Source organism: Poecilia reticulata, chromosome 21 (genome assembly GCF_904066995.2).
Source record: "Poecilia reticulata chromosome 21, P_reticulata-male-v2, whole genome shotgun sequence".
Taxonomy (NCBI): Eukaryota; Metazoa; Chordata; class Actinopteri; order Cyprinodontiformes; family Poeciliidae; genus Poecilia; species Poecilia reticulata.
The window spans coordinates 21,549,186-21,836,025 of record NC_088850.1 but is presented as its reverse complement, the minus strand read 5'-3'; the positions used below and the strand labels follow the sequence as shown (position 1 = coordinate 21,836,025).

General features: G+C 38.1%; 25 protein-coding genes, 4 long non-coding RNA genes, 1 other non-coding gene and 1 pseudogene across 42 annotated transcripts; 12 read left to right on the top strand and 19 right to left on the bottom strand.

Moving 5' to 3' along the window:
• Nucleotides 1-3,816: 3,816 nt before the first annotated feature.
• Nucleotides 3,817-14,905, top strand: LOC103457746 (adhesion G protein-coupled receptor F4-like). Its single transcript, XM_081602446.1, has 13 exons — nt 3,817-3,867; nt 3,956-4,014; nt 4,105-4,244; nt 6,056-6,265; nt 6,905-7,114; nt 7,207-7,341; nt 7,419-7,597; nt 11,090-11,254; nt 11,344-12,738; nt 12,816-12,857; nt 13,140-13,199; nt 13,364-13,424; nt 13,501-14,905. Exons 3-13 carry the CDS (start codon nt 4,160-4,162, stop codon nt 13,572-13,574), a joined length of 2,616 nt encoding a protein of 871 aa, XP_081458572.1. The 5' UTR covers nt 3,817-3,867; nt 3,956-4,014; nt 4,105-4,159; the 3' UTR covers nt 13,575-14,905.
• Nucleotides 14,906-20,629: 5,724 nt separating this feature from the next.
• LOC145549736 (trace amine-associated receptor 1-like) lies at nt 20,630-21,574 on the bottom strand. The gene has a single exon (XM_081602451.1). The coding sequence runs from the start codon at nt 21,572-21,574 to the stop codon at nt 20,630-20,632; it is 945 nt and encodes a 314-aa protein (XP_081458577.1).
• Nucleotides 21,575-24,498: 2,924 nt separating this feature from the next.
• LOC145549776 (trace amine-associated receptor 1-like) lies at nt 24,499-25,989 on the bottom strand. Its single transcript, XM_081602583.1, has one exon. It carries the CDS (start codon nt 25,985-25,987, stop codon nt 24,965-24,967), a length of 1,023 nt encoding a protein of 340 aa, XP_081458709.1. The 5' UTR covers nt 25,988-25,989; the 3' UTR covers nt 24,499-24,964.
• A 7,396-nt stretch (nt 25,990-33,385) lies between these two features.
• On the bottom strand, nt 33,386-34,449 carry LOC108165757 (trace amine-associated receptor 1-like). The gene has a single exon (XM_017302131.2). It carries the CDS (start codon nt 34,432-34,434, stop codon nt 33,490-33,492), a length of 945 nt encoding a protein of 314 aa, XP_017157620.2. The 5' UTR covers nt 34,435-34,449; the 3' UTR covers nt 33,386-33,489.
• Nucleotides 34,450-37,437: 2,988 nt separating this feature from the next.
• Nucleotides 37,438-38,496, bottom strand: LOC103457955 (trace amine-associated receptor 2-like). The gene has a single exon (XM_017302043.2). The coding sequence runs from the start codon at nt 38,468-38,470 to the stop codon at nt 37,529-37,531; it is 942 nt and encodes a 313-aa protein (XP_017157532.2). The 5' UTR covers nt 38,471-38,496; the 3' UTR covers nt 37,438-37,528.
• Nucleotides 38,497-47,760: 9,264 nt separating this feature from the next.
• LOC103457747 (trace amine-associated receptor 1-like) lies at nt 47,761-50,271 on the bottom strand. The gene has a single exon (XM_008398121.3). The coding sequence runs from the start codon at nt 48,964-48,966 to the stop codon at nt 47,968-47,970; it is 999 nt and encodes a 332-aa protein (XP_008396343.1). The 5' UTR covers nt 48,967-50,271; the 3' UTR covers nt 47,761-47,967.
• A 463-nt stretch (nt 50,272-50,734) lies between these two features.
• LOC103457957 (trace amine-associated receptor 1-like) lies at nt 50,735-52,854 on the bottom strand. The gene has a single exon (XM_017302041.2). The coding sequence runs from the start codon at nt 51,722-51,724 to the stop codon at nt 50,735-50,737; it is 990 nt and encodes a 329-aa protein (XP_017157530.1). The 5' UTR covers nt 51,725-52,854.
• Nucleotides 52,855-55,075: 2,221 nt separating this feature from the next.
• Nucleotides 55,076-56,258, bottom strand: LOC103457958 (trace amine-associated receptor 1-like). The gene has a single exon (XM_017302042.2). The coding sequence runs from the start codon at nt 56,108-56,110 to the stop codon at nt 55,127-55,129; it is 984 nt and encodes a 327-aa protein (XP_017157531.1). The 5' UTR covers nt 56,111-56,258; the 3' UTR covers nt 55,076-55,126.
• Nucleotides 56,259-58,654: 2,396 nt separating this feature from the next.
• Nucleotides 58,655-59,629, bottom strand: LOC103457959 (trace amine-associated receptor 1-like). Its single transcript, XM_017302130.1, has one exon. The coding sequence runs from the start codon at nt 59,627-59,629 to the stop codon at nt 58,655-58,657; it is 975 nt and encodes a 324-aa protein (XP_017157619.1).
• Nucleotides 59,630-63,146: 3,517 nt separating this feature from the next.
• On the bottom strand, nt 63,147-64,422 carry LOC103457960 (trace amine-associated receptor 1-like). The gene has a single exon (XM_008398459.2). It carries the CDS (start codon nt 64,297-64,299, stop codon nt 63,328-63,330), a length of 972 nt encoding a protein of 323 aa, XP_008396681.1. The 5' UTR covers nt 64,300-64,422; the 3' UTR covers nt 63,147-63,327.
• A 2,581-nt stretch (nt 64,423-67,003) lies between these two features.
• LOC103457961 (trace amine-associated receptor 1-like) lies at nt 67,004-68,769 on the bottom strand. Its single transcript, XM_008398460.3, has one exon. It carries the CDS (start codon nt 68,471-68,473, stop codon nt 67,487-67,489), a length of 987 nt encoding a protein of 328 aa, XP_008396682.3. The 5' UTR covers nt 68,474-68,769; the 3' UTR covers nt 67,004-67,486.
• A 5,967-nt stretch (nt 68,770-74,736) lies between these two features.
• On the top strand, nt 74,737-105,114 carry LOC103457748 (uncharacterized). Of its 10 annotated transcripts, XM_081602419.1 has the most exons (45): nt 74,755-74,822; nt 81,239-81,345; nt 81,482-81,533; nt 81,607-81,771; nt 81,897-82,070; nt 83,469-83,507; nt 84,319-84,474; nt 84,566-84,727; nt 84,888-84,926; nt 85,269-85,424; nt 85,519-85,686; nt 85,868-85,897; nt 87,712-87,744; nt 87,925-88,071; nt 88,195-88,353; nt 88,479-88,514; nt 89,150-89,302; nt 89,400-89,567; nt 89,663-89,692; nt 90,555-90,701; nt 90,788-90,946; nt 91,072-91,107; nt 92,221-92,376; nt 92,484-92,645; nt 92,771-92,806; nt 93,924-94,079; nt 94,203-94,364; nt 94,537-94,572; nt 94,931-94,978; nt 95,814-95,957; nt 96,039-96,203; nt 96,310-96,327; nt 96,430-96,605; nt 96,715-96,776; nt 97,709-97,839; nt 97,939-98,136; nt 99,317-99,505; nt 99,605-99,733; nt 99,842-100,023; nt 100,247-100,423; nt 101,257-102,636; nt 102,761-102,802; nt 102,901-102,951; nt 103,050-103,116; nt 103,532-105,114. In XM_081602419.1, coding segments are annotated over exons 1-45 (6,252 nt in total). In that variant the 5' UTR covers nt 74,755-74,821; the 3' UTR covers nt 103,600-105,114. The 10 variants fall into 10 exon arrangements, with proteins under 10 accessions (XP_081458541.1, XP_081458548.1, XP_081458550.1 ...); XM_081602415.1 differs by having other exon boundaries at nt 74,737-74,826; nt 96,310-96,605; XM_081602416.1 differs by having other exon boundaries at nt 81,619-81,771; nt 96,310-96,605.
• Nucleotides 105,115-106,521: 1,407 nt separating this feature from the next.
• On the bottom strand, nt 106,522-107,529 carry LOC103457962 (trace amine-associated receptor 1-like). The gene has a single exon (XM_081602425.1). It carries the CDS (start codon nt 107,446-107,448, stop codon nt 106,522-106,524), a length of 927 nt encoding a protein of 308 aa, XP_081458551.1. The 5' UTR covers nt 107,449-107,529.
• A 9,311-nt stretch (nt 107,530-116,840) lies between these two features.
• Nucleotides 116,841-119,200, top strand: LOC145549809 (uncharacterized). The gene is made up of 3 exons (XR_014085663.1): nt 116,841-116,956; nt 117,476-119,034; nt 119,138-119,200. It is a non-coding gene; the product is annotated as an uncharacterized LOC145549809 (long non-coding RNA).
• Nucleotides 119,201-120,564: 1,364 nt separating this feature from the next.
• LOC145549808 (uncharacterized) lies at nt 120,565-122,177 on the top strand. The gene is made up of 3 exons (XR_014085662.1): nt 120,565-121,342; nt 121,736-121,870; nt 121,979-122,177. It is a non-coding gene; the product is annotated as an uncharacterized LOC145549808 (long non-coding RNA).
• A 185-nt stretch (nt 122,178-122,362) lies between these two features.
• Nucleotides 122,363-124,556, top strand: LOC103457963 (adhesion G-protein coupled receptor F1-like). Its single transcript, XM_081602814.1, has 4 exons — nt 122,363-122,608; nt 122,684-124,045; nt 124,311-124,347; nt 124,450-124,556. The coding sequence occupies exons 1-4, from the start codon at nt 122,423-122,425 to the stop codon at nt 124,554-124,556; spliced, it is 1,692 nt and encodes a 563-aa protein (XP_081458940.1). The 5' UTR covers nt 122,363-122,422.
• A 3,282-nt stretch (nt 124,557-127,838) lies between these two features.
• Nucleotides 127,839-139,142, top strand: LOC145549755 (adhesion G protein-coupled receptor F5-like). Of its 2 annotated transcripts, XM_081602509.1 has the most exons (16): nt 127,839-128,064; nt 129,352-129,458; nt 129,603-129,654; nt 129,764-129,907; nt 130,018-130,191; nt 131,714-131,749; nt 132,801-132,956; nt 134,363-134,707; nt 135,042-135,104; nt 136,311-136,358; nt 136,609-137,178; nt 137,264-137,431; nt 137,548-137,577; nt 138,182-138,361; nt 138,739-138,888; nt 138,976-139,142. In XM_081602509.1, exons 2-8 carry the CDS (start codon nt 129,357-129,359, stop codon nt 134,536-134,538), a joined length of 840 nt encoding a protein of 279 aa, XP_081458635.1. In that variant the 5' UTR covers nt 127,839-128,064; nt 129,352-129,356; the 3' UTR covers nt 134,539-134,707; nt 135,042-135,104; nt 136,311-136,358; nt 136,609-137,178; nt 137,264-137,431; nt 137,548-137,577; nt 138,182-138,361; nt 138,739-138,888; nt 138,976-139,142. The 2 variants fall into 2 exon arrangements, with proteins under 2 accessions (XP_081458635.1, XP_081458634.1); XM_081602508.1 differs by lacking the exon at nt 127,839-128,064 and having other exon boundaries at nt 129,197-129,458.
• A 2,844-nt stretch (nt 139,143-141,986) lies between these two features.
• LOC103457749 (adhesion G-protein coupled receptor F1-like) lies at nt 141,987-149,436 on the top strand. Its single transcript, XM_017302128.2, has 12 exons — nt 141,987-142,118; nt 142,694-142,815; nt 142,931-143,137; nt 143,242-143,433; nt 143,561-143,692; nt 144,239-144,417; nt 144,891-145,067; nt 145,236-146,588; nt 146,684-146,725; nt 146,901-146,954; nt 147,031-147,097; nt 148,687-149,436. The coding sequence occupies exons 2-12, from the start codon at nt 142,773-142,775 to the stop codon at nt 148,731-148,733; spliced, it is 2,493 nt and encodes an 830-aa protein (XP_017157617.1). The 5' UTR covers nt 141,987-142,118; nt 142,694-142,772; the 3' UTR covers nt 148,734-149,436.
• A 2,734-nt stretch (nt 149,437-152,170) lies between these two features.
• LOC145549754 (trace amine-associated receptor 1-like) lies at nt 152,171-153,124 on the bottom strand. The gene has a single exon (XM_081602504.1). It carries the CDS (start codon nt 153,122-153,124, stop codon nt 152,171-152,173), a length of 954 nt encoding a protein of 317 aa, XP_081458630.1.
• A 2,368-nt stretch (nt 153,125-155,492) lies between these two features.
• On the bottom strand, nt 155,493-156,789 carry LOC145549765 (trace amine-associated receptor 1-like). The gene has a single exon (XM_081602528.1). It carries the CDS (start codon nt 156,444-156,446, stop codon nt 155,493-155,495), a length of 954 nt encoding a protein of 317 aa, XP_081458654.1. The 5' UTR covers nt 156,447-156,789.
• A 2,603-nt stretch (nt 156,790-159,392) lies between these two features.
• Nucleotides 159,393-161,187, bottom strand: LOC103457964 (trace amine-associated receptor 1-like; annotated as a pseudogene).
• A 2,313-nt stretch (nt 161,188-163,500) lies between these two features.
• LOC103457750 (adhesion G protein-coupled receptor F5-like) lies at nt 163,501-173,871 on the top strand. The gene is made up of 7 exons (XM_081602658.1): nt 163,501-164,331; nt 169,188-169,591; nt 170,584-170,762; nt 171,456-171,632; nt 171,717-173,087; nt 173,179-173,220; nt 173,376-173,871. Exons 2-7 carry the CDS (start codon nt 169,537-169,539, stop codon nt 173,430-173,432), a joined length of 1,881 nt encoding a protein of 626 aa, XP_081458784.1. The 5' UTR covers nt 163,501-164,331; nt 169,188-169,536; the 3' UTR covers nt 173,433-173,871.
• Nucleotides 173,872-176,288: 2,417 nt separating this feature from the next.
• LOC108165761 (adhesion G protein-coupled receptor F5-like) lies at nt 176,289-189,700 on the top strand. Of its 2 annotated transcripts, XM_081602544.1 has the most exons (17): nt 176,289-176,544; nt 180,751-180,808; nt 180,948-181,258; nt 181,380-181,475; nt 181,904-181,990; nt 182,062-182,148; nt 182,220-182,288; nt 182,472-182,570; nt 182,691-182,786; nt 183,214-183,300; nt 183,369-183,455; nt 183,527-183,595; nt 183,912-184,021; nt 184,961-185,137; nt 185,215-186,597; nt 186,719-186,760; nt 186,924-189,700. In XM_081602544.1, the coding sequence occupies exons 4-17, from the start codon at nt 181,391-181,393 to the stop codon at nt 186,978-186,980; spliced, it is 2,535 nt and encodes an 844-aa protein (XP_081458670.1). In that variant the 5' UTR covers nt 176,289-176,544; nt 180,751-180,808; nt 180,948-181,258; nt 181,380-181,390; the 3' UTR covers nt 186,981-189,700. The 2 variants fall into 2 exon arrangements, with proteins under 2 accessions (XP_081458670.1, XP_081458671.1); XM_081602545.1 differs by lacking the exons at nt 182,220-182,288; nt 182,472-182,570; nt 182,691-182,786; nt 183,214-183,300 and having other exon boundaries at nt 176,290-176,544.
• An 8,185-nt stretch (nt 189,701-197,885) lies between these two features.
• adgrf3b (adhesion G protein-coupled receptor F3b) lies at nt 197,886-212,974 on the top strand. Of its 2 annotated transcripts, none has more exons than XM_081602407.1 (18): nt 197,886-198,352; nt 200,420-200,477; nt 200,644-200,656; nt 200,735-200,872; nt 202,035-202,187; nt 202,352-202,413; nt 202,496-202,554; nt 203,301-203,431; nt 204,370-204,603; nt 205,171-205,395; nt 205,473-205,607; nt 205,696-205,898; nt 206,152-206,340; nt 206,718-208,028; nt 209,841-209,882; nt 210,036-210,065; nt 210,156-210,238; nt 212,380-212,974. In XM_081602407.1, the coding sequence occupies exons 2-17, from the start codon at nt 200,427-200,429 to the stop codon at nt 210,231-210,233; spliced, it is 3,054 nt and encodes a 1,017-aa protein (XP_081458533.1). In that variant the 5' UTR covers nt 197,886-198,352; nt 200,420-200,426; the 3' UTR covers nt 210,234-210,238; nt 212,380-212,974. The 2 variants fall into 2 exon arrangements, with proteins under 2 accessions (XP_081458533.1, XP_008396348.2); XM_008398126.3 differs by having other exon boundaries at nt 205,470-205,607.
• A 1-nt stretch (nt 212,975) lies between these two features.
• mep1a.2 (meprin A, alpha (PABA peptide hydrolase), tandem duplicate 2) lies at nt 212,976-220,493 on the bottom strand. Its single transcript, XM_008398128.3, has 14 exons — nt 219,996-220,493; nt 219,873-219,897; nt 219,738-219,791; nt 219,609-219,646; nt 219,455-219,530; nt 219,260-219,377; nt 218,926-219,101; nt 216,888-217,109; nt 216,524-216,670; nt 216,196-216,411; nt 215,630-216,076; nt 215,197-215,370; nt 214,910-215,114; nt 212,976-213,452 (listed from the first exon to the last, which is right to left on the bottom strand). Exons 1-14 carry the CDS (start codon nt 220,188-220,190, stop codon nt 213,290-213,292), a joined length of 2,256 nt encoding a protein of 751 aa, XP_008396350.3. The 5' UTR covers nt 220,191-220,493; the 3' UTR covers nt 212,976-213,289.
• A 4,210-nt stretch (nt 220,494-224,703) lies between these two features.
• Nucleotides 224,704-236,645, bottom strand: mep1a.1 (meprin A, alpha (PABA peptide hydrolase), tandem duplicate 1). Its single transcript, XM_008398129.3, has 15 exons — nt 235,619-236,645; nt 230,768-235,115; nt 230,660-230,684; nt 230,520-230,564; nt 230,402-230,442; nt 230,163-230,238; nt 228,942-229,059; nt 228,052-228,227; nt 227,750-227,971; nt 227,504-227,650; nt 227,202-227,417; nt 225,723-226,184; nt 225,053-225,229; nt 224,895-224,967; nt 224,704-224,822 (listed from the first exon to the last, which is right to left on the bottom strand). Exons 2-14 carry the CDS (start codon nt 230,819-230,821, stop codon nt 224,918-224,920), a joined length of 1,809 nt encoding a protein of 602 aa, XP_008396351.2. The 5' UTR covers nt 230,822-235,115; nt 235,619-236,645; the 3' UTR covers nt 224,704-224,822; nt 224,895-224,917.
• On the top strand, nt 232,176-232,257 carry trnas-gcu (transfer RNA serine (anticodon GCU)). The gene has a single exon. It is a non-coding gene; the product is annotated as a tRNA-Ser (tRNA).
• Nucleotides 235,886-237,856, top strand: LOC145549676 (uncharacterized). Its single transcript, XR_014085523.1, has 3 exons — nt 235,886-235,973; nt 236,625-236,787; nt 237,773-237,856. It is a non-coding gene; the product is annotated as an uncharacterized LOC145549676 (long non-coding RNA).
• A 1,027-nt stretch (nt 237,857-238,883) lies between these two features.
• On the bottom strand, nt 238,884-250,807 carry brox (BRO1 domain and CAAX motif containing). Its single transcript, XM_008398131.3, has 13 exons — nt 250,668-250,807; nt 250,067-250,200; nt 247,001-247,107; nt 246,653-246,749; nt 246,416-246,511; nt 245,599-245,671; nt 245,335-245,440; nt 244,865-244,954; nt 244,241-244,326; nt 244,066-244,147; nt 242,780-242,930; nt 242,055-242,214; nt 238,884-241,185 (listed from the first exon to the last, which is right to left on the bottom strand). The coding sequence occupies exons 2-13, from the start codon at nt 250,165-250,167 to the stop codon at nt 241,102-241,104; spliced, it is 1,233 nt and encodes a 410-aa protein (XP_008396353.1). The 5' UTR covers nt 250,168-250,200; nt 250,668-250,807; the 3' UTR covers nt 238,884-241,101.
• Nucleotides 250,808-251,841: 1,034 nt separating this feature from the next.
• On the bottom strand, nt 251,842-255,086 carry LOC103457757 (alpha-1,6-mannosyl-glycoprotein 2-beta-N-acetylglucosaminyltransferase). The gene is made up of 2 exons (XM_008398132.3): nt 254,926-255,086; nt 251,842-254,823 (listed from the first exon to the last, which is right to left on the bottom strand). The coding sequence occupies exon 2, from the start codon at nt 254,568-254,570 to the stop codon at nt 253,323-253,325; it is 1,248 nt and encodes a 415-aa protein (XP_008396354.1). The 5' UTR covers nt 254,571-254,823; nt 254,926-255,086; the 3' UTR covers nt 251,842-253,322.
• A 7,570-nt stretch (nt 255,087-262,656) lies between these two features.
• Nucleotides 262,657-272,478, bottom strand: LOC145549675 (uncharacterized). Its single transcript, XR_014085522.1, has 4 exons — nt 272,371-272,478; nt 272,148-272,244; nt 271,970-272,022; nt 262,657-263,418 (listed from the first exon to the last, which is right to left on the bottom strand). It is a non-coding gene; the product is annotated as an uncharacterized LOC145549675 (long non-coding RNA).
• Between the last annotated feature and the right edge of the window lie 14,362 nt (nt 272,479-286,840).

The following is a 286,840-nucleotide window of genomic DNA, read 5'->3' as shown; positions in this document are numbered from 1 at the left end:
CAACAGCTGCAACAACGTTGCCGAACACGACAACAGCTGGAACAACGTTGCCGAACACGACAACAGCTGGAACAACGTTGCCAAAAACGACAACATCTGGAACAACGTTGCCCAATACAACAACATCTGGAACAACGTTGCCCAATACAACAACAGCTGGAACAACCTTGCCGAACACGACAACAGCTGGAACAACGTTGCCGAACACGACAACAACTGGAACAACGTTGCCGAACACGACAACAGCTTTAACAACGTTGCCGAACACGACAACAGCTGGAACAACGTTGCCGAACACGACAACAGCTGGAACAACGTTGCCGAATACGACAACATCTGGAACAACGTTGCCAAATACGACAACAGCTGTATTAGGTAAGGGATTTTTATTAACCAATAGATAAGTTTCCTTAAAATGTATTAGCAGCAATATCTTAAAGATTTTAAAAATTATTTTTCATTTTATATACATGAATATGCCAGAATACTACTCTGCTTAAAATGGCTTCATGACATTGTGTCAAGAGGTGGTTTGTTTTAATGCTCACTGACACAAAAGACTTGTTTAAAGATATTTAAAATCTTATTTACAACATTGTTTGGGTTAGTTTTTACACCTATGAGAAAATAATGTGTAACTTTTTTACTCCACCAGTTAACACCTTTATCTCAGAGTTTGAAGACCTCAATCAAATCTCAGCTGAACTTTCTGTGTTGAAAATACACAACAGGTGTATTTTCCACCTTTTGTTGGGAATTAAAATTGTGGAGACCAAAAATATTGTACCAAAAATGTTGATTGGTCTGATGCCACAACAAGATTGCATCAATCAATCAATCAATCAATCAATCAATCAATCAATCAATCAATCAATCAATCAATCAATCAATCAATCAATCAATCAATCAATCAATCAATCAATCAATCCCATCTGTAATAATTGAAGCTGTTCATTCCTTTTTCGGTCCAACTTCAGTTTTGTTTCTGTTCAGCTTGATGATGTCAATTTTGTAAAATGACAAATACCTTTAAGCAAGAAAACATGTTTACACATACGTAACTCTTTGGTGCAAAAAAAACTGATCGATTACTGCATGTAATCGCAAACAAACATTCATGTTTGTTTTTTTGTTTTAGATGGGACTTAGGCCTGTCATGATAAGAAATTTTGCTGAACAATAAACTGTTGCACAACTTATTGCAATAAAAATAATGTTTTGAGACCATTTTTAAGTAATGTAGCAGTAATGGCAAATTATACCATGCCATACCAACTTTATTTATTAAGCACTTTAAAACAACCATAGCTGATGCAAAATGCTGTGCATTAAAACACAACATAATATAATATATATATATATATATATATATATATATATATATATATATATATATATATATATATATATATATATATATATATATATATATATATATATAAAATGCAAGAGCATGTTCTAAAAGGTCTGTAAATTATAAATTCTAATTAACATTTAATGCTGGAACTGGAAGACATTTTAAATATTCAAAATAAACAAAACAACAAATAAAATTAATTTTTAAGTTTTTGTAAACAAAATTGGCCTTCAAAGTAAGGGCTAGTTGAGACCAAACCACCAAACTGAAGACTTATCCAGTTTTTGGAAGAAAGACATAAAAAAAGAGAAGCAATAAATCATACCAATGGAAATTATTGAGCTTGTTTTAATTTATCATGCAATTGATTTATTGATAATTGTGCAAGAAAACTGAACTTTATTAACTAAACTACCACCACAAAAAAGACGCAATCAAAACTGTCAGATGACTCTTACCCCATAAAAATAACTCAAAATAACTTAAATAGTTTGAATATATTTTTCTTCCTTTTCTTCTTGAGTTTAGTTCAATCATTTATTTACTGTGTTTTACAAAAACCAACACAGAAACACTGATAACTTTTATTCTAGCACCTGTCAGATGTCACCCAGACCCCACCTACCAGAAGACATGGGCTCTGGGCACAGAGGTGGGGTTATAACCAGATCACCACTTAAACAATTTAAAGCAGGCCACCCACGTGCTGTTAAAAAAAATCATAGCATAAACTTACATAAATGATTTATAAGTATGTCTATATTATTATATCCTCCTGACTACCAGTAGTTCATTTTTGTCCTCTGTACAGGACATTTCTAAACTTGAATATCTCCCACCCCCTGCATTCCACTGAATTAATTCCTTTTGGTATCTGGAGAGGACATTTAGGGCTTTTCAATGATACCACATGTGAAGGGGTGGGACTTTTGTACATACCTTTTTCTAATTTGTACAAATGGCATTTATCAGTAATAACACATTTTATGGGATTAGACAAAGTGCATAAAACCTTTTATTACCTTACAAAGTCTGTGGGATTTAAAAAAAATGGTGATTGGACAATATTTTTTTCCTGTTAGTCAGGAGGATATGAGTTCATTATGAGTTTAGCCCTGATAGGAGTCTGAACGCATGACAATGAATAGACAGATTAATGTTTTATTAGAAAATGGTCTTGGTCCCTCACTGTTTAATTGTATAATAACACACCTGTTATAAGTTACATTTTTAGCTATATATCAAGATACATAAATATGTGTGTATATATTCCATCTTAGATCCAGTGCATGCTAGTTTCTTTACTGCTTTTACTACCATTATGCTACAGTTTAAGAATGACTGAGTTAAGAGACTAATATTTTCATTTCAGGTTGTACATATTAATATGTTGGGTTATTCGAGTTAGGTGGTCTATAACTGTTTGTTAAATGGATTTTTAGGCCTGAAAAGTTTGAGAAACGCTGCTACATATTTATGTCTCAACTGTCTCTTTTTCAGGTACAAGTGTGACGACACAAAACACAACGATTCCAACTACCGCAGTCCCGTCAACTGTTCTCCCGACACCAACCAGTACTACAATTACTACCATCCCCACTACTACTATCCTTATTACAAATCATACCACCACTGTTCCCACCACACACCAGACAACAACTACCCCATTTCTCCCTACGAGTGCAACAAACATGACTACTACCATCACAAAAACACAAAGTACTTCTTCTCAGCCCAGTACAACTGCTATATTCAATACAAATACTACCATGAACTTGACCAATATTATTACTACCACGGCACCCACACCTGCTACCAATGTCACTGTTACCACAGTTGCTTCATCTACTGTCTCGACCACCACTGTCACCTTACCTCCTTCACCCACACCAACAGGTAACATTGCTGTGACAAATTCTGCTTATTCTTTGATTATTTACCCGAGGAATTTCCTGGGATTGCATTTTTTATAGTCATGGAGAGCTGACTTGCTAATGCTTTAAAATAACTGAATAAATAATTATAAATGATTCTTTATAAGTGACGATACATTTATAAATAATTAAACATTTTGTCCCCAGAAATACAAAAAGATAAATTATTTCAGTGTAAAGTATTCTCTGTGAACTATTTATCTTTAAACAGAATGATATTGACTTGTTCTACTGTTTTTATATTTTTATCCATGAAGTGTTGTTTTTTTACTAAATTGCATTCAGCTAGAAACCAAATAATAGGGTTAATAGTTGTTAATGCAAACTATCAAAGTTGACAGTTTGTCTTCCTAGACCTGAGACTTCTTGATGCCTTTCTAGTAAATACTCTTTACCATGTGTGTGTTTTGTATGGATGCTCATGTTTCTATGATGCCCAAAAAAGTAACTTTCCATTTTTCACGAACAGCAACTGATATTAAAAGGTCACTCAAATTAAATAAGGATTTTATACCGGACTATAATAATAAGAGCAGTTCTAAATACAAAGAACTTGAAGGACAATTTAATGGACTAGTAAGTACATTCTTTGCTCAATATGATTTCAGATTTTCAGCTGTTTGTGTTTTGATGCATATAATTTCACCCACATCTATTTCCACAGCTTTCACAACAGTATAACATCAAAAATGGAGTCATTGCTGCTTTTGTGACTAACATCAGGTAATTAGCTTTAACAGTTGTCTAAAGTAAAATGTGTTAGTCTGAACGTGCTTCTGATCATAGTTTTTTTGGGTTTCATTTGTTTTACAGACAAGGAAGTGTTATTGTGGACTTTACTATCAGGACATTTGAATATAACACTCAGATGGCTGAGGCAAATAATAATCTCATTACCGCCATCGAAAGGGAAATTGCTCCTGTTCTGGATGGAAAAGTTCCAGAAGTCCAAAGTGAGTGCCCAGTGCTTTCTTGATTCTGTATTTAACAGGGAACCCCAAAAGGTTTGACTCAAGTCATGCAGTTTAGAAAATACACTGTTCAAAAAAATAAAGGGAACACTCAAATAACACACCCTAGATCTGAATGCATGAAATATTCTCATTGAATACTTTGTTCTGTACAAAGTTGAATGTGCTGACAACAAAATCACACAAAAATTATCAATGGAAATCAAATTTATTAACCAATGGAGGCCGGATTTGGAGCCACACACAAAATTAAAGTGAAAAAACCCACTACAGGCTGATCCAACTTTAATGTAATGTCCTTAAAACAAGTCAAAATGAGGCTCAGTATTGTGTGTGGCCTCCACGTGCCTGTATGACCTCCCTACAACGCCTGGGCATGCTCCTGATGAGGTGGCGGATGGTCTCCTGAGGGATCTCCTCCCAGACCTGGACTAAAGCATCCACCAACTCCTGGACAGTCTGTGGTGTAACGTGACATTGGTGGATGGAGCGAGACATGATGTCCCAGATGTGCTCAATCGGATTCAGGTCTGGGGAACGGGCGGGCCAGTCCATATCTTCAATGCCTTCATCTTGCAGGAACTGCTGACACACTCCAGCCACATGAGGTCTAGCATTGTCCTGCATTAGGAGGAACCCAGGGCCAACCGCACCAGCATATGGTCTCACAAGGGGTCGGAGGATCTCATCTCGGTACCTAATGGCAGTTAGGCTACCTCTGGTGAGCACATAGAGGGCTGTGCGGCCCTCCAAAGAAATGCCACCCCACACCATTACTGACCCACTGCCAAACCGGTCATGCTGAAGGATGTTGCAGGCAGCAGACCACTCTCCACGGCGTCTCCAGACGTTGTCACGTCTGTCACATGTGCTCAGTGTGAACCTGCTTACATCTGTGAAGAGCACAAGGCGCCAGTGGCGAATTTGCCAATCCTGGTGTTCTCTGGCAAATGCCAAGTGTCCTGCACAGTGTTGGGCTGTGAGCACAACCCCCATCTGTGGACGTCGGGCCCTCATACCATCCTCATGGAGTCGGTTTCTAGCCGTTTGTGCAGACACATGCACATTTGTGGCCTGCTGGAGGTCATTTTGCAGGGCTCTGGCAGTGCTCCTCATGTTCCGTCTTGCACAAAGGCGGAGGTAGCGGTCCTGCTGCTGGGTTGTTGCCCTCCTACGGCCTCCTTCACGTCTCCTGGTGTACTGGCCTGTCTCCTGGTAGCGCCTCCAGCCTATGGACACTACGCTGACAGACACAGCAAACCTTCTTGCCACAGCTCGCATTGATGTGCCATCCTGGATGAGCTGCACTACCTGAGCCACTTGTGTGGGTTGTAGAGTCCGTCTCATGCTACCACGAGTGTGAAAGCACCACCAACATTTAAAACTGACCAAAACATCAGCCAGACAGCATAGGTACTGAGAAGTGGTCTGTGGTCCCCACCTGCAGAACCACTCCTTTATTGAGTGTGTCTTGCTAATTGCCAATAATTTCCCCTGCTGTTGTCTATTCCATTTGCACAACAGCAGGGGAAATTGATTGTCAATCAGTGTTGCTTCCTAAGTGGACAGTTTGATTTCACAGAAGTTTGATTTACTTGGAGTTATATTGTGTTGTTTAAGTGTTCCCTTTATTTTTTTGAGCAGTGTAGTTATCCCAGATATTGAACAAATGTATGTGAACTTTGAATTCAAGGAAAGTTACAAAAATGTTCTCACTAGGTTTTCTGGCATGAGAAAACAGAAATGATTTTATTTAAGTACCTGGTTTTATGTGTATTTGACTCTCTCTGTAGGTGACACACCATTGACCTTAAACTCTGAGGTCATCTATACTGATGAAACCATGACACTGACATGTGCCCCCCCTGGTTTTAATTTGGAAGACGGGTTTAGTGTTACATGGAAATTTAAAGGGTTGGAACTTTCACCATCACGAAGACATACGATTTCTTCTGTATATCCATTCACACTGGTTATTGCCCAAGTGATTCCTTCTGATGCAGGTAAGTTAAAGCCAACTTTATTTTAAAAAGCAATAAGTGAAAAGTTCATGTGGTTCTTTATTTCTTCACAAATATTGTAATTCATTCAATAGATTAAAAATACTTGATCACATTTTCTCATTTCCAACATGTGTAGGTTTGTAGGTGTGTAGAACAAATTCATCTGAATTTGAGAACTGAAAAAACATTTAAACAAAGTGATGCATCACCTACAACTGTGCAAAAATAGAAATATTTGCCATATTTATCTATGAGACAGGAACAGTATCACACTGCAACATGGCTGTATTAAATTAGTTATTTTAAAGTGTTTTAACTTGTCTGACTTATGACCTCATGAAGACACAGGAAGAGCAACACTGCAGAATTAATTGTTAGTAAATTAAGGAATTTCAGGCATACCACAACATTCTTGTAAAAATTCATAATCAGTGATATTATCCTGCAAGAATAGTCAGTTATTCGTTGTTGTTAGGGTGCAATTTACAGTTATAATCAAAACTGAGTTCAATAAGACACCAAAATGTGTCTCCTTTTATGACTGTAATAAATCTGACTTTTACTGACAACAAACTTTCAGTTTATATAAGACTTTTGGTTCATTCATGTAATTACTAATAATGATTTCCTTCATTTTAGGAACTTTTGAATGCACATCAACACGAAAAGATATTATTGTCCATCAGAAAAGGGATGTGTTGCCAAGTAACATCAAATCTGCTCCCGTTATCAGTGTCAGTCATACAGTTCTTGCTAAATGTGACCAAGGGAAGAGTGTACCACTTCAGTGCTGTGTCCAGTCCTTTTTCACACTCAAGTGGTATTCAGGAAATACACCATTACAATCAGGTATGCAGTAAATGATGAAATACACAAATTTCAAATACTCAGAAGCTTCGGACTGTCTTAATAATGTTTATCATAATTCAAAACGTTTGCAGATTCAACCCTGAACTGCATCACTTATCAATATCCAATGCAAAGCTGCACTCAAGAACAGAAAGCAACATTCACCTGCCAAGTTGACATTCCGCCGGGTTATGAAGAAAAAACAGTGCTGACTGTTTTTCTCAATCGTAAGAGCAAAGAGTGAAATGCTGTTAAATTCCTGCTGTTATATTAACATTTTGACCTGCATGTTTGTTTTTTTTAGCTATTATCTGTAAAGATGACAAGTATGGAGAAGGAAGAGAAAATGACATAAAGGAAGGAAACTGTGAAGAAGGACAAACGGGAACCAAGACTGCCGTTTGTTTGGCTTCAAGAACCTGGAAACTTGTGAAAGACACCTGCATTATAACCATAATCAAAGATTTGCTAACTGAGTCATTGGTAGGTAGTTTCAATTTTACAAATATTGTGGATCTGAGAATCTAGTAATGCCTTAGAATCATGTCTAAGTTTCATTTACATTTACAGTATGTGGAGACCTCATATATTCATGCATATTGACCAAGATGCTTTCCAGAGTAAAAACAAATACAGAACACAATGAAACAGAAACAAAAACTGATCAGAGAATGGCTTGCAACTCATAGGGAAGACTATGCTAGGCTGTTGGGCCAGCAACTGAAAAGGACTAATGGCCTCCACCTATGGAGGCCCCTCCAGCAGATATTTACTGGCTGACCATAACGTTCTGCTGGGCTGAAGGGTTTTCTAAAGTGGTGTGAGAACATTCAGTGCTTTAAAAACAAGTTCCAACAATTTAAGTTGTATCCTGAGCTGAACTGGTGGATAGGAGTTATATATGTTTGTTTACACAAGTTAGTCAACAAGCTAACAGCAGAGGTTTGGACAAGCAGATGGAAAACTGCTTGATACAGACATATAAAATATTACAATAATCAAACCTCGAGCTAACAAAGGTGTGGAGGACCTTCTGCAGGTCACTGTAGCTAAAGAATGTCTTTACTTCTAAAAAAAATTTAAAAAGATTATTTTCCCAACAGAATCAACCTCTTTGTCAATTTTGAAGCTACGGTCGAGTTTCACTGCTAGATTTTTTTTACCACTCTGTTGAAGTGGAGGGTGAAAGATCCAGACTGAGTGGAATGTCTGTGTGTGTGTGTGTGTATGCGTGTGTGCGTGTGCGTGCGTGTGTGTGTGCGTGTGCGTGGGCTTGTGCGCGTGTGTGTGCATGTACCAGATTTTTATATCCTTTTGAGAACCTATTTCTGTCTACAATGTGGGGTTATGAGGACCATTGCTCCTTGTGGGGACATTTTCACAATCAGTAACTAAAGAACAACCAGTAGAGCAAGGTACCAGATTTTCCAGACCAACCAGTGGAGTTAGAAGATCCATGGTGGCACCCAGTAACTGAGTGTTCCCAACTGGTACACAGTCTTGAAAAAGGTACCTACCCACATACCAACTTTTCTCAGAACTGCTTGTGGTTTCTGGTTCTCCTGCTGTTCTGTTTCACCCAGCCTTTCTCTTAGCTGAGCCTTTTCACTCATCAAATCCATGTTCTCCCTCTCCAGGTTCTCAATTTCTTGGCGAGATCTCTCACATTGGCGATGCATATAGTCAATTTTATTGCAAAGGTCGTCCTTCTCTCCAGATGGCCCATCAATGCTTTCTTCAAATCTATCAGAAGCTCCTGGAGTTCTCTTCTGAGCGATTGTTGGACGACTTTAAAAAAATGCAGTGAATCTCTCGTTTCCATGTATCTGCGCTCTGTCTCATGAAGCGCTGCATGAACCGACCCGAGCTGCGTACAGAGTGCGTTGTTTCGACTAGCCAGTATTTCACACTGTGCTTGCAGGTCCGGTAGCCTGCAAGCATTTCCAGAAATTGTTGCACGCTCAATCTTACAACTGAGACTTTCAGCAATCTGTTTCAGTTGTTGATTTTCCTTCTTCAGTCTCCTGCGTGTCCCGTGATCAAAAGTTACTTCATTTAAAATGTTGGCAAGCTCGCCAGGCACAGGTGTGTAACTCCTATCTTCAGACATTTTTTGTACCCTTGTTGAAAAGTCAAGATTATTGGTCTGTAAAATCCAGTATTGTTCTTCTGAGATGTAGAGCAATCGGACATGTAGCACAAATGAGTTAGGATTAAAGGGAGATGGATCAAAGTCATCAGTGATGTCATAGAGCATGAGTGACATCACTGGTTCATTAAAGGCACTAGAAGCCTGTTGTGCGTGGGTGTGTGTTCTGTGTTTGATGCATTGTGGGAACCATTTTCCTGGCACATATTACATTGTGGGGACTCACTGCTCCCAAACAAGAAATGCTGTTTTTGGGTTAGGGCAGTTGTTCCCAAACTTTTTGTCCTGTGCCCCCCCCCCCCACCGTGGTTTCTAAATATTTTCTAGGCCCCCCTATGGATTACAAATGGCAGTCTGGTTGAACGACATGTGGGAGGGGGTGTGAGGGGGGAGAGAGGATTCTTAGATACTCCTTGTCCCTGCCCGTAGAGGGGGGGTGGGGAGGGACAACTTTTTTGGGGGAAAAATTAATGTACGTAGCTGAACATAGACAACAACATCAGTAGCCTACATGCTACTTGTTAAGCTTAAGATGGTGCTGTATTGATATTAGCCAGTCATCTTTTAGCTAACATTACCTGAATCCAGCAACTTCACTCAACTCAGTCGGTTAGTTTGGGGGAAAAAACTGTAAAAAATTCTTTGCGTTTTGCTGGTTTGTTGCCATGATTCTAACACACCTGCGTAGCTCTGCGCAGCAGCAACAGGTCTCCTTCTGCTGCTGAAGGAGACCTACTGCGCGAGTGGTTTACACCCAGCGCGAGTGTCGTAGCGTTCATGTTCCATTTAAAGGCGGCTCGGACAAACAGGTTACCACATGTTAACAACGGATTAAACAGTTTCAACTAATGATGAAAGTGACAGAGAACACAGATATGGGAAGTGGGGAGGCCCCTACTGTATCAAATTGACAGAGGAATAACAGAGTTTCCATTCTAAGGTAAAAATCCAGTGCATACAGCGTTGATGGGTTTTTTTTCATTCAGACAGCTTCCCGCGCCCCCGCCCCACAGTTTGGGAATCTCTGGGTTAGGGGTAAAGTTTATGTCTAAGGTGTGAATTGAGTTGTGGTTGGGGTTCGGCTGTAGGAATGAATGGAAGTCAATGGAAAGTCTCTGCAAAGACAGGAGACAAACGTGTGTGTGTGTGTGTGGGCGTATGTGTGTTGTATGTGCGTGTGTGTGCGTGGGTGGGCGCATGTGTGCACGTGTGTGTGTATACAAAACATGAAATTAGACTATAATACTTCATATGACGATACCTGTGTGTTGAAGTATCGTCATAGAATGATACCTATGAAGCATTACTTCAGGGATAATGCTTGTCCCATTTTTGCAATATGTATTTCAGATGATTCCATCTTTGCTCACATGGGCTGTGGCACTTGAGTACAGACAACAGTGAAAATATTTCTTTTTGCAACTCAAAGCCTCAAAAATGTGGCTTTTTGACTTTCTAGGATAGAACCAAGGTTCTCAGCTGGTGGTTTATAAATATCCCAGCATTCACATGGTACCTCTTTGCCTTTTAAAATCTGAAGTGGGAGAAAGTCAAGCCTCTTTTCCCCATCCTTGTCAGCTTGGTCAGATGGACCTAACAGTGACCTCTCTTCCAGGCACTGAACAGTTAATTTTCCCCCCTTGTGACTGGCTCAATTATCCATTTGGTTAACATTTAAAGGCTTAAGATAATAACTTATCTTACTTTAGGTGACTGGTCAGTTACTACAAATCTGGTTTGCTCCTGCTGAAAAGGAGCTCGTCTGATTCTAAATATTTTTACATATTTATGCAGTTTTTGTTTATATTGTCTTCGCATTTACTCAGGATCTGAAAAATGAAGAAGTTCCAGAATTTACAGGGAATTTAACTAAAGCTGTCAACGAGAAACAACAACAAGTCACTCAATCACCTGCAACAATCTCTGCCATTGTCAATATATTAACTACCATTGCACAAGTTTCAAAGAACGTAGAAGAAGGCGTCATGCAGGTACAGTGAACATGTTACATTCTATATAAACTTTGTAGCCAAGGTTTGAGAATGTTGTGGATTTTTATAACATATTTCTTCATCTACAGGATGTATTGAAAACTGTTGATGTCCTCATTAGTGACAATGCAAAGGAATCTTGGAGCTTTCTGAATACAGGTGAAACCCAAAATTCCAGCTCACTATTGCTGTTTTCAATGGAGACAATTTCAGAAAGACTGAATGGTTCATTTACAATAACTACTCAACGGATTCAGCTCAAGAGAACCAAATTTACAGACCCGATCAATGATGTACTGAACTCCACAGTTACTATAGAAATTCCAGAAACAGGTTTCGACAATACATTTATCACCACCATTCTTTTCTCCTCCTTGGAAAACGTTATGCCACCACGGACATCTGCATTTAACTTCAGCCTTTTTAATGAAACCAGCAATGAAACTTACCCCGAGAATGTCATCAATGCTGCTGTTCTGCTTGTCAAAATAAATGAAGCAGTTCACAATGTCAGCTTAAGCTACAACAAGCTCAATACCACCCTGGAACTGAATCCTCAGTGCGTCTTCTGGAATTTTACTCTCTTAGATAATCTTGGTGCCTGGGATGACCAGGGCTGTGAGTTTGTTTCTGATATAAACGATACTGTGACCTGCACCTGCAACCATCTCACATCGTTCTCAATTCTGATGTCAACTGGCATCCCTGAAAAACTAAGAATATTACTGGATATAATGACATATATCGGAGTTGGAATATCAATGGTCAGCTTAGTTATTTGTCTCATCATTGAAGGAATTGTATGGCGACCCCTTACCAAAAACAGCACTGCCTTTATGCGCCATGTTGCCATTGTTAACACAGCCCTGTCCTTGCTGATTGCTGACATCTGTTTCATCATTGGGGCCGCTATTTCAAAGAACCCCAAAGAAAACCCAGGCGAGGACTACAAAGTTCCAATTGGACCATGCAGTGCAGCAACCTTCTTCATGCACTTTTTCTATCTCGCCATGTTCTTTTGGATGCTCGACTCAAGCTTGCTGCTGTTGTACCGGTCAGTCATGGTCTTCTCCCAAATGTCCAAATGGACCATGTTCGCCATTGGCTTGACTGTGGGATATGTTTGCCCTCTGATCATTGCTGTTACTACAGTAGCTGCCACTGCACCTGGGGGTGGATATGTAAGGGAAGATCAAGCTTGTTGGCTAAACTGGACAAAGTCCAAGGCCCTCCTGGCCTTAGTGATCCCTGCTTTGGTCATAGTTGTGTTCAATATTTTGGTCATTCTGGTGGTTTTGTACAAGATGCTTAGAAGACGAAGCACAAACCAGGCAGATGAGAAACACGCCTTGGTAGTCATTCTAAGATGTGTGGCTATACTGTCTCCGTTATTCGGACTGACCTGGTGTTTGGGAATTGGAACCATGGTGGACCCAACAAATGGAGGGATCCATATTGCCTTTGCTTTCTTCAACTCATTGCAGGTACTTGCATTTGTGTTTGAGTTGGATACACATTTAGAATTTGCATTTTAATTTAACAAATGTTTCACTCTCTACAGGGTTTCTTTATTTTGGTGTTTGGGACTTTGTTTGATTCCAAGGTATGTTTTCTTTAAAAGACTAGCTAATACAAAATTATAATAGTTATAATAATAATAATAATAATAATTGTTCTTTTGTTTTACGTTAGTCTATCAAAATATGCCTTAACCTTTTGGATAGCTTGCCAAGAATCTGACAGTAGTCTGTATAATAGTTAGCTATTTTAAAAAGGCAGTAAACAAATACTACACAATTACAATTTTTGATTTAAGTGTTAAAAATGCATATTTTATAAAACTGTTTGTACTGGATTTATCACTAACATGTTTGTCTGCCTGTAGATCCGATCCCTGATTTTAAGAAAAATACCAGCTCTAAGCACGACGTCCAATCGAACAAGAGTAAGTTGTAATTTGCCAAAGCACTGCAAAAATGTTGCAATCAACTTGATCTGGCATTAAATCAACAGATAATGTGTTTTACTGAAGTGTTGCATCATCAAATTAAATTCAAATATTAACTTTTTTCTGTAATTGCTTTTTTTTTGACACGTTTGTTATTTTAGAGCACCAGTGGTGGAACTTCAGCTCTGAGTAGCGTTTTTGGTCGACGTCGCAGAGGAAGGAGTAAGTCATTTCACTTTCTCTATCTTTTTTGCTACTTTAAAACCACTTTCCTTACAATTTATTGTTTATGTTCCAGATGGTTACAACGTTTCACGGGTTGGAAACTCAAACACCAGCAGTAGTGGATTGGATTCATTTGCCAACACCTGATTCTGTACAAATAATCTGTTCACTTGTAAAGCTGAAGTGTATTTTATCTTTCAGTTATTTTTATTCAGTCACATATACATGTATGATATCTTGAACGTAAGGTTCAGTGGCAATAATTTGTGAAGGAAACTGTGCAGTAGCATTTTAATTAACTTGTATGTCTTTAAATGCATAATGTTGCTGTTAATTTTAATTATGAGTGTAAAATCACAGTGTAATGGTTTGTATGTGCAATTCAAAGGGCATTCTAAGGGAAAACAACATTAAAAAAAAGATGATTATAAAAGAGTTCATTGGGAAACATATTTACTATTCTGTGACATCACGGGAATATCAGTACTTTAAAATATTTCTGTGCAGAGATGAATAGAGTCTTGTAAGCAACGATATCTACAAATATTCTATCAGGAGTAATGGGCCAAAGTTCTAGCAAACTCTTACCAGAAGATTGAGGAAGGAAACCCAAAACACTTGACTCAAATCTTAGGAGTTAAAAGAAAAGCTGCCTAATGCTATGGAAATACACTTAACAAAAGTATAAACACCCTATGTCGAATACAAGAGTTTTATGAATATTTGGGTTATGTAATATATAGAGAAATTCAAAGTATATTTTCATTAATTATCAATCTTCATATTGACATTAATAACATCATGGTCTGACCATTTGTAGTGGATTGACAGTCCTTTGAACATGATAGGGGACAGGTTGAGGAATTTGATTTTGACCCAGTTGGCTTCTCTTAGGTGGTTATGGACAGTCTGAGGTGTGATGTGTCTGTTGTGCTGACCAATAGTCTCATCGGCTGTGTGTGTCGCTGGTCTTAGCCGATTCTGCAGATGTGGCGATCTTGTGTTGGAGTGGTCACACATGGCCGACGAGGATGAGGTCGAGTAGTGCCAGTCTGTTGGAAACAAACTCTTAAAGGCCAATGGGAATTGACCTTTAAGAGTTTGAGCCGTGCTGCTACTGCTCTACTGGACATCCCTGCATCCAACATGCTGATGGCACACTCCTACATAACTAGTGACATTGAGGCAAACGACTTGTGACCAAATTTGACATTTTGGGGCCTTTTATTGTCCCCAGTTCAAGGATTGTCCAGTTGTTGTTAATTTTGTCTGAAGTTGGATTAAAAATTATTCACAAATCAAGAGAAATATTACTTTTGTGTAATAAAATGTTAGCAAATGCTCATTTACAGTTCTTAACTCCACATGGCAACAATATTGGACATGGGGTGTTCACTGTATATATCACTGTATATTTTTGTTCAGTATATATGTGAGGTTGTGACTTTGAAGAAAGTAATAAAAAAATTCAAAAAATGTCCCTTCTCTCTTTTATGTCTTCTATTTATGTAGCAATAGAAATTATTGTAGTAATTCTGACATGAACAGAAAAGATTAGTCATATCTTTCATGTCATATCAAACACAGTGGTGGGAAGTAACGAAGTACAAGTACTTCGTTACTGTACTTAAGTACAGTTTTCGTGTATCTGTACTTTACTTAAGTAGATTTAATAATGGATACTTTCTACTTTTACTCCACTACATTTTACAGTAAGTATCTGTACTTTCTACTTCACTACATTTCTACAAAACTGTCGCGTTACTCGTTACATCCAAGTCTCGTTGCTCTTTTTTCCGTTAAAATGTGAAGTTCAGGGATTTAAGGTGGCGCCGTAAAATCCAAGTGACTTAGTGTCTGTTGTCACCCATCGGCTCCACCTTTACTCGCACGCGGAGCTCCAAGACATGCGCAGTGGTTTCCTCTGAGCGTCAGTAATATAATAGCTGCATAAATCATAAGATATGGCGACATGTAAAATCAGCAGCGCTTCGCTTTCACAAACGGTGGGGACTTCGTCCAACTTTTAACGTCACTTGGAAGGGAAGCTTAAAGAAAGGTAAGCGCTGTGGACGTGATGCTAGCAAAGCTAGCTGTATTTACTGAAACACATCATCGATGAAAAAAAGTTGTCACTCATGCGCTGAATTACTGTGTGGAGGTGTTGACTGAGGTGTTGCATATATGGGACAACGCTGTGACCAAAGTGCAATATAGTAATATGACATTCATGGACGATCCGATTCTTCTGGACGGATCTTGACCAAGTCCTATAGTACTGAAGCCTCACTGAGAGCCGTTCTTTGTTCTTGTAATTCTCTGCATACACTGCAGTAGCTATTTTATTTCATTAAAATATCTTTATATTTAATTGGCGAATAAATAAAACAAGAACGTAAGAACACAGAGCATGCTCATTGCTCTTTGTTTTCATCACCTGTCATGGTGAAAGACGTTGCAGCAGGAGGGAGGATGAGAACAGTCACGGTGCTCCTCCTGCTTGGTTACTTCTTGCTTATTGGGCCTTGGACAGTGTTCATAGTTGAGCGTTGTTAATTGCTATGTTTAATGGTGCAGACAATTATTATTTCTGACATTGGCAATATGGGCAACTGCACAGGGCGTTATTTTTTTAGGGGTGGCAGGAGACCTCTGTGTATTGTGGCACAGAGATGAAAGCAAAACAGAATGAAGAAGAGTTTGAATTGATACTGGTTAAATTTATTTCAGCTCTAAGTGTTTAATATCTAGGTGTTTTTATGGGAAAGTGAATCTTTCAGATCAATTTGAGAAGCAGTTTTGATAGGTGCACTTAATTTTATTGTCATGTAGCACGGGGTGCTGGTTTTGATTTGGTCTTGGGTTCAGTGGTCTAGACTACAACTCTGCTACGTGGCTCCTTGGTTCCATGTCCTCCTCTGCCAGTTGGATTTCTTTCAAAATAAATGTGTGGCAAAAAAAGTGAAGTTCATGTTATGTTAGGACAGGAGACGAGATGTTTCCATCCCTGAAATTATGATGCATAGAATCACATATCTAAGTCTAAACTATGTTACAGAATAAACTCAATAAAAACATGCTTTATCTGTGGCATTGTTCATTAAAATGGCACATTACTGATGTATTAAAATTAAATACGATTGGTACACTTAATGATATTAGTGATTAGGCAATGCATTCAGCAAGTACTTTTACTTTTAATACTTAAGTATTTTTAAAAGCCAGTACTTTTTTACTTTTACTTAAGTAAAATGTTAATGTGGTACTTTGACTTTTACTTAAGTACATTTTTGTCTGTGTATTTGTACTTTTACTTAAGTAAATTTTTTGAGTACTTTCTCCACCACTGATCAAACATCACGATGACATGAAAAATAGTCTTTTCATACAGTGCATTTAAAAATGTTCTTTTAGTTGTATATATTGTAAAAGAAAGGAATATCTTACTATTAAAACTAAGAAAATAGTTTAACTTAAAAAATGCCTTGCAAATTTAAAATGTTTAGATAATTTCAGAATTGTCATAGATGTAGCTCAGCAAAGTCCAGATGACTGTATGCTCTAAAGATTTCTATACAAATTAAACATGCTGAAAGCCTTTCCTTTCTTGTTTTTGTGGAACAAATTGTTTTAGTAATTCTGCAAGATATATTTTACTTGTAGAACTACTTTTGCCAGCCTGTTTTTTTTCCACTTTGTTCTGCCTCCAATCCCGCTGGATTTGTGTTAACTTACTCACTGAGTAGGTTACACTCAGAATTATGGTAGTGGGCCATATTAATCGTTATGTACCGAAAATTAAGGATGGATTCAAGACCAGGCCTTCCAAGACCAAAGCTGAATGTTTAGAAAAAGCTAACTCTTCCTATAAACATATATCCTGGACATATCGATAAATTAGGCATCTTAATAATAGTATTATTATTAATCACATTACCTCACAGGGGGAATTCCCAAAACCATCAGAGTCAATAGAATCTGTGGGATTTAGGACACAGGGAGAACAGATTACAGGAGACAAGGGGGAACATTTTGACACAAAATGCTGCGATTGCTGACCAGTATGAAATGCTTCCTCCCATCACAAGACTCCACTTTGTTTGGGATATATAAAAAAATTTAATAAAACTAATTTTCTCCCAGGAAATTGTGTATTTTCAGGTAATTTCCTGACCTACATGCATACTCATAAGCAGGACACAGCAAGAAAAGGAGTTTGTTTATAACAGTAAAATAATATGCACAATGGAGGCTTGGGTTTCTGAGGTCATGGGCTTTGCTTTTGATTCTTAGCCACCTATCTTCAAGTGAGGGTAGATTATCTCACTGCTCTGAAATCCTCATCAGGCAATCAGATGATTGTAGGCAGGTGTGTAGGCTACTGCAGAATAGCCACACCCTCCATCGAAGATCCTTTGTTCAAGGAACGATCTCACACACGCATGCGCACACCTGGATCCTAACAGGGAAATTGTGCTGGACTACAGTGGACAACTTAGTAAAAGAATCTGACATTAAACTTATGGAAAAATTCACCACACCTTAAATGTAAACTGTAAATCTTCTAAGAAAAATATAGATGGCTACTGTATGCACTATCATTGCTGTCTTGCACAGAACACTGAGCATAGAGAAAGGTACACACTAACTCAGGTATGTCTACATTTTCTAGTTTATTTTATGGCTGGGTTATGTAGGCACCAATGTCTTATTGAGGTGCTCCAATTATTATTATTATTTTTAAAGATTATAAATATTTGGGTTCATAAAATAAAGATTCATTTTAAGCATAAAGATTTCAAAACATTTCATGCAGTGAACTTAAAATGCAATGTAAGCGTTACAGGTAGTAATATTTCACAGACGGAGCGCCGCTTCTGCTCCACCTGGTAATGACTCTCACACCGAACCTCTGTTTAAAGCTGCAGCATCTAACTTAAAAAAATAAAAAATTACATATGTATTAAAACTTTCGCTGTCCTAATATGAGACAGATAATCTCCTCCCTGTTCTGCATAATTACTCCGCTCAGTCAGAAACAGCCAATCAGAACTAGCAGTAATCAGCTAGCCGCCATGCTATCAGGAAGTTTTCATTCAGTAACTCAGGATTGTTTATTGTAATGGAACCTGTATTTGCCTTTGAATGTTAAGTTTTATACTTGAATCTTTTGGCAATGTTGAGAGGTTTTATTTTGGCTCTTTGCATTATTTAGCCTCTTCAGAGCCTTCATATGTTATCAGTCTGTTAAAGATAGTATTACTGATAGCAGTACAATTTGCACAATGCCTGTTTTGTTTTGTTTTTTTTCTTGGAAAAAGCTATTTAAAAGCTTTTATCTAAATTAAGGTGAATTCATGGTTCCTTTTTCCACATAATGTAACCATAGTGCTTATGATTAAAAAAATAAAAATTATGTGATCGGTATCGGTGATCGGTATCGGTGATCGGCCCTCATGGATAATCGGTATCGGCAGGAAAAAACCTGATCGGCAAATCTCTACTTTGCACCTACTCTGCAGTAATAGGCTGCAGATGGAGAGCTCTGGCTGTAATTGCAGGAATGATGGAGTTTTCATGTTTAGTGTCACAGTGTGACTGACTGGTTTGTTTGGAGCTGCGCCGACTTTTAGCACCTTCACAGATGGCTGGTCAGGAGATCTCTGAGGGCCAACAGGCCTTCAGGTCAGCTTTACTCAGTCATCTGTGATGACGGCAGAAGCTCAAAAAATTTGCATATTTCATCCGAATAATAAAAGAAAAGTGTTTTAATACCAAAAAAGTCAGCCTTCAAATAATTATGTTCAGTTATGCACTCAATACTTGGTCAGGAATCCTTTTGCAGCCTTCAATGCAGCGTGGCATGGAGGCAATCAGCCTGTGGCACTGCTGAGGTGTTATGGAGGCCCAGGATGCTTCGATAGCCTTAAGCTCATCCAGAGTGTTGGGTCTGGCGTCTCTCAACTTTCTCTTCACAATATCCCACAGATTCTCTATGGGGTTCAGGTCAGGAGAGTTGGCAGGCCAATTGAGCACAGTAATACCATGGTCAGTAAACCATTTACCAATGGTTTTGGAACTGTGAGCAGGTGGCAGCTTGTGCTGAAAAATGAAATCTTCATCTCCATAAAGCTTTTCAGCAGATGGAAGCATGAGGTGCTCCAAAACCTCCTGATAGCTGCTGCATTGACCCTGGCCTTGATAAAACACAGTGGACCAACACCAGCAGCTGACATGGCTCCCCAGACCATCACTGACTGTGGGGTACTTGACACTGGACTTCTGGCATTTTGGCATTTCCTTCTCTCCAGTCTTCCTCCAGACTCTGGCAACTTGATTTCAGAATAACATGCAAAATTTGCTTGCATCTGAAAAAAGTACTTTGGACCACTGAGCAACAGTCCAGTGCTGCTTCTCTGTAGCCCAGGTCAGGCGCTTCTGCCGCCGTTTCTGGTTCAAAAGTGGCTTGACCTTTGACCTGGGGAATGCAGCACCTGTAGCCCATTTCCTGCACACGCGTATGCACAGTGGCTCTGGATGTTTCTACTCCAGACTCAGTCCACTGCTTCCACAGGCCCCCCAAGGTCTGGAATCGATCCTTCTTCACAATCTTCCTCAGGGTCCGGTCACCTCTTCTAGTTGTGCAGCGTTTTCTGCCACACTTTTTCCTTCCAACAGACTTCCCTTGATACAGCACTCTGGGAACAGCCTATTCGTTCAGAAATTTCTTTCTGCCTCACCCTCTTGCTTGAGGGCGTCAATGATGGCCTTCTGGACAGCAGTCAGGTCAGCAGTCTTACCCATGATTGCGGTTTTGAGTAATGAACCAGGCTGGGAGTTTTTAAAAGCCTCAGGAATCTTTTGTAGGTGTTTAGAGTTACTTTGTTGATTCAGATGATGAGGTTAACTGCTCGTTCAGAGAACCTTTTCATGATATGCTAATTTTTTGAGACAGGGATTTTGGGTTTTCATGAGCTGTATGCCAAAATCATCAGTATTAAAACAATAAAAGACCAGAAATATTTCAGTTGCTGTGCAATGAATCTAAAATATGTGACAGTTTAATTTTTATCATTACATTATGGAAAATAATGAACTTTATCACAATATGCTAATTTTTTGAGAAGGACCTGTACATGCGGTGTGACTTAAATGTTTAGACATAAATAATAGAAACAAAATATTACATAATTATGCATATATCACAACAATTTTGCATTGGAAAAATCTCCTTGAAATATTTGACCAGAAATGATCATAGTAAAAGCTCGTCTGAACCACCTGTAGAAAAAAGCATAAACCAGAGGATTTAACAAAGAATTGGACCATCCTAACCACTTAAATCCTTCAATGGCTGCAACTGGTATTGTGACTATTCCCATACTGTATAAACCTATGGATAAAAAGAAAGGAGTCCAACACATGAGGAAGACTCCCAGCACTATAGCCAGAGTTATGTTGGCCTTATTCTCCATCTTACTGAGAGCTGCTTCAGATGTCAGAGTGTTCTGGATTCGTCTCGCCTGCTTCTTTGCCACCATGAAAATCTTAAGATAGATTGATAAAATTATAATAGCTGGAATGTAAAATTCAAAAATGGTTTCTGGACTGAATTGTTTTGTAGCTGTAAATAAATTACATCTCTTGCTGAGATTTTCTTGATTTATCCCACGTGCTATGATGCTTATAGCAAGTAGAGCTGAGAGAGTCCAGCTCATCAGGATCATAGTCAGAGTAACACGAACATTCATTTTACTTGAATATGTTAGAGGATGACACACTGCATAATATCTGTCAATGGATATACAGCACAAGTTTAAAATAGATGATACGCACAGTAATATATCAAACAGGCCTCGCATTTTACAGAGTAAATAACTTGAATTCCAGCATGAACTCAGAGACAATATTGTGCTGAAAGGTAAAACTAAAGCCCCAACCAGCAGGTCAGTCACAGCCAGAGAGAGGATCAGGTAGTTTGTTGGAGTGTGGAGCTGCTTGAAGTAAATGACAGAGATGATTACAAGAAGATTTCCACATATTATCAGAAGTGACAAAGAAACGACAAAAACATTAAATGCATGAGAGGTCACAGTCTGTCCATCCAGCTCTGCTGATTCATTACAGACACGCTGATCTTCAACCATGATTTCAGTTCTGTTAAAAAACAAATATATAGTAAACAGTGATCAACAAAAACAAATTCACTTGCTTTCATAGATTTGTAGAGATAACAGACAATTCAGTGCTCTCTGTGATTCAGTGTAAGTCAGAGTGGAGAGTTGTGTCCTTGGTGTCTTCATGACTGAAGTGCATCCATGTGTTAGATTTATTGTTTCATATTCATGTGTTCATTGGGTTAATATTGTGGGTGTTGCCAGAAGCTCTTTTGTATCCAAGGTGACATGTTCCCTGGTGTCACAATGAGGAACAATTCACATATTAATGCTAATGCTGTTCTGAAAGGCCTTGTATCTTAACTACACTTATATGCATAATCTGTTACCATAAAGCAAAGATAAGCAAGTTGTCGAACTGAATTTCTATTGTATACATTTTAAATGATGTGACACACAATAAATCAGATGTATTATTTCTTTATTTCTGGATTTGAAAGCATTTGCTACTTTGGAGGAAAGAGTAAGTTTCACTGAAAAGTGTTTAAAAATACTGCAGGGAAAGACAGAGGTGGCATTTACTGACACGGTTCTACAGTCAAAGACTGGAGTCATTTTTTTCATTTAACGGTGAGGAAATGACTGTCAGTCATTAACGATGAATAATAAATGTTAATTATTTTTATTAAGAAAAACATGAATTTGCAATATATTTCGTTTATATATATATATATATATATATATATATATATATATATATATATATATATAGTTTTAATGGGGATCATCAGCCCTTTGCACCCACATATTTTCTATCAGACTGAGGTCTGGACTTTGACTGGGCCATTACAGAGCATCTACCATGTTATCTTCAAACCATTTCTGTGTAGATTTGCTGTATGCATTTAGGTTTCAGGATGCTGCCACCTGGGCCTGTTGCAATAAACAATAAATCAATTAATCACATGATAAATTAAAACAAGCTCAATAATTTTTATTTGCATGATTTATTGTTTTTTCTTTTCTCTCTCTATACTGGATGACAAAAGTCTTCAGTCTGGTTCTTTGGTCTCAACTAGACCGTTTTTGTGAAGGACAGCTTTTCATTTATTTTTTTAACAGAGACTCCATAATTAACTGTATTTATTTTGTTTTGTTAATTTATGTTGGATATTTAAAATGTCTTCCAGTTCCAGTGTTAAATGTTCATTATAATTTCAAGTTAATTGAATGCATTCTAATGCATTCTTGCATTATAATGTCATCAACATTATGTTACTAGAAATTGGTCTCAAAACAACATTATCGTTTATCACAATAACTTCTGGGCCAATTTATCGTCCCACAGTTTATCGTGACAAGCCGACTGCCACCACCAGGCTTCACATTGGAGACCATGTGTTTGTAGTAATGTGGACTGTTTGGTGTCCGCCAAACATGGTGTTTTGTCTGATAGTCCCCCATATCTTGTCATAATGTCATAATTTTTGAGCCCTAGGGTTTCTGTTATGATCATATCGTTATTTTATTTCAGGGTTCTTTGTATAGTTTCCCCTTACCTCAGCTTTGTTTTATTGTCTCTGTCATGGACTGTCGGTCAGCGCTTGTGTGAGTTATTGCTTTTTGGGGGAGGACTGCTCTGCTTCTACTCTTTGTGATGCACCTGTAGCTCCTCCATGAGGGCAACAGGTCAAACAGATTAGTTCTTGATTAGGTTTATTGCTCTACTGAGACGTGGGGTGGTGTAAATGTCCATCAGTGACGAGAGAAACCAGCTAATGATCTTCTGTGCTGCCTTTACTGCTATCTGAAACTTTTCCCTGGCTGACATTGTGCCGTTACCGTACCTCGCTGTGACGCAGTATGCTAGCATCACGCTCTAGATGAATGACTGGTAAGACAATAGAAAGTTGGAGTCCAGGTTGTACTTCCTGAGGAGCCTTAGGAAGTGTAGTTTGGTGTTGCTATGATATTGTATGTTCAGGGGATGTCAGCGGACATAAGGATGGTGAGAAAATGGAATGTACCGCGCTCTCCACTCATTGGTCATTGAAGCAAAGGTTGCCGTGGTTAAGTTGGTACTGTGCATCCTGCCTGTGATTTCTTGGTTTTCTTGGTGTTCAGACCCACATTGTTCTTTAAAAACCAGGCTACCAGCTTCAGGACCTTCTTTGTGGATGCTGCCTTCTCTCTTTGGGATGGGTTACACTACTGAGATGACATCAGCATATTTGTAGGTGAGGTGGCCGTTGTGGGACAGACTGTCATCAAAGGTGTAGACACAGTACACAATGAGGCTCAGCACACAGCTCAATGGAGAACTGATGCTTTGTGTCCAAATGAAGGACAGCTGTGGTCAGGTCTCACAGACTGGTTGCCTTTCGGTCGCCGAGGATCCACAAATTGCGAGTCTCCCTCAACTCTGCAACTTGCTCTGGACTCTGAGCCAGATATTATTTGGTGACTCGTATGCAGCTCCAGAGGTGTTGTTTTACTAACTTTGAGCTAAAATTAACCTCTAAAAACTAACTATAATTTTATGAACCATATAACAGAAGAATTTTACCACCACTGTAGAACTTATGATTAAAGAAGACTCAAATAGTCTAATGTTTGCAGTTTCGCTAAAACTTTACTTTCTTCTTTAATTAACAATGTTTTGCAAAAACCAGTAATGACTTTAATTTAGCAGCTGAGAACATTCGAATAATAACACATATTATCAATTTAATCTAACCTTTATTTCCTGAATCCTGAAACAGAAGGTGGAGGCTTTGGGGATGAGGTAGCTTTCAGATCCCAGTCTGATCAGATCTTCTTGAAAATGACTGAGTGGGAGGCAGGCTGCAGTCAGCAACTCACTTTATTGGTTATCTGCTTGGGTATCTTTGTCTGTGAAGTCATTTCTAATGAGTATTTAAGTATAGATCATAATCTTACTGTTGTTTTAAACAGAAACATAGTTTGATGAAAAGAGTGAGACACCTAAACTGACAGTAAATGCCTCCATATTGCAAATTCCTAAGCGAGAGAATGAACAAATGTGGGAAGTTGAGGATTGTGGGGAGGCGGTGGAAATTTACTCCATTTCATATTTCAGTGAACTTTACACAAAATTAACTCTCTACAATATCTGGCCATCCAGGAAAACGGCCCAGTTCAAGTCATTTTTTTAACTTCTAATGTCCTTCTAACAAGAAGAGTCACATTTATATATATAAAAGATGTGAAAGCAACGACGACATTAGTACTCTAAAGGTCTGACGTAGTAAATTGAAACTTGAATAACACAAAATAAAATAATTTGCATGTGCACATTGCCATTGGTTTTACTTCATAGGCTTGTCATGCATGGTACACTAAATATTGAGACAGAAAAACCAGAAACAAACTAATAACCATAACACAATTATTTATATATCACAACAATTTTGTATTGGAAAAATCTCCTTTAAATATTTGACCAGAAATGATCATAGTAAAAGCTCGTCTGAACCACCTGTAGAAAAAAGCATAAACCAGAGGATTTAACATAGAATTGGACCATCCTAACCACTTAAATCCTTCAATGGCTGCAACTGGTATTGTGAACTTTCCCATACTGTATAAACCTATGGATAAAAAGTATGGAGTCCAACACATGAGGAAGACTCCCAGCACTATAGCCAGAGTTATGTTGGCTTTATTCTCCATCTTACTGAGAGCTGCTTCAGACTTCATAGTGTCCTGGATTCGTCTTGCCTGCTTCTTTGCCACCACCAGAATTCTTAGATAGATTGTGAAAATTATAATAGCTGGAATGTAAAATGCAAAAACAGATCCAGTTGTGGATTCCTTTGTAGCTAGAAATATCATGCATCTCCCGTTAGGACTCTCTTTTCTTATCTCACGAACTGTGATGATAATAGAAAGTGGAGCTGAGAGAGTCCAACTTACCAAAATCATGGTGAGAAAAACACGGACATTCATTTTACTTCTATACGTCAGTGGATGACACACTGCAAGATATCTGTCAATCGATATACAAGATAAGTTTAAAATAGACGATGCACACAGTAATATATCAAACAGGCCTCGCATTTTACAGAGTAAATAACTTGAATTCCAGCATGAACTCAGAGACAATATTGTGCTGAAAGGTAAAACTAAAGCCCCAACCAGCAGGTCAGTCACAGCCAGAGAGAGGATCAGGTAGTTTGTTGGAGTGTGGAGCTGCTTGAAGTAAATGACAGAGATGATTACAAGAAGATTTCCACATATTATCAGAATTGACAAAGAAACAGCAACAACATTTAAAGCATGAGAGGTCACAGTCTGTCCATTACAGAGATTCTGGTCTTCTACCATATAATTACTCCTGTTAACATATAAGTTATTGGCCAACATCTTTGTAATTCTCTCTCTAGCCTTAGCAGTAAATGTGTGAGGTAGAGCGTCTGTCATGACTGAGCAACATATTTGTGTTAGATTGTTGTTTCACCATCATGTGTTCATTGGCTGAACTGGTTTGTGTCGTTCGTATCCACAGTGAGATGGTCCCTGGTGTCCTGTAAGGCTCCTGTTCTGCATTTCAGTGTGAATGCTGCTGGGCTTTGAGTTTTACCTGTTTATGTTTTTGGAAGAAGAAAAAAAAAAGAGACCACTTGATTAAATGTGTTAGAAAATATAACTAAACAAATGCCACGTTAAGTGTTGAAGCTCTCTGATATTGAGCTCACTGATTTTATAAAAATATTGAACTTAAGACAGAATTGATTAAGGCTTTAAAGAGATACTTACTTATGTGTGTCATTAAAGAGAGCGCTACCATCCTGCTAATGTTAGAACATCACTGCTTCAACACAAGTAAAGCAAACAGCTGATATTGGATGGGCAGTCAGACGCTTATGAAGATGCTTGGTAAATGTATTTATTTGACTTGGGTTTATTGGAAAAGAGATAAATCTCAAAGTTGTGGGATGATTGCTCTTGAATACTGAACTCTAGCTCCTCTCCTTTACACACAAGAACAACCAAAACTAAAGTTGCAAGCCTTGTGTAACGGCCCTCACATTCTCCGCCTTAAGTAGGATGTGAGGACCAAAAGTCAATAGCTATAAAACCCTAGGAGGAGGTGGACCTGTGTCAAAAGTCAAACTGGCCAAAAATGACTCTTTGACCCAGAATGGGAGATTTTGTCCTGCGTTCCAATACATGGTTAACTTAGTATAACAAAGTTGTTGCATTATTTGAACAACATGTCACCTAAAATATGCTTTCAGTTATCTTTTCTTTCTAAATTCCGACCTGACTGAGAACTGATGGTTTCAAAATGTCAGTAAATGTTAGGGATGGTGAGTTTGGCTCTTCTGGCTCACAAACGACTCTTAATTTGTTGTCATCTGTAGCAGGGCCAGCCCAAGCCTCCATGGGACCCTAAGTGAAATTTGGTTTTGGGGCCCTCTAGTTCTGCTAATATTGTAGCCTGGCTGCAATCAACAGTGAAATTATTTGATGATTCACACATCTGCTAAACATATTGCATCCCTCACAGTGATGTTTGCATTATATCCTGTGTGGACGTACAACATAGGATAATTTGTTTGACATTTATTGGCCGATTTATCTGCGCCAATTTCCTTAACTTTGGGGGATCGGTGATCAGCCAATATTTAAATGTGAAGCCAATCTTATCCACTGATTTTATCTGCCTCTGTCCTCTTCTGCTCTACAGTGAGAGGTTTGACTGACAGACCGGCCCCCCAGGTCAGGTCTGCACATTTGCATTTAACAATAGTTGACCCACTTTAACCAACTAAGCGACTTTCTTTAGCGACATTTCAAACAAACAAAAAAAAACTGGAATCAGAAAAAATCAAAATCGGCAGGTCAGACTTTTTAAAGATCCACAATCGGCCAGAAAACTGCAATCGATGCAGCCTTAGCCTTACTTAAGATGGAATACATCCACACATATTCATGACATTCTTTGATTAAATGAATGTCTCTTAGGCAAAATTCCAATAGTTTTAAATGTAATTTATACCAGGAGTCTTTCTGACCTGAGAATGTGGACCAGTACTGGGTTTAGTCTGAGCCTTCAGACAATTTTAATTAGAAAAGTTTCACATAACTTATAAGTTAATGTAAAAATACTGTTTGTTCTAGATGCATAAATGATCATGCTCAGCAGCAAACAACCTATCACCAACTAGAGCTTAGAATAGCTCGTTGATTTATTAATGCAGCAACCATGTAGCCTGATGGAAAAACACTTTGCTAGACAATGTCAAACATTGAGAAGTTTTCATTATTGTTATCAAGTCTTACCAAACACGTTGTTTAGAACCCAAAGAAACCTCAGAAATATACAGAACCAACCACGAGAATCAACTCATTGAAAGTTAAAACTCAGTTTCACACAAACACAAAGACGCTAGCATAAATGTTTGTCTGTTGAACTGGACCGGTCAAGGTCACTATGAAGCTAATTTTCTATTAGCAGCTTCACAAATCTTTTTGATAAACACTGCATTACCAAGACGCATTAAAACAAACCTTTATGTTGGCTTTATCTATTCTTCAATTCATATTTTTTTTTCATTTAGTGTTTTTCTGAGAAGCACTATATTTTCTTAATTATATGTATTTGTTCTTTTACGGAAGCAAAACTTTTTTTTTTTTTTTTACTTTTGTGCAATATTTTAATATTACCGTGAATTTTACTCTGGATATTCCTAAGTTTTCCAGTTGTGTAACTATAAGGATTTTGTAGGCAACAACATAACAGTGGCAATTCTAACATACTAAAGATGAGGACTATAAAAATTGGTGGTAATAAATAAATGAATAAAACTTAAGATAAGATTGAAATTTATTTGAATATATATATATATATATATATATATATATATATATATATATATATATATATATATATATATATATACAGGGGTGAAAGTAGTTTTAAATTCTTGGGGGTACTATGACAAAAAAAATATATATAGTAAAGTTTGGAGTTTAGAGTTTCTGTGCTGATAATTTTTTTTTCTTTTGGGGGGGGGAGTGATAAAAGCTGGGTAGCTCTAGAATTGCTACAAAATAAAGCTGTATTTCCTTCAGCCCACTAACTGCAATGTTGACACCTTGAGATGCCATGAGACCTAAATTCTGAACATCATGGCATGGAGTGATCCTAGTTTTCCATGTCTGGCATGTAACCATTCATTTTATCTCCTGTGTCCAGACAGAGGGATAATCAGTAGCCCAGCATCATGACCTGTTTGTTCTGAAGATCCTGCAGCTTCCACTTCTCTTCCTAACAAGGCGCCTCCTCACCCTGAATCTCATACTGATAGGAGGAACCACAGAGCTCTGTTAGGTTAAAGCTAATCTTCTGAAATTGGGATATTTTTCCTCCAACAGGTTCCAGAGGAATCACCTCAAACCAGATGTTGGACTGGATTTTATTTCAATGTCATTTGTGAAAGTTAGAGTCTCATTTTCAACAGTGGAGCTATAAAGGTTGAAAAAGATTGTTATTTTGGAGAAAATCTCATCAACATCAATGTTTACACTAAATAAGAGCCCCCCAAAAAATGGTTTGATAAATGAAAAGCCTCTCAGACTCTGAGCCCGACAGCACCAAACTATTTTTTTATATTAGACAATTAATTTAATTTCACATAAGTATCGCGGTAGAAGCCATTTGTTTGATACTTAATAAAAAATATTTACCGTGTTTGATGTTTGTTGTGATGTATTCTCACAAAGAACGAGATAATTAGTCCAAGTTTGTCCTTTATTGAAAGTTCAGAAACTACAGTGGCTGTGATGAGCCACAGCAAAGTTGAAACAACCTGAACAGGTGATAAACTCAAAACCACTCTCTCCGTCTCTCTCTGTCATTTAAGCACAGCGGTTGCCATGGCAACCTCGTGTACTCCACAAGCCGACCAGAGATTACGTTAAAAACATAACATTCAGTCCGTTACGATATTAGGTTTGCAGGCTTGATATTTATTTTGCATCATTAATAAGCCTCTCATGAACACAGAGGTGGTTCATTAGTTCATTTTAATCTCCTGCTCTGCTCTTATTTTGGTAATGGAACCGAAATGCACAGAATTGCACAACACCTTGTTGAAACAATAATTACTGAGATTATTATTGTTGTTGGGTCATTAATTTGAACATGTTTTGTTGATTTTTGTTGTTGTTGTTCTTTCATAAAGTTATTAACGTTTTAAGCCAGCCAGAGGAGGACGTGCTGCTCTCAGCCTCCTGGCTGCGTTCAGTTTGTCACCTAAAGCCGAGATCGACTCAAAACCTTCTGCGATCGTCGTGTTGCACCGCTGCTCTAGCAAAGCACGAACAGTTCAGAAAAAAATATGAAATGAGAAAAAAAGGTATTCATTAACCGATTAAGTCGTGTTTTATTTAGATTGTTCTTGAAAAACTAATCAGTCACGGCTGATTAGTGGGTGAACTCACAGCTGCACAGTGAACCCATTGATTTTTCACTGCAGCCGCTCCCCTCTCTTGCAGGTACTGTGTACCCCCACTAAATCTTTTAGGGGTACGCAGTACCCTGCCGTACCTCCTTACTTTCACCCCTGTATATATATATATATATATATATATATATATATATATATATATAAAAAAGCTCGTGTCCTCTACCAGAGGCCTGGGAGCTTGAGGGTTCTTCGCAGTATCTTGGCTGTGCCTAGAACTGCACATTTCTGGACTGAGATGTCTGATGTTGTTCCTGGGAACACTGCTCCAGTTTGGGGGTGACTACCCCGAGGGCCCCGATGACCACAGGCACCACTGTGGTCTTCACCTTCCAGGTCTTTTCCAGTTCCTCCCTGAGGCCCTGGTACTTCTCCAATTTCTCATGCTCCTTTTTCCTGATGTTGTAATCACTTGGTATTGCTACATCCACCACAACGGCTTTCCTCTGTTCTTTATCCACCACCACAATGTCCGGTTGGTTCGCCATTACCATCTTGTCTGTCTGGATCTGGAAGTCCCACAGGATCTTAGCTCGGTCATTCTCCACCACTTTTGGGGGTGTTCCCCACTTTGATCTCGGGGCTTCCAGTCCATATTCTGCACAGATGTTCCTGTACACTATGCCCGCCACTTGGTTATGTCGTTCCATGTACGCTTTCCCTGCCAGCATCTTGCACCCTGCTATTATGTGCTGGACTGTCTCAGGGGCCTCCTTGCACAACCTACACCTTGGGTCTTTTCTGGTGTGGTAGATCTGAGCCTCTATTGCTCTGGTGTTTAGGGCCTGTTCCTGGGTGGCCAGGATGAGTGCCTCTGTGCTGTCCTTGAGTCCAGCTTTTTCCAGCCATTGGTAGGTTTTCCTGACATCAGCCACTTCAGTTATTTGTCGGTAGTACATCCCATGTAGGGGCTTGTCCTCCCATGATGGTACTTCCAGGACCTTGTCTTCTGTTCCCCATTGCCTGAGACATTCGCTGAGCACATCGTCCGTTGAGGCTTTGTCCTTGATGTATTTATGGATCTTGGATGTTTCATCCTGGACAGTGGCTCTCACACTCACTAGTCCTCTGCCTCCTTTCTTACGGCTTGTGTACAGTCTCAGGGTACTGGATTTGGGGTGGAACCCTCCATGCATGGTTAGTAGCTTCCTAGTCTTAACATCCGTGGCCTTCATCTCTTCCATTGGCCAGCTAATTATTCCGGCAGGGTATCTGATTACTGGTAAGGCATAGCTGTTTATTGCACGGATCTTGTTCTTGCCATTGAGCTGGCTTCTCAGGACTTGCCTTATTCGTTGGAGGTATTTGGCTGTGGCTCCTTTCCTTGTGACCTCATCGAGGTTGCCATTTGCTTGTGGTATTCCCAAGTACTTGTAGCTGTGCTCTATGTCTGCTATTGTTCTTTCTGGGAGTGAGACCCCTTCTGTGTGGGCGACCTTCCCTCTCTTTGTAACCATCTGACCACACTTCTCTAGTCCGAATGACATCCCAATGTCAGTGCTGTAGATCCTGGTGGTGTGGATCAGTGAGTCGATGTCTCGCTCGCTCTTGGCGTACAGCTTGATGTCATCCATGTAGAGGAGGTGACTGATCGTGGCCCCATTCTTGAGTCGGTATCCATAGCCAGTCTTGTTGATGATTTGGCTGAGAGGGTTCAGGCCTATGCAGAACAGCAGTGGGGACAGAGCATCTCCTTGGTATATGCCACATTTGATGGACACTTGTGCAAGTGGTTTGCAGTTGGCTTCAAGGGTAGTTTTCCACAGCCCCATCGAGTTTGCAATGAAGGCTCTTAGAGTCCTATTGATGTTGTACATCTCTAAGCATTCAATGATCCAAGTGTGTGGCATTGAGTCATAGGCTTTCTTGTAATCAATCCAAGCGGTACACAGGTTGGTGTGTCGGGTTTTGCAGTCTCGGGCGACTGTGTGGTCTACAAGGAGTTGGTGTTTGGCTCCTCTGCTATTTATGCCTATGCCCTTCTGTGCCTTGCTCATGTATGTTTCCATGTGCCCGCTTATCTTAGCCGCTATGATGCCTGACATGGATCTTCCATGTTGTAGAGAGACAGGTTATTGGCCGATAGTTGGATGGGACTGAACCCTTCGAGGGTTCCTTCTGTATCAGGATTGTGCGCCCTTCAGTTAACCATTCAGGGTGAGTCCCATTTTGTAGCAGCTGGTTCAGTTGAGCTGCCAGTCGCTCATGGAGGGCAGTGAGTTTCTTAAGCCAGTAGTCATGGATCATGTCAGGTCCTGGTGCTGTCCAGTTTTTCATACCCGAGACTCTGTCTTGGACATCTGCCACAGTGATGGTTACCGGGGCTTGTTCAGGGAGGTTGCTGTGGTCCTCTCGTAGAGAAGTTAGCCACTGTGCATTGCTGTTGTGGGACGCCTCCCTTTCCCATATGCTTTTCCAGTATTGTTCAGTCTCCAGCCTGGGTGGGTCTGCTCTGTTGTTATTACCCTGCCATTGAGTGTACACTTTAGCTGGTTGGGTGGAGAAGAGCCGGTTAATCCTCCTGGCTTCATTCCCTCTCGTGTATCTCTTTAGGCGGCTGGCCAAGGCTTGGAGCCATTGTTTGGCAGTTTCGAGTGCTTCAGGTATGGGCATCTGGCTGTACTTCTTGGGTACTGATCTTTTCATTGCACCCCTTTGGAGCTCTGACAGTTGGCTCACTTCCCTCCTTGTTATCTTGATCTTAGCCTCTAACCGAGTTTATATATATATATATATATATATATATATATATATATATATATATATACAGTATATACACAGGGGTAACCCACATCTGCATCCGAAGCAACTGAGTCAGTGAAGTACCTACATATGCTTGTGAGACCTGAAGATATTGGACTATTTCTTCAAGTTTTCATCCCTCCCCACAATAGCTGTAGGTTGCGGTAAAACAATATTGTCACATTTAAGCTTTGATAGCTGGTGTTCCGACATATTTATAGCCTCAAAGCTCTGACGAAAGCTGGTTAGCATTAGGATAACATGTAAACAAATGGCAGTTCCGGCTTGCGGCGGAAGTTGCGCCCATATTTCACTCAAAGCATTATGGGGAGTAGGAATAAGGTGGATAACGAATACAATAAAAGGCCATTGTTTATTTTTATAGTACTGATAAATTAAATTAGTCATGGCTAACAACGGTTATATATATATATATATATATATATATATATATATATATATATATATATATATATATTTTTTTTTTTTTTTTAAAAGAAAGTGGAACAACAAAAACAAGAACAGACATATAAACAACAAAAATAGTTAGACCTTTACAATTTTGATGCTGAAATTAAAAAATATTGCATATAAATAATTTCTGTTTAATGTCATTTTTACTATAATAACATGTTGTCCAAAAAATATGGACAGAGAAAAACAATATATTGACATAGATCGGATCATATCAACATAGTTATTCATTTATCATAACAATTTTGCATTGGAAAAATCTCCTTTAAATATTTGACCAGAAATGATCATAGTAAAAGCTCGTCTGAACCACCTGTAGAAAAAAGCATAAACCAGAGGATTTAACATAGAATTGGACCATCCTAACCACTTAAATCCTTCAATGGCTGCAACTGGTATTGTGAACTTTCTCAAACTGTAAAAACCTATTGATAAAAAGTATGGAGTCCAACACATGAGGAAGACTCCCAGCACTATAGCCAGAGTTATGTTGGCCTTATTCTCCATCTTACTGAGAGCTGCTTCAGACTTTATAGTGTCCTGGATTCGTCTTGCCTGCTTCTTTGCCACCAGCAAAATTTTAAAATAGATTGTTAAAATTATAACAGTTGGAATGTAAAATGTAAAAATTGGTCCAGGACTTGATTCCTTTGTAGCTATAAATATCTTGCACCTCCAGGTGGGACCCACTTTACCTGTCCCACGGACTGTGATGCTTACAGCAAGCAGAGCCGACAGAGTCCAGCTCATCAGGATCATAGTCACAGTAATGCAAGCATTCATTTTACTCCTATATGTTAGAGGATGACACACTGCATAATATCTGTCAATGGATATACAGCACAAGTTTAAAATAGACGATGTACATAGTAATATATCAAACATATCTCTTATTTTACACAGTAAATAACTTGAATTCCAACATGAACTCAGAGACAATATTGTGCTGAAAGGTAAAACTAAACTGCCAAGAAGCAGGTCAGTCACAGCCAGAGAGAGGATCAGGTAGTTTGTTGGAGTGTGGAGCTGCTTGAAGTAAATGACAGAAATGATTACAAGAAGATTTCCACATATTATCAGAAGTGACAAAGAAACAGCAACAGCATTTAAAGCATGAGAGGTCACAGTCTGTCCATACAGCTCTGCTGACTCATTACAGAAAGGCTGATCTTCAATCATATCATCAAACCTGTTCAAATATAATCAATGATGAAAATACAAATGCAGTTTTTTTCAGATTTTAGTCCTGTACGTGTTTCAATGTAAGCTTAGCAGTATGTGTGGAGAGCAGTGTTTTTACTCTGGTCTTGATCAAGCAGCATTTATTGTTTCATCTCCATGTGTTCATTGGCTCAACTGGTTTGTGTCTTTGGTATCCATGGTGATATGTTCCCTGGTGTCACTGACAGGACTAATTCACATTTTAGTGCTAATAGAGTTGTGTGTTTACTTTGGATCTACTTTGCCCTTTAGATCTCCAGACAAAGAAATATGTAACCTTGATTCAATAATATTTCTATTATTTAGAGTAGATAAAGGGGTAAACAGCAAAATAACAGGGTGTTTCTAAAAAATAATTGTTATTGTAGCAAAATAATGCTTTCTAAGAATAATTTTTGTGTTTTCTTATTATTATACTTGTATGTAATATTTCTTTGTGTGACTTTTGTATCAGTTTGGTAGATCTTTAAATGTTCATGTATAGAATATATTATAGCGGTGCCACAAGCAAGCGTACACTCCGGATTTGATGGCCGTACTCCTTTCTGGTCGAAAAGGTTTGAGTTTTGGGCCTCAAAAAACTTGAGACACGTGGAACACCGTGAACTTTAGTGAGCCTGTGCAAGTATCCTAAAGCTAATCTCTGAACAGTCTGGATTTCTGCTTCTGAGCTAGTCGTTAATTATTTTAAATAATTAAGGCTAATTTTTATTTGCTAACTGTTGTTAGCCAAGACTAATTTAATTTCTCAGTACTATAAAAATAAACAATGGCCTTTTATTGAATTCGTTATCCACCTTATTCCTACTCCCCATGATGCTTTGCGTGAATTATGGGCGCAACTTCCGCCGCAAGCCGGAACTGCTATTTGTTTACATGTTATCCTAATGCTAACCGGCTTTCGTCAGAGCTTTGAGGCTATAAATATGTCGGAACACCAGCTATCAAAGCTTAAATGTGACAATATTGTTTTACCGCAACCTACAGCTATTGTGGGGAGGGATGAAAACTTCAAGAAAAAGTCTAATATCTTCAGGTCTCACAAGCATATGTAGCTACTTCACTGACTCAGTTGCTTCGGATGCAGATGTGGGTTATCTTCCGTTGGCTTTTTGTCCACATGATGAAATGAGCACACATAAAGCATTTTGGGTTCTCTCTTCCAGTTTAGAATTGTTATCCAAATTCTTTTTGTTTGCTTATCAGCCAGAAGGCAATGAAAACTACCGCTTTTGTTTTGGGAGCACGTTCAAAGCAAACTTGCTGCAGCCACAAATTAAACGTGATCTGATAATTAGAGTACAGCCACAAACAGTTGCCCGAACTCCACAAGGGCATCTTACGACACTTTCCAGTGGAAGGTTGCTTTCCACCAAATCACACATTAATACAGGTTAATGTGTGATTTGGTTCAGTTCTAGTCCAGTGGGGAGATTCTCCGTATTACGGTCTGGAGCGCAGCAGCTGAGGTTAAATCTCCTCTGATTTTCAGCAACACGCAGCCAACGGAGAACCTCGAGATTCTGGTTCTGATGGATTAAATAAACCCAGATATTTTGTCCTATAAATAAAATTTCCTGGATCAATAATAATGATAAATACTCAGATCATGAACTTTATTATTTTTTAAATTCAAACAAAAAATAAAAATGTACATCACACCAAGCTAATAATGTGTAGTTCTGGTGTTTTACTCTGTCTCTGCTTTTCTCTTTATTACTGTCGGTTCTTTGGAGAAACGAGCTGCTAGCAGCATTGCTAATTCACTGTCATTAGCAATGACAAAACGTAACAATCGTGTTCCTGTCGCTCCCCGTGATTAAACTCACAAATCTGTACTGAGCAGCTCTCTGATAGCAGACGGTGTCTGTAAACATGTTTTATTAAATATTGTATTATAACTGAAAAGAGAGATGTAACTTCTATCATGAATATAGATTAGCAAACAACCCTGCAAATTACAATGAAATAATGCCAGCCGTGTTACTAGCCGCACTGCTGGAAGTAACACCTATAATCGCTTCCCCAGTAACCCCCCCAGGGATAAGGTCAATAGATGTGCCTCCTGGTCAGCTAGCGGTGTTCTGTTACGATGCTGCAAAATGCTATGCATTGATGTGGGGAGAAAAAATGACCGTTATTTAAAAAGTGACCAAAAATCGATTTATGAATGAAGTTTAAGGGTCATTTATTGTCTTACCAATGTCAAATGTTATGTTCGGCAAATTTAAAGACAATAACGGCAAGTAGTTTGACGAATGACAATGGGATACATATGTAACAAAGTAGAAACAGAAACATCCTTTATGGACCAATTTATCTCAATATCTTGATAAATTAATGCACGTTTTAATGGAATTATGACATAATCTTTCAGCCTTTGTAAAAGCAGCTACAGTGTAAGTAATTTCCCTCTCTTTTACTATTTATTTTAGGTGGGTTCATTAGCCCAATTCACAAGGTGAACCAGTATGCAGATCAATAAAACAGAAGGATGTTTTCAAGGCAGCTCTATTTCTGTAAATTATGATGAATTTCTGCTTAAAGCTAACAAATTTTTTTTTTTGTTAAATTAGCAAAATACAGTTTAAAAATTTAATATAGAAATTTTAGCCCAATTAAGTGTTGAAAAACCTGCCTAAACGTTTTTATTGTCAAAAGCAACTTTTAATCTAACAATCATTGTAATGCACATTTCAATTTAATAATAATTCAGTGATGAGGCATTAAGTGCCAAGCGTATTTGAAACTATGCAGGTATTGTAGGTTTTAATGAACTACACCGTTTCCAAAAGAAAGAAAAAGGAAGGTTTCAATTGGGACTAAAATGGGCTATCAAAATATATGATAAATGACAGTTTCATTATGTTGCAGATCAAAATTAAAAACATAATCACTTCTAATTTTTCGAATGTGTAATATTTCAAGTAATGAAAGTCAGTAAGATGTGTCTTGTAACATTACAAAATTCTACCATATTAAACTAAAATATTGTGACCAATAAAAAGATAACATGTTAAATTGGACCTCAGCACATACAACCAAAATAATGTCACAAAGTTGCATTGGAAAAATCTCCTTGAAATATTTGACCAAAAATGATCATTTTAAAGGCTCGTCTGAACCACCTGTAGAAGAAAGCATAAACTAATGGATTCAACATGGAATTGGACCATCCTAACCATTTAAATGCTTCAATAACTACAACAGGTATTGTGAGTTTTCCCATACTGTATAAACCTATAGATAAAAAGAAAGGAGTCCAACATATGAAGAAGACTCCCAGTACTATAGTCATTGTTATGTTGGCCTTTCTATCCATCTTACTGAGAGCTGCTTCAGACGTCATAGTGTTCTGGATTCGCCTCGCCTGTTTCTTTGCCACCACCAGAATCTTAAGATAGATTGTTAAAATGATAATTGCTGGAATGTAGAATTCAATAAATGGTCCAGGACTGGTTTCCTTTGTAGCTATAAATATATCACACCTTCGGTTGAGATTTCCTTGAATTAAACCGCGTCCAGTGATGCTTATAGCAAGCAGAGCTGAGAGAGTCCAGCTCACCAGAATCATGGCCAGAGTAACGCGAACATTCATTTTACTTCTATATGTTAGAGGATGACACACTGCATAATATCTGTCAATGGATATACAGCACAAGTTTAAAATAGACGATGCACACAGTAATATATCAAACAGGCCTCGCATTTTACAGAGTAAATAACTTGAATTCCAGCATGAACTCAGAGACAATATTGTGCTGAAAGGTAAAACTAAAGCCCCAACCAGCAGGTCAGTCACAGCCAGAGAGAGGATCAGGTAGTTTGTTGGAGTGTGGAGCTGCTTGAAGTAAATGACAGAGATGATTACAAGAAGATTTCCACATATTATCAGAATTGACCAAATGACTACAAAAGCATTTAATACATAGGAGGTCACAGTCTGTCCATCCAGCTCTGCTGATTCATTACAGACACGCTGATCTTCAACCATGTTTTCAGTCCTGTTGGGAAACAAAATCAAAATCTTGCTTGCTTTTATAGAGTTGTAGAGATGGCAGATATTCAAGTGCTCTGTGCTTCACCGTAAGTTTAACACACAGCTGCAAGTTGTGTTCTCCTTGACTGAAAAGCACATTTATATTAGATTTATTATTATTCATGTGTTCATTGGCTTAACAGGTTTATGGGTGTAGCCAAGGGGCTACACCTTGGATACCAACCTTACCTTTGGTATCCAAGGTAAAGTTCTCCTTGGTGTCACATTAAGTATCAATTGACATGCTAATGGTATTTTACTTGTGCATTATTATTTTTACTTTTTATTGGATAATGTAAAAATACATGTGCACAAAGCAACAATGTGCAAGCCATTTATGGTAAAACCGATTATTGCTGAAAGCACTGTCTGCTAGCTTGACTTTGATAACCTTTACATGTCATGTTTGTTCAACTGACTCAGGGACAAATTTGCAGTTAAAACTAAGTATATGTATATATACGGCTCACTGCATCAGTTCAGATTTTTTGAGAGGTTGAATGTGACCTCACCGTACGTATCTGGTCACATTTGAAAAGATCAGACTGGATTTAGGACCACGTATCCAAGTGACCTGGTCCGCCTTTGTGAAAATCTGATTTGTGTTGTACTGTCATAAAAAAAAGAAAATACATGTCGCATAACATAAAAAATATGATTTGGCTTACTTCAGACTGCAGTGTCTGAAGGCACATATAAAATATAAACCTAATTCTTACATTTTAATTAGACTTGAGAGGTTAAAGTGCTGCAAAGGCCTATTATAATTACAGAATTTCTTATCCTGTTTTGCATGAAAATAGAAACTTGGAGGCCAAGCTTTATATAACCATTTATATAGCTTGACCATTTCGTCAAGCTTTTCCCAAAATTGTCCCCTGCCTGAAATAACATTTTAATGGAATCAAAAGGGAGAGTGGAAAAACCACTCTACAACGCTCCCTACTCTGAAACAGGCCATGCCTTCCACTGTAGACATGTGAAATTTGGTACATACGTAGATTCCCCATATGGGGGAATTTTTCTGCCATATTTCGAGAGAACACATTTTGAGTCAGAAAGCAGGATTTTATGTCTTTCTTCTTAAAACTTGTAATGCTTGTACTCAAGCAATAGTTTTTTTTCTCTTTTATTTGTTTCTTTGTTTGTTCACCCATGTCACCAGACTGGCTCCGCAAGAAAACAAAGGCAAAGAAACTAATGACATAGTGGCTAACTTAACTATGCCTTTTGAGTGTTTTCCCAAGATGATTATTCTGAAAACAGATCTGAACCTGCTGTAAAAGAAACGGTTAACAAATAGATTAATCATTGAATTTTACATTCAGGCCAAACAAGAGTTTCAGTCACAGGTGATTAAATTGGTGTTTTTTTTGGTGACACGTTTAAAAAGAGTGTACGTTTGACTTCGTCTAATTCCTTCTGTAGCATGTTCTTCTCTACGTGGAGGAATTTGGCTCTTCTCAGTCTTTATCTCAACCTCAGCATGACAATATTTCTCATCCCTGTGCTCCTGCTCACCGTTTCTATTTCTTCCCTAAGGCTTAGAATATCTGGTTGGTACTAACTGACCATCTGCAGACTTGCATCTTTGACCTGGTCTGATTCTTTCATCTCCATCTCATCAGATGTCTTTTTCAGCAGTGCCATTGTTTTCTTCAGTTCTGTACATTTTTTATTAGACTTGCATTCTTGCAGCTTGAGTTTTGTGTCAAGCAATTCTTTTTCCAGGTAATTTGCTCTTTGATTTTCTTCATTGAATCTGACTCTTCCTGCATCCAAAAAAGTTTTGATCTGTTGATCTTCTCCTCAAAATAATTACCACGTTGGGTATTTTTGCCTTGAATTCGGCCATCTTGATTTTGCTTGTTCTTCCAAATCATTCTTCTGGAAATGAGCGTCCTTCTCCAAATTCTTTTGTCTGACTTTCCATTTTTGTCAAATGCCATTTAGAAAATATGTTGGTCTGCAAATGATCCAACCCTTTCTTTTTTCTTTTGCAAAAGCAATCTCCACACAAAGAGACAGGTGTGCAGTGGAACCAATTTAGAGGATTCCTTTTTGAAATGTTGTCAGACTTGGAACACAACCAAAAAATCTTTATGGAAAAACTACATTTATGCCATTTGTAACTATGTTGCCTATTAATGGATAGTTTTCATAAACTATTAACATGTCCTCATAAGACAACTTTTTTCTCCTTACTTACCAAAGTACGCCTCCCTTTGCTCACTGGCAAAGCAGAAGTTGCAGAGAACTGAGGTCCAGGCTATCGGTCATCTTTTTGTGGATATGTAGGAAGAGGTGGTGATTAAGGCGCTGCTCCGACAACAGAGCCTGGAGAAACTTTGCTCAGCCGTTGTATTTGACACGAGCACCATCAAATACAGCTGAAGAAGTCTCTCAACTTCACTAGGGTTTGGGTGCCTTGTCCCTGGGCTGCCAGCATGTCCACAGATATCTTTGTGGCCCAACTAATGGGCCTATCAGCGGAGCTGTTGTTCGTCTGCAGCACTACTGGAAACAATCAATCGGTGTTCGAACATCTGAATGACGTATTTTGGATCAAAATGGCGCACCTTGCCAACATATTCCCGCTTTACAACGACAAAAATAAGCGGATGCAACGTTGGCACTATTCACAACGTCTTTACACATGGTGTTTATCCAGCACATGAGGCTGCTCTGCCATGAGATGAAAAGCTGCTTTGCTGACATGGATGAGCATCTGTCAGGAGAAACATGGTTGATGGTCCCTGACATTCCCACTGTCAAAGACGTGGAATACCTCATCTACAAAGATGAGCTTTGTGACCACCAAGGTGATTCTGTATCCAAGAAACTATTCCCAAGGAAATGGACACAAAACGTTTTGTGTCTAGTGCGTTTTAGGCTAGACTGGCCTAACATGCACTGATGGAAGGTCTTCTTCCATCCACCCATCTGAGAAGCTTGTGTCAATAAAAACACAGGTTCTCTAGATTTTAACTGGCCCAGAAAATGGCATTGGATAAGTAAAGTAATTTGAGTAGAAAATGATTCATTTATTTTCATTCCGTAGGAAAATAAAGGGACATAATTATTATTATTATTTTTTTACTATATCTGTTGAGACAGAGCATCATTTGAACATTTCAAATTAACGTTTTTGGTTTATATTAAAAATATGTTTTTATGATGAAGTAAAGTTGCTTCAACTCAGTATGGCAAACTTAACAGTTTGTCTTCTGAAGCAAAGACATAATGCAACCTAACACCTTTTGTCATTAGAGGTGTAAATGACCGCTGAGTCTTCAGTCCCTGCGCTGATGCTGCACAGGGTTTTTCTTCTCCCAAAGGTCTGCATTAGGTGAGCAAGCCAAGCAAACTGCCTCAATGCAATTATGTCCTGTTTACAAAGTTTCCAATAAAGTTAGAACATAAACAAGGAATACTTGGGTAAGGTAATCTTTTATGTGATTACCTCAGCCACAATGCTTTGGTTTCCCCCAGAAAACCTGCTAAGCCCGGTGGTCAGGGCACCGAGGTGGGCAACTGGCGGTCCACCGTGTTTTTGTATTAAAAGATGTTAAGTAGACAATAAAAGTAAAAATATCACTGGGTAATTATATGTTATGGGAAAACATCGTCAGTGAACTGCTATATAAACCCACAACTAGCCTGAAAAACAACTAATCAAAAAATACAATTAAAATGAATATCAATTATATCCACTTCTGTTAAATCCAAATTAAGTCAGCGGCTCCATCAGGCCCCCCAGAGCTTCAGGGGCCCCATAAATGCTAATATTTTAACATAGACCACAGATATATAAATGTAGCATTTGTTTATTGAGATTATCATTGCTGCTAAATTTGACATAATGGTTTCAGCATATATAAATTAAAACACTTTAAATTATTTGACATTTATATGTAAGATTTTAAGAAGCTGGCAAGTTTATTTTGTAGAAGTTCAAAGAACAATATTCATAGTCAGATTGGTTTGTTACCACAGCTACAATCTGATGCTGTTATTTTAATCTTTGAGTTTCAGCTCCGTTTGTTCACAAATACAAATTAGTAAACTGCAATTATAATTTATTGCTTTTTAGGTTTGCCAGTTAAACTACTCCCCCTGTCCTAGATTTCACTAAATCCAACACAGAAGCTGTTAGAGGTGCTGATGTTTTTAGCAACAAAAGGGGCCCCTAAGTCATATTCTGCTCCAGGCCTCATACACCCTTGGACCGGCCCTGCATGATGAAGTAATCTGCTGCACTGTTCAGAGATGCGCAACAAATGGGAGATTTAATTCAATGCTGCTAATGTGGCTTTAGTAGCTCTTTCATTTCATGTCTGTTGAGTTTGTAACAAGGGGACACAGAAACTATTTTGGTTGGTCGAGTTTCTGGACGAGTTTCTCAGATGTCCAGTGGCCGCGCACATTAACTCTGTCTGACTAAGTGGACAAAACATTTGACATGGTTGATCTAACCCTCCACCTACCCTAACCTTGGACTCTTTGGTTGTGTCTCTGACACATAAGCCCCCACGCCATGTCAAGAAAGAGTCCATGTGTTTTTTTTTTGTTGTTTTTGTATTTTTTGATTCTTTTTGTTTTGTTTATTTATTTTTGTTTATTTTTTTTTATTTTATACTTTCTTCTTTTGAAAAACATTCTACATAAAGCAAAACACTACTTGAAAACTACAACAGCTTGTCGTGTAACACGTCCAACAAGCAACAAACCCTAATCCTATGGTGTAACAACCACATAAACACTACAACCCTAACCCTCCATGTTAATCTGCCGCAATCTTTTCATTTTAAGCGCATGGCGCGTTCTGACAGGAATGTCCTGTTCATGACACTTTTTCAAATATATGCCATATGCTGCCTTCGTTGTAACACTGCGGTCAAGGTTGATGTTTTCCGCTTCTGCAGAAGACCATAGTATCTGAGATTTGGCAGGAAACGTGTGAGGTTTTGACCTGACCATTGGTTGGACACCATCCTGTCCTCGACCTCCTGCACGTCCTCAAATGGCTGTTCCTCCACAACCACATCAGGTGCTTTGACAACAGTCTTCACTTTCACAGGCACTTGCACTCTGTATGGAATGTCTTCCTTCAACTTCCACACAAGAAAGTTGAACACTTTTGGCAAGTTGAATTGTGACAGTATCTGCCACTTCTGCAGAAGCGCCTGGCTGACACAAGGACTGAGTTCCTCCAGCAGGGTGCGCAGCTGCTTATAGTTGACATAATCACCATTCATAATCAACACAGCTGACGATGGTGAGTACATTTAGATGCAGTGTGCCTTTTACTTTCTCAGGAATCCTCTGAAGTACCTTGTCCATCCACAGCATACCGTGGTCTCTGTACTTTTCGAGGTTCCTTGAGAAGCTCAAGGAACGCCGCTCCACCTCTGTGCACGCTTTAAGGGTGGCTGTTGCCACCTTTGAAAGTTGCACATTGTGGCCATCAGACTCCAACACAACATAGTCTCAACAATCCGAAAAGAGTTTGTGGGAGCCACACAAATCCCAAAACTTGATGTGGGGGAAGAAGCACAAGTTCTCAGACAAGAAGCCCTCCAACAGGTGCTTCTTTACATCCCTTCCGGCTTGAACCATCATCTCCCGGCCTCTCCCAAATGTAAGAGGTTCAGGAAAGCTATTCCTTGTGCTTAAGTCCTCACAGAATACGTCCAGGTTGATGCTCCCACATAGCTGCCCAGGTGGTCGTTCTGCTTTGAGAACCGCATAGGGAATGTCCACATTTCTCCTGAAGATATTGCAGAGGAAGAGGTGCACAACCCTAACACCAAGAACAACTGGCGCAGCATCTAGTGCCTGGCACACCGGGAACATGTGCTCCAAATGCTTGGTTTGGAGCTCATTCCGTGTCCAGTGATACAGGGAGGGCGGGACCTCGCCAGCACTTGCAGCTGAGTGAGGGGCCAACCCGATAAAGCCCCTGGTGTGAGTTAGACTCTTCGGCTTGACACTGTTGGTCCCAAGGCTGACGCTAAGCTGGAAGTCTGAGACGGAGAGAGATCGCCCATAAAAAAGCTCCTCTAACGCCAGCTCTATTTGAAATGCTGTCCAGCATGCATCGTACCTCGCAACTCCCTCATTTTTCTCAAAGAGCAGGGCTTAGAGAGCTCCGGCCGGGGGTCGGATTTCCGGCTTTTGACCAAACGGTCCGCCTCAACCAAACTGTAGTCTCCGGGCTTAAAGAGCTCCGTCTACAAAGATGTCTGCCAATCAGAATTCTAGCTCCCGTGTTCTTGACCAATGACTGTAAAACGGTTTGTAGAAAAGAAGAGCGTGCGTTCGGTTCGGCGGTTAAATCAAATGCGATATGAAAGAAGATGGAATTTGTCTCACCCGGTAAAGAAACACGTTTACTTGAGAAAGGAATTAAAAACAAGTGGCGCTGGGCATGGCTAGAGGTAAGAGGACAAGATGGGAAGTTGGCAGAAATTTTTACTAAAGGGGGGCGCTGGGATTCCTTTGGGGGTCGTTTGGTCGAAGGTAAACTTTACACCTTAAATGCATAACAATACCAGTTTAGAATTTGAGCAACTTGCTAAAACTGTATTTTGTAGCGTTCATTTTATAGCGTTAACACCGGAGCTGTAAGTGGTCCGGTATGAAACGGGGGTGATAGAACAACGATACCGCAGCCCTTTTAAATTTCAACAATCAGAATGCAGAAATTGTTTCCGTTGTTTTAAAAGGTTTATGTCAGTCTGCCTTTTCCTCATCAATACTGTTCCCGACCATCCTGCACCATACGGGGTAAAAAAAAAAAAAAACCCGAGGTGCACATCGCGCAAAACTCTGAAACAAGAGAAGCGGGACATAAAACGGAGCAATGAACTAGATGTGAATTATGGCATTAAAACAGAATCCAACGTTAAACAGTGAAAAATCAACAAATGATGTGAAACACATGATGATTAGGCGGCGCAGCAAGTGACAATATTACTGGTGGTCAATAAACAATCAAATAAATTTAGCAAAAGGAAAGAAACTAAAGTGGACATAGCAATAAACCAAGAGAGGATAAAACTAATCAAAGGAAACTAAATAGAAATGAATGAAGATCAAGAATAAATAAGAATAAACTAAGAAACTAAAGTAAATACAGAGGAATAAACTTGTATGGCAAGACCTTTCGAGCAATAATTCATACAGAGGACTCTATGGCAAGAATAAACAAACACTATTTCTAGATAAAAGGTAAAATAATATTGTTGAAATGTGATGGGTTTATTGAGACCACATCTAGTACTGAGAATAAATATATCTTACAGACCATAACAGTAAATAACTGATCACTTATTTATGTTTTTAATTAGATTTTATATATTTATTTCTTCAATATTATTTTTCATGTCAGTGTTAATGTCATGAGGCTGATGACTCCATGACACTTTCAATTTGACTCATTAGGATTTGATTAAGAACCAGATTTGTTCTTTGTAATTTCTGTCCAGTAAAACTATTAATCTATAAATCAATAGACAGGTCTATATAAAGATATAATCCATGTTTCTGTCTCATATTTCTATGGCATAAAAAGGACCTGAAACTTTAGTTTTTCCACTGAAAGCTCTGGTTTGCACAATAAATGCCATGTGGGGGAAGTTTTATGGATGATACTCTGATGTCCCATTCTCCTGAAGGCAGCACAGAGCTGCACCACCAGAAACCGACAGAAACACTGAAGAGAAGAAGAGTTATGATTAATGTAGTTACAGTTCTATCCATGTTTTAATGTTGCAGAGCTCAGTCGTTGTACTCTGGGAAATTATTTTTGATAATAAATACAGAAATAAGCATAAAAATCAAAACATCTACAATAGTGATAATAATATTAGTGATAAAATAATAGTCAGTGTAAAGTAGCCTACAAATTCTTTGGTGGGGGGCGGTGAGGGACCTGGATAAAGGCTGGGGGAGGGGGGCGCTGGCCCGAAAAAGGTTGAGGAACACTGACTTAGACCAAAAATGAATGGGAATCTATGGCAGCTATAGGAAGGGGAGGGACTAGGGATAAGTTTTTTCCAATGAATGGGATTCAATGGCAGCTATGCCAAGGGAATGAGTCACACCCACCAAACTTGGTGGACATGTGGGGCCCCTCCCACAGACTCTCTGGACCATTTTTGGTTCCCGTAACCCTTATAGTTTTTTTTAGCTATTTTGAGTGATCCAACTCATTTTCTGGTTTTCATCCTACATCCCCTAACCCTACCCTACCCACTAGATGGGTGGCCATTAATAGTATTATCAATACACATCAAATATGTTGGTCAGTGTTCCAATTATTATGGTTCAAGATCAACTATATTAATGATGCCTTTAAATTAATCGATTTGATCCTTGTTTTAAAGGCCTGCAGTGTTTCAGCTGTTTTTAGTTTTCTGAAAGTTTGTTCCAGATTTGTGGTGCATAGAAGCTGAATGCTGTCCTCATGTTCTCCAACAACATGTCTATAATGCATATTGGTGCCAAGTCATTCAGTGATTTATAAACTAACAGTATTTTAAAGTCTATTCTTCTAGCTACAGGGAGCCAGTGTAGGGACTTTAGAACCGGGGCGATGTGCTCTTATCTCCCTGATTTTAGACTCAAGTCTTTGGGTTCATCAGAGATGGAAAAGACCCTGATGAACCCTGGTGGAGCTTTGCATCATGATGTAGGACCATATAATGTGAACAGAACAAAGAAGACGACTGTCGAGTTTGGAAGAAACAATTTGGTCAAACACTAGTCCCATCACGGGAGACAAAGCATTGGTGGTTGGGGAATATAAATACCTCAGTGTTCATCTAGATTTGATGGCGCAAAAATAAATTCTTGATAAAATCAGAAAATGTATAAACAACCCTGAGCATCGTCTTCATCAGTATTATCAGACAGAGGCTTCTTCTGATTTGCTGTTGTACAGACTGCTACAGGAATTCCTTCCTGCTCACAGTCATCTGTAACTCTTTGAAGAGTTATTGCAGATACAGATGATATGAACTGCAACATTAATTTTTCTCTGTGTTCCTTACAGTGTCTTTGATTTTGGGTTTTAGCATTTGTCCAAATGATAAAACAATCAGGTTGAATCAGACCATTTAATGTATGTGAATTTGACCGGATATATACCAAACTTGTGTTTGAAAAATGTATGAGACCTAAAAAAAGGACTAAGTAAAATTAATTAGTGGAGATGCGCAAAAAAAATATTGGACAGCAAATGAAAGAAGTGCTTTATTGACGTAATGTGATTAAAGAGCTTTGCACTGATAATTGAGAAGGTACAAATAGTTCTTGACAGGCTGCTTCTTTATGCAAATAAAAACAGATTAAGTACTTTTTTCAAAACTTTACCCCTGTTACATGGTTTTATCATTAATCATTATTTAGAAAAATCCCAATATGTAAACTGCAACAATATATAAATATCAAAATAATCTGGAGTTGGCTGAATCGCTGTGGAATATCTTTCCTGAGACGACCGTCCTGACAGCTGATCGGAACCAGCTGTAAAAGAAGGCATAAATCAAAGGATTCAGCATTGAATTTGACAGCGTAAGCCAGTTCAGTGTTTCTATCACAGGAAGTGGTGGCGGTTCGTAGTATAATGGCTGGAAGACGACACAGATAAAGTAGGGAGTGAGACATAAAAGAAACACTCCCATCACAGTTGCTAGGGTTTTGGTGGCCTTCCTCTCCATCCTGCTGGCTGTTGCTCCAGACTTCATGCTCTGGCCGTTTGTGCTCTGGATGCTGTTCAGTTGTCTCTGAGCAACCAGGAAAATCTTAAAGTAAATGCATAGCATTAGGACTGCTGGAAGGTAAAAGGAGAAAACAGGTCCCATAGTGTTGGCCACTATAATGTCAACAGAGCATGTGTCCTCACATGCGCCTTGGCTGAATCCCGCAACAATGATGCCAATTCCTATTAGGACAGAAACACCCCAGCTGAACAGGATCATCATCCCGGTTACCCGAGCGTTTATTTTCGTCCTGTATGTCAGTGGCTCGCACACCGCATGGTATCTGTCTATGGAGATGCAGCACAGGTTGAGAATAGAGGACGTGCACATTGTGACGTCAAAGCTGTCGCGTATTTTGCAGAACAAACTCTCATAGTGCATGCATGTAGTGACGGTGAAAGCCATGCTGAAGGGGAACACCAAGACCCCGACAAGCAGGTCAGCGACAGCTAGAGAGAGAATGAGGTAGTTGGTAGGAGTGTGGAGCTGTCTGAAATAAATGATGGAAAATATTACAAGAAAGTTTCCACAGACAGTGATTACAGACAGTAATCCAAGGAAAATGTACAAAGATACACATATAACAGAGGGGTTATGTGCAAACATGTAAGTGTCATTGTCTGAGATGTAGCAGGGATGTATGGGGTCAACACTGCTGCTGTTGACCACAAGATCTACATCCATGCTAAGAGTTTACTGGCATCAACCTATGATGATGAGAAAAGCAGACAGGATTCAGTTTAGTATGCTGCAGGTTTGCTGTAGGGCCTGTTTTCACACACCCTTACCTTGTGATGTGTCCAGAGCTCAGCTGTGTGCACCTGGATTATAGGATCCACTTTTCATTACCATATTCACCACATGGTTTGATTAGCCAATTAGATGTAAGCTCCTTTATCATGTTTGCATAATCTATGTATATTAGTGTGGGAACAGGTACCCTTACTGGGAAATAATCCAAATATGAGCAAAAAAATCTTCCAAAAACAGTTATATCGACATACAACCAGCTAGATTTATGAATACCATTTCGAGAAATATATTTACGCTTTAGTGAACACTCCTCACAGCAACACTATTCCTGACTGGCATTTCAGAACTCCAATGATTTTTGATATTGAAACACCAACGGCGTGTTTGAACGTTGCACAATGGTGTTTGTAGATTTTACTGAAATTCTGATGATGATCACAGTTATTCCGTTCGTAATCCAACTTTTAAAATTAACTTTAAAGCATCAAGTTGTTTTTGTTTTTGCCTCAATTGTGCAGATTAAAAGTGAAACTAAGTCACACCATTTTAATTGCATGCGTCCGCCTTAGGTTGCTGTTGAATCAAAACTAAGATAAAACTGGTTTGCCCGGACCGTAGTCGGTACATTTCTGGTGTAAACAGGAAGAATAGTTTATAGCACCAGGTTAGTGATGGGACTGGTTAGAAAGGAAACATAGAGTAAAAAATAAAAACAAACTCAAGTATTTGTTTCTTATTACATTAAATACCAGAGTTTAATCATTCCTGTGTTTAGTTTCAAAGTTGAGGTCATTTTAACACATAATGTGGTAAAGATCTGTCCTGAAACATTTATGCTGATTCTATTAAACTGTGGAGACCGATTTGAATGCCGTGCAATTACAGGTAAGCAAAACAATAAAAACAAAAAAGCGTCATATCTAATTGTCCTATAGAAGGCTACATTTCCTCTGTGGGAGTTGCCACAACAAACAGCATTCCTTGAACATTTATAGAAACGCAAACGTTCTTCATCTCATACTATCACCTTCATCTCATACTATCACATTCAGTTGACTACATCACTGACAAGCCTTTTTTCAAACTATGCACAGATATCAGAAACAGCTGAAGCTGAAAGGTCAGATGATAAACATCAGACATCAGTCAAAGTTGAAGTCTAATCTCAAAGGGTCAGATGTTAAAGCCAAGACAGACTGAGGTTCAATTCAATGGTTATAGAGCAGGACTGGCAAACCTGCGAGAAAGAGAAGAACTATGCTCAGTGACCATGAGTGGAAATCAGATTTGGGGTTTCTTGTTTCTTGTTGAATCATCTGAACAAGCTTAACTTAGATCTTCAAGGAAACCTTAAAATACTACCTGACCTGGTGTAAGGTGTGTTCACATTTTTCTGGGTTGACAATTGGAAGTAGATCAACAGAACTGATTCATACAATGACTTACTGGAGTGTGTGAATAATTTAAAACCCATTTGGACATTTATTGTGAGCTAAGGCAGACAGAAAACAGTTAAGATGAGCTTTATATTTTTCTCTTTACTAGTTTTTGAAAGAGGCCTAATTCTAAATATGATTCATACACGTTGGTCTCTTTTGTGTAAATGTGCTGTAAATAAACAATCTTTATAGAAACAATGTTTATTGATTTTATAAACATCAATTCCTAATGAAAGTTACATGCGCATTAAAACACAAGGTTAGAAGAGCTTTGTGTTTGCAAAGTCTCCTTGAAAAATCTTTCCAGAAATCATCATTCTGACAGCTGATCGAAACCATCTGTAAAAGAAAGCATAGATGAAAGGATTCAACATAGAATTTGACAAAGTTAGCCAGTTTAGAGTTTCAATAACAGAAATTGGTGTCACATTATATGTTAAAGGCTGAAAGATGATGCACAGAAAGTAGGGAGTCCAGCACAAGATAAAAACCCCCATCACAACAGCAAGGGTTTTTGTTGCTTTTCTTTCCGTCTTGCTAACAGCGGCAGTAGACTTTTTGCTTCGACAGCCAATGCTGTGGATGCTGTTTAACTGACTCTGTGCAACAAGGAAAATCTTTAGATAAATACCAAGCATTAGAATGACTGGGATATAGAAAGAAAATATACATGCCAAACTGGTCGATATCAAAGCATCAATTACACAGTCCCCTTCACATTTTCCCTGATTGAATCCTGCAATGATGATGCCAATTCCAATTAAGGCTGCCGTACCCCAGCATCCCAGAATCATCATTGCAATGATACGATCAGTCATTGTACTTTTGTAAGTCAGCGGCTTACACACAGCGTAATACCTGTCGATAGAAATGCAACATAGGTTCAAAATCGAAGCTGTGCTCAGTGTCACATCAAAGCTGCCTCGCACTTTGCAAAACAAATCTTCGTCATACCAGCATGAAGTGACAGTGAACGCCATGCTGAAGGGGAAAACTAAAACGCCGACAAGCAGGTCGGCCACAGCGAGGGAGAGGACGAGGTAGTTGTTGGGAGTGTGGAGCTGTTTGAAGTAAATGATTGACGTTATCACAAGGAGATTTCCACACACTGTTATGAGAGACAGAGAGCCAAGGAAAACGTATAATGCCACACAAATAAAAGAAGGGCTGCTTGTGAATTTGTAAGACGAGTCGTATGATTCATAACAGGGATGTGTGGCAGCTCTGCTGGCATTCACCTCTGGTTCCATAGTGGACGATATCTGAAATATCACAATCAATACCAATATACTTTACTGCTAAAAACCACAACATCAACACTAGTATGGATCATACACATCACAGTCAAAAGATCAGAATAAAGTTTACCAAGCATGTCAGAATGCACTCACACAGGCGTCTTCCCTCTCTGTGCATAACCTGACAGATAAATAGGGGAGTCCATCTAATTATCATAATGAATGCAAACATTCAGTCACCAAGTCAGATGGGACACACTACAATTTGTGCACGGTGTTGTGAATATATTAGTGTATGGTGTGTCTGTATATGTGATAGAGAGACAGACAGAATTGGTTTAGGCTTAATAACCACTGAAGCAAATACAACAGAGCATCTCAATGGGCTACATAGCTGTCAGCTAAGAACAGCAAACTGAGGCCTTGTCCACACGTAACCATGTCTTTTTAAATTGATGTAGTATAGATATTCGTTTTTATAAAATAATCTTGTCCTCACCTGATCGGTTAAAGAAAAATGTTTATCCCCACAAACCTGATGAATTATACAACTGAATGTTGTCTTAAACATGCCAAACCCATAGAACAGGGGTGGGCAACTCCAGGCCATGAGGGCTGGTGTTCTGCAACTTTTAGATGCACCTCTACTTCAATACACCTGAGTCAAATAATACTTGACTGTACTTAGGAGAGGATTCGGCTATTTGATTGAAGTGCGTTGGACCAGGGAGACGTCTAAGAGTTGCAGGACACTGGTCCTCAAGGACCAGGATTGCCCACCCCTGCCATAAGGTGCAGTGTAGGGCAAAGCTTAAACCTATATAAGCCAATCACAATCCTTCAAAACAACGACAACTTCCTGTTATAAGTTAAGCATGGTGCCAGAAGATGTGTGGACAGACGGGTTGAACCACTTTTAAGTACCGGATTAGAATCTAAGCCAGGGAAAGGTGCTGCAAAGATGTTTCGAGCTGCATGAGGAAATGTCTGTTCATGGAAAGCAAGGGCAAAGACAAAACAGAGCTCCGAGATGAAACATTCCTGTGTGAAATGCCGTTTCTCTGCAACATCATGAGCCATCTAAATGTGATGAATCTGCAGCTGTAGGGACGGGGACGTGTCATCTCTGATGTGTACAGTACAGTAAAACCAAGCTGAGTTTGTGGTAGACGCAGATGTAGAAAGAAAACTTGAGCCACTTTTCCAGCTGCCATACCATGAAAGAGAAGCTCACTATCGCTGAGTTCCCGAGTGCACAGTTTGCTAATAAACTCAACATACCTGCCACCAACTTCCGACGGCGATTTGCTGACTTTGAAGCGCCAAAAATAGCAGGTTTGGACTGCTCAGCAATCCTTTTGAAGTTGATGTAGAAAGCGCACCACCAAACCTACCAATGGAGTTGATTGAGCTATAGAGCAATGACACACTGAAGGAAAAATATGAGAGGGTGGGTGCTGCTGAGTTTGCACATTTTATCCCCGACACAACGCCCCAGCTGTCCATCCAAGCTGCTTGGACGCTCTCTGTTTGGCAGAACATCTTTTCTCTTTAATGAAGCTAAACAAAACCTCACACAGTCTTACTGATAATCACCTTCACCCAATCCTCAGGATTTCCTCAGCTCAGAGCCGAACCCCAAACATTGATGAACTTTTACAAAAGATTATAAACCACCAAGTATCAAGCTGAGCCTCAGACAAGTGACCATCACAGAGCAGTGATGCATTTTCAGCTTTTAATTCAGTTCAATTTTTACATTTGTACAAGACATGATTTTTGTACAAATAAAAATCATGTTGTTTTTTTGTGATTTTTTTTCAATACTTGATGGAAGTATTGTTTTGTCTGTGTGCCATAGATTTATGTGTTTTATTTTACTTTATTGATTATAAATACTTTATTGTATTTTATGTATTTATATATTTTTTTCAGTTGAATGGACTCAGGAAAATTGCAGATAAGAGCCAAGAATACAACTACTTAGATTTTTTTTTCTTATTTTACTATTTGAAAGCAGTGATCGGTAGGATCATAGTGCAGCACAATAATTCATTTTTTGTTTATAATGTATGCACTTTTATTTATCTATTTATCTCGATATTAAGAAACATATTTTGTTTTTAAAACCAATTAAATTTTTTGCTGTTTGCCTGTTGAAAATGTTTTCCCTTGAGGTAACTGACAGAGCCATAACAAAATGTTGCTTTATTCTGTTAGTGTACAGGACATGCGATTTATCTTTGAAGGAAGTTGGTTTTTGTCTGTTTGCTTGTTGAAAAATGGTTTCACTTGAAATTACTGGCAGATCCATAAGAAAATATTGCTTTATTCATTTAATTATTATATAATATACACTGTGTTAGGTCTTGGTTCAATAGGCTACGTGCAATCATTTCAATATGTTTTAATAAACATTGAACCAGTCCGGCCCTCGGCTTGTAGCAAATTTAGGTTTTTGGCCCTCTGTGTGTTTGACTTTGACATTCCTGATGTAATGCATCTGACATTGCCTTGTTGCTGAAATGTGCTATACAAATAAACTTGCCTTGCTTTACATCAGTTCTTCAGAAAGTCTGTCATCATTGCACCCATGCTTTGTATTACACTGATAAGGCTTACAATCAGCTTCGTGGACATGGATGTCCATCTTTATGCTTGTTCTCAAGCTAATCTGAAGGCCACATCCTATTTGGAAACCTGTAGCTGCTGATTTAGTAGACTATTGATGGCTGGTGCACTGTGTTTACCTCAGGATCTGCCGTCTCTGTTCTGGGATTTTACTTGATCTAATATTTCACAGTGGAGGTGATAACATTCACTTTATAATTACACCAATATCAGTAGCTAGGAAATTTAGCATCAACAAAACTTCTGCAACTATGCTTACTGCACAGATTATATTATATCATGAAAATATGCTGGAGAGCTTACACATTCTGTTTGTTTCATAAACATTTCCAGGAGTATTCTGAATAATTAGACATTAGACAATGTGCAAAAAGAACATGAGTAATAAAATGCTTTGCACCAGATTTAGTATAAGCTAGTTTATATCTGTGGACACTAAGAGAAAATAGAATATTTTATAAAACATATTGGACATATTAGACTGAAAGTTTCCGTATACCCCATATATAATCATTTAATTTATGTGTGTAAATAAGACATGACTGAAATATGGTGGAAGTCTACAAAAAAACAACACATGAATATAAAGGAGTTTAATTTAGTTTTACATTAATAAATTATTTTTCCATTTTTACTGATAAAGATTTTGCTTTTACAAATGAAAATCTGGCTTTGTTTGCAGTTAGCATTCTTAAGCACATACAAGCACTCATAAAGCTACATGTACTATCAGCATAATTTCAATTAGACATTATGGATTTACTCTAAGAATAACATCAAACATCAAAAAAGTTTGAAGTTAGTGAAATCTCCCAAAATAAATTTTCCTGAAATAATCATCCTGAACGCTGACCTGAACCACCTATAAAACAAAGCATAAATAAATGGGTTGAACGTTGAATTGGACAGCGCAAGCCAGTTGAGTATTTCTACCAGAGGGCCGGGCTGGGAAGCGTTGCTGAAAGTAAGAACGGTTGTACATAAAAAGGACGGCAGCCAACAGAGCAGAAAAACTCCCATCACAATAGCTAAGGTTTTAGTGGCCTTCCTCTCCATCTTACTGACAGATGGCCCAGAGTTTTTCATGCTCTGGATGCTGTGTGCTTGCTTCTGTGCCACAAAAAAAATCTTTAGGTAGATGCATATCATTACCAGCAGTGGGAAGTAAAACGTAATCAGAACAATCAGAATTTTTCCCAGCACAACGGTAAAAAAACAGTTTTGTCCACATTTTGCTCTGTTAAACCCCACTAGACTGACCGCAACCACACCTGGAACGCCCCAGCTCACCAAGATCATCACCACAATAACATGGCTGCTGATTTTAGTTCTGTATGCCAGAGGTTGACACACTGCATAATATCTGTCAACAGAAATGCAACAGAGGTTCAGAATGGAGCACGTGCTGAGTGTTATGTCGAAGCTGCTTCTCACTTTGCAAAATATCTCCTCTTGATACAAGCATGAGGTTATAGAGAACTCCACTGTGAGAGGGAAGACCAGGGCGCCCACAAGCAGGTCAGCCACAGCCAAAGAGAGGATGAGAGCATTGGTTGGAGTGTGAAGCTGTCTGAAGTAAACGATGGAGATTATTACCAGGAGGTTTCCACAAACAGTTATTACAGATATGGAACCAAGAAAAACATTCAAAAATACACACGCAATAGTGGGTGTTTCTGTCGGTAGATAAGAAGCAATTTTAAAGCAAGGATTTACATTAGACACATCAGTATTGTTAACAGCAAAACTACCAAAATCAAGTTCCATTTTTAGTCACAATACACAGTAATTTGCACAGATATAAATTTAAAAAATAAAGATCTGATCAGTCATTTAAACCAAAGTCACCAAGTCAGCAATCACTTCTCTCTACAACTCATTCCCTGTACATGACAAACTATCAGCATGACCTCAGTACTTGCTCTGTTCACTATGATTATGCATTCTGAACTCTCTATTTTCTACCTATGTCTTCATGAATCAGAAACTCCCTACATAGGTCCAATGAGGTATCATGCACCCAAGAGATCCCCTAGCAACAACCACGAGCAACAACTTACCATTCGCCATGTAAACTAAGATAAGGTCATTTATTAGTCTCCCATAGGAAATATTTGTCTAGGAAGTAGGGGCAAGGCTGTAGTACAACAATAAACAATACTTCAAAAAAGACAATAACCACAGGAACATAAAAATAACATCATTGCAAAAAGTAAAAAATACATAAAAACACAAATGGAGCTTTAGCGGAAGTTCAGGCTGGAAGACTCCACCCCCTTCGTTCGCCCATCGACGTCATGCTCATCTCTGACCTCAGCGCTGGACCTCACCCGGCGCATTCAATCAGCAATCAGGCTCTGCGTAAAGGGATCCACACCCAAGCCGTCAGCTGCTTCCCAGCTGCGTTCAACCCACCACCTCCCCTTCTCCACCCACATCCTTCAGCTCTAGTATAGCACCCTTTCCCGATCACCACCACCAGTGTCGGGCCCCGGGGGAGAGCATCCCTAATCAGTTATCGGGATGTTCATCGAGTTCACATCAAATCTCAGCTCAAATTAGCTGCTGGGGTCCGAGCGCCAAAGAACTGCTATTCATTCCTGTCATTAAATCTTTTCATTCTTCCCTTTTGTCCATCTGAGTCTCTGCAGATTGAAATGTCAGATTGGCAGTATATCCCCATAGCCATCTCATTTACATTCACATACAATACATTCCCTTCATGCTATTCTTGATCACTATCTGGGCCTCCTATTGGTCTGTACAGGCCCTGCTAGACGGCCATCATTTATCAGGCTGATGGAGAGTGGTGCAAACGAATATTTAAGATGGTTATATTTACACATAGGAACCCGAACCTTCTCTCTGAACTATGTGAACTTATGTTTATTTCATCCAGTAGACTAACTCTAGAGGAGTATTTCTCAATTTCAGTTCTCAGGGACCACTGCCCTGCATATTTTAGATGTTTTTGCTCCTCCAGAACACCTGATTCAAATGACTGTATGATCACCTCGTTCTGAAATTTGAAAATATGACGAGGTTATTGGAAGCAACTATTAACCCTCCCACGATCTAAGCATGACACTCAGGAGGAGCACGGCAAATGTCACGGTCAGACGCCGAGGAAATGGGGGGGTCAGTGGACTGTCCCATCAGACTGTCAGCTTCCAAAACCCCACAAAAATAAATAAACCTTTTAAAAGAGCACGCAGGATCAGGGTAAGAGCAGAAAACTATTGGAATACCTAACTAGAAACACTAAGAAGTTTTTTTTAAGTAAACATAAAAATAAATAGAATAAAAATATCCTTTTCTTTGCACTTAAGTTGTTTCATCCTAATTAATGTGCCCAAATTTTTTGTCACTTAATTTGCTTCAATTGTTAGCATGTAGAACAGTAAAGACAGGCATTGGTTTCAGAGTTCAAGTGAATAAAAATAACACCTCAGTTTCCCTATGAGTTTACATTCTGACCAGTGTGCTTCCGACAATTTCACCAAAGAGACTCTGTAACCTGTCTACACCAGTCATAGCAGCTATATATAATACAGAAACAAACAATGCCCAGCCTAGTGGGGGCGCAAGTAAAGCCTGGTGACTAACCAGGCCTGGTTAGTCACCAGGCTTTACTTGGGGAAACTCTGTGCAAGTACGCTGATCCCTGTGTTTCAGGATTACTCAAGGTGATGAGTAAAGGCGATTGTATACAATTCTCACTGGACTTGAGCGCTTACTTAGCCCATGTCTCTTCACTTATATTACTTGTGGATATTTTGCTAGTTTTATCACTAAATCTTTCCAAAAATGTGTGCAGGACACCTTTATGGAATATCTGACATCAGACAATATTTTTAAGAATATATTCTAATCTTTCATTCTGTTTTTCAAGATCATAACCCCATCTGAATACATCACTTTTATTGAAGTCAATTGTACTTTATAGCAGTTGAACAATTAAAATTGTAAAATTAATTCTGTCTATGTATTTCTCTTTAAAGCTTAAGGCACATTGTTATTTTTTTCAGCTGGAAGATTTTTGTGAGCTTTGTAAATTATAATGTAAATGTGAACATCTTAATGTATACAACGCAGTGAGAAAACTGACCCAGTGTACAAGAGAAACTGAGATAAAGTGTCATTCTCAGCATGGCACGTTATTCTTAACTACATCAAAACAAAAACTGCAGTATGTTTTTTAATAATTTTTTTTTACATTTTTCTAAAGTCTAACAGCTTAGGCCATATTAAGTATAGCTTTGCAGACATTTCAGTACTAAGATGAATTTCTCTTCTCAGACTCCAAACGTGTCAAAGGAGCTTGGTGTTTGTTAAATCCCCCTGAAATATTTTTCCTGACATTATGATTCTGAACGCTGACCTGAACCAGCTGTAGAAGAAAGCATAGATGAATGGATTGAGCATCGAGTTGGACAGCGTGAGCCAGTTAAGGGTTTCATACATCATCACAGATACACCACCTAATAACTGGAGGGAAAAACAAAGAAAGAAAGGCAGCCAGCACATCAGAAAAACTCCTAGAACAATAGCCAGAGTTTTGGTTGCCTTTCTTTCCATGTTGCTCACAGTTGCACCAGGCTTTACTGCATTCTCGATGCTGCGAGCCTGTCTTTGTGCAACAAGAAATATCCTCAGGTATATATACAACATTACGATCACTGGGAGATAGAACGAGAAAACTGGGGCTAAAACCTTTTCAAGCACAACATCAGAAAAGCAATTTTCCTGACATTTTTCCTGATTTACCTCGGCAACAATAAAACCGACAGCAACAAGTACGGAAACGCCCCAGCTCATGAGGATCATAACCAGAACAACACCAGTGTTTATCTTAGATCTGTATGTTAGAGGCTGACACACTGCATAGTATCGGTCCACAGAAATACAGCACAAATTAAAAATAGAGGTTGTGCTCAGTATGACATCGAAGCTGTCTCGTATTTTGCAGAATAAGTCTCTGTAATACAGACAGTAGCTGAGAGAGAAAGACATGCTCAGAGGAAAGACTACGATCCCAACAAGTAGATCAGCCACAGCCAGAGAGACGATCAGGTAGTTAGACGGGGTGTGGAGCTGCTTAAAGTAAATGATGGAGATTATTACAAGAAGATTTCCACACACTGTAATAACAGACAGTAAGCCCAGGAAAATGTAGAGCAAAGTACATATTGTAGAAGAAGTCCTTCTCATTATCTTAGAGATGTTGTTAATTTCATAACATGGGTGGAAGTCATAACCAATATAGAAACCAGTTTCTTCTTCCATTTCTCTTTGTAATTACTATAAATATCAGTAATATTTGTATACCTAACAGATTACAAAGCCACCTTATTTTAGAAAGTAACACCTTAGTTTAATTTCTTAAATCAGTTAGTTAGCGCATCTAAGTCACCTAAACAACGTCAAGTCTTGCTGTCAGGTCATTGTGCTGCTGAATCACCTTGTCTTGATACTTCTGCTCAAACATTACAATCCAAAACTCATCCAATAGGAAGGGAGGAACCTGCTGACCAATGAGAATTTTTTATTGACCTTTTGTTGTTTTCTCAGGGTAACTATTTACTTAACTATTTACAATTTTTTGTGACAAATCCTTCATTCACATATCATTTGGTATTTACAACTGAAAGCATGTTAATAGTGTTTATGCTCTCAAGCACATTGTTTAAGAGCACAAGTAGAGGTTCCTTGTGTGGATGTCACCCATGCAACAAATATAGATTTAGGTTTGATGCAAATCATTGACACAAGGCATAATTTGAAATAGTAGTAATTAAATGTATGCTAAATGTTTTCATATTAATAAAAGAGCTAAAGTGCTAAATAAAAAATTAGCCCTGCTATATTACATGGGTCGCACACTCTACCTCTGCACTGCTGATTCTGGATCCAATTATTTTCAAGAAGGACAGTTTTAAAATAATTTGTGTAGAAAAATAACAAATGACACTAGCATGAAATCCATGCAAACGGCTACGATCAGGGAACCATGTAATAAACAAAGTAACATTCACTGTTCTTTTTAAAACATACAGCTACTAATATAACTTTCTAATATGAAAGGTTTTGCACTAATTTAAAGAATATTAAATTCCTTCTTAGTATGACACTTTGCTAGCTTCTTCTCAATTAGCTGGTTTGCTCGGTCCTGCACCCCGCGCGCCCCTTTTCCTCTCCCCTCCCAGTGCACGTCTCGTCTCGTGCGCGTCCCGTCTCGTGCACGTCTCGTCTCGTGCGCGTTTCGTGCGCGTCTCGTGCACGTCTCGTTCATGCTGGGGAAGGTTTTTCACTTGGTCCCTGCAGGACCTGCCCACAATAATGATTATAGAATTATTCAAACGACTTCAACAGTTCCAACTTCCAAAAAGGACAAGGGATTTAAGTTGTATGTGTCCAGTTTTATAAAGGACTTTGAAGGTAAGTGAATGTTTTAAGTTCTCCAAAATGTCTTGTATGTGTTTAACACAGATAACATAGAGCGGAGTGCTTCAGGTCCATGAGGAAGAGCCAAGAGCCTCATTTGTTGGGCGTAAGGTAAAGCAACCCAACATGTTCATTTCTCAGTTCACGGTGTGTTTTAATAACCAACCAGTACTGTCAAGAAGTATAATATCTCCTCGTCAACTCCATAATGACAGGCCATAGGCAGTATCCATTTTTTGTCAAGGAATGATGGGTGTTTGGGGCTTAGCGTTGGCAAACCTTTCAGTACTTCATTGGTTTCTGAAGAAAAACGCTGCTTGAGTTCCATTAGCATCCTGTTTATAACAGAATAGAATGACTTTGTTTTTAGATCTTCAATGCTGTCTGCACATTTTGTTTCAATTGTGGTGTTCACAATAAAATGCTCTAGATGTTTAGCTGTCTGGGTCTGCCTTTCCTGCCTTTGTACAGACTCTGCTGTTATTCCTGTGTTGCAGCAAAGATCTTCTGCTTCTTTTCTGAATGTCTCCCATTTTTCTTCTTTGCCTTTTTCTGTTATAGCAGTGATTACAGCATGAGTCAAGTCATTTGCTGCAGTTAGATCTAACTTAGGAGACTGTAGCTGTTCAGACATAAATTTTGTTCTGAAAATATCCTCAAAAATTACAGGATGCAGAACAAACTCTTCGAGAAGTTTGTTCAGGTCCATGTAATTTGCACTCATTGCACTGAGAGCTATAGCCTCTGTCCTGCGTTTAGCACTTTTTTGGTGAACAACATCATGCAGTGTAGCTAGAACACCTGGGAGAGTTTTTTTTTTTTTTGGCAGCGCGAACGGACTAATACTTATACACCCAGCACCCAGCGGGTGTCACTGAATCTCTTAAATTCTAGGCCAGGGGTGGGCAACTCTAGGCCTCGACGGCTGGACTCCTGCAACTTTTAGATGTATCTCTACTTCAACGCACCTGAGTCAAATAATGAGGTCATTAGCAGGACTTTGGAGAACTTGACTGCACTTAGGAGGTGATTCAGCTGTTGGATTCAAGTGTGTTGGACCAGGGAGACGTCTAAGAGTTGCAGGACACTGGCCCTCCAGGACCAGGATTGCCCACCCCTGTTCTAGGCTCTGTAACGTCATCAACACAAGTTTCTCCTGCTTCTTCAGAAAAAGATCATGAACAACTAATGTTGTAAAGCATTTGCAATAACTCAAAAAAATTGGCTCCAGCATCAACATTATGCACACTGTCTACTAACACAAGATTCAGCCTGTGAGCATGGCAGTGAATGTACACAGCTTGTGGCACCTCTTTTTTCAACTCTTCTTGAATGCCGTTGTTGCATCCGGACATAGCAGCAGCACCGTCATAACACTGTCCCACGCAGCAATTTATATCAATATTGCAATGACTGAGTGTCATTTTGATGCTCACAAAAAGCGAAACTGCATCTAATCCTTCTGCTGTGGTAAAATGCAGAAATTATTCCGCCACTTTCTCTCAGTGTGGCTGCAAACAACGGATGTTCGCTTAAGTCTGTTCATGTTTGCTGATGTCTTTACTTTCATCCACTAAAATAGCAAAGTGTTCAGCTTTCTTCACTTTGTTACTCATTTGTTTCCGTATCATTTCAGCCATTACATTAAATACTTCGTTCTGTATGTCGTGGTGAACGTACTTGACATTGGATGGGTTAGATGTTAAAAGCGATCCATATTGGCATTATGTATGGGTTCCTCTCAATTGCTTCATGGAAGTGATAATATGCATTGCAAAGGTAAAATCCTGTTGCATGATTTTTTGTTTTAATTTAAACAATTTAGAATAATTATTTATTGAAAATTAAAAGTTTTTTGAGGGAAATACCACAACTGCACATTCAAGAAGTTAAATTAGATTTTAAAAAAAAACAAAAAACAAAACAAAAAAAAACTTAAATCCACTGCCATTGTGCTAACCTAGTCTTGTGTTTGGCTACACGGCTAAAGTGGTGGAATAATAAGGCCAGTTACTACTAGACCGTACTGTTGCCGGCCAGTTGCTTTGCCCAGCTCACAACAACTGAAGTGCCAATTCAGGCAGCAGCTTTCATGAACGTTTTACATCACGGTGGAGAAATCGTGGCCGACTCCTGCATGGTAATGAGCATCACAAAGCTTAATCAGATTTAAATGGGGAGTCGTTTATTTGGAGAAAGACAAATTGTGGTAAAATAGTTTAAATATGTTTATTGTTTAAATTAACAGATGTCACATAAGTTTTCATGATGGAAATATTTTCCTTCACAACAATAATAATAAAAGAACAAACTCTTACCGTACATTCAGGACTTTAATGAATTACAATATAAATGTATTGATTTTGCAGTTCATAAAGCATCGCAAAATCCTGATCAAATTATATCAGCATGTCATAAACGAAGTCAATAAGAGTCATCTAGAAAAAAGGCTCCATTAAACTTTTTAAATCCAATATGACACATTTTTCACAAGTATGTTCCGGACTGGAGGGTTATCTGCTTCTTTGATTTAAAATGTATCAAAGTAGCTTAGTGTTTGTATTTCCTTGAAAGATTTTTCCAGAAATGATCATTTTGAATGCCGACCTGAACCAGCTGTAAAAGAAAGCATAGATGAATGGATTGAGCATTGAGTTTGACAGTGCAAGCCAGTTAAGGGTTTCATACACCTTCACAGATACACCACCCAACAACTGGAAGGAAAAACAGAGGAAGAAAGGCAGCCAGCACATCAGAAAAACTCCTAGAACAATGGCCAGAGTTTTGGTTGCCTTTCTTTCCATGTTGCTCACAGTTGCACCAGACTCTGCTGCAATCTGGATGCTGCGAGCCTGTCTTTGTGCAACAAGAAATATCCTCAGGTATATATACAACATTATGGTCACTGGGAGATAGAACGAGATCATGGGTGCAAAAACCTTTTCAAGCACAGCATCAGAAAAGCAATTTTCTTGACATTTTTCCTGATTTATCTCTACAATAATAAAACCGACAGCAACAAGTACGGAAACGCCCCAGCTCATGAGGATCATAACCAGAACAACACCAGTGTTTATCTTAGATCTGTATGTTAGAGGCTGACACACTGCATAGTATCGGTCCACAGAAATACAGCACAAATTTGAAATGGAGGTTGAGCTCAGTATGACATCGAAGCTGTCTCGTATTTTGCAGAATAAGTCTCTGTAATACAGACAGTAGCTGAGAGAGAAAGACATGCTCAGAGGAAAGACTACGATCCCAACAAGTAGATCAGCCACAGCCAGAGAGACGATCAGGTAGTTAGACGGGGTGTGGAGCTGCTTAAAGTAAATGATGGAGATTATTACAAGAAGATTTCCACACACTGTAATAACAGACAGTAAGCCCAGGAAAATGTAGAGCAAAGTACATATTGTAGAAGAAGTCCTTCTCATTATCTTAGAGATGTTGTTAATTTCATAACATGGGTGGAAGTCATAACCAACGTAGAAACCAGTTTCTTCTTCCATTTCTCTTTGTAATTACTATAAATATCAGTAACATTTGTATATTCAATGGACTGAAAAATGTTTTTTTTGAAGTAATGCAAGGTAAATTTGTGAATTACAAAAATAGCAGCTTCTGTTCAAGCAGCTTCTTTCCACATTAGATTACCTACACCTGTCCTGCCCCCATGTAGTCCAATGACCCTTCCCTTTAAACGCATGCCTTCTCATTACGTAATCAAAGCATGTCCAATGAAAAGGGACGAAACTGAAGACCAATGAGCAGTATTTTGTTTTTTATTTGCAACACGTGACATTAGGAAACAGCATGCTTCTTTTTGTCACAGTGTTTCTTATATTGTTTCCATAAGCTGGAAATTAAAGTAAAACAGGCTTTAATTAAGCATGGCTAGAAGCAAGCATTAAATATGCTATAGCAGTGTTACATTCATCATCTGAAATCATGAAAAGACTGTCACATGTTTAAACCTATCAAGACATCAACATCCACCTAAACTGAACGGCTGTACAAAGACCTATTAGAAGAAGCCAATGGTAAATTGTGGAGTCACTGCAGAGATTGACAGCTCAGGTGAAAGACTCTCGTATGGGATAACTATTAGTCATCCCTTTAAAAATCTGACGTTTTAGTTGCATACAATGAAAACGTTATTAAAGGTTGTATTTGCATACGGTTAAAAATACTTGTTGGGTTATGTTCCTTCAGCCCTTTTGGAGCTGAAGGAATGTTTTTTTAGGCTTTTAGCATCATATGGAGGACTCAGGTATCGGTTGGGCCCACAGCGGTCTGCTGGATCTGTAAGCACACATTCAGTTGTGTCTCCAAGTGGTAGAATATTCTTTTGTCTTAGTTGTTGGACAAGTTCAAGCATTAATTTATGATGTTGAATTCATGTTATGTTCCTTGGTGTGATTCTGACTTGATTGATTTTAAATTACTCATATAATATATTATTGGCATTATGACATTCGTGTTTGTGTACACTGTGGTTTTGATGGGTGAAAATCAAGGATTTTCCTGTAATCACAGGTGGAAAATGTGTCTCCTGTCTCATAACAGCAGGTGATTATCATTTCGCCAAAGTGCACCATAGAGCGCCACAGAAAGTCATTTCTGCCTGTTGCCATCAGGCTCTACAATGCCCAAGTCTGTGCTAATTGATTACATTTTTTTCTGCACTCATTTATAGGTTATTTATTGATTAATATATTGCATGTGATTGCTTGTTATTTATTTATTTGTTTATATCTATTCATTTTGAACTCATCGCTCTTAGGTATATATATATTTTACAAATTTTGTATTTATTACCTCAGATGGATTAGCTTTCAACAAATAAGCAATTTCCCTTTGGGGATCAATAAAGTATTTTCTATTCTATTCTATTCTATTCTATTCTATTCTATTCTATTCTATTCTATTCTATTCTATGTACACCCCAACCCTTGCTTAAGATACATATCTCATATTAACTAATGGATTTGTTGTCCCTCACATCTTATGGACGTCTAGAGGAAAGAGTATTTTAATGGCTGACAATAGCCCAGCTCAACATTTTTGCAAGAGGGAAGGAGAGAAGAACTGTCTTTGCTTTGCATTTGATACTAAGATGGAACGGCCTTTCTGTAGTACTGACCTCAACACCCTTGATATAGATCAGTTTGGGCTGTGCTGTTAATACCAGAGTGACCAACACAACCATAATGACTGACTGTATAGGAGTTTGTTACCCAGCTGGTCATCTACCTGAGGAGGAGGTGCCTAGCTGTGTTGGTTGTGTATAGCTCTCCCATACACTACTGAGACCCCACTTTCTTAAATTAATCAATTGTTAAATTATAAATAAGTCTTGTTTTTCTAATTATCCAATCCCAAAAACTGTACCAAAGCAGAGCAGAATAATGTGTCTGGCATTTCAGAGGGGATTTTAAATTGTTTTCTCAGGCACAACTCACAAATGCATTCTGTCTTCAAATGTGACACATTTAAAGGGGAGTAGAGGGCTTATGTGAATGAAGCATTGTTATCTCACACAGTCTGCCCACCCCAGAGAAAAACTGGGTTACAAATTGACAAGCTTGTCTTTTTCTCTCTCTTATCTCTAAATTTGTTTTGAAAACCCAATTTTCACATTTTTTTTAGTAGCAAAATAACTGCCACAGTCGTTCTTGTCTTCTACTGACTGCTGCTGAAAACGTCACCGTCAAGCGCGCCAAGCAGGAGCAAACCATTTCATGCAGATCCAGGGGAGTTTAGTGGGAATATGGATGTGTGCTTTTTGGTCTGGGAGTGGTAACATTTAATTTTTACTGATAAAAACAATTTTAGAAAAACAATATAATTAATTTGTAATTGACAGGGCCACATTTTATTTAATTTCCGTGTATTTCCCCTCTATAAGGCGCCACTGATTGTTATAATAAAGAAAGTGTATTATTTACCAAATTTCTACCTTCCTTGAAGAACTTTCCCTTAACCTGATCTCCATGGAATTCAAATGAAGTCCTCTGGTCTAGTCTATGGGATGAAACTAAACAAGGTATTTCTAATGCTATTAATGCAAATTTTAAATGAGTGACTTGGTAACATCTCAACTTAGAATAACTGAATTTATATTACAACTGTATTTACTGCATCTACAAGGATTCAATAAACAGACCCAGAAATCATGTAATTTTATTATGTTTTGTGGATAACACAGCATCATTGTCAAAATTGTATTGCTGTTTCAATATTGCAATAAATCCATCTACTTTTTTGCTTGAAATGTATTCCTTTTATCAGGGTTAACCATTAAAACAACATTTCTCAAACAAATGCTGGAAAGAGACACACCATCTTGAGAGACTACAGTCCTCTATGCAGTTGTCCTCAGGTCTTGTTCTGGTCATGGACAATTTTCTGCATGGTTTCCTCTTCTCTCTCTGTCCACCTACTGATGAAGAAAGGCCACTAATGTCACAAAAAATTTAACCCTCACATCCCCCAAAAACTGGAAATATTTCTTCCATTGCTAGGTTGAGCCTTACCTGTATTTTTTACTACAGGTTATAATCACAGTTTAACTGTTCACTGTTTAAGAATGTGTCAACAAACACAACAAATCTGTGCTTTGGTTCATCTAACAAGATTTTTAAATTGGAATGAGTTCACGTTCACTTAAACAAACTACTGCTTGCATATTGATATTCAATGCAGTCTCAAGTTAGTAAAATTGCCTCGTAATATTTTCCCAGAAGCAATAATTTTAATAGCTGACCTGAACCAGGTGTAAAAAAAACCGTAGATAAATGGATTAAGCATTGAATTGAATAATGTTAACCAGTTAAGTGTTTCAATCACTGGAATTGGTACTGGATTACTGGTAAAAGGCAGAAAAGTGATGCAAAGGAAGAAAGGAGACCAGCAAAACAGAAAAACTCCCAGAACAATAGCCAGAGTTTTGGTGGCTTTTCTCTCCATCTTACTGGCAGTTGCTCCAGACTTTATGCTCTGGATGCTTCGTGCCTGTTTCTGTGCAACAAGGAAAATCTTCAGGTAGATGCAAAGCATTATGACCACTGGGAAGTAAAATGACAATATAGGTCCAATAGTGTTTGCCATCAGAACATCAATAAAACAGTTTTCCAAACATTGTTCATTTTTTAATCTAGGAATTATCACTCCGATGCCAATGAGAGCAGAAACAGTCCAGCTCACTGCGATCATGATGGCAACAACATGACGGCTGATTTTAGATCTATATGTGAGAGGCTGACACACAGCATAGTACCTGTCAACTGAAATACAACACAGGTGCATAATAGAGCATGTACTAAACAATATGTCAAAGCTGTCACGGACCTTACAAAATATACTCTCATTATAGGTACATGAACTGAGAGAGAAGGCCATGCTGAGAGGAAACACTAAAATCCCAACCAGCAGGTCGGCCACAGCCAGAGACAGAATGAGAGTGTTGGTGGGTGTGTGAAGCTGTTTGAAATACATTATTGATATTACCACAAGGAGGTTTCCACATACAGTTACAGTAGATAATAGCATAAGAAATCCATATAACATTACACACATAACAGAAGGAGTCATGGTTAGTTTGTAACTGAAGTCAATAATTTCATAGCATGGGTGTAAGTCAGTCATAATAACTGTCCTGTTCACAGTCGCATCTGGGTCCATGAGCTAAAAATTGAAAAAAAATAAAAAAAATAAAACATATCTGAAACATAAACATAACACAAAATACATCTGATAGCACATCAGAAACACATCAAGTACTTACTTACTTGAAACTTTCAGTTACAGGCAGTCAGTTCACTAGCAGTATTTGCTTTGTGCCAGGAGTCTTCATGCAAAATCTTTTATAGGAACTCCTTGCCAACCTCATTTACACCATCATAATTACTGTCCAATGAGATTTTTGTAACTTTCTTCCATTAGACAGGAGTTATGACCAGTGAGCCTAAGAGTATGTATGTCTGTACATCCCACCTGTTGAATAATATTGCTGGTAAGGTGCACCGATTGCAGTTTTTTAGCCGATTGCCAATTAACGATCTTTTAAAATGCTTAACCTGCCGATTCCAATTTTTCTTGTCTGAAATGTTGCTCAGCATAGCAAGAAAGTTGTAGAGTCTGGTCTGTCAGTCAAACGTTTCTCACTAGAGAGTGGTTGATTCTTAGACCTTAGATAAGATTGGTGGACAAGCTCAGTTTCCACTTTAAAAAAATCGGCCGATCACCGATCTTCCAAAATGAAGGAAATTGGCACCGGTAAATCAGCTGGCCGATAAATCGGTGCATCCCTTATTGCTAGTCCTCCTGGCGCTCACTTTTAGTGTGGGTGTGCCTGTACGGTTACTATCGATTGTGTTGTTGTTTTCATCTGTAGTAATTGGGTCAAATGTTGGACCCATCTTGTGACGTGATGAGGGTAAGTCAAAACATAAACAACTAAGGCTGGGTACACAGAAGTGGAGGAAGTTGTGAGTGATTTCAGCAAAGAATTTAGCAATTGGAGAAAAAAGCTAGATTTATGAAGACTGAAGAACTACAACGCTATTTTTTAACCATATAGATCAACAATGATGCCTTCAACAATGTTGGACCCTTCCTTCTGGGGAGGAAGGGTTTGACAATGAAGCTGTTGGAGCTGGACATCTGTTGCCTCCAAACCACTTGATGGGTATTTTTCTCGTACCTTCATTAAAAGAACCACAGAAACGTATATGAATTTTATGACCAAGCTTTTGCAAAAGGAGAAGACTCAGCAAGCTGCTCCTCCAAGCCGTTCACTGAGCGTTCTAAAGACCTTTGGTTACAGCTTGCCTTTTATTGTCAAGCAAAAACAGGGAGGATAGGTAAGAGACAATTTATTACTGCACACAGGCAGTTTCTAAGATAGGGAGTATTCCGGTTGATAAGAAGGCACCTGTGGAAACGTAATTTAAGGTCTGGGAAACACAGTTAACTGTTTCACATGAAGACAGGTCAGTTTATACACACAGAAGGAAGGGAACACTTTAAATTGAACATTAGACTGAATATGAACTAAAGTAATAACAAAATGATAATACCAAAAAATCTCTAACACCACCCAATGGTAATAAATAGATCTACATATATAATTCTGGTTGAATTCAAAGAATTTAGTTACATTAAAGTCAAAAATTTAGTTTAACACTTGTGACCTTCCTCACCATGTATACATTTTTAGAGGTACTCGACGCAAAAACAGTAAGACATTGGCGGTTCAATTGTGTTTTCATTATTATGGCTAATCTCGTTTTTAAAAATATTCTGAACACTTCTCTGTGCAAATCCTTCTAAAAATAAGACGGTAACACTTTATTTGACAGGTTGTGAATAAGACTGCCATGACATTGTCATAAATATAATACCTGTCATAAACATGAATAAGTCTTCATGAATATTTATGACAGTTGTCATAAAGCGTCATTCGGTAAATCATGACACTTTTAATACAAAGTTGACATTATTGAAAATGTCTGTTATGACAACTTGACATTAACTAAGAAATCATGATCTGACATAAATTTGTTACAAAAGTATTCCTGATTAAACTTTTAAAATTATGTAGCTTTATGTTATTAAAGCTAAAGTTTAATCAGTAATTCTTTTATACTGATTATATATATATATATATATATATATATATATATATATATATATATATATATATATATATATATATATGCTTTCTTTCTGCAGGCTTTAGTACACTCGGTCCTGATGCTGCGCTGTGTAGACTGACAATCCTTTTATATTGTACTAGATTACAACATAGAAATACTATATAGTTATCAGAAGTACAAAAATCTAAATCAAGAAATTGGAGGAATGGGAAGGCTGGTTAATGAACTCCATCCTCAGGAAGTTCTGATGTTGGAACACACACAGAACTTTAAAGTTACTCGATTGTTTGAATTTAATCAGGATGAAAACTGAGTAATTATTACATACTCCAACCTTTATCAGATGTGTATATTTGGGTTAAACTAGTTGAATACAGAAGTTGCTGTTGCTTTGGAGTTATCCAACATCTGCTGACTGAAAAAGGAATGTAAAAATTCTAGAGAGTTTCTTAGTAGAAATGTGAACAGACTGAACAAAGGGAGTGGATTCAGTAAATTCCAAGAATTTTCTGAATCTTTACTGAGATCTCCAATCAGTGGAGTGTTGTGGGAAACGTGGTAACTTTGTCACTTCCATACATCTGGCTTTCAGGAAAAAAAATAGACTTTTCTGATTAATTGGTGAAAAAATGGAGCTGGAAAAAATTCAGGCCTCTTGACACAGCATGGTTCAATCAGGTGCATTAATTCAACCTTATATGGGATCCAGGCAGAACATTGCATCTAAAAGCAAAGGCAAGACAAACTACTGTTAAAATGAACAGAACAACTGTATTACGGTTCCATCAATATCAAAAGGTGAAAAGTTGTCATTTAGTTTGCACTTTTTAATATGATTTTTAAAATGAAGGTAACATCATATTTGCAAAAATTATATCATGTTACACTTTTGAAAACAAACACAAACTAAAAACAATGCATGGTTTGGATAATGTCTCTGGATAGATAGTCTTCAATTAGAGGTGTGAAAGTGTGTGGTCTGTTGACAGTCCCTTAGCTACCGTTGCCTCAGAATACTCATGCACACTATCAACTAATCTTTTCCACAGGGGTTTTTAAAGCACACAAGATGTAAAGGAAAACAAAGTTACGGCCACTGAAGGATAAAAGTGGTGAAAGTGGACCCACAGAGTTTAGGGTGATAATGAACCAGAAATGACACCAACCAACAAGGGACTTGTGTGATGAAAGAACTGCATCCTGTTTATTTTCAAAGTAGTGAAGTTGGTGGTGACTAATGACTAATTTGTCAGTGTAGATTTTTATCAAACCATGAAGTAATATAACAAAAACAGACAATTCTTTTTTGATGACTTTTTGGTAGTATCTACAACAAACCTGCTAATGAATGTTATTCAATCTTGTTTACAATGCTCTAACCAGACTAAACTTTAACAATTCAATCAGATAGTATGGCAAGCTTTTACAAAGGGTGAAGCACAACCCCAGCTGCCTTCCAGTAACAGTGAAAGAACCGTATGTGGGCTACTGGATGAACAGCATGCCTTAAATTCAAAATAGGACCAAGACTGTGTGGGTTCAGTTTCACTGTCAAACTCAATCTTATTCATTCACAACCATTGGTTTTCATCAAGCCACTATATATGAATATTGCAAAATGAAATTACCTTTCACATAAAGCTATGAATTCTCATGGGAACTCATGAACAATTTTTCCATTCTCTCAGGGTACTCCCTACATCCTGATATTTAAAAACACGCATTTCAGCTCTTGGCAGATTGGCAGAATCTTCACTGTCAATCGTCATGAGCTTGTGCATTGCTAAATATCTCATAAGAAGAAGCTAATTTTAAAGTAGAATACTTTGAATATTACTCGGATTTAGATTTGGCCTATTTTAATTATTTTTCTAAAAAACCTGTTAAACAGATTGATTGTATAGTCTTGCAAGAAGATGACAATCTGTTGCGTGAAGTGCACAGACCTTTACCATAAGTTTGAGCAAAGACTGCATATTTTTCTGTCTGCCAGATGAGGGCAGCTGACCTGCTTATTTGGATGTTTAAAATGAATTAAAAAGCCTCACTTTCCTTCAGGTAAAAACATGTGGCTTTTCAACACAGTATTTTTAAGCAATGTAATGTACTTTATTTTCTGAGAAATAAAAAAGTGTTACACACCAGAGCCTATTGTAGTCCTGAAGCAACTCATCTGAAATTTTAATAACATGTCAACCGTTAAGTCTTTTAGAGCTCTTAGTCCTTACTTCCATTGGACTGTCTCCTGGAGACCATTGGACTGTCTCCTGGAGACCATTGGACTGTCTCCTGGAGACCATTGGACTGTCTCCTGGAGACCATTGGACTGTCTCCTGGAGACCATTGGACTGTCTACTGGAGACCATTGGACTGTCTCCTGGAGACCATTGGACTGTCTCCTGGAGACCATTGGACTGTCTACTGGAGACAGTTCAATGGATAAGACTTATCATAGACTTATCATAGTTAGCTTGTGACATCCTGGCGTGGTGCTGTGTGGCCGTGATGTGTTTTCCGTGGTCTTGCTCCTCGTGTGGCCTCTCTCTGTCAGTCTCATGTCGATGGCCTTGATGTCCTGGATCATTTCCAACACCCGTGCCTGGTTAATGTTTCTTTGCTCCAGCTCAGGCTTCTTTGATTGTTGAGCCTTCTCATCTGTTTAACTATTACGCACTCAGTTGTCAAATTCACACACCCACTCAAAAAGCCCTTCCAATTGTTCTGTGGTTCAATCCCCTCCTTTGCCTCCACACCCCAACTATTTTAGAGTCTATTTTCCCTGCATGACTACTTTAATCCAGACTTTCTAGGGAATTCTTTTAAAAAATTGATGTGACAACCTTCTAGTATTGTCATTACCCTCTGCTGGATGGGTTGTGTCTGTTTCCTGTTATTCCTTTCCAGTTCTCTGGTGTTTACCTGGTTGTGTGACTTTTCTCCTACCATACCTGCATGCCATTATCTTATATTATTAATTATTTAACTGTCTAAGATAAACTAATAACCCTGTGATGTGTTAGGAGGTTAAAATTAGGGGTCAGATTCGTGGTTGAACGGTCTTTTGTCATTGAGGCCTGAGCAGCTTAAAAGGCACTTGTACTAATCGTGTCTGCAGCTCATCAAAGAGCTAAGTTTTTATGCTATTTTAATTTTGAATGTGTTTCATAGCTTAAGTCTCTCTGTGTTCCAGACACACCAACCAGACGTTTGCCTCTATTTGATAGCACCTGCAATGCTCTTCTAAATCACCAATGAACTATGAACATGTCCTCAACGAGCCACTACCTCTGATGCCATAATTATTCTCACCTGCCGATCAACAGACACCTTTGCTTGAAAAAACCATTTACTTCAGCTCAAAACTTAACCTCTCTCCAGTAAATCCTGATAAGATCCTTAGAGAAAAAACATTTTTAAAAATTCTCAAGTAACAGCTTTTAATGCTTATTCTCCTGTTCTCAAAAGTTCTTTGGTTGAAACTCTTGAGCTTATAACTAGCTCTAGCTATACAACGTGCTAACTACCTTGCAGGTAAAAGGCTACATTTCATAATTTAACTATATGTCTTTCATCCTGTGGAAGAAGTTTTGTTGCCTGATCTGATCATTGAATTGACCAAATCATCTGCCACATTCAGCAGCATTTTTCTGTGCATAATGAACAAATGTAACTTTTATGTGACACATGAATTTACATGGCTTCATAGAGTCAATAGTTGAATCTATTAAATGGCCAGCAGCCATCATGGAAACATTTGCTGACATAAAATCAATCTGGTCATCAGAATTAACTGGCTGCTGTCTAAATGGTTTCCCTCTTCAGCTGAACAAAGGATCAAAACCGAAACAAACTTAGCAATGTGTGAAAATATGACCTCTTGTCAATTGTAACCCAGGAATTGCTGCCATCTGAAATCAGATACTTTATGTCAGGTCAGAGATCAGATTGTACTTTACACAAGTCATAGATGCACTATAGGATTTATGAAAGTTTGAATGTTTCTGAAAGATTTATGAAATCTGTGAGTCTGCTTTGTGTGTGTTGATAAAAAGACAAAGATGATGAGCGTAGCATGAACACAGAAGCAGACCTAAAGGAAATAGGCATGTCCTCCAGCGACGTAGTGGTACTCTGAAAAGACATGACGCAGACATTTGTTTTGACAGGACAATCCCCATAGTCAAAGTGAATAGACAGTCGCCTGAGTATTTGTTAAAAACCTATCTTGCTCAACAAGCCTGACGAGTTTGTTTTGAGGAAGTTGAATCAAAGACTTACTTGACTGGCAGCATAAATCAGTGCGTCTGAAACGAAGAGCAGTAAGATGAAAGTACCGTTTTGACAAGAGCCTTTTAGGAAGCCTCAGGACAAGAGTAGGTGAGTTAATAAGGTGTTTTTACATCTTCGCGCCTGATATTAATGACTGATCCAAGAGATACTAAACTTTGTATCCAGCTAAACTTTGTAATTAATACATTTATGTATAACCATTCACATGATTTCATGACACCACTTGTGTTTAGTTGGTGTAAGGTATTTGATCAGTTACTTTTTTCAAAGTAAAAAGGTTACGTCCTGTCCTTCAAATATTTTACTAAGAGACAACTCTCACTCATGCCTTCTTCTGAGTTTTAAGTAAACAAAGTATTTCATGTAGTTGGGTGAGAAAGCAAGGAGTAAAACTTTTCAAAAAATTTCCTCCAGCTCAAATCAAAACATCTTCAACCTTCACAGGAGCTACAAAAAATAAAGTGGAACCACTGTTTTAGCTTGTAGTTTTTAAAAAATGACATTAATGTACAGCTGTCTGGCACCTTAAATACATCTTTAGTGTTGTGAGTTATTAAAATTCAAAGTGAATTTTTGCTGCACTGTTGCTTTGACCAAATCTTTTTAGCTGAGTTTGTAAGTCACTGTTGGGCTCCAGAGTGGCGCACACAGTTTTGAGAAACATGTCTTGAATGGTGTTACATTTTACAAGATGAACTCAGTGCATCCTAGTGACATTTAATGCTATGTTGGGGGAGAACAGGGGTTTACATTGTTTTTAGGGACAAGTTCGAAATATTTTATACAGAATGAGCTGAACAACATTGTTGTAGGGTGATAGAGGTGTTTAGAAGACTAATGGAAACCTTTGTGTGTCAAAGATGATTTGACACACAAATCATCTTTGTAATTTCCAGTTTGGAAATTACATCAATTTTTATAAATTCTCTTTTCCATCATACCATACAGGCTTTCTGTGAGTTTTAAATGAAAATCAATTCAGTTTATTTATATAGCACCAGTTCACAACAAATCAGACATGCATTAAGATTGATCCTAATTATCAAACAGTACAGCAAGCACAGTTTAATATTGAAAGTAGTGTGATTGTTTCTAAGGAAACCCAGCAGATTGCATCGAGTCATTGACTTGGAGCATTCACTCCTCCTGGACGAGCTTTTTGTAACAACAGAAAGAGCAGATAAACAAAAAGAAACATATGAACGGATGCAAGATTATTTTCAATGTTCATGAAAGTAAAAAGTTAACAGCATGTTACCATGGGCAATATTTTAAAAAAATTCAAATGACTGGGTTACTGTGTCCAGACTTTGTGGTTTGTAATTCTACTGCATTTCAATTATCCTGACATGGTCAAATGCAAAAAGCATCATTGCCTTTCCCATCAGGAGGATGATGCTATGTGAATTCCTGGATCCCATGACAAAGGGACTCACATGCAGATTTTGACTTTTTAGAACTATGGTCTTAATCTTGATCAGTTTTTGTGCAGTCTGATTGAGTGCATGTTTGTGTGTTTTATTGTGTGTTTTATTCTCCATTTTTCCTCTTGCGTTTTGAAGCTTGCAAAGTTGAATTGTAATGCAGAAAATGTGAATATTTTTAATTTCGTAAGATTTAGTTGGAGTTCAAGAGTTTTCATTCCATCACTGAATAGTGAGAGTGGTTTTGAACATGAGTAGTAGCAAAATCTGTCACTTTTATTAGTGCAAGGTTTGGCATTCACAGCAGTTAGTAGCAAAGTGCATAGCAGCTGGTGTGAGAGTCATCTCCTCTAAGTCTGAAGTTCTTAAGAGAAAAAACATCCTTGAGTGGAGAAGTTTAAATATTTTTTGTGTCTTGTTCACAACTAATTATAAGGTGAAGTAGGAAATGGACTGAAGAGATTTAATTCTTGTCTGCAGCAATGCGGGTGCAGCTGGAGTACATCATGAAGTCGAAACTAAAACAAAAAGCCTCTGGATTTACCTGTTTACCTGAGGCCAAACCCACATCTGTGAGGTCATGAGATATGGATCATGACTGTAAGATGAGGGTCAAAATTTGAGCAGCTGAAGCAAGGTTCCATAGAAAGACTACAAGTTCAAGAAACACTGACATCCTCCATTTTCTGCCAAAGGTTAATTTGATGTGGAAGAGCAGAATGAACTGGAGCGAGTTACACCTGAAAGAATAATGGGTGGATAATGTATCGCACTAACAAAAAGCTAAAAAGCTACAGGAAATGAACTTTGATGGTAGACACACTACAGAGAGTTTTGCCTGATTTTACCCCTGATTTTGTCAGGAAAGTCTTGAGTCAGTCTGCACTAGTTGTGGCCCTTTTGGGAGGGAGATCTGGCAAAAAAATTTTTAGCTCAAGATGAGGCAAAAACTGCAGTCAGAAAGCGCTTCAGGGGTACAGACTGGACCTCAGTCGCATTCAAACAAACACCTTATTTTTAGTAAAACCTGAACAAAGTCAGGTAGATTAAGTTTACTGTCATTTGCAACTGCATGTTGTCAACAGCCAATGAAAAAGAGAGACTGGGACACAACAAATGCTCTGAGCATTTATTCCCTTTTTTCTTTCTAAGTTTATTTGTAATTATACAACATTGCATCCAACAAACACAAAACAGCAGCCTGCATAAAACAAACATACTCTTACTAATAAACAAAATAAAATTCAATTCAGTCTTGGTTTATTTATGTAGTGCCACAACCCTTCTCACCTCTCAAAGCACTTTATATCAAGCCAATTCAGTCCAATCATAGAGGCAGATTCCAAGTCAATTACATATATACAATAATGTAATAAGAATCTGAAATACAGACAGACATTTTGATATCAAGGACTGTAAATAAAGAAGGACCTTATTGGTATTTAATTAATTCATATGTTGAATTTAATTAAATACCAACAGAATATATTTATTTACAACAAAGTCTTCATGTCGATTTGTCCGAGAGTCCTAGATTCTACAAAATTAAATTGTTTTGTCAGATAGTAATATAAATATTTATATGAACATTTACAGTCATTCCAACATCAACAAACATATTAACAACCTCAAATGAATGTTAAAGACACTTTACACGAATACAGAATACACTGTCCATATCTTATTTACTTAGGACTTAGACTTGACATCTCAATCAATATGTGGGGAAGAAAAAGTAAAAACTTCTGAGAACAATTTCTGCTACTGCCACCTACTGGTGTGCATGGTACTTCAAACTAGAATTCTATGAAGTTATATTTTTATTGATAATTTAGATATACCAGTACATTAATGTTTTTCAATCAGGTGTCGAAGAGTACCAGTATTTCAGAATGACATTACCAATTACAGCAGAACCCAGAAACCATTTACTTTACTTACTTGAGATGTTAAGAACTTGGAGAACCGGAGAACGTTTTGCAAAGTCTAGAATTGTGTCACTTTGTTTTTATTTGCAACAAAAAAAAAAAAAGTGGGAGACCTTAATGGATGACAATTAACATGTAAGTTATTGTCATTTCAAACATTTCAAAAATATAAAATGGAAATAAATTGTGTTTTCTGCCATAAGAATATCAGTGAAGTATTATAAGTATTATCTTTATATGTGTGAAATGAAAAGAGGAAGATGAGCAGCTGGGCCGTTAGAAATCTGTTCACTATTGTTTGTATCGTTTGTTCACTTGTAACCAAACCTTTTTAAATAGTAGATTAATTGTAGTAGTCTCCTTTAAAACCAAAGTAAAATGCAACTTGTAGTTCTTACTTGTTTACATAGAAGATATCATTAGCTCTGGACCAAAGCTAGCCACTACACAACATGAAAATCAGCCGTTTAAGTCTCCCATATCTCAGTGTTTTAAAATAAGGCAAACATGTTTTATTCTTCATATTTCATTGTTTGCTTTGTTTTTTCGGCTAAGTGGAAATTGTTGAAAAGACAATTGACACAGATATTTTTGTGTGTTGTTAAGGATGTTTATGTTGTTATGCGGCCATAAAAAGTCACCAAGAAAATACGTCCTGTGTCACTTTCTGCTTGTTTATGAACCAAACAAGTCTGAGAAGGTCTGTTTCTCAGACCTTCTTAGGTCTGAGAAACAGACCTGAGATACTGAAATATGATGTTAATTTTTTAACTCAATAAATTAATGATTAAGCTTGTGCACAGCCTCACCCATATGAATAATTGCCTAGAGACAATGGAACTCATACATACAGCTGTATTTTCTTTAGTGTATTTATAGAGAAGCCAGTATTACAACTTGTCAAGAGTTACGTAAGTAGTAGGTTTGTTTCACTTTAGAAACGCATCATTTATGTGTTGGTCAATAACATAAAATGGGACAATTTTAATGGATAAAATCAATGTGGTTAATAACAATGACTCTATTAAGATTGAAGGTCTGAAACGGAGCATTTTTATGTGTCCGAGGAGTATGCAGATAAAACAGTGTAGCTACACCCTGGACAAGTGTCAGTGTACTACAGTGTGATATTGCAGTAACTAGTTGTCCTACTTAGTCTGTCCTCAATAGGCTGTAGTTTCACTAACTAAGCAGGAAGCACCATAATTGGTGGATTCCACATCAGAAATTTTCATACACCTGAATTTTTTTAATAAGTAAATAATGGAATATATATCTACATAAAACTGTTGTGCAACTATATTAGAGAGTACAGTTGAGACTCAAAACTGGGTGTAGCTACTTAAACTACATTCTGGAATTCTTTGGGGCCTGTTTGTTCCAGAACTAGACAAAGCAAGCATGAACATTCTGGAACAGAGCCATACTTTCTGTATCATCATAAAGAGTTAGGCGGTTAAACTGCATTAGTTGTCAGGAATTTAAGTATGTGCTGGTTACGCACTAGGTTATATACAGAACAGTCTATTGGAGTGAAACATTTGTATCTGTGGTTTTCTTTACTAACATGGGCAAACATCAAAACAGTTAAGACTTTGTTAGTTTTGTTCACATACATTATCCTATGGTTGACTTACATTCACTCATCTAACAGGTGTGTTTCTGGGATTGGGCAGATAAGAAAACTTGAAAAACTAAAGCAAAAATGCTGACAGTTGCACCTTCCTGAGGAGGTCAACTATGCTCATGTGCAATAAGCAGTTCTTACATAACTTGAACACACTGGCTTCTATTACAAACTCCAAAGCACTTTGTGTCCTAATGTCATTTATAAATCTGTGACTGGTCCTCTCTTGTCTTCAATTCTGCATTAGGTGGGAGGGTTGTTAAAACTTTTTATTTCCTGCTAAGATTTTAGTACTTTTATCAGATCATGGCCTCCATAACAGTTTTGGAAAAACTTGTAATCATTCTGCATCTATAGTTGGAATTAACTTCAAAGGCATTTAGTACTTTATTTGCTTGTTTTAGTTTAATTATAACTAATTAAAATATTTCTTGATATGTAAACATCTGCGTTTATTTAATCTAAACTGACAACAATTGCGATTATTGCTGTCATTACGCATTAATGCCTTTGTATTTTTCTTATATTAGCTTAATTGGCTTTGCAAACACTTTTGCAAAGGCGTTGTAAAGTTTTCCTTACACATATTTGAAGACAAATAGATGTTTATGCTCAAACATTTGGCCAAGTTAGCACATGGTTTACTTACCTGGTCAATTTAAAAGACATGGCATTGGTTTTGTATTAATCCTTGCATTTTGAAATCATGCTTGAAATTATGCATTGCATAATCTTGTTCTTTTTGAATTTTATAAAGTGCAAAATGTTAAATATTTTGCAACTTTTTAACAGAGGATCTTTTGTACAGAGGATCTTTGGTACGTAGGATCTTTGGTACAGAGGATCTTTGCATCAAATGAAAAGCAACGTGGATGTAGTGTTATGGTGTTAACTGTAGGGATTTTGTCTTCCTTCACCTGAAGAAATCTGTGAAGCTAATGTTTATCATGTTGATTGTGAGCAGCCATCACTGGGTGACAGTGATAAGTCTCAGGGCCATGTTTCCCGTTTAAGATAATATCTGCTGACGCCAGAGAATTTAGTTGACCACAATCTAACCTTCCCTTCAAACAATGAATGAGGAAGGCAGTAAAAATTCTGGGGGGGGGAGGGGTGAAGTTTGTAGTACAGTTTTGCTTTAGTCAAACAAAGGCATAAACAAAGCAAAACAATGACACATTTTTCTTTTGTTTGCTTAAGTTTGATATTTTAACAAACTGGAAATATAAACCATCACCATTCCTAAATTATTCTGTCAACCCTTTTTAAGTAAACACTGATGGTTGAACCCAAATAGGTATGACTGGTCTCTTCTGACATGGATGTAGCATTTATGTGTATTTCTGGGCAGGGAACATTTAAAAGCTTAGCTTACATGATGGAATGGCATCTTACAGGTTCAACACTACAAGTCTTTACACCATTAGACCAGTAAGATTGTATATATGTAATTGCTGGTTTTCTAGATGTTTTTAGGAACACTTAAGCTTGGAGGGCATTTACCTTTATTCTCTCTTTAGTGAGGATGGCTTTACCAAAGGCCCTGCGGTTCGGTGTTTTGCTGTTGGTAATATGCTTCACTCTTGACCAACCAGGATTCAGACAGTCTGTGTCCGTCTTCTTTCAGGTGAGCCTGGCATGTTACCAACCTTATTGTAGTGTCACATTATGTGAGATTGTCCTTTCACAGAGTAAAAAAACAGAAATAGTTACTTTCATTGGTCAAAATTGCAAAGATAAGCAGATGTGCTGATGCTTTACAGGATCTGAGGGATGCCACATCATCCATCCTTCATACCAGAGAGAAAAGAGAAGGTGAGTCACTGTAGAAATAAAATGGCTCCTTTCTGGATACAGTAAAATCTCATTAATGTCTTTGTTGGGACAGTTTTTCTTACAGCCTCTTCTGCTCTCTCAAATTTCACTGAACACGACCTCCAACTTGTCATAACCTTCTCTGACCTCGAGAGTCTCCAAAGGATTCTCAGCAACATCAGCTTCCCCGTTGTGATCAACAACACTGTGGAAATCAACAGCATTGAGACCACAACAGGTATAACTCGACTTAGTGTTGTTTTCATCTTTTGACAAACATTAATGCTGTACCATATCCTCCTGTTCTGGGAACAAAATGAATCCTTTGTATTGCGTTGATGTGTTTTTTTTTTCTTCCCACAGTGTGTTCACCAAACATAACTGGGTACCAGTGTGTTTGTGAGGAGAACTTTGCCTGGTCTTACAACAACTGCATTAGGTACGGGGTCTGTGACGCCATCATTGGTGGCACATGTGGCTGCATCAATGACCTGCCAGCTGATGATCAGTTCTGCCAGTCAAACAGCAGCCAAACAGGTAGGCCTGAAAAACCAGCATTCATCAGTCAGTAGAGCAAAAGTTCTATTCAAGCTCTACATATATTGAACTAAAAAACTATAACAATTTAAAATAAATGCCACTAACATGAAGTGACAAGTTAGTGGCATGTTTTTGCCTCTAACATGCTACTTATTATTTTTGCTGTAACATATTACTGCAAAAATAATATGAATTAATGCAGTTGTGAATGGTATTATAAACACTGACCGAGCACAGGCTGTATGGAGAGAGACTTTAAATGTATTTTTGGTTAAAATAGTGTGGATATATTTACTCCCTTATCCACTCAAGTCTAAGATATGAGGTGAAGAGAGAACACGTATTCATGAATGTTGCAGGCAGATGCAAGATAGAAACCACCATACTGATATACTGACAACACAGTAAATACTGATAGGCTCAGTATTTACTTTAAATCTGTACGGGAGGGATGGGAGGTTATAAGAAGATGTGAGAAACAGATGCTGAAAAGGGAACAAAGAACAGAGGTGCCTGAGGACATCTAGTGGCTATGAAAGTACAAGAACAGCACGGGTCAAATCCATGAATGAATTTCAGAAATGCATAGGCTATTTTCATAAATTATATATATCTGAACAAATACTGCATTGTTATATCTAAGGTGATAATCTAATTTTGCAAAACCATTGATAAAGGAATTGATTTTTCTCTTCTAATGCCAATTTTTCCTCTATTTGTCCTGATTCTATATAATTTGTTGTTATATGTCATCTTTTTTTGGTTTATTTATTTTTTCCTTTTTTCTTGAAAATATTACGTCTTCTCTGTTTTGTGGACTCACGATTTTACTTACTTGTGGAGGGCATTTTGTCAAAGGTGAAGGTTATTTGAAGGTGTGAACCACAACCGACAACAGAACGTTTTTTACTTTTTTTGTTTTTTGCATATTTTTAATTTAACCCTCATAGGTTAGCTTTTCCATTTTCCAAAATGTTGACAATGTTATGTCAATTTCCAAAATGTTAAAACACTGTCAACTTTTTGAAAATTTATAAAGATGCAGTTACTACAAGTAGTAGGTATAAAACTAACCTTGGTGTTTTATTTGTGATTAGTATGCATTTGGAGATAATCGTCCTTTTCTTTTGTTTAAACAAGAACCCAGACGTGCTTAACTTACCACTGACAAAAAAATTGAAACAAGGAAGTGCATTCTGCTATGCCTGCAAGAACAAAGAAGGTGCTCCGACCAGTTTTCTCAGAACCCTCATAGCTGTTTGGAAGAGTTCCCATTTCTGCTATTTTAAGAAAACATCATGCATCTGCTGCATCAGGGAAATTTGCTTGGTATGCTATGACAGCGTTGAGCTGATAGACTCCCACCTAAACTCATTTTGTGTTTCATCTCCACAGTGACAACGACTGCAACACCATCTTCTACACAAGCAAATGGTATGACACAATTTAGTGTTGTGTGCATGGGGCAAAATTAGTTTGGCAGAGAAAATAATAAATAAAATCTTAGTATTGTTTCTAAATGTTACAGAACCTCTTAAAGCTGAAGTATGCAACTTTTATAAGAATGTTTTGTTTTTTTTTACATTTAAAAAAATGTGTCACTTTGACCTGACAGTATAATAAGAGACAGATGGTGTGTGAAATAATCAAGCTCCTCCCAGTGGTTCTACTGCCATCTGAAGAAAACACCACTTGGTCAGAAACAGCCAGTCAGAGTCAGGAGGAAGGTTGTAGCATTTCCAGTCATCCTCGTTACGCACTGCTTACATCCTCCCTCTTACTATTTGCTAATTACCACAACAGAGCCTGCCATGAATGCTAAGGCTAGTTAGCATGACCACTGATGACGGCAGATAAACAGTTTTTCTGTAATGTTAGGTTGTTCTCCACAATTAGCACAGCTGCTCCAAACCAGAAATCTTAGCAGTCTTATGAGCGCTGTGTGTAACAGGCAAAGTTTGATTGACAATTCTAAGCCTTTCCTGCTGGCTCTCATTGGTTGTTTCTGCAAGTAGCACTAGAACAACAAGAAGATCTAGTTTTTTTATTTTTTCCATATGACAGTTTTAACAAATATGTAAAAAAAATAAAAATAAAAAATACCTAATGCAGCTTCAAAGTACATGCAGTTTGACTTAACTCAAGTGATTTTGTCCATTTGAAAGCAGTTTTTAATCATCATAAAAACCACAGTATCATCTTAATGCAATGAACTCTTCTCTTACCCTCCACCTAACCCCCTCAGATCTAGTGGACATCGATGTGGTCATCGTCGTGTTCATCCCAACCTCTAGTATTTCATCATATATCTTTAGCTACGTCAGATATACTCTGCAAAGTCTTACCTTCCCAATAGCCATCTCTCAGTCTCTGGGGGTGAAAGAGATCTACTTCACTACAGGTAAGAGAGTCTGCAGGTTGAGTGGTTTACCTCCTGAGTCAGATTTGATGTGGATGAGAATTAAAAAACCGTCTGTCTTTTTTTGAAACAGCCTGTGATCCAAACTCTGCTAATGGGCTCCAGTGTCGGTGTGAGAGCGGCTTTGCTTGGCCATGTGATACGTGTAACAACAACACCAACTCATGCAACAATCAGACCTGTACATGTTTATATGGACTTCCTCCCAATGACGAGTTCTGTCAGCCTGTCTCAAGTAAGAATATTGTTCTCTTACTTTTTAAATTAATATTCTTAGTAGTATTCAATTAGACGTCTGCACAGGATCAGGGAACTTGTTTGTTTAGCTGCAAATATGTGCCGGGATGCAACATTGGTTGCTTTTATTTAGCCTTATTTCTTTTCTTCGTCTCCAGATGCCACTATATGCGAGCCAACTCCTCCACCTCCCACAGGTATGTGAAAACATGAAGAACTGAGTTGGAGCTCAACGGTTGAACTTGGCTTAGAGTTTGCTTCAGCAGAATCTGCACAGTTTCACTCAGATCTTAAGTAAAATCACGCCATGAAAAGATGGATGTTTCCAATCATAATCAGATGTTGAAACTACTATAATATGTCATAAAAATGTGTTTTACAAACCAACTTTTGTGTAATTTTTTGGAATTCTATGTGATAGACCAACACAGAGTATTATGATAATGTAAAGTGAAAATATACATGGTTATTTACAGGTGGAAAGTTTTTGTCCTCATGAAAATTGTTAACCACCACAAATCTGGTCTTTATGTCAACAGAATGGCTGGGCATTGAAGTAGTCCTTGACCTGCAGATCCCATTGGCCACTGCGCCATCAAACTTACTTGATTTACTCAGGGCGGCTCTGAGAAATGAAACCTTTCCCATTGAGCTCTCACAGACCGTAGATGTTTTAGATGTAGAGTTAACCACAGGTAAGAGCTTTGGCTTAACTGCCGATTAATCCGTCTCATCAGGATTGAGGCTTTTAAAATGTTTACTTTCTATCTTTTAAAAAACCTTTGCCAGCTTGCTCTCCAAACTCCACCAATGAACTGCTCTGTCAATGTGAAGAAGGTTTTGCTTGGCCATGTGGCATGTGCAACAGCAGCAACTCATGCAATGACCCCAGCAATCCGTTCTGTACGTGTTTAAATGGACTTCCTTCCAACAACGACTTCTGCCAGCCAATCACAAGTAAGGAAACTTATTTTTTTTATGTATATTTTTGTATTTATCAAATAGGGGTCTGTACAGTGTCAGAAATAAAAATCATATTTTATACTGGCATCTTTAAGAACTTGCAAGTTCTCCCTGAATGCTCAGTTCCGGCTTTCTTGACTGAAAAATAAAAACGGTTTTCTTCGTTGCTCCACAGATTCATCTGTGTGCCCAACTCCTACTCCAGGTATGTAAAACGTTTCAACTGTAAATTAACACATTTGTGATCAGCCTGGTTCCTTCTCCAGGAACCAGGTTGAACTAAAAAGAAAGAAAGAAAAATCTACCTGATTTATATTTCGACAAACCCAGGAGAAAACAGGGGGGCTTTGATTCAAACATGCTGCTTTGTTGCATATAATGCAACATCAGCAGGTTCATTACATCATTGACCTCAAACCTAGTGAGTAAATTGTTTCTGCTCTGCCATCATGTTGGCAAGATGAGAATGCAATTTATTTCCATTTACCAACAAATCTGTTGTACATGGATAAGGTGGATAAAGTAAGTAGTTTATTTACCTTAATAAAAATAAATTACCGTCTGAACATGAAAGTTCAACACTCTACAGTCTTTTAGTGCCCTGTTGCAGCAAAATAGTTGTTAGGTGAAATAATAGGTTGACTTGTAGTCGGTTGCAGCCTCTCTGGGTACTGGTTGCACAGTGGTGTGCTTTTTCAGCAGTGCAAACAGAACCCAAGATTTATTCACACCATATTGGGTCAACGCTGCTATATTTTTTCACAGGGTTTGTGTCAGTTCCATAAAAGTCATAGATATGTGAATATCAGTTGAGCTGCAAGACTTGCATGTACGTTCACTGAAACAACAGAGGCATTTGTCCTCCTCTCCCAGAGCTGCAAGAGCAACATCTCATTCTGGTCTTGCAGCCGTGTTTGTGTTGTTCCTGGAACGTGTTCTTAACACATTGTCTGCCATTGTGTGATGTCTAGACAGCTTGTAGACGCAACTGCAGCACAACCTGAGAGGAGATACTAAGAGTTCTACACATGGGTTCTTGCAAAGTATTGCATTTTCTGACCAGAAAGAAATTTGTATCTGTATCATCCCCTTCACAATACAGCTACTCATCAAGAGTCTCTTATTCCAGAGATTTCTTTGAAGCCAGTATAACACAGACTGCTACACTAGATGCTTCCTGCTTCTAAAACCTCTTGACCATGATCACTACAGCTTTGCATTTTGTTTAACTGAACTTTGTACCTGGATCATTTTGGCTTGATGTTATGTTTTGGTGTCATCTCTTTTTATGGGTTTTATTTTGTGGTGTTTTTCTTGTGTTCTGTTCTTTGTGTGTTGCTTCAGATTCTCATTTTAATACTTATCCTGATGGTTTTGTTTGGTGAGAATCCTTTTTTACCAAACTCCAGTCCTGGAGGCAGATGTTCTTCAACTTCTGGTTGTGTTCCAAGTCCAACATACAGGAAACAAACTCAAGTCCTGCAGAGCCTAGTGACCGATTTATGCGAATCAGTTGTGCTGACACAGTGACACATCTAAAAGCCCCTTAGTATGGGAGTTTTAAATCAGTGTTTTAGATCTATGTGTGTGCATTCCCATGTTCATTAGTCAACTTTCCCTCGGCTACTCAAAGCTTCTCACCCAGCTGATCTGCATTCCACTGACTGGTTTTACTGATTAGTTCTCATGTCACATAATGACGTCTGTTGTCATCCTTCATGCATCATGAGATCAATCCAGGTAGATTCCCAGATTAACTGTTTACAAGCTTGTATGAATTAGAGAACAGCTTGTATGAATTAGAAAAGTGTGGGTAAATGGAAATGCAACATCTTACATAAGTGGGCATTAGGGTTTGAAGAGGTCACATTTCTATAGCCTACAAATGGATTATTTGAATAAAATAATACATTTAGAGGTTCCTTGCTCTATACATCTGTAAGAATTACTGGAATTTAAATATAAGGTAACTTCTGCGAATGCCAATGTTTATTTAATTTTTTTGTTTTTCATTTCTAGTGACAATGGTCTTAACAACTCCACCAACTTATGGTATGACAACAAAAAACAAAAACAAATAAAATGATAATAAGCAACTTTCTGTATTGTCTCTCCCATTTTCCCTCTTTTGCTCAGTGGTCAGAGATTATACGGTTTAGTTTTGTGGATGGTCTGTCCCAACTTCTCAGTAGTCTTAATTCTGTTGGAATTTTCATGCATTTGCCTTAACAGAGATTGATTTAGTCCTGGAAGTACACATCCCGTTCTCAAGCTACCAGTCTGATACGCTGGATGTGTTTAGAGAGTCTGTGAACAACAAAACCTTCCTCACACCGTTCTCAAAGTCTTTAAACATTACAGAGTTAATCTTGACTACAGGTAAGAGTGTCTACTTACTTGCTGTACTTAATCATTATTTGTTTTACTTTTTTTGAATTGATCCTGAGAATAAAACGGTGCAGGATATTTTAAAATTTCTATCTTTTTAAATATCTTCAACAGTCTGTGATCCAAACTCCACTTATGGATATCAGTGTGTGTGTGAAAACGGCTTTGCTTGGCCATGTAACATGTGCCGCAGTAACATTTCATGCAGCAGCCAATCCTGTACCTGCATATATGGACTTCCTTCCAACAACGAGTTCTGTGAGCCAATCACAAGTAAGAAAGACAGCTGAAGGAGTAACCTGCACAGAGTCAATAAGATTCTGTTTAAACTGATCAAGATTTATAATCACATTGTTTATAGTCACACATTTTGAATTGAATCTCTAATTGGTCCACAGATAATTCCACATGCCCAATACCACCACCACCTCCAGGTATGTAAAACATGTAGACTTGGTGTTGAGGTACAATATATGTTGACTGTTTCAGAAAGCAGATTCAAAAAATACTCAACCTCCCAGAATTCTTTGCTGCAGAGGCCAAGAAATGCTAGAAAGTTTTTTCATGAAGGTTTCCTTCTCATATCTTTTTGGACATACAATCATCACTTTAGTAAACTAGAAGGATGTTTATGAGGTGCACAAAGATAGAGGCAGTGAGTTAATTTATTCATTAATTATCCTACCAATTATTAATTATGAGGGGAATTTATCATATTGAGAGTGTAAACTATTGTTTTTAATAGGGAATCAAGTTCATAAACTTTAAACCTCCAAATTACAGCCTGAACTTTTCCCTGCTGTGACTTGATGTCCCCACACTGACTTACTCAGACAATCCCTTTCTGTTACTCCAAACACAAAGTGGATCATTTGCAAAACTCGTAGTTTGTAGATATCTGTGAGGGATTGTGATGGTATGAAGGCCTGCAGAGACGGGCTTTCAAACTCTGATGATCCACCTCTGCACAAAAACAGGCCAACACTGGAGCTGAGTTTACAGTATTAACAGTTTCCTCAGTGATCTCCAGTATCACTAAAGGTTTGACTGAGTCTCTTCACCTCAACAGAACCTGTTTACATTGACGTGGTCATTGATGTGAGGATTCCTGATACCATCATGCAACCAAATATACTGGCATTATTCCGAAATGCTCTCAAGAATCAAAGCTACCCTATTCTTCTCAGTCAGTTAAATGTCTTACAAATAGACTTGACCACAGGTAAGAGGACCTGGTCCCCTTGTGCTTTCTCTGCATAATGTCAGCTAATAATCTACAGTAAAGGTGAATGACTTTCCTGCTTTAATGTCTTTCACAGTCTGCTCTCCAAACTCCACCGATGGACTGCAGTGTAGATGTGAGGATGGTTTTGCTTTACCATGTAACATGTGCACCAGTAACATCTCCTGCAGTGATGTCTACAGTCAAACGTGCACATGCATAAATGGACTTCCTGCAAACGATGAGTTCTGCCAAGCAAAGACCAGTAAGTTTTCTGTTTCACTGCTTTTCTAACTAATTATTTAAATGATCTAAATTCCAGTTTAAGATGGTGAGATTTAATCTGTCATTGGTCCACAGATACCTCCATCTGCCTACCACCTACTCCAGGTATGTAAAACACTTAGACTTGAGTTGATATTTGTTCTTGCCAGTTTCAGAAAACAGGTTCAGCAAAACCTGAATCTCCCAGAATTCTGTGCTGCAGAGACCAAGAGATGCATAACAGGGAAGCATAGAATGTAGAATTCTAATGTTGACATTTGCAGAGATCCTACAATCTGAAACAACCAATCAGAGCCAGGAGGAGGGTCTGAGTGGTGTCAGTCACGTTTGTGTACATGCTGCTCGACGCGCTAGTGGTAGAGAAGCAACTTACCATTAGAGGGAAACTGTTTATCTGCTACCAGTGGTGGCCATGCCAACAAGCCTGAGCGTTGATGGCAGACTATGTTTGGGGAACTAGTTTTAGTTTAGCAGAGAGCAATAAGAAGGGTTTGAATAGCGCGTACATGAGCTTGATTGACTATGTTAATCAATCAAAGACCTCCTGACTCTGATTTAATGTTTCTGACCAAGCAGTGTATTTCTTTAGAGAAGGCAGAAGTGGCCATTTTTTCACAACTTATCTTATAATATACTGTCACAACATAGTGACAGTCTTAACAAAAATGTCAAAAGTATATTTTTATCAAAGATATCTAAGGCAGCTTTAAATATTTTAAGTTACATTCCTGATAGCCCCAGTTTTATTTACACACAAGAATTAATCAAAGTTTCTTTTGTTCGCGGTCCCAACAACAGCTCCTCTACCAACCTATAGTATGATACAAGACAAACTGTAGAATGAAGGGTGTAAGCATGCAAAGAGCTCAGTCTGGGAAGCCTGCAAGGATTGTAGATACATTAAGGATGTAGTAATTATAAATTGTAAATGATCAGTATTATAATTTACATTATCTGTTCACTTTAGTACAAATCGATCTGGTTCTTGAAGTGCACATCCCAGTGAACAGTTTACAAGACGACACACTCGGTACATTCAGAAGGAATCTGCTAAATAAAACCTTCCCTGATACACAACAGGCTTTCACAGTGTTAGAAATAACACTGACCACAGGTAAAACCTTTAGCTAAATTAATTAAAATATGATGCTTTTTATTGGAAAATGTGTAATTTTTTTTCATTTTAAATATCTTTAACAGTCTGTGATCCAAACTCCACTTATGGATATCAGTGTGTGTGTGAAAACGGCTTTGCTTGGCCATGTAACGTGTGCCGCAGTAACATTTCATGCAGCAGCCAATCCTGTACCTGCATATATGGACTTCCTTCCAACAACGAGTTCTGTGAACCAATCACAAGTAAGAAAGACAGCTGAAGGAGTAACCTGCACAGAGTCAATAAGATTCTGTTTAAACTGATCAAGATTTATAATCACATTGTTTATAGTCACACATTTTGAATTGAATCTCTAATTGGTCCACAGATAATTCCACATGCCCAATACCACCACCACCTCCAGGTATGTAAAACATGTAGACTTGTGTTGAGGTACTATATATGTTGACTGTTTCAGAAAGCAGATTCAAAAAATACTCAACCTCCCAGAATTCTTTGCTGCATACATGGGACAGAAGATTCTAGGATGGGATGATGTGCAAGACAGAAAAGAATCTTACTGAAGTAAATAAGAAAGATGAGCAGTATTTAATTAATGACAAACAATCCTCTGGAATGATGAAGGTGGCCACATAATGCTGGGTCCAAAGTCTCAGCACCTAACAATAAGTCAGATGTCCAACAGTTAGTGATGAGGTCACACATTCATTCAACAACCAACACCTGTAAAGAGTTAAGTAAGTTAAATGGTCAAGCTGGGCAGAGTGAGTGGAAGTATGGGACATTTCTGAAACATGTCGGACAATTAAATCACGTTCTACAAAACAGCTCTACTTATAGTGGGTATTGTAGCTTCCACATCCATTTGCATACTTTGAAAATGATCGATAAGAATTTAACATTTTAGAGATACAATAAAGACACAGATGTGACCTCATGCAACTTTTTTTACCAATACCTTTAATTAGATCAGTTACTGTAATGCACAACTCAAAAGAGACACTGATGTTAAGATAAACATCAGTTCTGAAGGTCTTGTTCATCAAACCTCTCATAACCTACATTATCATCATTACTGTCAGATCTATGACTGTCCTTTTCAGAAGCTGGAACATAAGCCCACTTTTTTTTCAAAGTTCTCCTGTGTTTGCTTTCTTACTGCTAATATTTTTAGTATTACTTTTGTTTCTCTTGTGATTTTGTTATCTACATCTTCCAATCTGAAAAGTGTTAATATCCACAGCATTTTTTTAGCAATAATATGATTTGTTCAACTTTGAATAAACTCCTAATACATCAGCCCACATTCAGCACACGACAGGTCAAATCATTAATTTACTTTCTAACAGCACATGTTGTTGTAAATATTACCAAAGCTTCATTTTAAAATTAATTATTTTTGTAAATCTGACAGAGCAAAATTCTGTGAAAAAATAACATTTACAGCTGACATAAAGTTCTGTGCATGAAAAAAAAGAACTCTCCTCTTACACCTGCCTCCACCTAACCACCGCAGATCTAGTGGACATCGATGTGGGCATCGTCGTGTTCATCCCAACCTCTAGAGTTTCATCATATATATTCAGCTACGTCAGAAATACTCTGCAAAGTCTTACCTTCCCAATAGTCATCTCTCAGTCTCTGGGGGTGAAAGAGATCTACTTCACTACAGGTAAGAAAGTCTGCAGGTTGAGTGGTTTACCTCCTGAGTCAGATTTGATACAACTAAGATAAGAGTAGATTAAAATAAAAAATAATATATATATATATCTTTTACAGCCTGCGATCCAAACTCTGCTAATGGGCTCCAGTGTCAGTGTGAGAGCGGCTTTGCTTGGCCATGTGACATGTGTAACAACAACACCAACTCATGCAACAATCAGACCTGTACATGTTTATATGGACTTCCTCCCAATGACGAGTTCTGTCAGCCAGTAACAAGTAAGAAAGACAGCTGAAGGAGTAACCTGCACAGAGTCAATAAGATTCTGTTTAAACTGATCAAGATTTATAATCACATTGATTATAGTCACACATTTTGAATTGAATCTCTAATTGGTCCACAGATAATTCCACATGCCCAATACCACCACCACCTCCAGGTATGTAAAACATGTAGACTTGTGTTGAGGTACTATATATGTTTACTGTTTCAGAAAGCAGATTCAAAAAATACTCAACCTCCCAGAATTCTTTGCTGCATACATGGGACAGGAGATTCTAGGATGGGATGATGTGCAAGACAGAAAAGAATCTTACTGAAGTAAATAAGAAAGATGAGCAGTATTTAATTAATGACAAACAATCCTCTGGAATGATGAAGGTGGCCACATAATGCTGGGTCCAAAGTCTCAGCACCTAACAATAAGTCAGATGTCCAACAGTTAGTGATGAGGTCACACATTCATTCAACAACCAACACCTGTAAAGAGTTAAGTAAGTTAAATGGTCAAGCTGGGCAGAGTGAGTGGAAGTATGGGACATTTCTGAAACATGTCGGACAATTAAATCACGTTCTACAAAACAGCTCTACTTATAGTGGGTATTGTAGCTTCCACATCCATTTGCATACTTTGAAAATGATCAATAAGAATTTAACATTTTAGAGATACAATAAAGACACAGATGTGACCTCATGCAACTTTTTTTACCAATACCTTTAATTAGATCAGTTACTGTAATGCACAACTCAAAAGAGACACTGATGTTAAGATAAACATCAGTTCTGAAGGTCTTGTTCATCAAACCTCTCATAACCTACATTATCATCATTACTGTCAGATCTATGACTGTCCTTTTCAGAAGCTGGAACATAAGCCCACTTTTTTTTTCAAAGTTCTCCTGTGTTTGCTTTCTTACTGCTAATATTTTTTAGTATTACTTTTGTTTCTCTTGTGATTTTGTTATCTACATCTTCCAATCTGAAAAGTGTTAATATCCACAGCATTTTTTTTAGCAATAATATGATTTTGTTCAACTTTGAATAAACTCCTAATACATCAGCCCACATTCAGCACACGACAGGTCAAATCATTAATTTACTTTCTAACAGCACATGTTGTTGTAAATATTACCAAAGCTTCATTTTAAAATTAATTATTTTTGTAAATCTGACAGAGCAAAATTCTGTGAAAAAATAACATTTACAGCTGACATAAAGTTCTGTGCATGAAAAAAAAGAACTCTCCTCTTACACCTGCCTCCACCTAACCACCGCAGATCTAGTGGACATCGATGTGGGCATCGTCGTGTTCATCCCAACCTCTAGAGTTTCATCATATATATTCAGCTACGTCAGAAATACTCTGCAAAGTCTTACCTTCCCAATAGTCATCTCTCAGTCTCTGGGGGTGAAAGAGATCTACTTCACTACAGGTAAGAGAGTCTGCAGGTTGAGTGGTTTACCTCCTGAGTCAGATTTGATACAACTAAGATAAGAGTAGATTAAAATAAAAAATAAAATATATATATATACATATATATATATATCTTTTACAGCCTGCGATCCAAACTCTGCTAATGGGCTCCAGTGTCGGTGTGAGAGCGGCTTTGCTTGGCCATGTGACATGTGTAACAACAACACCAACTCATGCAACAATCAGACCTGTACATGTTTATATGGACTTCCTCCCAATGATGAGTTCTGTCAGCCAGTAACAAGTAAGAATAATGTTTTGTTACTTTCTATATAAAGGTTGTTAGTAGTACAAATTCATTAGACGTCTGTACATAATCATACAGACCTTATTTGTTCAACTGCAAATATGTACGTATTTACGTTTCCTGACCTGAAGATCCAACATTTTGTTTTATTGCCCCTCTCGCTCCACAGATGCCACTACATGCCCACCTCCTCCACCCTCCACAGGTATGTAAACCATGGAGACCTGAGGTGTGGTTAATCAGTTTGCTTTAGCAAACAGGTCGAAGTTCTTAGGTAAAAATCTGCACATTTTCACCCAGAGTTTTGGTAAAGTCATGCCATGGAAAAGGAATGTTTTACATCCCGTAGCCATACACGAGAGTTCAGTATTTGCTTAAATTTAGATGTCAGGGTTTTGCAGATAAAACCCTGTCAGCTGTTCAAGGCCTCCCAGTAACCTGGGTAGGTTGTGTTCACACAATCACCATAACACCATAATCACAGTAATGAGCTCAGAGTTTAAGTTTTCTTGCAGTATGACATGTACAACAAGGTATGCTGAAATTTCTTATTCCAACCACAGCTGCCACTACACCCATCACGGCTGCCCCGACAACCCCCCCGTTACAGGGTATGACAAAACCTGGTTAGGTTTGTGGAATGACATCAAATCTCTCTGTGTATAAGCTGAAAAAAGGCCTTTTTGTTCATTTAACTGAACAAAAAGGGATAATTATTGTATCAGCCTATGTTTGTTTTAGGACACCATATTTAATGATCAAATTGCTTCTGAAATTGATCAAATTTCAGAAGCAATTTGATCATTAATAGGGTAATTCCAGGAACTAGTTCCAGGGGTAATGGACATGAAGTCCCTGCACGCTACATAAACTTGAAGTATGGAATTGTGATGCATTCAAAGAGGCTATAAGCTGTGAGTGAAACCATAAATCATCAGAGGGCATTTATGTGGTCTTTCTCAGCCTTTGATGTCCACAGACAGCATCAAGGAAGGACATACAGTCATGTGGCTGAATTTTCCCTACAAGTACTTAAACCACATCAGACTGTTTTTTGCTAAACGTGTTTACAAATATGACCCCAGATTGGACAAACTCCTGGTAGAGACGTCTCTACAGAAGCTGCAGTCCAGGCTCTAAACGACCATGTTGTATTAGTTAGTTTTATTACTGTCTCATCCTGCCATTTGTCAGTAACTGTCAAATGGATCCACAGACGGCTCCATTATTACTTGCTGTGTCACGTCAACGTTCTTCTTCTGCGCTTTGGGGACGAAGGTGTTCACACAGACTACGGTCAACCTTAATGTGAAGCACCTCCAGTCACCTTTTTTATCACTTTTGGATCACAATTTGAATAGTAAAGTTGACCAGTGATTACTGGAAACAATGGCCGTTTTTATATTCCTCCTAATGAAATTCTCCCGTTTATTTCTGCAAATCCAGACACTGAGGTGACCCTTGTCTTCCGGATCCCAGCCTCCATTGTGCAAAACTATTCACTTTCACTACTCAAAAGCATATTGGACAACTTTACCAGCTATGAACTTTCAGCGTTTTTGAAAGTAAAAAAAATAGACTTGACGACAGGTAAAAAATAAAAATAAAATAAATAAATAAATAAAAAATAAAATATCGCATGACTTTCATCTTTTCAAATTCCTTTTAAAGTCTGCTCTCCGAACACACCGGTGCAACTGCGCTGTCAATGTGAGGACAGTTTTGCATGGCCTTGTGATCTGTGCAACACCAGCAATTCATGCAATGACGTCACCAGTCAGCAGTGTACATGCAGAGATAAACTCTCTTCTATCAACCAGTATTGTCAACCACTCGGTAAGCATGTTGTTTATGTCTTTCAAAAGGTGATATTATCAGCAATTAAGGTAATTAATTAAAAAAGACACATAAATCAAAACTTTTGCTTGTGTTTGCTTCACAGGTAGCACATCATGTTCCGGTAGGAAAAAACATTTTCAGTTTTGCTCTTGTGTTTCAGTTTTAGATCTAATACATCTGAGAACCTTCATCGGGTCTTTTTATTTGTTTCTTGTGATTTCAGCCACAACACCACCGCCAACCCCAGCAACGCCGGAACCTACACCATCGCCAACCCCAGCAACGCCGGAACCTACACCATCGCCTAAAAATATACCAGGCATCATTACCATGGACATGGCGTTCGAAGAGTCATTCAATGACAAGAACAATCAAGTTTACAAAACCATTGAGGACGCTGTAAGTCATCATTACTTAATGTGCCTGTCTTTCTGCTCTCATAGCAAAGCACTGAAATTACAAGATGTGATTTTATTTATTTCTTGTCTTTTGTCATTCTCTCAAACAGATTTTAAAAAAGTGTGAAAGTGTTTTACAAACAAATTGTTCAGTCAAAACTCTGACTTTCACGTAAGTGAAATTTTATTCTCAGTTTTGCTGTGAATTCTGTTAAATTGTCTATCAAAATCAAACAGAAGAATAATGTGCATTTACATTAAATAAAAGTTTACTGAAACATTAATTTATTTTTTTTACTTTGTAGTTACACAAAATGATCCTTTAGTTCAGCTTCGTTTTCATGGCGGCACAAGTGCTGCTAGCTGGCTTGTGCCATCAGCACCCAATGGACTCGGCTATAGACAAATATGCATTTCATGTATTTTGACTTCAACTCAGACCTTATCATATTAAAAGAAGAGTGACAGATGGAGGAGTAAATATGAGGGGAGATGAAATTCAGCAGCAAATAAACTTGCAAGTAATTTGTGATGCCCTCCTTTTTTGTCTTATTTGGTAATGCGTTTCAAATTGTAATATCAAAGAAATATAGTTTTAAAAAGTGGTTTCTTTTACTCAGGAAATAATTAAACTACAAACATATTTCTTTATTTTACAACCAGATCTATAGACTCATCAAGAAATAACTTAAATAGAACATTTCTGACAGCATGAAGTTGGAAAAAATAAAGCAACATATCATTCCCCAATTTAAACAAAAGTTGATAATAAAAGAAACTAAGTCACTGACATCTAGCTGCCTGGAAAGAGAATCTAGAAAACACCTATAAGAGCTATGAAATATGAAAACAACATTTTGCAAGGTGTGAATTCTGGTATATGAGAAATAAAACAAAATAACTTTTCCAAAAAACTAATCATGCAGCCACTCAAACATGGTGTTAGTATGATTATCTGGGTCTGCGTTTCTTCATCAGAAGCTGCAATCCCCCTGGGTTCTCCTGTACCATTTATGTAACTATTTATCTGCAACAACTTTGCAGTAGAATTAAATATTTCTCTTTGTGATTTAAATTAAGATTATTTTTTTTCTTTCATTGCAGGGCTGGGAGTACAATTGCTAATTATGAGCTTAATGTTTTTTCATCTGAAACGCCAACAAATATCAAAGTTCAGATAACAAAAAATGAAATATTATCTGAAGTGGCATCAATATACCCCGTCAGCATTGTCAGTAAGTAGACCTTAGCAAGGCTGGGGAATATTTAAAATGTCTATTTAATACAAAAATGTTTGAGGATAACTGATTAATGATGTTCTTATCTCTTTGAAGCTTCAAAGCTATTGTCGGTTGATAGAGATCCACTCTACGTCAAGGACAGTATAAAAGTGACATGTGACCCATCTGACCTCACCTCAACTGGCCTCAAAATTGTAAACCCTTCCACATCATGGACACATAATGGAGTACTTCTCAAACAAACTTCTGATTCAATTCAAATCTCTACATTTTCAAAATATGATGATGATGGTAAGAAAGAAATCTACCCCTTGGCAGCAAACGGACATATCAAGAACTGGAAATAATGTCATGTATTAAGATAATAAGGTTTAGTTGAAGATATTTAAATAGCTACTTTTTCATCTCCATCTACAGTTTACCCATAAATGTAAAGATTCAAGAAGAAATGGAACAAACGTTAATCCTACACAGCAAGAAACAGCAAATATTTATATTATTCAATAAGCATAGATGACAATGGATCCTGATTGGTGTGTAGTTATAAGTATGATTTGATTTAAAAGGGCAGACAGAAAAAAAGGGAAAACCTTATTAAACACAAAAACATGAAATATATGTAAAACATAAATAATAAATCAATAGCTTAAGAGAACCTGTTTTTTAAAGTAACAGCTGTTACTGTAACATCAGCTATTCTTGACTGCCATATTCACGTTTTAAAAAAAGATTTCTATTGCATTTTTAACATTTCTGAAAATTCGCTTGCACTCAGAGCAATTGTCGTTCTGTGAAGTGTCATGTGAGAATATTCTCTATGAATTGGTGTTCCATATCTAAACTCAGTTGGAGTGGTGGCTCCTCGTTTACAGCTGTGCTGCAGTGTAACAGATCATTGACTTGCTGTGAATTTGGTCAAATCTAGCATTTCTGTACTTCACATATGGTGTAAGCATGACTGAAGAGTGTTGGAGCCAAACCACATTTATAAACCTTAGTTGTTTTTTTCTGGCTTTTCTATTTTGCCTAACTTAGCCAAATGGATAAATTAAATCCTTTCTGCTTCAGAGTGAAACATCCCAACTGTCCTGCGAATATTTCAAATTTTCTGTGTCTTGTCATCACTGTTTGGTAGTTTTGTTTGACTGACTTTAATGTTACCACATTATGGCACTGATCTTATTGATCAGGCTGTTCCTAAAGATTTAATTCAAATTAAATTGACTGCATTGCAACAAAAAAAAAGTTTTCTAATAGATTTTTTAAAGGGAAAAAACTGTATGCTTTCCTTTTTATTTATAAAGTGAATTTCTAACCTTATAAAGCATATCAGAATATATACATACAACCAGTAATGATGAATTGTTAACACAACAACTAAACCCTGAAAGTTATTTGCACCATCAAATCTTTTGTTATGGCATGTATTATCTAGATATTTCTTCACTACTTTTTTTATCTTGTTCCCCAGGGAATTATGAATGTACGATGACCTGGGGAGCCGGTTCAACTTTCAGACAGTCGAGGCAGCTGACTTCCAGACCTCTCCCTCTGATCACTGTGAGTCCCATCAAAGACACAGTGACGTGTTCCGGGTCAAAGGAACTGACCTGCTCAGCAGCTGAATTGAAAGCTACATTGATCGATCCAAATAATAATGGTAAGTGTGACACAAAGACATGAGTGAAATATTTCTGACACTCTGCAATAAAAAAAAAAATTATAATTTGGGAATTTGTCGTTTTTTCTTTACTGATAGATTTAGGTGTAACATCCTACAACTTTAAACCCTTTTCATCATGTGCTGATGGTGACGTGTTGAAGTACAAATGTAAATTGACAGGAAGGGACAGTGCAAAAGAAATCACTCTGGTACTAACCACAAGACGTGAGTATTAAATGAACAAGAGTATTTAACCTACAGTTTAAAAAAAATCTAGTTATGTTTACCACCACTCAGAAATTATGACCTTAAACATGTTTTCTTTTTCTCCAGTGGAGTTTGACTGCACAAGTGACGTATATGGAAATGCAATGGTTGGAGGTATCGGTGTTGGAAAATGTGACACTAACTATGACGGAGAAAAGACAGCAGTTTGTCAGCCAGATGGTAACTATGGAGATAAACAAGACTACTGCGTCCTACAAGTCATTGTGGAGCTGCTCGATCGATCAAAGGTAATCTTTTTTTTTATTTAGCTTTTTCTGAGCTTTTCAATACAGACACCTGTGTTGCTTTATTTTGAACCTATTAGATTTAAAAAAAATGTAAGCTATTTTTTTATTTATTTTGTCAAATAATATGTATAGTACATTCATTCCAGAGACGTTATACATAAACAACTGCTTAGAGCAATGTGATCATAATTAACAAGAAAATCTCTTTTCTTTCTTGTGACAGAACTTGAATACTTTGACTATTCCAGTATTCTTGGAGGATCTCAAAAATGCGACTGTACAGAATAATAATCAGATCGTTGAGTCTCCGGCGACCCTCATTGCCATGATTAAGATCTTTGAAAATGTCGCCAACACATCCACAACTTTAAAAATCAGTCTAACGAGAAATTCCACAAGGGTAGGTACATGTGTACATTTACACATCATTACATCCAAAAAGGTGATGTGCTTCAGGTATGAGTTCATACGCCTACAACACAGCACAGCATAGAGTCAAGAAGCATTTCATTAACAAAGCCAACACACAAACAGCTACAAGAACACAACGTTCAAATGTCCTAATTAAACCTCCGAACTCACTCAAACTGTGCCAAAGGGCTCAGACACATCATTCCCACAAAAACCATCATTACTGCAACAAAACCAACAGGACACGACAAGTTGTGAAAGGCAGACTTTGTTTAAACGAGCCCCCATAAATATGCTACGTCCAAAAAGGACACAACTTGTTTGAGGACACAGACTCACAAATAGGGGTTCAAATATTCGCCATTGAAACCAGGACAACCAGTGCCACTAGACCAAAATCACAATGAAAAAACAAACAAAACCTAACAGAAGCTGCCACATGTCAGGCTGCATGTCAGGTGGGACGCATCCTGGCAGTGCTGGAGAGAGCAGAAAAGAGGGAGATGATAGACGGATGTCTACACACTCCTTGAGGTCAGCCTGCTTATAGGGGGGCGACAGCAACGCCACAGCTTTAAACAATCAGATATTAATTACAAAACATACAGAATTAGCCAAACCTCAAAAAATGTTTTGAGGGCAGAGAATATCATTTAACCAAAGTCTATAAACAAACACAATCTGGAGAAATAGGCAAAAATAGTTAGAATGTGCCCAAAGCACATAACAACATGCGTACTCACTATCACAGGCTACATGTATATTTCAGTGTTAAAATATTAATACATGCTGTTTGTGTTGCTTTTTTATTTTTTCCTGTAGAACTTCCTAGAAAGTGCTGGCCTTCTCACGATTCCCGAAGCCACGGGGTCTTGGGCTTTTCTAAATTACAACGACACCAGAAATACAACAGAAGATGAACTATTGAAAAAGAGTTCCAGCTCCGCATTCTTGAATGTTTTTGAAAACTTAACAAGATTTATTGGCAATAATCCACTGGACATCAACACAGATTTCATTATCCTGAACAAAACCAGGCACACAGACTCTTTCAACAGTATCTATAACTCCTCGGTGGAAATAGAAATACCACAGGCTGTTGGAGAAGAAAAATTCATCACCATAATCATTTTTGCTTCAATGTACAATGTGCTTCCTGGGAGAGATGAATTCAACACCTCCTCCAGGCGCGTCCATGGAAGGGTTGCCCTCGTTAGTCCTGAAGTTGAAATCTCAAATATTTCATTGACATTTGATGTCATAAATTACACAAATGACACCATAGCAAATCCTAAATGTGTCTTTTGGGATTTTAATCTCTTTGACGGTCTTGGAGGATGGAGCGAAAACGGCTGCTCGTTAGTTTACTTTGCAAATGAGACGGTCAGCTGCAGCTGCAACCACACCACCTCCTTCTCCATCCTTATGTCACCCAAGAGCCCCGAAAGCATTATTCTGGACTACATCACCTACATTGGAGTTGGAATTTCTATGGCCTGCCTGGTTATTTGTCTCATCATTGAAGCAATCATATGGAGGAAAATCAACAAGAACGCAACGTCACACTTGCGTCACGTCTCCATCGTCAACATCGCCGTGTCTCTCCTGATTGCAGACATTTGGTTCATTATTGGAGCGGCCATTTCAGACGCTGACCAGAAGAACCCTCCGGCCTGCACAGCCGCGACCTTCTTCATCCACTTTTTCTACCTGGCTCTGTTCTTCTGGATGTTAGCCTCGGCTCTGCTGCTGCTCTACCGGACTCTCAGTGTCTTTGATGGAGGTCTGTCTAAGCTAACCATGCTGATCATTGGATTCTCTTTGGGATATGGAGCGCCACTGATCATTGCAACTATAACTATAGCTTCGACTGCTCCCTCAAATGAGTACATCAGAGAAAATGTCGTCTGTTGGCTCAACTGGGACCAGTCCAAAGCTCTGCTGGCCTTCGTGATCCCTGCTCTTATGATAGTGGGGATAAACTTTATCATCTTGATTGTGGTGTTGTACAAAATATTGAGAAGAAGAGTTGGAGGAAATGCAGCCCAAACAGGAGAGAAGCACGTTCTCTATGTGATTGCCAGGAGTTTGGCTGTGCTCACGCCGTTTTTCGGTCTGACTTGGGGTTTGGGAATCGGAGTCTTGGTTGACCCCGGAAACTTTGGAATCAATGTTGCCTTTGCTTTCTTCAATTCATTGCAGGTAGGAATTTTACTTTTATGCCGACTAATCTGCTACTCAATGTTCTGGTGTTTGACTGTTTGATGCTACAAAATGATGGACTGAAAAGATGACACTATAAAATTATGCATTTGTTTCTCTAAAGGGTTTCTTTATTCTGGTGTTTGGAACGCTGTTGGACAAAAAGGTGAGTTTGTCACTTAAAAAGAAGCTGATAATGGAGGACTCTCTCATGTCATGACATATTAGCAGCAGTATGCTAATCTTTGAGAATTAACCTTTCAGGTGTGGTCGGCAATGAGCATACGATCACTGACGTCACAGGGTAGAACACAGGTAAGAAAAGTTTCTCTGTTGAAGGTTTTGTTCCCATTTGTATTGTTCCATTCGTTCTCTTTTACAAATTCTTACTGAGAATTTGATTCTGCTTTCAGAGCACCAGTGCTGGAACGTCATCTAGTGGACTGAGCAACTTCTTACAGAAAATAAGAATAAACAGAGGTATGTTACTTTATTAAAAGTATCTCTTTTAAGAGAACTTCAGAGAAACAATCCACCTCTTGAACGATTAGCAAGAGATTTTTATCTTTTTTTGTCACTTTTTGTGCAGCAAGTATAATAAAATCAATCTGTTTTAATACGCGTGGCTTGGAAAATTTTGTATTTTTATCTTAACAAATCTGGCTTTCCCTACAATATCCTTAATATTTTGGATTATTTTACTTCTAAGTAGATATAAGGAGAATTAAAGCACCGAATGGCGAAAAACTGACATCAAATCATCGCCTTCTCTGTCATTAACTTTTTTCTGTTTTCATATGATATTTTTTGCAATGGAGAGTATAAAAAATGAGACGTTGCTTAAGATTTTATAAGCATATGGATATTTAAATATGTGTGTGTATTTGTGTTACAGGCTCCAGAAGGGGGTACCATGCGTCTTCTTCTGGACAAAGTGGATCCAGTGACGCATTCGACACTTAACATGTGCAGGAAACCATGCCCATATAAGGAAAACAACAAACCAATCAGTTTTTTTCTCTTATTACTACAGCCTCTTTAAGTTGACATTATGACCTGAAAGAGTCCCACTGGATTCTTTTTTGAAAAATGAAGAAAGCATTAATTCATCCATCTTTTAAAAGCAGCATTTTAGAAAGCTTTTCAAAGGTGTGTAATGCAGAAAAGCTAAATATTTTAATATTACACAGCCTTTGTTTTTGGGAAATACACAATAATGTAATACTACATAATATATATTATTTTTTTTATTATTATTTTTAATAATATATATCATTTTCCTTAGATGGAATGGCATTTGAAGTAAGTTTAAAGAAAAAGTATTTTGTTTGTCTTTAGTTTACATGTCATGTTTTATGTCCACAAAAACTTTAGAAAATATCTTTTTTTATTAAACTGTGTAACTTGCATCAAAAAAAGGTCAAATCCCCCAAATGGAGTTGAGTTATTGATCTATGGTAATCATTGTATTGAACAGCTACTTCACTTTGTTTGCATAACGTCTCTGTAATCAGTGTGTTATGTAATGACAGCCGTTTATAGAAGCATTTTCTACTGTTTTGGTTTGTTTTTTTGTTGGAAAAGCAGAATAGTCTTATTATAGTTATGGTTAGTACTATTTACATGTACCGTATTTTCCGCACTATAAGGCGCACCTAAAAACCTTCAATTTCCTCAAAAGCCGACAATATTGAGCCACAACAGGTCTAGCAGCTACGGTAAGCAACCGCCGACTTCATTTTCCCCCGTAGAAGAAGAAGTGCGCGGTGCATGCTGGGATAGTTGTCAGACCGCTGGTTTGTTAATAAAGTTTGATAATACATTTAAAGCCAGGGGGGAGCGGAGGGGCGGGGGAAGAGAGACAGAGACTTCGGCGGCAGCGTGTCGGTTGGTCTGTGTTACCCAGAAAGCAGTTGGGCAAAATATCACAACACCAACACCATGAGTGAAACAATGACTGGGGCAGCCTACTATATAATGCACTCGGGGACCACTTTTTTTTTATAAATGTGGATGTGTAATAGAATACGGATCAAATTGGCAACCTAAACTGTAGTGTCTATTCTATGCGCCTTATATATGAAAAACGTTTTAAAATAGGCCATTCATTGAAGGTGCGCTTTATAATCCGGTGTGCCTTAATAGTGCGAAAAATACAGTAAAACATTGTTATGTGTTGTACCCTTAAAGGACACAACACAAACGAAGAAGTCCTCTTTAAATCTTTGGCAGCTGAGCTCCAGAGAGCCTGTGAGATTTGTAGATGTGGAAACATGTTTATCTTGCGTTACAATCGGTGCTTTGATTGTAAAGTAAAGCAGACATGTTTCCTTTGTATCTCAATGTAATATTCACAAGCCTATGATTAAGATTTTGTTTGGAAATTATGTGTAGTCACTTTCTTGAATATATCACATTATGAAAAATAATTTAACAATTACTGCATGTTATTGAATATTATAAAGTCTTGTGACAGAGCCTCTTCTTTCGACCGTATGCAGTTGGTCATTATCCATCAATCAAGTTTATTTGTGTGACTTTAGAACAAAGCAGTTCAAAGTGCTTTACATTATTAAAACAGAAAAATAAAAACGTCTTAAAAGCATCATACAGTCACTGAGAAACCAGTAACACATATTACATTAAACTCTAAACAGGTGAGTTTTTAGTCCAGATTTAAAGGAACTCAGTGTTTCAGCTGTTTTGCAGTTTTCTGGAAGTTTGTTCCAGATTTCTAGTGCAAAGAAGCTGAATGCTGCTTCCTCATGTTTCTGGTTCTGGGGATGCAGAGCAGGACCAGAGCCAGAAGATCTGAGAGGCCTGGAAGGTTGGTACAACAACATCAGGTCTTTAATGTATTGTGGTGCTAAACCGTTCAGTGATTCATAAATTATTTTAAAGTCTGTTCTCTGAGCTACAGGGAGCCAAGGAAAGACTTTAGAACTGGTGATGTGCTCCATCTTCCTGGTTTTAGTCAGAACGCCAGCAGAAATGTTCTGGATCAGCTTTTTTTAGGCAGACCGGTAAAGACACTGTTGCAGCAATGTAACTAAAGATAAATGCATTGATTAGTTTCTCTAGATCTTGCCGAGACATTAGTCCTCTAATCCTAGAAATGTTCTTTATGTGATAGAAGGCTGACTTTGTAACTCTCTATGTGGCTCTAAAGGTTCAGGTCTGAGTCCATCTGGTCTTTGTAATTATATTATACTGTGTGTAATATAATTACTACACACTAAAAATTATATAATTATAATACAGAATAGATGCTCATGACATTTTCTGGCAATTTTTCTGTTTGCCACTAGGTGGCAGTAAATACTTTGACATCTTAAAATTTTGGAAATCTCTACTGCAGTTTGGTGGTCACAGTAGTTTCCAGCTGCAATGCAATACACCATTAACCTTCAACAATAAAAAGTTAACTGCTCTCTCAGTCCGGTTCATTTACTCCTAAATTTGATTTCTTAAGACTCCCGGACTCCAAGAAGACTCAGACTCCAAGAAAATGGAGTGTTTGTTTTCCAAACTAAGCCTTCTATATCCTCGCTGCGCTAAAATTGACATGCTCAACGTTTGGTTAAGAATATTGTTTTCGAAATAGGTCTTCAAAAAAAATAGAATAATCTTTGTTTCATGGGGTGAAATTTGGGTGCAACAGCAGTAAAGTGACGGGACATGAAGGAATGCAAATTCGCATATGACCCCGTCTCTGAAGATCGCAGGAGGGTTAAATACATTGTAGATTTTCTTGTATTCACAAAGGTTAAATGTTACACTTGATCACAAACACATACCCCAACTTGACAAAGGCTCTTCATCATCACAGACATCAAGACAGTTTTGAATCAGTAAAATCCCCCTGAAATATTTTCCCAGAAACTATCATTCTAAAAGCTGTCCTGTACCAGCTGTAAAAAAAGCATAGATAAAAGGATTAAGCATGGAATTGGTCAGAGTAACCCAGTTAAGCGTCTCAATGACAGAAACTGGCACTGGGTCAGCGCTGAATGGAACCAGGGTTATGCAAACAAATAGAGGAGTCCAACAGATGAGAAAAACGCCCATAACAATAGCCAGAGTTTTTGTGGCCTTTCTCTCTCTCTTGCTTGCTTTTCCTCCAGAGTTTTTATTGATGTGGATGATCCGCGCCTGTCTTTGTGCAACTAAGAAAATCTTTAGGTAGATGCAAAGCATGATGAGAGCCAGAAGGTAAAAGGAAAACGTCGGACCTAGAGTGCTGGATAACAGAACCTTCATAGAACAGTTTTCTTCACACGGTTCATGATTTAATCCAGCAATAGTTATGCCAATTCCAATTAACCCGGAAATACCCCAACTCGCCAGAATCATCGCCACGGCAATACTGTTGGTCATCCTGGTTCTGTAGGTGAGAGGCTGACACACTGCATAATATCTGTCAACAGCAATGCAACACAGGTTCAGAATAGAACAGGTGCTCAGGGAAATGTCGAAGTTGTCCCGCACTTGACATATAAAATCTTCATGAAGCAGACAGGAGCTCAGGGAGAACGCCATGCTGAAAGGAAAGACCAGCACGCCGACCAGAAGGTCCGTCGCAGCCAGGGAGACGATGAGAGCGTTGGTCGGAGTGTGGAGCTGTGTGAAGTAACCCACAGAGACTATTATCAGGAGGTTTCCACACACTGTGACCACAGCTACGACAGCGAGGAAAATGTATAGGAAAACACACAGCTTGGAAGAGACAATCTGAGGGGAAGAAGAAAAAGGGCCAATTTCATTGCAAGGATGAAGATAATCTACAGCTCCAGTTCTGTTCAAAGTTTCCATATTACTCAGCAGAAGCAACAAAAGATGTTATTCAAATGAAAATGTCTAATTTCACCTGCAGCACATCTTTTCAGAAAATCATTTTGATTAGTATCACAGCATTGCCGCAGCTCCCATAGTGTCTGAAGACTGGACTTTTAATCTCGTACTTGTCAGACTCCATCTCATTACCATAATTAGGCATCACTTACCACCTCCTCCTTGTATCTAGGCGACAAGCAAAACATGTTAAACATTAACTTTCATCCCTGACTAAATCCAGTTCTAGTGTTTTAACATACCCGTTATATCATGATATGAATCAGGTTTTAGTAAGCAGATGCTTACATTAAGTAAAGCAGAAGTCAGATTAAATATTAGAAGGTTTAACAAAAGTAAAATGAATGAATTTGAACAATCAAATCCACCTGTAATGACTCACGAGCCGTTGGGGTACTGATAATCAAAGGTGCTTGATTAATTCATCAAAAGGTATTTAAATCTACTTACAACTGATTTTTCAGTCCATTATTGCACAATAAAAAATAATGTGTGCTAGTAAAATAAAAAGTAAACTTTCAAGGACTTACAGCATCCTTAAACAAATCACAGCTAATTCTATAAACCTTGAAAACTTCCTTGAAAACTTTGCCCACAATGTAAAAATTAAAAATAAAGAAGTCTTTAATTTACGGTACAATACCAGCAGCTGCGGTTGCCAAAATTTTATCATAGAAATATGGCAAGATTCATATTGATATGGTAAAATTATTTTACAGTGCAGTTGACATTTCAACACATACTACTACATGAGCATGCCTTGACCAGAATACTTGACCAGACATCGTAGTACACCAGCCAGCTGAGTAACATACTTGATTTTAACATAAGAGCTTTATTTAGACTTCCTTTTTGACATCGTAACCATGATATTGACATTCATATATTTGGTTTGAGTCTACACCAAGAAAAACTGGTATAAAAATGGTCTAAGCCAAGACTTACAACTAAAAATTGGTAAAAAGCCGCAGAAGAGTCTGTAAACAATTCAAAAACAGAAAACATAAGCTAAACTTTAAAGTTCGCTTTATTTGATGTGGTGTTATTGTAGCCGTTTGTAATAAGTGCTATATGAAAATACTCTCCAGTCCTCTCTAGTTTTTAGTCAACATAACATGTATTTTATTTAATTATTGCCGTCCACATCCACACCAGCAGAAGGCGCAGTAGCGGCATCGTATGTGGGCATAGAGCAGTGGTCCCCAAGCTACGGCCTGCGGGCCAGATCCTGCCCGCCGCCACATTTGGTCCGGCCCCCCGAACAATACCAGAGACCATTCAGATTTTTTTTCATATATTGTATTTTCTGGTTTATATGTGGATTTTTCTTCAACCACCAGGGGGCTCTTTAGCAGGAAGTGTGTCCTGTAAACTGTGGGTGTTTTGTTTTGCATGGCGCATTACTGCCATCTGTTGGACTTTTAGGGAACTGCTTGACTTTTATGTTATTTAATCAGTACGGTTGTTTGCTAGCTTGTAGAACAGATGAACATACGTGTTTGTTATGAACGCCGCATTCCAGGTTTCCCTCAATGAAATACATACTAGTCAGTCCCAGTGACCGTTTCACTAACGGTTTTTGCCCATGTGATTTCTGGGTAAAAATTAATCGAGAAGCTACTTCTCAGTGAAACGCCTGTAAAGGCTTAATGGAGAAAGATGATGACATGCTGAAGGTGCGGTCTTTTAGCGTGACACTCAGGTGGAGCAGGACAGATGTCAGACCCTGAAACTACACAAAAAATAAACTTTGTAAAAGTGCATGCAGTGCGACCCCACCTGATCGCCATTAGGGTATAAAACTTGCAGAGTCCATTGGACCCCATCTCTTAAGACCGCGTGAAAGTTAAAAGAGGCAGAGGTCCAATTTCAACCCATTAATGAGTGATGTCGAATTTCTTTTAAGTCATATTTGATATAGTCAGCATTTTTATAACAACTGAAGGTAACATAGTTACTTGATTACGTTACAAATGTCACTATGGGTCAGGAAAATACATAATACTGCCTCTTCAAAACCAGTAGTAAACATTTTGATATTGTTGAGAAAAATTATTATTTTGAGTGTTTAACACAGTTTAAACCTTTTAGAACAAATTTCTTAAGTTTGAACAGGTTTGTGTGAGTGATTTAAAACCCGAAGAATAGAGAATCTGCAAGAGAATTTTGGCTCAGACCCCTGGGGTCTTATCATTAAAGACAGGAGGTCATAAATTAACATATGCAGGAAGGTGGAGGACATTATCACTTGAATTACTGTGAGAAAGGGAACTTTGGTCGGTTCACGTAACCAGGATGAGAAATCTTCCAGAACTAACATCTGACATGGTGCAAAAACTGAATATAACATAAAATGTTTTAAATCACTAACATTTAATTTGTAAGACATTTTTCTTAGTTATTAATAACATGTTTTGACTGAAAATTCTATTATCTTGTTTTAGAATTAATTTAGTCAATGATGAATGTATTTGAAATTGTATTATTTCTGACTATATTAGAGTCACAGGAAAAGGTTTTGTTTAGTATTAGAAAATACTTAGGTTTATGGTGAATGAATGTCTTAATTCTTATTTGTTTCTAATTCCTAATTAGAAACAGGAATTGTACTTCATTATTTTCTGTTTATTATCTATTGCTTTTGGTTTGATATCAGGACTAAACTTTGGAGATGCTGAGTGCAGAAGAACAAATTGGATTTTTGGAGAACTTTTCATTGAATTAAAAGTACAGAATTAAAGGTTTGTTCCTGGCAGAGCAGAAGAGAAACCAGAATTTCACAGCTACCTGTGAGGTTCCTGCATCTGTTTCTCTTTGCCCAGATGGCTGTAGAGCCACAGGAGGCCAGATACTGTTAAGAAAATAAATTTAAAATAAGTTAGTTTTAGAATTTATCATGACTTGATTGAAATACCATAATTATAGTTTTAAAATTTATAACATATTCTGACCTATTGATATATTTTACTGTAGTTAAAGCAGATTGTTTGCCAAGATCTCTGATCTGCTCTTTGTCTGTTGGGAAACAATCAGTAGGAAGTTCTAGCTTTTCACACTGATCTGTGAAAGCCATAAACCACCATGAATTCGGAGAGTCTGCTTCTACCTTATTTAACAAAAGGTGTTTGATCTTGCGACCAAACTGCGGGACTTTTTCTAAAATTTAAAAGGGCCAGAGATGCCTTCCAATTGGTCAAGTAGAGATACGCCTTATTTGAATACATTAAAGAGGTAAACACACCTACAGGTATAAAAGTTTGTGCACAAGGGAAACAATTCAGAAAAAAGCTGATTTATTTTACTTCTGCACCAGCTCTTTCTCCAAGGACGTCCTTGATATTTCTTTGTCTTCTTGTCTCAGGTAACAATGTTTGTATCTGTGTTTCTTCAGTTTCCTGTACTATCTTATATTTTCTTCTGATTGGATTAAATTCTGTAATTCTGTGACGTCAACACGCATTGTTGTGTTTTTGTCCCCGCACGTGGCCACGCGAGAAAACCCGGGATCAAAAGGAAGTATCAGAGCCAGAGTTTTGCTAAATTTACCAGTAATATAAAAATTCTTCCTTAACAATATCCTGCTGAAAATCTTTAGCGTGTTAGAGTGTGAACATGCCCCCATATCAACTTTATTTTGTGTAATTATTTTTTGACATTTTTGTATACATTTGTTTAGTTACGCATAATTCCTTTAGAATTTATTTATTTTATTTTCCCTTTGGGATCAATAAAGTAATTTTGAATTTGAATTGAATTTGAATTTAAAATAATTCAACTCTTGAAATAGGATCAGAAGAACAACTATGCTGAAATACAGCAGGGAACGAGCTGGAGGTAGATAACGCGTGTGACTTCCTGGGAAATACTCCAGGAAGTGTTTGTGTTTGAACGTGAGCAGGAAAAGTAATGTTCAGTTCTGACACAACTTCTTTGGATCCAGGACAGAGTGACAGGTAATCATCTTATTTCACAATCTCTTTTTACAGCATGTAACTACAACAGCACCTTATGATGTTTAGTGGAACTTGGTATTTAAGAAGTGATTACATATTTGAACTCCAGCTATATATTATTTTTTTGTTTTCAGAACAAACAAAAATAAAATATCTCTTTAAAATAACAGCAGCTCTTCTTTTCTTCAAATTCTTTTTGGAATTTTATTTTTAGGTTTATACATTTCAACACGAAACATTACTGGAGACAAGTGATTAAATACTGAAAGCAGACAATCTAAAAAAAATGTTAACAGATTCCCCTTTTTTGGAGTCGGTTAGTACTCAGTGAAGGTAACAATTGTGACGCATTTTGAATATCTGAGAATAATTCCAGAAATGTACTCTTTCTGAGATGAAATTATTGGTTTCTCTTTTTTCTGAGAAAGCAAACAGAGATCTGTGGTTACTCTGCAACGTCTGGTAGAGAGGACGACGTAGGAGCCACTTTACCACATAGTATTCTACCCACATCACTGTATGCAGCTGACGGGAAAACAAAGAGTATTGTTTTACTCCTACCACAAATATCTAAAAATCATTGTGGAAACTATTGTCTCTTGGCTTGGCATTGCATTCCAATGGACAGTTGACTGTTCAGTTATAAAACGACAAATCAATTATGGTTAAAAGTTAATTAGAAATGATCAAAATCTTTGAAAATAGGAATTGGAAAAAAAATCTAAATACACAGAATAAGATTGTTGATATGAGAGATACTTCTCAGAGTGTTTGCAGACATTACAATGAGCACTACTTCTTTGTATACATTTTTTCCTGATAGTTCAATATTGATTTCAACTGACATTTTACTTACATGTACAACAAATCTGCATTTCCCTAAATATAGAGGCCTGTTGTATTATGAGATGCAAATTATTAAAACAAATTCACCTGAAATCTCTCACGCGAATAGCTCTCTGCAGGTGAACCATGTTTCTATGCCTATGAACATAACATCCTTTATTTATGTGCAGCGTAGTGTTGCTAGTTCAGGCAAGCAGGCGGATGGTTGGTGGCCTTGACGCCAGGTCAAACGAAGCAGTTCAAAAAAGGGAATATGTTGTTCCAGCTAGCAGCACCGGTTTCTGTTCGTCATGCCGAATAGGTCAGTGAGAGCAGGTCTAACAAAATGAAGTGACATTATGTGTCCAGATTGACAAAAACAAATAACAAAGACCCCAATGAAAAATAAGACATCTGTAAGAAGGGAGGACAGAAGTTTACTTCAGCTTATCCAGTTGAATAACTTGTTTTCATTGTAAGAACAACGGCATTACCACCTTAGATGGACAGAACTCCTACTTAATAAGACTTTGTCCACCCAAATTTACCTGCTAAGTCCTAGAATTTATAGGCAAGAAATGTGTGAAATGTTGGGTAGACTGGGGATCTGTGGACACTTTGTGCCTCAAATGGCCTGAACTTGAATGGACAGGACCTATCCACAGGACTCCAAACCGCTTCACACTATATCCAATCATTCATGCATTCACACACACATTCACACACTTATGGTGGCAAGCTACATTGCTGTCACAGCTGCCAAGCTGTGGCACCACCACCAACAGGCAATGTGAGTGAAGCGTCTTTCCCAAGGATGAGACAGACGGGGATTCAAACCGACAACCCACCGGTTACAGGACAAACTGCAACCACCGTTCCCCTGGAAATGGATTTTTACAAACCTTTAGACCTCACAGCCTTCTTTATAGTCACCAAGTTGTATTAGCAGAAAACTTTGAGATAATTGGAGAAATTTGTCATTTTAATTGATCAGAATTTTGCATAAGAAGGAAACATAATATTTGCTATAAAATGATGATGATGATCATCATCGTCAGCTTTATTAAAGACACAACTAGGTCCACATGAGAAAAAGAGAGAAAATAGTAACAGTCATAATAATTAAAAAAATAAAAAATTAAATTAAATAACACAAAAAATAATCACAATTACAAGTCACTGATTAACAGAAAGACTAAATCACCAAAGACTAAATCCACATTCTGGACTTAAACCTGACTGAGCTTTGTATAATATATGTTACTATAAGGATGATGTTATTTGTCGAATTAATTATTAAACTTTATTTGTAATCAGCTTTTCTCTAGTAAGCTTAAGCCATTTAGTAACTAATTTAGTTTTGACAAGATCTCAGGGAATAATTAACTCATTGTTTTTTTGTTTTTTTTGCCTAAGCCCTTGGCAGACTGTAAAATCACCTTTGTGCCTGTAAAATAAGACACACCTGTTGCTGTGTCAGGAAGTTGTGTCAGAATTGAATATTCCATTTCCTGCTCATGTTCCAATGCAGAGACGCTGAACCGTTTGTGAGCTTCCTGGAGTATTTTCCATGAGTACATGTGTCATCCACTAGAGCTAGATTCTGTTATGGGAGTTTTTATACAAATTCATTCAGCCATGTTGAACCAGTTAATGACAATGGTTCTGTTCATTTGTTTCTGTAAATCAAACAGTTTTAAAAGTGTACAGGAAGTAAGATCTTTAATAAGCGAGGAGCGAAAGGTAAAGATGTAAAAGGCTTTTTGATTGAACTGTTCAGAAGGACAAGTTAAATATGACCTTTAACATTTTCTGCTCTTCACCTTTGAGCTTTATTCTAAACTCTATTCCAAAAGGAAAACAGTTAAAAATGCTCTATTAATAGAATACTTTGCATTTGCTTTTCTCACTTTTCTCTTTCTACACGTTTATTGATTACTTTTTTGTAGCTTTAAAAGAAAAATGTGAAAAACTGTGTCGTTAGTGATAAATGTTTTTTTTTTTTGATGATGATGATGATGATGATGATGATGATGATGATGATGATGATGATGATGATGATGATGATGATGATGATGATGATTTGTATTTTTATTCTCTCCTTAGTGAGAGTGGTGGAGAGTGGAGAGTAGTAATGGTTTTCCCTAAAGCAGTGTGGTTTGGGTTTATTCCTCTGGTTATTTGCTACACTGAGAGCCAGACGGGATCCACACCCCTCTATGAGGTAAGCACTGAAAATTAAACTACCAGGCTTCATGGCCCCTAAAAATATACACAAAAAATATTTTGTCTCAGAATAATACCAAAAACAATTATTGATCAGTGTTGACTTCACAGTTGGATTAATCAGATGATTTTTACAGGACTTGATGGAAATCAACTCACCACTTCATGAGGGAGAGAAAAGAGAAGGTGAGTCACTGCAAAACACAATGTTCATTATTTACTTATAAAATATGCCTTATAGAATCAACATAAAGGTTTTGATGTCTGTATCTGTTTCCACTCTAGCTCCAACAAATGATTATGAGTTCCAAGCTGTGTTGGGCCTTTCTGAGCTGGAGGTTCTTGAACTGTTTCTGAAGAACCTCAGCTTCCCCATACTGATCAACGGCACAAGTCAGATTTCCAGTATGGACACCACAACAGGTACTTTTCAGTTAATATATTCACATTTGAAGTCTTTCAGCAAGTGTTGCATTATGTTTTTTTCCCCACAGTGTGCTCACCTAACATAGCTGGGTACCAATGTGTGTGTGAGGAGAATTTTGCCTGGTCTAATAACACCTGCATTGCATATGGAATGTGTGACGTCATGTGTGGTGACACATGTGGCTGCATTAATGACCTGCCAGCTGATGGTCAGTTCTGCCAGCTGAACAGCAGCCAAACAGGTAGGTTTAGAGCTGGTTTTAAAATGCATATGCTGACATTTGAATATGTACGACTTCTAGAAAATTTGCCCTCTGGTGGAGAAGTTAAGTAGGAGTTGGGAGAAGAGTAAACAACACCTGTAACACCAGTGTCCCAGTTCCTCCTGCACCACAACATGATGCTGCAGCCCCTCACAGTTGGGATACCACTCAAGAAGACAGGTTCTGTGTCCCAGAACCTGTCTTCTGGTTCTGGGACCCAGAACCTGTCTTCTTGAGTGGTATGATGATTGGACATTCCCATCATGTATATATTTGGGTGTAATTGTTTGAACAGATTAATGCTGCACCTTTAAGCATCTGGAAATTGTTCCCAAGGATCATTCAACTCTCCACAATCAATTCTGCTTTTGATATCTTGGCTGATTTCTTTTGATTTTCCCTTGGTGCCAAACCAGAGAGATGTTTTCTGGTGCTGTGGCCTTAAAATGCATCCATGGCTGTGTCTCTAATCAACGCACTTAGGTCAGGTAACATATCAGAAGTCTCCCATGACACAATTGAAGCAACATCTAGACTCCACCTGGATGTTGAACATTGGGGGCAAACAGATGATGACCTTAAGCGCACAGGTAGAGTGGTTACCAAGTGTCCTAAGAACAAGAGTCGATGATTTGGTGTGAAATAAATCTGTTCAGCTCTATACTGAACTCATGCACAGTTTTGTCTTGTTTCTAAAAGTAACTGAGCCTCTTAACGTTCATGCAGTTTGACTCGCCTGAAGTTAACCTGTTAATGTGAAAAGTGTTTCTCATCAACAAGCTTCATGAACTCTCCTCTTACCTCTCACACACAGACGCTGCGGACATCAATGTGGGCATTGTCTTGTTCATCCCAACCTCTAGTGTTTCGTTAAGTATATTCAGCTCATTCAGAAGTACTCTGCAAAACATCTCCTTCCCATTAGCCCTCTCTCAGTCTGTGGGAGTGAAAGAGATGTCCTTCACCACAGGTAAGTAACAGTGTAACTTAGGCGGTTTACCTTGTGAATCAGATTAAATGAGAATTAAAAAACCGTCTGTCTTTTTTGAAACAGCCTGTGATCCAAACTCTGCTAATGGGCTCCAGTGTCAGTGTGAGAGCGGCTTTGCTTGGCCATGTGACACGTGTAACAACAACACCAACTCATGCAACAATCAGACCTGTACATGTTTATATGGACTTCCTCCCAATGACGAGTTCTGTCAGCCTGTAACAAGTAAGAATAATGTTTTGTTTTTTTGTCTTTTTTATATATAAATGTTGTTAGTGTTAATCAAATAGACATCTGTCCAAGATCAATAGTTGCGTTCGATTGACCATATTTGCGCAAATTGGAATTGTGAAAATAAATTAGCTTAATGAAAACACAGCAATTTTGAAAAAAACACACAAAAAAAACATTTTTTTATGAAAAGGTTTTGCATTAGGATGAGTGAGTTTTTCAGTCATGTTGAAATTTGTGTATTTTGTAAAACTGCAATGGAAACACTTTTTCACATCATGAGTCACTGATCAACAGCGGAATGTTTCTACTGGTGGAAAAGACGAAGAAGACGACAGGAAGTGACAGGAGGATGACATTATCAGAATATCAACAAAGTTTAGCAAACATTCGGAATGGAATCTCAGCTACATTGACCTTGCTTGTTTAAATGCAAATATGTATGTCAGACTCTAGTCCTAATGATCCTACATCTGTTGCTTTCATTTAGTTTTGTTTCTTCTCTAACTCCACAGATGCCTCTAAGTGCAATTCAACTCCTCCACCTCCCACAGGTACGAAAAACATGAAGATCTGAGTTGTAGCTCAACAGATGAACAGAGCTTAGAGTTTGTTTCAGCAAACAGGTTCATCTTCTAGTTGCATCAGTAAAAACCTGCAGATTTTCATAAATTCTGATGTTTCATGTGCAGATTATGTCATAAAAACATATTTTACATAACAAACTTTTATTTTGTCACTTTAAAGCTCCAAGTTTAGTGTGTTTTCTTTGGATTGTATGTGATAATGTGATAGATCTAAGTAAATTTGTATGTGGATGTAAAATGAAAAAAAAAAAACGTAATTGTGAACAGGTGACAATCTGGAGAATTTGGATGTCTGAAGTTGCACAGCAGAAACAATAATTCAGCTTTTCAGTTTTCACACTATGTGTGAAAGATATTGTATTTTATTGATTTATCATTGAAATATTTCTGCTCTCAAATCCTTAAAAACAATTAATTCCTTCGGTTAGCTTTTAAAATGTATTGTTTTTTTTTTTTACTTAATGTTCTTTGATTTTTTTTTCACAGTGACATCAACACCACCAATAAATTATTCAACTCCAGAGAATAAAGTTACAAACACAACATTGTCAAAAGAAGTGCAAACTGCTGAAGCCATGGAAACAGCAACAACTCAAATAATACAAGATAGAAAACTGGCCACTGGTGTAACACCAGATATGCTAGTGATGAATGAAACCACATCAGAAAGAGCAAAAGACACAACAGTTGGAGATGTTAGCAAGTTATTAATAGTACCAAACACAACATCAAATGTAACCACGCTAGAACCAAGTCAAGACACAATAGTTGCTTTTAGTAAAAAACATCTTCACACAACAATGACAAATGTAACCACAACACAAATAGCAGTTGAGGCAACTTCAAGTGCAGCTACAGCAGAGACACTGGGAAACACAGAAACAGATGAATATTCTACAGGAAGAACTCTAAATATGGGATTACTAGATACAAACACACCAGGAACGGTGACAAACGTAACCACAGCAAAAATCACCGTTGAGACAACAGTGGTAGATGCAGTTACACCAGAAACAGTAACGCATGCAACCAGACAGGGAATAACCCTAAACACAACAACGCCAAATGAAACTTCAACAGACATAATACCTGACATAACGACAGGTGTAACCACAACACAAGTAGTGGAGACAACGTCAAATGCATCTGTACCAGACACAATGGTAAACAAAACAGTAGCACATGCAACCTCACCAGAAACAACCCCAACCACGACAGACACAGACACATATTCAACAGAAACAGTAATGACAACAAGATCAATAGATGCAACCTCACCAGGAATGGGCCTGAGCAAAAGAGTGACAAATGAAACCACAAGAAACACAGGTAGTGATACAACAGTGACACATGCAGTTACACCAGAAATAATGCCAAGTTCAGCTGTAACACATGCAACTGCACTGGGAACAACTCTAAACACAACAATGTCGAATGCAAATGCAAATGCAACTTCACCAGAAACAACCCCAACCATGACAGACACACACACATATTCATCAGAAACAACACTGAATACTAGACTAACAGATGCAGCCTCATCAGGAATGGACCTGAGCACAAGAGTGACAAATAAAACCACAATAGACCAAAGTCAAAACACATCACAGGGACTAACCCTAAACGCAACAATGTCAAATGCAACTTCACAACAAATACGTAAGTCAATACTGACCAATGTAACCACAACACCAATAGCAGTTAATAATACAGTGGTAGATATAGTTACATCAGATAGTACACTAACGTCAACAGTAACACATGCAACCAGACAGGAAATAATACCTGACACCACAATGGCAAAAGCAACCACAAAAAAAACAGTAGTTGAGACAACTTCAAATGCACCTAAATCAGAAATAATGACATCAATACGTGCATTTTCATTAGGACCCATGATAAATACCAAATTAGCAGTTTCAACCTCAGCAGGAATGGTAAACACAGCGCTAATACAGGTTAATGGAACCTTCACAATTAACATGGATTTTGATGACTCATACAATGATCTATCCAGTAAAGTTTATCAAGATGTCTGTGGTGCGGTAAGTATTAATTTATATCCATCTTTATTGTTGTAACCCTACTGAAGAATTTCTAGATAAAGACAGACATTTTTATTTGTGACTTTCTTTTTGTCTTAAACAGGCTAAAAACAACTGTCAGGAGTTTGTGTCAAAAACATGTACAGTCCAGAGTTTGACCTTCAGGTTTGTGTGTTTTTATATACATTTGAAATATGCATGTTTGGACACATGTGTACACATACATATGCACATAATATTGCACAAACTTAACAGTTTTGAAATTTGTCAAAACTTTCCAAATAAAGCCATTCAGAGTGGTCATCTGTGGAAACAATATTTCATGTATATAAAGTACTATATAAGTTGAAATATAAGATATAGTAACATTTCCAGATATGCCATTAGTTTCATACCAAACACATGTAGGCTAAATATTGTCATTCAGAGCATTTCACAATTTACATATAAATCATTAGTAAGACAAGTTCACAGGCTTGTGAAACGGTTTGTCAAACGTAGGAGCAGAAAGGACGGATTTGAACGGTGCACCTCCGCAGCTTTTCAAATGTGTACTCACATTGATCTGTTGATCATTGGTTGATTTATTACCAAAAATGTTGATTATAAACTATGTGTGAATCGAATTTGAAATTTCTTCAAGTAAAAAGGATACAGCAAGAATCCAAGCAGTTAGCTTTCCTTCTAGCATACAAGAGCATTTTTCAGGGATTATACAAAATTAACATTGTAGTTTTTTATTTTAAAAGCAATAGCCCCCATTCATTTTTGGAGGATATAAATATTAATATTGAATGTTTATCCTAATTGTTTCTAACATCTCTGTTGTTTGAAGGAGTGGAAGTACCATCGCTTACTACACCCTCACTGCCTCTTCAGGTGATGTTTCACAAGTTAAATTAGCAAAAGAGGAAATGTTAAAGCGCCTGGCAGAATCATACCCAGTGGAATTTGTTGGTAAGTAAACTGGAGAATGTCTTCTTCTGTAGTCTTCTAATAAATTACCTGCATGTAATGAGGATCGTCTAATTATTTTCTAATATTTTGCTTATGTAAAGACGAAGAAGTTAACACCACGACTGTATTTGCTGGGGAAGAAATGACAGTAACCTGTGGCCCTCCTCCTGAAGAACTCAGTTTTGGTTTGGTCAAAAGCGTAGAGTGGACACACATGGGTACAGTCATTAAGGAAGGGATTTCTTTGGAGAATGAACAGTCAGTCCTAAAACTGCCTTCTTTTTTTCCACTGAATGATGGTAAGAATGTTTTTGAATCATTGACACTATTGATTTTCCCATCTTTAAGATGCAAAGATGCTAAGATATTTTCTTATTTTCAACATAACACTGCAAAAAATGCTGATATGTAATGTTTTGCAAGATTTTTAACAGGTTGCAGGATAACAGAAATATATTTGTTGAATAATCTGTTCAGATATATTTTAAGTTATACATATTTAATGTTTCGTAGTCACACATTAAGACTCTGCACATTGCAAAGTGTACATGTGGAGTTAACATAAAGAGACAGAGAACCAACAGAAGAGCTTGGAGTTTATTTAAACTTGATTGAGAAATGAGGAAGATCAGGGGGGAAAGTGTTGAGTGTAGAACCTAGAAACTGGAAGATAGAAATTTGTTCTGATGAAGGATATCAGACAACATCTCATCACTTGAGATCACCTCAACTGAACTCAGACCTGGGTTTGTAAGCAGACCAGTTTTGTTTTTTTTATTCATTACACATTCACATCTCCCCAAACGAACCCGACTTTGTCAAACAAACTAGAGTTTGATTGAAGCCGACTAAGCAGGGCGGTGTGAATGAACCCTTAAACCCACAAACACTTTCAGGCAGTCTGGGTTATCCCAATGGAGAAACTCTCAAACACAAACTCAGTTTTGTGCTGTCTGCAGTCCAGTGCATCAACTAATGTTTACGGTACCGACTTCCACAAGCACATGCAGTCTGTATCTAAATGAAGGGATAAGTGGATTCACATATTGCCGTGCTGTATTCTGTATGAAGTAATTTAATGTTTGTTGTGTTACTCTGCCACCATAATATCTTGATCACAATGTTAACAGTGAACTGTTTTGTTGGGGGTTTTTTCCACCAGGGATTTACGTCTGTAAATTAAAACGGGGAGATAATTCAACTTTCAAACAGAGCATAAATGCCAAAGCCATTCCGATCCCTCAAATCATCGTGAATCCAGTTAACATGTCAGTGGAATATGGCACACAACACTCTGTGTCACTGAACTGCTCTGTCAACAATGGCTACACGGTTACATTTCTGAACACAGGTAAAATCAAAGAAGGAAAAAAACCTAGCTGACTGTCACAATGATGTGATGATATACACAAAGAAACCATCCTCTAATTGAAACTACAGCAGTGTATACACATGTTAAATACATTGACTTGCTGTATTTTCTAACAAAAGATTAGATTTCACTTTAAAAATTAAAGTGAAATCTTGCATCAGTTTCATTCATCCTTACATGTTGATCTACTTTCTTTGGTCTGCCACAAATCGCACTAAACATTGGAGTTTGTGGTTTATTGTGTGACACAATGAGAAACTTAGATTGGCGTCAATACTTTTTCAAGGCCTGCGCTGTAAAAGTTTCTTTAATGAACATCCCCTTTTGCCCTTCAGTAGCATCTAATGTAATGTTGATAACTTTGTGCTTCAGATGTCAAGGAAGCATCTCATGTCACTCATACGTATACAGTGGAAAATTGTTCAATTACAAAGATCTTCACCTGCGCATCAAAAAACTCATCAAAATTTGCCAAGAATATCACACTGATGTTATATCCATCAAATGGTGAGTTTTAATCGAGGCCAAATAACATTCAAATACATGGAGAAAAATATGTCATCATTTTTCAAATGGCAATCTTAACCACAACTAAGTATTTTTCTTTCTCCAAAGATATTATATGTAGAAATGCCAAGTTTGGTAACGGACCGACAGGTTTTGTGGCTAAGTTGGGCTGCAATGAGGGGAAGGTGGGAGAAATAACGGCAGTTTGTCAGTCGGACCATGAATATGGACAGATCCAAGACAACTGTGTTTTAGAAGTTGTGAAGAACCTGCTGGATCAGTCTGAGGTGATCATCATCTTGTTCTCTGGACTTTTCTCACTCTCAATCATTGTATTGAAAAAAAATGTTTCTCTGCTAAACTACATGATACTTAATGAACCTTAATCCAATAATTTTACAAAATGCTGTTGAGAATTTTTTATTTCTTTTGTATATATTTTAGCTTGGACTTGTTTAGTTTATATTTAGCACAAAATAATATACCAAAATTTTAATATCTTTTCAGATCATATTAAAAATATATCTTTTTAAAAAGACACATTTTTTACATATGTTACAGGTTTTGGATGAACTCACTCTTCCACTGTTCTTAGAGCAACTCAGCAATGTGACTGTCCACTTCACTGATGAAATAACTGACTCTCCAGCCGACATTGATGCCATCGTGAGAATCCTTAGTAATGTAGCAAACTTATCATCATCATTAGGAATTAAAATAGAGCAAGATTCAATGACGGTGGGTAAATGTCAGGTTTGTTTTTAAGAGAAATATACATTTCAGATTTAATATATTGATTTTCTGTCATTCCAGAACATCCTGGAAACTGCAGGCACTCTCACTATTGGCAAGGCAAAGACATCGTGGGAATCCCTCAACATCAATACAAGAAACACTGGTGAAACAAAATTAAAAAGTGCCAGCTCTTCACTACTGTACTCCATTGAAAGAATCACATCCCATCTTGTTAACAAGTCCTTCAGCATTGAAACACCCCATATTTGTTTGAACAAATCTACATTCGTGAACACCTTCAGTGGCGACTTAAACTCCTCTGTGAAAATAGACATACCTGACACTGGTGGACGAAGTCACTCGATAACTACAATAATATTTTATTTCATGGATAATGTGCTTCCTGCAAGGGATAAAAGCAATTCATCATCCAAAGTTATCAATGGAAAGGTTGCACTTGTTCGGCCCGAAAACAAAATCACAAATATTTCTTTAGCATTTGATGTTCTACACGATAAGTTGAGAGATCCTGAATGTGTTTTCTGGGATTTCAGCCTGTTTGGTGGTCTTGGAGGATGGAATGATGATGGCTGCATGCTAGTATTTAATGAAAACGAAGTGATCAGCTGCCACTGCAACCACACCACCACGTTTTCTATTCTCATGTCACCCAACAGTCCTGATAATTTTATATTAGCTTACATAACATACAATGGAGTTGCGTATTCCATTGTTTCCTTGATTATATGTCTCATCATTGAAGGCATAATTTGGAAATCAATTGGGGACAACATGACATCGTACTTGCGTCACGTCTCCATCGTCAACATCGCTCTGTCCCTACTGATTGCAGACATTTGGTTCATTGTTGGAGCGGCCATTTCAGACGCTGACCAGAAGAACCCTCCGGCCTGCACAGCCGCGACCTTCTTCATCCACTTTTTCTACCTGGCTCTGTTCTTCTGGATGTTAGCGTCGGCTCTGCTGCTGCTCTACCGGACTCTCAGTGTCTTTGATGGAGGTCTGTCTACAAGAGCCATGCTGATTATTGGATTCTCTTTGGGATATGGAGCGCCACTGATCATTGCAACAATAACAATAGCAGTTACTGCTCCCTCAAATAACTACACCAGAGAAAATAATGTTTGCTGGCTTGCTTGGGATACGCATAAAACGTTACTGGCGTTTGTGATCCCTGCCCTTACAATAGTGGCTATAAACTTCATAATCCTGACTCTGGTGATATCCAAAATGTTGAGAAGAAGAGTCGGACTGATTGGAGCCCAAGCAAGGGAGAGGCATGCCCTGTTGGTTATTATCAGGTGTTTGGCTGTACTAACACCAATTTTTGGTGTAACTTGGGCTTTGGGAATCGGAACTATGGTTTCCCCAGAAAACCTTGGACTCCATGTTGCATTTGCATTATTAAATTCACTTCAGGTAATAATAATTACAAAATTTTCAAACTTTGATTTCTCAACAATACCATTCTGATGTATTGAAACTGCCTTATTTATGTGTTTCTAAAGGGTCTCTGCATTCTATTGTTTGGAACACTGTTGGACAAAAAGGTTAGTGTCTCTTGGATGTCAGACTTGTTGTAACCAAAAATACTATGCGTAAGTTATTGCACTCGAATAAGATGTAATGTTTCCATTGCATTAAACATTTCATGCAGTGTACTAACTTATGACTAACATTTTAGGTAACATCAGAGATAGCAAAGAAATTCTTCTTCCAGAGTAGGACAAAGGTAAGAATAGTTTTGTCAATCAACTTTTATTTCTTTTATTGTTTGTACTTCATGTGTTGTCCTCTAATTTTTCTTCTTGTCCTGGTTTCAGACCACCAGTCCAGCATCCTTTTCCACTCTGGGAAAGTTGTTCTGGAAGTTAAGATCCACAGGTACGTGAGTCTGAAAAGCTTCTTCACTGCTGCTACTCACATGTAGACCTTTTTACAAAGACACCAGCTCCAGTGAAATGCCCTTTTGGTCAAATGTCTATAGAAAACCGTTTTGAGGCCCATCCATTCTTCCTTGATAATCTTAAGATAGGCATGTCAACATCTGCACTACAACATTAAATATACCTCTACACCTAACTTGTAGGGTGCATTCCAATTGAGAAAAGTGAAGAACAGGGAAATGTCCTCTTTCCACAATGGCCTCTCTTTGTTGGTGAAAAATGTTACAATGGTCCTCTCTGTGTTCTTGTAGATAGATACTACATAAACACACAGGTTTGTATTTGTAGCCATAGAAAAACAGCATATGTCCTGAATGTATACTCAGTAACATTCAGGACATATGCTGTTTTCCATTTTGCCCTCTGGGTGGCACTACAGGAGCAAAACAAACACAAACAAAAAAACAAAACAAACAGACTTACCAGTTTGTTTTTGTGGAACATTAGAACATTTAACAATGATGTAAGAACATCAGACATCTTAATTCATACTTTGTAACTTTAAAAAGCACTTATGTCTGTTTGTTTGCACTGTACTTGAAGTAACTTATGTATTGTCTTCAATCAGCATTCAGATGTCTCTGTTTGATGTTACAGGTCTCCGTCAGTAATTGTTTTTTTCTCCTCTCTCACTTCACCATATTGATTTTGCAAAAATTTTTTTAAATAAACATTTTGTTGTTACAGTTTCCCAGAAAGGCTATCATTGGTCTTCTGAAGGATCCTGTGATTGATCCTCCATCAACTGGTTTTTGCTGATGATGCCTCCCAATTTGGAAAGTTGACCGTCTGAGCAAAACAGCTTCAAAGTCCCAGTGATGGAAGAAGTAGTTTGATTTTTGATGTGTTGTTAAAACGTTAAGCTTGATGTATTTTCTTGTTGTTGTTTAAGTTGAAGGTGACACTAAAATGGCAGAGCAGTGTTATATTTGCTTGTTTGTTACAATCTGCCAGAATCAATTGTTTCATGTTTGATAAATGCCAGAGTCCCTCAGCTTTTACAAAGTGGATTGAGAAGTGAATGTTACTGTTTTTACTATTTCTAAGTTTGCATTCTCTTACCTCAATATTATGGGAACCTGAACTGAAAGTCGGGTACTTAGTATTTATTATGTGCTTTCTTTTGTTTGTTTGTTTTTTTTTCTCTTTTTTTTTTTTTTATATTTTAGAAGTTCATGCAAATGCTACTTGATGCTTTGATGATATAGTTTGTTTAAGTAGTCTGGTATTACTTAGAGCATGTGAGCTTCGACCCATTAATTTCTAACTGATCATTGTTTTTCTTTTTACAAACTGTAACCATTTGATTTTACTCATAAAAACGTTTCATCCAAAACTACTGATCCTACTTTAGTAATCCAAATCTCTGCAAGAGCAATGACGTCTTTCTTGAAATAACCGTGTAACCTATTTTGAAACTTTTAATCTACAAGATATGTTTCCATAAAGTACTTCTTTTTATTTTCTACACTTACATAATCCTGTTCAGGATTTTTCAAAGGGAGTTTTATATGATGCCATTTTATAGCACAATCATGTTATCTTTAGTTATAAAAATGCTGTATATATCAAATATGGCTTAAAAGAAACACGATGACTTGAAATTGTGGCTGTTTCTTTAAGCTCCTCCTCTTTCTTACAGCCCCTTGTCATCACAACGTTCCTCCATTATGCTGTTTGCAACTGTTCTTGTCAATCAATCAATAAAATTGCTTGGCTTTGTACTTGTATAGTGCCTCATCAAGTCCAGAGGACCCCAAAGCGCTTCACAGTCATTCACCCATTCACACACACGCATACAGAAGTGGCAAACTACTGGATAGTAGCCACAGCTGGCCTGGGGGCAACCTGTTGGTCTCTCTGACCACCATCAATCAAGTTTATTTGCATAACACATTTCAGAAACACAGCAGTTCAAAGTACTTTACATAGTGAACACATAAGAACAAACATGAACATTATATAGTCAACAGTGGAGAAAACCAAAAACAGACATTATATTTTGTCAAGTGCCATCATCAACACACATCAAATGTGTTGGTTAATGTTTCATTTCTTAGGAGATTTGCATTGAGAAATAGTTTGTATAATTCCAAGGTCCCTCTTGAAAATGAGATCTAGATCTCAACGGGGTTTACCTGGTTAAATAAAGGACTTAATAAGATCAGCAGACACCAGCGCAGTTCCACCAGGTACACAGAAAATTCTGCAGAGTTAAATCAACACTATGGCAAGTCTATTTGGTTCTTGTCAGAACTGGTGTTAATTTAACTCTTTCAGAGTTATTTCAACAAGAAATTTAGCAATTTTAACACTTGAAATATCTAATCAAACTATTGTTGAAATAACTCTGTAAGAGTTAAATTAATGTCAGTTCTTAAAAGGACCAAATTGGCATAGTGTTAATTTAACTCAGCAGATTTTGTTATGTATTTGCTAATTGCTGCTGTCGCTAGTCTGAAGGAGCTCAGTGGGGGAGATGTTCTGGGCTGGAAGTCACAGCTCCAAGGAGCTTTGGGTTACCAGACTCCTGGTCATTATGTAATGAGCAGGCGTTTAGGCACCCTGAATGGATGCAATAGGAGATTCTAGAATTCCTCAAACATGCAAGAAAAAATCAAAACGTACTCCAGGTATGATTTTGATGAGGGAATAATATCACAACATGAGATAAGACTCAGAACACTCGATTATACATCGTGCCTTACTCCTCACCACCAGCCCTCCTTTAAAGCTCTGCTAGTTTTTCCAGAAAAGTCAATTAACCATCTCTCCTCGTCCAGACCTAAGAGTCCACTTTCTCTTAAGAGACACTAGTTTATATTTGCACCAAAGTCTTAACCAAACCTCTAAAGAAATTGTCTAAAAGAAAAAAATAGCTATAGTTTATGCAGCTATTGTAAACTTTACATATATTCGTGTGTCTCTTGCTCCCCTGAAAGTCAGAATGCTAAAATCTGGCTCAAACAAGCATTAGAGAGAGACATGAAAACAAAGGTCTCTCTGAAATCGTCTTAAGGAAGTTCATGTTTACTAGATGGAACCAGTTTACATAAAGTTGCTCTTCAGGTACAAAACTACCTGAGAGCTTTTTCTGGTTCTGATTGTTCTGATGCATTGTAACTTTGGTGGACAGATGCTGTGCAACATTCTTTATGTGGGTGGAGAATCTTTTTCTTTGTTTTGCCTAAATTTGTGTTAAGGGTTTTTGTGTTTGTATATTACAAGAACATAAATTGACTAGAAAATGGTGCAAATATGGATGCAAACTGAAATAAAATGTCACTAAATGTTATTTTTGGACACCAAAACTAATCAAGTTACCAACGTAGGTTTGGCACAGATTGTGCATTCATGCAAAATACTCCAGGAAGTTCACAAAAGGTGTTTTCCCTGTTTGGAAAACTTTTGGTCTTTGTCTTTAAAGAAGAGCTGCAAAATAAACATGCACTCAAGACACCAGCCTCTTTGGAAGCCAGGCTGCATGGAGAGGTAAAGTAATTTGATTCCTATCCTACAAAACTCTATTCTACTTTTATCCCTTAACGCCCAGTTTAGCAGAACTTTATATTCAAAAACTGATTTCCTTTAGCTTCTCAACTCCTAACATTAATTTCCTGCTTGTAGTACAAAAAGAAGAATTTTGTGCACTTACTGAATGCAAAATAAAATCACTCTACCGTATTTTCACTCTCAATTAGCAGACAGGGACGCACCAAATGTCAAGCACTTATCTATTTTTCTAAAATCGAAAAGGAAAATGTTTGAAATTCAAAGTTTCTGATGATGTGATATGCTGCTTAAATCACCAGTAAATTAAGAGTTTAGGGAACTCTTACTTTACTGTCTTACTGCTTTTGGTCAAATTGTTAGAAGCTTTATCTCAAACCATCTCTGATTGCAGGGACAGCTTTCATCTACAGACTGAGGTAAAAAGAAAAGGGAAAACAACAAAGTGATGAATGCTTGTTTGCTCAACAGGAATTTGTAATTATAGTGTGGGACATTTTATCTGTGTACTAAACTGTTAGATGGTTAATATTGTGATATATTTCTCAGCCATAACATTCATACCGTAATCTCAGGCCATACCACAATAATGAAGACAATATTGTCTCTTACTCTTGACTAGTTTGGTCGGACTCTACAATGAAACAAAAAGCTGTGTATTTTTGCTTAATGTACTTTATGTGTAGGGCTTTTTAGCGCTTAAAAAGTTACAGCGTTTTTGTTAACAAGTGACCTTATGCCTCAAATTCTTATTTATTAAAATGTTACTGACACCATCAGAGGCTGGCAGGAAACAACATTCAATCAAATAGGTGACAATCTTTAAGTCTTTGTCTTTCAACAGTTGGCGTCTAACTTTGTAACTATTTACTTACTACGTGGCTATCCCCATCGAGGCTATCAGAGGTAAAAATGGTGGGTCACCTCAGTGACCCCATACTGCCCCATTCCTTCCACAGGTCAAGGTGGCAGGGCAGTAAAAAGTCAGGGTTACGATTCTTATGCCAGACGGTCACCACCAAGCTACAGGGAAGCAGGACTGATGGAAAAAGAAACCTTTTGAAAGCTGAGCTTACAGTGCTGTCTGAGAGGAATGTTCTCAAACGGGATAAATAACCACATGCAAGTGTTTTGTTTCTTTTTTTTGGTGATGATTTCCTTGTAGCTTTTCCTAGAATCAGTTGTGTTGTCAAATATGAACAGTGTTCCACATATTAGATACAGCGAAATATGGTTTTTCAGTAATGGTGATGTTTAACTTTTCTGCAGTGAGGATGGCTTTACCAAAGGTGATCCGATTGGCTGTTGTTCTTTTGGTTATATGTTGCGCTCTGGACCAGCCCGGATTCAGACACTCTGTGTCCGTCTTCTTTGAGGTCAGCATAAAAAAGAGTTATGCAACAAGTTGTAGTAGCACACCTGGAAAAATTAAAATATGGTACAAACCAATGATGTTTCTTTTTGATACCGTAAATAGTTAGATGTTGATACGTTTTGGACTGATCTGTGTGTTTTTACAGGAACTGACGGCTGTTAAAACAGCCAGCATTCATGTTAGAGAGAAAAGAGACAGTGAGTCACCCCAATGCACAGTGGCTGTTGCCTACGTATCGGTGTAAGTTTTGTGAAGAATGATGGGCTCGGATATGTTATGGTCTTTCTTTGTCTGTGTTCACTTTAGCTTTTACGAATGTCACTGATTACGAGTTTCAAGTTATTTTAAGCCTTTCTGAGCTGGAGATTCTTCAGACGATTCTCAACAACCTCAGTTTTCCCATAACCATCAACAGCACCAGTGAGATTTCCAACATTGACGCCACGACAGGTACAGTGTAGTTTAGCATTTCATATTTATGGATATTCATTCCTCTCTCAGAAATAACATTTACAATTTCCACTGTGTGCTGTTGTTTTTTTTCTCCCTCCCCTCCACAGTGTGTTCACGAAATACAAGTGGGTATCAGTGTGTGTGTGAGGAGAACTTTGCCTGGTCTTATAACAGCTGTATTACCTATGGAGTGTGTGACGCCATCGATGGTGACACATGTGGCTGCATTAACGAGCTTCCAGCTGATGGTCAGTTCTGCCAGCTGAACAGCAGCCAAACAGGTAGGTTTAGAAGCTCTTAGAAGCATATTATGTAAAATCGACTTTTTTTAGCTTTACATCATGATGTTATTTCCTCATCAAAAACATACCTGGAGTGTTGCTTTGATTCTTTCATGCATGTTTGGCAAATCCTTTAATCTCCATGGCAACCATTCAGCTGTGCAAAACGCCTGGGTGGACATAGCTCCGCTTTTGAGGACAAAGCTCCTCCTCGGAGCTGCAGTTTCCAAACCGAGTTTCTGCCTCACAGAACAGCCCTCAGCTCTCTCAGTTCCTTCAGACTAGCCAGTAGCAATTAGCAAACACCTGGTGAGCTCATCATACGAGCAACTTCTCAGAATAACGTTGGTAAAAACATTTTTAAACGGTTAATGGAGTAGCCATGTTGTGATGACTTCCTGAAGACAGGCTTTCAGAAAGAGGAGATTTTAAAGAGACAGAGACCTGATTTCAAGGCAACAAGGTAACATAATTACTTGATTGTGTTATAAAATAGCTCTATGTGTCTGGAAGATACACAGTCCTGCCCCTTTAAATGTGACCAAATTCTGTTTCTGTAGTTCATTTGTGTTTACTAAATGGCCGATTAATAAATGTGAAGTGAAAGACATTTTTTTCTTACTTGCATGAACTTTTACATTAGGATGACCAAAGCGATCTATCTACTTTGTAAGCTTCTGTGAGATGAAATGTAAAGTCTACAGCAACATCTCAGGACATCCAACCAGGAAGTCAAAGCTTTCCCATAAATGACTCTTGGCTCCAAATGAGCATTCCACCAAATTAGTTACAAGATGGTTAGAGGATAACGCAGTAGATATTTCAGAGTTGCTGGTTATCACAAAGTCTTGATTTCCATCCCATAAAAAATATGTGTGCAGAGCTGAAACTGTGCGAGTTCGGTCCACCTGACTCTTACATCAGCTCTGTTCTAATGTAGGTCAAAAAAATTTAAAGGATTCTTAAAATGTATAACCTCAGTCATTGTTTAAAGGTAGTTCCAACAAATATTAAGAAAGTGTATGTAGACTTCTGACTACTCTATAACATGTCATCCATTCTGGCATGTAGCAATTTGCATTTTCAACTAGCCTAAAGCTGGTTGAGCCCAGCTGAATGTGGGAGGATAAACTCATAGACAACAGATCATTTATCATTGATGACTTTGTGTTTTTATGATGTGTCATCCAACACACTGTGCTTTGATTTACATAAGCAGGAAACAGGAAGGAAAATGCTTCCATGCCTGTGTGGGCAAAAGAAAAAGAATGTGTTGCTCTCAAACACGTTGGACTTGTTTTCTTGAAACTGCAACGTTGTTAATTTGTCTGCAGTAAGAAGCAGCAGAGTTTATACAGGCCTTAGAGAAGGTCTCATTACTCTCATTTCCTCAACCCTGACAATGAATGAAGCAGACATGTTTATGCACAATGTTTTTATTTGAGCTGCAATAGGAAATTGTTTTACTTCAAATTTTGATAAGTGTGTCTGTCTCTACTAATAATGTTTGTAAAATTTTCAGTCACCACCCAAACACCATCCTCTACAACAGCTCAAGGTATGAATATAATGGATAATGTGTTTGTGTATTTTAAACTCTTTTTCCATTTGATAGTTTTCAAACTTTTTCTAACACTTGGATAAATATTGCGTTTTCTAAGTTCAGTCAGCATCGACTGAAGATAAACGTTACAGTATGTAACACAGTTGATCAGAACTAATAATTTTATTCATCTACAGTCCTTGATCAGTTAATGCAGTTTTACTGGGGAATTCAGTAATTTTACTCCAAAATTACATTTTCCAAGTGTGAAAATGCAAAAATAACAAAGAAAATGTTGAATTTTAAGTGTTAAATTCCAAGGCTTCCTAAGTACCAGTATCTTTAAATGTTTCATTTGCATTTCTGAGATTGGCTTTGGGATCAAACCTTCATACTGCTTCTTTTAGTGAACATGCTGGTGCACTGTTGTTTAGAAATTAAAGGGATTTAATGTTTCCTTGTATTAGTAATAGTAGCTTGCATGGTCAATGGAAATGTCAATTCCGACTGGTTTCCATTTGAACTGGAAAACATTAGTAGCTCTTTATGCTTTTTCTTGGTTTATTTTACTTTTATATATTTGTTTTTAATGGCAAATGATTCTCATCAGCATTTTCTCTGAGTTACACCAGAGATGAAATATCTTTGTTAAGACTGAATCACTCAAATTCCTGGTAGATTTAAAATTAAAAACATATTTTTCTTTTTCTTTTTTACTTTTACCAACATGTTTCTAACTGGAAGTAAGAAAACATTTTCAAGTCGTCATCCAACTTGAACATGACAGAGAACATAGATATGGATATCGATTCAGATGAATCAAAAATTTCATTTTTTTTCTTTTTTAGATTGGACATTTAAAAGTTTTGTTGTATTTTGACAGATGCTATCATTTTCATTCAAAGAAAAACGTTTCGGTTGAATTGAAATATTTTATTTTTCTATATTTACCAGCCTTATGAATAATCTTGGGCTTCACTGTCCTTACCGTGGCTCACATAGTGACGTGTATGCTGCTGTAAATCTTTGTGCTGTATGATTGTGTCTTCTTCCTTCACATCCACAGAGCTGGTGGACTTCGATGTGACCCTTGACCTCCAGATTCCGCTATTCGGTGTTCCAGACGACATACTTGAGTTGATCAGAAGCGTTCTGGGGAATGAAACCTTCCCTGCAACCATCTCACAGTCTTTGGAAGTGAAAGAGTTGCTACTAACCACAGGTAACACTTTTTCAACAATTAGTCTTAAGAGTGTGTGAGTGCAGTCCTCGCCAACTTCTTGATGTTTTTTGCTGATGAAATAATTCAGCATTTTGTTCACATGGATCGGAGAAAAATCTTAAAGTAGCAGAAAACTGGCAACTCGTTTGAACCTTTTTCTTAACCAGATGTTGCACAAATCAGTGGTTGAAGTGGGTAAAATTATAAATTAACCGTCAATAATCTGACCCCTTTATTCAGTAACGAGTAATCTAACACGTTATCATTTCCAATCCAGTAATCAGATTAAAGATACTTATTTGAAGCCTTTTTATTTTTTATCATTTTCCTTACAGCAAAGATATTTAGTTTCTTTCCTCTTGCGTCTCAGGGAGTGACGCCTGAACGATTCCCTGATGTTATCAGCGTGAGGGAAACTTACGCTGATAGTGTGAACTCAAACAATGGAGGGAGGAGAAAGGTGAACGTTTTCTAGCTGGAAATACAGGCGACATTTTGAGTTTGTCAGCTAAAGGAGACAATATCATATCAAGGTTTGCTGTACACTGTGCTGACCACCAACTTTTACCTACATAAAGAAAAGCATGAAATTTGACAAAACATTTGGAGTCGCAGCAAATGTACAGTCAAACTGACAGAACAATCTCAGCAGGTGTAGGAGACCTGAGATCTCCCACCGTCCAAAAGACAAAAGCTGGACTTTGATTCAAAACCAGGAAGTGAAGGAGAGTTGAAGAAGTTGGTCGGACCAAATGTTGCAGATGAAAATCTGCCCTTCCACACAGTACACTGTCCCTACTTTTATGTCATAGTAAGCAAGATTCCTCCTACTGTCAGTTCCTCTCAGAACATGTTTTTTTTTTTCTTTCCTGGTCAACGTAACTAATAAAGTTATTTGTGACTTAACTTAGTTACTTTTAAAATCAGGTAATCAGTAAAGTAACTAGGTTACTTTTTCAAGGCATAATCAGAAATCAAGTTTCTTTTTCAAAAGTAACGATACCATCACAGCCTATTTACATGGTCTGATGACTCCAAAGCACTTCACCAGACACCCACCAGCATATGGATGGTGATAAACTACCTTATAGCAGGTAAAGTGTATAAAGTGTCTTGTCCAACTGGGAGTTTGAACCGGTAGCCCCCATCTCCTGGGCTGCTGGCCCGCCTGCAATCCGTCATTTAATAGTTGTTCTACAATCACAAATTTAACAACACACTTACGTTATAAATGGTTTAGAAATGTTAAACATGCCATGTTAAAACAGTGATTGTAGGATAGTATTTCCTATGCGTTTTAAATCTATAACAATCACTTCTAATCAGAAGTAGCAGAGAGTGGTTCACTTAAATCTGTGATGCTAATAATAAACAATTCTATGACGCTGCTTGTCTAAAACACACAGCCTGCTCTCCAAACTCCTCTGACACACTGCTGTGTGATTGTGAGGATGGTTTTTCTTGGCCATGTGACAAATGCAACAGCAGCAACTCATGCAGCGACGTCAGCAGTCAAACCTGTACGTGCATATATGGACGTCCCTCTGACAACGAGTTCTGCCAGCCAATCACAAGTAAGTGAAATCTTGTTGAGTTGATATTTATGCAATTTGATTTGAACTGTGTAACTGTGTCTAGGTGATATGATTTTAATTATGACTTAGGGTTTTGTATTTTTTGGGAAATGAAACACAAAAATTTCATCTCCTGTTGTTCCACAGATAACTCCTTCTGCCCAGCTCCACCTCCAGGTATGTAAAGGATAAAGACATCAACAAAGTTTGCAGTCTGCTCCTGAAAACACTTTAAACAAACTCTGAAACAACGTGAAACAGGCTTGTTTGTTTTTAAGCGAACAGGATTTATATATGTTATGGAATATATTAGTGTTATGTCACATGAAAGGTAGAAAAAGGTCTGAAATGATTAGCATTTTAGCAACTATATGTAATTTTAAGCAATCTTACTTCAAACTGATAGCCTCTGCAAAAGTTTGCTTTGTAGAAAACAGTTGTTACACTGTTTATATTTTTACGTATGAAAGAATGTAAGGCCGATAATCTGCTTTTTTTTTTTTAATTAAAGTATTGACAACGATGACAACAGCCATGCCAAGTACAACAACACCATCTCCTCCAACAACTTCCGGTATGACCCTAAATATGCTACAAATCAAGTTCTGGGTGCGAGTTTAAGAAGATCGCTGTAGTTTAGTGGACGAAGCAGCAGACGTTATGAAGAAAAAATGAGAGAAAAGGATCAAAGTTATATGTTTACAGTTCTGAATGTGGTTTTCTGTGATCATATTTGTGTAAGTTCAAAAAGAAGTATAGATGTGTACAGAACAGTTAAGCACAAGTGTTTAAATGTCAGCAACTGATGTGGGAAAATTGAAGAAATAAGTGATGTTTTGTTCTTAAACTACCAGAGGAAAAAACATGAAGCAAGACATTTTAATTGATCTGAACTAATTCATGTCTTAAGCACTGTGCTTCAAAAAGTAGGTATAAAATTGCACTATATTGCCAAAAGTATTGGCTCACTTACACACAAGAACTTAAATGACCTCCCATACTTATTCCAAACGCTTTAATATGCCTGTAGCCCCTTATTGCGTCTAAAACAGCTCCAACTCTTGTTGAGTGGCTGATTACAAGGATTAAGGATATATGTTCATTAGATTTTTAAAAAAACATTTTCCTAAAAAAAAAACAAATAAATAAACATCCTTAATTGTCTGTTTTTTCTGTAAAACAGACCTGTGTCAAAATCCCATTTGCACCAGCATGTATACTTGACACAATGCAGTCAGGCAAGTGTCATTCTCTCTACAGCTGCCAAACCCAGATTGTTTTATTGGATTCCGAGAAAATATGATTCACACCAGAAAGCATGTCTCTCAGCTCCAGAGTTCAGTGCCTTTAGTGCTCCACTGCACCTGATGCCTGGCATTGCAAAGAAGGTTTGGTCATTGACGTCCATGATGCTCAGTATGCACGTTTCTGGATCGACTCTGAAAGCCAGGTTTGCTGCAAGTGACAATGCAGGAAATTGGCAACCTATGTGCACAATGCTGCCCTCTACTGATGCAAGTCTGCGATTATACACAGCCTGTCACTTTGTGATGGAGTTTCGTTCATTTCTCTTTGAAGTAATGCCACTAAGACCATATTGGAGTTCACCATGTAAGTCTGCTTGCCCAGGTCTTGGGTTTTATACACCGTGGCCAAGAAAGTGGTTTGAACACCGAATTTAATATTTTGAAGCAATGACTCAAAAGAAAAATATGGAGGAAAAGAAAGTCAGAAAATTTTGACATGAACAGGTTGAAATATTTTTTATTTTATTTTACAGTAACATCAACCATTCTGACAACCACATCATCTCCTCCAACACCTTATGGTATGATACACTAAATGTTAGTCGGTAACAATTAATTTCTCTGACTTGGATCTTGAAATTCCCATTTTTGAATATATCAGGGAAAAAATACCAAAAAGGACACCTAGACAGATCAAATGTATAGCCATGGAGGAAGTGAGAACTCAGAATAAGCAAACCTTTCACCATGACAATTTAAGCAATTGTTTAAATCCTAAACAGACCTTTGAAACTGATTTGAGATGACTGTAAGATCTTTTTATAATTACAGAAACACCAATTGTCATCTCAACTACATCGTCTCCTTCAAAACCTTATGGTATGAAACAGATTGCAAGGTTTTTTCCAGGTCAAGTAAGAAGAAATGACGAGTGTTTACATTTTGCTCACATAATCCGACAATGTGCACACTAATATAATTACCCACATAAGACACTATACATTGCACCATAAAGAACTCTCTCTTTTGTCCCACCATTGAGTAAGATGTTCTATGGTAAAAAGTCTGTTGATTTTGACACAGACCGGGAGCTCTAGCAACTTTTTAGTAACATCTATACAAATAGTGATCAAGTATCTCTTATGCTAAAGGTGCTCTTATGCTAAGTGCTTAAAGGTTTCTCTGGATGACAGTTTGCTTGATTAAAAAAAATGATGATGAGTTGTCATCTGTTCACCTCAACAGAATTAAAGGACATTGACGTTGTTCTTGATTTGCACATCCCGTTCTCCAACGTTCCGCCCAATATCATTGATTTGATAAGAACAGATTTGGAAAATGAAGCATTTCCTGTGACAGTCTCAAAGTTTGTAGAAGTGATAGAATTAAACTTGACGACAGGTAAGAGAGTATGTTCAAGCCTAATTTGTAAAGTTAGCTTTACTGCTTCTGACAATGATGATTTTATCCTTTTAAATGTCACCAGCCTGCTCTCCAAACGCTACTGATGGACTGAGGTGTGAATGTGAGGATGGCTATGCTTGGCCGTGTGACATGTGCAATGGAAGCAATTCATGCAAAGATGTCAGCAGTCAAACTTGTACATGCAAATATGGACTTCTTTCCAATGAAGAGTTCTGTCAACCAAACACAAGTAAACTTGATCATTTTTGTTTAAGGCATTACTAAAACAAGGAGATTCTGCTTTTTTTTTTTAAATAGATGAAATTATATCATTTTTAACTGAAGCATTTATGTCTTTGCTTGCAGACATTGATTTGTGTCCCACAAGTTCTCCAGGTATGGAAACACATAGCTCTGGGTTGTAGCTTATGATCTGCTCCAGACAGTATTGTACTTTAACCTTTTTTTCCTTGGAGGACAAAAAGATTACAGTTAACTAAAATGATTTAACCACCAAAGTGAAATATGTGTTTAATAAATACTTTAGCACAAGTAACGTAAAAGCATTTTATAAGTGTCACATGTACAGCAAAAGTGGCAGTGTTCTATTTTATCAGTAATGTTCAGACGTTTGCGTCTTTCTGATTTTTCTGCTTCCATCTTGTCTCACTGTACATATAAACATAATGAGATCTAAAAAGCTTGGTTAGGGAAAACGATCACATTGATGTGTTATCAATATCCACATGCAAAATCCATGCTAATTTTTCTCTGTCCTGGATAGCATTGTGAAAGTTATAAGAGGAGAAAGTGAGTCAGAATAATTGTAATGGTATTGTTTTGATCATTTAAAGAAGAAATCAAAAAATGAAAGTCAAATGTGATTAATTGTACCGCTGAAATACTGACCAGTAATGACAAGGATGTTATCTCTGTCAACAACTACAACACTAATTCTAACCACTTTAATTGTCATCAACGATAACGTCCACGGCAACAGCCATTCCAACCACTACAACTGTTATGGCAACCACTACAACTGCCATTCCAACCACAATGACTTCAATCCCAACCACATCAACTGCCATGCCAACCACATCTGTCATGCCTTCCACTATGACTGCCATGCCAACCATGGAAACAGGCTATCCGAATACATCAACTCCTTCATCAACTTATGGTATAGTATTCAATTCAATTTACTGCTACTAAGTCTTTATTACTAAGATTACTCACAAGTTTGATATTCATGAAGTTTTTCTTATAGCCATCAGTTCTGATGACTCAGCAAGGGTTCTACTAATAAGGATAAATATTAAAACCATTAGCTCATTTTTAAACATGTTGGCCGTTGATTGTAAGGGATATGTCTCATACCGTACACCTTAATGCATGTCCTAAAAAAGTATTTTTAAGAAAGGTTGGAAAATATCTGGGATGTAAATGTTCTGTTCAGATAACACACAGTATTAATGAGTTGTGAATAAATTAAATCTGTGAAACATTTCTATGTTTTAGCATCAATACTGAAATGCATGTGGTTTTCTCACATTCTAGTGGAACTTTATGTGCTCCATGAATTGTTCATCCCAGTCGCCAGTGTGGTACCAAACATAGTTGACTTATTCAGAGCAGCACTCAAAAATGAAAGCTTCCCTGTAACCCTCACATCTTCTTTAAAAGTTATAGAACTAAATATAACAACAGGTAAGTTATTCATTACATATTTAATAAGATTTTATGCAAATAAATAAACGTACTGTAAGATAAAATTGGGCAAAATATCTTTAACAGTCTGTCATCCAAACTCCACTTATGGCCTGGAATGCAAATGTGAGGATGGTTTTGGTTGGCCATGTGAGATGTGCAACAGCTACAATTCATGCAGTAGTGACAGCAGTCAAACCTGTACATGCATTTATGAACCATCATTTGCACACCAGTACTGTCAGCCAATCACAGGTATAGTTTTAAAAAATTGCTTTCTGGGATCTGCATAAACTACTCAAACAATAATTTTGGATTCCTCTCTCCACAGATATCACTCTGTGTCCAGGTATGAAGACTATGTTATTGCACCAAATTTTCAATTATTAGTGTTTTCATTGACATTTGAAGTCACCATTTCATTTTCTATTTTGACAGTGCCAAACACAACAACAATACCAGAAATGACAGCAGCGACAAACGCTACAACGCCAGAAATACCAACAGCGACAAACGCTACAACGCCAGAAATACCAACAGCCACAAACGCAACAACACCACCAGAAATACCAACAGTGACAAACGCAACAAAGCCAGAAATACCAACAACGACAAATGCAACAACGCCACCAGAAATAACAATGGCAAACTCGACAACACCAGAAATACCAAATGCGACAAACGCAACAACGCTAGAAATGCCAACAGTGACAAATGCAACAACGCCAGAAATGCCAACAGCGACAAACGCAACAACGCCAGAAATGCAAACAGTGACAAATGCAACAACGCCAGAAATACCAACAGCGACAGACGCAACAATGCCAGAAATACCAACAGCAACAAATGCAACAACGCCAGAAATGCCAACAGTGACAAACGCAACAACGCCAGAAATGCCAACAGTGACAAATGCAACAACGCCAGAAATACCAACAGCGACAGACGCAACAATGCCAGAAATACCAACAGCAACAAATGCAACAACGCCAGAAATACCAACAGCGACAAACGCAACAACGCCACCAGAAATGCCAACAGCGGCAAATGCAACAACGCCACCAGAAATACCAACAGCGGCAAACGCATCAACGCCACCAGAAATACCAACAGCTGCAAACACAACAACACCAGAAATACCAACAGCGACAAACGCAACAACACCACCAGAAATACCAACAGCCACAAACGCAAGAACGCTAGAAATACCAACAGCGACAAATGCAACAACGCCAGAAATACCAACAGCCACAAACGCAACAACGCTAGAAATACCAACAGCGACAAATGCAACAGCACCAGAAATACAAACAGCGACAAACGCAACAACGCCAGAAATACCAACAGCGACAAACGCAACAACGCCAGAAATACCAACAGCGACAAACGCAACAACGCCAGAAATACCAACAGCGACAAATGCAACAACGCCAGAAATGCCAACAGCGACAAACGCAACAACGCCAGAAATACCAACAGCGACAAATGCAACAACGCCAGAAATACCAACAGCGACAAAAGCAACAACGCCAGAAATACCAACAGTGATAAATGCAACAACGTCAGAAATACCAACAGCGACAAATTCAACAACGCCAGAAATACCAACAGCGACAAACGCAACAACGCCAGAAATACCAACAGCGACAAACGCAACAACGCCAGAAATACCAACAGCGACAAATGCAACAAGCCCGGAAATACCACCAGCAACAAATGCAACAACGCCAGAAATACCAACAGCGACAAACGCAACAACGCCAGAAATACCAACAGCGACAAATGCAACAACGTCAGAAATGCCAACAGTGACAAATGCAACAACGCCAGAAATACCAACAGTGACAAATGCAACAACGCCAGAAATGCCAACAGCGACAAACGCAACAACGCCAGAAATGCCAACAGCGACAAACGCAACAACGCCAGAAATGCCAACAGCGACAAACGCAACAACGCCAGAAATGCCAACAGTGACAAACGCAACAACGCCAGAAATGCCAACAGTGACAAACGCAACAACGCCAGAAATGCCAACAGCGACAAACGCAACAACGCCAGAAATGCCAACAGTGACAAACGCAACAACGCCTGAAATACCAACAGCGACAAATGCAACAATGCCAGAAATACCAACAGCGACAAATGCAACAACGCCAGAAATACCAACAGCGAGAAACGCAACAACGCCACCAGAAATACCAACAGCGACAAACGCAACAACGCCACCAGAAATACCAACAGCTGCAAACACAACAACACCAGAAATACCAACAGCCACAAACGCAACAACGCTAGAAATACCAAAAGTGACAAACGCAACAACACCACCAGAAATACCAACAGTGACAAATGCAACAATGCCAGAAATACCAACAACGACAAACACAACAACACCACCAGAAATACCAACAATGACAAACGCAACAACACTAGAAATACCAACAGCGACAAACGCAACAACACCACCAGAAATACCAACAGTGACAAATGCAACACCACCAGAAATACCAACAGCGACAAACGCAACAACACCAGAAATACCAACAGCGACAAATGCAACAACACCACCAGAAATACCAACAGTGACAAACGCAACAACACCAGAAATACCAACAGCGACAAACGCAACAACACCACCAGAAATACCAACAGCGACAAACGCAACAACGCTAGAAATACCAACAGCGACAAACGCAACAACACCACCAGAAATACCAACAGTGACAAATGCAACAACGCTTGAAATACCAACAGTGACAAATGCAACAACACCACCAGAAATACCAACAGTGATAAATGCAACAACCCCACCAGAAATACCAACAGTGACAAACGTAACACCACCACCAGAAATACCAACAGTGACAAACGTAACACCACCACCAGAAATACCAACAGTGACAAATACATCAAAAATGCCAACAGTGACAACAAAAAACATGCCAACAGTAGCCACAACAACAGCCTCTGTCATAAGTAGGACATTTACTCTAAACATGGATTTCGATACGTCATATAATAATAAAAACAATACTGTTTATAAAGATATTTATGATGCTGTAAGTCATATTTAATTTTTATGTCTAAGTTTTGTACCATCATGGATAAACTTGATACAAATTGTAATATTTACTTCTTGTTTGACAATGTTAATGTCCCAAACAGACTACAACAAAGTGTCAAGAGCTTGTGTCAAAAGATTGTACTGTGAAGAGTCTAACCTTACGGTGAGTCACAATTTATAGTTTGTCATACACTACTTCAGAAATATATTTTTCAGAACTACATGGCATAAAGTGTGAATGTGTGTGTGAATGGCTAAATGTAATATGAAGAACTTTGGGGTCTTTTGGACTTGATAAAGTATACAGTATAAGTATATGCCATTTACTATGTAAAGTTAATGAGCTGTTTCATATAGATCTTTAGGATTGAAAGTTTATAATAAGTTATTTTGGGGCGACAGTGTCAACATTGGTAGGAGTTTGTTTTACTGCTGGTTTGAATCCCTGCGCCGTCTGTCTAGTTGTTGTTTCCTTGGGCAAAACACTTGACCAACACTTGCCTGTTGGTTTGTGGTCAGAGGGCCAGACAATAACTAATCAATATAAAATAACCATAGAATACTCTGACGTTATACAGTAAAAAAAAAGCAATTTACTGTATAGCTGCTTATATAAACATCATCTGCCACAAACTGTCTAAAACTCTGTCAGACTTGGAAATAATGAACTACTAAGTGAACTTAGTAGTTCACTTCACTTTGACTGAATTTTAATTCAGATATAATTTTGTATTCCAGGCGTGGAAGTACCATTGCTGACTATACTCTCATTATTTCTTCTGGGGATGTAAAACAAGTTGATTTAGCAAAAGATGAAATGTTAAATCAACTGGCAACAAAGTATCCTGTGGACTTTGTCAGTAAGTGACCATCAACAAATTTGGACCATGTTTCAGCCGCCTTAATATGTTCTCAAATAAATTTATAAATAGTATGGGGGTATGTGCTTTTTTTCACCATCTTTGTGTCACACAGGCGTTAAACAATTAACTACATCAGTTGATCCCAACACAATAATTGCTGGGGTTCTAGTCACCCTGACATGTGGACCTCCTCCGACTAATCTGGGTTCAGACCTGACGGTGGAGTGGACACGTTCTGGAACTCTCCTGGCCACAGACAAACCCAGCCAAGATGCAATATCAAAATACACAATCCCAAAGTTTTTGAAAATTCATGACGGTATTGATAGTGTTGAAACGTAGCAGCTTGGATGGTCACGTGTAATTTAACATCCGTCTTTAGGAAATTACAACGACAAAGATGGTTTTTGTTTTGTTTTTCAGGAACATATGTGTGTCAAATGAAGCGGAAAGATGGTGCCATTTTCACACAGAGCCTCTCCTTAACATCCAAAGCAGCACCACAGATTACCGTGAACCCAGTCAAAGGAACGGTGCAATGTGGTGCTTCTGTGTCAGTGCAGTGTTCTGTTAACACTGGCTACCAGGTTGAATTTAAAGGCCTGACTCTTCCAAGTAAATATTCAACAAGCATATATTTTAATGCTTTATTATAATAACCTATGGCATGTTAAAGTTTCAGTCTGTAAGTATTTGTTATGAACTATACTCAAAAATAAAGTGTTATGATTCTGTTGTTTAGCTCCCGGTTTGGAAATCAAGTATGATTACAAAGCCCCAGATGGATGTACCCAACAGGAAGAGACGATAACCTGCCAAGTGACAACAAACCCACAGGATTATAAAATAATAACTCTGGATTTAATCAAAGATGGTGGGCATCGATCCAGACAACAGAACCATGAAAAGCTAAATAAAATACAAACCAGGTCATGTGTACAACTGCTCCCAAAACTATTTAAAACCCTGGTTGATTTAGATTTAAAACTATTCAACGAATAAGTTTGTGATAAGAAGTGACACAGGCTTCTCCAAAAATATATTGGGACAAAATGCAAGGGTTTTTTTTTTTACAATAAGTACCTTTGCAGTTTTTATTTACATTGTAATTAGGAACTTGTGTGTCAAAATACAATCTTAATTTCTGTACAAATTGTTTTTTTGTTGTTTTTTTATATTCCAGCAGTCAAATCACTTAAAATCTCTGAGCAACTTTTTGCATGTTTTAATTGGTTGGTACTCTGAGTGGACCTCTCCAAAACAATAATATTATTTCAATCAGAAGATGTTGGTAAAATTAACACAATGATTTACTTGTAAATCTGCCAGGGTTAGCAGCATTTTGGGGCTGTACAGTGATCTGGATAGTGATTAGAAAATATGTTAAAAATCAGCTAAATCATTTTATCTTTTTGTTTAGTTTTTTGTGAACCTGACGATGTATTCAGTGCCGGATCGGAAGGTTTTGAGGCTGTTGCATCCTGTGAAAAGGGAAAGGTGGGAAACAAAACTGCAGTTTGTAAGGCAGATGGCAAATATGGAGATATTAAAGACAACTGTGTTCTAGAAGTCATACAGAATCTGCTCAATGAGTCTGAGGTAACCTGGTTCATCTCATGTCTATACTCTTCTTCATAACACATTTTATTTACTAAAATGTTAGGATCTCAAAAAGAAAAATTCTGGGAAATGGGGAGTAATACATGACAATGACTGACAAAAAATATGAGAATGATGTTCTTTAACAATAAAATTAATATTTTACATAATTCTAATAACATTTTATTCCAATCATACCAATCATATCTTGTCCTTACTGTATATGATCTAAAGCTGAGAAAACCTGAACTATCATATTAGACTCTTAAATCCAAGACCCAATTGATCAAAAACCCACATTTAGCAAAAGATAATCTTGTGACTCTGTAACACACAACACTTCATGATACGTTCATGAGCCTATAATTTGGATCAATATACTGTAGTGATACAACTTCTGCATTTTATGCTCTAAGTGATTTAGATGTAAGTATTTCTATAACTTGTAATAATAAACTTTTGAACCTCGGCAGGCATTGGATGCAGTTACTCTGCCAGTATTCTTGAAAGACCTCAAAGATGCAACTATCACCAACTCTAAGACCATAACTGATTCTCCAGCCACCATCAGCGCCATGGTGAAAATCTTTGCAAATATTGGCAGGAGGGCCAATTCTTTACAAATCACATTATCTAAGGACTCTACACAGGTAAGCAGTGCGGGTTTATGTATGAAGATTGTATGGGCAGTTGCCCAGGCCAGCATTAAAAGGGAGATACACAAACACCAGAGAAAAGTACAACTTATCTAGATTTTAGATTAAAAAAAATATTTTGCTTGTAAAAAATATTTGTTCTTTTTCTGTTTTTTAATCTAGAATATCCTGGAAAGTGCAGGCATTCTTACCACTGATGCTGCAAAAAATTCATGGAATGAACTGAACAATGACAACAGAAGTGAAAGCTCAGAAAACAAAAATGCCAGCTCTTCATTTTTGAGCGCCTTTGAAGGGATAGCAACCCATGTTGTCAACGAACCTTTGAACATAGATACGCAGTATATTATTTTCACCAAAATTAATTTCACAAACAATTTCCAGGATGACTTTAATTCGTCCGTGGAAATAGACATACCAGAAGCTGAGGGAAGCAGGCAGTCAGTCGCAGTAATGTTATTTGCTTCCATGGACAACGTCCTTCCTGCAAGGCAAAACGTGAACACATCATTCAGCGTCATCAATGGAAGGGTGGTGCTTATTCGGCCAGAATCAGACATTAACAACATATCAATAGTATTTAATGTTCTGAATGACACCCTGGGAAAGCCTAAGTGTGTTTTCTGGGATTTCCATCTGCTTGATGGTCTTGGAGGATGGAGCGATGAAGGCTGCTCCTTTGTACAGAATGGAAACGGAACAGTCAGGTGCAGCTGCAACCACACCACGTCCTTCTCCATTCTGATGTCACCTGACAGCCCACAGGATCCTGTGTTGGACTTTATAACCTACATTGGAATTGGCATATCCATGGGCTCCCTGGTTGTATGTCTCATCATTGAAGGCATCGCATGGAGAAAAATAAAAAAACATTCAACGTCGTACTTGCGTCACGTCTCCATCGTCAACATTGCCGTGTCTCTCCTGATTGCAGACATTTGGTTCATTATTGGAGCGGCCATTTCAAACACAAACAGTGCGCCGGCCTGCACAGCCGCGACCTTCTTCATCCACTTTTTCTACCTGGCTCTGTTCTTCTGGATGTTAGCCTCGGCTCTGCTGTTGCTCTACCGGACTCTCAGTGTCTTTGACGGAGGTCTGTCTAAGCTAACCATGCTGATCATTGGATTCTCTTTGGGATATGGAGCGCCACTGATCATTGCAACTATAACTATAGCTTCGACTGCTCCCTCAAATGAGTACATCAGACAAAACGTCGTCTGTTGGCTCAACTGGGACCAGTCCAAAGCTCTGCTGGCCTTCGTGATCCCTGCTCTCTTGATAGTGGTGATAAACTTAATCATCCTGATTGTGGTGCTGTACAAAATACTGAGCAGAAGAGGTGGAGCAAATGCAGCCCAAACAGAGGAGAAGAACATTCTATATGTGATTGCCAGGAGTTTAGCTGTGCTCACGCCGTTGTTCGGACTGACTTGGGGTTTGGGAGTCGGAGTCTTGATCAGCCCAAAAAACAGAGGAATGCACATTACATTTGCATTGTTCAATTCAGTCCAGGTAACATTTCATGTACATAATCACTTTTCATACTCTTATCCTGCTTCTTAATGTGAAAAAAAATGAAAAGGATTTTATTTGATGTTTCTCTATAGGGTTTCTTCATTCTGGTGTTTGGAACACTGTTGGACAAAACGGTGAGTTTGTCTCACAATACAGTAAAAAGGGGGATTTGAAGCACAGAAAGTGCGTAGCAAACATCTCATTTTTTATGTTAAAACTTTGTAATCAGTCATATTACAGAGATTTCCTTTTCGTACATAATTTATCAGGTTTCCAGTAGCATACTAACCAACAAAAATAACTTTTTAGGTGCGGTCAGCGATGACCATATCTCAGGGATATTCCTCGCAAAGCAGGACAAGAGTAAGAGGTTTTCTTAATTAATTCATTCATTGTTCACTTTTCAGGCTTCTGACATTTTCTGTTGTTCTTGTTTCAGAGCACCAGCAGAGGAACTCTGTCCAGTGGAGTGAGCAACTTCTTAAACAAGCTGAAAAAACCAAGACGTACGTCATTTTTGTTTTTCATGATGTACTTCTTTAAAGTTCTATTTTGGTCATAGTACATACATTTTAAAATCAACAAGTTCCACACCATATATATGGCTCAAAAAAATAAAGGGAACACTTAAGTGTTTAAGTGTTCCCTTTATTTTTTGAGCAGTCTATATATATATATATATATATATATATATATATATATATATATATATATATATATATATATATATATATATATATATATATATATATATATATATATATATATATATGTAATGTAATCTCTGTTAAAGAATCAAATTCCTAAAATAACTTACCTAAATTATGTTACATCCTAAAGAGCTTTTAGATAAACTAATCTTCCAGTAAATGAGTCAAAAAGACATTAAAATCACATTGTTTTTTTTTGTTTTTTTTCAGGTCTTTGTAGTTTATTCTCTTCATCACATTTTCAAACATGGTGTCACATGTTCACACAGTCCAGATAATTGTTTCACAAAATTTTATTTCAGATTTATTCAGTTTTATTGATAACTTGAAAATGATTAAATTAATTTTAAATTTGTCTGAATAAATACAGTAATTCAAATTTACTTGTATTATTACAAGCCATATTTTTCTTTTATGTGTTTAAAATCATATGCAACATAGTCACAAATGTTTCCTATTTATAGGTTATAACAGCACATTTCAGAATATTTTTTTTCAAATGTACTATATATACATAAAATAAATTTAAATTACATAAATTTAAAAATAGAAATTTAGAAACTAAATACAGTAAAATCTATCACAACCAGCTACCTTCTGAAGTCACCTAATCAGCAAACGAAGCACTTTGAATTGCCTTGTTGCTGAAAATGTGCTATATAAATAAAATTACCTTACCTTATATCTTTGTGTGTTTAATTTCAGAGGGTTTTTTATGAAAAAAAACAAACAAAAAACAGTTTCATGAAGACCAGGATTAGTTTGTAAAACAGTTTTAAAGGTCTCTCAGAGCCAGACGAGGACATTATGAAACCCTCACGGTAACTCTGGACGATATGCTGTTGAATATGTTCACCTCATGAACTTAGTCATGTGCTCCTAAAATAAGATGTTTTGTGAATAAATCTGGTAAAAACCCTGAAAAATATACTGCCTCATCAGCAGCACATGAGCTGAATACACAGGATTCAGGTTTTCACTAGAAATTCTGTGATATTTTCTTCTGACTTTACAATAATGGAATAATTTTATTGAGCTACCCAAAAAAAAATCCCAATAATATATATTTAGGTTAAAATGTGGTAAAGGTTGCAAATTACTATCCATTTATGCTTTTTGACAAGACCGTATGTTTAACCCTAATCACTTTGAAAGCACCATGAACTTTCTACTCTAATCTGCACCACATGTGGCTGAGATGTTCACCTTTAGGTTGTACAGTTAAATGTCAAATGTACGGGAGTGTCTTAAATTTTAGTAATATTAGTCATCCTCAATAAGGACTGACTCTAGAGTTAAAAAGTATTGAAGAGTATATTTTCTAAATACTGCATATCTTGCAGTACTGCACACCTCAAACTAAATAAAACATATTTTTGTTGCAGGTTCTACCCGGGGCTACCACACGTCTTCTAATGCATCCAACACTTAATCCAATGCAAAGTCAAGCAAATCATTATTGTTTTTTGTACAGAAATGTGCTCTTATCAAGTTTGATTTGGTTTTTAATGGATTGTGAACAAATCAAGGAAACTGAACCCACTGCTTTTAGCAGCTGCTACTTGTAATAATACATCTTTCTTCACATGGCATGTGCATGTCTTTTCAAAATGTATAATAATCTGTTTGTAAACATTTTTCATCCCAACCTTTGATCAAAAGATTTCCTTAATTTTTTATGGTCTGGGATTTATTTGGTGGATTTATTATGTTAAACATTGAGAAGCTTATATCAGATTATTTTAAATAAACATATAACATACAAAGTAGATGCAGAAAAGTAAAATTTTTGCAAAGCAGGTTATCCAAATCACTTTAGTCCAATAATGATTCTAATGTTGATGTAATATAACACTTCTAATATGAATGAGAAGTAATGAATTTCATTTTGTAAGTAGCTGTTGACGCTTCCGTTTTGTATAAAGTGCGTGTGTGTGTGTGTGCGTGGGTGTGTGTGTGTGTGTGTACTGGGATGAAGAGTGTAGAAATCTCTAGTGACAGGATGGTGTGTGTTATACTTTTATAACAGAACTGTACATTTTATTTATTAATGTTTTCCCAAACCTAAAGATTCAAAAATGTCATTGTAATACTTGTACAGAAATTATGTTTTCTGCAGCTTTCTGCTGTCATTTTTTTTTCTCTTTAATAATATTAAAGGCCTGACTCAGAGTTCGAAGAGTAAACTTGTAAAACTGGTTACATGCAGTTCTTGACGAGGAAAAACAAGCTGACATCTTGTGTCTGAAAGCTGCTGAAGGCTAAAATACCTGTGGTGTGAGTTCAAACAGAGACACTGAAGAACTTTCAGTATCACATGAAGGAAATGAAAATGGTTTCAGCCCATCTGCTGAATGCTGTCGAGCATCAGTATCTGGTGTCCTCCATGTTTTTGGCAGTGAGTTTCTATCTGTTTATTCTCTTCTTATCTCTGACATCAACACTGAATGCTTTCTGGTTTCTAGACAACTCTATAAATCTGAGATTCTTGGATGTGAAGATCCTAGTATATGATATGATTTGAAACATTGTTGAGACATTGAGACATTTGAGACATTGTTGCCCAGCTGGCAACAATGTCTGTGCTACATTTAAAGACCTACCAATCCTCTTTCCTTCCCATTCAGGAAGTCACTCTTCATCACTTGGCCAAATGCATTGAGTTACAACCATGTGATTAAGTCACCAGCAGTTGTACATGTGTACCGTACTGACTTTAAAACTACTAATGTCAGTTAGTAGATTCAATTAGTTGGAAAAATGAATCCAAATGAATTCATTTTTTGAATGAACAAAATCGTATTGAAATTTTGTCTCATTGCAATACGAAAATAACACATTGCATGTCACCCTAGAAAGCATGATGGGTTATTTAGACATTTTGTAAAAATTCATCCATAGGAGAAAAACAAATTCCACCTCATTAATGCTGCATCTCTCACAGTTTCTGTTTTTTGTCCCTTAAATGCATGATTCAGTAAGTCAATGCTTAACTGTGTTACTGATGTTTGGTTTGATCGTCTGTCCAGTCAGGATGGCTTTGCCAAATGTGGCCTGGTTCAGTTTTATGCTGCTGGTTCTGTGCTGCAGCCTGGATGAACTGGGATTCAGACAGTCTGTGTCTGTTGTGGCGGTGAGCATGAAAATCATCCTGACTGTGTCGTACCATGTAACACTAAATGTACTTATATTCAGATGCACATCAATTTCTGCTACCTTTATTGTTAGGTACAGTCTGCATTCTTAGCTAACTTCAACTTGTCTATTTCAGGAAGTGACTGGGACTGAAGCATTAATTATGAATGTTGGAGGATGGAGACTAGGTGAGTTGTGCTCTGATTTGACTATATTCCCCCAAAAAACTAAAAGCAGCTATTAGTTGTCTAAACAAGTTCAAGACTTGTACAGTGATATTTCCTCCAACTGATACTAAAATTTGTTGATTTATAATTTAAGTTTGACCCTCCCCCAAAAAACAAAGCCAAAATAGAAGATATTTGTAAATACTTTGCACCGCACTATATGTCTGAAGCACACCCTCTGACATTGAATCCAGTAAATCCAGGTGATTTATATTTTACGTTTCATTTAAGATGCTTTGCGTTATCCATCCATCCATCCATCCATCCATCCATCCATCCATCCATCCATCCATCCATCCATCCATCCATCCATCCATCCATCCATCCATCCATCCATCCATCCATCCATCCATCCATCCATCCATCCATCCATCCATCTTCTAACACCCTGCTGGTTTCTATCTCCAGCCAACGTCTCAGGCGAGAGGCGGAGTCACCCTGGACAGGTCACCAGTCTATCACAGCTTTGCGTTATCATCCTGGTAATTTGTGTAACATTTCATATTGTTGATTCTTATGTTTTTAAATTTCTCTTTATAAATGAGACAAAATTGATTATTCTCCTCATTACATGAATGAAGATAAAAAAATGATACCTTCCCTCATAATTGCCACTTTTATACTTTTTTCACCATGAGCCATTTTTTTGTATATTCAGTATAAACCTGAAAACCTCCTGGTCCACAAAACACTTATTTTGGGTCTGGATCTAGACTTTAGATACCCAATCAAAGAGCTGCAGTAATTATGATAATTAAAACTACTTTCTGTTTATTTTCTTTTTTTTTATTTTCCAAGTATCCATGACAACCTGCTGTCCAATGTCCCTCCCCTCTGATGGACTGCAGTGTTAATGGCACAGGTTCATTTCTTATGAGAAGCTGATTTAAGCTGAACAGGATAAGTTGCAAACACAGCACAAGACTATCCTGTTTTTGTTATCTACCTGTCTGTGTGTAAAACAAACCCTGCAGTCGTGCTTTATGCACGCTTTCACAATTCATGGAGTTTTTCACACCTCTGGGTGTTACTGACAACTTCCATTCAGAAACCTGGTTTAAAAACATTCTGGTGTCACAGACTCTGATCATACATTGTTTTTACTAACTTATTTCTTATTTAATGGAAACACAGCAATTGCAATATTGTGTTTTCTTGATATTAGCAGAATATCAAGCATATATTTGGTTATATTAGCATATAACCAAATGTTTGTGTAAACATTTGGGAAACGTGCTGGAAGAACTAACCCAACATACTTCTAAACTTTTTAAGTAAGTTGACCAGGCACAGAAGAAAATAAGTTTTTGAACACATCAATGTAACTGTTAACAAAAATGATTTCTCAGAAAATTGAAAAGTTTTAGTCAAGTTTCAAAAAGTAGCATTTATTTTAGTTTCCTTTGATGTTGCAAGTTAAAAGATCTTAACATGATTCAGTTTCCATAGAAATGTCAGCATTAACGTATTTTAATAAGTTTTATTATTATACACCTCAAGAAACAGTTCAGTGTAATTTGAAGTTACAATAGTCACCAAAGAATATTTTCCCAGAAGCAACCATTTTAAAAGCTGACCTGAACCAGGTATAAAAGAAAGCGTAGATAAACGGGTTCAGTGTAGAGTTTGACAGTGCAAGCCAGTTAACAGTTTCAATCACAGAAACCGGGATAGAAAAGAAAATGCAAAGGAAGAAAGGAGACCAGCAAAACAGAAAAACTCCCAGAACAATAGCCAGAGTTTTGGTGGCTTTTCTCTCCATCTTACTGGCAGTTGCTCCAGACTTTATGCTCTGGATGCTTCGTGCCTGTTTCTGTGCGACAAGGAAAATCTTCAGGTAGATGCAAAGCATTATGACCACTGGGAAGTAAAATGACATGATAGATCCAATAATGTTTGCTGTCATTACATCAAGAAAGCACAAGTCAACACATCCATCATGGGACAATCTGGGAATTATCACTCCGATGCTAACGAGAGCAGAAACAGTCCAGCTCACTGCGATCATGATGGCAACAACATGACGGCTGATTTTGGATCTATATGTGAGAGGCTGGCACACAGCATAGTACCTGTCAACTGAAATACAACACAGGTGCATAATAGAGCATGTACTAAACAATATGTCAAAGCTGTCACGGACCTCACAAAATAAACTCTCATTATAGGTACATGAACTGAGAGAGAAGGCCATGCTGAGAGGAAACACTAAAATCCCAACCAGCAGGTCGGCCACAGCCAGAGACAGAATGAGAGTGTTGGTGGGTGTGTGAAGCTGTTTGAAATACATTATTGATATTACCACAAGGAGGTTTCCACATACAGTCACAAGAGACAGAAGTGTCAGAAACGCATACACCGTTATACATGCAACAGAAGGAGTGGTGGTTCGTTTGTAGCTAAACTGATTTATCTCATAGCAGGGATGCTGTAAGACAGTCACACCCGTCCTGTTTTCCATGAAGACCTAAAACTGAATTCAGGTTACATTAGAACTAAGACAGACATTTAAAATGAATTTAATAAAAGGTTAAATTACATACATGTAAACAAAGAGTGGCTTTTCTAATACCTGATACTGCTGATCAACCCTTACACGCTGTGCTAGCTGCTTACAGCAATGTGAGTCTCAGTGCAACGAGGCAACATGTCAGTGCTGGTTGCTCTGCGGCATGATGGTCTCTGTGCACAAGCTTTTATGTCTTACTTACCAACCTATCTTTGGATGCCACGATTTCCATCCAGTAATGAGGGGCAAACTTCATGTTGTCTTATAGCATGGCAACGTGTCTGTGGGTGTGTAGGACCCAGCACAGTTGGACTGACGTCAAACTGTTGACGCATGGTTATATGGTTCTCAGATGTTTGGTTTCACACAGACCCGTAATTCTCATGCCAGGCCACTATGTGGTGCTGTGATTTTAGCATGTTGTTCGGATTGCGCCCACGCTTTTGACCCATAGGTTCCTCCTCATGTAGGAACCTGTACTCGTCAACGATGAACCGAGTGCTGATGTAGCACATATACATTCCTTAAGAGAACCTGTTTTAAACTGAGCGGTTTAAGTTGCAAACACAGCACAAGACTATCCTGTTTTCTGCCTTTTATCTGCCTGTCTGTGTGTAAAACAAACCCTGCAGTTATGCATTCTGCACATGTGCGCTTTCACAAATCGTGGAGTATTTCACACCTTTGAGTGTTACTGACTACTTAAATTCTGAAACCCGGTTTAAAAACGTGCTGGTGTCACAGACTCTGATCATCCATCATTTTTAATAACTTATTTCTTATTTAATGGAAACACAGCAATTGGAATATTTTGTTTTTTTGAAATTAGCAGAATATACACAAACATTTGCAAAGGAGACACAGCTAGTGGCATAGAGCAATATTACTTTTTTCTTGCGTGTTATTGTATTTTGGAAGGATATTTCTAAAAAAAAAAAATTGTGACTTATGTTTGCCTGTTTATTTAATACAACAAATAATGACAGTGCATTGTGTTATTGTGCACAATGTGAACATAATGATATACTGAATAATCATGAGTTGATGTATTTTTCCTGATAGGTTCTTTAAGTGGCTTCAGTGTGTCGTCTAATGCAGTGGTCTCATTCATCCCTCCTTCACCAAAACAAATTCTGCTTTGACTGAAACCCTCACATGCAAAACGCACAACAACAAAAGAAAGTTTGCTTTTATTTTAATTGTTGATATGACACAACCTTTTGTGACATATTTTCTTGTGAGAATCAGATTTAACAGTTAAGCAGCTATACAGACTTGGTCTTGTGTGACAAAAAGCTGTAATTATCAGCATCATTTGTCTACATCCATCTGGAAATGTGTTTTCCTCTTTGAATCAGCATCAAAATTCTTCATTTGGAGTCTAATTTGAAGTGTTCAGTACCACACACCCTGTACAAATGCAGCAGAATGGAGCCTTACTTGCTCCGTATTTGTTCCCTGTTAGGCGACGGGGCCTGGATAATACCCGTGTTAAACGGACGACTGAGTCCGGCGACGACAGGCGCTTAAATTCCGTACCAAAATATGTTTTTATCTTTTATTAAAAAATCTTTTTCTTTTTTTTCTCTCATTTTCCAAAATCTTTCTCCTTTTTACTGTTTATTCAATGTCACATGCTGTTTTTAATTATGTAAAGCACCTTGAAATGCCTTGCTGCTGAAATGTGCTATACAAATAAAATTTGATTTGATTTGATTTGATTCTGGAATCATGTGGGAAACGTGCTGGAAGAATTAACCCAACATACTTCTAAACTTTTTACGGAAGTGGACCAGACACAGAAGAAAATGAGTTTTTGAACACATCAATGTAACTGTTAACAAAAATGATTTCTCGGCATTCCTCTGTACTGTTGGAGATTCTCCTCACCTGATGTTAATTTTCAAATCCCAGCTCAGACTTCATGTTTTTATGTTGTCTGCAGCTGTGGAAAAAATAGTCCACAATACATATACAGCAAGTCCCAAATGTTAGAATTATGACATGTTTTTTTATTTATTGCAATTCTTTGTTACATATTTCATTTTCACAAAATATATTTTTACTCACTTCTGTATTAAAGTGTGTTATATTTTATCAAGCTTCTGCTTCTCTTTTTTTTAGTGTTTTGCTTCAGGAGAAGAAATTGTACAAATTCCGAGAAAATGGAAAAGTTTTAGTCAAGTTTCAAAAAGTAGCATTTATTTTAGTTTCCTTTGATGTTGCAAGTTAAAAGATCTTAACATGATTCAGTTTCCATAGAAACGTCAGCATTAACGTATTTTAATAAGTTTTATTATTATACACCTCAAGAAACAGTTCAGTGTAATTTGAAGTTACAATAGTCACCAAAGAATATTTTCCCAGAAGCAACCATTTTAAAAGCTGACCTGAACCAGGTATAAAAGAAAGCGTAGATAAACGGGTTCAGTGTAGAGTTTGACAGTGCAAGCCAGTTAACAGTTTCAGTCACAGAAACCGGGATAGAAAAGAAAATGCAAAGGAAGAAAGGAGACCAGCAAAACAGAAAAACTCCCAGAACAATAGCCAGAGTTTTGGTGGCTTTTCTCTCCATCTTACTGGCAGTTGCTCCAGACTTTATGCTCTGGATGCTTCGTGCCTGTTTCTGTGCGACAAGGAAAATCTTCAGGTAGATGCAAAGCATTATGACCACTGGGAAGTAAAATGACATGATAGATCCAATAATGTTTGCTGTCATTACATCAAGAAAGCACAAGTCAACACATCCATCATGGGACAATCTGGGAATTATCACTCCGATGCTAACGAGAGCAGAAACAGTCCAGCTCACTGCGATCATGATGGCAACAACATGACGGCTGATTTTAGATCTATATGTGAGAGGCTGGCACACAGCATAGTACCTGTCTACTGAAATACAACACAGGTGCATAATAGAGCATGTACTAAACAATATGTCAAAGCTGTCACGGACCTCACAAAATAAACTCTCATTATAGGTACATGAACTGAGAGAGAAGGCCATGCTGAGAGGAAACACTAAAATCCCAACCAGCAGGTCGGCCACAGCCAGAGACAGAATGAGAGTGTTGGTGGGTGTGTGAAGCTGTTTGAAATACATTATTGATATTACCACAAGGAGGTTTAGACATACAGTCACAAGAGACAGAAGTGTCAGAAACGCATACACCGTTATACATGCAACAGAAGGAGTGGTGGTTCGTTTGTAGCTAAACTGATTTATCTCATAGCAGGGATGCTGTAAGACAGTCACACCCGTCCTGTTTTCCATGAAGACCTAAAACTGAATTCAGGTTACATTAAAACTAAGACAGACATTTAAAATGAATTTAATAAAAGGTTAAATTACATACATGTAAACAAAGAGTGGCTTTTCTAATACCTGATACTGCTGATCAACCCTTACACGCTGTGCTAGCTGCTTACAGCAATGTGAGTCTCAGTGCAACGAGGCAACATGTCAGTGCTGGTTGCTCTGCGGCATGATGGTCTCTGTGCACAAGCTTTTATGTCTTACTTACCAACCTATCTTTGGATGCCACGATTTCCATCCAGTAATGAGGGGCAAACTTCATGTTGTCTTATAGCATGGCAACGTGTCTGTGGGTGTGTAGGACCCAGCACAGTTGGACTGACGTCAAACTGTTGACGCATGGTTATATGGTTCTCAGATGTTTGGTTTCACACAGACCCGTAATTCTCATGCCAGGCCACTATGTGGTGCTGGGATTTTAGCATGTTGTTCGGATTGCGCCCACGCTTTTGACCCATAGGTTCCTCCTCATGTAGGAACCTGTACTCGTCAACGATGAACCGAGTGCTGATGTAGCACATATACATTCCTTAAGAGAACCTGTTTTAAACTGAGCGGTTTAAGTTGCAAACACAGCACAAGACTATCCTGTTTTCTGCCTTTTATCTGCCTGTCTGTGCGTAAAACAAACCCTGCAGTTATGCATTCTGCACATGTGCGCTTTCACAAATCGTGGAGTATTTCACACCTATAGGTGTTACTGACTACTTCCATTTTGAAACCCAGTTTAAAAACGTGCTGGTGTCACAGACTCTGATCATCAGAAACGTGTAAACAACCAGCTGGAAAACTGGGACCTTAAACTGCAGGGTCAGAATCCAGTGAAGGTCCTTAACATTAAAACATTTGGACTGTGGGTCCCCATCAATGCAAAGAGACAACATGCAAAGTCTGTGGAGAGAAACCTCAGGCCACATCACAAACCCAAGGAGGTTTTGCTCAGGGCAAGTGCTCCTTTGGATACAATATGTCAACTTTCTCACCCCATCTTCTAACTCTTCCTGCTCCATACCAACTCATAATATAATAATATAAACTTTTCTAAGCTACTGTAGTATGAAATCTAGTGTCATCCTTCAGTCTGGACCCGCTTTCTTTCTGTAACCATTACATTCTTGTTGATCATTCATCGTCTACAGCAGGGGTCCTCAAATTCAGTCTTCAACGGCCAGTGTTCTGCTAGTTTTAGTTGTGTCCCTGGTTCAACACACAACAATCAAATAGCTGAATTACTTCCTCAAAAAGCCTGCTAATAACCTGACTATTTGACGTGAAGCAGAGACACTTCTAAAACCTGCAGAACACCGGGCCTCAAGGCCTGGAGTTGACGATCCCTGGTCTAGTGTCAAAAGGTCATTTCAAGACGTTGCTGCCACTTCTACCTCCAGGTCTGCACAGCAGCCTTTCCTGAAGTCTTAGACCAAGATTAGGCAACTGGTTCACTATCAGCTCCTATTCTCTTAAAATGACAATGTTTGACTGTTCACAAGTTCTTTATGGAGGTTGAGGAAGCTGGTCTTTGCTATTACCCAGTGATATTCTCAGTGTTGCTCCCAGTGGCAATCAAGATAATCTGCCTCTGCAGCTCCTTCATAGCCTAATGTGGGTCAAAGAGACCCAACTCAACCAATGTTGAGTTGCTTAATATGCTCTGGCGGGTTCCCATAGTTTACACAGTAAGACCTTCAAGATATGGACCTTTTCCTAGCCTGTAAGGCAGGCATATCGGAAATGTATTATCATGACATGACTGCAGGAACTATAAATGTTACTGAAAACAGCTTGGAGTGCAACACTTAGAGGAAGCTACTTTGTGTAGGTGAAATATTTGGTAACATTTGTTATTTAGTGCAACAGAAAAGGGCATGGAGATATTCCACCAGAGTTGTTCAGAACGACAACTAAGTTGTTTGTCAAATGTGTATAAATTGTTTTCAGTAGTACCATGTGCTCAGTGAGTCATGAGGACACTCAGTGTCTGTATTAAATGCAGAGTAAAAGGACCTTTGCACAATGTAAAGGAAAATGTAAATAGGATTTACTTTACCAGGCATCACTAAAATGTCATATGATATTTGTTAATCTTTTGCAAGTCATTTAATTTTTCTCAACGTAGCTTATATCACATATTCTGCTGTTAGGTTAGCTAGCAAGTTTATTCTGCCTGTATTTTGATTGACTGAACCATTAATTTGGCAACTCCAAGCCTCAAAGCATAAACTTTGTGTCACTTCAGGATGGCCTTGTGGTCATGCATGTGCGATGGGGTTTTATTTATATTTCATTTCTTTCTTTGAAGATCTACTTCACCCACCAGATCCGGAGTTGTGCTTTTTGGTGAACATCTTCCACGTTCCCTGACCCAGGCCTTTTTCAAAGTCTTTTTTTTTTGTCACCTTTCTGCAGCCATGTCCAAATCTCAATAAACATTTAAGCTGGCATGTTGAATGTTAAGCTATCAATCACTCATTGAACATTGACATTTTCATGAAAAATAAAAGTAATGATTGTCTAGTGCCTAGTTATTATTTGTACCAACAAAGTTCAATGAGAAAATCTGTCATGGACCCACCATGATTCTACATCAAAGACTAAAAGAAGAATCAGCCTAAATTATAGAAGCAAAAGTTTAAAAACCTAATATGTTTTGAATTAACGTACAATAGGTACATTAGACTGAGACTCAAGATTAATTAGGACATTTTTTATTACAAAAGATGAAATGTATTTCAACATTATGTCAAAGTTTTTGCTGTTATGGTGCAAAAATCTATTTTTTATGCAACAAAAGCAGATTTTGAACAAGTTTTATTGTAGTTTCATAAATCAATAAATTCAAGACATTTAGTTTGAAACTTAAACTTTACTGTGGAAAACAGAGAAAAGCAGACAATCTGTAAAACAATAAATAATTTATTTCGCAGTGTCTAAATAATTTATTTAGAGTGTCTTTGAAGTATCTAACATAAAGTCAAATATCAGTTGATTTTACAAGTTTAATAATGCTGGTGTCACTGGAAATCACCCAAAAGCAGAAGGTTTCAGTATTATATACTTTATAGTTCAGTTATTGCTTAAAAAAGAGAGAAAAAACACAGGAAAAAAAAATTATCATCGCAACTTCAAGTTAACAAAATGTCCTCTTAAGATTTTTCCAGAAACAATCATTTTAAAGGCTGACCTGTACCAAGTGTAAAAAAAAAGCGTAGATGAACGGATTCAGGGTGGAGTTGGACAGTCCGAGCCAGGTAACTGTTTCTATCACAGGAACTGGAACCAGATTATTTCCTAAAGGTTGAAAAGTTAAGAAAAGGAAGAAAGGAGACCAACAAAACAGAACTCCCAGAACAATAGCCAGAGTTTTGGTGGCTTTTCTCTCCATCTTACTGGCAGTTGCTCCAGACTTTATGCTCTGGATGCTTCGTGCCTGTTTCTGTGCGACAAGGAAAATCTTCAGGTAGATGCAAAGCATTATGACCACTGGAAGGTAAAATGACACTATAGGCCCGACAAAATTTGCCATGACAACATCCACGAAGCACATGTCCTTGCATTCATCGTCGTTTGATCTAGTCGTCACCACACTAACGGCGATCAGAACAGAAACGCTCCAGCTCACCGAGATCATGACAACGACAACATGGCCGTTGATTTTAGACCTGTAGGTCAGAGGCCGGCACACGGCGTAGTACCTGTCCACTGAAATGCAACACAAGTGCATAATGGAGCATATGCTGAGCAGCGTGTCGAAGCTGTCTCTTATCTTGCAAAATAAACTGACGTTGTACATGCATGAGCTGAGAGGAAAAAACAAACTGAGAGGAAAAATGACCATCCCAACCAGCAGGTCGGCCACCGCCAGAGACAGAATCAGAGTGTTGGTGGGAGTGTGAAGCTGTTTGAAGTAAAAGACAGAGATGATCACCAGGAGGTTTCCGCACACCGTGACGAGAGACAGAAGCGCTAGGAAACCGTATAAGATCAAACATCCGGCTGGGTAGGAAGCAGGCAGTGTGGAAATGAAAGCATCCGCCTCAAAGCAGGTAGAGAGTCTCGTTCACAGTGACCACTGTGACCATGATGAGCAAAAACAAGTCAGATTTAGTTCACATCAAACAGAGACAACAGTACAGAGATTGAATCAGTTCAGTACCAGGCAGAGAGAAGTCAGGCTGTGTCTCTGTGAGCCTCTGGATGCTCCAACAGCCTAAGGACTTCTGGAAACACCAGCCTCCATGAACACAACTTTATCATCTTCTCATCGGCCTCTTACACTGTGGGATTCACAAAGATCGACCAATAACAAGCAGGGAACCACATTCTAACTGGCGTGGATAATCTGCTATGATAGAATCATCACAGAACAACTTCTGCCTATTCAAAGTATTTCACTTACATTGACCTGACCCTTAGATTTTTCTAAACCTACTCAAATCAAGTGCACATAAACACACATTATAGGCTGTACCATGTCCTTATTATTATTTTTAACAAATATTAAGCTGATGGTTAATATTTGACTGGTAATGCCTCCCATAGCACAGCAATTCTTACAGTGGAAACATGCGGCTCTGTTGAGGTTTCCTAAAAGTATTTAGAATGTTCCTTTTTAGTTTGCAGCTAATTTATAGAATTTTTTGCAATTTTTGTTTTTAATACCAAAACCAACATCCTACTTTGAAATGAGCAGGTCTACCATGCTCGGTTTAGCTACTTGACACAATATTTCTGTAATGTTTTATTGTTTTTGCAAATCAACACTGAGAAACAAATTTTGGTTGTTATTTATTTACATTTATTTATTTTAAATAAAACTAAAAATGGATTTCCACAAAATAATGACAAATAAGTAACACGTGTAATAAGTGATTGTAATATATTGTCTCTTTTTAAGCCAATGGGCTCCTTTGGTTTGCAGATGAACGTTTTGACAGCCAGGCACAGATTACCCATCACACTGAGGTCTGGGCTTTGACTGGGCCACTCCAGAACATTAAAACTGTTGTCTTCAAACCATCTGTGTTGCTTTAGCTCAGTCTAACATTTATTCACCTGTTGATCACCACTTTGTGTGACTCAGGTTGTCTTTGTGTCATTAAAAATATTTTTCTCTGGAATGAAAAAAATCCATAACAGAAGAAATATTTTCATTTTAATTAGTTCTAGTGTTTGGACTGTGCTAGAATTATATATTAATAATAATTTTAAAAAGACATTTATAATTAAAGTTATAAGCGGTATTGGGTGGGCCAAGACTTTCCTCAGGGGAGATCATTTTAGGTGAAGTTTGGTGAGTTTTGAACATGTTAAGGCCTCTAAAAGTTGCATAAAGTGTCAGAATAATAATAAATAATAATGAAACTCATTATTATGATGGACCTCTGCAGTGCTTTCTCTGCTCGGGTCTAACAAAGCCTCACGGTGGATCAATTAAAGGTGCGAAGTCCCCGAGCTCCCTGAGTCCCCTAACACTCACACTCCACCCGAACGCAGCATCACACTCTGCTCACACACACCTGCACACACCTGGTTCCCTACAGCTTTAGAGAAACAACAAAACCTTCAGGGCCACCTGATGATGTGAACAACGACAAAGTTAAACCCAAAGAGCTTTAGTAGATGGGAACATCCCAGTAGTCAAGAAAATTATATTTTTTTTTCTTTACAAAGATTGCTTCCTGCTCAACTGTAATGTAATCTATGAAATAACTTGTGTAACTTTATGTTCCTTCAGCATCTAATGAGGAAAATGGCTCAATCTGAGTCTTATATTTAAGATATAGAAAACATTTCCAGAGCTGGGGATGTTTAACATGAATTTTATGCACATTATACGCCATGGCCCTTTAAATCAGGGTGAACAGAACCACAGCTGTGATTGGCTGGCAGGATGTGACTGACAAAATGAAGCAGAAACTGAGGTTTATGTGAATCGTCAGGTTCTGATTGGTTGATTCTCATCCTGCAGTTCCTTCACCCACAAGTACAGTTCAGAAAATCAGAATATTCTAAAACATTCATCTCAGAAGTGAAACCCGAATCTTTTCTTGATTCATTTCAAGCTTTTCTTTAGTGTCGTTTTTTGACAATTATGGCTTACAGAGAACAAAACCCCAAAAGTCACTGCCTTACAAAACTGTGAAAAAATGTAAAATGTAAAACTATTAAACTCATTGTGTCACATAGTACTCATCTAATAAACTTAGAACATTTGGTGTAATAATTTCCTGCAGGAATAATAAAGTTTATCTCTCAGTCTTGGTCAGAAGGACTCAATCATTGGGTGAAAATAATAAACTTAACTAGGAAGTTTTTCATTTTTTGAGTAAACTCAAACTGTACCCACTTCTTTTGCAAGTTAAATGCCACAGTTTCACATACTTAAATGTTCTAATCCTGGTTTGAACCTTTTTCTACAAACAAACCGCAGGTCTTTGTTCTAAACAGGCCTGATTGAAACTGTTAAACAACATGCAGTGTAATACAAAAGACACAAAAACAAACAAAAAAAGAAACTATTAGTATTGATAATCATTTTAATACAATACTAAAGTCTAAAATAATGCTTTTTCATATAAATTCTTCACAGTTTTTCACAATATCCTATTTTATTACTGAGACGGACAAATTAATACAGAAAAAAATCTGTTGGTTTGATTATTTCACAAGGGAAACAATATTAGAAATTCCAGATAAGTATTGATCAATCCCATTTTTTTTTTTTTTTTTTTGAAGTTTATATTGTGAGAGGTTAGAATCCACCCAGGTGATTATTTTATTCAAATGGCTCTATTAAATTTTATGCAAATAACTAAAACAAAACCAGGCTGTTGAGCAAAGCGATAAGCTTGTTTATTTAGCTGAGTCACCACGGTAACCCGGCCTGATCAAATGTGTTTTGCATAGTTTTCCAAAACCAAATTACACATTAGAAAAATTGAAATAAAGTTTCCTTTTCAGATCGTTTTCGTTTTAAAATAAAAATTCAACTGAATAAAACTTCTTTCATTTCTACATTACGGTTGTGTTCCTAAAGTATCAACTATATTAGTATATTAGATAGTATGTCTTCATTTAAAAATATTAATATTATAACCCCAGGGATTATTATTATTATTATTATTATTATTATTATTATTATTACTTTCTCAGTAGTCATTCTTCATGTGGTTGTTAGATATTTCTCCATTACTTTGCCTTTCTCTAGCTGGATTATGAGTGGATGAGAAACAGGAAGTGAACATTTACTTATGCAAAAACCAAACTCCCAAACCAACCAGTGGAACATTAACCTATAAAACAAATGATGGTGTCATTCTTTACATCCACATTTCATCAAAAAGAGATCCATCCATCCATCCATCCATTTTCTATACACCCTTGTCCCTCAGTGGGGTCGGGAGGGTTGCTGGTGCCTCTCTAAAGGTAACGTTCCGGGCAAGAGGCGGGGTCACCCTGGACAGGTCGCCTGTCTGTTGCAGATCAAAAAGAGATATTTTATTCAATTCCCACAAAGTAACATTTAAGCAAATATTCCCAAATTCACATCATTTCGAGCGAAGCTGTTTGATGGTTCTGTTGTCGGACCGTATCTGACGGACGCCATAAATGCAAATGGACTGTCAATAAAAGCTGTAATGCATGAGAATCGTTGAACTCCCCCATCATTTCCTGACTGGCTCCATAACCCGGACAAAGACGTTCTCTCCAGCAGAACGCAGTTTTCCAGGAACATTTTAATTCCCTTTCTATATGCGAACACTGGGAATATTTTGCTGTCCAGCTACGGAAAGTCGGAGGATTTATGTTCTTTTCTTGATTTCAACATCAATACCAAGGAAAGGTAAGATATTTCTGCCTTTTTTTTATCAAAGTCTACAGGATCACTGACGTGTAAGTGAGTAGCTCAAAGGAATCTGAGCACAAGAAGTTTTAAACTGTCAAGAGAAGATTTCACAGGAAGCTGTATTTTATTCTCCAATTTGTGAGTTTTTAAATGAAAGTATTTGGAAGCGGCTGTTGAGGCTGGCAGGTTTTTCATTATTAAGCTGACATTGGAATAACAGCCAACAAGCTGTGTGGGATGAGAATCTAAAACATAGATTGAACTGAAATAAAAATTAAAGTTGAAATATTAAACTTAAATTGAATTAACAGAAAAGCAAATATTGTCTCTCATATCGTCCAAGTGTCTTCAGAGGATCGTGGCTGGTGATCAGGCCATACAGACCAATCAGCACACATGATTTTAATTGTTGGCTGATTAACAGGGTTTTGCTGAATTGCAATCATCTGAATGGGGTGTGTTGAAGCAGGGGAACATCTAAAACATGCAGGTCAGTGTGCCTTAATGACCAGGGTTGGGAAACACTGTTCTAGAATACACTATAGGCAACTGAACATATTTTTCTCAGTACTGTATTGATGATCACAGAGGGTTCATCGGCATAACATTCACAACAGGTATCAGTAACAACCCAAGTAATCCATACACATACAATAATCTTGCATAATAATGTGCAAAGGCACAAGGAATAAGAATTTAATCTGCTGACTGAAACTAGTTCAGTACTAAGCGCAGTGGTCATGACAACGATGAGCTAACCTAGCATGGTTAGCTCATTACATTTCAGGCTGAACTTCTTTTTATTATTTGTTGGACAATGTGCATGTGCATCACAGATTTTGTATTTATTTAACATTACTATGCTGATCTCGGACATTTGCATAATGCAATAAAGATACAACTGTGACCTCAATGCAGTTGCTACAGAAGCCATGACAGATGTAGTGCAGGATTTACTGTAAATATGCTGTAGGAGCCGTAGTTTGACAACTGTTATAAATATCACCATGTTTTTAGAACACAGGAGATTAGCTCAGTTTTTGTCGCTTGTTTTTAGGAATTGCAGTGGTTGCAGACAGTGGCGCCACAATAAAGCTACAATAAAGCTGATAAACAGGTGAAGAACCAAACAGAACCACTTCTGATTGTTTGCAAAGCCAAACATCCAATAAAAGTTCCACCAAGCCACTACTAAGGCACTGGGGTCATGATTCTAGACACGGGCAAAACAAGGTTCAATGTCCAAACTTATTGATTGATCTCGGTGATTTATTTTCCTCTTTCACCAAACAATTACAGAGATCAAACTTTCATTTGTTCTCATGCTACCACTCTTAAAAACCATCAGCCTCAAACCCAAATGCGTGCTGGTCCTTCTCCAGGCCCCTGAACTTATCTATGTGGACTGACCCACATTACTTCCTGTCTAAATTTAGAAAACAAATAAGAAAAATAATAAAACAAAAAAATAAATAAAATCAACAATTATCAACCTACAAATAAACTCTGTAAATAATACCAAAAATAGAAATTTAAGAATAAAGTAACAAAATTCAAATGGATAAATAAAGAAAGAAAAAAATAGCTCCAACAACTTTTATTCCGCCTTTTCTCGCTCTGTGTGTTGGTATTACATACGACCCTTTGCCATGGCAATCGACACACAACAGCTCAAGGAGCAAATAGAGCAGAGATTACCGATCAGGGGAATCAACACCAAAAAACAAACATTTTTCACACAAAAAAGTAGCAAAAACACCAAAACAGAACATTCAGCTTGATGTCTATATTGTGATTATTAATAAGTTTTCGCCTGAGCACAGCGGCGGTTGATTAGCTGATTTAAACAGCTGCTCTACTGATGACGTGGTGGCGGGTTGACCTGTTTTAGTGCCAACTGAACCAAAACACACCGAACTGCGCAGCACATGTTAAGGTTATCAAAGTCAGTAGCAGGCTAACAGTTAGGCTAGTATAACTGACCCACTGCTCATTTGTTCATTGTTTTCTTTAAATTTAAACGTTTTCCTCACCTGTGAAATTTGAAGCCCTTATTACCATGGTTGAATTAACTACTAAACATTGCGTCAGTTGTTCTGATTATTTGCGTTATTGTAGTATTTTCCTGAGCACCGATATGGCGCATGTGTGACTTACGATAAATCACGTAATGTCCAGTCCAGTAACATATATCCATCAATGCTGCTGCCTCGTGCTCTGTCCTTCTCTTGCACTTCCCCAGTAGGTGTCAGGTTACATTGTGTTGCATTCAATGTTGTTGGGGAAAAAAGAGTTTCATGCGCTTAATGTCCGATTTGCCATAACTATTTATTGAATTCATTGTCGCTAGCTGCGGTGGCAACAGGGGTGGCGAGGCTCTCATTTGGGGTGGCAACAGCCACCCCTGCCACCCCACTAGATCCGCCCCTGCAAATATGCAGTCTGAGTTACAAACACTGTTTAAAGAATCTTTTTTTTTTTTATAACACCTTCAAGATGTTATTTTTGAAGGACATTTTCTACATGTCCTGTGTAGAAATATTAACTGCATGTGTAACTCAGGTGTAACTTTGACTAATTTTTTTTTTTCACGTTGTCTGAAGCTAATTTGGAGTCTTCCTCTCTGCCTTCAGTTCTTTTCTTTTTAGCAGTTTGATTTTCCTTTTCTGGAACCGACTTAATCAACTTTGTGCCTGGGACTGATTTTGTTTCATCTTACTATACTTATCTTTTAGTTTGATGTTTTCCTCCTCTGTATCTTAAGATCATTGGATACTACTAGCTGACCATCCTAGAATATTTTAGAATATACAGTATTTTTTAAATATATAACTACAAATTTTTTTTCACGTTGGAGGAGTTCACAGCACCCTGGAAATGAACAGCACAACTAAAGCATTTTAAAGCTCCTACCTGGATGCAAAGTGATGCAAATAAGTTTGCTTAGAAAAACTTAAAAATTTAAAATTAAATAAAATTTCACAAGTAACACAGTGATCACAGTGGCTAGATGTGCATGTTTTGAGCTCTTAACAGAGATGCCAGCAGGTTCCTTTGCCACCCTGAACATGGACAAAAACCAACACATTGAAACAAATGACGCATCGCCCCCATACCAAACCAGCAGTAAACCAAACCCCCATACCAAACCTGTTAACCAAACCAGAAAACAGCCAACATAACTGAGTAATACAAAGAAAGTGTTGACTAAACCAAGCAAATTACTTTGCATACAGGTGCATTTAAAAAAAATAAAAAATAGAATATTGCATAAATGTGCAGCATTTCCTGCTAGTCATCTCAGAAAGTGAAACGCATGTATTATAATGAATTATCACTCAGAGTGAAATTTTCAAAGCTTTTGGTTCTTGCAATTTTGATGTTGTGTCTCACAGACAGTGTCTCAGAAAATGAGAATAGTGTGAAAAATATCAAAAGTGGAAAATCCTGGTGTCACGCGCTAATCAGCTGAATAACTGTGAACATCTGCAGAGGTTCCCTGAGACTTTAAACAGTCCCTCATAAGGAAGACTGCTGATTGGACAGATGTCAGACAGTCATGAACTTCCATCACAAGCAGAACAAGACACAAAAGTTCAGCTAAAGAAGCTGGTTGTTCACACAGCTCTGGATCCAACCATATTAACAGAACATTGATTGGATGGTAAAAATGTGCTAGGAAAAGCTGCAACAGGGAGAACCTCAACCTTGAAACTGTCGAGCAATATCCATTTCAGAATTTAGGGGAGCTTCACAGGGAGTGGACTCAACCAGAGGTGGTACATCAAGACTCATAGACATGGCTACAAATGATGCATCCTCCACACCAAGCCACCCCTGAACCAGAAACAACATCAGAACTGGACTGCTGCTCAGTGGTCCGGACTTCTGTAAGTTATGCATTTCATTTGGAAATCAAGGTTCCAGTGAAAGTGAAGAAGGGACAAGAAGGGCCAGAAAAAAATCTCCAGAGTCAGTGATAGTTTGGGCTGCCATGTCATCTGCTGGTTCTGGTCCACTGGATTTTCTGGAGTCCACAGTCAATCCTGCTGAAGGTACCAAAAGCTGCTTCAGTGACCATGGTGTTCCTGTTGTTGATTGGCCACCAGACCTAACCTTTAACCTACAGAGAATCGCTGGGTTGTTGTCAAGAGGAAGATGAGCGACACCGGACCCAACAATGAAGATGATCTGAAAGCCTGGGTTTCCATTCCACCTACACAGAACCACAGGCTGATCTCCTCCGTGCCACGGAGCATTAATGCAGTAATTCATGCAGGAGGAGAACCGGTCTGATGTGATACTGTAATTTTTTAAGACGGTGACTTTTGTGTTTTCTGCACCTTTAAGTCAAAATCACTGAAACTGCATGAAATAAAAGCTTGAAACATTTTACTACTGGATCTCTAAAATGACTGAGATGACTGGTTAGAGTTATTAGAGTTTTACACAATAGTCAGATTTTTTTATAGATCTACCTGTATTTTTTTGGTTTTAAACAAAGAAACTACCTTCTCCTTTTTAAAGAACATATTTCTTTAAATGAAACTGACATCTATATTTACAGTGTTTGTAAAAAGGACACCCTCTTTAAATTCTACAGTTTTACGAATAATTGTGTATTAAAAATTGTTTGGTTGGTACCAGCAGAAAACGTTATGTGTATTAATTTTGCTATAATTAGATTATATTTATGTTATATTGGTTTGATGTTCTGATACACTGAAGTGTGACAAAACAAAAACTGAAATTTGGAAGAGGGTGAAAACTTCCACACCACTGTATTCATCGTATTTTCAAATTGATTGAATATGGCTGTATTAATGCCACTGTGTTTTGTGCTTTTGCATCAGATTGACAATGTGGATCAGAGCGTCTGTGTTTCTGATTGGAGCTGTCTGCATGTGGCAGGTACGCATTCATTTCTTTATTATCTCTATTTTATAATATTGCACCTACATTAGAACCGTTGAAAAAATTGTGCAAAGTGTTTTACATGAAGACTAATTTGGATATGTCATTTCTCTTACAGATTATTTCCAAAGGTGATAATGGCTTACTGATTTTTTTTTGTAGTTAATTTGTTAGAAAAATGTTTTAATATGTATTTATAACTTCCAAACTCACTCATCTGTCTCTAATGTGTTTTAATGGAATAATCCTGGCTACATAGTGGAAAGCACTATCGGAGAACTATTCCAGATGTTTGACAGCAACGTCGTCCCCACGTCCATCTATACATGTGAAGAAGTCAATGGTATTCTGATTTTACCTATTTTATGTTTCTGATGATGGCATTTCACCTCCACTTAAAGGGGTCCTGCAAAATAAACTATCTAAACGGATAAAAACAGCAGATCTCTGCTCACCGCTTCAGTCAGCAGGTGTGTTTGGCGCCACCTGCTGACTCCCAGTATTATTGTCCCTAGTGCTCAGTCTGGGCTGCACTAGAACGTTCAAGAGTCAAAGTAAAATTTCCATTACCCAGACTGTGGAGCAGACTGAGTCGGTGCAGAATGAATTAGTCCTCAGTGTGTGATGGTGTATCTACTGGAAAGAAATAAAGTCTAGCTGGTGTTGGAAAAAAATGGTAGTCTGCAATCAAGTAGGGAAAACCGCTATTAAGAATATAGCATAAATACACAAACAGCTTGCCAAAAGCAGGGTGTTATGTAGCTATTTGTGTTGCCATATTGGCACAGTATCCTTGCACTGCTGGGATAGATCAAGAAACCCAAAACATTTGTTATTACTAAGTAAAACTACTCATGTCATTATTACTGCCGGCAGGTTTTGCATTGCTTGGTGTGGAGAGCTTTTAGATTGTCGCTCTAATTTTCTGCTGTGCCAATTTACACCGTTCATTAAAACCCATAATGCATCTGGCTGAGAGTGGCTGTCACCTGTATCATTCTTTGACCAACTGTATGCTAGACATGTAATGTTTGCTGTAATGCTGATTTAGCAAATGTAAGAAGAAAAGCATTTTTTGTTCTACTTTAGAAAATGTTATAATCAGAAACTTGTCAAATGAAATATAACTTGTGAGATATAATATAAATATATATAAAGATAAATATAACGATCTTGTGACGTCCCTCTAAGTTAGTAAGTGTTGTGTGGTGATTGGGTTGTGATTAGGGTGATTTGTGCCTATTTTGAAAAATTGGAGCTGGTCAATCAAAAAGTCAAAATCATCTTATCTTGTCAGAATTTTGGGTTCAACTCACCATATTCTTCCATCTTTAGTTATTACATGTTCAGAGCCTCCATATGGAATCGGATTAGTAGATCACCAAGTGTCGGCACCCTGTGGCGAGGGCATGGTGGGAAATATGACAGCAGTTTGTATGAAAAATGCAAAATACGAACAAAAAGAGGACAATTGTGTCCTCGCACCCATTCAGGAGATGCTTGATAAATCTAAGGTAACTCACCCATGTTTACTATCATTACACCAAAACACAATAAAAAAGACTCTGATATCAGTAGAATGCAACATTTGTATATTTATTTTCAACTTTAGTAAAGAAAAATCAATTATATTACATCCTGTCATGTTTTTGATAAGTATCTCTGATGTCTGTGCCTCTTTACAAATAGTTTTCAAAAAGAAAATATTGGGAACCATTTTTCTAGCTGCCTCTCATTAAATCATATTACACATTTCCTGTTCTAGATCAGATTGGATGACCAAAATATTTATGTGATGTGTTCTTGCCAAATTCATCTAAAAGAAACATTTATGTGTTCAGTACAATTTTTACCAACTGTATTTACATAAAACTGATTACAAATTTAAAATACATTGGAAAAATTACTTTTTGGTTAGGATGATCACATAACCCCCCAAAAAGCTTAATGTTTTGATTATGACGCCTCAGACATCTGAAAATCAGATGGTGTTTCAAAAAAAAAGATTTAATTTCAGAATTCAAACATTCCTACAATTGTCTTTTCATACTTGAATTAAAACATGATTGTAGAACAATTAAACAAGACTGTATTTTTAATGTATTGCATTATATTTGGTTTTATCATCAGAAACAATCTAAAGTTAAACAAATACAAGCCATGACTTTAACTGTGAAACTAAAAATGTATTTCTTTAACTACAACAGACAATAAATGACTCAACATTGCCAAATTTCTTGGAGGAACTCAGAAATGTGACTGTCAACAACACTGGGATCGTTTCCGTTTCTCCAGCCACGATCAGTTCGATTGTTACGATCCTTAACAATGTAGCTAGCAAATCCCCATTGTTAACTTTCCCACTAAATAAAAAGTCAACAACGGTAGGTGAAGGTGTATGTTACGTAATATCTCCATATTTCAAAATATACATGTTTAATATATGTGTTTACTGTTTTTAAAAACAGTATATCCTGGAAACGGCTGGCGTTCTCACGTCCATTGAATCAAAGGGATCATGGGACACTCTCAACGAAAAAGACGGCAAAATAAACCAAAACAACTCCACAATACGAAGCACCAGCTCTGCCTTGCTGAATCTTTTTGAGTCTGTATCGGACAATCTGGTCAATGAAACCTTTGCCATTGAGACAAGTTTCATTCAACTGATTAAAACTATGTTCGAAAACCATTTTCGTCATGATTTTAACTTCTCAGTGGAGATAGACATACCAGAGGGCAGCGGAGGAAGTCAATACATTACCACGATCGTATTCGCGTCCATGGATAACGTGCTCCCTCCAAGAGATGAAGACAACTCCTCATCCATGGTTATCAACGGAAAGGTTGTTCTCGCTACGACAGCAGCCAAAATCAGAAATATATCAATAACATCAGGAATTCTGAATGTCACCCTGGGAAACCCAAAGTGTGTTTTCTGGAATTTCACACTCTTTGATGGTCTTGGAGGATGGAGCAACTCTGGCTGCTCTCTGCTGTCCCACAACAATGAAACCATCAGCTGCAGCTGCAACCATCTCACCTCCTTCTCCATGCTGATGTCCCCTGAGATTATTGAGGATAAAAACATCAAGGACATAACGATAATTGGAGTTGGCATATCCATGGCTTCTTTGGTCATATGTCTTATCACTGAAGCTCTCACTTGGAAAAAAATAAGTACCAACACCACCGCCTTCCTGCGTCACGTTTCCATCATCAACATCGCCATTTCTCTCCTGATTGCAAACATCTGGTTCATCATCGGAGCGTACATTTCAGACGCCGATAAGAAGAAAAACCCTGCCCTGTGTGCAGCCGTGACCTTCTTCATCCACCTCTTCTACCTCGCCATGTTCTTCTGGATGTTGGCCTCAGCCCTGCTGCTGCTCTACCGCACCGTCTTCGTCTTCGAGGGCGGATTGTCCAAAACGTCCATGCTGGTTATTGGATTTGTTCTGGGGTACGCTGCGCCGCTGGTCATCGCCATAACAACCATGGCAGTGACTGTCCCGTCACATAAATACATCAGAGAAAGTAGTGGCTGTTGGCTGAACTGGGAGGACTCCAGAGCTCTGTTGGCCTTTGTGGGTCCTGCACTTGTGATCGTGGCAATAAACTTCCTCATCCTGCTAGTTGTGATTTATAAAATGCTGAGCAGAAGAGCAGTAAGTAATGCCAACCAGGCAGGAGAGCAGCATGTTCTGGTGGTGATTGCCAGGAGTCTGGCTGTGCTCACACCGTTTTTCGGACTGACGTGGAGTTTGGGAATCGGAACCATAATTGCTCCACAACACAAGGAGATTCATTTTGCTTTTACCCTGTGCAATTCACTGCAGGTAACAACAATCACATGTTTACTATCCAGAGTTATTCTAAAACTCCCTACTTTTTGAAACTCTTTCTCAAATCCTTGTGTCTTTTTTGCAGGGTTGTTTCATTTGGGTGTTTGGAACACTGCTGGACAAAAAGGTGTCTGTGTGCCCTTTACACAAAAAATTTAATATTTTGGAAAGAGCTATCATTTATGTCAAATCTATTGATTTGAAATATTTTTTGTGCACAAATCAATCAACCACTCCCATGTTGTTATAGCTGTGTACTTATATAGTATATTCTTTTTTCAGGTGCGGGCAGAAACTATAAAATCACTGACTTCAGCTGATAAGTCCACCGCTGGTTGATGAAGTAACTGCCTGAAGGGTTCCTATGATGAAGAGGGAAGACCGTTGGTTTTAACCTGTCATTCTTTGTCCTACATTCATTTTCTTGCATTTTGTTTATCATTGTTGCTATGTTAATGTACAGTAATACCTAAGCCTTGTATATAAATATAAAGCCTTTTCAATCTCTTTTTCTAATAAAGTTATGTTTGTTGTCTTGGTTGAAAAACCCAATGATGATTTATGCAACTATTGTAACTCGTCACCAGCTCTAAACAACCCCAGCAACTTCAAAACAATGAGGGAGCGTGGCAAAGATGTTTTCATGGTTGAGACACAGCCATGTTGGAAGAAAATGGTTCATGTTTTTTTCTACAATAAACTGAAGCTGATGTTTTTTTTGACTGCGTGCTGATTTTTATTATGTGTACATGCTGTAAAAATAAATCATTTTAAGGCTTTTCTGTATATCTTTTTTTTTTTGCATGGTTAAGTTTTTCATGTGCTTTTAAAGTTAGCTTATGTAACTTTTATTTAAAAATTTTTATTTTTATTTTTTTACATTTGCGACTGGTCACTACAAAAGTAGAAACAAGTCTACTTTAGGGGTCTTGTGATACTTACAGATTCAAAAAGTGTCGATTTTAAGCTTTCCAATGATGTCAAACACATGGAAATAAAAGAAAGAAATTAAGATAAAGTCATTTGAAATTTAGTGAAAACAGCTTTCAAAGTTTTCCACAAACCTGCTGAACAACCTCAGAGTCTCAACATTAGCTGTTCATTTCCATCATTTTGCATTAACTCCGTTCACCCAGCTCTGACCGCAGGTAGGCAGTACCTGTGAAGTTGGGCAAAAAAAAGATCTCATAAGCCAGCTTTTGTTTGACTTATCTAGCTAGGAAAATATATTTTTTATAAGTTGTCAGCCGTTGTCCATGTGAACTTCCATCTTGTGAACTTTAGTGATGGAGTCGACTTTAGTGAACTGAACAAAAGACACAGAGGCTGTCATGTGATTTTGGTGACACCACATGTATTGTTTTCTTTGAAAATGATACACAATTTTCATTTTAATTCACTTTAGCAAAAAGTCTGTCACACCATCTTCCTCGTGTGTCCAGTGGCTTCCTGGTGAGCACTGAACATTCAGAAAACCTCCGTACGTCTGTACGACGTTCACTTGTATTAATGACATTAAAGACGACCGAGGCAAAAATAATGTTAAAAAATATATATCATTTTATTTTGCTAGACATGTAAGAGACAGTGAAAACAGTGAAAGTTTCATTAGAAAAATATTTAATGGTAAAAAGCATCAATATATTGCTGTTTGGCAATAAAACCTCAACAATAAAAATATATTTTTTAAAATGTTAAGGATGGCAGACAGACAAGAAGTATAAAATTATTTGCAAAGTCTAAAATCAAGAAATGGAATGAAATATTAAAATAAATTTAAAAATTCAAAAAGTCCTTTTTCCAAACATACATATTTTTCAATGTAAACGTTACTGGACTTTACATTGAAAAATACATAATGTATATGTAGAACAGGTAATGTATATGTAGAACAGGATAAAATACTTTCATTGACAATAGAGTGCTTACTGTCTGCAACACTGTTGATGATTTGTATCATTTTCTATAAAAAATTAATCTTTACACATACAACGCTCCTCAACAGGCAAAATGTCCAGGAGTCAACCCAGCAGCATGATGGCGATCTCCAGAGTAGCTCTTGGAGAAAGTGTGTTTTGAAGTTCTGAAAATAATGAAAAATACATCTTTCAGATTATAGATTACATTAATAAGTGATTACATTAACAAATGCTACACTGAAAATAAAAAGCCACAGTGCTACTGTGCTGAAAGTCCAACAGCTTCATTTTTAGCTCATTATTCATTATTATTACTGTGTCAAAGTAATTTTTAGCATAGCAAATTAATTGTAATTTATATTGTATAGGATATTTATTTTGTAATCAGTTTGGGTGTAGCTAATGGTGTATTATGCAAACTTTTGTTTATATTTGGAACCCAGAGCGCCACATCAACCGCAATCGAGGCCGAATACAACAGCCAGTTTGGTTGATGGACAATAAGACCTATGAAATACATCATACTTCTTCTGTAGGAACTTTACGCTTCTGTAGATGTTGAGTACTCTCATGTCCAGCCGTCATCTTTCTGCTGCAAACGTATCCATCTGTATGTTGCACATGAACTGTGGAGAAAGTTTGATTCTGCATGAAAGCATCCAAAGCTGAGAGCTCTTTCTTTTTCTTCAGTAGCATATAGTCAGATTTTCTCCATTTCGTTGTCTTCTTCAAACATTGTGGTGACGAATCTGGTGATAGCTTCTGATACATTGTTGCAGCTCCTCCACTGACACTGGCATTGGCATCAGCCTTGGTGTAGAAGTTGCCATAGCAACATGTTATGACAGCCACAGTTTGGTTTGTTTTTGATTTTTGTCTGGTGCTTCTTTTTGACCTGGGTGTCCATTGAAATTAAAGTAGGAAATAAAATAACTTCCCTAAACGTATGTAAAACACTTCATCCATAGACAGAGGCTCAGTGTTTTCTGCGTTTCCTGGCAACACCAAATGATGATGCAGTTTTTCTCATTAGTCATAAGTTCTCACCTTACATGGAAAATATACTTTTTCATAATAGCTACCTCAATGTAAAAGCAGTTACTTTTATAGATCTATTGTGGTAATATTCAGTAGCTTTAGTACTAATTTGTGTAACAAATTTTATATTTTTGATGAATGATTAAAAGTTTTTATGAATATATTTATTGATAAGTTATGTGCTCTATTTGGGTGTTTTGATAATGACACCCAAATAGAGGGTGTCTAACACAAAATAAGCTGATGTATTTTGTGTTATTTTTATTTCTACTGAATGTGGCAGCAGCAGAAGCCACAGCGTACGATCCCAGTGAAACTCTCCACTCCTCCCAGTCACACCCCGTTCAGCGTAACTCAGTACTTCACAACATTTTTCACATTTGAAATTCTGTTGCTGATGATCTGTGTTATGGGACAATTTAATGTATTATTGCTGTCATTAAAGGACTTAAGGTAAACTAATATTGTGCTGGAACAGAAAAGGAAAGAAAAAGGTAGGTTTGTCTCTTTTTATTAGAAGTAGTTCTTTGCCTTTTTGTGTCTACACTATTTAAAACATGATAAGTTGTGTCTCACAGAACTGTTTAATTGAATGTCTGACATTAAAATGTCAGCAAAAAGCATTAAAAGTAATTTAGTCTGCTTCGGAGACAAACAACAAAAATTACTGTCAGTCTGAGCTGGCTGTGATGGATCACGGTAAATGTGCTGAACTTCTAGGGAAGTTCAGGAGAAGGAGACAATTGAATTGTTCAACTGCTTTAAAATTGAACAGTAAAGCAATGTTCAACATATTTTGTTAATGAAAGTAATTTCTTTTCAGGTTAACAATGCAGATCAGATTTGATAATATGTATCAGAAACTAAACAGAAGGTTTTTTTCTGAACCAACAGTCAAATATTCTTACCAAAAGATCTTCATGCATCAAGAGACTTTGAACTAATCTAGATTTATATTTCTATTTGTATGAACAGTTGAATAGTTATCTGTTCAAAAAAAATTATGTAAATTATCTGCAATTTACATAAAACAATGAAGCAAAAAATCCATAATTTATAATTACTTAACTATTAATTCTCATAATACATAATATTTTAACTAATAAGAAATGAAGTGGGCTTAATATGTGAATAATAATATAAATAATAAAAACTAACTGCCTTAGGTATATCCTCACTCTCACATGTCCTCCTTCATATTAAAACAAATTTAGAAAGTTATCTATGAATATATAGTCTTGGTGTGTGTGTGTGTGTGTGTTCGGGGGCTTGGGGGAGGCTGTACTTGTTTTTGTTAACATGGAGGGTCCAAATTCAGGGAGTGTGTCTTCCTGGGACCCCAAATGGGAAGCCACTCTAAAGTAGCTTGGGATGCTCACACTCTGTGAGTGTGTGCGTGTGTGCGTGCGTGCGTGCGTGCGTGCGTGTGTGTGTGTGGGGGCGGGGGGATGTGCATGTGTGTGCGTGTGTGTGTGTGCATGTGTGGGTGTGTGTGTGCGTGTGTGTGTGTGGGAGGAGCAGGGGTGTGTGTGCATTTTGATGTTTTAGGATTGTTAGAGTATATTCTAGTGTTTCTCAGTCCGTATCTGAATGTTTCAGATGTGTCTCTGTTCCAGCATGCCTGATTCAAACATTTTCTTGCAAATGTTTTGAGTTCCATATTTATTTTTTATGTTCTTTCATCTATACATTTTGATTTTTTTTGTCTAATGTTAGCTTAAGATGTTTCTCCCTCTTTGATTTGTTCTTCTGTCCAAGTTAGTCTTCCATATGTGTGATCTGTGTTGTTTAGTCTTCCCTTAATTGTCCTACTCAGCCCTTTTACAGCTGTTTTATATTCCCCTGATTAGACTCGTCCAATTCCCTTCAGTGACATCTCCTCTATATTAAGCCTCTCTGGTTGTGCATTGCTGGTTCCATTACTTTCCCTACTGTTCTTTCCCTTTCATTAAAACTTCCTTCTGCTTTAGCTGTTGTCTCCATTTTGGTCCTACTTTATACTCACAAACCCTGACACCTACATATGAAGTTTATGGGTCAGTATGCCTCACCTCCAATTAATACCACTCATTTGATCTTGGCATATTAACCACTTCATCCCTGTCTACTTCGCTTCATATCCATACACCTAAACCATGGTGTATTAGTTTGATCTTTTATTGTAAAGTAGCACCACAACCACATTTCATAACAGTGGACTGATTACTATATTAATTGGTCAAAAGTAACCCGATTCCCAAGGGAACACCAGTGTGTTGATTCATAAACACCCAGTTGTGGATATGATGGGATTAGCCAGGACAGGTTACTTTCTGTACCCAAATCTGCTTTGGTATTTTTAGAACTGAGGCCCATTGTTTTTATCAGCTAAGCAGCAAGTTGTTGAGCCTGGTGCCACATAACCTGATATCAGACTGGACATCCAACTTCATTATGCAAGAATGCTGATTTGGAATTTCCCTAAACTTTCCATATATGTGCTCACTTTCATGTTCCCTTTTTCTAGTATTTCCCTCCTCTAATGAGCAAATGTGGATGAGCTTTCTGTCAGATGCATGCATAACTGTCTTCTAAGTTATATAATCACAGCTGATACAATCACTAACTATGTACTTCTTAAACAACCATGTGGAAAGACATCCTGTGATCATAGAAAAATATGCCTGTTTAAGAAGGGTCAAATCTTTGCCAGGAAGTAGAGACTACATTCAAAGAGATTCCAGAAAATGCAAAAAGTGAGTTGAGAACTGTCCAATGCATTATTAAAAATTGGAAGGAAAGTGGGGACCCATTGTCTTTGAGGAAGGAATGAGGTCAGAAAGAAACCTGAATGGTGACAGAGAAACGACATTAGAACTCAGGGCTACGTGTAGGCTTTGATTTCATTTATTTGCAGGTTATGTGATTCTCTTCTCAGTGCATTATTAGTTATTACTGTATCCCCAATCTCACCTCTGGCTGCAGTTTCTTCTATGGAAGGAGGTTGAAACTCTTGTAGGTGTCTTTTAATTCTGACTTCACTGATTTTGGGAAATTTTTCATCTTCTTTTTTGTATTTCCACAGCAATTTTTTTTTCAGGTCTATGGCTCTAAACAGGAAGTTCTGTGCAGATTCTTTTGGACCTTATGAAATGTTCATAAGCAGGTGGAGGAGGTCAGAGGAAGGGTCAACTTTAAAGTTTCCTCTTAGGACAGGTTTCAGAGTGGACGATGTCAGTCCTCTTCATTTCCAGGATCTCTCTGAGATCAACACCTGGGTTTAGTACTATGACTGCTTCCAGGATCTCCATCTCTGAATGTCTAAACTCAGTCTGCTTGATTGGGCTCCTATAGAACAACTTATACCACTGATCAACTTCTGCCCACACAACCAAATCTCCTGCCTGAGAGTCATCTGTAGTATTTTTGTTGGAGGAGCACGGGGTGGTTCAGTTTCCTCCCTCTGAGCCCTCAAGCTCAGTTTCTCCTCTAAAATCCCAATTTTCTCCTCCAAACACTGTCAGGCTTTTCTATGTTCCTCTTACAATTTCTTGTACTCGGTCTTCAGTGAGCTTACTTCACCTTTCTCAGCTTGTGTCTGTTCTGGTGTCCAGCATCTTACAAAGTCAAAGATCCCATAAAGGCAAGTAAACTCAGAAGAAGCTGTTGGAATAATTCAGGGTCTTCTACATTTTTAATATGATCTGGTGTTGTCTGAGCTGGTCAGATGAAGGAACGTCAGGTTTGGCTGGTAAACCTTCCTGGGGGTTGACCACCTTTGAATGCTGACTTTTCTGCAGCTAATTTTTCTGCAGCATTCTGCCCATTTCACCGTGAAGTTGCTACATAGTTAGTCTCTCCTCTGGCTTTTCTAGTTTCATCTTCCTTGGGTTGATCACTTTTAGTTGGAACTCCTGGGTGGCTCGTCAAATATGTTATGGTATAGACAACAGCAAAAGAATGGTTTCTTGATGCAATAACATTTAACCAATCAGCTTAGCAGTTATGTTTTTGAACTGTTGGAGGAAGCCAAAGTACCCGGAGAGAACCCAGGCATGCAGACTAATTACAGAACGATACCAGGAATTCAAAGCCAGGACCGTTTTACTGCAAGGCTGTGACACTTCCAATGACACTACTGTGCAGCCCTCCAAACATTGTGTTCAATTCAACATTTTATGTAATCACTCAATATCTCCCCAGCTCTGAGTCTGCTTTTAATAGAAACAGATGAATCCAGACGGTTTAGTAACAAGATCCTGATTGAATCTGAATTCTGTTTATTTGCCTTTAGGTGTTGGAAATCAGAGATGAGAGAAATGCAACAATAATTAACACATAATAAAGTTGGGCTTTTGTTTGTTGGCTGAAGTAAAAACTGATTCTGGTAACAGACTTTGAATGGAAGTGGGTTGAAAGAGTTCAGGTGTGGTTGGCTTTCTTGATAAACTCAGTAGGATGGATGTAACAAATTCAAAGGCAGGAACAAACTTTTGGGTCAAGTCAGCTCTCTGTCAACTATATATATTCCCTCTCATACTGCTCCAAACAGGCAGTCAATATTCCTACTTGTCAAACAGACAGATAACTGTTTTTTGTTTCTAAATATCACTATCACTAATGAATGCAGGAACTGAGAGATGGCTTTTACTCTTCACATACACAAAACTTAGGTTTTTTTGCCCTACTTAGTGTTAATTTTAAACATTTTTCCCCTCTAGGGTAAAAATGCAGGCTGTGGTGGTTTTATTCCTTATTGGAGCTCTGTGCATGTATCAGGTACCCTTCTTTCTCAAAGTCAACAACAAACTTTATATTGCAAAAAACAAGACAAAATGGTGCTAAATTTAAACACACTGTCTGTAACTCTGTTGACACCACTACTAATTCTGGTATTTACTTGTATTTACTCTTACAGGATAAGACTGCTGGTAAGACTACAATGTGATTTAAATAACATAAGTTAAGTCCTTAAACATTTTCCTCCTTAAACATTTTCTTTGTGTATTTTTTTTATTTTAAATGAAAATTTTCTCTTTTGGCTTATCAGCTGCTAAGTCTGTATCTTTTACATTTATGGGAATATTCAAGGTCTTGGCCAAATAGTGGAAGAGAAAATCAGTGATGGCGGCAATGTCACATGGGAAAACGAAAACAAAAACTTCCAAATATTTAACGGCAGTGGATTCTCCCACAACATCATAATCTACACATGTGACGAGCTCGCAGGTAAATTTTCTTAAGAGGTCGTGTCTCTGTCATTTCCTGTATTGTCAACTAATCCGACTGCATCCTGTGTGTTTCTGGGAAATATAAAAATTTGCTGCCCTGACGATGACCACACAAAAAGCAAGGAGTTTCATGTGGAGACCCTTGTTCTTCGAAAAGGCCAACGGCAGCAGTTTTTACCAATATGTCTTAGTGCACAAATGTGAACAGTTTGCAGGTATACTTTTTGAACAAGCACTTTTCACAAAAGTCAAAACACACATAGATTCATGGTGAAGGGTTCTGGTTCCTTAGTTTATTTTATACTTCCACGATCTTATGCATATTAAAACGAGACTTTTTTTTAACAAATTGAAATCAGCATTGATGCATGGATGGAGATTTAGAATCTCTACTTGGAAATAATTCTTTAACACAAGTTAAAATAAAGAAAACTATTTAATAAGACTCTTCACTGGATTTTATTCTTTACAGTTGATACTCTTTGCAGTTGACAGTTGCACATACGTAGGTTTGCAGACAGGCAGATTTATAATGCATACTGTACATAAGGCAATATTTCTACAAACTCTGCTTATTGTGACTATGATACATGCAGCTCATTTATACCAGAGAACAAGGGACAACAGTTTTTTACTCTTACAGGAGCAGGTACTGCAAACCCCATGACAGCATCTAATCCTACACAGAGTACAGCAGATTACCGCCAATCTGCTGCCGTGACAACCACAGGTGAGTTGACAATTTTTTGATCTCCTTCGACACATCTGTAATTTGTTACCTGTGAAATTTAATCCCCACAGAAAGCAAGTCTACAAACAACATGAAAGAATCTAATCCTACACTGAGTACAACAAATTACCATCAGTCTGCTGTCATGACAACCACAGGTGAGTTGAAAATTTCTTGATCTAACTCTACAAACCTTTAATATGTTCTCTGTGACATTTCATTCCCACAGTAAGACCCTCTACATACAAAACGACAGAATCTGAAGACGCATTAAAAATAACTACCAGTGTTACCTCAGGTTAGTTGACAATCTCTTAAATAATTTCTATACATTCTGTAATAATGTGTTAGCTGTGAAACTCCAATGTCTATGGCTACTTTGTATATCAAACCAAAAGGTTTAACTAAATGAGGTTTCCAGTTTTAAAAATGACTTATCAGCATTTTCAGAGTTACAGATTCTCATGCTCACTTTGCCCAGACATACTCCACTCTGAAAACAGAAACATAAACTTCCAAATATTTAACGGCAGTGGATTCTCCCACAACATCATAATCTACACATGTGACGAGCTCGCAGGTAAATTTTCTTAAGAGGTTGTGTCTCTGTCATTTCCTGTATTGTCAAATAATCCCACTGCATCCTGTGTGTTTCTGGGAAACGTCCAATATGCTGCCCTTACGATGACCACACAAAAAGCAAGGAGTTTCATGTGGAGACCCTTGTTCTTCGAAAAGGCCAACGGCAGCAGTTTTTACCAATATGTCTTAGTGCACAAATGTGAACAGTTTGCAGGTATACTTTTTGAACAAGCACTTTTCACAAAAGTCAAAACACACATAGATTCATGGTGAAGGGTTCTGGTTCCTTAGTTTATTTTATACTTCCACAATCTTATGCATATTAAAACGAGACTTTTTTTAACAAATTGAAATCAGCATTGACGGATGGATGGAGATTTAGAATCTCTACTTGGAAATAATTCTTTAACACAAGTTAAAATAAAGAAAACTATTTAATAAGACTCTTCACTGGATTTTATTCTTTACAGTTGATACTCTTTGCAGTTGACAGTTGCACATATGTAGGTTTGCAGACAGGCGGATTTATTATTCATACTGTACATAAGGCAATATTTCTACAAACTCTGCTTATTGTGACTATGATACATGCAGCTCATTTATACCAGAGAACAAGGGACAACAGTTTTTTACTCTTACAGGAGCAGGTACTGCAAACCTCACGATGGAATCTAATCCTGCACAGAGTATAGCAGATTACCACCAATCTGCTGCTGTGATGATCACAGGTGAGTTGACAATTTTTTGATCTCCCACTACACATCTGTAATTTATCTGTGAAATTTAATCTCCACAGAAAGCAAGTCTACAAACAACATGAAAGAATCTAATCCTACACAGAGTACAACAAATTACCATCAGTCTGCTGTCATGACAACCACAGGTGAGTTGAAAATTTTTTGATCTCCTTCTACACATCTCTAATATGTTATCTGTGACATTTCATTCCCACAGTAAGACCCTCTACATACAAAACGACAGAATCTGAACCTAAACAGATAATGGCCACCAGTGTTACCCCAGGTTAGTTGACAATCTCTTAAATAATTTCTACACATTCTGTCATAATGTGTTAGCTGTGAAACTCCAATGTCTATGGCTATTTTGTATATCAAAGCAAAAGGTTGAACTAAATTAGGTTTCCAGTTTTAAAAATGACTTATCAGCATTCGCAGACTTACAGATTCTCATGCGCTCTCTGCGCAGACAGACTACTCTCTGAAAACAGAGCACAGAAAGATGCTTTTGTCTGGAGAATTCAACTTTCAAGTTTTCAGATTCCCAAACAATATTATTTTCACTATAGTCAAAGATTATTAAGAATCTGTATGTGTCATAGTGGTGGCCACCAGAAAAGGTCCAGTGACTTGTAATGAAAATGGTACTTCTGGAGGTAACCAAGGTGACTGCGTCCCTGCAGCTGTGATGGAGCTGGTTGATGAATCTGAGGTATGTAGCACTTTGGACATTTCTGACCCTAAAAACAGAATTCATATCTACCCACAACTCTGTTTTGTTGCATATTATCTAAAATGTTGTGTCCATTTAGAATGTTTGGGAGAAGATTTTCTATTCTACTAACTAAATAAGTATTACTGAACAGCTAGAAAGTAAAAAAAAATAAATAAAATTGTTTGGCGCTAAAAGTTATGGACATTATCAATAGACATTGTCTAGTAAGAATTCTATGCATAAATACAAATGTATATTTGTGGGAATAACTTCAAACCTGGCCTAATAGTGGAGAGCACCAACATGTAGGATTCCAATCAATGACAAAAAATGTATCTGTTTAATATAAACTACAGAGGTGATTGGTGGTAAATACTGTGTTAAAAAAGTCTCCCCATTTTGTTTTACATAAATAAGTGATTTCACCAAGAGAGATTATTTTTATTTATTATAGTATAAGTGGGTTATAGATGTAGAGATTCTACAGTAAAATCCCTCTAATGTTTTATTCTGCAAATGCTAGACAAAACTCTTGACTATATTCAGTTAATTATGGTGTCTTGAAATGATTTGGTTCAAGTAGTAAAACTGGAATCCCACAAAAATGTGCATACGAGATTGCCTGAGAACATCGCAAATGATAAAATAAACTTCAACTTTCCAGTACAATGTATAAATAAAAAGATCACCAAATATGTATTTGTTCCAACTATATTTTACATTAGATGGTTCATTACCAGCTCCTACACATAAAGACAGGAGCACACAGTGATAAAACCCCTTTAACTTTAGTAACTTTAAAGACACATTTAACACCATCCAACCAGAATCCCTTCAGTTGATTATAAGAATACAATGAAATGAACATTTAAAGAGAACATTATTTTAAACTATGAGAGGAAATAATGTTGATAAATCTTTCTTCAATCCTGACAGAAACTGAATAATGAGACGCTTCCGGTATTCTTGGACAAACTCCTGGTTGTATCCAGTAACAACACCAAGAACATTTCCAAATCTCCAGATACAATCAGTTCCATTGTGAAAGTCCTCAGTAACATAGCAAACACATCTTTATTGTTATCCATGCCAATAAATAAACAATCAACAGAGGTAAGAGAAATAAGATATTATGTAACATTTCCTTTTTTGAAGACATAATCTGACACTTAATATGTTTCTTATTACAGAACATCCTGAAGATCGCAGGTCTTCTCACCTCTGATGAAACAAAGGCATCATGGGATACCCTAAACACAAACGATAAAACATCGAGTTCAGGCACAGAGAATGCTGGGGGGAAAAAAAGCTCCAGCGCTTCCTTGCTGAACCTATTTGAATCAGTTGCCGCCTTCATTGTCAATGAATCCTTCTCTGTTGAGACACCTTTTATTCATCTGAATAGAACTCAGTTGAAAAACAAAATAACTTTCAACAATGTCTTTAACACCTCGATGGAAATAGACATACCAGAGACCAGAGGAAGTCAATACATTACCACGATCGTATTCGCGTCCATGGATAACGTGCTCCCTCCAAGAGATGAAGACAACTCCTCATCCATGGTTATCAACGGAAAGGTTGTTCTCGCTAAGACAGCAGCCAAAATCAGAAATATATCAATAACATCAGGAATTCTGAATGTCACCCTGGGAAACCCAAAGTGTGTTTTCTGGAATTTCACACTCTTTGATGGTCTTGGAGGATGGAGCAACTCTGGCTGCTCTCTGCTGTCCCACAACAATGAAACCATCAGCTGCAGCTGCAACCATCTCACCTCCTTCTCCATGCTGATGTCCCCTGAGATTATTGAGGATAAAAACATCAAGGACATAACGATAATTGGAGTTGGCATATCCATGGCTTCTTTGGTCATATGTCTTATCACTGAAGTTCTCACTTGGAAAAAAATAAGTACCAACACCACCGCCTTCCTGCGTCACGTTTCCATCATCAACATCGCCATTTCTCTCCTGATTGCAAACATCTGGTTCATCATCGGAGCGTACATTTCAGACGCCGATAAGAAGAAAAACCCTGCCCTGTGTGCAGCCGTGACCTTCTTCATCCACCTCTTCTACCTCGCCATGTTCTTCTGGATGTTGGCCTCAGCCCTGCTGCTGCTCTACCGCACCGTCTTCGTCTTTGAGGGCGGATTGTCCAAAACGTCCATGCTGGGTATTGGATTTGTTCTGGGGTATGCTGTGCCTCTGGTCATCGCCGTAACAACCATGGCAGTGACTGTCCCGTCACATAAATACATCAGAGAAAACCATGGCTGTTGGCTGAACTGGGAGGACTCCAGAGCTCTGTTGGCTTTTCTGGCTCCTGCACTTGTGGTTGTGGCAATAAACTTCCTCATCCTGCTAGTTGTGATTTATAAAATGGTGAGCAGAAGAGGAGTAAGAAATACAGGACAAGGTAAAGAGCAGCATGTTCTGGTGGTGATTGCCAGGAGTTTGGCTGTGCTCACACCATTTTTCGGACTGACTTGGAGTTTGGGAATCGGAACCATAATTGCCCCCAAAAACAAGGAGGTTAATTTTGCTTTTGTATTCTTCAATTCACTGCAGGTAACAATGTTGTTTTAATTCACTAAAATTGTTTTACTGCTCTGTACTTTACAATATAGTGCAAGGGTTTATTAAAAACAAGTAAAATTGCCCTTTTGTTGACCATATTCTCCTCTTCCAGGGTTGCTTCATTTGGGTGTTTGGAACACTCCTGGACAAAAAGGTTTGTTTGTCTCGTTTTTCTTTCACCTAAGGCGTAATGGATTTTAAATAATGCATCGTTATCAAGAGTTATAGAATTACAGATTATTCAGTTTCAATCTTACCAACTAATCAAATATTCCTATGTTGATAAAACACAAATTTTCTTAATGTCGTCTTTTTAGGTACGATCAGAAACTATAAAATATCTGAGCTCTCAGGATAAGTTGGTGACTGGTTGATGACGTCACACTGTTTCAACTGTCTGCATGTGCCGGACAAGTTCCTCTGTGAGAAGATTGTTTTAACCATTTTCATCGCCCCTCATTTTTTGACATTTCTTTTGGTTTATTGGATTCCAAGATTGTAAGTTGACAGGACTTCAGCCAATTGGTCAGTTTATACCCTTTTGACCAGTTGGTTCTTGTCAGATCTAGGAAAGTTTGACTTTTTTTTTTCTTGTTCTCCACTGAACTACGTTAGGAGCCATACATGTCTTTTCACACGTTGAGGTCCGGTAGACTCGGTTTGACTGGGGACCAAAATTGCCACATTTGTTATATTTTCAGCTGCTGGGTTTCACTTTCACACTGCACTGTCAAATGAACCAAACCCTTTGAAAAACTGTTCCCCTCCTAGCTTGTGGTGGCGCTGCACAGAGAACCACTGAAGCAAGACCCTTTTTTGCAAAATGTAAACAAAAATGTATTAGATTTTAGTAGTTGTAGTATTTCTCTTTTGTCTTTGGTGAAAGACCACAAGCTTTTCCTTCCACAAGTGTTTGTTTTGGTTGTGTTTATCAAGAATACCCTGCCCTATTGTCCACTTCCTGCTTTTGGAGAAGTTTCCATTCCATTTGATATTCGAATGCAAACCTGATGCTGTTTGCATTCAAACTGCATCAGAGCTCACTTAAACTGAACAGAGACCGAGGTTTTTAGATGGACCAGAGTTTGCTTTTTTTGTTCCAATCACACATTCACATGTCTCCAAACGAATAGGACTTCAGAACTAGATCAAAGCAAACTAAACAGATGTGAATGCATCTTAACTTTAACAAGAAAATGCTGAGTATTACTCTGGAACTATCAAGAGAGAATTCAGTTCAGGATTTTTGGACAAAACTGGTGCAACAATGAGTCAGGGGTATAGTGAAATATAATTCAGGACCAAAATAATCTTAGTTGAACACCTATATGTTTTTAATGGCTCCAATTCAGGAAATCAAACGAGTTCAATGCAATGCAGTTTAGCACTGCATCTCTGAATGTCACCACCATCAACTGACCCCACCCAAGAACTCATACATCTGTGGATTTAACTGACAAAAGTCCACTCAGTATCTTGGTGTCATTGTTTTAGTCCTTTCAGTCACCATGCTCTTCTATGTACCAGAGTCTATCACAATGATGACCTGCTATTGATTACATTTTTGCTCTAGAATTACTTTGTTATTTACACTACTTACCCTGTTTCCCTGATAGTAAGACACCCCCGGTTGTAAGACGTATCGGGGGTTTCAGGGGGGTCGGCTAATATAAGCCGTACCCCGAAAGTAAGACATATGTGTCTTACTTTCGGGGAAACACGGGGATATTGCCGCCTCCCTCTCATCTAGCTGCGCACCGCCTCCTGCCCACGTCCGCACCGTCCCCCTCTCCATACGTCACCGCGCCGTCCCCTGCACTTGTCACTACTGCCTCCTGCTTAAAATACGGTAATACAATACTGTTCAGGTTGTTAATAAATGTTAATTTTATGGTTAAAACAAAAAATTCGACAATTTTTTTCCAATATAATACATACCCGAAAGTAAGACATAGTGGGGCTTTTGGGGATAAAAAGAAAGTAAGACACTGTCTTACTTTCGGGGAAACACGGTAAAATAATGTGAATTTACATGCAGAATCTTTTATCATTTAAGAATTTTAAATACGTGTGAATTTGACCCTACGTGACAAGATGTTCACTGGAATAAAAGGCATGCTGAGAACCTTGTTACAACTGTCACTAAATATGGTTTAGCTTGATGATGTATCTCTGTTTTGGGTGGAATATGCTAAATCTTTCCTTGAGAAGTGTTTCAGGTTTAGGTTTGTATTTAAAATGAGGATCAGATTGAACTGTGTGACCTACTTCTGCTATTGTAAAATCAAAGCTTTAAATCCTTGTTTTAAAAAAAAAACTATGGACTACTTGTCCAATAGTTGTCAGCAACTAGATAACTATTGTCTAGTTGTTGTTTTTTTCATATTCTTTTTTTCCTTTCTTTAGCTAAAATACAAAGGTATAGACAGCTTAAAGTGTATGTCTATTTATCACTCAAAATGTGACTGTAGAAAGATAGGATGAACTGAGTTAGACGTCTTACTCTGCTTGGACTCTATTGCTTAAAGAACGTTGATGTTGTCTTCTACAGAAACCAAGACTGTCTGGAGAACAGTTTGAGTACAGGCTCTTTCCAGAGTTTTTCTTTATTCTCTAGCTGCAGTGGAGATTGTAGATAAACAATGAGCTAATGCGTGTTTATTCAGCCTAAACTGTTTACATTGTTGGTACTTATGAAATCATTGTTAATTAATTAACATCATCTGCCATTTTTTTTCCATTTGGATATAAGCTATGTGATTATGTTTCTCTTTTAAAACTTTCTCAAATGTATATTTTTCTGTGTTTCTATATCTTATATAATGCTAAAAGTCTTTCCCTCTACATCTGTAAAAAGAGTAAGTCATGAAAAATCTTACGATAATACAACTGAAAAATAAATAAATAAAATGTGGTTTATTGAACCTCAAACACTTTTCTGATTAAAGTGTGATTTTTAATATCCAATCCAATCCAGCTTTATTTATAAAGCATTTTAAAACAACCACAGCTGATACAAAGTGCTGTACAGTAAAACACAACACAATAAAAAAATAATTTAAAAAAAGAACTAAAAAAAAAAACTAAAAAAACTCTTACAGTTTAAAAACAAAAATATACAATTCAAAACTAAATCCCGCTGGTGTTGAAAGCCAAGTAAAATAAATGGGTTTTAAGACAAGCTTTAAAAGTGGACAGTGAAGGGGCCTCTCTGACCTGCAAAGGCAAGTCGTTCCATAACTTCAAGTCATTCCATAACTTTGGGCCAATGACAGAAAAAGCCCTGTCCCCTCTGAGCTTCCTCCTGGATCTCAGTACCTCCAAGAGCAGCTGATCTGCTGACCTGAGTGACCGATAGGGTACGTAGGGTTGAAGAAGCTCAGAGAGGTAAGCCGGGGCAAGATTATGCAGTGATTTAAAAACAAACATAAGAATTTTAAAATGAATCCTAAAATATACAGGCAGCCAGTGAAGTGAAGCCAGGACAGGGGTCACATGTTCCCTCTTTCGAGTTCCTGTTAAAAGTCGTGCAGCAGCATCTGAACCAGCTGCAGACGTGAGAGCAGCGACTGACTGACTCCCAGATAAAGTGAGTTACAGTAATCCAACCAAGTCGAAATAAAAGCGTGGATCACTGTTTCAAAATGCTGCCTGGAAAGAAAATATTTCACTGATGCCAATCGCCTAAAATGATAAAAGCTGGACTTAACCACGGCTCTGATTTGACTGTCCAATTTAAAATCACTGTCCACCTTAAAACCAAGATCTGTAATAACAGGTTTAAAATATACCTCCAAGGGTCCCAGGTCAACAGAGGAGGACTCACAGGAGCCACTGGGTCCAAACACCATCACCTCTATTTTCTTTTCATTAAAATTTAAAAAGTTCAAGGCCAACCAAGCTTTAATATCACCTAAACATGCCAGGAGATGTTTAATGGATTGGACATCCTTCTGCTTCAGGGGCAAATAAATCTGACAATCATCAGCGTAACAATGAAATGAAATCCCATGTTTCCTAAGGATAGAACCCAGAGGCAGTAAATAAAGTGAGAAAAGCAGAGGGCCCAGAATTGAGCCTTGCGGGACACCATAAGGCATTGAAGCAACAGATGATTCAGAGTCAATAATTTTCACGGAAATAGTTCTCTCCTCCAGGTAAGACTAAACCATTTAAGAACAGTGCCATCAACGTGGTGTAATCTCGATATTAAAATGTCATGGTCTACTGTATCAAAGGCAGCAGTTAGGTCAAGTAAAATCAGAACAACATGGTTACCAGAATCACATGCAAGAAGGATGTCATTAAAAACTCTTATTAAAGGAGATTCTGTGTTATGAAGAGTTTTAAAACCTGACTGGAAAACTTCCAGAATGCCATTGTCATCTAAAAATTGTGTTAACTGGCAGTACACAATTTTTTCTAAAACCGTAGAAAGAAAAGGCAGCTTAGAAATAGGCCAATAATTTGCCAGAGCAGTAGGATCAAGGCCAGGTTTTTTAAGCAGTGGCTGCACTACTGCATGTTTAAAACTAGAGGGCACCACACCTGAGGACAGACTGCTATTTATAATTGCAAGAACAGGCTGCACTATGCTAGGAACCAATAATTCCATTGGTTTATTCTGTCCCTTAGGAATCCATCTGGCAAACAGCAGGAGGATTATATTAAGATCGATGAGTCAACTCATTATTGTCTAAAATGCCATATTCTCCAAAATTTGGTCCATGAAGGAGAAGCAGCTATCTTTCAGTCAGACTCATTGATTAAACTTTGGTCAATTCAATGTGTCATTATCCAGGTAACTACTCTGGATTACTAGATAATTTGTCTGAACACTTGTAAGACTTTGTTTTAAATACTAACGAGGTCATTATATTGGGACATTTAGCTATATAGCTATGGAATCTACCAGTCTGCAGCTTCTGATAGTTATTCCTGTCAGCTGCCAATAATCTCAAGGTCAGTTCGTCCTTCTGTTTCTGCTTAATCTTGTCTCTTTCCCAGACAAAGTAGTTGAAGGAGATATTTCTTCCATTATAATGAGTTTCCATTATAATGAGTTTCCTGTGTCTGTGTTTCCAGCTATCATCTTCTTCAAAGTGAAACTACTAACATTAAAGCTGACGTTAACTCTCTAAACACAGTCAACAGAGAAAAATCAATGTCCACTTTACAGACGGAGGTAGTTCTGTTTCTGGAAATGACATTATCCATGGGCGAGGTTAATCTTCAACTTAGAACAAAATATTACATCCTGAATCGTTATGTGCAAGCCAGTTTGGAGATGTGTCTTAGAAGAAAGTCAGTGATTATAATAAATGAACAGTAATTGACAAAATCACCACAAGCATTCAGTGGACGAATAATTTATTGTTGTTTTTAGTGGCCAATAAATGAATGAGAGACATATATTTATTTTGAGACATTTATTTTAATATGGCAGTTATCTATTGTGGCCAGCAGATGGCAGTGTGCACTCACTATTACACTTGTATTGATGGAAAGCTGTGTAGTGATTTTATTTCTTTTCCTGCTTACAATAAGCCGCAGGAACTTGTCAGTTATATTTTGTCTTCTTCCACTGATAGAAAAAAAACATTTGAGAAATCAGTCAAAGATTCCATCGGCTGGTTTACAGCGATGAAGTCTCTTAATGTGTCAGGCTGACAGTAGGGTAAGCAGAAAAACAAACATTTGATTAATTTCATTTAATATCTGTTGATTTGAAGATGTTTCGTTTATTATAAGTGAATTTTTAAATCATGTCTGTTTTTTACATAGCTTTTTAAATTGCTTGCATCGGGATTTTTTTTCCCATCTTTAACACTAAGCTTAGTTTCACCACTGTTATGAATTTAGCTTATGTTTTAAGACTTAATTTGATTCATTGCTTATTGTAAAATAGCAACATTTTACTTTATTTTTTATTATTTTTAACAAACACATCAAACATTCTATTATAAATGTATTCAAAACTTTGTCAATATTCAGCTAACATTGAAAAAAACAATTTTGCACGTGTCGTGTTTCCATTAAATTAGAGACGCAATCAAAATCACACGTGAATAAGTTTGTTCACGCGATGAGTCATAAAAAAGCGCACCGCGGCATCGTCGTCTAACTACTTCCTGTCGTCTTCTTCGCCTTTGTGTCAGAGGCAACATCGGGTTGTTAATCATGTGACTCATGTGATACGAAGATAGCGTTTCCTTTGTAGTTTTGCAAAATACAACAATTTTGAAACGGACAAAAAGAATAAAAACCTTATTCTAGCGAGAAAAAAAATGTATTAAAGAACAAGAGTTTTCTCGAAATTAGTCTGTTACCATTGAACAAATTTATTTTTGTAATTTCAATCTGTGAAGTTACCTGATCAATGGAAACTCAACTATTATTGTTCAAAGTACAGGGCTACCTCTCCTAATCATTGGAGTTAGGTGTTTCAACCACCTTAGCAGCTAATGGTGTAAAAATTTCCTCAGTTATGCAAGCAGACAGATTCTACAAGCATGAATAAAAGAATGGGTCACTCTCATCACCTCAGTACAGTAAGTCCTTTCCTTAAATTTCTGTTTTACCAGCAATGTAAATACAAACAGGAACAACAGCTGCTCAGTGACTGGAGAGCAGCTTGTGATAGCACGCCTTTAGTCATTCGCAATAGACTCCAAACTTTATTGTAACTAGCTAAAAAGCAGAGCAGACCCACTTTTTCAGATAGTCTGACAGTTTGTAACTTTTGGACTTTTGTTAGGCCCATCAGCTGCAGCTAGGCTAAAGGTTTTTTATTATTAACTTTATTTTCCTCAACTGGGACTTGATTTGCAGTATGTCCACAGGTCCAAAAACATATATATTTTATAGCTCATGCAGTGTGCGGGTAAAACAATCTGCTTTATCACCCTGTCACTGACCACACTGGTGATAAACAAGCTTTCTTGTGGTTAAAACCTGGGGGAGATATTTACCTGTGTAAACATGCAGTGTACATAAACTGAAAAATATTACCCGGAATTGCTTCACTGACCTAGAACTTGTAACAAATAAATGCAGGCCCATATACCTCCCAACAGAGCTAACTTTAGTGCTGTTACTGCGGTGCACATATAGCACCCATCTTTGGAGTTATATCGAATCATCAGGAAACAACAGGACAAGCACCCAGCAGCAGATCACTGCATAGGAGAGGATTTTAACCATGCTGAGCTAAAAGCAAGCCTCCCAAAACTCCCACCTGGGGTGGAAATACGCTGGGCCAGATGTGAGCAAACCTCAGACAAGTTTAAGGCCAAACCCTAGAAAAATGGACCACTTGTATCTCCTCAACATGCCAATGTTCTGCTGAGGGTTTGAAACCAGGAAGAGAATAGAAACGTGCAGGACACCGGCCCTCGATGAATGTCTTTGGAGTCCTCTGACTTAGAGCCACTTGGAGCAGCGGAGGAACTCTCTGTTCTCTGTGGACTACAGCTCTTTACTGCATCATATCTCTCTTTGGAATACTTAACTTCACAAGTCTGAAATGTGACCTGATTGATAGACTCACATATTAATGTTTGTGACATCACCAAGCAGACTGTGTACTTTAGACATATTGACAGGTCATCATACTCGAGGTTATGAACAAAACTTTACATTTTTCTTTTCCTCCATTTTTGAAATATTTGTGTTTTTCTACCTTGGGTGATAAGGACGTCTCTTACAATAAATATGGATTTTTTTTAAATGGTTTATGATGTTCTTAAGCCATAATTACCAACAGTCTTTTAGGGATGTGTGTCCTTTTGAGCGTTACTTGATGTTCCAGTGCATAAAATCCTCTCTAGATGTTAAAAATATTTGGAGAAATTTTCTTTCGCCACGTACTCCACCAAAGTCGATGCAAAATGGCCCTTTCTTCGTTTAGTTTGCTAACCAAATGAGGCTCTGTAGCACAGACATATTTGTTCACAGGCTTATTTGTTCAAGACGTTGCGTCACAGAGACAAATTGACCAACCCAGTCAAATTGTCCTGCAGACGCATAAGAGTCTCAAGATTTCCTGCTGCTTTTGTTTCTTATGATTTAAAAACTAATAATTCATCATTTCTTTATACCTTGTTGTTGACGTTTCATATAAAAAAACAACTTTCCATCAAAGTACTTGTGCACAGCAATTTCTGACCAGTTCTAATATTAATGATAATATTAATAAATATAGTAATACATTTAATTCATAGTTCCATTTATATCTCCAGCTGATATCTCAAAGAGCTCATTGAAGATGGCCAGTTTCTGGTTTGTAGCTCTGGCTGACAAGAGGCAAATCTATATTTGCGCCGTCAAACCCGATGAACATATTCTGTAACTCTGCTCCATACCTTGTTCAATTTTTAGACTTACTCACTACCTGTTTTGCATGTGTTTTCACTTCCTTTACTGCTATGTCAATGTTGTGACATGTTGCCTGACACTTTGGTTATGAGTGATGTAATATTGAAGTTTTAGGTTGAATAAAAAAAAAGAAATCACACATTTTTTACAGAATTCATATTTGGGAACTTAAAAAATAAAGCTTACATTTACATAGTACATAGTAGATCATGTCACGCTTTGCTTGTAAAATATCAGATTGTGTTTTGTTTCGTCCTTGCAGAGTTCTTTCAGGACTTTTTAGAATGATGTTTTAAAATCATAACCTCAAACCTGTTACCATGGCTCCTCATGTTGCTGACTTTCTTTCACCCTTTCTTCCTTTTGGTCTGTACTTATTTCTTTCTTTCTTAGAGGTAATGTCAAATCTACCCAAACTTCAACTTTCTATTTCTAAACATGGATTTAAATGTATCATTTCGAATCATCAGTGAGAGGAACCCTGGTTTTTTGGGGTGTTTGTGTTGACTGTGGTCAACGCCGTCATACAAAATGATTTCCCTGTAATCACTCAATTTCCGACAATCGTTTGGTTAGCAGGCATGACAGGAAAAAGTATTTTCTGTAACCATGAGCAGCAAATATCATGCAAATGGTTTTTTGCAGCAAAATGGGTTTTTTTGTTTTTGTTTTTTTAGATGTTGTGTCTTCGGCATCTCCAGCTTAAACCCATCAAAACATTTTATCAAAAAAGTTTTTTCTGGATTGCTTTGTTACCTTTAAGCTAATTCATTTTCAGTATGTCAAACTGGGCCTTTTAAGTAAATGGTAGTAGTGAGTGGTCAGGAGTGGAGTGGTTTGTGTTACGCTGCCCTTAACACAAACTCCACTGAATAAGAAATGGTAACGTTGAACAATTCATTTGTGTTTGCTTTATTTCACTTGAGCCTGTTGCCGCCAGCGGTTACTCTGCAGGTCAACACATCATGCTTCTTTTATCTAATTACTGATGAATTTATCGGCCTTCTTCAAGCGAAGGCGTGCCTGCTTATAAGAGAGCTCAAAGAATATGGCGTCGTCTGTGCCACCATGCAAATCCCCAACAGGTGCTGCTTGTTTGCCAACCTGAAGTTGAGCAGAGAATTATAAAAACCAGAAGCTGAGAAATAATTTGTCAACGACAGCAACTTTGTCAAAGTTGAATGCCGACTCTGCCTCCAACTAGACTTGATTATGAGCACAAGATGTAAAGCCGCAGTGTGTCGGGTCGGTGTTGTTCTTTGGGCCCAGTGGCGTGCCTTAAGTCAGAACATTGAAATGAGGAGGTAAATCATGAGGAAATGCAAAAACATCATTTGCACAAGATTCCCTGTGTGTGTCTCTGCTCTTATAATGTTTCTTTCTATTGGAAATGGGATTCATTGAAACGCTGTCCTGAGCCTACTGCCCTGATGATTTCACTATGATTTCACTATAATTATGATTAGTGATTATTTTGCTGTCCTGTTTCTTGAGAATTGGGTGAAATATTGTTATGCAGGGTGAGCCATAAGCTTCCATACACAGAAATAATAAACATTTTATATTTTACAACCGTTTTCATTTTTGTGGGACTCTGTGTAATCGTTGCACGTCTTGGACCACTTTGTGGTTGAGCTGCAGCATTTACAGTTTTCTGAAACTTGCAAATAAGTTTTGCCACAGTGTCATGCAACCATGCGACTGCTTCATGATCCATCAGTGTAATTTCAGTTATTTGCTCTTTTGTCAAACGCATCTTCTTGGGTATCTGAAATATAAAAGAAATATACATTTTACATTCTCCTATGTATGGAAATGTATGGCCCATCTTGTATAAAATATTGATAAAAGAAGGTGTTACATCCTAAAAATACCAAAATGTAATTTTGTGGCCTATCTGCAAAACGTTTAGAGTGTAGAAAATTGAACACTGATATTGGAGTGTTTAACCATCCAGTGGTGTCAGAATCCCAACATGTTCCCAAAAACAAGTTCGTCTCCAATTATCTACTCCATTTATGAGTGCAGTGATGTTCTTCATATCCTACAGATAACAGACCAATGAGTATAATTTATTTTTTTTTACAATTAAAAACACATTTTGATTTCATTATTGTCCACTGGAAAAATCTACACAGAAAAAAAAACAATACTTAAACATGAAATTTATTTTAAACATTGATATCTGATGTTTAAAGTTTTTCTTTTTAAGTAGTGGCATTTATAAATGCATTTATAAAGACATCTATTCTGTTCAGAGTCAATTTGACCCACAACATTACAGGAGGGTTAATCAAAGCATGCTAATGTGCTAGAATGGAACAGTCAAAGTTCAGACATGAATCATCACAGATGGTTTCCATCATGATCTGGTCCATATTCAGCTGCTTCCTTGTTACAGACACATGGGACCTTTTTTACACAGTATTGCTTAGAATGACAGGCTGTGTTTCATTAACCATAAAATTGCACAAATTGAAATTACAAAAACAACAACTGCTTAATGGAAAAACAAGCAATTTCTGATTGGCTGACAGATGATGAGCACCATGTCTGAATTAAGAATATTTGTCATTTATTGCCACGATTTTCAATGACTTATTATGTGAACAAACTCTTTTGTGTGTGATTTCAATTTAATTTCTTATTTAATGAAAACAGAGCTATTACAAAATCCTGTTTTTTAAATGTTAGCAGAATACAGACAAAGATTTGCTGAACATAAACTGAACAGCTTATGTTCAGTTTTTGTTCACGTTGCAAAAATAATTCCCAAATTTTTCCCCAACTTCACAATTGCACAATGCTGAGTCATATACAACCTTAATTAAAAAATTAAAATTAAAAAACAACATTCAAATTTGTGTTTTGAGAAAATGGGTAACCTTTTCAGGACATGTTAAAATGTATGAAAATATGCCTGTATGTTTTTTTCTCTCTCTTCTTTTGATAACAAAGTACCATGAGGTCATCTTAAGGAACAAACCTCAGAATAACCCCAAGACGAGTGACCGCTCCTGAAGGAGACGGCTTGATTTGGTAGACAAATGTCCATGGAAAACCTGGAGCAGCAGGACCCTGCTGCTCAGGGCTGGGTCCTGCCCTGAGCAGCCCGGCTGGCTTGGAGACGAACCATGGATGCAAATGAGCTGCAAACAGAAAGCTGCGTCAAAAGAGCATCCAACCCTCCACCCAAAAAAAGCACCACCCTGCTCAGCATAAGCCAGCGTTAGAGACGAATGTGCACACTTACTGGGATTCTGATTGCTGATCAGCTGCTGGTAGATATGGGACTACATCCTTACTTGGTTAGCTAAAGTCAGAACATTTCATACTTTGGTTTTCTGTGAGACATTTGGAGCAAACAAAGGTAAGAGTTGCTTTAGATTGATTTGAATGACTTCGTGGCATTTCTCAATTTTTTTTAAGAAATCTGAGTGAACATTCAATTTCTTATCCATAGCAAATCATTTTCATGCTTGATCACTTGTTCAAGTTGTTTAATGAACATTTCATTTGGTGTAATGAACTTTGACCTGTAGCAGCTAATGTCCTTTTTTTTTTTTTTTCAAATAACTGGGATAAAGCTGCTTCAAGATATCATATCATGTTCTGAGAGCATAGATTTATATGAATATGTTTTATTATTTTATAGAAGAAATAATTTACTGTACTTGTTTTGATGTCACACAAAAAAAAAAACACTCCAACTTATGCCATAGGACAAATTTCAGAAACAATGAACCGCAGGAAGACATCAACCAGACAGGAAAATGTTGTGGGTTAAAGGACGTGCTGCGTTTACAGACGTTTTACTGTGCTGGTTTTTTACAGCTGCTTCTGCGGGCAGAGTTTTGCAGTTTCCTGTTTCAGAAGAGGAAAAATCCAAAAAAAACAAAACACCAGTTTACTGGTATCCATTGCTCAGATGCAAAGTAATGCAAACATGTTTGCTTAGGAAAATACTCGCCACACAACTTTCAATAGAAAAAAAAAACTGATGGCTGCTGATAAATTGTGGGGAAAAAAATAAAAATGGAGAAATAAGTTATACATAGCCAGCCACTGTTGAGAAATTTAACAAGAGCTGAAAGAAAATTGGTGGATGGTGCTGTTAAAAAAATCCTTTTAGGTTTTACCAGAATGTCTTCTCAAACCCTCAAACCAATAATTAACTTTGATTGGATCAAATCAGTTGTTTTAAAAGAAGCAGACAAATTGTTCACTTGAATAAAAACATCAAATGAAGGACTAATGAAATGACCAGATCACAGTTTTTCAAAATCCCCATAGAAATTGTCATGCATTCACATATTTTGTCATTATTATTTTTTATGAATATGATTTTTTTTTTCTCTTATCCCATTTAGGCACTGTATGATATTTTAATGGTGTCCCACAGGTTTCACGGAAATGAACACTGATATGTAAAATCTAAAATAAATCCATCTCTTGTCGCTAACTGCCTGTCCTTGCTGAGTTGTTATGAAGGCTGGAGTCATACATCTTGGACCGGTCACCAGGCTATTAGTATAAAATAAACAACTTGATGTCATATATAAAATTTATAAAAATTATTGGATTTACATAGAATATTTCCTCCACAAGTGGACAAATGTAAAACTGTATGTTTTAGTTTTTGACACCAGGAAAACAAATACAAGAAGCTGCAGAAAAGGTTTTTTATTTATAATTCATTTATTTTTATTTTATTTATTTTTCCATTTAGATTTAAACAAATCAAATAGAGGTGTTAAGATTAAGTTTGTAGAAACAAAACATAATGTGCAAAACGGAGTCCAGTGTGGTCCTCTAGGTATGTGTAGTGCATGGTTAAGTAGTAGTTTTCAGTTAAATCCAATTTTGAATAGTAATCTATGGTACAACACAATGTCAAAAGGACCCAGATGGTGTAACTTTGTTGAAAAAAACTAAACTAAACTAAACAAACAAAAAAACTTTATATTGTTTTTACGATAGTAGAAATGTTTTTGTTTTTAAAAAAATCTACGTCTTAGAATTCTTTCAAACCCTTGAAACCCTTGAAAACACAATGGAAAAACAGGAAGTGGGCGTTCTGCTACTTGCTAGGGGGTTTAATAAGATCCGGTTTTACCGGTTCCCTGGGTGGCTGGTGTGGAGGAAAAGTACCGCACATGACTTCCACTCAAGTCCCTGTCTGAATTTGCAAAACCCCCACAGACAGCTGCCATTACCATAGAAACTGAAAGTGATGGGAATGTTCTAAACACTCAATATTGCAACATTTCTGGTACATTTTGTCATAATATTTAAGTGAACATCAAGCACTCTATATAATTTTGCCTACGTTTTACTATTTGGACAAACGACAGGGTTTGACAGAACAGGAAGCATATCCATTTGAAATCATCCCAATTTCTGCAGTTTTTTCACTCATGTTTTTTTACCCCATCAGAGGAACAATGTGGACCAAACAGTTTCTTTTGGTGGTTGGAGCTCTGTGCATGTATCAGGTAGAAATCCTTCCTTCCTTAATGGGATATCCTTGTTGTGACTGTGTTGCCTTTATTACACTTCATTTTCTTATTTAAAAAAAACTAAAAAGTGATGATTCAGCAAGAGAACAGTACAAAAATACATTTGACATAAACTAAACTTTTCTCCTCCTTGCCATTGCAGGTTGTTGCAGGAGGTGAGAAAGTTACCTGAAAGATCGTAGAGACGGCAATTTTTTGTGCTTGTCAACTCACATTTCTCCTCTGCTGTAAAGAAATCTATGTTGCGGAGATCATGGTGGAGAGCAACGTCACACTGACCTCACAAAGCATCCTGGCGAGTTGGAGCTCATCCGTGGACCTCACTGTGAATGGGACTGTCGTGAAGATCAACAGCAGTGAACTGGTGGCAGGTAGTTTTTCTCAACCATGCTCATTTACCACAATGTCGAGTCAAAGTCGGTCAGTTGACATTGTCACCGACTAAAGAGAACAGTAGTTTGCTACATGATGGTTTGCATCGACTGGTTTTCAGATCCGTCTCTATGTCATTTGTCTGCTTTTGCATACAGCATCATCACATTAGCTGCAACTGTAGCCAGTCCATGACAGCGTAGGAAGCATTAAGGGAATTCCAAACAGGAGGGTTTTCATTTTGATTTAAGCACATGTGTCAAACTCAAGGCACATGGGCCAAATCCAGCCCGCCATAGCTTTTTATGTGGCCCTCTAGATTCTAGACTAAACACTAAGTGTACTTAAATATTATCCTATCAATCAAATTAATGCAGTTTTTATCTGTTTGCCGACAAATTATATCAATCAGTCCCTCCTGGTTCTTGAGAATTATTGTGGAAATTCACACAAAATCAACAAATCCACACCCTGTTTAGTGCTAATAATTTGGAGTTTATTGCAGATTTTTCTCAAAAATAGTAAAAATCTTTCTTACCTGTACTAACCAGCTGCCTCAGCCTTAGTTGATGCCAGATGATATAGTACATGATCTACACAGCGAGTAATAAAAAGTTGCATTTACTGCCATAAACAATCGCAAATATTTCTAAATTAGTATCATAAACACTTTGATTTTTATTGCAAAAAATGACAAAAAAGAATCACAAAATCCTGGAGGGACTGAAAAGACATTCAATAATGTTATTTAATTGTAAGAATTCATTGTTTTTTTTAGCAGTTTGTGAGCAGGTTTTATCAATACATTCGGCACAACCGGCCCTTTCAGAGCCTTTGTGATTTTGATTTGGCCCAAAATGAAAATGAGTCTGACACCCCTGATTTAAAGAAACTGTGTTTTGGCTTTTTCTTTTCACTTTATTCTTTGCTTTTTGAGTCTTTGAATATTTCAATTTTACCAGTATTTGTTTTGGACTGGGAGTACTATCTCAAGTTGTTGTTTTTGTTTTTTTTAATTGAATTGTACTTTTGTAAACATGTGAACAATGCAGGACTTCATCAAATCACTAAAAATATTTCTCAAATGATTTTATGATGTGCTCTAAGTTAATGTTCTCGTACCTTTGGTGACAGAAATCTATATTCCGTGTCACTCTCTAGAATGCCTGGTTGTTGGAGAAGAATACAGCTGCAACTGCTCTACAGGCTACGCTTGGAGTAACGAGGTCTGCTACAATTATGGCTGCTGTACTGAAGCCACATGTCTGAAAAATGTGTCCCAGGCTACATCCATCTGTGTTGAGAAACTCAACGGTAAGGGCCCATTAAAGTCCTCCTGACAGTTTTTGAAAATTGGCCAGCTGCAAGGAGGTCTAAAAGATTTGAATCATGCTACGTTTTGCATATGCTTTGATTTTGCATCAAAACGTTTTTTTCTCATTACAAAATTCATCTTCATTTTTGTAATTTGTTGGAAGTTATCATCAATGGATCTGTACAGCTGACTTCAGGGTCCTGGGCTTCAGCACAAACCACGATGGTATGTGTTGCTCTTGTCTCAGAAGAGGTTTATTCTACATTCAGCTAAGTGTTAAAACTACTCTCTTCTCTCTCTGTTTAAGCTTGAAACTGGGCTGAGGATGTTGAATGGAGTGGGAGCCGTGAATATCACTGGGCCGAGGTTTGGACTCTGCAAATATCACCTAGATGTTTTCGTTTTGCTGACAAATACAACACAACCGATATTAGGAGATTTTTTTTTCAAGAGTGACTGTACACAGAATCTACTACACACTTTCATGTGGAAAAGTGAAAGTGTGTAGTAGACACACTTTCAGACTCAGATTTGCAGAACTGTCTTTCCACATCTATGATTAACTCCAAAATTCAGAAGCTTAACTAATTGCAGATAATTTCACCGTGCTTACGTTTAAATATAGAATTTTGCAACAACAACAAAAAACACAGACAGACCAAAGAGAAAGGAACCAAGGATGGGAAGAAAAACAGAAAGAAGGAATAATGGCAGGGAGGGAAAGGAATGGTTTAAGGAAGGGAATACAGATATGAATAAGAAAAGACAAAAAGGACAGCGAGCAGAAGGAAGGAAGGAAGGAAGGAAGGAAGGAAGGAAGGAAGGAAGGAAGGAAGGAAGGAAGGAAGGAAGGAAGGAAGGAAGGAAGGAAGGAAGGAAGGAAGGAAGGAAGGAAGGAAGGAAGGAAGGAAGGAAGGAAGGAAGGAAGGAAGGAAGGAAGGAAGGAAGGAAATATACTGACTATGTGCTTTGTAAGCACATAGTCAGTATAATTATTTACTGACTATAATTATTTTATTTGCCAGAAATTGTCGGTTCTCTGCCAAAAAACAAACTGTTTCCATTGACAGATATGTTTATTTTATCCATTGTGTTTTCCAAATCCTCTGCAGATTGTTAGAGACGGCCTTTGCTGACTTTCAGATGGATGTCTATGTCAGATTAGACATTCCTAAGCTTCAACAGATTCTGAATGGTCTGACTGTCAACCTATCATCGGCTCCAATTTACGTCGACACTAAAAGTCAGTAACTCTCAGTTTTATTTTTGTATTTTATGATCTGTGTGATGTCACTTTCAGGCCTTGTACACACGTAGACAGGTCTTCATAAAAAAAATAATAATAATTTTCCCGCATCGGTTACAGGAAAATGTTTTCATCCACGTGAACCTGCATAAATCCAGCTCTTAGCATTATTTTGAACATGCCACACCCATAGGGGACAGTGTAGCACAAAGCTAAAACCTGGGTCAGCCAATCAGATTGCTTCAAAACAACCACAACTTTCTTTTAGGAATTAACCATGGCACCAGGATGTTTGTTTGTGTACGAAGATTTGAAGGTTAAAAAACTTTTTTAAATAGAGTATAAAATATAAAGTTAACTAAACACAAGATAGTGTCAATTGGGAATCATGTCAAAGCAAATATGTAGACTTGCTTCGACAAATCCACATATTTGGACTTGTCAAAGTATGTGGACTTTGACTGCAAATCTCCATTTTCATATGTACACACACAAACATAAATAGAGTTTTTTCAATTCGCCATTTTTGTTGGAGTTTTTATAAATAACAGTTTTTAGTTTTGTCAAACAAACTGAGTTTCTGTGTGGATGAAAGGCCAAAGCGAGTGAAAATGTTTTCCCAGATATCTGGCTATGTGTGGACTAGGCCAAATTGTGAAAATGATTTCTATTATGTGTAGTTATTTTGAAAGTGCACCGGATCAGTTCCTCACATCTCAACTGAGTAACTATATGTTTGTTATTATTTTCTTAAAGCTTTCTATGATGTTCATTTGCAGTGGTACTTTTAGCATAACGTTGTTTTTTGATTACTCAGACAAAACGCTGCCCTTCCATGCATAGCACAGGCACTTTTTGGGGGTTGTAAACCAAAGAATGGAATTACTCCTGGACTTCTAATCTGACTGATCTTTCTGTCTTCTGCTATGATATAGAAATGGTAAAGATCTCTGTCAAACCCAACGATACAGCGGCGTATGAGACCGACATTGATCTTACCTGCTCAATGGAGGAAGCCACAGGCAGCGCTGGGTGGAACCTAAGTAGACCATTTGAGCGGTTTTCGATCAATAAAGGCTTTCAAACCCAAATTACCACGGACTGTGTAGATGAAAAATACAAATCTTGTGTGAAACTTCTTGTAACAAAAGTAACAGGTGTATGGACAGGCAAGTATACCAACCTTATCTGGATTATCTTAATGTTTAACTGAAACCAGCTTTGATAAGATGAGACTAGACTAAACTCAGTGTGTATTGTATGTAATTACTATGTAATCAAGGTTTCTAAAGGGAAAATAAATGTAATAATGAAAAAATGCTTCAGAATCCCAGACAGGTGGTTCACACGGGATGATGCAGTCTGGGCCTGCAGTATTCTTTCAGTTCAGTCTCTTCTGCTGCCTGTTCACCTGATTTGTAGAGACATACAGGCATTGAAAGGTGACAAAACGGGGAAACAGCATCTCTTAATGTAGTTAAAGAAAAACATTTGGAAACAAAAAAGTCTATGGCCAAGATTGATGAAATATTTAGAAACCTTACTGAATCCAATTCAGTATAACCTCAAAATATCCCCATGGTGCAGTTTTTTTTTTTTTACTTTACCAGTTAGATTACAAAAGCATTAATTTATGTGTAAGTGTGACTCAAACCAAAATTTCTCAAGCTATGTCTGAGCAGTCATTTGAAAGAGAAAAGGTAAGACCTTGAAATGTATCTGTGTTTTCCCATTAGGTACATATGAGTGTGGATTTACTACTGGAACAATCAGACACACTGCCAGCATTCCCATAAGAGTAGTTCTCCTGCCGGATGTAATTACCATGAAGTTTATCCCTATGATTGTAGACTGTTCTGGCAACAGTCCTTTTGTAAATATCACAGCAACTATCCCAAAGTCTGAAGAGGAATACAGATACTTTTGGAGCTACAAAGATGAAATTTATTCAGAGACAAAAGGTAAGAAAATTCTACAGTTTTTTGTACATTTACTATTCTTAAACTTAAATCAACTTCCTGACATCTTTGTGTAGCAGATAAAAGTCAAACAAATTTCTATTTGAACCGTTCGCTGGATTGTGGATATGAAAAGCCCCAACGTGTGCAAATCACTTTTAAAAACAACAAAAACCAGGAAAAGACTGCAGCTGTGGAAATCCCTGTGTTTCGTGGTATTGAATCCATTCAACTTGACACAGTTGACACAATACTTCTAACTTGCCTTTACATTGACATACATTAATCCTTTTTTTTCTCAAGAAACTGCAAAATTCTGCAAAGAAGAGAGTATCAACAATGAGCGTTGGCCAAAAACTCCGGCTGACGTGACATTGATTAATCAGACTTGTCCACCAGGCAGGGTTGGGTTCAAGTCACGTATATGTGATAAGGATGGAATATGGCAAGACGTTTTCTCCAAATGCATCAGTGAGGAGCTGAGCAAAGTTACAGACGCAGCTAACGTGAGTTTGGATTTACCCACACATAATGTCACACTTATCTAGCCACTGAGAAAACATGATTTAATGCATATGCTTTTCATTAGACTTTCAAAATATCAACCAACCATGTTAGCAAATTGCAAGGCTTGAATATATTAAGCAGTAACGCCTTCCTTTATCTTTTCACCACTGAGGACGCAGAAGGAAAATTATAATTTCTGCAGGATTTATATACTAATATTTGCTTGTCCATTGCTGTTGATGTTTTTTCTAGAAATTTCTGAGTGGACTTGGAGCCACACAGGAAGTGGCTATGGACATATTTGAAGGAGTCAAGAATAGCTCTAGTTTAAGTTCCGATGGCTCTGGTGATGACGTTGCTGATATTGGTGCTTCCATTGGCATTATAGGAGTGATGGCCAATGCTTCAACCAACATTGTCTTGAATGAGGATGTGTTTCCTGTAAGATCATTTACTGTTGTTATTCTGTTTCAGTGTAAAACAACACTAATACACTACTTTAAGTATTTTTCTCTGTTCATAAATGCTTTTATACCTACACTATTTTTGAGATGTGATGATATAGTGATGATATAAAGTAGGTAATATCTACAACTAAATGTCATTTGGACAATACTCACTTTAAAGAGTTCATCAGCAGTCGTGGGATACATTGTCTTGCTAGCCACATGGATAAAAAATTTCATTAATTCAAACTTAGTCATACAATCAGAAATATAATAGTTAATTTCAGCTACCATTCTTATGCTACTCTCAAACTGATAATGTACTAACCTGATTACCACATAACGTGCATGTGTTTTCCTAATATCTTATAGGATTTAGTTGATGCAGCCAGCAATATGGTCAACTCAAACTGGAGTGGGGTAAATGACACAGTTCGTCACGGCATGTCTGCAAACTACCTTTCCAGTGTGGAGACTTTGGTGAAGAACATCAATATCAACACCAGTGAGGGTTTCAACAGTACAAACCTGGAGCTCAGATTCTGCTCCAGTGATGACTGCAGCATTAATGTTTTTGGCATTGATGTGAATTTGAACAAGACCAATGGAACAATGAAAACCATGGGTGTGAAGAATCTGATGGAAAAACTGAAAAACGACAATTTCCCAGGCAGAAATCGCAGCAGCATATTGCTGTCAGCCACCCTCGTAGATAACAAGGATTCAAATATTACGATTAAAATGTTATTCCCTGACGAGCAACCAACCGCCACAGAACGTCTCTGTGTCTTCTGGGACACAAATAAAACAGACTGGTCCAGCGAAGGCTGTATTGCCAACGTCACCGACGACAACCAAACACTCTGTGAATGCAACCACCTCACTTCTTTCTCCGTCCTCATGTCCAAAAGCGCCAATGTGTCTTCTCCGGAACTTGACATAATCACGTACATTGGACTGGGTGTGTCTATTTTCTCCCTGCTGATCTTCCTTTTCGTCGAATCCCTGGTGTGGTCGGCCGTGACAAAGACGAACCTGTCGCATTTCCGTCACACAGCCGTGGTGAACATTGCTGTGTTCCGCCTGCTTGCAGACTGCAGCTTCTTGGCTTCAGCTGACCCCAAAAAGCTCTCCGACACCTGGTGCTTCACTTTCACCGTCTGCAAGCACCTGTTTTACCTGACGATGTTCTGCTGGATGCTTTGTCTGAGTGTGATGCTCGTCCACCAACTCATCTTTGTTTTCAGCCCAGTCAGGAAAAGAGTCTTCATGTACCTCTCCAGCATTGTAGGCTATGTTGTACCAATTGCACTAGTGGGAACCAGCTATGTGTATTACAAATACAAAGAGCAGGACTACTATGATAGAGATAAATGTTGGTTAACATATGTCCGGCTATTGGAGGGCTCCATTCACGCATTTCTTCTTCCTGTGGGTACCATTATTTTGTCAAATCTCTTCTCCATGGTGGTTGTCATTGTCACCTTGGTGAAGACCTCTGTACCAGACAGCAGCAAATCAGATGACAAGGACACAGCCAAGAGCATTCTCAAAGTGATCGTCTTTCTAGCTCCCGTCTTTGGAGTAACGTGGATCATCGGCTTTGCTTTACTCATGCTTGACGATGACAACCCCTTGTTTCAGGTTGCCAACTACGCCTTCGTCATCCTCAATTCTTTCCAGGTAATTTACTATGCAACTCTCAAGTCCTTTTTACATCATCGTGTCACTCCGTGATATTCACACACTTTGTTCACCTTGCGATCAACAAAGAATGAGGGGTAGAGCGGTTGAAAGCAACACATAAATAATGTATCACACACAGGTTCGGATCTACTGGGGTGGCAGTGGCAGAAAGATGATGTGAAATGGTCTTCAGTTTTCGTTATTATCCCAAACTTAATAAAAGTTACCTAAAAACTAAAATTAGCCAAGTCAAACATAAACTTGTCAGTAGTATACATACAGCCATATTGACACATATAAACAGTATGCATTTGGAGCCATTTGGAAAATGTTCTATGTTAGCCTCTTTCCATTGTAAGACCAGGTTAGCTATGGTTTGGGTCATGTTCTGAACACAAATGTGTTTCCAGGGTTCAGCCATGTTGCATACAGTAAATCTGGCTGAGGTAGTGAAGAACAACAGTTGAACAGACCAGGATGATCTTAACAGGAAGATGCAGGAACATCAGTACAGTGACATAACCAGGGACTGAAAGACACGCCTACTATAAACCCAACATGGAGGTGTGGGAGGCTGAAATTTGCAGCTGTCCACACAGACAAGTCAAATATGTTCAAGGGAAACATTGTCTAGATTAGAAAAGCTCCATATTAGAACCTTAACAGTTGTTTTCAAAAGCCATTGAAGATGTATGTTGTATCATTGACTCATCCCAAATAAAGAATGTTTTCAATGAATAGCTAAAGAGCCAAGTAAACATGACATTCATACTGATGAAGTCAGAACTGTACATATCTTCTGTAATCTGATGGTAAATAAGCAAATCAGCAAACGGTGAGCCACTATATTAACAAAGAGTCCAAAATAGCATTTCGGAAACAGCTTTTGCATTGAATATAAGGTACGTGCGCACCTGCTCGTAAAAGTGCAAATATCCCTGTTAAAATTTCATCTTTTTTCCGGAATGAGTTTCAAACTTATTCAGGCACAATTCAAATGAAGCAAAATGTTGCACACCCTTAAGCCAGGGCTGTGCTTTGCTCGAACACTTTTATTCAGTTTTCTTAAAATCTCACCCACCGTCATTTGGATATTTCCAAATAGAATATAATATCATCTAAAGAGTGGATCAGAAATGTCCTCACTCTCTAATAGTTTTGAGAACTTTTCTAAGGTAGACTAATATTACAAAGAATACATAATGCAGATAGTCATTACAAGCCCCCAAAAGTGATGATAGAAATTTAGTTAAAAGGTCTTCCAACTAAGCTTCCACTAAGACGTTTCCATGGAAGCACCCAGGTTGTCAACCCCCTATTTGATTGATTTTTTTAAATTTCAGTTGAATTGTACAGGATACAAACACCACTAAGGGTGAAAAGGTTGAAAAACTGTTTTGCAATTTCACCTTTAGCGACAAAAGGTGAGATGACTGAAACTCAGTTTAGAGATGACTGTCTAAACAACATAGACAAAATGTAAGGGACAGCTAATTTTGTAATTACAAATCATTTTTAACAGCTTGACACTCATTAAGAATGAGGCAGATTTCATGGTCGGATGACAGGGAAGCCTGAAACCACAAAAGACAACAAAAAAACATTTGTAGTCTACTCAACACCCCTTTCAACATTTTACATTAATAATGTAAAATTTGCATTGTCTGAAGGTAGAAGATAGTGAGCACTTCATGTACACAGTAGAATCTATGGGCTAAGTGATAAAGAAGAAAGAAAAAATACAAGATTAGTTTTAAAGGAGGTGGCACTGAATAGAAATCTTGTAAAATATGCTCTTGTCTCTTTCAGGGTCTTTTCATTCTGCTAACAGGTTGTGTGGGAGAGCAAAAGGTAGGTTTGTCTTTTAGACACTTTGAAAACATAAAGGTGAAATGGGACCAAAAAATAAAACCAGTGACTCTGAAGTGATTATATGTTAAGCTTTATCATGTCCCCTGTATGGGAAGATGATTTTTACCATCATTCTGTCTGTGTTATCCCCAGGTGAGGCAGGAAGTGGTTAGAATCATAATGGTAAGTAGTCAATCAGCTGGAATACTTTGAATCATGATATGATGGAAACACCCAGAAGAAATCACTTTGTTTTTTGGGGTCTTTCCTCAGGCAAAAACTGGACAAGACACTGATAGTACCAAGAAACTGACTAATAGTTCAAATACACACTACACAAAAGACAAATAATGAAGGTAAGATCTTCTATACATGGTCTATTATTGACTTTTGATTTGAGATTAAAAACTAATGAAAGCCTTAGGAGAATGGTATAAGTTATAAAAGTGTTTAATGTGTTGATAAATCAGCCAGTTTCATATGCTGATCCATATGGTGATTCAGTTTAACCCTGTTCCAAAGTTGTGAGTCTTTAAATGGTAACACAACCATCATGTTTAGTCTCTGCTGTACAGTTTTTGGGGGAAGTGCTATGATGTGGAACTATATGACGTGATCTCCAACATCATGGCCCCCACATCTGTTGATGTACTAAGATTCCTAATAAACAGGTTTTACAAGAACAGTATGTTTAGGTACTTCAGGTCAGTTTACCCACTAAATATTAACCCCAATCATACTTACATATTACTTCATACTTTCAAACCTGTTGTACACATTATTTGTCTTGTTGTTTTCCAATATAGTAATAAAGACCAATACATATTTAAATGCTTACATCTCATGTTAAATCAGCTGTACATTTCTATCTTGGTTTGTAATCAAACCAAAATTACTTACGTTACTAGCAAGAAGTCAATTTATCTCATATAGTCACATTTTAATACATTTAAATTATTATAATGTTGCTTTATCTTTATATTATCACTTTTTCTTCTCTGATTTTGTTTTTGGACTAGCAACTATGGCCTAAAACTGAGACTAATTAATACTCATGGGACGCTGCAGGAAATTCTTAATGGAGACCAGAGACTGAACGATTATAGTTTGGATTGAAAAATCAGTTTTATCAGACATGATTCTTTTATTGCAGAATTTTCTCTATTCTGCAATAGAGAAAATGTAAATCTTAATCTGGACATAATCTGTTAAATGGATCATCATATCTACTGTCTCGTTCCTGGAGAGACACATTCAACAGTTGTTTTTGGTAAACAACAACTACCTGAAGCTGTCATTTAGCTGTTTGATAATTTAAACCAAATTAATATTCCTAAATAATTCCAACTAGTAAAAACTATAACGTCAGCTGTCTGGAAGTTTTTCCTGTAGTGAATACCACAAACAGCTTTTGTTTTTAAGGAAACTGTTTGAGAAAAATACTAGCAATGAGAGTTAGCATGTGTGTTGGTAAAGTATACAGCCTACTGCAGGCTATCAGAGCAGATAAGAGCTGAACTACTTGTCAAGCTACTAAGACTGTGGAAATATCAGAATGACAAGAAATAATATTTTATTACTTTAACTAAAATTGTTGAATTTTCCTGTTTAACTTCATAAATGTCCTTCAACACCTACACCGGTTTAAAAATTTGTACTCATTAATTGGGCTCATTAATTATAGCTAACACTATTTTGAAATGTAACTTCAAAACTTCGTGTTACAGTTAAAACTTGCATTTAGCCTTCAAAACATTAATACTTCCCACCAAATTATGCTTCAGTGTACATAAAAAACATTGTAAAAGCAGGACTGGTTTGTGAGATAGAAGCCAAGGTAAACTTTGGCTTCTAGTTAAACATTTTATTAACCATGACATTTAATAAAAATTAGATTGAATAAAACTCTGACATTCAGTATTTTGCAACCTTACACAGACACCCTAGACGACAGGCTTATATATTTTTTTATAACATCACATCCAGTTTTTCTAGAGAACTTGATTTGCATTGGTCAGTCTGCTCAGCATGTACCATATTATAAGACTGTATTATGTGGCTCATGGGGGTGATCTTTGGTTAAGAAAATAAAGTGGCACAGTAAACACCAGAGCGATGCAAACTACAGCACTGCTGACTCGCTTGTCTGGTTGGACCAACTGGCAGGAGGAGGGACAGTGCTGGAATGTCTAGCAACTGGGCGCTTAATCAAGTTTAAAGACACGGTGGTCCACAACTTTTCCTTAGGTTACCCTGGTACCATCTCTTTTGTATTTGTTATAAATGAGCTAATAACTTTATGTTTTTGCTAGCTATCCAGTCTGATCGTGATAACACAATCACACATGCTAGTGTTTTTCGTCTTTAAGAGTAGCCAAAAAAATCTACTTGGCTTTACAGATCACCATCTAATTAAAGAAGTCAGTCGGCAACACTAACATTTTGAACTTCTAAAGTTTATTCTCTGGTCTAAAATGATGCTATTTGTGTGCCACAGACAGTGGAAACAGAAAGCAGCTCTGGTGACTGCAGCGCCCCCCTGTGATCCAGGAGAGAACACTTCTTGAAGTTTGCAATGTGGTAGATTTTGATCTGTAGACTCTTCCAAATGTGTAGCTGGTTGCTCTAAGAACATAATCAAAAACCAGTCAAGTAGAAGACGAATGATGATTAACAGTGAGTTGGTGATATTTACAAAATGATGCATATATACTGTAGAAGTACATTCCATATGTGTTACTGACCAATGAGACAAGCAACACATTTAAATAACCAATATTTTCTTTAGGTTTAGGGTCAGTGTGGAGCTTTTATTTATTATAATTTTAATGAAATAATGCAAATAGTGAAAAGTGACTGTTTAACTGTAAACTGTATGCTTCTCAGTACAAATAGCAACTTCATGCTAATTTTTGCATTCTGTTCCAAACCAATGTATATAGAACAAAGTACAATTTTATCACGTCTGATTGTGATCGGTTTATTTAAAAAAAAAGTTAACATAGTTTGATGAACTACAAGCTGTAAACAATACTTGTATATTTCTGTATGTATTAGAAGTTATAGTGAAATAAAGATGTTTAGCAACTCAAGCACCGTTGTACATTTTTATTCGCTGAATCTGTTACCATGGCAACATGTGCTACTAAAACAATATTATTAAATTAATTTAGTTGATTAAAGCCTGGACTGCAACAGAAATTATTCCCCTTTTTTAACCTGTTGCACACCAAATGAGTGTGTTGAAAATACTTCTGCTAAATTATCTATTTGTATCATTATTCTCAGTGTTTTCCGTCTCTACTAAGAATGGACGAGTACATTTTTTTAAAATAAAACATTTCCATATTCCATATTCCATCACTGGTCCAAGCACAAGAATGTAAGGGATCTTGTGCTAAACAAGATTAAAACGGGTTGGTGTGAGACCTCCTGATGACAGCGAAGATGGCCAGCGTTAGAACCACAGTTCCTGCCGCACCGCCGATGAGAGCACCCAGGATGCCTCTGTCTATTTTCACCTCCTCACACCTCGGGCCAGAGTAGAAGGTGGCCTGGGTTGTTGCACACCTGGGAAGAGAGACAAGATGTTTCCGTTTATATGTTAATGTTTTTTCCTCTTCTCGTTTTCCACCTTGAACTGCCGTCATTAAGGGTGTTTTCACACCTGATAGCCTGGTCATTTGTTATATTCTCAGTGGGTGTGGTTCAAGCGCTGCTGTCGAATGAACCAAATCTTTTGAAAAACTTGCTCACCTCTCGCCTCTGGTGTCGCTGTACCAATAACTACTTAAATGACTCAAAAATCCCTGAAGAGTACACAAACACAACTTTCTAAACAAAAACGGAGTGGTATCAGATTTTAGCGGTTGTCTTTTGTCATTGGTAAAACATCACCAGCCATTTCCCACGCTAGACTCAAGGGTTTGTTTTGGTTGTATTTACCCAGAATGCCTTGCTTTCTGGGTAAATACTAAGGGGGTTGGACAGAGACCGAGGTGGACCAGAGTTAACTTTTTTTGGTCCGCATCAGAGTTCAATTCAAACCTCCCCAAATGAATCAGACTTTGTAAACAAATGAACCAGAGTTTAATTAAACTGGACTAAACAGGACTAGTGTGAATGGAATGCAGCATAAATATGACTACACTGTGGACATTATATCAGTTTTGCATACCTGGTTGGTAAGAATAACAGACAAGTAGTTGTGGCAACAGAGACACAAAAATACCCTGAATTTGTTTAAAGTCAGCCTAGGCTCCTGCTACAAAATGATCATGTGGAAATAGATCAAGCTTATTTAGACATTCAGTTCTCAAAATCCACTGTCCTGTTTTTTTAGAGCCAATCCTGCTCTAACTCATCTAAATCAAATGAGAATTTCTAAGCATATTAAAGTGACATACAATTTTTTTAAAGGTTTTGTAGGCTCTAGTGGCCTTTATTTGAAAGTGGTCAGCCAGGAGAGTGGGTAAATGAGAGCAGGGGAAGACACACAGCAAATGTCACTAGGGCGGTACTCGAACCTGCGATGGCCATGTGGAGGACTAAGGTATCCATATGTGGGTTATGCCACCACAGCACCCATACAAATGTTTTAATATCATATGATGTCATAGATTTATTCATGTCAAATTTGAAAAAGTCATATAGGTACACACTGGTCCTGTGTTAGTCGATTGGTATCCAATCAAGAATTCTCTTTTTTCACTTTAATACTCACGAAGACAATTGTTTATATTGTATTGTATTGTATTGAGGCAAGAAATTTCCAGAAGTAAACAATAACATGCAACGTCTATGAAAATTCTCATGTAACAATTTCTTCCTTGTTACAGGATTTGCACTAAGACTGGATTTAGCCTATGGTGTATAAACAACGTCAACAATTCAGATTCTGATTAAAGTCAGATTTTACTTTTCATGCTTTTCGGTGGCCCTAATCCTCTTCTGTGGGTAACTGAGTGGGAACAAAATATGGCTGCATGAACATGGATGTCGTACCTATCCAACATGAAAGCACAAACCTGCACAAGGCTTTGCCTGCATCCTCCACACACACGCCTCCGTTCAGGCAAAAGTTAGGGTGGCAGGGGTCGGCGGCGCGCGGTTCCCTGTGCTTTGGCGCTTCCTGTTTCCTTTCCACCTCATGACCTTCCTTCTCGTCTGGGAGGTCTCTGCCTTGTACGGAGCACTCCACTGGTACTTCAGTCTTGATCAGGTGGGTCAAATCTGATGGAATGACATTCTGGTAAACATCTTAGACATGTCAGAAATATACACCTCAGAAAAAAAGTGCATTTTCCATCCTAACCATTGAAGTCAGCAGTTATGATGAGGTCATCATTCTTGAGGAAGCTCCTCCGCTGTAGTTGGTTGTGGGATATGAACGTGCTCCAGCCGTAATCCTGACCCCGGTAGCACCGGCAGCTCTCGTCCCAGACTGCACCAGACGTGGCGGTCGGCTTGTCCCAGCGGGTGTTATTGTCTAAGTGAAAAATTGTTAAGGAAAAAGAAATTCAGGTTAGACTTCTCAGAAAATCTTCATGCTTTATTAATGTTGGATGACAAATTCTTGAAGAAACAGAACAAAAGTGAAAGGTCAATAAGTGCGATTGCGATAACCAACTGCTAAAATTTAAGGGATATGGTTTTGAGAGTTGTGAAAGCACAGCTCATCAGATAAACAGACATGTTTGGAGAGTCATGAACCAGCAGTACATTGAACATTGCCAATCTCTACCTACCTGAGGTGAAGCTTCTTGTGGAAGACATCCTCAGTGTAACATCTGGGTCCTGATCCAACGCTACAATGGTGGCCTGCCTGTTTTCTGCTGGCCACTGCATCACTCCGTCATTTTCCCCACTGCAGAGATGCAACGTAGCGCCGATGTAATCCGGGTATTCGCTCTCTCTTCCATTCGGGTAGACACTGACCCCGAACGAATAGCCCTCCGCATTATAAACGCATTTGCTCCTTACAGGCGTGCCGACGGGAGTTGTGGCGAGAACGCCAGTGAAATTGCGGATTTGCCAGACAAGACTGGGACAGACGGTCTCAGTGAGAGTGATGTCATCGATTAAGATGGCGCCGGAGGAGCCAGCCGATCCTCTGATTCCTTGGAAGATGTAACGGAACTTTTTGGACATTTTAAGATTCACGTGAGCGATTTTCCAGGCATCATCGCCGTCGCCTAAGAAACAAACATAAACAAGTAGTTATTAATCCTTTGGTTACTTTTATTATTTATGTATTAATCCCAATACCTAGACCTTCCTAATTTAATGCAAGTTCATTTTTAAGTGAACACACCTGTGATGGTGTGGATCTTTCTGATGATGTTCACAGCTCCCGTCCCATCATCACTTCTGATCCAGATCACCAGATTGTCTCCGGCTGCTCCAGTCATCTTGTAGAAAAACTGGAGACACTGTTCACTTCTCTTTGGATAGAGGATGCGTGACTCCAACAGGGCACTGCTGCCCACTGCACCGGAAGAAGTGTCAAACTTCATAAAGTAGCCAGAATCTGAAAGAGATCACGCTTCAGTAAATGACCAATGTTTTTATATCACTTCAGTGTTTTTTTTTTTTTATTTTGGTTTAAGATTTTCTTTATGACTATGAAACCTCGGCAGTACCTCTACAACGTCCCTCCAGAGTATGATCCCCGTCGATTGGGCTGCTCAGCGTCTGGACCCAGTCTGTGCTGTCGTCCTCATTCTGGATCATTCCACAGATGTTTATGAGCTCAAAAGAGCACTGATCCAACAGAGTATGTGTCTCAGCTGAAACATGTTTGATATCAAACAAAATCTTAACAAAGATGAAAATTCTCAACATCCATATAAAAACTGAAGGTCACCACAGTTAACCGTAACCTTGGAGAACTGGTGCTTTCTTTTAAAAGACTTAGATCCTTTAAGATATTACCAAAAAAAAAAAACAACAACAACAAAGGCAAATCTGTAATGTGTGATAAAGTAATAAAGTAGAAATACCCACCACAGTCATACATGCGGTTGAGCCTGGTGATGTCTACTTCGCTGAAGTCCAGTCGTTGACCAATGACATCATTAAAGTACGGTATGGTGGTTGTAATTGTGGGGATGCTTTCATTCTTATTAAAGGACAGTGGTCTGTAGTGCATGATGGACTCATAATCGTACGGTGTGTTCAGATCTGTGATGAAGTCATCTTCATATTTGTTGAAATTGTGTCCCTTCCCTATAAGGACAAAGCTACATTATGACCGACATGAAAGTATGGTCAGGAGATAACTGTAGAAAATCTATCATAATACATAATACACATAATACACTATTTGTATATATGTAAGTGTAAGAGCCAAAAATGTCAGTTTGTAACATTGTTTATTATTGTATATGCTGTTTGCATATTTAGATATTTTGTTAATAAGATTACATTTCATTATGTTTTTTGTAGAAAAGCGCCACCTATTGGATGTAACTGGAATTGTGTGAAAGGTGCTGTGTCACTTTAGTTTTAAAAAAAAAAAGGAAGTTGAATATGGCGCATTCAACCAAGCTCTACACAGTTTTTGACCGTTACGTTACTTTTCACGTGGAATGCTGTGCAAGATTAAAGAATCATCTGTAACATCTATTCAAAGAAAATTAAAGTTCGTCAGACTTTACATGGATGCTGTAAGTACTTCTTTAAGTCACTGAAAGATGCACAAAGGCATATCGAGGGACAGAAACGCGTCAACTGAGAGCTAAGCTAATGAAGGTCAACGAAAGAAAACGAAAGCTTGTTAAACAATATAGTGGCTTACATTGAACGGAATAAGCAGCCACTACAGTAAGTAATATTTAATACATTTTTGAAAGCTATTAAAATATGGCACAAAATAAGTGCCTAATTTGTGACAATCACACGCACACAAAAACATTTTCGTTTTAGTTTTGCTACTCTGAAATATGCACCAATAGTATGGAAAAGTGTGTTGAAATCAACATTCCATCTTTAACTTCTTAAAAAAATAGCATTTGAGGTGATATATGCCAGCACAGATAAACTAGAGCTTTAAAATCAACCAAGAAATTCAAGTTTGCAGTTTGGAAACATTCAGGTTTTTCATTCAACTACAAATATGATGGACTAAGAAGCATGACCAGAACCAAAGTTTTACTTCAGCATTTTTCAACACTTATAAAGTACATAGCTGGAATAAATAACTGGGAACAGTATGGTCAAAACTAAATATTTGTGTACCAAAATAGATATTTATTTTCCACATTTAATTGTATTTAATTTACAAACTAAATATTTAGTAAGCAAACAAATTAGCTTGCTGATAAGCGGAAATGAAATATCAAAATAGAAGCTGGGGTTTTTTCGACTATAAACACCAATTGAAAGACTGAATTACTTCTGACGTCCCTCAAGTAGGGGTTTCTTTTAAAATATATAATCCATTCTTTTCTTCTCAACATGTCCAACATGTTAGCTAAAAACTGTTTTAACAGCTTACTCATGTATCTAGATGTCAAACCAGAATACTTCTGATTTATGTTTAATTTAGAGTTACTATCAAACGTACAAACAGCATAGAGTCATTTTCATATAAATTGTCCCTTACGACGGAATAAGCACAAATTCTTCAACTTTGATAGATGCCCATTTTGCTATATATTATTTTAAAGTTATATGAAAAGAATTGCCAAAGTCGAAAACATCTTACCTAACATAAAGTTAATCCAAGTCATGACAGCCGTTAGCACTTTATGGCATTAATCGTTTTTAAAAGGATCGAAAACGGCAGCCATCTTGAAAACTGACAGTCATCCTGAAATTCACGAGGCTAAAGGAAAATGTTAAAAATATTCTACGTAAGGGGTAAGCAAACTAATTTTTATGCTTGTTTCCACACGTCAAAGATTTTTACTGTAACACGCTGCCACAAAAGCAGCTTTACTGCAATAGTTCTCCCAGTCAGCTGTACTGAAATTCACCAACTGGTTTTCAAATGGCCAGTCCACGCTTGACTGAATGTGAAATTAAAACAACAGACACCCACCTTCTTCAATCTCATCCCACCAGATGTTGACGTAGTCATCTCGGTCTGAACGGGACTGCTCATGGTAGAAGCCCAGCGCGTGGAGAAGCTCGTGTTGCACTATAGCCTTGGTGTCACACCGGGCTCCAATGGACACGTTCTGGCCTGTCCCGTCGTCTCCAACGTAAGACCAGCAACTGCAGGGTTTACAGAGAAAGCAGTAAGTACACTTCTGTTTCTCTTTAGTTTTATTTAGCTATTGGGCAAATGAGCATCTTGGTATCTTTGTATTACTTAATGACTGGCCCATAAAAGTTAAGCAACAACCTAGCCAGCTACAAAGCTAGTCCCTCACCCAGAGAGCTTGACGAAGGAGATGTAGGTGGATTCTCCCTCATAGGGTTTAAAATCCACGCAGGATCTCAAGCGGTATTCCTCAAACGCTTGAAGAATTACACCCTTGGCGTTCAGATCTAAAGGAAAAAGGAATTTGTTTCCTTTTGTGTCTTATCAAATTATGACAATTTGTGCAACGTGTGCAAATGTGTACCTAAGGAATCAGTTAGGATGTAAGGTATGGGAAACTTCCATCTTCTTGTTTCATCAAGGATGGCGTTTCTTTTTGGCTACAGAACACCGTGCAAGAAAAATCAACATCTGACTTATCGACAAATGCTTTCTACACATCCTCTCCGCTCACTTACATTGATAGCAATGTCTCCCTCAAACAGATGTGTCAACCCTGAAACGTCGGCAATAAAATGACAGCTGTGTTAGTAGGTAGTGAAAGTTATTTAGACCTTATAAGTGCAGAGAAAATCAACACAGAATACCTCTGTTAATTTCAAGAATGTCATCTCCAAGTTCACCGGCATCTGCTTCATCATCTACAGGATAAAGCCAGTGTTACACCCCCCCAAAAAGTATCCAACAAATTGTCTGATTAATGTGGACGAGTAGACACCAACCGGTTATTGTCGGAGCAGCCTGCACCTAGCACACAACGAGAAGGTCTTCTCAATCCAAAATGCTCAGTCAAAACTTTACTTTCAACTTTGTATAGAAAAGTGAGATTCATTAACACGACTTACCTTTAAAATGACAAAAACACCGATCAGAACAGCAATTTTCTTCAATCTGGCTTCAGGCCCCATGTTGAACAGAAGCATGATTCTCTGACTGTTCCGCGTAAACATGTCAGTCAAGAAAGCAGCCGAGGAGGAACTTTGATCAGGGTTGTTATTTTTAATGAGTAACTTTTTTTGTGTCGCTTTTAAAGCTGACATGGCATGTGGAGGCGATAACAGCCATAAACTGTAAACTATGAGCCGAAGATGTGCAGACAGTGACAGTCACAGCGAGATGGAGCAATACGAAGATTTTTGTCAACTACAAAGCTGCTAGGGGTTTTGCTTTGAGCCGAATCCTATTTTTGTCTAATAAAACTTTGAACTAAAGCAGCAAGTTCTTGTCTGTACTTACATATTGTAATAAAAAAAACGTTAGGCCCCCCAAAAGAATGCCATGATTTAGATGTTATCTGTTACAAATGCAGACAGATGATGAGTGAGTAAATGTCTTTCATGTTTAGGAGTCCGCACTGCTAGGATGGGATTCAAGAGGGTGAATAGGTTGATTCAGAATATGACACAAAAAACCAAACAAGTAGGTTTTGTGGTTGGTGGGTTTGCTAAAACCCTATTCAAGTAACAATTTATTGTTCATTTGGGATATTTCTGTTCATTACAGACATGAAAGTTTATGTTGTTACTGTCATTCTGTGTGTCAAGATAACACTTATTTGGTAATCAAGTTGAGAATATGTAGACGGCACATTCTTATGTTAGGCCTTGAATAATAATAATAATAATAATAATAATAATAATAATAATAATAATAATAATGAAGCCCTAGGCGAAAATTCAACCTGTAAGACTCTTCCGGCTTCACATATCACCACGCCTTCACCCCAACCAATCAGGACGCACCACCTTTCTACCTCGATCCAATCACCTGGCAAGAGCTCCTTCAAAAGGCGAGGCAACCACAGATCCACCCGCTTCAGTTGTGCTTCAACCCACCTCCTCCCCGTTTCCACCACCAGCCTCCCAGACGCCTCCAGGTCCTCTCAAGACTCCTCTCTCCAAGCTCCGCTCCACCACCAGTGACTGGGCCCGGGGGAAGACCTACCTGAGCTTCGTTCGAGCCGATCATTCAAGCTCGCTGCGATTCTCAGCACGCACGTCTTCCGCCGGTGTCCGAGCGCCAAATTCTCGGTCCAATAAAATTGTCTAACTGCTGTTTCTCTCTCTCTGTGAGTCTCTACAGATTGGATTATTATTATTATTATTATTATTATTATTATTATTATTATTATTATTATTATTATATAAGATAATAATAATATAATATGTAAAAATATAATATAATAATCAATATATAGTAAAATTATATATATATATAACATAATAATAATATATAATAATAATAATAATAATAAATATATATAACAATAATGTTAATAATCGTTTTTCTTGGGTGAGATTTTGTAAAATTGTTAACAATTCTCTTGCCTATAGAAGAAACATGTAATTACCATGAATCTTCTGGGAATTAAAAAATAACAATTACTGGGATTGGTAGATGTCTAAGAGCTTTGCGGATATCTACCACCTAATTTAGCTGACTTTAGCTTGTGAAATCAGCTTAAAATGAAGATGTACACCTCAGTCGGGTGAACACATCCGTTACTGTACAGGCCTTTCCACATTCATATCACATCTAAAACACACTTTTCCAGAACCCCTTGCAATGTATGACTGTTGTCCTGGGTTTTTTTTTTTTTTTTTTTACATGCTACTTATTTAAGTGTTGTCCTTTTATGACTGTATGAGTTTGTAATTTTACTTGATTCCTGTAGAGTTTGTAGAAAAGTGCTATGAGGGAGATTATCCAATAGATTATTTCAAAAAAAAATTTTTTTTCCTTCTGTTGCAGAATTCCTGTCTGGTATGGCAGCACGACGGTCCCGCTCAGAGGATCACCCGGGGAGAGAGGTGGCGACGTGCCCTCGGGAAGAGCCCGTGCGACATCCAGAGCCCTCGAGCCCGGTGCCGCCCACCTGCACACCTCCCCAAACCACCAGAGCTGAGCCCCGCGCCCAAAACTCTGTACCTGCACGAGCCAGTGAGCTTCCACATCCAGTTGGGGGCCTCGCCGGGCGTCTCAGAGACATGCAGGTGTTACCTCCACCCCGTCGCCCAGAGGGACACGGGTTTGAAGGGACTTCAGGAGAAGGTGGCGGGTCTCAGTTCGGAGGAGGAAGGTGTGACAAGCGCCATGAGGTAGGAGCAGCTGACAATCCCGAGGTATTTGGAGCTCTCATTCGCAGGGTAGGAGTGATGCCGTGCACTTTTCAAAACCTCAACCTTGGGGAATTTTCACGAGAGAGAATGGCAGGCCATCGATTCCACGTCGGACATCTGGCGCTTATCGGTGTGGTGTCTTCTCTCAGGATGGATAAAGACCAAGACATAGCCGCAAGTCAGCAAATTATTGCTGAGACCCTGGCACCGAACATTCCCATGCAGTTATGCCTTGGAACGGATGAGGCCCGAAAAGAGTTGGATCGCATTCTAGGGAATGTAAAACGACTCTGATTGCGGGTGGTTCATAGATGCTATTAACCGTATGCAGGAGGTGAATGGAGTGGTTGGGGACATCTATAACCAAAACACTGGGGCCTGGTGCAATGACTCCACACTTAAGCAGAAACTGGCCTTCCTGCTCAGCATCATCATGAGTCCGGAGTGCCGAGAGCAGGATCGATGCCTTTATGGTGTGTTCATTTTGCTGATCTCTTTCGCCACACGTGGGAACCTAAGCCGCCAAAAGGCCAACCGCATCATGAACGAGCTCCGACCCCTTATGCCTGTTCTGACACAAATGTTCCGTCATGAAGATGTAGCACTAACCTATCAGAACTTCGGCCATTACCTCAACGATGAAAATACCCATGTAGTGATGGCGCGGTGGCTCAGCCAGGTTCCGCAAGGAGTCATCCGTCTTCGGGTCCTATTGGCCCAGGCTGCCGGATCCAGACTGACAGCCTGGTGGCCCGAGCAATTCATGAGTATCCAAACTTCCCTTGGCCGATCATCGCCAGGCTATATCCAGCAGAGTGGGACAACATGTGCCGGGCACTGGACGCTGTTGATGGCCGCATTTATTATGGTTTCAGAAATGACTTGGGCCCCGTCAAAGCGACTCTGTTCAAACCGATCACTTGGGTTGCTCACGCTTTGCTCGTAGCCCTAGGAGACAAAGCACTGAACAACTACAAAGGGATTCTCCCAGACCCCCGCAACAAAGATATGGTGGCTCGCATTATCGAAGAGTACACCAAGTCTCTTGGGGCTCATGATGAGCATCTGTTCGACACGTTCACTGTTGAAGAGATGAAGTATTACGTGGAAGTTCAGCAGGCCATTCTCCGGTATCCAAGCATCGCCACTGAGCTGGTGAGGATGGACAGCCACCGAGGTGCCAGAGTGGGGGAAGAGGATACGCCCGACCCACGTGATGATGAGTCTCATTACTCTGAGGGATCTCGCTACGAGCGTGATGAAGAGTTTAAGCCAGGCAAGGATGATAGGGATGACAGGGAAGGCAGGCAAGCCAGCGGGCCTGGTTCCGATGTGTAAATAGTATTACAGTTCTTGAGAGTTCGGTTTTATTTCAGTTGTACCAGTTCTCAGCGTTTTTGTTCAAGTTTAGCTGGAGAAAATCCAATAGTCTGTTATTGCAGAAAAAAAAGAAGAAAAAAAAGTGCTATGCAAAAAAGTATTATTATTATTATTATTATATAAATGGTTACTGACAGCCTTCAATTTCGCAACAGGAAGAAGATATGTTTGCTGTTGTGTCCAGACAGGTAATGTTGGCTCCAGCTCGCTGTTAAGCTGTCAAAAGCAGTGAAAACAATGAGATTTTTCGACAGTAGCAGTATTTTCCTGTGCTTCAGAGTTTCTTATAATTACTTGGGGGAAAAAAATCACAATCAGGTGATCCTGAGTGGAAAAAGTGTACTTAAAAATCAGCTGAAGTAGGCAAAACTGGAAACCAAAGGTTTGCTATAACAAAAAGGTCAAAAATAAATAATACTATTTATAAAAAACAGTTATAAAAAGCAAAAAGGAGGCTAACACTTCATTAATAAAAACGCTATGTGGTTAAAACCTGAATTTAAAGCTGTTAAAACCATAAATATTAGGCACCAATTTTGTTTGATTTGGGTAAGTTAGTGGAAGATTTGGCTAACCTTTTGACCTTTAAACATTCGTTAATATCCTGAATATCTTCAAAACAAAACAGCAGAGTTCTTGGATATCATGCTTGATTTTGTGAAAGCCGAGGGGTTAGTTGACGTTTCATGACCTCAGGAAACATTTAATACTTTTAAAATGATAGCGGCACAAACAAAACATTTTTGCTGCATAAATGGTTGACACTGATTTAATTTGATATGAAGAAGGTACAGGGGGCCAACTCGTGTCTGTGTGTAACTTTATAGTCAGTGTCTGTTAACATCTCACCTAAAGTAAGAAAAATGTAGCGGAACAATTTATTAGTACAAAGTACAAAGTAAAATAGGTATTTGTTAAGACCCCCAGGGTCTTTTTTTTTCCTGGACCACAAAAGCATCGAATCTATTAAACACATTTTTTTCCTTTAAGATACATCCTCCTAAGTGACTCAAAACAAATGTACCAGAGTTGTTTATGGAACAGCAAACCACACTCTTGTTTAAGGCTTTTATTGACATTTCATAATGCATTGCAATATCTTCTAATACATCCTGTGCCGTCATCTTCACAGATGTTTCTTCTCATTCCAGCTCCATGTACTCCAATTAAATGCTTCAAACGAAAACAAACATTTCACAATAATTGATCTCATTAAATAAAATAATGCAGTTTGTAATTACTTACCAGTTTGTTGTGTTATAAAATCCTTAGTCATGCGACACAATAGGAACTTCTGTTTTGATGAGTGATGTTATGTCTATAGAGAAGGAAAAATCTTGTTTGCATTGTAGGAGCATTAGATCTCAAACTTTTATTGATTGAGTCAAAAAAAAAAAACGAACCTTCAAAATCAGCAAAGATGATGAGGTCATCATCTTTGAGGTAATTGCGCCGCCTGAGGTCAAAGTGCTTGATGAAGTTCCTCCAGCCCCATGATGTACCTCGGTAGCACTGACAGGTGGAGTCATACGTGCCGACCTTGGAGGGATTATCCCACAAATACTGTCCGTCTGATGATACTAAAAGCAACAAGAACAGAAACACAGTGAGGAACAGGATTCCACACCTTGAACGATGATGTAGTACAGCCTGTGTTGACAGGTAACTAGCATTACCAATGAAAGCAGCTATAAAGATCAATGATCAAATTTTGTTGTCAAAGTACATTCTGTCTCCCAAAGTGCTATCCAGTTACTGCTAGCAAATTAAGTTTACACCCAAACTGCCATTGGTCTGTCTTCATCTTGCTCGCTTCTCCTCGCCCTGAAATCCCATGGCAGCATGGTGTACCTGTGCAACAGCTAACGTGGGAAATAACAACATAGATGTTGTCCACCTGGCGTTAGGTTAGATTATTAGTAAGTAGTAAGTTTTGTGTTGTTTCTATTAGGCGGTTCCTTTGATGAAGTAAAATCACAGTCTGAGTACATCTTACATTGGAATTCCATCATTTTTGCAGTGATTTTTACTGTCATGAATCCCTTTTCCCTCAGGGCAAAGAGACATACTCACTCGTCATATCAGTGGTGAGGCTGCGAGCAGAAGACATCCTTTGCAGAATATCTGGGTCTTGGTCCATCACCACCAAGGTGGCTTGTCGGTTGACAGCTGGCCACTTCATCACAGCATCATTCTCCCCACTGGTCAGGTGGAAGTAGAGCCCTACGTAGTTCCCAGTGTAATCACTGTAACTGCTCAGTGGCATGATACGTATGCCGTAACCGTAGCCTTCGCGGCTGTAGAAGCGAGGGCTGTCAAGAACAGTGTTGACATTAGCCGTTTCCATGATCTTAGAGAAGTTACGGATTGTCCACACAGCGTTTGGGCAGTGTGTCTCCATCAGGCTGATGTCGTCAATGTAGATGCCTCCAGTGGAAGAGGTGGGGTCTCCGCGCGTGGCTTGGAAAGCATAGCGAAACTTAACGTCTATCTCCAATGGAACATGGGCAATCTTCCAAGAGTGTTCAGAATTGGCTGGGTAGAAAGCAAAGTTTAATGTTTAAGAAATAGTGTAGTAACAAGGTTAATTTAAAAACATTGTTCAATATTGAGCAAGCAGTTCTGATTAGGAAAAATTCTTCCACATTTACTACTTCAAATGTAGACAACTATTTTGGGAAAGGCACTAAACATGGCTTAGTATTTCTCAGAAGTATTATTGTGTTTTTTTTTCCTGCAACAATGTGAAAAGTATACTTTTATCTGTAAATTGATTTTTACTCTTGACCCAGAAAAACATTAGCTTGATATGCCAAAATAAAAAGGGGAATAATTGTTTGGTCTTGTTCTGTTAGCTTAACCTAAATGGCAATTTAAAGAAGTTGTTACCATGATCAGCCAACACGCATTGACAAATTCAGTTTTAGAATTTGTCATTGCGTGCAAGTCAGCACTAACAATTCGCCTAATTTAGCATAAAGTCTAATGGCAGCTGGAAGGCAAAATCTGTCTTAAACAGTTGATAAAAATCTATATCTGAAAGTTTACCTTTTAACTCATCAATGTTGATTACTCAAAATAGGAATGTGAGAAAAAAAAGTATTACATGTTAAATTTATTCATCAGCCTGTAATCGATGTATATCTTGTATAAAACTTTACGTACAGTGGACTTCCACCTATTTTCAGATTTTTCTGTATAACAACTCCATATTTGCGGAGAATTTGCCTGTTCTTTAATTTTTTTTGTAGAGCACATCTAAATTATTTGAAAGAAAATGCAGTTTTGTGCAACAGAGATACGTAGGCCCAGTAACACTTGACACGCTTTTGGCTCCTGGAATGTTAAGGCAGCTAAAAGGTATGTGTTGTTCCATCAGGAGAGCCTATTTGAGTATTTTTTAAAATACCCTTAATTTGAATACTATATTTATTCACTTGTGCACCTGTTTCACTGTGGCTCATACTCTCTGCATGCAAATCGGATTAGATAAGTTTCAATGAATTTCAAGGAAAAACTCCTGTTAGGGACTCTGAAACTTGTCCCGTTTACCATAGAAGGTATGTATTTTCCTCATTTTGCGGACAGTGCCGGTGCCGTCGTCTATCTTGGCCCATACAACTAGCTTGTCTTGGGCGCTTCCAGTCATCTTGTAGAAGAACTGCAGACACTGGAGCTTCCTTTTGGGGTAAAGGGTTCGGGATTCTAGTAGAGCAGACTGTAGAGGATCTCCAGTCCGGGTGTTGAAGTACATGAAGTATCCTGCATCTGGAGATAAGTGAAAGAGGAGTCTTCTAAAATAGTCTGAACTTCAGTTTTGTTGGGTTTTAGAAGTGAACTTCTTCAACTCTGACCTCTGCACCTTCCCAGGAGCGTATGATCCTCATCCCCTGCGCTGCTCTTCAAATGGACCCAGTCGGCATCGTCATTAGAAGACTGGATCATCCCACAGATGCTTGCATACTCAAAGGAACACTGATCCAAAAGGGTGAGAGGCCCAGCTATGGTAAAAGAGAGGGGCAACTTCAATGTTTATTTCTGGGGATTTATATTTCTAACTAGAAAGTCCATAAGAAGCTGACTTTGCAAAATTTACATACAGCAGTTATACATCCGGTTGAGCCTCAGGGTGTCCATCTTGCTAAAGTCAAGGTATTGGCCAATGATGTTGTAGAACTCTGGGATTTTGGTGGTGATTGTGGGAATGGATTCATTCTTGTTGAAGGAGAAGGGTCGGTAATGCATGACAGATTCATAGTCATATGCCGTGTTTTGATCGGTGATGAAGTCATCGTTGTATTTGTTGAAGTTGTGCTCGAGTCCTGCAGAGGATTTTATCTTTACGTCAACTGAAAAACATTCAAACTATCATTTCATTCACATATTCAGGTGCTGGAGGTACCTGGTGTCACCTGGTCCAGCCAAATGTCAACATAGTCATCTCTGTCTGTACGAGACTGTTCGTGGTAAAATCCCAGAGCGTGCAGCAGCTCATGTTCAATCACGGCCTTATGGTCACACCCTGTTCCCAAAGACAAGATCTGACCATTCTGCTGGTCGCCAACGCTTGAGAAGCACCTGACAGGAGACGGAGCTGGTTAAAGACAGAATGTGTCCCATAAATACAAGTCACTTCAGTGCTGTTTGTTGCTGCGTTTCCATTGGTCATACAGTTGCGCAAATTGGAATTACAAAAATTTATTAGCTTAATGGAAACACATTTTCTAATAAAAAGCTTTCATGTGGTTTTGTTTAGCCACGTGGCTCGAAATTTTTATTTTTTATTTTTTGCTAAACTAATGGAAACACTTTTTTTCGTGTCATTCAAGTCACTAAATCAACAATCCGATGTTGATGAGATAAAAAAGATGACAGGAAGTGGCAGGAGCATGATGGGGCGCTATGTTTTTTTATGACTTAGCGAGTGAACAAACTTATTCATGTGTTACTTCTTAACACCACAATTTAGAAATTGTGTTTTTTTTTACATCAGCGGGATATTGACAAAGTTTTGCACACAAAACTACAAACTACTGTCAGTACGATTAAAAGGGTGTTTGCTTGTGGACTGATGTGACAAAATTATGAATTTTTGAAAGGTATGTGCCCCGTTACATCTTATTTAAAACTAACCCATTTGAAAAGAAGAACATATTAGGTTTTCATGGAACAGTTCATCATGCTTATACCATTTTGGCAGATTTGACAATTGCAAAAAATTGTCAAAACTTCTGGATATTGCTCAATATTTTGGACATGGAGTGAACAGAAAAGACAGAGTTACTGCCTTACCCTCCCCTCTTCTCAAACTTGATGTAAGTTTTCTCTCCCTCATACGGCTTGAAGTCAACACAGGACTTGAGACGATACATCTCGAACGCCTGGTGGACGCAACCTTTAGCGTTCAGATCTGAACAAAAGAAAAAAGAACTGACAGGATGATCAAGTACAATGTGAACAACAAACATATCCCAGGAATAATTAATGGTCTTTACTGTCACTCACAGGCTCTAAAGATATTGATAGATGTTTCAGAGCTGCTAATTTATTGATTTAAATTCTCAGTCAACATGGATAAGTTCTAGAATATTAGTTAAATTAGCGTTTTAAAGAAATGAAAAAGACCACTTAGCTACTATTCCATTTTCCTAATCAGTAAAATTTAACTAGATAGAAAATCCACAAAAATTATTTTTTTAATATCTGAATGTCATTAAAAAGGAATTTAAGCATATTTTTCTGGTTTGAATAAGGACAAACCAAACTGAAATATTCAGTAAAGATGTGAGTGGATGTTCTGAGTTTTGGGACTGTTAGCAACAGAAAATATTCTGATTGAATGATCAAGTTGGAATAATCCTGATCTCGTTTTTATCTCCTCATTCATCTCAAGTGAGTTACAACATGCTGATCATGAAAGTTTATATATATATATATATATATATATATATATATATATATATATATATATATATATATATATATATATATACTGCTCAAAAAAAATATAGGGAACACTTAAACACTTAAGTGTTCCCTTTATTTTTTTATGACAGAACCCTATTATGGATTTTAAACTTAGTTCTTCAGGACTTACCTCACTGTGTTTCCTACCAACTGGTTTGTAAATAACATGTTTTATTTTAGAAACTAGTGTTTCATTTAACCTACTTCTCTCTCTCTGCCCCATTTTTTCTGGATTTGTTCAAAGGTTCAGTCACGGAAACCCTCACGGAAGTTAAACTGGAAATTAAACTTAGCTGAACCAATTTAAATTACTTTAAATGATGCCTAGTATTGCATTCAAAGTAAATCCTATGTAAATTTCAATTTGCTCTACATTGTAAGCTATCGGTTGACTTAATATTTCATTCAGCAATATTTAAATGTTAACCTACTTTTACAGCATTTATTTCTCTGGAATTTATCAATTCTTTTCTTTGAACTCAATCAACTACTCATGTTTGAATACAATCATTCAGTGAGAGTATCCTCCACATTATATGAACTCACCTAAATCATCCCCAAGAATGTAAGGGATTGGAAATTTCCACCTATATCTTTGGTTGACCAGGGCATTCTTTTCTTTCTGCAACATAAAGTCACTTCAGTAAAACACCCAATCAAAAAACCCACTATTATCTCAGAGATGTTGCCCTTTAGTCTCTAAGGATTACAAGTACCAACGTCTCTCAATAATTACTGACATTAACGTGATTTAGCAAAAGAAAATTCGTCTGGTTCCAACTTACAGGAAGCAAAATGTCTCCCTCAAAGAGGTCGGCATCAGAATCTGCAGCAAAAGTGACCACGATTCAACGTGTTTGTTTTAAAGTTAATGTTATGAAGTCAAGCACTGTCACTGCTTACCAATGTTTAGGATGGGGTTCTCATCTTCGCCATTCTCATACACCTCTGCCAATACATATACATGGGTTTGTTACCTGACAAATTGTATCTTATTGTTATTAAAAAAATGTATAATAGAAGTTTTCTCCCATTTTACGTACCGTGTACTTCACTGGAACGCGGTATCTGAACAAAGCAAATCCAGTAAAAGTGAGTGCAATTAAAATCAGTAACACTCACTATGAATTCTGCATATATTCAGTACTTACGGTGAAGGATGTAGTCAAAACCACAAGCCCCAGCAGAAAGAGTCCACTCTCCATTGTGATAGAAAGTGTGTGTGACAAAATGCTGCTGCTGGTTTAAGTGTGCCCTCCGATGTGTTCGAAGGGGATCAGGTTTATGGTGATGAACCAAAGGACTTTGACTCACACTGTTACTGATTGTTACGGTAAGTGGTTCTCACATGTGCACCTGCTTGTTTGTTGTTGAACTGTATCCGATAGCATATTATCTAATCTAACTGCTAGCATCTTATATTGGACGCTCATGTTAACTAGCAACATAAATCCAGATGACTAAGAAGATTATGAGATATTCCAGGGTGAATTTCAAAAACACAAAACACCAGCTGACTCTGCAAATCCTGGTGAAGTTTCCTAGGAGTGTTTAAGTTTGTTTAGATTCAGCAGATTTCAATTGGCGAGTTTACAAGAAACTTATACCAGGTGACTATGGCTTAAAAGTCAAAAAGGATAGATATTTGATTAGAAGATTGGAGTAAATGACTGGAAAACTAGTGGTTCCTATATTCACTGTTTGACTCGGCAGCCTTTTAAAGAAGGAAGTAAAAAGCCCAACACACCGGGAATTTCTAGAGGCTTTGAATTCCTCTATATCTTTCAGAAGGGCATTTTTGTTGATGTCAGAAACAGAACAGAATGTCTGATCATTTAAATAAACATTATGAAAAGCAGTTTTTATTTCTTTCAAATGGTGAAATTGTTTAACAGTTGTTTTTTTCAATTTCATGAATATAAATTCAAATTTTGAGGGGTTTTTTCTTTTGCAAATGAAAAGCACAGTTGACAGACCCAACTTTGCACAAAAAGGGATAAGAAAACGCTCTGCACTCCAAGGCCAATTAAATGTACGAAAACTGAGCATAGCTTCTCTGCTTTCAAAGGCAACCGGCTAACTCCGACTACTCAAGTTCTGATTTGTAACGTCGACTTTCATTTCAGTAAGCTGATGGAAACACGTTTTATTATAAGAAAAGTTTGTCTAAAATTAATTAAGCTACATCTGGCGCTCGCGACTCTAAATTGAAGAAATTAAAAGCAGTGTCTGCTGTTCGACAAACAAAGCTTAAAATGATGGTTTTACAAGGTATTGCGAACAGTGTCTACTATGGAACTGGAACGCTGTCAAACAGCTCCGAGTTTTGACTTCAGAGGCAAACGAAACGACGAAAAAAGCTGGGTCCAGACCAGAATAGCATTACCACAGTAGACTAGCATGCTAGACTCTCCTGTCAGCTACATCTGGCCTAGCTTCAACAAAATGCAGAGTTTTGTTTAGGTTCAGTCAGTAAAAAAAATAAATAACGACGTCGAAAGAGGTAATTTGGGGTCTGAATACTCAACATCCTAAATGTTCTGCATACGTCGCCAGGAGGACGAGGTGGCCGAGTGGTTAAGGCGATGGACTGCTAATCCATTGTGCTCTGCACGCGTGGGTTCGAATCCCATCCTCGTCGTATTCCAGTGACTTTTTCTTTTTTTGACCTAAATCGAAATTAGATTTCCCCCTAATAGGTAGGTGGGACTCGGGCTCTCGAATGTATGATTTCCGCTAACCACAAATCAAGTTCTGCTAGAAGTTACAAAAAGATACGGCCTGCACATGGTCTTGTGTAATGCTTTTTATGACTTTTGTAGAAAGTCGTATAAAAATCTATATCCAAGTCAACCTATTTTTTATTTTATTTTTTAGAATACTTTTAAGCTATTGTGCGGTCACATTTCTTTCAAAAGCATGTATCAAAATGAACTGCCTTTAGTTCAGCTTGTTAAATGGCGCCCTCTGCAGCCACAAAATCTGACTGCCACGGTACTTCCTAACAAGGTCCAAACAAGTCCTAACAAATTACATTATGTCACCACGTAATTTACGTACGGCTTGCACGGATGTTCATGGACAGAGATGTTACCTTTGTCACTTTGTCACGTTGTGCAACACACGGAAGGTGTTTTTTGCCTATAAATGACTACATTTGCACTTTAAACTTCACATGTGAGATTTGTTTATCAATTTGCCTTAATATGAACTATATGCATCATCATGAGATGTAAGACGCTTTCACCTTTCATCTCGGTGTTATGGAGGTTTAGGTTACTGAGGAACAAAGATTTGATCAACTATTTCTTCTTGGTGACATCACCTAAAAATAAATACCTATGAGTTTTAGTTGGTTTGATTAAATGTAGTACTTACCCGTACTACTGTCCTCGGTTACATTCATCGGGTTTTACTGAGAACATAAAGCTATGAAATATACGGACCAGTTCATGTTCTCCTATTTATTGCAATTATGAACATTTCCTATGGAAACCACAAGAGGGTGCTCACGTACCACAGATAGACATGGAAAAGCCGTAAACTTGTAAGTTTCTTTACTTCTTGAACAGAGAAAATAAAGTTAACAAATATAAGAAGAGGTCTGTTGTGGTATGACTTTCTCATGGTTTGATAACATTGAGAAGAAACACAAGTTTTATGATTTTAAAACAAAAAAAAGGCATTTCATTATAGTTGCCTTCATTTAAACAGAAAATTTCAGGTTTTATCTAAACTACTGCTAAAAAATTTTTTTAACATTATTAAAGTTATACAAAGGTTCTCAATGCATATTTGTTATTTTTATTGTAATACAATGATTCCTAAAGGACCAAATGAGTTCATATCCTCCCTCTATCAAATAAATAATGTTTTGAGAATGTAAATATGTTAAGGTCCATGTTCCCAGCTGCAACATTATTTTGCAAATACAATTTTTACTGTACCTGACCAAGAACTTTGTCAGACAAAAATAAATTATAAGATTATTTTTATAAACCTCTTAATATTGTCTTAGTTCTTTTAATTGATGAATTCAGACATTTTACAGACAAATGCTTATCAAGAAACAAAATGAATATTTAAAACAACAAACTCCATCTGATGGGGTAGACAGAGCTGACGGTGGTGACGAACTGGTAAATACATTTGAAATACATTGTGAACTAATTCAAATCTTTCTAAATCTCAAAGTGAAATCTTAAAAAATAATAATAAAAGCGATGACAAAATCCTACACATCAAATCTGATTGCCAATTCAGTAGATTTAATCCCCATGCAACAGACTTGTCACATATTCTCCTTCAATAAAATCCATATGCGGTATACACTCCTGGTGCTGCTTGTACAGACTGGTGAGGATAGTTTTCTCAGTCTAACTAGAATATCAGAAAATGGCACAAAGCAGACATCCTGATGACCTGGTTTTTGCTTGAAGCTAAGAGTTGGTCCATGAGGCTGAAAAAATTCCACTTGTACATCTTGATGCTCTTTGTCCATTTGTACGGCTGTAGGCAGCCACCAGTTCCCGTCATACAATGAGCCGATCTTCACTTTGGATATCACCAGGGCCTATCGGAGTCGTTGTTCCTTCAGGTGTCCTGCTGGACTCCTTCTCCATTTCCTCCATCAACATTTCCAGTGTATTCTGAACTTTGGCAGTGATTGAACTTTCATGGACATCTGGGTCTCGTGTTGGGTCACCAAAAGAGTGAGTGGCCGGACTGTGAAGCACTTGCAAATCTCTGCAAAACCACGAAAGTATTCCTACAATGGATGACATCCCCCCTGAGCCATAACACTTGATGAATGTTTCTTGTTCCTGGAATGGATTTCAGCGTTTGCATGAAGAAGGTGTCATAAGCCTGAAACTCATCATTTGTCACATGCCACAGTTTGACACCACTTAAGCTGTTGGACACCATGTCAAAGAATACTTTGCCATCTATGATACCCCGACCTCTCAGCACGTGTCTTCACCGTCGCCCCAATGCCATCTGGAGCAGTAATGCCATGTGATGTTTGGAAGAAATTCCATGAAGCTTTCTCAAATTCCAGATGTTGCGGGACAACACAGAGGAGATAGAAGTTCTTTTTATTTTTATACTGTTTGATTGGACTATAAGACTAAAAGTGGACAGTGTTTATGGTGGGATTTCTGATATGAATATATGTGAGGATTTGATCCATATAGGTCCAGATGGCTGCAGCATTCTGACGCTTAGACTCTGAGATTGTGCAGAATCCTGCCTTTTCTTGCCCAGTGTAGAACATGCCTGTGTGAAGTGTGACCTGTGGGAGATTTTGTCCATAGTGATAGGATTGTACTTCTAAGCTGAATTTACATTGATATTTTTTATGTATCCCTCTTCCACTCTCTTTCTCCGTCATTTCCTTTCCTCTCTTATAAACTCTTCCCTCAGCTCAGGCTGACTATTCATTTTTTCTCTTCTTCTATCCTGATACTCCACTGATATCTCTTCTCTGGCCATTCTAGCCTGAAATACATACAATTCTATGATCGGTAGACTGTTTATCATGGGATAAGCATACAGTTTCCTCAGGAAATAAACCACATCTTATCAATATTAAAGGACTAATAAAAACATGTTAAATTTAAACCATTAAACTATATAAGTTGTTGAAAATAAACAGAAACATATTTGAAAAGAAATACTTGACTCATATAAAGAACATTTATGTAAAACACATTAAAATGAGTAAACTGCACACTTAAGGGAGATTTGTTGACACCATCACCAAGAGTCAAAATTCTGATGGTGTGGCAAAATGCCAAACTACCTCCATTTACATGATGTTATTCTGAAGGAGGCCATATTGTACCTTGAAATCTTTACAATATACCAAAGTTAAGCATTTATGTCACAAAATGTCATCAACATTTTGTAAATTGTTACTTGTGGCGTTTACACAATAAGGTTATGGCAAACAACTTAGGAATAAAAAAGAAGAGAAAAACAAAAGAATAACATAAGCTTACCAGAGCTAACTAGCCCCGTTAGCAAAGGAAGAAAAAGGAAGTGGTCCTGGGGTCCTCACAAGTTTTGATGCCCTCAATAACGCCTGATTCTCAGGACACAATTTCAATTGAATTTGAAAATACATAAAATGATTTTTAACTCCATCTATTGATACTTATGGAATTATTTATTTGAATACTTATATTTAGTTGTCATGACATATTATGTTAGAATTCTTTTAAACTATGATAATGTATTGAGTTCTGCTCCAGGACAAAGACTTTTTACAGACACCATCTACCTACTATATCGTTTAAAATAAATAATACTCAGCAAACACCATGAAAACATACTTTGTTGTGGTGGCATTGACAGGTTAGTTCCTTCAGTTATTTGAAGATGTTATATTTTGAATATATTTTATTCAAAGTATGTATTCATTCAGCAGACATGTTCTGTCCCTCTTCTCGAGAATCAATAAATATACAGACTTAGGCAAAAATACAGAATAAATCTGGCTAAATATAGTAGAAGTTTAAAATGCTCACTGTGCATAATAATGCTGATATTAGCTGAATAATTAGTCAGGCAACCTGCAGAGGTAGCCTGCCTACAGTCAGCTATTAACATACTCATCCATCCATTTTCTTGCACTCTTGTCCCTTAGTGGGGTCGGGAGGGTTCTATTAACATACTCATATTTGTAATTTTATATGATGAATTTGTCTTTTTCTTCTGCATTAAAAAAAGTGGAAGTAGTCCTATTGTTGCCAGCTGCACTCAGCAACAGGTTGGGGAGGGGTAGATCTGCACCATTTTTTTTTTCCTTTTGCTCCTTTTCACCCAGAGAAAACATTAGACTCAGCAGCATTTCCTCTGGTGTCTCCAGAACCGTAGGAATGTATTTTATGCAGTTCTGCCACCTACATCGGTTTCCTCAGTGTCGTCTCTCTCTCTCAAAACACATTTGCTGTAATTAAAGTATCAAACCGAAATCTATTTTTCTCTATTTCTCTCTATTTTCAGTTCTTCAGCTTTATGGCTAGTTGTCCTCGTCACGTTGATAGGCTCTGTTTTGGCATCCTTTGTGTTTGTCTCCATGTTTGTCATCGCGGCCCTCTCCAGGATCAGAGGGACTGCTTGCGCCTCCCGTGGCTCCATAGTGACTCCCTTCTAGCCCAGAGGAAAGGTGAGTGTTCTCTGCCTGCTCCTCCACATGACGACCTGTAATCTGTGAGAATGTTGGTAAAACTTACGAGCACTGAAATACAAAGAATATCCTGCTTATGCTGTAAAATAACTTAGAAATCATTTAAAAGTATCTGGGTACGTGGGGTTAATGGAGCTGGACGTAAGGTACTGGACATAATCCTGAAAACTCTATCCTGAACACCATCATGCTACCACATGGTGGTGGTAGTGTGATGGTGTGGGGGTGCTTTAGGGTATGTCTCATAATCATTGGCCACTTTTGCAGCCAATCCTGGCAAGTGATTAGTTTCCATGGGAGGTAATTCACCGGCAGAGCACAGAGCCAGAACAAGCAGTTCCCCTCCAAAACAGTTGGTGGCAGCAGTTCTATATGCTTAAACAGCATATATTTGTAAATATATGTATTTATTATTATTATCTAGTGAATTAGTTTGGAAAAACAATTTGTTGGACACCCAAATGGAAATATCTGGCTCTGCCGCTGTGTGGTAGTGACAGACCTTCAGCTGTAACTGCAGGAAGAATTTGATTCTATACCATATTAAATCAGGTGAGCTGGATACAGATTCACTGCTTCACAGCCATCATGCTCTGCTCTGTGTCGGCCTGTTGCACGAAATCACAGACCGCTCTGATTAGATTTCAGATACTCCTGAGCTACAGGTTACCTTCTGCTCACGGTAGTATCGATCTACTGCATATTGATATTTGGCTCCATTCAGCCCAAGAACGCCGGCCAGTCTCTTTCCAAGGAAATCACAAGCTGGTTTTAGAAAGACAAAGAGCGTCTCATTAGGTTTCCTGTCATTAGTCTGATGACTTTTGCGGCGCTACATACCCAGCAGTGACATCCTCCCAACTAGAATGGCAACATTCTTGAACGACACCCGGCCCTGAGGAAGAAACATCTATCACATGATCTACCACTTTTGACTTCCAAACAGATTTCTTCCTCTGAACAGATTCCCACCCTCCCCGTTGGCTCTCCAAAAGGGGTTCTGTGTGACTTCTGCTCCTCTGCCTCATCTTCTTCAGAGTCCTCCAGCTCCAGACTTTCACCGCTGGAGAAGTAGACGATCCTGTTCTGCTTTTGCAAAGGTGGACCGTCAAACTCTGTCTCCTGGTCTTGCGGAGAAACCTGACAGATTAGAGAGATTTTTGCATAAACTTTTATTTCAAAGAGAAACACCAAGAGTTCTTACTTATTCCACAACTCACTTCCTGGTGGCTGTCTGTGTTCATTCTTCGGGCGATAAGAGGCCTGTCTTTATGGCGCAGTGGGGAATGCCACAGCTGCACCGAGTGCATCAACGCCGAGTGTCTATGAAGGAAAACCAACTGCAGGATACCGGATGAGTCCTGAAACCTGAGAGGACAAACACAGCAGAGCAAATTGTCTAATGACGAGAGCCGCCACTGGCTGCTGTCAGTTTGCTTCTTATGCCGAGGAGGCCGGGCTTGTAGCCGAGGAATGTCAGAGTTTACTGTCACGTTTGTTTGCCAAACGTTGGAAACGTACTGTCTGACGCACCACGTTTGAGTCACACCCTCTTTTATTCCTCACGGCATAAAAAAGGACTTAACATGGGGTCATAAAACAATACAAGACCAGGTTTTGGTTGTTAACACAAACCATCAGTCATTCCACCCTCAGCCGTTGCTGACAGTGCATGTGATGCCATCGGTTCCGTCGTTGCTAGGATCCAGACACATTTGTGCAGTGGGGCATATAAGTAAAACCAGATAGCATTTTCAGAACAACTGTAGGTAACTGTTATTTTATTGTATGTGTGATATGTATTTAATATTTTTATTTTGTCTTTTGATATATATTGTCTTTGTTAAAAGCTATAAAATCAGATTAATGCATATTAGCATTATGCTTCTGCTCTGGTTGGTCATATTTATCTTTAAAAAAGAAAAGCGAGAGGAAAAAAAACGTCCAGCAGCACAGGATCCAACACCAGAGGGAGTAATTGTCCAAATATAAAATGTCTCAACCAACATAATTATGAACAAAACTCACATTATGACTGCATTAAGATGTGCAAAGACAACACGTTATAGACAGCAACTTTTCTGACTGATTTAATACCATATGGGTTACATTTTACATGAAGGACACCACATAAGGAGGAGGAAGAAGAAAAGGAAGGAGTTCACACTTCAGCAGCGGTGTAGCATCCTCATGAAGAATGGATGCGCACTATTAGCGCTGGGCCGACTCCTGCGGCGCCTCAAGAAGCTAAACCAGGTGCTCCAAGTGCAACGAACTACATGTCTAAACCAGTTCAACTTTAAAATCTGCTGAATAAAGTGCAGAGGTTCCAATGTGCTATGAATACATCAGGGTGGGTTAAGTTGGTGCATGGCAGCAGCTTTATACAGTCTATACAAGTTTCCAGCGGTTTCTAACTTATTGATTTAGATTTCATTGTCAAAGCGGGCAGAGATCAGACAGCTGGGGCGACTCCGGTGAAGCTGCTCTGCAGAAAAATCTAAAACTACTGCAGAGGCAGATTCTGCTGTTTCCGTCTTTTAGAGCCACTCAGGACTACATGAAGACCCAGTCTAAAATATACCAGGTCTTTGTGGCATTTACATTTACAAAGTTACATTTTCAAAGAAAAATAGTAGCATAACATGATAACCGATTTGAGTTAAAACAATTGTTCCTCCTGCTTCGAAATAATTCCCACATTCTAAGTTGTAATATTGTTACAGCCAACACTTTGTAATATTTTGAAACACAGCCGGAAGGAAAATTATAGAAAACAACCCCAAATAAATTAGTACTAGTTTGCTTATTGCAGGAAGCGGGCATCGATGTTAATCTGCTCTAACAGTACATGCTTCTGTTAGCATGCTAGCTAGTTTTAAAAAGAGCGATGGTTCAGTTTGACTGTTCATTTTTGACTCATTGTCATGTAACTTGAGTTGATAATTTTACTGGCTTTAGGTGTTCTTTAAATTAGAAAGCTGGAGGTTTAACAATTCTGGATTATTTTCTAGTTGTTCTTATAGTAACATATTTTAAGCTAGATGGCTAGCCGTGCGTAGAAACGGGGAGAACTCTGATTGTTGCTATGGATATTCTTGTACTTCTCTCTACAGGGACTTTAAACTGAAGGGACAATTGAACAGAAGATGTTAGCGACTGTTTAATACGACGATATCAATAACAGACCATCGCCCAGACAGTTCACACCTACAGAACAGGGTGCCTACTATAGACAACAGCTACATGGTTAGCATTGTATGCTGAGTTCTAATGTCCATCAAAAACATTGGATTTCAGCTGCACTGAACTCTATGCTAAGTGTTAGATTGTCTCTTATAACGTTCAAGAACCAAAACATATCAAACAGGCTCACATATGTGTCAGTTTTGTCACCTCTATGTAATATTTAGCCATATCCAGCAATAATAGGATCTTCTTCTTAAAGGAACAGTACATGTAGAAAACAGCTTAATGTCACATACAAAAAAGAAAAACTACAATACATGTGTTCTAAATCAAATAAACCATCAACGACTACAGCTAAAACAAAGTAAATTCACCATCAATACACACAGTTCGGTGTCTCTTGGATTTCTTGTCATTGTAAATGATTGGATAATGTCATAGTGGGAAAACGTCTCAGCTCAGATACTCTGTACTCAGGTAGTACTCAGAAGGATTATGCTTTACTCAATCGGGATAAGTTATGTCTGTAGTGATAAACATTTTCTTCGGGTTGAAATTCTGGATCGTGTTACAGAACTGAACACATAAAACTTGCTTATCTTCCTGCAGCTCATAGGTCAGGGTGGTTTGGTTCACCCATCTGTCTCCTATTAACTGGTATTAGAGAATTTACTGTCTTGGACAGAGTGAACTGCGTCTGGTAAAAGTTCTAATCCCAAAACAAGCCACAATATTCCCATTCGACAACACACACGGTAAACACACTCACTGCATGCCTTCACTTCAACTCCAGAGGAAAATCAGATGGGATGGGCTTTTCTTTTCTTTTTCTTGGACTAGAGCTTCACTTTGCCATCTTTTGCAGGTTTTAGCACACAGATGGGAGTGGATTGTGGACATGCCTAGCATACCATCCGGAGCAGATTTTACACAAGTCAGATTGTTCTGGTAGTGGATCACATCCAAATATAAAGAACATGTTTCAGCATGAATGTAAAATACCATGGATTAATAGTGGGGGGGGATTCTCCTATGAAGGAAGATAAACAGATGCTGTCTTTATAAACGATGTTTCTTCATCATGGTGATGCCAAGATGGAGGCTCTAGGAGAGAACACAGCCTGTGTCCTTCTGGGGCTTCAAATCAGGCTCCTTCACCGGCTTTACCTCCTCTTCCTTGGGCTTGGCCTGGTGGGACAGTAGAGCACAGTAAGACATGAACACTGCGTCAGGTCAGCTTTTAATAAAAGCTGTTTAGCATGTCTGAATCAAGCCGTATTAGCATAACGTGACTTGAAGCTGCAGTATGAAATTTTACGAAGATGTGTTTTGTATATATTTCTCAAAGCTGTTAATGTCATGACAGCAAAATGTGAGACAGACAATATGTGAAATAATCCTTGTTGTCCTACTGCTATCTGCAGAAATACACCACTACCAATCAGAGCAAAGAGGAGGATCTCAAAGCTGTCAATCAACCTCATGTACACACTTCTTAATTTGATAATGGTGGAGAAACAACTCATCGTTTATCCACCATCATCTGTGGCTATGCTAACTATCCTTAGCTATTTGTGACAGACTCTGTTGTGTGGAACCAGCTGTAGCATAGCAGAAAGATGTTGAAAATGAGAATTTGTTCTCCATCAACTTACCTGGTTAAATAAGGGTAAAAAAAAAAAAAGAACATAATAAAAAGAGGGGGTGAATAGCAAGTACACGAGGATGATTGTCAGCTCTAAGACCCTCCTCTTGGCTCTGATTGGTCGTTTCTGACAGAGCTGTATATTTCTGCGGATGGCAGTAGGATGACATGGCAAAGACAGGAACACGATTTTTTCACAGATTACCTGTCTCATCTACTCTCAGGACATAGTGACAGAGTTTCAACAAATATGCAAAACAATTTTTTTTTATTTATTTATTTTTTTACAAAAGTTACCTACTGCACCTTTCAAGACTAAAGAGTTATAATGATCTTGAAACAAAAACTAGTGAGGATTTTATAGACCGGGTAATAGTAGATTACTGCATGGTTTCATAAACCGACGGAGCACCTTGTCATTTTTGGCTCCCTTGGTGAGGTCGAAGGCGGCGTAGACCTCAGGAGTGCACTGCTTGCTGAGGGGCGGCAGCTCAAAGGGGACCGGCTCCGCCAGACCGTAGCTGGCCTTCAGCTCCAGCTGGGGAGGCTCAGCAGGAACCTTATGGAAGTATCTGTGGAACGACATCCAAGAGAACATTAAATAGACAAAAAAAAAAGGCAGGAGAACTTTGGGTTGTTCACGTTCTTCTCAGCAGTTTGCTACTGTAAAACTGACTCTAACGTTCAATCAGCTGCTGTTACTGTACAGTTACTGTATGGCCAAGTGTTTAGACAGCAACGACTGTTAAAATACTAACATCATATTTTAAAATATCTCCAAAGATAATTTAGAAGTTTCAAAAACTTTTATGAGCAAATACTAAGAAAGAATATTATACCCAAGTTGATATGAATAATAATTTAATGGATAATGGTACTGATGCAAGAGTGGTGGGTGTGAAAACAAGTTCATATTTCTACCCACAGCTTTGAACGTGCTGTTCTTTTGCTTGAAATTGTGTTTCTTTGTATATAACTTTTTATTCTTTTATTGTGCTACATTTAATAAACTCAAAATGTAACAGTGTTCTCTGGTTCATGTCAGACAGAGGTGTTTCAACGACAGACCACCAGAGTGCACTCCAGCTGAGTCAGCATTAAAATGTGTGTGTGTGTGTGTGCGTGTGTGTGACTCACATGAAGCCGTTCTCTCTCTGGCACTTCTCCAGCGTGGTTTTAATGAGCGCGCCCAGCTTGAGGAAGAACAGCTGCTCTGACGGCTTGGCCGTGGTGCCGGGCCCTTTGGTCTGACGGTACTCTTTACACAGCGCCTCCGCACGGGAGTAACCTGAACACACACTGTGTTAAAACCCACAACATACAGGGAGCACAGTGGGGTCAGGGAGGAAAACACCTCCCACAACTCGTGCCTGGATGTGTACATAACAGGGCAGTATTATGGAAATTTTTTATTCCCTCTGGAAAAACATATCCGGAGTGTTCTTTCATGCATGTCCTTTAGTCTCCCACGGCAACCATTCAGCTGTGCAAAACACCTGGCTGGACCTAGCACAACTTTCGAGGCGGTTTCAGAGCTTGCGCCTCACAGAGCAGCCCTCCCCTCACTCAGCTCCTTCAGACTAGCGACATCAGCAATTCTCAAACTCCTTGTTGAAATGCCTGTCTGCTGAACTCATTATAGGAGCTACTTCTTAGTGAAACATTGGTTCAACAAGCCCCTTCACTGTCCATTTTTAAAACCCATCAGAAAAGTTTTTTTTATCTACTGGCTTTCAACCCACCTGAGACTTGAGTTTACTTAATCTTTATTGGTATTGATTATATCTGCTTTGCTGTATTGTTTTATTGTGTTTTGAATTGAGTTTCTAATTCATTATTCTGTGCTTAGCTTTGTTACTTAATTTTTATATGTTCCTTCATCTTATTACTGATGTTCAGTACTTTGTTTCAGCTGTGGCTGCTGTTAAAGTACTTTATAAATAAAGTTGATGATGATGATGATGAAAAACATTGTTAAAGGGTTAATACAGGAGTCATGTTATGATGAATTCCTGAAGGCAGAGTGTCAAAAGGAGCAGGAGTTCTTAAAGAAACAGAGCTCGAATTTCAAGGTTTTAGATTATGAAGTCAAATATATTTTAAGCCAAATTTGATATATATAGCAACAGACAGCTATATCTTCCAGGTGTATTTTCCAGGTGCTATAAAATGGCACCTGGAAAATACACAATACTGCCCCTTTAAATACATAGTGGCAGGAAACAGGAAGCAAACGCACAGGAAGCACCTGTGGCATCACTGGCAGTCATTTGTTCTGACTCAGACATGACAAGCGGAGAGGAAACACTGCAACATGTAGCCCACTGACACATGATAGCATGTGTAAAGTTACACTATGACATCTCTAAGGTTACAAAACAACGTATGTTCTCAATAAAGCATGGTACTAAAGAAGCGTGTACATTTTTCGGCCTCCTGTAGGGATCTTATAGACTCTCCACATTTGTCACTGGCCAGCAGCGTCTGGCCGTGGTAGCAGAACGCCTGCAAAGGAAAGCAGAAACCGTTGGGACATTTCATGGTTAAACATGTTTTTTCCCCCATCCAAATCAAAGCTTCAAATGTGTGTCAGCTTACATAAGCCATGTAGAAGAACTGCTTCAGCTGCAGATACTTCCTCCACTTGCTGCTGCACTCTGGCTCCAGGGTGTTCAGCGTGTGGTCTGCACCGCCACAGATAAAAACAAGCTTTCACCTCAAACTACCAAAGTAACAATAAACCTACAGGATCAAATGTTAGAAGCATTTTACACTGCCAAGCAATTTGACAGTGTAAAATGCCACATTGCCTTTTCTTTCTTTTTTGTCTTAAAGGTTGCAAAATATAGCGACAAAGTTGCTAAGTTATCAACAGTGGGGTTACTATTAACAACCGTACATGTCAGATGTGCAGATGTCACCCAGTGGGCAGGCAACTTATAACAGTAAAATCCTATACGTGAAAAAATCTGTATTTTTTTTATCTATATTGACAATTTATTGACTTAAAACAAGTTTATATATCTTGCTGAAATGTTACTTTTAAATTTGTGTTTTCTTATTTCAAGTGTGCTAAGATATTTTAACTAAACAAGCCTTGGTAAGACTGTGTTTTTGCAAAGTACAAGGGACATTAACTTAAAACCCCTCTGAGGTACTGATGTATCGTTTTAAATACGTTTTTTTGTTTGTTTTTTTACCTGCTGGTATAAAAACACTGACCAGCTTTCTGATAGAAGTTCGCCGTCTCAAAAGCCAAAGCTGCAATCAGGGCGGCGTTGTGCTTCAGCTCGATGGCTCTGGCAATCGTCACTGGAAAAATGAAACTGAATATTAGTTTTTAGAAGTCAGTTCTGTTTAAAATGATTCAGCACAACACCAAAAACTTACATATCAAAAAAAATAAATACATTTTTTCATAATAAAAAAATTATGAAATAAAGAAGAGTTAAATGTTAGAATTGAAAGAGATTTGACTAAAAACTAACCACATTCATTGTTTTCACCCCCTCACACACAAATACTGTGGTTGTTTTTATTCATTTCATGGTCAGATAGATAAGATTAAGTTTTATTTGTAGCTAAAGAAACATTGTGTCATCAAGTTTGAGTTGCGGTCCAAGTAATTAAAGGTCAGGCTTGTTATTTGTTCATGTGCGTCGCAGCTCCTTTGTGATTTAGTCCTACAGTACCTTCCTGTGCCTCGGCTTGGCACTGGATGAGATACGCGTCCATCACTCGGGGCTCCAGGTCTCGGCCCTTTTCAGCCGGGGTGATGAGGCGGGGAATGTGGACCTCCTATGGTAGAGATACAAAAAGTTGTTGTTTTTTTTGTTGGGTTTTTTTATTAACAGCCCATTGATCTTTTGCTTTCATAAATATGCAGAGTTGGTGCAGCAAAGCCAAGGTCTAGCAGCCAAATGTTGAAGTTTAAACTTCCGGTGCATCTGCTTCACCTTGAGAGTTTTGAAGATTCCAGCTGCAACCTTCAGGCTCTTGTGAACGTCCTTGGCTTCGGGTTCTGTTATGCTTTTAGAGAGGCAAACATGGCCGTCAGTATGCTACAAGAATATCTTCGTCATTTTCTGTGTGGTCAGTTGGCATATTTGGGTGATTGGGGGAACCAACTATCAGCTCAAAACAGTCGACAAAAACACAACCCAGACAGTTTATTACAAATCTTACAGGCTTAAATCAGAAACAACATTTTGTTAATCAATAATTAATTTCAAACTTTTAACAGTAGCATATCCATTTCTCCCCCAGTGTGAAGTTCTGTTTGCATTTTTCCCACTAAAAAAACCAATCAGTGACATTAGTGCTGTTCTACTGCTTAGATCCACTCACTGGTCACTTCATTAGGTACATCAGTTCAATTGGTTATCAACATAAAATGCTGAATCAGTAAATAACATTTCATCAACTCAGTGCATTCAAGCATTTCGATAACTTCCTGAAGTTCAATCTGGCTACAGCAGCAGGAGACCGCTCACCAGGTTCCACTTCTGTCAGTTCAGAACATTAAACTCAGGATACACTTCCATCACACCCACCAGAACTGGACAATGTTAGTTAGCTTGGATAAACGTCGCCTGGTCCGACCAGTCTGGATTTCAGCTGCAACATTCATTTAACCAGAATCTGGTGTAAACAACATGAGAACACAGATCCATTCTTGCCAATATTAATAAGACCTCTGTAAAGTTGCAAAAAGTTGTGAACAAGTGCTTTTTTTTTTCTTTTACATGCTGGAAAAGCAAAACAGACACTTACTTTTCCTTCCCAGCTAGTCTTGAGGCAAACTTGGTGTACCAGACGGCTACATTGAAGGCCATAGAGACCAGCTCAAAGACGGCATCCTGCTGGGCACTAACAGGAGGCCAAAGAGAAACCGAGAGTTAGGATTTCTACAAAACTACAATCTGAACATTACGTCAATCAGATCAGGTTAAATCTGCCCACAAGGGGCCTCAAAACCACCACAGCTTCCTCAAAGATGCTGTTTGATACCTTGGGATGTTTCCTTGTAAGGTGTCAGTCCACTTAAAGTTCTGGATGAACCTCATCTTGTTCTCCTGTGTAGTTCCATCCAGGGACGAGATGAAGCCTGTTGGTCACAGCACAACAAACACGGAAGACGTTTGGTAGGTGCAAGTTAAGGAATGAAAGACAAGGTGCTTGTTGGTTAGCAACTGGCAATTTTCCGTCTCTGCCATTTTGGTTGTGTAGTAGCTCGCTTTTCATATGCAAAGGATAACAACCCCCATTGACAGTAGTCAACAGGTTATTTCTCTTCAGCAACTGTCCGTTTATAGAAAAACATGCTGAAAACAACATGGCCGACGTGAGTGAACTTGCCTTGCAGCAGAGAGAAGTACGCGTCCGAGGCGTTCTTCATGATCTCCGGGGTGCAGGTGGAGTCGGTGAACATCTCCAGCAGCCTCGCTCTGGTCGTCCTCAGGTCACTAAATGCATCACACAGACAGAAATCAGCTGACAATCTTGTCTCTCAAATACCAACAGACTTTCTTCCAGAATGAATAATTGATTCAACTTCTCTGTTTGACATCTAGGATAAATTGTGATTGAATTAAAATGACTTTTTTATTGTAAAGTGCCTTGGGAAGGGTTAGGGTTTGATGTGAATTGGCGCAATAGAAATAAAACAAATGTAATTGATTTAAAAGAATTTACAGAAAATACTAGGAAGCGCCATTATATCTGTCAGTTTCCACATCGTTATGAAACACCTGCTGTACCAGACATGGGCAGGTCTGAGGCTCATGATGGTATGATAACCTGAAGTAAAAATAGCACAGCTTGACGGTATCACCACAACTCTTTTTAAAACAAAAATCCATTACATGATTGATTTCTATGTAGAACAGCTCTCCAGCTTACCAGCTGGGGTTTTAAATCAGTGCTACCTTAATAAAAGTGATGGATGGCTCTTCTTTAGGTTCCAAACTATGATCGTCTGCATTTTGCAACTGGAAAAATTTTACCTCATCTTTATACTTGGTAAAAACATAGTCAATGTAATCACCACCTTTCAGCTACCTGAAGTGTTCAGTAACAGGTAGCGGAGGGGCAACAAACAATATTCTACGCTCTTAGTGAGGAAAAGTTGTTATTTTTAAAAAGATGGCTTCTACTGATACCGTCTGTTAAATCAACAACACTTCTTATCACATTGGATTACTTACCTTTCAAAAAATATTATGACTATTATTTTCCCTGTCATTTTCCCCTAGACCTCCATTACCAAATGAAGAGGATTCAGTGACTTGTGGTTGGGTTTTTTTATTCAAATGATTTCTGGTAAAAACCACAACAGGCGGAGGTGATAAAGGGTGCTTTCAGAGCAGACTACGGGGACATTAAAAATGTCTTCCTTATTTTGCGATTCAGCTCAACATTGATGATTCTGTGTGAGTCTGATAAACAGAAACACACGAGCATCTGAAGAAATTGATATAATGAGAGACAGAAACAGGAAACTGTGAGCTGCTCCTGGTAAAGCGGCTTCGGCCATTACTGAAATGAGCCGTCTGTGTTTACAGGATGGGTACAGTTTGAGCCCTTTGGGCATAAATCTGGATCCTCCCACTTCCTTTCTGAACTGCCCAGCATGGTGTAGAATGGTCCCCTTGTCTCATGTTAACCACAGTGTTGAGGATAAAGTTGGTAACAATTTGCTACAATGATAATGGATATGCAATACAAACTCATAAAATCTGCAACATTGTTGCCTTTTGAAAGAATCCTCACATTAAAGCTGATAAATGTGACTTTTATGATATATATATATATATATATATATATATATATATATATATATATATATATATATATATATATATATATATATATATATATATATATATAGGGCTGCACAGTGGCGCAGTTGGTAGAGCTGTTGCCTTGCAGCAAGAAGGTTCTGGGTTCAATTCCCGGCCCCGGTCTTTCTGCATGGAGTTTGCATGTTCTCCCTGTGCATGCGTGGGTTTTCTCCAGGTACTCCGGTTTCCTCCCACAGTCCAAAAACATGACTGTCATGTTAATTGGCCTCTCCAAATTGCCCCTAGGTGTGTGTGTGTGTGGTTGTTTGTCCTGTGTGTCTCTGTGTTGCCCTGCGACAGACTGGCGACCTGTCCAGGGTGACCCTGCCTCTCACCCGGAACGCTAGCTGGAGATAGGCACCAGCAACCCTCCCGACCCCACTAAGGGACAAGGGTGCAAGAAAATGGATGGATATATATTTTTTTTATTACATATTTCTTGAAATTAATACTATATCCTGACAAGATTGGTATGAGACCGATAACATGTGAAAAGATCAATCTCCTCCACCTCCTTCCGGTGCTACTATTTCCATATGAATAAATGCGCCCTAAACCAAGCAATCAGAGCCAAGAGGAGGGTCTGAGCGCTGATATTCATCTTTGTGTATTCGCTGCTAAATGTGCTAATGGTGGAGAAACAACTTACTGCTACAGAAAAATTGTTTATCCGCTGTCAAAGGTGGCTGTGCTAACTAGCCTTAACATTCATGACAGACTCTGCTGACAGGAAAAAACTGGGAAAGGAACGAGGGATGAGCAGTGCCACACAAGATTGTAATTGACAGCACTAAGACTCGGCTCCAGGCTCTGACTGATTGCTTCTAGTTCGTAGTGGGAGAAGGCAGAGAAGCTACATTTTTTTCCAAAGACTGTCTGTCTCATACCACACTGTAACAACATGGTGATAGTTTCAACAAATGTGTAAAAAGTATATACATTTTATATAAAGGTCACACACTGTAGCTTTAAAACTGTGATGATGACGCGTCCAGAACATGTTGTGCAACCCTAACATGGGCTGATACAGACCGGGAACCGAGTTGATACACCATTATGATTTAACACCAATCAAACCCTCTTGAATATTTACACCTGTCACTTTTTTCCAGTTTGAACGACATCTTGTTTATTACTAAATGTTCCCTTGCTGCCTAATATTTCTATTAATATTTCTAGAATTGTGCTTTTAATAGCTATTACATTAGTTCTGATTTGTTCTTTTTCTAACCTTTGTTCATCTTTTTTTTTTTATTGAGGCATTACATGTTTGTACAAGTACTCCCTCTAATATTTCTGAATTAATGTCCCACCACTAACAATTATTACAGTGAACTGATAAACACTTGCATTTTTTTAACCTGGTAGTGGTCTTACTGTTATGTCTGTGTATCAATGTATCTTTCAGTTTTCTGTGGTTTTTAATGTCCACGTTGAGTGTGCTGTAACATTTAGGTGGTCAGCCCACATGTATAATCAAAACAACGCCAAAGTGTTGTATATTAAGTTTAACAGTAACCTGTCAGAGGAACATGTTTGGTGATAACGTCGCTCTGTTTCAGCTGGTGAACATTAGACTTACTTGCATATCTTGTTGGCAGCCGGGCTCCCTGCCACACCATAGAAGTTAAAGGACACCGGCGCTGTTGCCTTCAGTGGGTTTCTGTGAAACCAATGGGCCATTATGTGGACAGGGGCACACCTACAGAGGGAAGGCTACAACACAGTGACAACAGGTTAATGACACCAACACGCTTGCTGTGTGGCTAGGATAGAGACTAGTTCGTAAACAGCTCGTTTCACTTATTATTTCTCCAACACGCGACGTTTGTAAGCGAATGAGAAGGCTTCCTACGTCACTTTTACGACGTCGAGGCTACATCTCGCCGTGTTAGTACTCTGATAAAACACCTTTCACATCAGTTCAAACACACTTCGAATCACAGAAAGACCCATACTATTGTCCCAGTCATGAACTGTGTCTAATTGTGTTATTTTTTCCTACTACAGAAAGACAAAAGTCCATGACGTCAGCTAACAGAGAGCAACCACAGCTAACTGGCTAGCTGGCTAAATGTACAACCGCCAGCAGGAATAGTTCGATAGGGTAAACACAGAGTTTTCAGATGGCTTTATAAATATACCCAAACTGGTTTGACTGTAGCTGAACTTCGACTGTTTACCTGTCAATGCGTCGCCGTAGGTTAGCGATTTGGTTGCCTGGAAAGTCTGACAGTGACAACTAACTCACTTCCGGAAATAAACACGAAACAGAGGCAGACCAATGAAAACGGGCGGTCTTGTCACGTGACATACTGGAGCAAAAGATAGCAGTTCAGATCTTTACTCACTTTAGGAGGTTTCTGTACGGCTTTTGACATGTAAAATACAATGCGCAGTGCATTTCTTGTTTGGAAGGAGTTTTACTTATAGTACAGTTTTAACAGTTTAAGGGTTTGTTCCTTTTCTAGCACATTAAACATACCTTATGCAATAAATGTAATTGCAGATATTGTGCTTCTAAAATTTGTCATTATAATATAACATTAAGCAAAAATTGTGTTCATGAATGATTGTAAACTGTAAATCTATAAACTGAGGCCAAACAGATAACAACTCTTCCTGACCTGTGTGATCCTTGTTTTATATTTTAGAAAGTCACCTTTTAACCAACTAGGCACATTTGCAGCCATAGTTTGTATGGTTATTGATTTCAACGTAATTACTAGTTTTGTATATTTTGATTAGTCTCTTTATCATATACTACAAATAGCCATTGCTATAATTTGAGTGTATTCACAAAATTGAGTTGTCCTGTTTCTATCTTGTTTCAACAAAGCATTTTTTCTCTCAGCACAATTCAACTCACTAATGTAACTTAATTGGATTCTTTTTCCCCCCATTCATTTTTGTACCATGATCCTCCCTTTTCTTGATTTCTCAGGTTGCCACAAAAAAAGCGACACTACACTGAAACAATTAATCGGAATAATCATGATGAATCGATTATTGAAATTAATCGCCAGCTGTAGTATACAATGCCAAAAAGGCCAGTTGCTGAAAAAAAACTATATATTCAGAATAATTAAGCCATAACTGTACAAATCATGTAAACAGTTTGTATTTAAAATATAAACAGCTTTGTCCATAAATATGTTCTACCCAAAAATCCACAAGTGGCAGTTTTATCTTTACCCAGTTCAAATAGTGGAATACTATCTGTAAATATGTTTTAGCCATTAAAACGTTTTTAAAAATCTTAACGTATTTCTAAAATTTCATGAAAACGGACCGCAAGTTGAACCCAGATTTTTTTTTTATTGTTGAGGTGCTTTAAAAGAAAAATACCATGCAATGTCACTTTACAAAATTTTTATTAGCATTTTTTAAAGAAATTATGAAAGTTCATGTTTTTCACAAGTATTTTCCCATCTAACAAATTATGTCCAGCTACTTCAAGTGATGATCAAAACAAATCAATAGAGGAAAAAAAGTGACCAAAAAAAAAACATTGATTCGTGCCCAAAAAAGTTGTCATTAATTAGTTCACACGCAAAATTAATGGAAATTATCATTTGTGCACTGGATTGTCATCGTCTCTCCCAACGTCAATGTTGACATTGAGATGTTCTTGTTAGCAAAAACACAAGCAGAAATTCATTTCACAATCACATTTAATACAAATCAGGTGCACACAACCAGGGTTAGGAAATAAGCCCCAATCAAATCGCTTTAACCATAAATCACCATTTAGATTTGAATGAATAAAACCACCAGAACCAAAACAATATCCCAAAAGAAAGAAAAAAGATTTCCCAAAATTGTAAATATGGTTTAAGTACTTAGTTTTTTTAGTTTTTATAGTCAGTGCATTTTAAGAAGAAATCTCCGAACAAGGCACTTTTGGTCAGATTGAAGGCAAAAACAAAATTACATAAAAAAATAATGAAACAGAAGGAAATTATTTTTTGTCTTAAATAAAATTCTCATTTAGTTCATTCTGTTCTCATTTAAAAAGAAAATCAATCTGTGAACATAGAAGGTGCAAATATTGAAAAGCAGCATTGCAGGTGATCCTGATGTTTGCAGAACCAAAATCCTGGTTCCAAAAGGTCACTCTTTGGCCTATCAAAAAGTAAATAAAACCATAAGAAAAAAAAGTACTTTCTGGTTCTCTAACTGGAGATCAATACAATAGGAAAAGGACAAAAATGCCCCAAATGTCCAGTACAGAAACAGTTCACGTGAACAAAATAAGGAACTACAACAACACATGAACAAACCCCAAAATTCATCAAATTTGATGAAGGTAGATGAACATTTTGAAACCAAGTCTGTACATTTGCCTCTATGTTATCTCATTTACAATCGTACCATCATAAACATATGGAAACATCTATAAACAACTTCCCCTAAACAGCTATACAGACGCAGAAATTGTTCCTCAAATGCGTTTCTAGAAACATACAAATAAACAGAATACGAAGGGGTTTCACTTGAGAGGAAGTTAAATTGGTATAAAATGTACCCTCTTGATATCGTTTAATCCAACATTGAATCACATCTCCGGATGCTTTTGGCTTGTGAGGCAGACAGAAATTCAAAAGGCTGAGCTTGCAGTCACAATGTAAAGACTTTGGCACTTGTGGAACTTTGGTGAAATTAAAACTTAAAGTTCAGATATGATCAGCATGCAAATTTGCACTTTGTCCCATAGTCATTAGGTGATGACTTTGGTGGTTGAGAGAGAAAGAACCCAAAATCCATTACATCCCGAGACACACATGGAAGGTTCTTCAAGATGGCACATTTGTAGACTATCGATGAAAAGGCGGAGCTCATAGACGTTTGGAATAATTGTTGCATAGAACATGGTCTCGGACATCTCCCCAGCCTCCGTTCTTCATGTGCGCCTTGTGCTCCACTGGCTCCTCCCTACTGAGGACAAGGCGTGAAGGAAAGAGACCTTCCTTGGCCTTCTGAAGGCTCTCCTCTACCTTTTGCCAGGCCTGTTCTGGTCTGCAGTTGTCCTTCTGGTGGAGACCGCAGTCTCCGGTGTGTAGAACCCTGGAACCCTCCGTAACCAGCACCTTAAGGGGCTTTGATATGCAGGTTCCAGACAGATACTGCAGAGTCCAGTCCCAGTTGTAATCATCGTAGGTGCAAAAGTCATTGCTGCAGCCCATCAGCTTGTAGTAAACCTCCCTAGAGATGCCCATGCCTATGTTGTGCTTAGCCGACATCCATCCCGAGGTCAACACCTTATCAGACATGCTGGTGAAATCTATCACACCGTTGTGGTTGCCCAAAGCCAGCATGTCGCAGTCTAGGCAACTTGTCTTCCTAAACTCAATCATTAATTTATAAAAGTGGAAAAAGTCTGGTAAGATGTAGTTGTCTTCCTCGAGGAAGACAGCATAGCCGCTGTAGCCCTGCATCACCTGAACTCGCTCCCAAACAAAGTGCAGCTTCCACCACCAGTGGTGTTTGGTTTGAGTGATGAAGGCCTCCCTGTAGTGTCCGTATGAGTCAGGGTGGTCCGCATTGAGGCATCCTGTTTTCCGAGCCATGTCCTTGGACACGTCTCGGGGACAGTCTCGTGGGTCCTGCCCAGGAAACTCTTTGGGATACAGCTGGGTACTGAAGGGGAAATAAATCTGCAGTACCTTGCAGAAAGTTATCCCTTGCACAATTGTGTTGATTTCCTGTGAAAAATAGTCGTGGCTGAAGATGAGGAGAAAACTGTGCACCTCAGCAGCTCTTTCCAGTGACCTGATGAGGAGCTGGAGGTATTCGGGCCTGTTGTGAACCTGCACAACCAGCACCAGCTGGGGCTCCCCGGGAAACCTATCTGCATTATGGACACACTGCTTGTAATTGGCACTGTAAACGGACCGAGTCAATTCTGACACAGAGCCGAAGTTAAATATCTCGCAAGAATTCTTTCCCCGATTTTCATTACTGCTGCTGTATGGTGTCGTGTCCTCTTCAGAAAGTAACACACGTGTTGAAAACAAGAGAGTCACAAGTACAAAGACAACTCCGAGCAGCAGGAGCAGATTCCGTCTGAGCAGCCGAAACCTCATATTTTCTTTCCTGAAAGCAAACTTTGGACTTCAGCAGATATGGCTTTTATTCACCTCCTCGCACGAGTCTGCATCGTTAAAAGTCCCCGCCGCGCCGCGACCCTCCGTTTCCTGGTGCGGCTCTTCAAAGGAAGCCCCAAAACGCCGCGTGACGTTTTCTCTTAAAATCCGAGCGCAACCTTTTTCTCCAACACAGCGGTCTTTCCACTGGAAAACCGAGTCATTTCCCCAAGCAGTCGCTCCCAGAAAGAACCTATGGAGCGAAATAAAATTTCAGAAAGAAAAAAAAACAAACAAACTTCACACAAGTCTTCTGTTTGTTGTGAGTTTCCAAAAAAGAAGCGGACACACTTACCCGAGTTAAGAGTGAAGTGACAACACGTTAATACCAGGAAGAGAATGACAGAACGGTGATACAAGTTATTGACTGCTGACGTGTACAATCCAGCCAACGAGGAGAGAGCGCGAGCTGCTCCTCAGCGAATCATTGTCCTGCCCTCGGTCATGTAACATGAGAAGGAAATGTAATCCGTAACCAGCAGGATACTTTTGAAAACTCTTACCTTCATAACACTTTATTGTTCGTATAAAGGGTTCCTACGTGTAAACTAGAAAAACTATGGAACTGATTTTTTACCCCAGGTCTACATACATGGAAAAATCTACAACATGGTAGTTTATTCTTTATCCTATTTCCTAAAACATGTCTTTATCTCCACTTTGTGTTTAATCCTTTCCCACTTTCTTGACACTTGTTCTATACTTTCTTTCTTATGTCTTTCATTCATTCTTTGTGTCCTGTCTTAATTCTTTGTCTTTATCCTTCCTTTTGCTTCTTCTGCCCTTCCATGTGTCCCTCCTTTCATTTGTCTTTTAATTTCTTTGTTTTTCTCCGTTACATCTTTTCATTTCTCCCTTGCCTCCACCATGTTCCAATTCTTCTATCCTTCCTGTTATCAATACTGCTGCTGCCCTTCGTTGTGTCATTTTTATCTTCTTCCCGCAATCTTCCCTAATGTTCCCTTCTCAATGTTTCCCGTTTTCTTTCTTGTCTCTTTCTCCTATTGTCGTTCTTCATGTCTCCGAAATTGTCAAGTTCCATATTCTGGACTGATACATCTGCCAGCAAACTTTGGAGATCAGAGTCTGGAAATGTTTTTTTTTTTTTCACGTAAAGTCTGTAGGACCCCTTGGTGTATTCATCATTAGAACGTCAGTGTAAAGTAATGGATTCCCGTCAAGTAATAAAGTTAGACAGCTCTCTGTTTTTATGTCATTTAGAAAGAAAAAGAACATCCAAATCCTTTGGCCCTGGCTTTATGTGTACATGTCTTGCTGGTTTAGCAAATAACAAAAACATGGTCGTGGCTATGCCTGAAACCATTAGGCTGAAAAACCTGATATCCCTGTCAGGAGGAGACAACAGAAGATGGAACCAGAGAGGCTGGGACTTGTGTCAAAAACTGGGTCAGTATTATGCTGCAACAAGATCCTGTCGCATGGAGAGTTAAGATATGCACTGGTGCATAAAGAAAAAACAATTTAAAATCTTATTAAAAATGATATTATCAAGAACCTGGCACGGGACTGTTCTGTTTGGATAAGAAAATGCAAATATGTCCTGCAATATATTATCACATAACACCACATATTTGCATTATCTCTTGTGGGAAAAGGCTTCAAGACCAACCTTTTTCAGTCTAGGGGAAGTACATTTACTCAAACACTGGGATTGGTCTAACAAAGTTTTATTTTGATGCCGTTTATTTTTTATACTTCAGAGAAAAAGGTAACTTGACAGTAGGGCAACAAGCTTCTGTCATTTGTACTTAGCAATTCAAAGTTTTACAGAATAAAGGACAATAAAACAACAAATAGCACCGTAAGTGAAATAAAACATTACAACAATGACAAAATAATGTGGGCATTACATAGAAAGAAAACCATAGAATGTGAATTTAAAATAAATAATTGCTGTGAACAATAATATTAAACAAAAACAAAAAAAAAACAGTTCCTATACATCTCATGTTTTCAGGGAGTTTGACCCAGAACTCAGGAGCACAGAAACCTGATGCTGCCTTCCTTTGTTCCCTTCCGGCACTCTAAACATGGAGTAGACAGGTTTCTCCGGCCTTGAGGGGTCCAGATAGGTCACACCTCATCAGTTAGTCTAAGTCTCAAGTATTTAGGTCTAAAACTGTCCTGCGCTTTTGACCAACAATATATTTTAACACCTCCTCAGATTTTGGGCAACAACCTACTTCCCTCAGAGGGAGCACTGAAGATGGGTTTTGGTTAGATTGTCCAGCAAGACAATGACCCGAAGCACACAGGTAGTGTAACTAAGGAGTGGCTCCGTAAAAAGCATTTCCAGGTCTTGGGGTAGCCCAGCCGGTCCAGACCTGAAACCAATAGAAATATCTGTAAAGATATCTGAACTAAATATGAAGTTTCAGGTTTCAGGTTATCAAATACTTATTTCATGCAATAAAACGCTAAAAAAAATCGCACCATGTGATATTCTGTTTTATTCTTAGATTCTGTCTCTCACTGTTAAGGTGTAGTTAAAAACAATTACAACTCTCTTAATTCTTTGGAAGTGGAGAAACTTAAAAAATAAAATTAGTTTGTTTTTTTAATCAGCAGCATATCAAATACTTATCTTTCCCACTGCATATGTACTGTAGCCTTGAGAAACACCATGTCTGATCTGTTTTTGTAACCTAAATTAACAAATTTGCTGATAAGATGAAGTGAGAAAACTTAAGTTTTGGTAGTACTCAGTAGTCTGGTCATCAGCTTCCTAAATAATTCTACTTGATTCTCATCTCCCTTCACTGTTTCACCTGAGATTTCTCCCACTGAACTCAATTTCTCAAGATGAATTTCAACGGGACCAATCAGTGAAAAGAAGGAACGATGACATCAATTTTCTACACAGTTTTAGAACTGTAGTCTACCTGTTGTTGTGATTTTAGCAAAGTGAACAAAGCCATTAAGTCTGTTCTGGTCTTGTTTAATACAATTTATTGCTGGCGGAGATGCTGTATCCTGCAGCTATTATCCTGCAGCCATCTTGTTCGGCTCAGCACTTTTCTCTTGACACTGGCGAGTGGTTGTTTACAGCACAGGCAATTTCCACATAGCTTCATAGTGCAGCTTCCTTTGCAACCAAGGTGGTGCATTAAAGCCAAACATTAGTGATTGGGTAAAATCAGATCCAAGGCGTGGACTCTGTTTAAAACCACAACAGAGTCCACACCTCCAGGAAGTCATAATTTCTCAATTGCTAAAAACCCAGACACTGTACTAAGCTAAACATAAAAAAGAGCTAGTTTGCTAGCTAATCAGTTATTATGAAAATTGTCTGAATGATCTGGAGTTTCTGGAGAACTACTAAGCTACCATCCATGGAGCCAAACGTTGTGTCAGACTGTCAGCATTGAGTGTTTGGTGCTTTTATTGATTCATTCATGGCAAAAGGTGGGAAGGCTTTTTAGAAATGTCATCCCTTACATCTGCTCATCTTTCACTTGCACCAGCAGGCATGAGTGTGTTCTTTTATATGACAGCTTTATCACATTTCAGAGGTTTACATGCAGCGATGCTGTAAAAGTCAAGAGTTATTAACAACATAGGTGCCTAAAACACATTTTATGTGTTTTCCCCATTCACTGCGCTGTTGTATGTTAAATATGTAGAACTAATTCAGATTATGACATTAGCTTTTCATTGTTACTTATGAACATTTGCATTTTATTTGTTAATGGCAGCTGCAGCAAATGCAAATATCTCTATCCTGTACCTCATGGTTAATGAAGGGTCCCATAGAAGGGGCCTGTTACTAGTTTTTTTATCTTCTTTTCTTTCATGTGAATTAGATTTTCATATTTACTGTGTTCATTTGGTAATAAAATCAGGTGGTCTGGATGTCTGGTTAGAGATCATCTGTACAAGAGAAAGAAGTGAAAGGATGCATTTTGGACAAAGTGTCGCTGAAAATATATCTTTGAGAGTTGCATAATTCTCTGGCTGGAAATTGTTTCCAAATTTAGTTCAAGTATAGGAACTGAGTGTTTGTGAAAGATTTGCTCTGCTGTACACAGGATGGTGAGTTTAAACACACAAATAGTGTCAGGAAGTTTGATCTCGTCAGTTGGAAGTTGAGTGGAAGTGCGTTGGATAACATAAATAAAGAAGTGGAGTGATTTCTGCAATAACAAACACGGCAGTCTGCTGACTGCAGCCTGGAAAGTGTCCAGATTTAGTAAAACTGTTGACACTTGCAGTATTAAATTCGGAACCATCAACTCGTTTTGGACCTATGTTTGGATTTCTCTTTGCTTTAAATGATCGGAGGAGTTCCTGGTGTTAAGCTGCCCAGACCAGCTGGAGGGAGAAACAACAGGAAAAACACATTTTATGTTATATTTTGTTAGTTTCTCTACTTCTGAAGCCATTTAGTAACACACGCACACCACACTAAAACAGACATTTTAATCTAAATGTTTTACTTTTCTTTTTTTTCCCTCAACATTTTAAATAAAAATCTGACAAAACCTTTTACTGTTTTGGGTCAGTTATGATTACCCAACATGTTGATGTTTGATAAACACCAGACCAGTGAGAGTTGTTTGAACTTCTTCAAACTCAGTCTACATACATCTGGGTTTACTAAAACACAGACCAGAAATTCTTGTCCATTTCTAGATTTTATGACAGGAGTAAAATGGCTGCACTATATCTCCAATATAGGAAAGATGAGCAAAGTTTCACCTTTTATTCTAAGGCACATTTGACCAAAATAAATTTCAATTTCAATTATGCTTTTGAGAAATTTCCCAAAATCTGCATCAGAATACCCAAAAGATACCAGGCACAGCCCAATTCCCTATGGAATATGTACTGTTACTATTGTACAAGACAGTACATGCTGCAAAACACTAAGTAAAATGCGGTTGCCATGGTGGCTCCTGTAGATGTTACCTCAGGTGCAGATCTATTATCTGGGGGCGTGGCCTGGGCTGAGTGTTGTAGTCACACCTGTTTACAATCTTCTAATCCATTTTACAGAGTATGTACTTAAGACTAATTGTCAAACATACTGGTTAGAAAGTCAAGCCAAAACTAACCGGAACTAAAGTTTATTTTTTAAGCATTCTATTCTGTTTTCCAGAGCAAAGATTCACCTTATTGTGAAGAAAAAAAAAACGACTCTTCAAGAAACTATTCAACACTGTTATCTTTCCCTGAGAGGCTTCCTGCATGTGGGTTAGAAAATGACCCCCTATCAGAACAATAATAGCCTCCGATTGTAGCATGAGAACATTTGAATGCTTTATAAATTTGCAGGGTTCATTTTTCACTTCCACTCTGTTGATTTGATCACATTTTATTATTATTATCTTTGTAGAGGACCAATGTTGTTGAATTTTTAGTTTTCTGATAGATGTGAGATGTCCAAGTATCACAAAGAGTCCATAAAGCTGTGCTGATCAGCTTTAAAAAAACAACAACAAAAGAATCATATGAAAAAAAAATCTGTTATTTTTAATTTAAAGGAAGTGTGCTACTGGCAATTCTGTTAAAACACTCATTTTGTCACATTGGGGAGACTTGGGAGTTATTTCTTCTTTTTTCAATGTTATATTTCTCTGAAATATTTAGCATAATACTTATGCTACGGCAACAAGAGATGAATTTACTTTAAGACTTTTCACACATCTTTGCCAGGCCTTCTAATAATACGAGTTGCAACAGGCACATGCACAGGGGGGCGCTGGGGGTGCCCCCCTGTGCATGTGCTTTTGCTCCTTGCCCCCATGTGCCCTTTTGGTCAAATTCTTTTTTTCTTTTTTTTTCTTTTGGTATTATTATTTTCTAAGCCCTCTTCTGACACATAATAACATGTACTAAAATTATTTGTTTTTTGTTGGGTTTTTTTTTTGTACAACATAATAAGCCGGTCGCCTTGTTACCTTGTTACCTGAGTCATGTGTGACGCATGACACAATTGCCTCTCGTGCAGTGAGATAAGGCGGATAACTGCGGAGCTGAATGTAGCGAACGTTCCAGATTACAGAACAGTTTTTGGTGGATTAAAAATAACGTTTTTGGTGAATAAAGTGGAGTAAACTTGCTACTTGTCAGATAACGGAAAACGTTGAAAGTATTGCTTCTGCTTCATCATGGAGTAGCGGTTTAAGCAGAGAGGTAATGAAATACAACAGACACTGACAGGTCTCTGCGTCTGCCTTTCTCTGAAGAACTACTGAGTGGGAAGAGACAGCCAGGTGAGGAGAAACTGTTCTTATCTATCGATTCAGTATTTTTATCATACAGACATTAGGCTGTTGTTGTGCTATTAGCTAGCTGCTAGCAAACGACTTTGCTAGCAAAGCTAGATAAATAACTCACCCTGAATTACCATATAATGTATGTAATAAAAGTGTGTCATTAATGAAGGGGGAAAAACTCATTCCAGACTTTAAGTAAGTTTAGGGTCTGGTTCGCAGAGTATGCAGTTAATTTTATTTTTTCCCAATTATTCAATGAACTCTTTTTTTTTTACCTCAGTTTAGTAAAATAAAATTGTAATCAAAACTTTTGGAATTGTAATGATTTCTTTTTTAAAAACAAAATGTTTTGTTTAAATAACTTTTTTCTAAATTAAATAACAAATTTTTGTCTCATGAACTTAAAAAGTTATTTGCCAAACAAACTTTCATTTGCACACATCAGAAATATTTTGTTGCGATTTTGGGCCCTGCCCACGACGTCATGTGAGAAAAAAGTTTTTAAGCAAAACTCAGTAGGCTTTTCTCATGGTGACATGTATTAACAATTCAATTTTTGCTTTTGTTTTTTTTTTTTTTTCTTCGTTTTTCTGCAGTTCCACGTTAAAGTTTGATGCAGCTCTGCTTTCCTGAATGGACCATCTTCATCTCCACTGCAACAAACAGGCAGCTCTTTTTTTATAGATTACAGTCACTAAAAGGTTGCCTTGTGCCCTTGTCTATATTTTTAATAGTGTAATTCTGTAAAGACAGAAGCTCTGATTTACATGTCCTGCTAAATTTGAATACGGCAATACTTTCTTATAACAAAATAGACCTGCAGAAAGAAATTACTAATAAAATATCTTACATAAGCATAGTTGTATGCTCTATGTAGAGATTCTCCTTAGTTTTGATTGTATATCTCACAATTTTGTTATTTATCATTGTTTATTAAACTCTGAAAGCTGTGTGGCTTTGTTAATATTCTGTCCTAGAATGCGGTTAGATGTGCCCTTTTTGTTTTTGAGCACCTGCCCGTTTAGTGGTCTCTGCACGGCCCTGGGTTGCAAATATATATGCTATAAATTATAATAGTTTAAGTTATTCTATTGGATTTTTTGTTATGCTAAGAGAATGAGCTACTTGAACTAATTTTACAACTGCAGTGAGGAACAGAAGCATAAATTGTATCTGTTATTTCCATGTCTGTGGTTCCCAGGCCGTGCAGCCCATACGTTACTGCTGCTGACCTCCAGTGAATCATTTAAATCCCTTGGAGGCTCTTGCAGGAAGTCCTTCAAAATTCTCTTATGGCCAGTTAGCTGTAAATGCACATCAGGTTGAGAAATCTTCTGGAAAACATTTTAACTGTCAGTCATAGATTTATTTCACCTTTATTACATTTTGAGATTTTTGGGCATGGATGTTTATGGGCTTGAATATTTGTGGAAGACGTTGGTCTGTGTCCATGAACATGAATCAGAGTGTCATTAAATCCACTTGGAATTTTATTTTTTCTATCTGGTTTTTACTATTCATTTAAAAAACACATTAAAAACTAGCTCTTATTTTTCAATCAATCCATCTGGCTCTTTTCCATGCAGAGCAGCAACTATATTCTCAGCTCATTCCAAGCAGCTAGTCTTAATTTTAAAAAATGTGTTTTTTAAAACATATTTTTAAAAATTGTCACCATGTCATATAATATGTGACAGGTAATCTGTGAAAAAATCAAGCTCCTCGCTGTGCTGCTATTATTTGAAGAAATGCAAAAACAACCAATCAGAGCAAGGAGGAGGGTCTTAGCACTGTTAAGCAACCTGGTGTAGGTGCTGCTTAATGTGTTAATGGCGGAGGAACAACTTACTATCATAGGAAAACTTTATCTGCTGTTATCAGTGGCTATTCTAACTAGTCACTTCTGTATCTAAGCTGTAGTGTAGCAGAGAGCAAGGGAGAGGGTGTGAACAGCGTGTACTTGAGAATGATTGACAACGCTAAGACCCTCCTCCTGGCTGTGATTGGTTGTTTCACGTTAGCACTGGGAGAAGGTAGAGGAGCTAAATTTTTTTTCACAACCTATCCGTCTACTGTTACAACATAGCAACAGTTTCAACAAATATGTAAACAAGTAGTTTTTACAAAAGTCACTTACCCCAGCTTTAAGGAGATTCATGAGTATGAAAATGTGATGCATCAACAATGGCTGCTTTCCATTTTTGCATCTGTGCATATTGTTTGTTTGCTGGAATGTATGAACTAACAATTTAAACTAAATGGAATGAAGTACATTTTACCTACCCCTCTGTTTTCCCTTCTTGTTTAAGCCAAAATGGCAGATGTGAAATAAGCCTGTTCCATTCTAAACGCGCTCAAGAACAAATTCCAGCTATCTCTAAACTCTTTTCTCTGGCAACAGCTTATTTCTACACAGATGTCCCCCGTCTTACCAGTTCAGATCCATGGCCTTAGGTTTAATTCCCAGCCCAGCTGTTTCCCACTCTGTTGCGCTACAACGAAGTGTTGGTTGGGGGTTCTGCATGATGGGTCCAGCAGGAGCGTACCATCTGCAGAAAGCAAAAATGAAATCCAAGGTAAACAGAAAAACACTTTGTCATCTGAGTGGGCCATTAGACTATGTCTGCAAGGTTCTGTGGTAAAGGTTACAAACAGGGCTGGATTTATGGGGCCCGGTCCCCCTGGGCCAGAGACGGTTTTGGGGCCTCATTCACATGATGTTGATAATTAGGTGCACTAAACATAATTTCTCTGAATCTTTCAACTTGACCTCTTTTAATAGTTACTCAAAATCATGGTGTTGTTTCTACAAATGACATCCCTAGAAAAAAATGGTCCAAACTGATGTAATAACTAAGTCAGGCCTGTGAGTGGCGATGAAGCACAGTCATCGAAACGCTATAAACAGAGAAGGAATTGAGAATCTACTAAAAGCTTGCTTCTGCTAGGTCTAACATCCATAGCATTCAGAAGGTAATTGAGAGGTGGAGTTATGGAACAATGTTCATTTGTCATACTTTATAACTCAAAGCCAACATGAAGTCTGAAAGACAAGAACATGTCAAGTTTCAAGTCTTTTACACCAAGTCATAGTCAAGTCTCCAGTTTCTGTTCCAAGGTTTCTCTCAAGTCTTTTACTTCAAGCCCATTTAATAGTCTTTGCCCCACAACTGTGAGTCTCAGGTTTTTACTTCACACTAAGTAAGGTTTCAAGTTTTTCACTCCAGGCTCTCTACCAACTCTTTCACCTCATGTCCAACTTAAGTCTCAAGTCTTTCACATCACATGGTTTGCATGGTTTGAGTCTTTCACCTTAAACCCAAGTAAAGTCTCCGGTCTCTGACCCCACATGTGTGTCTCAAGTCTTTTACCTCAAACCCAAGTTCAGTCTCAAGTCTTTCACTCCAATGAGAGAGTTGGCCAACTCTCTCATTTCAAATTCAAGTTAAGTATCAAATCTTTAACCACAAGTTCTGGTAATTCTCAACTCTTTCACCTCAAGTCTAAGTTAAGTGTCAAGAACTTCACTGCACTACATGGTTCAAGTCTTTTACTTTAAATTAATGTCAAGTCTCCAGCCTTTGAGCCCACATGGGTGAGTCTCAAAACTCTCAAACCCAAGAGAGTTTGAGAGTCTTTCAGGTACGTCTCAAGTCTTTCACTCCAGTGTATGGTTCGAGTCTTTCGCCATGACTCCAGTACTAAAGTTTTTGACTCCCCATCAACATGCAGAGTCCCAAGCCTTTCACTTCAAAGTAAAAGGCACACATTTTTACCCCAAGTCCAAGTCAAGTCTAATGACTGAAATAAACATTCTGCTGATAGATAATTACCCATCAGCAAAAGTATCCTTAATCCTAAAGACATGAACATTTAAGATATTTGTCCTATTTAGAAAATAGGACAAATACACAGACTGCATCTCTCTCCCTATTTCAGGGTTGCAGTCTGTGGATTACTCACTGTAAACTTGTTCATGGAAAAATTAAATGAAAACAGACAAACTTGGAAGCTGCTGCTTTGCTGGGTTACACTGTCAAGAAACACTGGCATAACATGAGTCATATGAGCACAAGATGAAAAAAACAATGCAGTTTGTTTTTAACTAAACACATCTGGAAAATTCATCTATCAGGGACAACCAGGATACAAAATCTGCATTGATATTCTGCTGAGAAATAAATTTTTTTCTTATGTTCCTTTTAACCTCAAACTAGCTTACTATCGCCTCCTCTGATGCCATAGCAAAAGGTTTGTATCAACATAGCTTGTTACAATATTGGGAAAATATTATGATATTATTGACAAGTTGTTGCCAATAACTATTCATAACATTTAAAAACATTACAATGTTGCCCATATTTATATTACTGGTTGCTACATGTCTCACTGGACACAAACATTGTGATAAGATTAATCTTTCCATAAAATTATATGTTTTACCAAGATTACCTGACTTTTTAAAAAATGTTAACATAAGAACTCAATCTACTGAGTCACACTGTACACGTTCAGGAAAGAAAACTACAAATCAGGATGTGATAATCAAAATGTATTCAGGATGTGGCTCATATCAGGCCTGCTGTGTTACATAAGTGCTCTGTGCTTTCACTGATGTCTAACAGGAAGCCGTGTTGATGTTATGTTGCTGACATGTCACAAAAGACTATGCAGATAAAAGCCATGAAACGATGAGTCACGAGTTTCATAACTGGGCGCTGCAGTTCTAAATGTGGCCACACGGTGGCAGCAGTCAACCGACTGATCCTGAAAAAGTTTGTTAAAACGTAAACGCTCGATTATACCGCACAGTGACGTGATGCAATGCAGCGTATACAAACTGATTATAATAGAAGTAGTCTCACTACTCATCATTCAGTGTGTGTGTGAGCTGAATAGTCCCTTTTCCTCCGTGGATCAGACTTTACTGTTTGTTTGCCACACATCTTTTTCCAATCACACGTCTGGATCGCCCAACAAAACCCAGAGCAAATATTACTCTTTGTGAGCTGGCCTTGGCTGCTTTTCAAGAAACACAGAATTTTCTACCCTCCTCTGAACACGCTGTGAGCTGTGTGTATTTTTAAAAAATGAAAGAATAAGGCTTTGGCAGAAACGATACTAATCATTCTGGCAGTGCTGTAAAAGATGTTTTTCATTATCTGTCCAGCGTCCACACAATATGTTCTCACCCTCTGCTTAAAAAAGAATGTGGAACTGATGGAACTGTTGGCATCAGTCCTCAGTTATCAGGGCCTTGCAAAAGTATTCAAACCTCATGAATGGGGTGAGCATTTATTGTATCAAAAAATTATTGCAATAACAATTTTGATTTATTGTTATTTTGATAAATTTGCATTACAGTAATGTAAAAAAAAAAAACTGACATTACTGGGACATGCCATAGCAATGTATGCAAAATGTCTGGAGTAATAACTGAAATACTACTGGTAGTGTCAAAATGCTAATTGCTTTACATGCTAATAGTACCCGTCAGGCTAACCCTTATAGCTAAAATAAGTATTTTAAACAGTTTCTTTATTCAGTAGCTATATAATACTAGATGGAGTAAGTCAATATTGCCAGGAGTAAGTCAATATTGCCTGTGATACACCACATGCTACTGACAGGGGTGCCCAAAGTCGGTCCTCAAGGGCCGCCATCCTGCATGTTTTAGTTCTCTACCTGGTGGTAGTAACAACCTCCTCAGCAAGTCTATGTTCCTCTTAGGCCTCTAATGAACTATCATTTGATCCAGGTGTGTAAAACCAGGGAGAACTAAAACATGCAGGATGCCGCTCCTCGAGGACCGACTTTGGACACCCCTACTTTAGAGGAACACCCTGAAGGGCCACAGAGGAGTTCAGTTTCATATTTCCAAATATTAAATTCCTTCCAGTTTATCTGTCTAATCTAATCTAAATTATTGTGTGTGAGAGTGTGTGTTTGCAACACTGTTGAACTGAAGAGACCAGGCTTTGGTCTGTGCTCTGCACTGATGGCCTTATTGTTGTAGGGCGCGCACACACACAAACGCAGACGCCAACGCACGCACACTCAGTCCAAGATAGCTGACCTTTTATGGCACTGGGTTAGGAGAACAAACACTCCCACAGCTGGATTTGAGGGTCAAAACCCTTTACGGCATTCTCAAGCGTGTTTTTATGACCATTATGTATTAATGTCCCCAGTTTATAAAAACGTCATCCTGTGTTTTATTTGAGCTTCAGTTGTTATAGGAGTCCATCCATCCACCCATTTTCTTTACACCCTTGTCCCTCAGTGGGGTCGGGAGGGTTGCTGGTGCCTATCTCCAGCTAACGTTCCGGGCAAGAGGCGGGGTACATCCTGGACAGGTCACCAGTCTGTCGCAGTCGCTATAGGAGTGGCTCAGCTAAAGCAGGAATGTCCAGATCAGACAAGTAATTGGCTTGTTTCCAGGGCGACCCCAAGATCCCAAGGAGCCCTTAAAGGGGCAGTATTATGTAAAACCGACTTTTTTTTTTTAAGCTTTACATTACATTACAATGTTATTCCAACTTCAAAATCATATCTGGAGTGTTGCCTTGATTCCTTCATGCATGTTTAAGCCGTGTTGTGATGACTTCCTGAAGGTGCAGTTTCAGACAGGTCAGGAGTCTCTTAAAGAGACAGAGGCCAAATCTCAAGACGTTAAATTACAGAGTTGAATTTCTTTAAAGTCATGTTAGATATATAACAAACCATTAAAATATGAATAAACACTGCACTCAATGAGAACTTCTTAACAGGGACAGGCACAAACAAACACTAGGTGGTGCTAGAGCACCCGCTGTTTTTTCCTCTGGCCAAAAGAGCGCCCTTCTGAAATGGATTTTTATTTTTACAGTGTATATTTGTCACACTACCAAGGCAGCCGGTGGTTCTGAGTGCCAGACAAGGTGCCCATTTTATATATTTCTGCATCTGCCCTCCAAAATGTCTGTTCACATCAATGCCTCATAAAACTAAATAATGTAGAACATCTTTTCACAATGAGGTAATTTGGCAGCACACAGATGAAAACTGCTTTGATTTGGTTGATAAAATATTATTTAAGCATTCAGCTGTTATCTTGAAGGTCTTCTAAAGTGTGTTTTATACATGCGACCTAGAGGTATAAATACATTTGAAATTATGAGATAATTTGCAATTGTCTCACAATTATGAATTATGAGACTCTTGGTGCCCCCTGGTGGCATTTGAGTGATAAGCAGGGGCGTGGTTTGTTTATACCTTGAGCTCAACAAACCCAACACCATTTTCATTTTTATAAATCTTTATTTCATAAATGTAAGATCATAGTGCAGAAAGTTATGTTAATACTGCCTTGGTGCATGCATTTATTGTATTTTGATTGATTGAATAACGAGCATAAGTCATTCCATCTGTAATGACGCACATCTGTCTTCAGCAATCCCAAGAGTTAGCATGACGCCGCTGAAACTGGATGATGTTCAGATTTTCTTGTTTAGATTTTGCCATGAACGTTGGAGGAAGAAAACACTTCATTTCCATTATGGGGCCCAGATTAAGGGGCCGTTTTTAATCAAAGGCAGTTTCAGAGGCTCCAATTCTCTAAACTTAAGCTGATATTGTGTGTTGAACAAACACAAACAGCATTCCTGAGCTAGGAGGACCCAATATTCACATGATCCAAGTGTGGCCATTCTTCCAGACCACCCCAAAATGCACCGAGCAGTTTAAACATTTACAGCCGAGTTACATCCTGCACTCTTTGACCCACATCACTGCTCTGTTGCAATAAACAAGAAAGGGTTTACTCTTATGTGTCTAATTGCTTTTTGGAAAGCTGCAATTTATCAGTCATCTTCCAGAGGATAGGAGGCAGATCAGTGAATAAGCAGCGTGCAATGAGTGGAAATCATTCTGGATTATGTAATCTCTCATTGCAATTCAGGTTGAAGCACAGCAGCTCAGTGACTGGGATTTTAGCAGGAGTCTTAGGCATCATGTTCCAGTTTTAGACTAAAATAAAGCTGATCCAAAATGTTGCTGCTCAGTCCCACTATAATCAGAAAAATACAGTACAGTGATAAACTGTATTGTTAGATTCGGATACAATAGCCACATCCAGGACGGTAGAATGAGGAAATCCCTTAAATCACATGAAGTAAGCAGAGGCTGCATTCACACTAGCGCTCTTTAGTTTGCCTAGAAAATAAATTAAAGTTGCTAACTGCTGCTTTAAGGAGGAGAAGGAGCTTGATCCAGAATGGAGTCACTGGCTCGCACCTGGTGGAGAGGAGATGACCGTTGGTCATGCCGTACCAGGGATATCATATGATATGTTTGGTATGCCAAGACAGGACACATGAAACACAAAAACAAAACACAGCATTTCAGAAAAAAAACCAACATTATACCTAGAGTCAGACATAGTGTTGTGACAGTCCAGCACTGCGTTACTGTTTTACTGCCTCAGGACTTACTAGCAAATGTGTTTCTTTAAGAAGCTGAACTCCAAGACTAAATTTTTTCAAAAATCTCTCCACATGCTAAATGTTACATTTTTTGAATTCTTAAAACATTTAATTTATACAGTGGCCGTCAGGTACAAACACGTAGCAAACAGAGAAACGAGCTGCAAACACGTGAAAAACAAATGCAACAGAGAAAAATGCTGCAATAACAGAAAATAGAAGCAACAATTAACAAAACAAATGCAAACAAAAAAGGCTACAACCACAAATAAAATGGAGCAAACACACACACACTCAATATAAATACATATATAGGAAAAAAGGAGCAAGTGGGAAAAATAGCAAAAAACGACTGCAAATTCGCTCCAGAAAATGGAAGTGCTCCAGACCACTAGGGGGAGTCGCAAAAAGAACAATTCATATAGGACAGATTTTGAAAAAGAAGGTTGGCAGGCAGGAGAAATGAAAGACCAAAATCCAACTGCACACAACGGACCTGACAGACGCTCTTAAATTGGCGGGCACACCCGGCGCCTATATACACTAATGAGCCCCACAAGGCTGTGAAACGGAAGTGAAGGTGGGGAAACTGGGCCTAGATGTATTCAAGGGCCCAAAACAGGTGGGAATTTACAGCTACTTTATATAAAGAATGTTTTCCAAGTAAAACCACCCGGTTACATCCGGAAGAACACTTTCTACTAACAGTGAATTTCTTTCTATGGTTATTTAATAAAGCTCATGGTCCCCAATGCCAGCAGGAGGCATATATTCCATGACTATTATTGACGAACGCATGCGCTGTTGTGTGAGAGATAAAACACAAGTATCGAGTTGTCTCGTTTATCACTTCTTATGATGCCGCCTACTGGCCAACAAGTTTAAGTGCACAACAAAAATATTTAAAACTTACATTACTGGTGCGATATTATATTTTTGCTTTCATTCTTAACTATGTCGGTTTCGGTCCTCCAAATGGGAAAACTTCTCTCCGCCGTGAAGCCTGGTTTGATAAAAAAAAAATAAAAAAAAAGTAAAATTCAAAATCAAAAATACTATATTAATCCCCAAGGAAAATTAAATGTTGCAAGTCATTAATTCAGATTCTTCAAAGAGTAATTGTAGATGGTGATGGCTGTTGGAAAGATCAGGAAAGATCTTTTGTAGAGGTCTGTATTACAGCAAATTTGAAGAAGCCTCTGACTGAAGGTACTGTTTTCCCTACACGATCTCATGAAGAGGATGGTCAGGATTGTTCATAATTCCTCCACCATTGAGGTGGAGAAGGACCAAAAAAAAAGTAAGAAAACATTTTTACCCAACTAACAATTTTAAATATGGATGAATTTAAGGTCAAATGTCAAAACTGTTCTTTCTGCCCATGTATATCCTCTTTATTTAATCCTGTTCTCTTTTCTCTGTATTTCATTTATCCGTCAACTCATGTCACACAATTTGAGTTTACAAATACCTAGAGCAGATTGCCTCCTCCATCTGCTGATCTACTGGTTGTAACAGATATACCGTCATTGAAGCCAAAAATATGTTTCCACCATTTTTTCTATCAAACTTTGAGTAGTGTACAAGAATTACCCAAACCTGTTGGTGTTATCTGCATGAATGATAAAAGTCACTATGCCTTATCAGGGATGAATTTAAATTGTTCACCTAGTAAAATATTTTCTTCTCATTACATCATTGCTACCCATATGTGTATTCTTGTTATTATTGACAAAGAGTCTGAGCCTGAAGAATAGATGATGCACTCTGCCGAGGAAAGGTATTAATTACAAATTAGTTGTTTTCTAAATCCTTTTTTGTGCTTCTGTTATTTGAAATAACTGTACACCACATGTTTTACAGTACAGACGTGACTGTTGTTGATCTCTCAGCAAAGATCACAACACCATCTCTCAGCCGGTTCAACATCAATAGAGCAAATGTTTGGGATGGAGCACTATGAGGTTTTAGGCGTGCTTCCTTTGACCCTTTCAATGACATATTAGGACAGAGTGGATAACGGTGGTACCAGCGTGAGTTACTTAACCTTTTGATTAACTGCTTGAGAACACGCAGGATCTTTGACGGACGAAAAGAAATTCATCACTTTTGACAGTCCAGTTATTGATGTCAGTAAGAGATATTTCAGAATTGTGACAACTGATAGTAAATGTGAAATTAATGTGACCAAATTCTACACAGCTGTCAAAGACAATGAACAGTTTCTTGCTGGGAGGATGATTGCCACGTCAATCATTCATGGAGGTACCAGCACCTGACAGGATCAACGACTGACACAGAAGGAAAGATTGAAGATATCACTGACATCATTAGAGCTTCCTTGTTTGAAGCAGGATGGCATTATTGACAAAGTTACTTAACCTTTTGATGACATTTACAAACACCAAGAAAAATGATAGATCTATTTATAGATATCTGTATATTTAGCCGTGTACTAAAACATTGAAATAAGGCATTTTAAAAATATTTATTTCACTTATTTGAGAGTGTGATTTATTTTTTCTTTGTTACGGTATCATTTGCATTGCTAATTCGGGCTAGCAATTAGCAGTGAATGCATTCTGACACATTACGGATGCAAACTTGTAAATCAAAGTCTCTGTCACAAAGATATTACCCAACTGGTGGAACGGATGATCATCTCCCTGGGCATCAACCACAGAACAGCAGCTGTGAAGGAGATGAGAGCAGCATTAAGAGCAGCGAGAATTAAATGTCCGAATGCAGAGATCTTTGTCTCTGCAATTAATTTCTCGCTGGCACTGCCACTTCAAGAACAGGTAACGCTCTCTCACATGAACATCAACATTGCAAAGCTCAGTCACTACATCCCACCGCTGGAGAGACGGGCGTTCACAGTGACCAGGGACAATGTCCACTGGACCAAGGCGACTGCAATAAATAACAGCATGAATAACAGAATAAATGCTGAATAACAGCATTATTTTATAATGTTGTAAAAGAGTGCATATTTGAAAAGAAATAAAGTATGATGCACTTTTCCTTTCTTCCGCCAACCTTTTTCAAAATCCTGCATCTTTGTTCGACTCCCCCTAGTGGTCTGGAGCACTTTCATTTTCTGTAGCGACTGAGGATGTTTTTGCTATTTGCAGCGGTTTCCCCCCTCGCTCTGTTTTCCTGTAATTGCGACAAAAACACAAACTGTTATTGGTTAATCAGAATTTAGCAGAATTTGTTTAAATCACCTTATAGAAGTAAGAAAAAATTGCAGGGGGGGAAAATTTCATGGTTTAGTTTTTCATTTTTGCTGTTGTTGCCATTGATTTCAGTTTTCCGACAACCAGAATCAGGGATTTAGAAGGATATGATCTCCGAAGTATGAAAAAAAACCTACAGGCACCTATCTGCAAAAATATTTTGGAGAAATCTAAATAAAGATGATTATGTAAAGATATAAAACATATACATAGAGAAGAGCTGTCTTATATTGAAGAGTTCTTCATTTCAGCAAGAAAACGTCAGGGAAAAGTGAATCAAAACAACTTCATTTTACAAACTTTCACTCTACAATTGAACAATGGAAGCAATTACATAAAACATATTTGGTGGTGGTTACATAACATTTCTTCATACAGCCTTCCTTTAACTGTTAAAGGGAAGTTCAAACAAGGATAAGTCTGAACGTAAAATCACGTATACCTTAAATTCTCTTACATAACAGGAAAAAGTTATGACTGTCAACAATCATGTTTTTTTTGTTTTGTCTTGTTTTTTTTTTAGCTCAATGTCATGTGTTGGAGGAAATAATATAATGAATGGTTTTGCTAACGTTTAGGAGTGTGCCCAGAATGTTTTTCACAATGGGTTGCTTCAGTTCTGGAACAGATTTTTCCTGGAGCCAGAGTGCAAAACGATTTCTCCATAAAACAACTGTGGCATAAAGGGAAAACAAAGGGGAAGGAAAACAGTCGGCAGTCTCTGTTTTTCTGTCTGGACAGTGCTCATGAACCATAAATCCCATTGGAAAGTTACCTTGAACTGAGAGTTGGCAGTTTTGACAGAAAACGGTAAATGAGGAAGTTATTAAAAAAAAGCCAAGAAATGACTCAAAAGCCCCATTATTATGGTGATCTTGGAAGCTGTAGCTTCACAATTCTTTAGTCTGATTTCTGAAAGAGAAATTAGGTCTTATTAGAAAAATGAAATAATTTCACACAATGGGTTTTCTTTGGAAGTCTTAGTCATAAGACTAAATACATTTGACATAACTGGGGGAAATACACATAAAATGAAACATTGGTGCACACAGAGCAGACGCCCCTCACAACTTTCCAAAGTCTGTGATTTGAGAAATACTCCGATCAGAACAATCAAATGCATAAGATAACATACTGAGGATGATGTGCAACAACCTTGTTGTACCCAAATAACTGAATGCATTTGAACAGTCTGCATGTGCTGCGACACAGAGCTCATCCATTTGTTAGATTTCCCTTTCCCTTAAGGATTCAGGCTGTATTCACACCTACCCTGTTTAGTCTGTTTTAATCAAACTCTAGTTTGTTTACAGGTTCATTTGTGCGCAATAAAACTCATCTGCCCATAAAGCAAACTCTGGTCCACCTACAAACTTCGGACTCAGTTCTGTTGGAGTGAACTCCGGTCCAATTCAAATATACGAAAACCAAGCGAACCTAAAACTGCTCCAAAAGCAAGACGTGAACTATAGCGCAGGGCATTCTGGGTAAATACAACCAAAATAAACATGTGAGTCTAACACTAGCAGGACAAAAGAGAAATCCTACAACCACTAAAATCTGACGCCACTCCATTTTTGTTTACATTTTGTGAAGAAGGAAGTTGCGCCCAGTGTCTTCCGACGTTTTTGCAGTTCTTGGAGCAGCGCTACCACAGGCGAGGAGGGGAACAGGTTTTTCAAAAGGTCTGGATCATTTGACACAGTGCAGTGAGTAAGAGAAACACAACAGCTGAATGTCACTTTCTTAAAATAATGGTCAAAATCATTTCTTGCCAGAAGTGATTTTGGCAAATAAATAAATAAATAAATACCCCTTTTTTATTTTAAAGCAAACAAATCACTCTGAACTTTGTGTCAGCCCTCTTGGTGATGCTTATTCTCCCCCTATGATATCAGATGACCCTGATATTCAATAAGGAAAAGAAACGCAACAGTTGTTGAAATTGAAATCCAGCAAATTTCAGAATCTGGGAACATTACCAAATGATTCTGGAGTCAAACTTACGGGCTTCTGTCCATAACAGCTGGCTCGTCCCAAACTGGGTCACGCAATGTAAAATTGGTCCAAAGAACAGCTGCCACTCTTTACTACTAAACATGAGAAATCATGGCGTTGCCAAGGTGTGCTAAGTCTGGGAACGGTAAGCAGCTTTAAAAGTCCTATTAACTAAAAGACCATTACAAAGACTAGGTTTCCTTCTTTACAGCAGAATAAGATTTCCCTCTGAAATCTTATTCAGGGATAAATAGAAAAGTGCCTCAGGTCATTCCCGCTAAAAATGGTTCTACAACAAAAAATGTTAAATAATAGATTTTGCTTGTGTTTCTCCATCCATTTTCTATCCTTACATGATGGTGATTATGGGTGCAGAGGTCACAGGAGTTTAGTTCAGGGTTCTAGTGTCAGGGTTCAACCTGGTCGGGTCACTAATTCCTCATAGGCCTAATGGGAACTAGACTTTACAAGGCAGTTTTGAATGTATAATTAAATGGAAATGCATGTTTTTAAATGTCTAGGCTGCATTTTTGATAAACTCACGCATGGAACACGTGAGGAAGTTCAACGTAGCAATTCGTGGTGAGGCTGAGCGCCATGTGCATGACTCTTAAGACTCTTAAAAACATGAAGAAACCACGGTGCGTACGTCAAGAGTTTATTTACAAATCTATAAAAACAAAAGTGCAGAATGAGTTCACAACTGAGGGAAAATGTAATATTTAGACAAAATTTGGAGAGCTACATCAATGAGTAGCATCAACAAGTCGTCACATATGGTTAAGATATGTGTATTCATACACACCTTTCACACACTCCATTCTTCCTACAAAATTTCCCACTAAGAATGGAGTAAAATTTTCAGCATCCAAACGTTCAAGCCTGTCTGAGACCAATGCACATTGATTCCATGGTGCACAGTCATTTTAATAATCACTAAATATTGATTTGAACGGTGTTAGTTTCTATTTTCATTTTATATTAAATATTTTCATTTAATTGTCTCGTTATTTTGTAGAAGTTAGTTTTCACTTTGACAGGAAAGGGAGTTTTTTTATGTTTTTTGTTGGAAAAAAAAAAGTTGTTTCCACCTTTTGTGGATTTGTAAGAACAATTACAATGGAAATCTGACTGAATTTCTGCTTGATGGTCCTGGAAGCTGAATTAGGATCCAGAAATGCATTCATCTGAAAAAGTACTGATCATGCTGCTCTATCACGCTAAGCTAAATTTAGCTAATTCAGTTTACTGTTTTGCTTAATACTAGCCCTGTATTAATGGCATTCCTGCTAATTTTTTTTTACGTTTGTGTCTGAATATCTCTTGTATTTTTTATTACACATAATGTAAACAGAAGAACCTTTTTGTGACCACTATACCTTATTGTGCTAAACTAAGCTAATCCAGTTTACTGTAGAGAAGGATTCTCTCTATTTTATTTAATATTAGTTACAGATTTATGGCATTCATGGTAATTTTTTTTCTCATTATCTCTTGTCCTTTTTATTACACATAATGAGGAACCTTTTATGACCACTATAACTGTTGCCATGAACCAGGTGCATACATGTACATTAAGCACTAATGTGCTAAGATAAACTAAGCTAAGGCAAGCTAATCCAGTTTACCGTGAAGAAGGATTCTCTCTGTTTTGTTTCATCTAGTCCTAAATTTATGGCATTCCTGCTCTTTTTTTCAGTTTTTTTCTCATTGTCTCTCATTTTTCTTTATTACACTTAATCTAAACAGAAGAACCTTTTACAGCTGCTATTCTGTTGCCATGAAACAGGTGATTACTGAACACAATGCACAGAATAAAGTCCACATTTTATCCTTGAGCATTTTTTGTCAGCCCAGGAATTGTTACAGAGCTAGTTAAACTGACGTGCTAACCTCACTTTACAACCCTTTAAATAGAACCTGATGTTTTAAATGAAATCCTGACCAGTAAAGCAGCAGAACTGAAGCCGAATGTTCTTCTTACCATCCCTGTGTGTTTACAGCTAGCCCATAAATCGCTCAAAGTGATCATTAACACGATGAAAATGCAGTGGTGACTACATAGTGTCGTTGTTTAGAGCCAGCGGCTCTAAACAACTCCGTAAAGACCTAGTATACATTAAGCCAGGGGTCCCCAAACTTTTTCCTGTGAGGGCCACATAACTTTTCCCTTCTCTGGTGGGGGCCGGAGTCAGTTTGTAACAGAAAAAGTGTGACGATTACAGGAGTGCCTAAATGTAAAAATTGTTTTCCAGAAAGCACAATCAAATAACCCTCTCTGGGTTCTTCACAGAACAAAAGTCAGGAAATACATAATAACACTATTAATGAAATAAATAATAACCAAATAACCCTCTCTGGGTTCTTCACAGAAAAAATCCAGGAAGGTTTATAGTCAATATTTTCCGGACTATAAGCCGTACCGGGCTATAAGCCGCAGATATCTCTGCCGCTTCAGGTTTTCCACAACGATGCAGCAGCAGCAGAGGGGGGCGGACACCCAAAATCTGAGTAATAACAGGTCAATTGAATATCACATTTATTACGGCTGAAAAAGAAAAAGTTGCCAAGTTTAGATTGAACATAACTGATTACGGTAGTTTCCGAACGGTAACTGTAACAGTAAAAATGGTGATCCTTTGTGTCTGATACTAGCATGTGCTAAATGAAAATGGGCACTTTCTTCTTCTTCTTTATATTTCAACAGCAGCTTGCATCCATTATTGTTGCACTACTGCCATCTACTGGATCCTAATATCTATACCTCAAATTATCATAATGATCCCAGTATTTAAAAAAAAAAAAAGATCTTTTTCCCCTCAATGCTATTTAACTGATCAACAACATTCTCAAATTTCAATTCCCTATTAAAACCTAATTCCGTTTAAATGGTCCGGTAAATACGGTATATGAATAAAACAATCGGAATGCTCTCTGGTATTGTTCAGGGGGCCGGACCAAATGTGGAGACGGGCCGGATCCGGCCCACGGGCCGTAGTTTGGGGACCACTGCATTAAGCTCTCCTTTTAATAACTTGCACGTTTTTTTCCACATTTTTTACCTTTCAAAGAAAACTTTATTACGGTACTTTTGTCAGCAGTTCTCCACTTATGGGATTTATATGCGATTTAGGGCGTAAAAACATCTTTAATATAATAACACTGTCCTGCTGGCTGACAGATGTTTCTGTACAAATTACAGAAAACATCTCCCCGCGTTTTTGCACGATGATAAAATAAGTGACCTCACTTTGCTGAAAACCACAACGGTGAAGTTCAGCCCTGCTGGGTCCTGTTCTAGTTCCCTTGGAGAAAACTTGTGACAGCAAACCACGTGTAGCGAATGAATTTATGTTTAATTTCCATCGTGGCTCGAGATTACATTACAAAACAAGACATATTTGTTCATTTGGAACATAGCCAAGGCTCTTTGGAGGTCATATACCATATTTTCTGCCATTGTTTAACAGTGTACCTCACCAAGGGAGGATTTTGTCCAAGCAAACATAGCTGAAGGATATGAAAAATAAAACGAAACTCATGACTTCATTCAATTAAACATTCTGCTTTTGCAGTTTACCCAGAGTTTGGTTGAGTATTAAAAAGTTCTACTCAATTAAGAGGCGCAATACTTTAACCCTAATTCAAATTAAAGTCAAAAGTAGAAGTCCAAGAAAATGACTAAAGTCAGAATAAAAAAACAGTTACTCAAGTAGTAACTGGTCATAGCATCTGATTCAGTCTTGTAAAAATGATGTATTCAGACAAAAACAATAAAGTTATCTGCAAATTCTTATATGTAATAAATAAGTAACTATATACTGTATATGTGGGAAATGCCCATCAATCAGTTTATGACATTAATGTCATGACTATGTTGGGTCATCCAATGTGGACAACGACCAGAAGCCCACTGGAAAGCATATATTATTTAAAAATGTAGATTTTAGAATGGCTAGGTCAAAGTCCTGACCTACATCATGATGATATGACATGACTTCAAACAGGCTCAAATACCTTGATGATAAAATGTGTTTGTGAAACATTAAAGTGTGGTAAAAAAAAAAACAACATAAAAATTAATGTAAAAAGCAAAGATAAGAGCCTTCTAAAGGCACATTTTATTTTCCCACTGTTTATATGTCAGTAACACCAAAACACAAAGAATCTTATGACGGGTTGAGAAAATGCAGCTGGGTGGATAAATGAGAGATGACATATAGAATGTGTTAAAAGTACGGGAAGAAGGTTACAGACTTTATGCTCTGCTGGAGTGGAACATGGCGTGCCGCATGCAGGGGCCGTGACCTGGAGAGGGTGTGAGTAAGTGAAAGCAGATGAGGGCATGCTCACATGCAAAGAACGCCCACTGCAGCATATCTGCAATGCCAGGAAAAAATGAAGATGGGCTGTGTGAGTGGGGGAGTATGTGATGGGATGTGGGGGGGATTTCTCTCTTATCAGGTACGGAGATGTGAGTCGTCAACGTTTCTATAGATCAGGGGTGCCCACACTTTTTCAGCTTGCGAGCTACTTTTAAGATGACCAAGTTAAAAGATCTACCTACAATAAAAATGAAGAACATTTTTTTTATTCTAAACGATCATTATTTAAGTTATTATTTAATTAATATTGTATCTACTGTCAGGGGGTGTGGTTGGTAGTGGTGAGATAGAACGCGGGGACCCAGATGAAGATGATAGTGATGAATTTAATGAGCTCGAACAGTCAAAACAAGTAGGCAGCACAGTGAGCGGAAAATAAAGCTAACACTGGGCTGATTCGCATAAATAGGTGGAACCGAATAATGCAGTCAGCGAGGTAGCACATTTCCTCATGTTGAGGTATTTTCCCTCTGCTAGCAAGTTCCAGAACTGTCCATGGGCCCTGGACTTCAGCTCAATTTCAGCTTGTAGAGTCAAAATTTCATTCTCCACACCAGATGAGTTCACCAGATGAAACATCGTTGCAATTTTTGATGCAAGTGAATCCACCTCAGCATCTTCCCAAAAAGGGTAGCACATGAATGTAGCAACTGGCTCCAATAAAGCAAAGTCTTGAAAGCGTCTGTCAAACTCTGACAGACAGTTCTCAATCTGCTCTGTGTACCGTGCACTGTCAAGTTGCTCACGTGTCTTCCCCTGCATCTCCAGCTCCGATGCAACATTCTGGAAGTTTGTCAAATCATGGCGCTGCAACTTTGAGGGCAGATGTTGCATCTTTCGTTTGAAAGCATTAACTGAGCTGATCATATTGATCACAGTTTTGTCTTTTCCCTGCAGCTCTATGTTAAGGTCATTCAACATGTTGGTCAGATCGGTTAAAAAAAGCCAAGTCTAGCAGCCACTGGTCATCATTTAATTGTTTGGCTACAAGTAAAAACTCCTTAATCTCTGGACGGAGCTCTCTAAATCTTTCCAGGAATTTCCCTCGACTGAGCCATCTCACGTCAGTGTGTAAACAACAACTCAAAGTGGTCACAGTCACCCTTCTCCAGATGTGCACGGAACAGTCGTCTATGAAGAGGTCTGGTGCGAATAGAACAGGCGATGCCACATCCATTATCTCTTTCATGTTGAGCATTTTAGCGCATAACGCTTGTTGGTGTATTATGCAGTGGTAACTGAGGAAGTCCGGGAAAGCATCATCCTCCCCACACTTAGCAATGAATCCATTCGAGCGGCCAACCATCGCAGGTGCTCCGTCCGTGGTGATGGACACGAGTTTGAACACCGGAAGCTGGGTTTTCTCAATAAAGTTTTTGAAAGACTGGTAAATGTCCTCTCTCCCCATGTATGTTCTTCCATGGGCAGTACGGTCAACAGCTCCTCTCTTGCATTCATGTCAGTAAACACCATCCGAATAAAAATGCACAACTGGGCTGTGTCACTCACATCTGTTGACTGGTCTAATTGCAGTGAGAAACACTCGCAGTCCGTGATATCCTTCCACAGTTTCTGAGTCAAACCCTCGGCCTTGGCTTCACAGCGCCGTGTAGCTGTATTCCTCGATAGCTGGAGAGCTTTGATTGAAGATGATATTTTTGATTTGTTTTTAAAGTCTCGGAACAAGGAATCAGCGGCTTCAACAAATGTCTCTTTTATCATTTCTCCGTCTTGGAAGGACTTCTTGTGCTTAACAATCAAGTGACTCACCCGAAATGATGCTTCGGTGGCTGCCTTCGCTTTTGTGGTCAGATGTGCGAAAAATGGCTGCTGTCCGGACAATGTCCGGAAAGTCAATGTCGTAGTTTTTATGAAGAGTCCGAAAATGTCGCTCCACATTTCCCTTCTTTGCAATAGCAATCGACAAATGAGCACCATCGACAAATGAGACAAACACATTTTGAATATGACATAGTGAAAAAAAAAATCCTCCTCCCATTCAGCATGGAAGTGGTAGGTTTTAGCCTTCTTACTTGGACCAGCTATGGCACTGATTTTTATACCCTTTCTTAAATTTAGTTTAAATAAATTATTAGTGGCTAGCTATGCAACACCGTAACTACTTCTTCTTCGTCTAATTATTGGCGCAGTATTAGGCGCATGGTGGTGGTGACAAAGGTTGACCAGAGGTCAGATTGGCTGCCCTGCAAAACGACATTATGTATCTGAAAACAATTAAATATATTGTGTGGGCAAAAAATCCTGTAAAGCACATATGTGCAACCTCAGTTAAAATTGGTCTTATAGATGTCCCTGTGTCATCCTGAAATAAGAGAACTACCTGGTAAGGTATTGTTTATGTAATCTGAAAGATTTTTTTGATAGAGGTAGCACATATGTGGTTTTTTGCAAACATAATATGTTTTAATTTATTTTCAGATACATGATTTCCTTTGCAAATCAATTAACACGTTTTACATTTTTAAAGCCGCAGGAGAGAAACATGAATCAAACATAAACCAGAGATGTGCTTTTATTTTGAAAAGAAAGCGCCATAACTTGTACTGTCCCGCATATTAAAATCGAGTGCAGGCTGGCTTTACTGCCATTTCCGAAGAGGCGGCTAGCTTTATCCCACTAATAGATGGGGTTTCCGATGCTGGCTGTCGGCTTCTAAACATTTCTGATAATGCTGACATTACTGTAGGAGCGCTAATGATGCCATTTAAATATTAGTTTCTTCTGTGATTCGCTGCCGCTCAGCTATTTTTCTATCTATGAAAACCCGCCTACTCCTGCCTGGTGACCAATCAGAAACTGAAATTTTAAGTTAACTTCCGTTGCAATCAAACTCTGTAAGAGAGTTTGATAGTGAATGTAAGAGACTTAGTTTGATAGTGAATGTAAGAGACTTAGTTTGATAGTGAATGTAAGAGAGTTCGTAAGTTTTGGCCCATGGGGCCTCTCATATCAAATCCATGCTGAGAGAGAAGCTCCTTCAATCAGTGCTCCTCCGCAGCACTGATTGGCTAAGCAATGTAACGTGATCCTCTGCAGCAATGTAGAGGATCACATTGCTGCAGAGGATCACGTGATGACGCAAAGCGGGGCGTCATCACGACTTTACACAAGTGTGTCTTTACCTCCGTGGCAGAGGCTCCGCCGAACCCCTGAGACCGACTCATCGAACCCCTGGGGTTCGATCAAACCCAGGTTAAGAACCACTGGTCTAGATCGTCCTTTAGCCTACATCACACGTTTCTACACGCGTGTGATCGTCTTTCTCAAAAATGCGTAAAATGCTTTTTGTTAAAAAATAAACTACCTCACATGGTCCTCCTTATGTCTCTCTGTTTCTCAAATAAATGGAAACAAATGGTTGTTATCTGAGACGTTTAGGCAGTTCTGAATGCGGGAGATGCATTGTGTCTTCGTTAATTGCTGCCACTAACATGGAAAATACCTTGTTGCCATGGTTACAGTGGCAGCAAAAGTAAGAAAGCGATTTTAATTGCATCCCTTATTTAATCGAGACACCGCAATTGCTATATTGTGATGTTTCCCCCCCTCTTCAATCGGCAGAATATCGACAAAGATTTGCACACATTTTGTAAATCAAGCTGTGACCTAAATGTAGCAAATCTGTTTCTCCCTACTTCCAGAAGGCAAAAGCATTTTATGAATGAGGTTAAACAAGGCAAATTAACTGCAGCAGTGTTTGCCTCAGTGCTGACTTCAAGCTCTGCCAGGGGAGAAAAGCAACTAGCAGGAGACAGGTCGCCTCCACCCAGCCGTGTTTGTTTCCTTCCCTTCGCTGCCACCAGAACGGCATGGTCTCTCTTTGTTCTTTGCCTCGTACATAAATATACGTATATATGAGGTCAGATTTTCCCTGCAGGTCACCTCATTTGAAAGTGAGGCAAACCAAAGCCCTCTTTTGCCCAGTTGTGATGTCTAAACAAAGACTTTCCTTTTTGTGGGCGGCTTGAAAATAAAACATACACACGATTTCTGGTTTGTCCAAATTTATCATGTACAGTCAGGGTTGCGTGTTTTCCATAAAGGCTAAAAAAAAATTTATTTGAGTCATCAACCTAACCTGGGTGTGGGAAGAAGTCAAGAGCACCAGGATGCAAACTCAACGTGCAGCTTCTCATGCAAAGCTCACATCAAAGACATTGTTCTAGTTCACCTCAGGTTAGACTCTGCTGCTCCCCGCTGTGGGAACACAAATCCAGATTTGTCAGGACAAATCTTCACCAATCTGGTGAATGACTCGAGTGAAGCAAAATGCGTTCACACATGCCACATAATCCACTGGGTAAATAAAATATGGAGCTAAATCAATCAGCCAAGTTTATTTGTGTAGCACATTTCAGCAAGAAGGCAGTTCAAAGTGCTTTACATTATAAAAACACCCACAAAAAATACAAAGTTGTAGAAGACGGTCAACAATTGTCAAGTGCCATCATCACACATCAAAATGTCGATGTTTCAATGATTGTGTTTCAAAAGTAACTCTGAACAGGTGGGGTTTTAATCTGGTTTTAAAAGAACTAGACTAAAAATAGCCGAAATAGTGTTTTGGCTATTTTGCAGTTTTCTGGAAGCTTGCTCCAGATTTATGGTGCATAGAAGCTGAATGCTGCTTCTCCATGCTTGGTTCTGGGGATGCAGAGCAGAACACCAGGAGCAACTGAAACCCCTTGTAGCTGCATCCATCAAGGCAGGTGGTAAACTAAGCCATCAGAAATTAAAAGTACAGGAGGTTGGGTGGTACAGTGCGAAATACAGTACTAAAAATAAAACCTCCGACATCTGCAGATGACGCACTGGGCGAAGAGAGGCGGTCTGCACTCACTGCAAGTTGTAAATAATCTTATTAGCCTTCTTATTGCAAATAGTTTAAACAACTAAAATAATGTATTCTGGCTGTCTTCCTGCAGGTGACATGTGCTGATGTAACGTGACAATCTCTCTGTTATGAGAGCAACAAGGCTCCAAATCATGTTCAATCAACTGAATTTAGCGAAAGTGAACTCCAATCCCAAAAGATCACTACAAATAGATCATTAATCTGTGATATTAACAACTCACTGGATGTAAATGGACCTGTCTGCTCAGATGATGAGACAGCACGTTCTGTTAAATGAGATCCACCACTCTTAATTCTGATTTCAATCAAAGTGCTGTGAAGAACCTAGCCATGTTTCTACATTGTGGTTCAGAGTCAAATTGTTTCAATGTATGAAAACTCCAGATTATAAAATATGTTCTTCATCTTTGTGATCAGCAGCGAACGGAGCTTCGAGGTGCTCTGTGTTGTGTTTGTTGGCACAGTCGAGGTTCCATGTGGATGGGCCGGGGCACTGTGAACGGAAGCTCCACATCTGGTTTTAATCCCTCCTGGATGGGGCCTGTCGGCCTGGCCCCCGGCGCTGAGACGGTCTTCGCTGTTTCCAACGCGCTCCAGTCCAAGTGCTGAACACAGAGCTGGGAACCACGGAGGGGAGGGACAGTGGAAAAAAAACTAAATCAAGCAGAGAGTGATTCATGGTGCCAGGACAGACACAGGGAAGGTTTTGAAAATGGTGGTGGCAGATCTTAGAGCTGGGTTGTGAACTCTTTTTGAGAGCAAGAAGGAAAAGCAGCTTTGTTCGTCACAGTTGCCGTGGCGCCAGATTTTTGGGCAAGTTTTGTTGCTTTGCTGACCATTCTTGTTCCTGTAATGACGCTCTTGCCAAGTGTTCCTAATCCCAGTCAGACGGAGCAGATGTTCACACAAACATGCCCTAAATGAACACCATGCACTGCCAGGCTCTCGGTCCTTCAGATCCACCTGGCTGACCTGCTGCTGCTCTTTTACTCCTGATTGACCTTCGCTTGCTTGTCTTACCCGTTGCCTTACTCTGACCTATGTATTCCAGGTTTATTTGGTTTGGAATTTGGACTGACCTCCCCCAGACCTCCTGCAGAGCAAAAGAGCGGTTCATCAAATCTGCCAAATCAAACATTTAGCTTCAAACAGTGCACTCTAGTGGCTGTAAGAGGAACTGGGCCACAACGTCCACACCACAAGAGGATCCACACCAAGTTCTATCACCTGTTCGGTGATCCAAGCTGGTGATAGAACTTGGTCCCTATTTGAGGACCTCATATCTTCATGAGCAATCAATTCCCTTGTAGAAAGCTTATCTATATGTGGGTACAATAATTAGATTTTAATCAGGCATAACATTTTGACCACCAGACTACTAAGCCCTTCATTGTCACGTCTCAAGTCAGCCTGTTAATGTCTGTGTTTGTTTTAGCCAAGTTGGGTGTTTCTTCCTTATGCAGTGTGATCCTCACTATTGTTGTCGTGAATATCGACAGTAACGTAGCAACATGGGCGTTCAGGAGCTGTGGTCGACCCTCTGATGACTTCATTGGTAGAGACACTCAGTAACGGAGGACGGATGATGTGGCTTTCATGGATTTAAAAAAAACCCAGATGTTTCATTTTCAAGAAGTTTATTTAAAAACCTGAAATGATGTTACATCTCATCGCCCATCTGGGTGTTATCATAGCTGATAACACAAATATATGTATATTTACATATATGTAAAAAACATATATGTGCAAAATATATGTTGTGGAACTTTATTTCAAACACGTGCAACCAGAGCAGCATCGTTTCTTGCTTCTTCATTGTGTTCCCATTCTTCAGAGAGACGAGCTGCTCTCAGGGCTGGCAAATCACTATCATTACAATCCAAAGGTTAATGTGTGTGCTCCTGAAAACAAAGGTTTTGGCCAGCAGGGAGAGGTGGGGTGAGCTCACAAAGGAGAGAAACTTTTTTTTTTTCACTAGCTAAGTGGAAAGCTTCAGAGCTTCAGGATGCTTCATGTGAACAATTACTAGTAAGTGTTATGTTGTGTGATGTCAAAGCAAAGCAAACGAAATGATAATGTGAATTTTTTAGCATTTCTAGCCAAACTGTGTAGCAATAAGTGTAACTATTTTCAGACACAAACTAGTTACTCCCAGTTAAAAATAAATGAAATGCTTTAACTAGACCTGCAGACAACTCATGATTTATTTTTATCCAGAGCAGCAATAATGCTATTATATAGTAATTTTGAGGCTTAGCATATTATTTTCTGTTTATGCAGAAGTTTAAGAAGATGACTATAACAGCTTGAAAGAGAAAGACGCAAAAAAAGAGAGAAAAGGAACATGTCAGATTGGATTTACAGTAACTCTGCTTTGGTCGAACATTTATTGGGAAGTAATGTTCTTTCTAAAAACGAAGCACAACCCAAACAGATCTGCAGACAGAGCTATTCCACTGTCGATTATTGAACTGTCAATAAGCATTAAAAAACTGCAGAGAGATCTAACACACACACAGGAAGTGGGAAACAATACGGCTGCTCTGCCGGGTTGAATGTCTTCAGATGTATCCTCACAAAGCTTCCAAAAACTCATAGAAAACTCTAGACTTTTTTTTATTGTTTTGATGCTACAGTTGTTCTAAATTTACCCCAATGGGTCTGACTGGCTCATTTTTGTCAGAACCGGTTTAATACGTCTGTGGTCGTCTAAACACTCATTTTATTGCCGCGCTCTCCCAGGACGCGGAGGAACACCACCTGCTGCAACCTCATTTCCCGCTGCTATGACTAAAAGCTCCTGTGGGCCAACATTCATGCGATTTCCAGTGTTGCCAAAGTTTTCAGAGGAACATCTTCCCACAGTCTGAGCAGGCATGCAGGGGATTAGTGAGGAAATACCATGGAAGGCAGAGCCAGGTGAAACATGGCAGGGTGGGGGTCCGGGTGCTGTCTGACGTTTTCTATTAAAATGTTTTTATTTGCTATATTTAACTAGAAGTAGGCAGAGG

Bases quoted from the DNA above. Each gene is read 5' to 3' on its own strand.
- LOC103457955 (XM_017302043.2), bottom strand. From the start codon at position 38,470: ATGGTTGAAGATCAGCGTGTCTGTAATGAATCAGCAGAGCTGGATGGA.
- mep1a.1 (XM_008398129.3), bottom strand. From the start codon at position 230,821: ATGGAGAGTGGACTCTTTCTGCTGGGGCTTGTGGTTTTGACTACATCC. The intron at 230,565-230,659 runs GTACGTAAAATG...ATGTATTGGCAG, and splicing joins GCGTTCCAGTGAAGTACACG to AGGTGTATGAGAATGGCGAA. The intron at 227,651-227,749 runs GTATGTAAATTT...CTTTTACCATAG, and splicing joins CAACCGGATGTATAACTGCT to CTGGGCCTCTCACCCTTTTG.
- LOC103457962 (XM_081602425.1), bottom strand. From the start codon at position 107,448: ATGGAAACTTTGAACAGAACTGGAGCTGTAGATTATCTTCATCCTTGC.
- LOC103457757 (XM_008398132.3), bottom strand. From the start codon at position 254,570: ATGAGGTTTCGGCTGCTCAGACGGAATCTGCTCCTGCTGCTCGGAGTT.
- LOC103457958 (XM_017302042.2), bottom strand. From the start codon at position 56,110: ATGGAACTTGATTTTGGTAGTTTTGCTGTTAACAATACTGATGTGTCT.
- LOC103457746 (XM_081602446.1), top strand. From the start codon at position 4,160: ATGGCTGAGGCAAATAATAATCTCATTACCGCCATCGAAAGGGAAATT. The intron at 11,255-11,343 runs GTACAGTGAACA...CTTCATCTACAG, and splicing joins TAGAAGAAGGCGTCATGCAG to GATGTATTGAAAACTGTTGA. The intron at 13,200-13,363 runs GTAAGTTGTAAT...TTGTTATTTTAG, and splicing joins CGACGTCCAATCGAACAAGA to AGCACCAGTGGTGGAACTTC.
- LOC103457747 (XM_008398121.3), bottom strand. From the start codon at position 48,966: ATGGATGTAGATCTTGTGGTCAACAGCAGCAGTGTTGACCCCATACAT.
- LOC108165757 (XM_017302131.2), bottom strand. From the start codon at position 34,434: ATGATTGAAGATCAGCCTTTCTGTAATGAGTCAGCAGAGCTGTATGGA.
- LOC108165761 (XM_081602544.1), top strand. From the start codon at position 181,391: ATGTGGAGACCCTTGTTCTTCGAAAAGGCCAACGGCAGCAGTTTTTAC. The intron at 182,289-182,471 runs GTTAGTTGACAA...CACTTTGCCCAG, and splicing joins AACTACCAGTGTTACCTCAG to ACATACTCCACTCTGAAAAC. The intron at 182,571-182,690 runs GTAAATTTTCTT...CCACACAAAAAG, and splicing joins CACATGTGACGAGCTCGCAG to CAAGGAGTTTCATGTGGAGA.
- LOC145549754 (XM_081602504.1), bottom strand. From the start codon at position 153,124: ATGGAAAACAGGACGGGTGTGACTGTCTTACAGCATCCCTGCTATGAG.
- LOC103457748 (XM_081602414.1), top strand. The intron at 90,947-91,071 runs GTAAGAAAGACA...ATTGGTCCACAG, and splicing joins GTTCTGTGAACCAATCACAA to ATAATTCCACATGCCCAATA. The intron at 96,777-97,708 runs GTAAGTGAAATT...CTTTCATTGCAG, and splicing joins GTCAAAACTCTGACTTTCAC to GGCTGGGAGTACAATTGCTA.
- LOC145549765 (XM_081602528.1), bottom strand. From the start codon at position 156,446: ATGGAAAACAGGACGGGTGTGACTGTCTTACAGCATCCCTGCTATGAG.
- LOC103457960 (XM_008398459.2), bottom strand. From the start codon at position 64,299: ATGGAAGAAGAAACTGGTTTCTACGTTGGTTATGACTTCCACCCATGT.
- adgrf3b (XM_008398126.3), top strand. From the start codon at position 200,427: ATGTGGACCAAACAGTTTCTTTTGGTGGTTGGAGCTCTGTGCATGTAT. The intron at 202,555-203,300 runs GTTTGGACTCTG...AATCCTCTGCAG, and splicing joins GTGAATATCACTGGGCCGAG to ATTGTTAGAGACGGCCTTTG. The intron at 206,341-206,717 runs GTAAGATCATTT...AATATCTTATAG, and splicing joins TGAATGAGGATGTGTTTCCT to GATTTAGTTGATGCAGCCAG.
- LOC103457957 (XM_017302041.2), bottom strand. From the start codon at position 51,724: ATGGAACCAGAGGTGAATGCCAGCAGAGCTGCCACACATCCCTGTTAT.
- LOC103457959 (XM_017302130.1), bottom strand. From the start codon at position 59,629: ATGGAAGAAGAAACTGGTTTCTATATTGGTTATGACTTCCACCCATGT.
- LOC103457749 (XM_017302128.2), top strand. From the start codon at position 142,773: ATGTTAAATCAACTGGCAACAAAGTATCCTGTGGACTTTGTCA. The intron at 143,693-144,238 runs GTGGGCATCGAT...CTTTTTGTTTAG, and splicing joins TCTGGATTTAATCAAAGATG to TTTTTTGTGAACCTGACGAT. The intron at 144,418-144,890 runs GTAACCTGGTTC...GAACCTCGGCAG, and splicing joins ATCTGCTCAATGAGTCTGAG to GCATTGGATGCAGTTACTCT.
- LOC145549736 (XM_081602451.1), bottom strand. From the start codon at position 21,574: ATGGTTGAAGATCAGCGTGTCTGTAATGAATCAGCAGAGCTGGATGGA.
- mep1a.2 (XM_008398128.3), bottom strand. From the start codon at position 220,190: ATGTCAGCTTTAAAAGCGACACAAAAAAAGTTACTCATTAAAAATAAC. The intron at 219,792-219,872 runs GTTGGTGTCTAC...TTTATCCTGTAG, and splicing joins GGCTGCTCCGACAATAACCG to ATGATGAAGCAGATGCCGGT. The intron at 216,412-216,523 runs GTACTGCCGAGG...GATCTCTTTCAG, and splicing joins TCTGGAGGGACGTTGTAGAG to ATTCTGGCTACTTTATGAAG.
- LOC145549776 (XM_081602583.1), bottom strand. From the start codon at position 25,987: ATGACAGACGCTCTACCTCACACATTTACTGCTAAGGCTAGAGAGAGA.
- LOC145549755 (XM_081602508.1), top strand. From the start codon at position 129,327: ATGGTGATGTTTAACTTTTCTGCAGTGAGGATGGCTTTACCAAAGGTG. The intron at 129,459-129,602 runs GTCAGCATAAAA...GTGTTTTTACAG, and splicing joins CTGTGTCCGTCTTCTTTGAG to GAACTGACGGCTGTTAAAAC. The intron at 131,750-132,800 runs GTATGAATATAA...TCACATCCACAG, and splicing joins ATCCTCTACAACAGCTCAAG to AGCTGGTGGACTTCGATGTG.
- LOC103457750 (XM_081602658.1), top strand. From the start codon at position 169,537: ATGTTTGACAGCAACGTCGTCCCCACGTCCATCTATACATGTGAAGAA. The intron at 170,763-171,455 runs GTAACTCACCCA...TAACTACAACAG, and splicing joins AGATGCTTGATAAATCTAAG to ACAATAAATGACTCAACATT. The intron at 173,088-173,178 runs GTAACAACAATC...TCTTTTTTGCAG, and splicing joins CCCTGTGCAATTCACTGCAG to GGTTGTTTCATTTGGGTGTT.
- brox (XM_008398131.3), bottom strand. From the start codon at position 250,167: ATGGCCCATTGGTTTCACAGAAACCCACTGAAGGCAACAGCGCCGGTG. The intron at 247,108-250,066 runs GTAAGTCTAATG...TGATGCATTTAG, and splicing joins GCTGCCAACAAGATATGCAA to TGACCTGAGGACGACCAGAG. The intron at 245,672-246,415 runs GTAAGTGTCTGT...CCTCTCTAAAAG, and splicing joins AGACTAGCTGGGAAGGAAAA to CATAACAGAACCCGAAGCCA.
- LOC103457963 (XM_081602814.1), top strand. From the start codon at position 122,423: ATGTTACAGGTTTTGGATGAACTCACTCTTCCACTGTTCTTAGAGCAA. The intron at 124,046-124,310 runs GTAATAATAATT...CTAACATTTTAG, and splicing joins CATTATTAAATTCACTTCAG to GTAACATCAGAGATAGCAAA. The intron at 124,348-124,449 runs GTAGGACAAAGG...TCCTGGTTTCAG, and splicing joins AAAGAAATTCTTCTTCCAGA to ACCACCAGTCCAGCATCCTT.
- LOC103457961 (XM_008398460.3), bottom strand. From the start codon at position 68,473: ATGGACCCAGATGCGACTGTGAACAGGACAGTTATTATGACTGACTTA.